General features: G+C 37.6%; 4 protein-coding genes, 1 long non-coding RNA gene and 2 pseudogenes across 6 annotated transcripts; 4 read left to right on the forward strand and 3 right to left on the reverse strand.

Annotated features, from left to right (window-relative positions):
- Window positions 1–234: 234 nt before the first annotated feature.
- TOGARAM1 (TOG array regulator of axonemal microtubules 1) lies at window positions 235–106,063 on the reverse strand. Its single transcript, XM_036028830.1, is given in 29 exon segments — window positions 235–1,374; window positions 1,998–2,043; window positions 2,045–2,085; window positions 11,096–11,315; window positions 12,937–13,028; window positions 13,031–13,125; window positions 24,542–24,660; window positions 25,594–25,720; window positions 28,652–28,810; window positions 29,465–29,483; window positions 29,486–29,557; window positions 29,560–29,698; window positions 29,991–30,039; window positions 30,041–30,069; window positions 30,071–30,095; window positions 46,872–47,025; window positions 54,005–54,161; window positions 54,656–54,831; window positions 56,588–56,686; window positions 62,446–62,595; window positions 64,804–64,904; window positions 67,555–67,787; window positions 70,081–70,343; window positions 71,358–71,438; window positions 71,441–71,662; window positions 82,898–82,960; window positions 82,963–83,031; window positions 88,663–88,819; window positions 103,636–106,063. Coding segments are annotated over 29 exon segments (5,469 nt in total). The 5' UTR covers window positions 105,682–106,063; the 3' UTR covers window positions 235–1,108.
- Window positions 49,108–49,207, reverse strand: LOC114493569 (annotated as a pseudogene).
- Window positions 89,675–90,483, forward strand: LOC118501269. Its single transcript, XR_004903893.1, has 2 exons — window positions 89,675–90,130; window positions 90,333–90,483. It is a non-coding gene; the product is annotated as an uncharacterized LOC118501269 (long non-coding RNA).
- Window positions 106,064–106,185: 122 nt separating the features above from the next.
- On the forward strand, window positions 106,186–134,368 carry KLHL28 (kelch like family member 28). 2 transcript variants are annotated; one of them, XM_028505694.2, is made up of 5 exons: window positions 106,186–106,293; window positions 120,552–121,450; window positions 127,716–128,159; window positions 130,061–130,269; window positions 132,370–134,368. In XM_028505694.2, exons 2-5 carry the CDS (start codon window positions 120,552–120,554, stop codon window positions 132,531–132,533), a joined length of 1,716 nt encoding a protein of 571 aa, XP_028361495.1. In that variant the 5' UTR covers window positions 106,186–106,293; the 3' UTR covers window positions 132,534–134,368. The 2 variants fall into 2 exon arrangements, with proteins under 2 accessions (XP_028361495.1, XP_028361496.1); XM_028505695.2 differs by having other exon boundaries at window positions 106,256–106,370; window positions 132,370–133,090.
- A 28,517-nt stretch (window positions 134,369–162,885) lies between these two features.
- Window positions 162,886–169,696, reverse strand: C1H14orf28 (chromosome 1 C14orf28 homolog). The gene is given in 8 exon segments (XM_028508141.2): window positions 162,886–164,835; window positions 165,826–165,960; window positions 167,213–167,302; window positions 169,173–169,207; window positions 169,209–169,279; window positions 169,282–169,482; window positions 169,485–169,623; window positions 169,625–169,696. Coding segments are annotated over 8 exon segments (927 nt in total). The 3' UTR covers window positions 162,886–164,651.
- A 16,543-nt stretch (window positions 169,697–186,239) lies between these two features.
- Window positions 186,240–187,094, forward strand: LOC114492047 (annotated as a pseudogene).
- A 38,186-nt stretch (window positions 187,095–225,280) lies between these two features.
- On the forward strand, window positions 225,281–228,447 carry LOC114492048 (protein YAE1 homolog). Its single transcript, XM_036014003.1, has 2 exons — window positions 225,281–225,315; window positions 227,874–228,447. The coding sequence occupies exons 1-2, from the start codon at window positions 225,281–225,283 to the stop codon at window positions 228,397–228,399; spliced, it is 561 nt and encodes a 186-aa protein (XP_035869896.1). The 3' UTR covers window positions 228,400–228,447.
- The last annotated feature ends 59,911 nt before the right edge of the window (window positions 228,448–288,358 follow it).

A 288,358-nucleotide genomic window follows, 5' to 3' on the forward strand; every position in this document is an offset into this window, starting at 1 on the left:
AGAATAAGATGGGACCTTCAAAATCATTTGGTTCAAGTCCTCACATTTTAGAGATGAGAAAACCGAGGCCTAGCCCTGGCAAGGGACTCACCCAAGGTCACATAGCTATATTTCTACAAAGCTAGAACTATAACCCATATCAGTAGAGATAGGTCAATATTTTACTATATGTTGATATATTTTTCCATTTTAACATATACAGGATTTGGAAAAATAGGACACCTTTCACACATCTACAGAAATAAATCCTTTTATTTTATAACATTCCTTTTCTTTAAGATGCATACAGTACTTATAGCCCAAGAATTCTGAGAAAAGCTATAGAAGACCTGGCACTATTTTTGAGAATTACACAACTGGGCAGCAAAATAACACCTTTATAAATGTCAGGACATATAGAAATAAAATTTAGTGTTTGCCCCCAAAACAGGGAAGTTACATTCAATACATTTTCTTTAATGTGCATTTTTAAAATGTTTAAATGTTTTCTAAAACTTTGGTCACCATGCTTTATTATAATTAGTTAAGCTTCACAATTATGTAGATGATTAAACCCAAGCGGTAAGCAAATGTTTCACATCAACACAAAACATCAACAGCAAGCTAATACTGCACAATCATATTAGCAGACTGATATGAGAAATACATACTTTTCAAATAGCACACAAAACTTTGTGATATAACATAATTCAATGACTTTTCTTCCACTTCATAAAATAAGGTTGAGTAATGAGACATAGAAGAACATGATTACACAATAAAAAAGTATATTTTTTAATTACAAATCTTATTGTACATACAGGGCAACAAATTGTGACTTCTATAGAACAGTGCAAATGAGCAGGAGTTTACTCAAAAATACTAAAATTGGATTCACTTCCTGTGACTCAGATTTTATGAGTATTAAGGTATATTAATTATTTTAGGTTTTTGTTTGATGGGACAAGTGGTACGTTTGATATAGATGTATACTTACAGGCTACAAATAAAAATAGCCATTAATTTAACTTACTAAATGAGAAGTACAGGCACTGAAAATGTAACTTTAAATGTTCCATTTGTCATCATGTAAACAGTTCTGTTCATCATACCGTATTTCATAAAAGATTCATAATTCATTTCAAATTGTCATATTAAGCAATTCCTCTAAACTCTTTTTAATATGTGGTGGTTGAGATGCAGCCTGATTTAACAGATTCTGGCCCATCTGTGTAAAAAGTGCTTTTGATAATTTAGCTGTGGCTATTCGTATATTTCCTCCAGCTCCAGGCAGAGAGCCACTATTTGTCATGTTCCCTAAGAGATGCCATAAAACAACCAACACTTTCTGTTCTGTCGCATGGGGCTTTCTTTGATAGAGTTCCATAACAATATCTGAAATACAAAAATATGGTAAGCCATGAGGTTTAAAAAAATAAATTCAAGTTCTGCTAATTTAAAAGCATATAAAATATATACTAAACTTATTCTCAATGCCATTTTTCTAAAATTTTAGCCACCCTACAAGAAGTAGGTCAGAAACTTTCACACCAAAGGTTGGAATCTTCAAGTATTAGAATTTCATATATGATGATTAGTTCAGACAAAAGTAGTAAAGATGGTAATGAAACCCATAACCATCTCAATGTTTTCCAAATGCAGTTAATTAAAAATTTAAACATTTTTGATCCATGGACCTTTTATCAAACACATAATTTGAAACAGCAGTTTTCTATGAACACCAATATTTGATTTTAATTATTTTTACTTATCCTGCTTATTTATATTAATAGGAAGACTAAGCACTTACTGTAAAAAAACTGGTAAAATTATTTTAAAGAAATTTAGGGCATAAAAGTCTTAAAAGATCCTCTTGCGGATCACTATAGGATTTATTTCTACCTCATGGGTAACGATACTGAATTTGGTAGCTATCCCAAAATTAAAATAAAATATCCATCAGTTTATTTTTAATTAATAAAATATTTATTATAAATAAACAATTTAAAAATATTTACCAGCAAGCTTTTCGGTCATATCCTGTTTTGCTTTTCCATTTAAAAAACTGAGCTTTTGTGCAAAATGGCTGCAGAAGCAAGTAATTATCTAAACGAAAAGAACATAGAGACATGTTTAAAGAATTATGAGATCTTAGTTTTCAATTATATAGCATTGAAAGCAAAAAAATATGCAAATGATTACAAGTGTGTTAAAAAGATTTTAAAATCTACCTTGCTCACCACTATTAAAAACTTCTTTACCCTTAACAGAGTAATATTCTTAGAGCAAATGAGACAAAAATACAACACAAAATATTAAAGGAGCTATCATACGGTGAATGTATATATATGTAAGGCATATGTTATATGTACATATATGTGTAGATATACACATACATATATATCTCTCCATCCAGAAAAAGTACAGCCATTGTTAATATAATGAAAATGGATTGCAAGACACCGACAGCCAAGGAGAGTGGACTGGAATATGCATGCATGAACAATGGTAACTTTGCTGTACTAATCAGTGGGGATGAAAGATGCATTGAATGAGCAAGTGTGCTGTGTGGCCTCACATTCAAAATGAACAGGTAGAGCAACAAAATTGCACCAAATTTTGCCTTAAGCTTGAACATTCCTCTGCAGAAACTATTAGGATAATTCAGAAGGCTGCAGCTATGGGCAACTGGTGATGGGCAGCTTCATCATGACAATGCACCTGCTCATACATCACATTTCATGCAGTTCTTAGTGAAACATCAAATCATGCAGGTAACTCAGCCCACCATCAGCACAGATTTGGTGCCCTGTGACTTCTGGTTTTTCCAAAAACTAAAATCATCTTTGAAAGGGAAGAGATTTCAGACCATCAATGAGTTTTCAGTAAATACCACAGGGCAGCTGATGGTGATTAGAAGAGCTGTAAGAGTTACCAAGGTGCCTGCCATGCAGGGGACTGAGGGTGTCATTGGCCTATGTACAGTGTTTCTTGTATCTTGTATCTTCTTCAATAAATGTGTCTATTTTCATATTACATGGCTGGATACTTCTGGACACAAGTATCATACATAAAGAATTCATACATAAAGAATTGTTTATCTCCTAGGTATCGTTATTCTAAATGGTACTTATACAGGTTTTTCATAAAACAGAAAAATGATTGCTTCTTAGGGGGTTTTATCTTACTGATTTTGCCAAAGTTTTTATTTTGAAATGATTATAGATTCATAGGAAGATGAAAAGACAGTACAGAGAGGTCTTGGGTGTCTTTCACCCAAGATAACATCTTACACAATTATAGGTGCCCTCTACTTTGATCTTACTCTTATTGTACTTTTTTTCCATTACCATTTAGCCCTCTTATGGCCACCACCCTCCAGCATCCCCACACACATTGTCTATATCCATGAGTCCTTTTTCCATTTTGCTCAATCCTTCCACACTGTCACCTCCAAACCACTATTAGCTGTCACCTTGCTCTCCATCTATGAGTCTGTCTCTATTTTGCTTGTTAGTTCAGTTTATTCATTAGATTCCACATATGAGTGAAATCATATGGTCTTTCTCTGACTGGCTTATTTCACTTAGCATAATGTTCTTCAGGTCAATCCATACTGTCACAAAGGGGGAAATTTTTTTCTTTATTAAGGCCCAGTAATATGCCATTGAGTAAATGTACCACAGTTGGTTTATCCACTCATCTACTGGAGGATATGTGGGCTGCTTCCAAATCTTGGTGACTGTAAATAATGTTCCAATGAACATGAAGGTTCCTATGTTCTTTGAAATTAATGGTTTGGATTTCTTCAGATATATTTCCAGATATGGGATTGCTGGGTCAAAAGGCAGATCCACTTTTAAGTTTTTGATGGATCTCTATACTATGTTCCAAGGTGGCTGCACCAATCTGCATTTCACCAACAAGGCAAAAGGGTTGCTCTTTCTCCACATTCTTGACAGCACTGATGACAGCAATTCTGACAGGAGTGAGATGGTATCTCATTGTGGTTTTAATTTGCATTTCCTTGATTAGTGATGTTGAGCATATTTCAGATGTCTATTGGTCATCTCTATGTCCTCTTTGGGAAAGGGATCTTTGGATTCAGATCCTTTGCCAATTTTTTAATTGGGTTGTGTTTTTTTGGTGTTGACTTTTTTATTTTATAAATTTTGGATGTTACTCTCTCATCAGATGTATCAGCAAATATGTCCTCCTATTCTGTGGTTGTCTTTTTATTTGGTTGATGATTTCCTTTGTTGTGCAAAAACTTCTTATGGACAGATATATCTGATAAAATATTGCTACCAGCAATGTCCAAGATTTTGCTGCCTATATTTTGTGATTTTTATGGTTTTGGGTAGAACATTTAAGTTTTTGATCCATTTTGAGTTTATTCTTTGCGTGGTGTAAGAAGGTGATCTAGTTTCATTTTTCTGCATATACTTGTCTCCCAACACCATTCAATGAATAAACTACCTTAGTCCATTGTATGTGCTTGCTTCCTGTGTTTCATATTAATCGACTATAAAGGTGTAGGTTTATTTTTGGGCTCTCTATTCTGTTCCATTGCTCTATGTGTCAGTTTTTATGCCAGTACCATGCTGTTTTGATTACTATAGCATTATAGTACAGTTTTGTATTAGGTAGCATAATTCCTCCAACTTTGTTCCTTCTTATGATTCCTGTTGCTACGCAGACCCTTTTGTGGTTCTATATAAATTTTTCAAATATTCATTCTATGAAATGAATGTGAAATATGTCACTGGAATCTTGATAGCCATTGCATGGAATCCATAGATTGCTGTGGGTAGTATGGATGTTTTATGATGTTCAATTCCTCTTATCCATGAGCATGGTATGTGCTTCCACTTATTTGTATATTTTCCTATTTCTTTCTTCAGTTTCTTGTAATTTTCTGAGTTCAGGTCTTTTAAATCCTTGGTTAGGTTAATTCCTAGGTATTTCATTCCTTGTATAGCAACTGTAATTGGATTGTTTCCTTAACTTCTTTTCTGCTGGTTTGTTACTGGCATATCAAAATACAAGTTATTTCTGAATATTAACTTTGTATCCTGCTATTTGCTGAATTCATTTATCAGTTCTAATAATTCTTGGTGGAAATTTTGGGATTCTCTATGTACACCAGCAAGTCATCTGCAAATAATGACAGTTTTACTTTTTTCTTTCCAATTTAGAAATCTTTTATTTGTTCTTCTTGTCTGACTGCTGTTGCTAGAACTTCCAGCACTATGTTGAAAAAGAGATGACATTCCTCTCTTGTTCCCAATCTTAAGGTGAACACATGTAGTTCTTGCCCATTGAGTATGATGCCAGCAGTCAGTTTCTCATATATAGCCTTTATTATGTTTAGATATGTTCCCTCTATTCCCATTTTGCGGTAAGTTTTGATCATAAATGAGTGCTGGATTTTTAACAAACACTTTTTTTGCATCTATTGATATGATCACGTGGTTTTTACCCTTCATTATGTTTATGTGGTGAATCACATGTATTGATTTGTGAAAGTTGTACTGACCTTGCATCTTGGAGTAAATCCCACTTAATCACGGTGCATGATCTTTTTGATTCATGGCTGTATTTGGCTTGCTAATATTTTGTTTAGGATTTTAGCATATATGTTCATCAGGGATATTGGCCTATACTTCCTTTCTTTTTAGTGTCTTTATCTGATTTTGGAATTAAGATAATACTGGCCTCATAAAATGAGTTTGGAAGCCTACTCTCTCCTTGAATTTTATGAAATAGTTTGAGAAGGAGAAGTGTTAGTTCTTAGAATTTTTGGTAAAATCCACCTGTGAGGCCATCTGGTCCAGGGCTTTTGTTTGTTGGCATATTTTGATTACAGTTTCAATCTCACTAGGTGTAATCTATTCAGATTTTCTGATTCTTGTGATTTATTTTTGGAAGACTGTGTTTCTAAGAATTTATCCCTTTCACCCTGGTTGTCCAGTTTGTTGGCATATGTTGATCATAGTATTTTCTTACAATCCTTTGTATTTCTTCGGTGTGCCCTGTTATTAATCCTCTATGGTTTCTGATTTATTTATTTGGGCCCTTTCCCTTTTTATCTCGAGTCTGATTAAAGGTTTGTCAACCTTGCTTTATCTTTTCAAAGAGCCATCTCTTGGGTTCACTGATCTTTATATTGTTTTATTAGACTAGTTTTCATTTATTACTGCTGTGATCTTTATTATTTCCTTACTTCTACTCACTTTGGGCTTTATTTGTTGTTCTTCGTAAGTTCCTGTAAGTGTGAAGTTAGACTGTTTGAGCTTTTCTTGTTTGTTTGTTTTTGAGCCCTCTTAAAATTGCTTTTCAGTGCTTCACACATTTTTGGATTGTTTTGTTCTCATTTACACTTGTTTCAAAGTATCTTTTCATTTCTTCCTTGATCTCACTGTTGATCCATTCACTGTTTAATAACACATCACTCAGCTTCTATGTCTTTGCATGATTTTCAATGTTCTTCTTGTAAATTGATTTCTAGTTTCGTAGCACAGTGGTCAGAGAAGATGCCTGATATAATTTCAACCTTCTTAAATTTTCTGAGGCTTGTTTTGTGTCCTAACGTGGTCTATTCTAGAAAATGTTCCGTGTGCACTTGAAAAGTATGTATATTTTGAGGCTTTGGGTGAAATGCTTTTAAGATATCATCAATTAAATCCATCTGATCTAGTGTGACATTTAAGGCCTCTGTCTCCTCTTTGATTTTCTGCCTGGAAGATCTATCCATTGAAATCAAGGGGTGTTAAAATCCCCAACTATGACTGTATTTCTATTGCCATCTCCCTTTATGTCCATCAAGACTTGCTTTACATACTTAAGTGTGGCTATGCTGGGTGAGCAAACGTTTACTAGGGTTATATGTTCTTGTTGGATTGTTCCCTTCATCATTATGTAGTGAACTTCTTTACCTCTTATTATAGCTTTGGTTTTAAAAGTCTGTTTTGTGTGATATAAGCATTGCTACACCAGCTTTGTTCCCCTTTACATTTGTATGAAATAGCGGTATTGAGTATTCCCATGATGCAGATGTTGTTACATCTCATGTCATCCAATAGTGTTTCCCTTTACTTCTGGTTTGTGTGTATCTTTCGATCTGAGATGGGTCTCTTGGAAGCAGCAATATATGGACTTTGTTTTCTTATCCATTCAGCCATCCTGGGTCTTTTGGTTGGAGCATTAAGCCACTTACATCTAAGGTGGTTATTAATAGATACGTATTTAGTGCCATTTTATTATTACACTGTTTTCCTCTGTTTTTTTTTTCTTTCTTTTTTTTCTTGTTCTTTTTCTTAAAGCAAGCCCTTTAATGTTTGTAGCAGTACTGGTTTGGTGTTAGTAAACTCCTTTAGCTTTCTCTTGTCTAGGGAGCTCCTTATTTCTTTGATTTTAAATGATAGCCTTGCTGGGTAAAGTAGCCTTGGATGTAGGGTCCTTGGTTTTCATCACCTTGAAATATTACACACCACTCCCTTCAGGCCTGAAATGTTTCTGTTGAGAAATCAGGTGACAGTCTATCTGGTGCTCCACTGTAGGTAACTACCTCCTTTTTTCTTGTGGCTTTTGGGATTCTCTCTTATCTTTAAGTCTTGTCATTTCAACTATGATGTGTCTTGGTGTGGGCCTCTTTGGGTCCAACTTGTTTGGGACTCTCTGAGCTTTCTGAACTTGTGTGTCTTTTTCCTTCAACCCAATTAGGGAAGTTTTGGGTCAATATTTCTTCATATAGGTTCTTGATCCCTTACTCACTCTCTTCTCCTTTGGGTATTCCCATGATGCAGATGTTGTTACATCTCATGTCATCCAAAATATTCTTAAGCTCTCATTTTTTTTAAGTTTTTTTTTCTTTTGTTGCTTTGCCTGCATGTTTCTTGCAGACAGGGCAAAAGACCCTGTCTTTCAAAACATTAATTCTATTCTCTGGTTTATCTATCCTACTCTTTATTCCTTCCAGTGTATTCTTTATTTCAGTTATGCATTCTTTATTCCTGACTGGGCCTTTTTCATGGTTTCTATGTCTTTTTCAAGCAGTTGAGTATCCTTACAATCATTACTCTACCTGATAAATTGTTTTCTTCCATTTCATCTGGTTCTTCTGGAGAATTCTCTTGTTCTTTCAATTGGGGCCTGTTTCTTTGTCTTCCATTTTTGCTGCTGTTTTTATTTTTTCCTTAGATGTTAAACTTTCAGTGATATAGCTGTTTGCTATAATCAGCAGCCCAGCTTAAGCTCTACAGGGTAGGGCTGGTTAATTCCAGCAGGCCGGGCTATTCCCCTCTGGCTGATGCTACTTGGAGAGGAGTGCTCTGCTGAGAAAGATGGCTTAAGTAGTATGGGGCATGACTCAGAGCAGAGATTCTAACAGCTGTTCCTTCAGTTCTCTCTCCAGAGCCACCAGCCCAAAATTCTCCTCAAGCATCTCTAGTCCACTCTACCTGCCTGAGGCCCAGGGTGTTTGCAAATGAAATTTTGTGCACTGGCCCTTTAAGAGCCTCTCTGCATCTCCAGTAGTCTCTCTCTGGCAGATAGAAACCCTACTGCTTTTCACCATTAGATGTTATCTACATTCCTTTCTGGCTGTGGTGCAGTAGGATTGGGAGCCTGCTTGATGTTTAGACCCCACACTTCTCAAGGGGAACCCCTCAGCCACTGAAATATTCCTCCAGAATTTCAGCTGTCACATCTGGGAACCCACCCTGCCCTTGTACCTCCTCCACACTCCCTACCAGTCTCACTGTAATGAAGGGGTATTCTGTCTGTCCTTGGTAATAAAGCTTCTCTTCAGCTAGTGTTCAACTAGTTATTTAGGATGATTACTCTGCAACTTAGTTGTAATTCCAGACTGGGCCTGGAAGAAGGTTAATGTAGCTTCCACTTTCTTCTGCCTTCTTGGATCTCCTTCTCCTGCTTTTTGAAAGTTCACTTTATGTCACCCTACTTTTATGAGAGACTTACATTAGTACCTGGTTTTGCTAACCAAAAGAAATCCCAAGATGATTTTTACTTTTATGGAAAAAAAAAGATGAAAAAACATTCAGCATTTGTTTGTAGTAAACCAATATAGAGGCAGTGTGCACCCCACTGCCTCTGTATTGGTGGAGTGGAACAACCAAGCTCCTTCTCCAGCAACTACAAGTAGTATCTCAGCATCAAGTTGCCACAGATTTGAACTGTGTGAGTATCTGTGTTTTATCTTGGTTTACTTTGTGAATCCATTAGAAAGATGTCTCCTAAGGTAACTGCTTTTTCAATTTAGGCCATTTTGAATTTTGGAAGGTTTGGACTTTACTTTTGGATATCAGGGGATACCTGTATAGCACAGTATCAAAACAAGAACTCTGACATTCATTGATACAATATGTGTATTTAGTTCTATGTCATTTGATCATGTGTAGATTTGTGTAACCATCACTGCAATTAAGATACAGAACTATTCTATCATGACAAAGATCTCCTTAGCACTATCTCTTTATAGTCCCACTTAGTACCTCTCCTTTAACTGCCCCTAAACCCTGACAACCACTAATCCATTTATATCTTTGTGATTTTGTCCTTTTGAGAAGGCTACACAATTGAAATCCTATAGCATGTGACCTTTCAGGACTGGCTTTTTTCACTCAGCATAATGCCCTTGAGATCCATCCAAATTGTGCTGTGTGTCAACAATTCATTCCTTTTTACTGCTAAACAGTATCTATGGTATAGAAGTATCACAGTTTGTTTCATCATTAACCTACTCAATTACATGTAGGTTGTTATAGTTGGCTGTTACAGATAAGCTGCTATGAACAATCGTGTACAGGCTTCTGCATTGACGTACGTTCTCACTTATATGAGATAAATGCTTAGTAATGTAATTGGTGAGTTATATGTTAAGTACATGTTTAGTTTTTTTTAAGAAACAACAAAACTATTTTCTGAAATGGCCATCACATTTTATTTACATTGTTACCAGCAATGTACAAGACATTCAGTTTCCCTGAAACCTTGTAAGCATTTTGGTGTTTCACTATTTTTTATTTCAGTTGTCTTAATACTTGCTATAGAGTGAATGTTTGTAAACCCCCTCAAAATACATATGCTGAAATCCAATCCCCAGTGTAATGGTATTTAAACATGGGCCTATGGGAAGTGATTCAAGTCATGAATGGGATTAGTGCCCTTATAAAAAGCCTCAGAGAGCTCCTGTGCCCATTCCATCATGCGACAACACAGCCAGAGGATGGCTGTCTATGAAACCAGACTGTGGGTTCTCACCAGACATAGAATCTGCCAACACCTTAATCTTGGACTTCCCATCCTCCAGAACCATGAGAAGGAAATGTTTGTTGTTTTGAAGCCAGTCTGTAGTTGTTATAGCACCCTAGAACAATTGTATAGTGATCATGGTCTTAATTTGCATTTGCATTTCCCTAATGACTAGTGATGTGGAACATCTTTTCATGTGTTTATTTACCATTCATATATACTCTTTGGTAAAAAATTTTTTCATGTCTTTGGCACATTTTCTAATTGGAATATTCATTTTTTCTTCAATGTTGAGTTTTGAGAGTTCTTTCTATATTCTAGATATAAGTTCTTCGTTACATATGTTGCTTACAAGTACTTTGTCCCAATCTGTAGTTTATATTTTTATCACTTAACAGGTATTTTGCAGAGCAAATGTTCTTAATATTGATGAAGTCCCATTTATTAACTTTTATGGATTATGCTTCAGAGTCATACTAACAATTCTTCACCAAGCCCTAAGGTCCTGAGGATTTTCTCCTATATTATCTTCTTTAAAAGTTTTATAGCTAAGTTTTTCATTTAAATCTATGATACACTTTGAGTTAATTTGTATAAGATGTGTGGCTGAGGTAGGAAAAAAACAGAAAAGTCTAGATAACAGGAGAGAAAGTCAATTTACTGGGGTAACAGTTAACCACTAAAAGTAATTTAACATATACTAAGTAAATGAAGAACTTTACGGTAACATTAAATAATAATAATTGAATTGTTAGGATTTCAGCATTATAAAAAATATATAAAATAAGAAAGTACAAAAGTAAAGTCCAAGTAACTGGAAGTGCCAAAATAAGATCCCTACCTACATGCTGACTCAGTGCCTGAACAACATTTGTGGCAGCAGCATAGATGCCTGGATTCTTGGAATTCAGATTGTTATCAACTATTGCTGGAATTAGCATGTTGATTATAGGAGATAAGTTGTCTCTAAGTAAAGGAATCATTTTGTGCATTGTTTCCAAAGCAACCAGATTTACTTTGCTATTAGAATCATGAAGTCGAGATTTAAAAGCATCAAAAATCTGAAAGTAAAATGGTAAATTATTTAACATGAAATAATATTTTTAACTATTGTATTTAAATTCTTTTGGTATTTCACGGTTTTTCCCTTTAGCATACTGTTTAAAACACACATACACACACTTTATTTAACCTGAATTTAGAAAATGGAAACTTCATAAAAATTTGAATGACAAATCTAAGTGTTGAATATTCTTATAGCAAAAAGGAAAGACCTCAAAAATCACCCCGAAGTCATCCTTATAAATTAGGGTTTGAGAAATTTTACTCAGTAAGCAGATGACTGATTACGATAGACGTGATAACAACGCTGTTTTCTAAAAGGTGCTGGTTAGCTACTCTAAGAATGTAAGAGATATTTCTATTTTTATGTATTCATAGCGAAAGTAGACATGTAAATTTTACTGGAGAGATTTCATTTAGGTTTCTTATGAGAACTTTAGCTGAAATTTTACAGTTAAATTTTATTATTACTTCTTAACCTCGTTACTTTAACAATTCTTCCTTGTTCTTCAGAATTCTTAACTTTCATAAATTAAAGGCAATAAAGTGAATACTAAGCAATTCGTAAGTCACATCAGGTGAGTGAAGAGCTATTCTGTGAGGCTGAGACTATTAATTAATAATTCCTGATATATAAATATGCATTTTAAAATATGTAGGTGCTGGCTGGTGTAGCTCAGTGGACTGAGCACAGGCCTGTGAACAAAAGCATCACTGGTTTGATTCCCAGTCATGGCACATGCCTGGGTTTGCAGGCCAGTATGGGTGTGCTAGAGGCAACCACACATTGATGCTTCACTCCCTCTCTTTCTCCCTACCTTCCCCATCTCTCTAAAATAAATAAATAAAATCTTTAAAAATTTTAACATGTCTAAATAAATAAATAAATAAAATATGTAAATTTTTTCATGTTAAGAACATTCTTCTTAGGAAGAATCTCTTCCTAAGAGATTTAGGAAGAACAGTCATCCTAAGAGATTTATTTTTACTCAACCAAAATATGTAAATTTCTGGTTCCTATGACATGGTAATATGGTACTTTCTTCTGAAAATTAATGAGACAACACCTCTAGAATTAAAAGGGTAATTAATTATAGTATATTTGCCAAACTTAATGCACATAATAAAATTAAAAATGGGATTTAACATTTATTACTCTCTCTCTATTGCTTGTTTTCCTAAAAGTAGGTATAGACATTGGTATATTTATATGTTTAACCTCTATACAAAAACTTTTATACATTCTAGAGTAATACTAATTAAGCCTCTTAAATATATACATCCCACAGTAATATCAAGTCTCTGGTTTTTAAAATAGTTACTGATTCATTCAACATATACTCAACTGAAAGTTGGGTTTTAAGAGCTTTCAAGGAGTTAACATCTAATGGAAAGATTCATACAAATAAGGAGCTATCTTGTTCCTTACTGTTCACTAGTTACTTTGACTTGTTCTAGAATGCTTTCAAAACAGCAAAACTTATTCTATTCTTTTCACTAAGGTTATTTTAACATTTTAAAATAATATATAAAGTACTAAGATTTAGGGCAACTTTTTATACTAATATAACTTTATTAGCCACAGACAGAAAAAGAAAATTAATTTTGTTGTGTCCTTACCTTTACAATGTTTCCAACAACAAGCTCTTGATTATTTTCAGTATCTGATAAAAGTTGCTTAATCCCATTAATACGATCACGAAAGTCTTTGCATTTAATAAACCTGTTATGACTTTGACATACTCAGCACTTTCTAAGGAATTATGAGGAAATGATTTTCTGGTGACTTCACGAATTTCAGTTACCTCTCTAAAGTAAAAGAAAGGTAAATTAATGTCATTATTAATTTCTTATAAAATACATAATAAATAATTCTCATTATATATTTATTTTCTAAGAATTCACAAAATAATCTAACCAAAATCCCATATACCTTTGTTGGGACCTCCAAGATCTCCCCTGGATTTGGGGATTTGTTAGGAAGCATGGGGTTCACCATGCAGTTTTACTCACAGCGAGCATTATTACAGCAGAAGGATACAAAGCAAAATCAGCAAAAGGAGTAGGCACATGGGTCAAAGTCTAGAGGAAACCAGATGTAAGCTTGCTAGGGTCCTTTCGCAGTGGAGTCACATAGTATAGACTTAATTTTTCTAGAAACAAATTGATAACCCTTGTGAAATGTTGTCTACCAAAGAAGTTTATTACATGGATAGTGTCCAGAGTTTTATTGGAAATTAGTCATGGTTGGTTCCCTGTCTAGAAGATACCAAACTCCAAACTCCCAAAAGGAAAAAACTTCAGTATAAACCATTCTGATTGCCCAAATAAACTAGGCACCATAAACTATGCTTATTAGTTAGGGAATGGTGAAAATTATCTTGGAATCTTGGTTCATAGGTGCCAGGCATAAGCTAACTATGCAAGTAGGCCGTTTTAAGGACTGCAGTCTCAGGCCTTCTATGTTAACCTTTTCCTATGAAACAGACACGTGAACATGCAAGGGAAAATTAGAAATTTGAGACCAGCAGGATTTCAATGACTTAGTATTGGCAGCACAATGTTTTCCATTGCTATAAAAGGGTGACTCAATGTAGTAGGTGATAATACCTTTGAAACTAAAGAGTCCTGCAAATTGACAGGTCCTAAAGAGAATGGTAACAATTGCCAGTTACTACCATTTCACTGACTAGCAGTATAAAATTCAATGCTAAAGTTGTCTTAAGTGCAGTGATTTAACGAATGACTCAGAATTATTATAAAAGTAGATAAAGGATGATGATCTAAAAATACAGAGCTTGGAAATATTTATCCATTATTTATAATTTGTTTAAATAAATTAATCTGAGGTTAATTTGTAAATGATTAATTCTATTCTAATTAATTCTATAATAAGAAAAACAAAGGATTACATTTATATTTAAACTGAGGACTATACAATATAAGACATAAAAGGTGAATAAACAAAAAGATTAAAACAGAAGGACACCTCAAGAAGCCATCTAATTACTGAAACATATTTATAAAGATGGCTTTCTATTGTTCAAACAGGACAGATTTCATAGTAAATAAACACATAATACACTTTAGGGGAAAGATAAAGTAACATGAAAGAAGTCACTATGTATATTAAACATTAATACATTTATTAAAAAAGAGAAGACATTAAGAATAATAGGACATAGATACAAACATCATCAACAAAAATTTCATAAATTAAAAGAATCATACAAAATGACCAAGTGGGATTTATTCCAGGGATGCAAGGATGGCTCAATATCCACAAATCAATCAACATGATACACCACATTAACAAAAAATGAAGGATAAAAAGTCATACGATCATCTTAACAGATGCAGAAAGAGCATTTGTTAAATCGACATCTACTCATGATAAAAATAGTCAACAAATTCGGTATAGAGAAATTGTACCTCAACATATTAAAGGCTATACTTGATAAGCTCACAGCTATTACCACAATCATCAATAAAAAGTTGAAAGTTTTTCCTTTAATATTAGGAACAAGACAAGAATGCCAATTCTCACCACTTTTATTCAACATACTACTAAGAGTCCTAGCTGAAGCAAGTAGGTGAGAAAAAGAAATAAAGGTATTTGAATTAAAAAGGAAGAAGTAAAAACAGTCTTTATTTGCAAGTGATATATTATATATGGAAAACTCTAAAGGCTCCACCAAAAAACTTTTAGACTAAATCAATAAATTCAGGGAAGTTCAGGATTTAAAATCAATATACATATTCAGTTGTGTTTCTAAAACACAAAAACACAACACAAAGTTTATAATAATACACTATCAGAGAAATTAAGAAAACAATCCTAATTATAATTACATAAGAATAAAACACCTAGGCACTAAGGAAGTAAAAGACTTGCACACTGAAAACTGTATGACAATGATAAAAAAAAAAACTGAAGGAAAACTTGGAAAGAAAAGAGCTGTGATCCACCCCTTCCACTGAGAACATACTTTCTTCTAAGGAAGCTCAGTTGTGTGGATACAGGTGTGCCAAGACAAAAAAAATGGCCCAAATGGAAGAAAAATCAATGCTCCAGAACAAATACAACTAAGCGACAAAGAGATAGCCAACCTATCAGATGCATAGTTCAAACACTGGTAATCAGGATGCTAACAGAACTGGCTGAATTTGGTCGCAAATTACATGAAAAAATGAAGGCTACGCTAAGTGAAATGAAGGAAAATGCACAGGGATCCAACAATGATGAGAAGGAAACTGGAATTTCAATCAACGGTGTGGACCAGAAGGAAGAAAGGAACATCCAACCAGAAAAGAATGAAGAAACAAGAATTCAAAAAATTGAGGAGAAGCTTAGGAACCTCCAGGACATCTTTAAACGTTCCAACATCCAAATTATAGGGGTACCAGAAAGAGAAGAGGAAGAGCAAGAAATTGAAAACTTATTTGAACAAATAATGAAGGAGAACTTCCCCAATCTGGCAAAGGAAATAGACTTCCAGGAAATCCAGGAAGCTCAGAGAGTCTCAAAGAAGTTGGATCCAATGAGGAACACACTAAGGCACATCATAATTACATTAGCCGAGATGAAAAATAAGGAAAGAATCTTAAAAGCAGCAAGGGAGAAGGGAGACAGTTACCTACAAAGGGAGTTCCCATAACACTGTCAGCTGATTTCTCAAAAGAGACCCTACAGGCAAGAAAGAGCCGGAAATAAGTATTCCAAGTCATGAAAGGCAAGGACCTACATCCAAGATTGCTCTATCCAGCAAAGTTATCATTTAGAATGGAAGGGCAGATCAAGTGCTTCTCAGATAAGGTCAAGTTAAAGGAGTTCATCATCACCAAGCTCTTATTATAGATAATGTTAAAGGGTCTTATCTAAGAAGAAAAAAAGATAAAAATACGAACAGTAAAATGACAACAAACTCACAGTTATTAACAACCATACCTAAAACAAAAAACAAACTAAGCAAACAACTAGAACAGGAAGAGAACCACAGAAATGGAGATCACATGGAGAGTTATCAGCAGGGGAGTGGGAGGAGGAGAAAGAGGGAAAAGGTACAGAGAATAAGTAGCATAGAAGGTAGGTAGAAAATAGACAGGGGGAGGTTAAGAATAGTATAGGAAATGCAGAAGCCAAAGAACTTATATGTATGACCCATGCACATGAACTAAAGTGGGGGCAGAGGGGATGTGGGTGGGAGAGACTGTGCAGGGCAGAGGGGAATAAAGGGGGCAAAATGGGAGAACTGTAATAGCATAATCAATAAAATATATTATTTAAAAAACTGAAGACACAAATAAATGGAAGATATTTTGTGCTAATGAAGTGAAAGAAATATTATTTTTGAAATGTCCATAGTATCCAAAGCAATCTATAGGTTCAGTTCAATCTCTATCAAAATTCCAATGGTATTTTTCACAGCCCTAATATTTACATGGAACCACAAAAGACCCAGAAGAACCAAAGCAATGTTGAGAAAGAGAAACATAGCTGGAGGCATCACATTTTCTGAATTCAAACAATATTACAAAGCTACAGTAATCAAAACAGTACAGTATTTGCATAAAACAGGCATAAATTAATGGAACAGAATAAAGAGCTGAGATAAATTCCCACATATATGTTCAAATAATTTATGACAAAGGAGTCAAGAAGATATAATAAAGAAAGGATAAGTGTCCCAGGTTCGATTCCCAGCCAGGGTACATTCCTGGGTTGCAGGCCATAACCCCCAGCAACCACACATTGATATTTCTCTCTCTCTCTCTCTCTCTCTCTGCCCCCCTTCCTTCCCTCCCTAAAAATAAATAAATAAAATCTTAAAAAAAAAAAAAAAAAAGAAAGAAAGGATAGTTTCTTCAATAAATGGTGTTAGAAAAGGTAAACACCCACATGCAAAAGAGTAAAACTGGACCCCTTTGTTACACTATACACAAAAATCAACTCAAAATTAATTAAGGACTTGAATGTAAAACCTGAAACCATAAACTGCTAGACTAAAAAAAGGTGGTGAGCTCATTGATGTTGGTATTGGTAATGCTGTTTTGGGTCTGACACCCGAAACAAAGGCAAGAAAAGGAAAAATAAGCAAATGGGACTACATCAAACTAAAGAGCTTCTGCAGAGTAAAGCAAGACATCAAAAACTTGAAAAGGCAATCTACAGATGAGAGAAAATATTTTCAATCAATATATCTGATAAGAAGTTAACATCCAAAAATATAGAGGACTCATCTGATGCAAAAAAAAAAAGCGATATGATTAAAATATGGGCAAGGGAACTAAATAGACATTTTTCCAAATAAGACATGTAAGTGGCCAACAGGTACATGAACGGTGTTCAACATCACTAATCTTCAGGGAAATGCAAATAAAAATTATAATGATATATCACCTCACACCTGTTAGAATGGCTATTATAAAAAAGACCAGAAGCCCTGGTAGGGTATGTTCTATTGGTTAGCACATCATCGCAATATGCCAAGGTTGCAGGTTCAATCCCTGGTCAGGGCACATACAAGAATCAACCAATAAATGAACAAATAAGTAGAACAAAAAATCAGTATTTCTCTCTCTCCCCTCTCCTCTCTGTCTAAAATCAATAAATTTTAAAAAATTTAAATTAAAATACAATAAAAAGACAAGAAATAAATGGTGGCAAAAATGTACTGAACACTTGTACACTCTTAGTGAGAATGTAATCTGATACAGTATGGAAGTTCCTCAAAAAATTAAAAAATAGAACTACCATATGATCCAGCAGTTGCACTTCTGGTTTTATATCCAAAGGAAATAAAATCACTACCTTGAAAAGATATATGTACCACTAGGTTCACGGTAGCATTATGCATACTAGTAAAAGCACAGAAACAACCTAAGTGTCCTAAGTGTCATGGACACTTATCAATAGATAAGGAAAATGTGGTATATATACACACAATAAAATGTTTTATTTTTTATTTTAATTGTTGTTCAAGAACAGTTTTCTGCCTTTTACTCCCACCCAGCTCACCCTCCAGCCCTCCCCACCTCCCTCCCATTTCCATTCCCCCCTAGTTTTTGTCCATGTGTCCTTTATACCTGTTCCTGCAAACCCTTCCCCTTTTTCCCTGAAATTCCCTCCCCTCTCCCCTTTGGTCACTGTCAGCCTGTTCTCTATTTCAGTGTCTTTGGTTATATTTTGCTTGTTTGTTTGTTTGTTCATTAGCTTCCTGTTAAAGGTGAGATCACATAGTATGTGTCTTTCACCGCCTGGCTTATTTCGATTAGCATAATGTTTTCCAGTTCCATCCATGTTGTCGCAAAGGGACAATGAAATATTATTTAGCCATAAAAGGAAGGAAATCCTGCCATTTGGGACAACATGGATAGGCTTTGAGGGCATTATGCTAAGTGAAATAAGTCAGAGAGATAAAAATATTGTATGATCTCACTTCTACGTGGAATCTAAAAAAACCAAACTCACTGATAAAGAAACAGATTGGTAGTTGCCTGAGGCAGACAGTAAAATGGGTGAAGATGGTCAAAGAGTACAAATTTCCAGTTATCAGTTTGTACTGGTGACTACAGTTAACAATACTGGGCTGTGTATTTGAAAGTTGCTAAGAGAGTTAATCTTAAAGGTCTTACGACACAAAGAAATTATATAAGGTGATGGATGTTATCTAAACTTATTGTGGTAATCATTTCACAATACACACATACATCAAATCATTATGTTGTACACCTTAAACTAATGTAGTGTTATATGTCAATTATAGCTCAATAAAATTGAAGGGAAAAAGAATGAATATAGTCATGACACATTTATAAAATATATTGACTATTCAAAGTAAATGTAACATTAATGTATTGTGGAGACTATAACATAGGTAGAAGTAAAATGTATGACAAAAATAGCATAAAAGATGAAAGGGGACATAAAAATATACTGTTGTATGGTTCTTATTTTATACCTAAATTGGTTTAATATTATTTGAAAGTAGACTATTAGAAGAGGAAGATACATACTGTAAAGTATGTATATTACAAACTCTAGATCAACCACTTAAAAAATGATGAGGTGATAAATGGAATACTAAAATAACCACATATTCACGCATCAATCAAATCAAAAGAAGACACAAAAAGAGTAAAAACAGAAACAAAGACTAGAGGACTAATTGAATAATACTATCATGATGATAGGCTTTCTTTCACCCAACTATATGAGTAATTAACATCAAATATAAATGATCAAATTCCCCAAATAAAAGGCAGAGATTGTTAGACTGAATAAAAAAGCAAGACAATCATATACTGTCTACAAATAAAACCACTTTAAAAATATATACTAGGATATGCAAGTCAAAACCACAATATGTTAAAGAAAAATTATTCTGACACTTGCAAAATGATACAAAAAACTTTATTCAAGACTACTGCAATATGGATCATGACTACTGCAACAGGAGAGAAACGTGTGTTCAACTCTGAATGCTGAGACAAATGGGGGTTTACAGCCAACATACATAGTGAGGGGATCACTAGACAATGCTAAGAGGAAACATCAAGTAGACCACGTATTTATACATCAAAGGTGGAATATGAGGAACCCAGTCAGATAACAAGGGGAAAGAAGGGAATGACTTAGCAGGATTCTTTGCTAAGACTGACTTAGGTAGGCCAAGAACAGTGCCCAAGCAGAAAGCCTAGTGCAAAAGAGGGCTCAGAGAAGCCTGTCTAAAATTTGGTCAAAGAGACAGTGTGTCAAATGAGATACCAGTTTATATCCACTTGGATAACAAGTGTTGACGAGGATGTGGAGAAATTGGAACACTCTATTGCTGGTGGGATTGTAAAATGGTGCCACTTAGAAAACAGTCTGGCAGTTAGTCAAAAGGTTAAACATAGGGTTATCCTGTGACCCAGTAATTCCACTCCTGCATACCCAAGAGATGGAAATATGTACACAACAAAATCCAAAGATCCATCAACTAAGGAATAAACAAATACCCATACAATGAAATATTTAGCTCCAAAAGGAATGGGCTATTGATACACACTACAAACTTGGATGAACTCTGCAAACATATTAAGTCTAAGAAGTCAGTTACAAAAATCCTCTTATCATTTGATTCCATTTATATGAAATGTCTACAACTTTAAAATCCACAGAAACCAGACTGCCTACATTTGGAAATGGGAAGATGGTGCGGAAATGAGTATGGACTGATAATGAGTATGGGATTTTTTTTGAGGTGATGATAATGTTCTACAATTGATTGTGATGATGGTTGCACAACTTAGTGAATATACTAAAAACCACTGAACTGTATGCCTTAAATGGCTGAATTACACAGTATAAGAATTAGATCTAGTTATTCAAAAATGACATACCAAAAGAAAGAGATATATCATACAAACACTACTGAACTATTAGATAAAGTAGACTTTAGGAAAAGGAATACTAACTGTGGAAAAGAGAGAAACTTCATAATGATAAAAAGGTCAATTTATCAAAAAGTCATAAGTAAACATATCTGAACTTAATTACATTGCACCAAAATACACAAAGCAAATAGAGATAGAATTGAAAGTATAAGTAAACAATTTGATAAATATGGCTGGAGATATCAATACTCCTATCTCAGAAACTGACAGAATAGACAGCAAATCAGTTAGGGTATAAAAGACTTTACTAACATAATCAATCAATTTAACCTGACATTTTATAAAACATTACACCCAGTAAGAGTATAAAAACACCTATTCAAGTAAATATAAAAATATTCTCAGCCCTGGCTGGCGTAGCTCAGTGGATTGAGCGCGGGCTGGGAACCAAAGTGTCCCAGGTTCGATTCCCAGCCAGGGTACATTCCTGGGTTGCAGGCCATAACCCCCAGCAACCGCACATTGATATCTCTCTCTCTCTCTCTCTCTCTCCCCCCCATTCCCTTCCTTCCCTCCCTAAAAATAAAAATAAAAAAAAAATTCTCTAATAAAGTACATATTGGACCATAAAGAGTAATTTTAAAAGAACTGAAATCATATGGAGCATAATTAATGACACAACAGGATTGTTCAAAATCATGAATAAGAAGATATTTGGAGCCCTGGCTGGCATAGCTCAGTGGATTGAGCATGGGCTGCAAACCAAAGTGTCGCAGGTTCAATTCCCAGCCAGGGTACATGCCTGGGTTGCAGGCCATAACCCCCAGCAACCACACACTGATGTTTCTCTCTCTATCTCCCTCCCTTCCCTCTCTAAAAATAAATAAATAAAATCTTTTTAAAAAAAGATATTTGGAAAATCTCCAAATATTTGGAAATGAAACATACTTCCAAAGAGCTCTCATATGAAAGAACATATTCCTGTATTTAAGAAAAAACCACAAGGGTATTTATTACCTAGCATTATTCAATACCGTCCTAACATTATCAGTAATAAGATAGAATAACAACATCCACCTCATGAACTGATGCACTGAGAAGGGCACAACATAATTTCTGTGTTCTTGTCAAAACTGCATAATGTCAGCTGTTAGAAAACATCAAATAAATCTATAGCATGTTGGTCAGAGAAGATTCTTGATATGATTTCAACCTTCTTAAATTTTCTGAGGCTTGTTTTGTGTCCTAACGTGGTCTATTCTAGAAAATGTTCCGTGTGCACTTGAAAAGTATGTATATTTTGAGGCTTTGGGTGAAATGCTTTTAAGATATCATCAATTAAATCCATCTGATCTAGTGTGACATTTAAGGCCTCTGTCTCCTCTTTGATTTTCTGCCTGGAAGATCTATCCATTGAAATCAAGGGGGTGTTAAAATCCCCAACTATGACTGTATTTCTATTGCCATCTCCCTTTATGTCCATCAAGACTTGCTTTACATACTTAAGTGTGGCTATGCTGGGTGAGCAAACGTTTACTAGGGTTATATGTTCTTGTTGGATTGTTCCCTTCATCATTATGTAGTGAACTTCTTTACCTCTTATTATAGCTTTGGTTTTAAAAGTCTGTTTTGTGTGATATAAGCATTGCTACACCAGCTTTGTTCCCCTTTACATTTGTATGAAATAGCGGTATTGAGTATTCCCATGATGCAGATGTTGTTACATCTCATGTCATCCAATAGTGTTTCCCTTTACTTCTGGTTTGTGTGTATCTTTCGATCTGAGATGGGTCTCTTGGAAGCAGCAATATATGGACTTTGTTTTCTTATCCATTCAGCCATCCTGGGTCTTTTGGTTGGAGCATTTAAGCCACTTACATCTAAGGTGGTTATTAATAGATACGTATTTAGTGCCATTTTATTATTACACTGTTTTCCTCTGTTTTTTTTTTCTTTCTTTTTTTTCTTGTTCTTTTTCTTAAAGCAAGCCCTTTAACGTTTGTAGCAGTACTGGTTTGGTGTTAGTAAACTCCTTTAGCTTTCTCTTGTCTAGGGAGCTCCTTATTTCTTTGATTTTAAATGATAGCCTTGCTGGGTAAAGTAGCCTTGGATGTAGGTCCTTGGTTTTCATCACCTTGAATATTACACACCACTCCCTTCAGGCCTGAAATGTTTCTGTTGAGAAATCAGGTGACAGTCTATCTGGTGCTCCACTGTAGGTAACTACCTCCTTTTTTCTTGTGGCTTTTGGGATTCTCTCTTATCTTTAAGTCTTGTCATTTCAACTATGATGTGTCTTGGTGTGGGCCTCTTTGGGTCCAACTTGTTTGGGACTCTCTGAGCTTTCTGAACTTGTGTGTCTTTTTCCTTCACCCAATTAGGGAAGTTTTGGGTCAATATTTCTTCATATAGGTTCTTGATCCCTTACTCACTCTCTTCTCCTTTGGGTATTCCCATGATGCAGATGTTGTTACATCTCATGTCATCCAAAATATTTCTTAAGCTCTCATTTTTTTTAAGTTTTTTTTCTTTTGTTGCTTTGCCTGCATGTTTCTTGCAGACAGGGCAAAAGACCCTGTCTTTCAAAACATTAATTCTATTCTCTGGTTTATCTATCCTACTCTTTATTCCTTCCAGTGTATTCTTTATTTCAGTTATGCATTCTTTATTTCTGACTGGGCCTTTTTCATGGTTTCTATGTCTTTTTTCAAGCTGTTGAGTATCCTTACAATCATTACTCTACCTGATAAATTGTTTTCTTCCATTTCATCTGGTTCTTCTGGAGAATCTCTTGTTCTTTCAATTGGGGCCTGTTTCTTTGCCTTCCCATTTTCGCTGCCTCTTTTGTGTTTTCCACCTTAGAAGTAAACTAATCAGCCACTAAAACCATCTGTTGTTAATCTAATCCAGCTGTAATCAGCAGTCTGGCTTAATCACCACAGGGCAGGGCAGAGTAATTCCTGTAGGTGAGACCATTACTTCCCCACAGGCTGAGGCCACTTGGAGGGGAGTGCGTTTCCTGAGAAAGATGGCTTTTGCAGTATTGGGAAAACTCGACAGAGGGATCCTGGAAGGGACTCTTCCAGTTCTCTCCCCAGACCACCAGCCCCACTCTCCTCAAGTGTCTGTAGTACACTCTGCTCTCCCTCTTCTGGTGTCAAGGGTAAGTGGCTGCATATGAAATTTTGTACATTGGTCCTTTAAGAGCCTCTCTGCATCTCCAGTCGTCTCTCTCTGGCACACCAAAACCTTGCTGCTTTTCACAATTGGATGTTATCTGGATTCCTTTGTGGCTCTGGCACTGCAGGCTCAGGAGTCCAGGTTGGGGTTTAGACCCACACTTCTCTGAGGGAATCCCCCAGCTGCTGAAATAATTCTTCCAGAACTTCAGCCGCCACTTGTGGGTGCCCTACCTGCCCTCTCCCCTCTCACACTTCCTCCGCACTGCCTACCAGTCTTGTTGTGGTGAAGTGGTTTCTTCTGAAGCCTTGGTTATAAGGTTTCTCTCCAGCTGGTGTTCAGCTGGTTATTCTGGATGATTTCTCTACAATTTATCTCTTATTCCAGACTGGTCCTGGGAGGAGGTTAGTGTAGCTTTCACTTAGTCCTCCACTGTTTGGATCTCCCATTTTACTAATGTTTCATACATGTAAAAGCAAGAAGGTGTAAGTACATTTATACTTGCCTTTTAAATCTAATTACCTCACACTTCCTAAGTCCTTAACAACTTTTACAACTCCATTAAAATTTGGTAAATACCTCTGGGACAGCTCATGGAAACATCCAAATGAGACTATTATCACTAGGGAGTAATTTCTCTAATGATGTGGGCTATAAATGATCCTACCTTTCGGCTGAATTGAAAACATCTCTAGAAACAGATGATGACCTTGTATTTCCAACACCACCAGTATGAGATCGTCTTCCTTTTGCTGAAGGGGTATCTAGTGGTAAATCACCCAAACCCTATAAGTAAATATAAGGAAGGGCAGTGTAATGAAAGCTTTATAACTAGTAGACTGAAATAACTCTTAAAATGTAATTTTCATAAACACCATTACTGATCTTTTTTTTAATGATTGAAACATTCTCCTCCCATAATACTTGAAATCATTCACAAATACAATATGCTTCATTTGAGTAAGATTAGTTTTTTTCATGGTTATTTTAGTAAGTTCTGTATTAATGAAGCTGAAGTCTTTAACACCAATAGGCAGAAAATACGTTCTAAAATGCGTTATTACTGTATATCTCTGAAATACCCTTTCATAAATTAATACTTTGCCCAAGGTTATCAGAGAAATAACATAAATTACCACAGAAAAATTTTACAGTATTAAACATATTTTTACAAAAAATAATTTCTAAATGCAATACTTTTTTACAAGACAATTTCACATTTTCTTTTATTTGGTATTCCCTAAGCCAATCATTTCACAGACATTTCTGAATCCCATTATCTACCAGGATAAACAGGGCTTCCCCGCAAGGAACTCCCTATCAATAGTCTGCAGTGTGGTAGAAGCTCTAATAGTGAAACATACAAGTTAAATAAAACAGGCACCTAGTATGATAAGCATCACTACCCTCATTTTATACAAATAAAAATTCTGGTTAAAGAATGATGCGCCTAAAATTATATATAGTTGCTAATTCTCAGAGCTGATTCAAACCCAAGTCTTATAACTCCAATAAGCCACACTACATTCTACCTATCATCAAGGTTCTGTTCAATAAACATTTAGTAACACCATGAATGTCTACTTAGCACTGCCATTGCTGAAATGATACTGTAGACACATTCTAAATATAAATGAAAAAGTAATTATTTCTTTTACCATCCTGGGCAAATGAACTCTGCTTTGAAAGCTGTTTATATAATAAACTTTTTCCACATACCTTGTGTCGTAAGCTCTTAACAGATTCCTTAATATATGGCAAATCTTTAGATGGGACATACTTTTCCAGCATTTTATCAAAGTTAGGATGATACATCATGAGGAAAAGCATCTTTCGACCATAATACCTGTAAATATTTGAGAAATACGTAAATAACAAGCTCAATTTCTGTTCTTAGATATGAAGAGCCAAAAGCCTTGATTCTATATTTCAGGCACCTAGGGGCCATATCAAGGCTGGCCTCTGGCAGAGCTGTGAGTTAGAAGTCCTGGGCTTCTTGTCCAGTGACCTTTTGCTGCTCATCTGCTTCCCAGATGTTTTGGCCTGAGTCAACCTTTCCTTGGTTCTGTATTTCTGATCCTCTGTCTTTTTTTCTAGTCACAACTTACCTGGGTTTCAACTTATCAGAAACCTATTCTCTGCTATGTAAAACACACCCAGGGTTAGTTGATAAATTGTGGTTGGTATATTAATGAATGTGTGATGCTCTCTGAACTAGTTTTTTTATGTTATATGATTTTTAAAATAATTTGTCTTAGGACAATACTTTAAGTGAAGATAGCATTCTAATGGCAGAAACTGAAATATCATGGAAGTGCATATTGAAGGTATCTTTGGATACAGAGATTTTACAGTATCTTATAACAACACCATATTACTATTTTTCAAGGAAGGTTGGCCCCAAAATAAATTACAGTTATACTTTTGCCTATAACTTAGGATATGTATATGGGACTAGAAGAACCAGAGAAGGCAATGCTTTTGAGGAGAGAGGGGTATAGGCTGATCTCAGTATCATATATATCAACAGATTCTCAATATAATGAAATTATAACAAGAGTATAATGGAGAATAAAATACCTTTTCTCTCCCCAGAACCAGAATAAAGTCTACACCCACAGAGCAGCTCCTAATCAGTTAGTTTCAAAGACAATTCTAACTTTTAGCCCTTATAGTCTTTAGAATTTTAAAGACTATCGGTTTACCACAGGCCCTAACTTGGGAATGGCTAAAACAAACAAGCAAGCAGTGGGAACACAAAATGTGAGAAATATTAAAACTGAAAATTTATAACCATTTTATAATTTAATTCCCAGTAAGAATCTAGTGAGTGACAAATGGATAATAAGAATTACTATGCCATTAAAGAAAAGTGACAACACAAAACCACTATTATCTTTTATTGCTCCAAATCAGTGTACTATGATCCAACCCTTCTAATTTGTTTTGAACATTACTGTGGCATGCAGAACTTCTGAACGGTGCCCTAAAGATGTCCTGCTCTTTCAGAATTATTTTATGGTATCTGGTACAGCTGATCTTAAGGTAGGGAGGCTGTTAAGAAACATGTATGAAGGACCCATGGACAAAGCCAAAGAAGGGGAGGGATGAGAGTTGGAGATGGGGGTGGGTGGGGCAGGGGAGAGTGATGGTTGAAAAATGGAGACAACTGTACTTGAACATCAATAAAAATAATAAAGCATAATTTGCTTAACAAAGAGATAGGGAGATTATCTAGATCAAATCTATTCACATGAGCCTTAAAAGCAGAGGGCCTTCTGTGGCTCACAGCAGAAGAGATGCTAAGCATGAAGAGGATTCAGCTTGCTATTCACTGGCCACAGATGGAGGGGGCTGCATGGATACATGAGAAGGAACTCAGGTAGCCTTAAGGAGCTGAGACAGAACCCTGACTGACATCCAGCAAGGAAATGGATAACTCAGTCCTATAACCACAAGGAACTAAATTTGGTGAAAAACTTAGAAGCAGATTCTTCTATAGATCCTCTAGATAAGGGTCCAGCACTGTGATCACCTTGATTTCCACCCTGTAAGATGCTAAATCAAAGCCAGTTGAGCCATGCCAGACTTCTTTATTTAAAGAACAGTAAACTAAAAAACTGTGTGGGCCCTGGCTGGCATAGCTGCTCAGTGGATTGAGTGTGGGCTGCAAACCAAAGTGTGGCAGGTTCGATTCCCAGTCAGGGTACATGCCTGGGTTGTAGGCCATGACCCCCAGCAACCACACACTGATGTTTCTCTCTCTCTTTCTCCCTCCATTCCCTCTCTAAAATAAATAAATAAAATCTTAAAAAAACAAAACTGTGTGGCCTTATACCACTATATTTGTGGTAATCTGTCATGCATCAATAAAAATGAATATATTTACTTTCTATATTAGCTTTTTGTATAATGATTTCCATAGGATTAACTCGAGCTACCTAAAGTAATGGGCATCTTTGTCTTAAAATGTTAAAAAATTGATATCCTTTTTACTTTAGTTTCTATGAACTCAGGAGTCATTCTCTTCCTTTCTAATCTAACTTCATATATAACTGACATTAATTTTTAGACTTTGTGTGGGGTATTATCAATTACCCACTCCAACCTTCCTAATTTTATAGACGAGGAAACAAAAGCTAACAAAGGATGAATAACTTCCTTAAGGGAAAACTGTGACTGGGGCTAAAAATTGAACCTGGGCTTCTGACGAAGTCCAAAAATTTGTCACCATTACACCGATTGTACCATCCATCTGTTAATTATTTTGTCATCTTTCTGTGACTGTTCTTAACCTTCATAAAATTGTTCTTCCAGTACAGGTGGAAATCAGAAATTCATGGAATTTTTCTGAGTACAGATATCTCCTGTTGCAGGAGATAGTATGCAATCTATTTTCTCATGTGCACTTAATTTCATTGATTTTACCTAACTGCTTGGAAAATACATCATTTTCCCCTAAACCTTACATTACCCACAACGAAATTCTTCTGCCACTATTCTGCCCATAGAGAATATCACTGTTTTTGTGCAGTTAATCCCAGTGACATGGCATCTTACTACACAGAGCTATGTAGTGTCATGTATAAATTTGGAGAATTCACTATATACTCCCCCCAAATAATTTACAAATTGGTTAAATAAAACCATTCCCCTAGCACCATTCCTTGGAGACACCACCTTTCCATTTAGAAAATGTTCATTCTTTTTAAACTTTTGTTTCTTTTTTAAAACCTTATACTAAGAGATTCAGCAAATATTACTAGCAGCTATTGACCTGGTTTCTTGTGAGCTGTCTTGAGCAAACTTAGCAGCAGCTGGTAATATACGATCAGCCATATCTTTTGTTCCAGATAAAATATGCTCCAGTTCCATAAATTCCAATGCATCTGATAGGTGCTGTGCTGTACATCTTCTTACTGCAGTGTGTAAATGGCTACAAGGAAACATGATGAATTAGAACAAAGTTCATATATGAACAACTTTCCTAAGATACACCTTTAAAATTACATGATTAAACTACTACTAACCTTCACCACCCATGAAAGTAAAAATGAAAAATTATTTGCATTAGCTATCCCTCCATAAGAAGTTAAAAAAAAACACCAAAAAATTAAGTTACTGACGTTTAGTTTTAGACCTACGAAAGTAGGTAACATTGTTAGAATGGTAATATTATTCTTTGTAGGTCAGTACCTAATATAATATTTATCACATCCAACTTATTATTGTTTTTTACATTTAACAGTTTATTTTTTAAAAGATTTTAGTTGTTTATTTTTAAAGAGAGGGAAGTGAGGGAGAAAGAGAGGAAGAGAGTATCGAGGTGTGGTTGCCTCTTGCACACCCCCTACTGGGGACCTAGTTCGTAACCCAAGCACGTGCCCTGATGGGAATCAAAATGGTGACTTTTGGTTCGCAGGCCGGACTCAATCTACTGAGGCCACACCAGCTAGGGCCACATACAAATATTTAATAATGTTTTTCAACTGAAATAATACTGAAAATCTGCTTGCTTTTTGTTTATACCTCAGATTATAAACAATTGCACTTTTAGTTTAAGGACATATTAGGATTATTTGAACATTACCTTTGTCCTCCATTGATAGAGAAACAATTGCACGTGCAGGAGTTACATTACTGACCATAGCTTTCAAGGCTTTGTCAACATCTTCTCTTATAATGTGTTTGATTCTCCTGCCTTATGCAACAAAACTTTCACTGTAGTATCTAGTTCTTGATCCATGCTCTTTTTCAGATAAGTGAAAAGATCACTTAAACACACCACAGCAGCTCGAGAAACTCCAGAGCGTAAATTTTTCACCTAAAAAAAATTTCCAAAATGTACTTTTGCTGATATTCTGAAAGAAAATCAGTAATAATGACTTTGAAACCAATTTCCGTTAAAGTAACATGTTTTTAATATATATTATGTCCTAAAAGTTAACATTTAATACATTTTTTAACATGTTGCCAAGTAAGGCATGAGTTACTTAAACTATAGGTGGCATACCCACATCATCTAGTATAGTTTTTTAAAGATAAATGTGGTTTATTCATTCTTTGTTACTAAGACAATCCTTTGTTACTCAAAACTCAGCTAAAGATAAGATTACCTCTTGAACTACTGCAAAATTTGTTTCATGCAACTTTGTGTTCAATATTCAGATGGAAAGCAGCTAAGCATCTAATAAAAATTCAGTCCCTCAATTTTCTTCTCCCTACGGGAAAAAGAAATGACAAAATCATTATTAAAATGAGGCAGGATGTCTTCTTTTGTGTGTATGAAATATTACCAATAAGGATATCTTGTCTATTTTCCCTTGTCATGTAGCAATCTCAAATTAAAAAAAATGTGAAGTTGTGTTTGCTCTATAGTTCTCTTTCATGATTCAAAAGATCTAAGAGCCAAACCACTTACTGACAAACTTAAGTTCATGTTCTATAAATAAAAGGTACATTTTTCCCCTAGTGAGACTGCCATATTATTTCTAGAGAACAGAGGGAAAGGAATGGCAAACAAAAGGTGAGGGAAGCAGTAAAACAAAAATGGAAAAAGAAAAGTACCTGTTACCTTGTTGGTGATATATAATTTCAAGGACAGAAAACCACCAAAAGGTGGTTCTGTAATTTGTATTCTTTTACATTATCTAATGCAATGATTTTTCACCCTTTTTATCTCATGACACATATAAGCTAACTACTAAAATTCTGCGACACACCAAAAATATCTATTTTTTGCTGATCTGACAAAAATAGGCAGTTTTGATTCATGCACACCAATGGCTACTGTTGTGTTGGCTGTTGTCATTTTTTATTTGACAATCTCAGGAAAAAGAGGTCAGTGCCCCTGAATAAATAGTAAGGTATTGCATGTTTTACAAATTCTTATAGCACACCTGTTGAAAATCTTTGCCCTAAGATAATGAGCCAAATGAAGGGTAGGTGGATACTAACAACAACAGGGTTGATTCAACTGGAACTTAGATACAACATTTCAAATTTGATGTTTTTCATCTTGTGGGTTTGACAATGTGAGCTAAGAGGAGATTCCTTAGTTGGTAATATTAATGGTGATTATATTTTAAAGCATTTAAATTCTCTGAGAAGTTATGGAAAACAGAGAAAAGATCTAAAACTCTAAGGTGGTAAGAGTAAACCTACTTAGTAACTGTGTGGTATGCGCTGGCTGGGTGATTCAGTTGGTTGGAGCATCATCCCATGCACCAAAAGGTTGTGGGTTCAATCCCTGGTCAGGGCAACATACTGAGATTGTGGGTTCAATGCAAGGTCAGGGCACATATGGGAAGCACTGATCAATGTTTTTCACATCAATGGTTTCTCTCACTTCCTCTCTCTCTAAAATCTTTGGATGAAGATAAAAAAGAATAGTAACTGGTTCAAAACCCATTTATTGGATAAACATAAAAGTTTATAATTACAGTTTAGATGTAGAAACAACCCAATTCTATACACATGATAGTAAACAGAAGATAGAGTTGACAGAAATAGAAACAATTAAAAAATAGTGGCTAAATTTTTTCCAAATTTGATCAAAATTATAAACTCTCCGAGTCAAGAGCAAGCCCCAAACAGGACGACCACAAAAAAACACAATATGAGACATCATAATCAAAGTGCTGAAGAATGTTAGAGGTAGCCATAGAAAAAAACACACACAGCATACAGAAGAAAAATGATAGAATGTCAGAAGACTTCAGGTCAGAAATATGAAAGACAAGAAACTAACTGAACAAATGTAAGTGCCAAGAGGAAAAAAAATTAACTTAACAAATCTTGACTATAGATGGAGATTTCAAAAGCCCTTTCCTAGTACTTGATGAAACAAACAGAAAATCAGTAAGGATGCAGAAATTTAAACACTATCAATTAACTTAATCTGCTTAACATTTATAGAACACTACAACCAACAATAGCAGAATACAAATTATTTTCAAGTTTATGTGAAATGTCCATCTGAAAAAATAAAGCATCTCTGTACTCATGGATTTTATAATGAGAAAAAATATAAGGTCAGGTAGCAATATGGGATATTAAAAATAAAGCAGTGTAAGAGGATGGAGAAGAAAACTATTTCAGTGAGGGTCATGAAAGAAGGCTTTCCTGAGATGTTATTTGACAGGCATCTGAATGAAGTGAGAAAGAAAGCTATGGGGAAAGTGCTCAAAGAATGAAGTGCAAAGTTCATGAGGTAGAAACGAGCTTGGGAGTTCAGAAAACAGCCAGATGGTTATGGTGGGTAAGTAAGGTAGAGAGCCTGGTAGAAAAAAAGGCTGCAAGAATCAAGGCATAGAAAATGAAGGACCTTGTAAGCCCCAGTAAACAGTTAAAAAATTTTTGTTTTTTAGTGTTTTAGAGAGCATTAGAAGGTTTTTATGGGGAATTTCATGGTCTGATTTGTGTTTTAAAAGCATAACTTTGGCTGTTGTATGAGGGGCGCAAATAATGGATGCATGGAAACCAATGATGTCACTACTAGTCATGTGAGAGGCAACTGTGACTTAGATGAAAAGAACAGAGACTGCAATAAGTAATTGGGTTTAGGATATGTTCTATAAATAAAGAAACTGATGAAATGTGAAGAAGAAAAAGTTAACACTTAGTATGAACGAGTATATGTCCATGGCAGGGGCATTAACTAAGATGGTAAATACTGAGGGAGAAGCAGATTTGGAACCAGAAAGGGAAATAAAAGTTCTGTTTTAAGGATTTCTGCATGTATCTTCATGAAATATATTGGGTATAAATCTGTAGTTTTCTAGTCTTTCTATGGTTTTGATATCAGGGTAATAGGGCCTCAAATAATAAGATGAAAAATATTCCAGCCTCTTCAATGTTCTAGATATTTATGCAGAACTGATTTCTTCCTTAAATGTTTGGAATAACTCACTAGTGAAACCATATGAGCCTGCAGTTTCTTTTCTGAGAAAGCATTTTTTTTTTAGCATAGGAAGGGAAAGAGAGAAACATTAATAGGAGAGGGAAGTATCAACTGGTTGCCTCCCTACTCAACTAGACCAAAGACGACACACACCAGGCACACCAGGACAAGGATTAAACATGTCCAAAATGGGGAACAAACTCATAACATAGGTATGTAATCCGGATGGAAATCAAATGTGCAACCCATCCATTACAGGATGATGCTCCCACCAATAAAGCCACATTAGCCAGGGCCCAATTATGAAGTTTCCTTTACATTTATTGTTATTTTAAAAAAGATTTTTCTTATTTTTCGAAAGAGGGGAAGGGAGGGAAGAAGACATCAACGTGTGGTTGACTCTTGAATGCCCCCATACTAGGGACCTGGCTTGCAACCAAGGCATGTGTCCTGAATGGAAATCAAACTGGTGGCCTATTGGTTCAGACACTGGCACTTAATCCACTGAGCTACACCAGCCAGAGCCCTAATATGTTTTTATTTTGAGTGAGGTTTTTTTTAAAATTTTATTTTAATCATTTTTCAAGTACAGTATTCTGTCCTTTAATCCCATTCCAGCCCACTGACCCATCCCTTCCCACCTCCCTCCCTTTTCCACTCCCCGCTGGTCTTTGTCCATGTTTCATTTATATTTGTTCCTGTAAACCCTTCCATTCTCCCCAGAAATTCCCTCCCCTCTCCCCTCTGGTCACTGTCAGCCTGTCCTCTATTTCAGTGTCTTTGACTATATTTTTCTTCTTTGTTTTGTTGTTTAGGTTCCTCTTAAAGGTGAGATCATATGGTATTTGTCTTTGACCACTTGACTTATTTCCCTTACCATAATGCTTTCCAGCTCCATCCATGTGGTTGCAAAATGTAGGAGCTCCTTCTTTCTGCTGCATAGAATTCCATTGTGTAAATGTACCATAGTTTCTTGATCCATTCATTTACTCATGGGCACCTAAGTTGCTCCAGCACTTAGCTATCGTAAATTGTGCTGCTATCAACATTTAGGATGCATAGATTCTTTTGGATTGGTATTTCATGGTGTTTAGGATATAGTCAAAGGGCAGATCCATTTTTAGTTTTCTGATGGAGTTCCATACTGTTTTCCACAGTGGTCTGTACCAGTCTGCAGTCCCACCAACAGTGCACTAGGGTCCCCTTTTCTCCACACCTCTCCAACACTTGTTGTTTTTGGCTTTGTTTATGATGGCCATTCTGACTGGTGTGAAGTGGTCTCCATTGTGGTTTTAATTTGCATCTCTCTGATAGCTAGCGATATTGAACATCGTTTCATGTGTCTTTGGATTTTCTGTATGTCCTCCTTAGAGAAGTGTCTGTTCAAGTCCTTTGCCCATTTTTAATTGGGTTGCTTGTCTTCTTAGAGTGGAGTCATAAGTTCTTTACATATTTTGGAGATTAAACCCTTGTCTGAGATATCATTGGCAAATATGTTTTCCCATACAGTTCATTCTCTTTAATTTTAATACTGTTTTCTTTAGCTGTGCAGAAGCTTTTTTATTTTGATGAGATCCCATTTGTTTATTCTTTCCTTTATCCCCCTTGCTCTAGGGGACATGTCAGTAAAAATGTTTCTGTGTGAAACATCTGAGATTTTTCCTACCTATGTTCTCCTCTAGGACTTTAATGATGTCATGGTTTATATTTAAGTCTTTATCCACCTTGAATTTATTTTTCTGTAAGGTGTAAGTTGGTGCTTGAGTTTCATTTTTTTTAAGATTTATTTATTTATTTTTATAGAAGGGAAGGAAGGAGAAAGGGAGAGAGAGAATAAATGGTGATTGCCTCTCACATGGCCCCACTGGGGACCTGGCCTACAACCCAGGCATGTGCCCTGACTGGGAATTGAACCTGCCATGCTTTGGTTCGCAGCCCGCACTCAATCCACTGAGCTACGCCAGCCAGGACGAGTTTCATTTTTTTGCACGTAGCTGTCCAGTTCTCCAAACACCATTTGTTGAATAGGCTATTGTTACTTACTCTACTCCATTTATATTTCTGCGCCCTTTGTCAATATTAATTGATCACAGAGACTTGGGTTTATTCCTGGGCTCTCTGTTGTGTTCCATTGGCCCATGTGCCTGTTTTTATGCCAGTATCAGCCTGTTTTTGATTACAGTGGCCTTGCAATATAGTTAAGTATCAGGTATTGTGATCCCTTCTACTTTACTCTTCTTTCTCAAAATTGCAGCAGCTATTCAGAGTCATTTATGGTTCACATATAAATTTTTGAAGTGTTTGTTCTATGTCTATCAACTATGGCCATTGGTACTTTAACAGGTATTGCATTGAATCTGTAAATTGCTTTGGGTAGTATGGACATTTTGATGATGTTAATTCCTTCCAATCCACGAACACAGTAATATGATTCCATTTGTTTGTGTCTTCCTTGATTTCTTTTCTCAGTGCTATGGAGTTTTTCTGAATACAGGTCTTTTACCTCTTTTGGTTAGGTTTTATTTCTAGGTATTTTATTTTTCTTTTTGCTATATCAAATGGGAATTTTTTCTTGATTTCTGTTTCTGCTGTTTCATTGTTGGTGTACAAAATGCCTTTGATTCCTGAGCATTGACTTTGTATCCACTGTTCACCAAATTAATTTATTAGGTCAAATAGTTTTTTGGCCAAGTCTATAGGATTTTCTATGTACACTATCATATCATCTGCAAACAGTGGCAGTTTTGTTTCCTCCTTCCTGATTTGGATGGCTTTTATTTCCTTTTCTTGATTGTTGTGGCTAAAACTTCTAATATATATTGAATAGAAAGTGATTAAAGTGGACAGCCTTGTCTTATTCCTGATCTTAATGGAAAAGATTGTACCTTTTGCCTACTGAGTATGATTTTGGCTGTAGGTCCTCTCATATATGGCCTTTATTATGTTGAGGAATCTCCCTCTATTCCCACTTTGCTGAATGTTTTTATCATAAATGGGCATTGAAACTTATCAAATGCTTTTAACCCGCATCTATTGATACGATCATGTGGTTTTTTGTCTTTGCGTTTGTTTATGTGATGTATTACATTTACTGATTTGTGAATAATGAATCATCCTTGCATCCCTGGATGAATCCCCCTTGGTAATGGTGTATGATCTTTTTAATGGTATTGTTGGATGCATTTTGCCAATATTTTGTTGAGGATTTTAGCATCTATGGTTCATCAGCGATATTGGCCTGAAGTATTCTTTCTTTGTGTTGTGTCTTTATCTGGTTTTGGGATTAGGATGCTGTTGCCTTCATAAAACGAGTTTGAGAGTGTTCCATCTTTTTGGATTATTCGGAATAGTCTGCGGATAGGGGTTAGCTCTTCCATAAATGCTTTGTAGAATTCTCCTGTGAAACCATCTGGTCCAGGGCTTTTGTGTGTTGGGAGTTTTTGAATACTGCTTCCATTTCTTTTGCTGTTATTGGTGTGTTCAGACTTTCTGCTCCTTCATTGAGTTTTTGAACATTATATTTTTCTAGAAATTTGTCCATTTTTACCTAGGTTTCAAATTTATTTGCCACACACTTCTTCATAGTAATTTCTTACAGTCATTTGTATTTCTGTGGTATCAGTTTGTAGTCTCTCCTCTTTCATCTCTGATTGTGTTTATTTGGGTTTCTCTCTTTTTTTCTTGATGAGTCTGCTTAAAGGCTTGTTCCATTTTGTTTATCTTTTCAAAGAACCAGCTCCTGGATTCAGTGATCCGTAGAATTGTGCTTTTAGTCCTTCTGTGTAGTTAATTCTGCTCCGATCTTCGTTATTTCCTTCCTTCTACTTGCGCTAAACTTTCTTTGTTGTTGTTCCTTGAATTCTTGTAGATGTAGGGTTAGTTAGTTTGAAATGTTTCCATCTTTTTTAGGTAGGCCTGTATCACTATGAACTTCCCTCTGAGGACTGCCTTCATTGTATTCCATAAGTTTTGGGTTGTTGTGAGTTCATTTTCATTTGTTTCCAGAAACTTTTGGATTTCTTCCCTAATTTAATTCTTGACCCATTCATTGTTTAATAGCATGCTATTTAATCTCCATGATTTTCAGTGTTTTGGGTTTTTTTTCTCCTTGGGGTTGGTTTCTAGTTTTCAGTCTGTTTTGATCCAAGAAAATGCCTTCGTATAATTTCAATTTTATTGAATTTGTTGAGGCCTGTTTTGTGTCTTCTCATGTGGTCTATTTTTGAAAATATTCCATGTGCGTTTGAAAAGAATGTCTATTTGGCTTCTTTGGGATGAAGGGCTCCATATATATCAGTTAAGTCCATTTCCTCTAGGGCATTGTTCAATGCCACAATATCTTTGTTGATATTTTGTTTGGAAGATATGTCCATTTTTCACAGTGGGGTGTTAAAATGCCCCACTATAATTTTGTTGCTGTCAATATCTTTCTTGAAATCCTCTAAGATTTTCTTTATGTATTTAGGTTTTCCTATGGTGCATATATGTTTACAATGTTCATGTCTTCTTGGTGGATTCTTCCCTTGAGTATTATGAAATGGCCTTCTGGGTCTCACTTTATGGCCCTTTTTTGGAAGTCTATTTTGTCTGATATGAGTATTGCTAACCCGGCTTTTTTTTCCCCGACCCTTTTTGGAAGTCTAGTTTTGTCTGATATGAGTGTTGCTAACCCGGTATTTGCTTGGAATGTTTGTTTCCAGCCCTTCACTTTCAGCCTGTGTAGGTCTTTTATCGTGAGGTGGGTTCTTGTAGGCAGCATATGTGCGGGTCATGCTTTCTTATCCATTTAGCTATCCTATGTCGTTTGATTGGAGCATTTAATCCATTTACATTTAAGGTTATTATTGATGGGTACTTATTCATTGCCATTTACGTGCCGGTTGTTGCGCTCACGCGCTCGCTTCTCGTCTCTCTCTCTCCTCTCTCTCTCTCTCCTTCCTTTCCTTAAAGCAGTCCCTTTAGCATCTCTTGCAGAGCTGGTTTGGTGGAGGTGTATTCTTTAGACTTCTTTTGGCTGGGAAGCTCCTTATTTGGCCTTCTATCTTGATTGAGAAGCCTTGCTGCATAAAGTAGCCTTAGTTGCAGACCTCTGGTTCTCGTCACTTGGAATATTCTTGCTGTTCTCGTCTGGCTTGAGTGTTTCCATTGAGAAGTCAGCCTGTTAGCCTTATTGGGGCTCCCTTGTATGTTACTTCCTGTTTCTTCCCTTGCTGCCTTTAAGATTCTCTCTTTGTCTTGAAATTTTGCCATTTTAATTATGATGTGTCTTAAGGTGGGTCTCTTTGGGTTCCTCTTGATTGGGACTCTCTGTGTTTCCTGGACTTCCATGACTTTTCACTCATCAAGTTAAGGAAGTTTTCCATCATTACTTTTTTCAAATAGGTTTCTATCCCTTATTGTTCTTGTCCTTCTGGTATCCCTATTATACGGATATTATTACGTTTCATATTGTCTTGCATTTCTCTTAATCCCTCTTCATTCTTTCTGAGTCTCTTTTCCTTTTCTTCCTCTTTCTGGGTGTTTTTTTCTTCTTTGTCCTCTAGCTCGCTGATCTGATCTTCTGCTTCATCGATCCTGCTTTTCATTCCTTCTACTGTGTTCTTCAGTTCAGAAACTGTATTCTTCATTTCCTCTTGGCCTTTGTTGATAGTAACCATTTCCTTTTCCATGTTGATGTAGTTTGCAGTGAGTTTGTTGTAGTTTCCCTGTAATTTCTGGTAGCTCATTGTGAGCTTATTGAGCTTCCTGATAATCATTTCTTTAAATTCAAAATATTAGAGTTGAGTTGCCTCTATTTCGTTTAGCATTCTTTCTGAGGCTTCTTCCTTTCCCTTCATTTGGGGTTTGTTTGTGTTCTCATTGTTCGCGACACTCTTCTTGTTAGCTTTTGCTTCTTAAATGGATCTGCTCTGGTTCCCTGAGTTTATGGTGTGAACTTCTCTGTAGAATACCTGTGAGATTCAGTGGTGCAGTCTCCTTAGCATATCCTGGTGTTCACAGCTTCCCCCTACTCTTTTTGTGATCAGTTGGGGGACAAGGTAAAATGGTTTAAGACAGCAAGAGAGTATTCTATGATATTTACAGTAGCATCCAGTAGAGAAGAGATAGGAGATCCTTTGGCTATGTATAGTGTTAACTGTGATCTTCCACCCCACTAGCCACTTTTTAGAAAGGATGGAAAGAAGATAAGACTCTTGTTGGGGAGGCAAGGATTGTGAGTTGGATCTAGAAAGCAGTGAGGGTGTGGGAGGTCAGATTCTGAGGTAGGGTGAGAGTAAAGAATAGTAAATAGGTGTGGTTTGTGAGAGAATAGAGTTAACCAGTACAGTAATAGAGTTTGGGAAACCACGAAGTGGGCTGAAATCTGGGAGGGGGTGCTGTGTATTATTTACAATTGTATGGAATAGCTCTTATTTACAGTAATATTAGAGCAACAACCATATGACAGAATCTATGAGATCTAGATAACAAGAATAAGGAGTATAGAACCTTGAGTAGTGTACTAATGGAACACAAATGAAGGACAGTAAATTAGCAACACACTATGAATGAGATAGCAGGGGAAACTTATCAAATGATACAGTATAACCAGCCAAGCAAAAAAGACTATACAGAAAGAAGAGGAATACCAAAATAATATTAAAATAAAAAACATAAGAATGAAAAAAAGGTAACACAAATATGTAATAACTTGTAGGTTCAAAAAAAAATGGAAAAAAGCAGAAGATGGAATGAAGAGATAAATTTGGAAAGGAAGAAATTACACTAGAGTGAAAGAAAGAGAAGCATAAGGAATTGAGAGATATAAATATAAGAATTAAAAAATAATAAGTTACTTAAAAAAAAAAGATAAAACCACAGAATCAAGCAAAAGAAAAAAATAACCTCTTGTTGGTTTCTAACTGGCCAAACCAGTTTTTCTGGTCTTGCTGGCTTCAGCAGGCTGAGGGGCAAATGGAATCGCTTTTCTTCCTTCCCAGTCAGCCTCAGTCAGCCTCTCAGTAGCCTCGAGTTCTCCCTAGAGCTGGTCTGGAGCCTCTCCGCAGGGCCCTTGGTGTGGGTCTGGGCGCTCTTAAGACCGCTCTCTGGAGCTCACCCCCGCGGGCTGTAGGATCCCACGGAGTGCCTGTGCCTTTTCCGAGTTCACGGTATGAGATCCGAGGATCCCGAGGGGGCACACACATCCTCCGAGTTCACTGCCATGGGCTCCAGGATCCCGTGGAGCATTCGCACCTTTTCCTTGTTCAGGGCTGTGGGGTCTGGGTCTTCCACAAAACCACACTCTCTCTGGGTTGGGGCTGCGGGCGCACGGCCAGGCCGCCCTTGGTCACACAGGCTTGGGCACATACTCTTCCCAGGGCTATGCATGGGTGCTCACAGTCCCTGTGTGATTGTCTCTCAGTCCTCACTCCCCTCTCTGTGCCTTCAAGCAACCAGGCCTCCCTTGGTGCTGCTCAATCCTTGTTTGGCAGGGGAGGGAGTGGTTGACCCTATTCTCTCCCCAGTGCCCTGAGGTGGACCTGGGAGCACCGATCCTGGGGGCTGCAACCTCCCTGGTCCCCGCACTGATCCCTGGGCCCTTATCATCCCGAAGCAGTCTCCTTACTGTCTGGTTTTTCAATGTCTGCTATGATTTTTGATGTCCTATTTTCATAAATGTTGTAATATTGTTAGCTTTTTGCTGTGTTCCTCCACAGATTGGTTCATTTTTCTCCCATGCGTAGGGGGAAGTGGACTCTGCTCCCTCCTACCATGCCTCCATCTTCCTCCCCCCAGCTTGAGTGAGTTTTGATAGTTGGTATATTTCAAGGAATTTGTCCATTTTACTAAATTGTGAAAATTTATGGGCATAAAGCTGTTTATCACACTCCTTTATTATTTGTTTAATAGCTATATGATCATTAGTGACATTCCCTTTCATTCCTGATGTGATTATGTTTCTTCTCTTTTTTCCTGTTATGTCTGACTTGTGGTTTATCAATTTTATTAATCTTATTCAAGACACACTTTTGCTTTCACTGATTTTTTAAAAAATTGTATTTTACTAATTATGGTATTACAATTCTCCTGATTTTCCTCTCTATGCCCCCCTCTATCCAGCACACACCATTCCCTCAGACAATCCCCACACCACTCTCCATGTCTATGGGACATGCCTATAAGTTCTTTGGCTACTCTATTTCCTATATTATAACCATCATTGCCATGCCTATTCTGTTAACTACATTTTTGTACTTCTTAATCCCCTCACCTATTCTCCCCTACACCCCTTCCCATCTGGCAACCATCAAAACACTCTCTGTATCCCAATGCTGTCTGTGTTCTTATTTGCTTAGTTTGACTTTTAGATTCAATTATTGATAGATATGTATTTATTGCCCTTTCATTGTTCATAGTTGTGATTTTCTTTTTCTAAAATAACTCCCTTTAACAATGTTAGCCAAGTTGATGGAGACTCAGATATGGCACCTGCCACTTGTAGGGAGAGGGCTCAATAAGGGACAATAGACTCTGCCTGCCTTTAGGTCTGAGAGTAAACTGTCCCCAAACTCCCTCCTTGATGCCAGACAATTCATTTCCTCCCCATGTGCCACTGGTGCCTTTCAAGCTGCTACCCTGGTGCTAGAGCTCAGAGTGTATCTGAGTATGTCTGTGTGGGGGTTATTTAGGGGAACTGCTTGGAACTCCTAAGTGTCTCCCACCAACTCAATCCCTCTTGGTTTTTGCAGCTAGAAGTTATGGGGGCTTATCTTCCTGGCATTGGTATCCTGGGCTGGGAGGCCTAGTATGGTGCTGGGACTCCTCACTCCCAAGATATCCCTCCCAAATTTTTATACACCACACATCAATTGGGAACAGCCCGTACCACATCTCCAGCCTTCCTACCAGTCTAGTTGGTTGTGGTTTCTTTTAATTCTGTAACTTTCAGACTTCCATTCAACTCAATTTCTGACAATTCAGAGTGATAGTTGTTCTACAATTTAGTAGTCATTCTCATGTGGCTATTCGAGAAGGAGAGCCACAATTACCTATGCCACCACCTTGACTGGAAGTCTCTCACTGATTTTTTAAAAATTTCATTGATTCTGTTCTGCAGTACATTGATTTCCATTGTATGTTTACTTTTTCCTTTTGTGCTTATTTTGGGCTTCATTTGCTCTTTTGTTTCTAGTTTAAGGTTAAAACTTACTCTTCTTCTCTGATAATGGTGTTAGAGTGCTTTAACTTCCCTCCTCTAATGTGCCTGCATCCCATTAATTTTTTTAATGTTTTATTCTTAATTCCTCATTTCTAATTTAACTGTACTGTAACTACAGAACAAAATTTGTATAATTGGAATCCTTTAAATTACTTATTGTATGCTGTGTAATATAGTATTTAGGTATATTTTATTGATTATGCTATTACACTTTTCCCATCATTTTCTTCTCTTTCTTCCCCTCTACTTTGTATCCCTCTTCCCTCTAGCATTCCCCCTCCCCCCCAACTTAGTTCATGTCCATGAGTCATATATGTAAGTTCTTTGGCTTCTCCATTTCCTATACTATTCGTAACCTCTCCCTGTCTATTTTGTACCTAACAATTACGCTTCTTAATCTCTGTACATCTCCCCCCATACTACTCTTCCTTCCCCCTCCCAGCAGATAAGTCTCCAAATGATCTCCATGTCTATGATTCTGTTCCTGTTCTGTTTTTTTCAGTTTGTTCTTTTAGATTCAATTGTTGATAGTTGTGAATTTGCTGCCTTTTTAATGTTCACAGTTTTGATCTTTTTCTTAAATAAGAAAACCTTCCTTCAACACTTCTTATAATAAGGGCTTGGTGATGATGAACTTTAACTTGACCTTATCTGGGAAGCACTTTATCTGCCCTTCCATTCTAAGTGATAGCTGTGCTGGATAGAGCCATCTTGGATATAGGTCCTTGCTTTTCATGACTTCCAACAGTTCTTTCCAGCCCCTTCTTGCCTATAAGGTTTCTTTTTGAGAGATCAGCTGAGAGCCTTATGGGAACTCCTTTGTAGTAACTGTCTCCTGTTCTCTTGCTGCTTTTAAGATGCTCTCTTTATCTTTAATCTTGGGTAATTCAATTATGATGTATTTGGTGCGTTTTCCTTGGATCCAACTTTTTTGGGACTCTCTCAGCTTCTTGGACTTGCATGTCTAATTCCTTTGCCAGACTGGGGAAATTTTCCATCATTTTTTTCCCAATAAAATTTCAATCTCTTTCTCTTCCTCTTCTCCTTCTGGCACCCCCATGATTCAGATGTTGGAACGTTTTATAAAGTCATCCCAGAGATTCCTAAGCATCTCCTCATTCTGTTTGAATTCTTGTTTACTCATTGTGTTCTGGTTTAGTGTTTATTTCTTCCTTCTCTTCCAAATTGTTGATGTGAGTCCCAGTTTCCTTCCCTTCACTTGGTTCCCTATGTATTTGGTTTTATTTCACTTTGTACGGCCTTCACTTCTTTTATGTCATGACCGTACTCAAATAATTTCTGTGAGCATCTTGATTATCAGTGTTTTGAACTCTGCATCTGATAGGTTGGCTATTTCTCATTGCTTAGTTCTTTTTCTGCAGTTGTGATCTGTTCTTTCATTTGGATCATATTTCTTTGTTTGGGCATGCCAGTCTGCATTAGTGTTTCTTCTTTAACTCCTCGTTTGTCAGACTTCCATACCATTCAATTTTCTGGTTGTTGTTGTTGTTGTTCTGAAACTTATTTATTTTTAGACAGAGGGGAAAGGAGAAAGAGAGGCAGAGAAACCTCAATGTATGGTTGCCTCTCACCTGCCCCCCACTGGGGACCTGACCTGCAACCCAGGCATGTGCCCTGACTGGGAATCGAACCAGCGACCCTTTGGTTCGCAGGCAGGCGCTCAATCCACTGAGCCACATCAGCCATGGCTGTTTTTGTTTTTAAATTGGTTGTTTCCTTGTTTTGGTTGTGTGAGCAGATGAAGTGTATCTATACCTAGCTCCACCTCCAACTGGGCCAGAACTCACAAGCTACTCCCTTGTGTGTATTTTTTGTGACATGGTCTTTTTCATAAATGTTCCTTGTGTACCTGAAACAATGTGAATCCTATTGTTTTATGTGGAATATTTAAACATGTCAATTAGTTCAATAGTGTTCAAGTCTTGTATATTCTTACTGATTTTCTTTCTACTAGTTCGATCATTAATGGGAGAGGGTAACTGAAGTTCCAACTATGTTATCTGTTTATTTCTCCTTGCTGGTCTACCAGTGTTTGCTTAATGTATTTTGAAGCTCTGGTATATGGTACACAAATGTTTAGGATTTCCATGTACACTTGATGAGTTACTCCTTTTCATTATAAAGTGACCCTCTCTATTTCTGATACAGTAAGACAAAATTTTTAAATGGCACGACAATTCCTGTCTCCCAGTGTAAACACCTGTATAATACATTTCTCTTGAGGGTGCATAGATGGGATGTCACTTCACTCAATCATGCTACGTTACATGGCAAAAGGAAATTTACAAGGTGTCCTATCGCTCAGATTCTCTCTTTATGTATTTCTTCTAGCTTTCTTAACACATGGATTAGAATTGTAACTACCAGTAATAATGTCCTTTTTATGAATTTTTTGTATCATTTTTGGATTACTTTCAATTGTTTAATTTTTCCCTCTCATTACAGGTTGTATTTCCTAACTTCTTGTATGCCTAGCAATTTTTTTGCCTTGGATATTGGTAAATATCCAAGCATAGTGACTTTTACATTGGATATTGTTGTATTCCTGTATTAATTTTTTTCTTCTTCTTTTGATTCCAGAGAGGGGGAAGGGAGGGAAAAAGAGAGGGGAAAAAAACATTGAAGTGAGAGAGAAATGATGATCGGTTGTCTACCGCATGTGCCCCAACTGGTGACCAAGCCCACAGCCCAGGCATGTGCCATGACCTGGAATGGATCCTGCCTACCTTTTGGTTTGTGGGATGATACCCAACTAAGCCTCTCTGGCCAGGTCTCCTAAAAATATTTTTGAACTTTGTTCTGGGATACAGTTATTTGGAAAGTTTGCTCCTCTTAGGCCTTGATTTTAGGCTTTGTTAGGTGAGACCAATCCAGTCTTTAGCTTAGGGCTTCTTCTTTCCATAGATAAGGCAAACCTTTTGAGTGTTCTACCCCAAGCCCTGTGAATTATGAAGTTTTCCACATTGCTGGTAGAAAGGACATATTCTTGGCCTAGTATACTCTAGGGATAGTTCCCTGTAACTTCTTCAAGTGGCTCTTGATCTGGTTTCAGGTAATTTACTTGCATGCATGTCCTGACCAGTACTCAGCTAAACATTTGAGAAGAATCCTCCGATGGTCTTTGGGTTTCCTTGTAGAGGTCTATCCTCTCTGGCATACCGCCCTGCAAATTGTAGCTACCATGGCCTCCCTATACCCCCAAGCTCCATCTCCATGTCTGTTGATATCTAGATGGTTTCTCCCCCCTTGAGCTGTGATCTGGAAACTCTGCAGGAAGTAAGCCAGGACAACGATAGGGCTCACCTTGCTTATTTCCCATCTCTCAGGGATCACTATATTTCACTGCCTGGTGAATGATATTTTGAAAACCACTGTTTCATATATTTTGTATGATTTTCTTTACTTCTTTCAGATGTGAAGGCAAATCTTATGTTTGTTAATCCACCTTGGCAGAAAGTAGAAGTCCAAGGGTTCTATTTTGGACATATTAAATATGTCTATTGGCATCTAAGTAGAAGTATCAAGGAGGCAGCTTAACTACAGATTTATAACTCAAGAAAATACCATGGACCCAGATATACATTTATGAGAAATCAAGAGTACAGATGAATTTTAAAGTTATGAACCTTAGTGAAAACTTTTAAAAAGGTGTTGGTAAAATATGGTTCATAGACCAAATTTGGCTCTGCCAGATTTTTTTAAGTGAAGTTTTTATAAGTACAGTTTATTGGAACACAGTTGAGCCCATTTGTTTTTATAGGCTAAAAGGCTGCTTTTGTACTACAACAGAAAGGTGAGTAGCAGTGACAGAATCAATCTGGGCTGCAGAGCTTAAAATGCTTCCTAGCTGGCTCTTTACAGAAAGATTGCCAGCCCTGATCTATGGAATGAATGTAGATAGAGAATAGCAATGGGCTGAATTCTGGAGCACACCTCATTTTTGAAGTAAACAAAAGAGAAAGCATCAGAAAGTACAAAAGCAGGAAACGAATCATGACTCTGATTTTCCAAGGTGACATGAAAAAAAAAAGTGTATTAAGAAGAAGGGCGGACTGACCATGTCAAATCTTGCTGAAGGCTAAGATGAGGACCAATAAATGATGAGTGTAGATTTAGCAAAATGGTCACTTTTGTAGTTTTAGTGAATTGGTGGTCATTGTGGGAAGGGCTGAAAGCCAATTAAGGAAGATGAGAAGAGAACATGAGGTGAAAAACTAAAGACAATGAATTAGCCTTTTTAAGGACCTTAGCTAAAAAAAGGGCAGGAAAGAAATGTGAAGAAAATGTGCAATTTAGGTAGGTTTTTAAAAAACAAAAGCTATGATAACACATTCTATGTTGATGAATATGATCTAGTAAGGAACCAAAACTGATGATAAGGTGTAGGATGGGGATGGAAACAGATAATGAAGGGACAGAGGAGTAAATTGGACAAGGGCAACCAGTGGATGATCCAACTGAAGCAAGTGGGGTGGGGCACCACTGTCTTTATTTCCCTGAGTTGGGCTGAGCTGGCTGGGTGGCTGCTGTAGCTGTATTAGTAATGGATAAATATTTCCAGGATTGCTAGAGGGTGTATTTCAGAGAAACACTTGGAGAAATGGTGATATTTATATTCTAATGCCAAATGTTTTTATAATCTATAATAAAGCTAAACTATGCCCTTATAGTATATAAGTTATAACTGGTAAATATAGTAGTGCTAGAACCAAAGTTCAGCTACATTAACGAGTTAAAAAAATTCAAACTACCTAAGAAGTAAAATAATTATTTCTAAGACTATTTTAATAGGAAATGTTTCAAGGTTTTTAATTAAAAATTTATAGAAAAGTTTTGTAACTCAGCTTAGTTTTAAGTTAAGAATGATGAACTTACCAATCCTCATCAGCCAAAAGCTTCAGGGCTTCTATCAGTGCTATTTCTGGTTTGGAAAATGGTCGTAGGTCTGACGAATCCATTATTTCTGGACTATGAGTGACAGAAGGCATCCTTTCTTTATACTGTGGAATGGCTGCAGGAGATGCTTCACCTAAAATAAAAAAACATTAAATAAAGCACCAGGGAACTCTGATACAAAGAGATACAAATGGTATTCTGATTACAGATGCTATAAATATTTCTTATAAGAACTAGTACTATTTAGTGTCCAACAAAAATGTATTATCCAAATACCAAAGCTATTTAAAACTTTACTTTTTATACATAAAATTATTAAATTACATATAATGTAAACAAAGATGGGTTTTTCAGTTATGAGTCATATAACAAAGACTAGCTTCCAACACTTGGCTATTGTAAATTGTCCTGCTATGAACACTGGGATGCATAGGTTCTTCTGGATTGGTGTTTCAGGGTTCTTAGGATATAATCCTAGGAATGGAATTGCTGGGTCAAAAGGCAGATCCATTTTTAGTTTTCTTAGAAAATTCCATTCTGTTTTACATAGTGGTTGTGCCACTCTGCAATCCCACCAACAGTGTACTAGGGTCCCCTTTTCTCCACAACCTCTTCAACACTTGTTTGTTGCTTTGTTTATGATGGTCAGAACAACAATTAAAATAAAAACATTAAAAAATTAAAAAAACACAAAGACTAGCTTTAAGAATTAAGAAGCATATGATCCCACTTTGTACAATCATGAATATATACCTGTTTTACTATACAATTTATAACTAAAAATGAAGCTTCATGGCATCTGCATATAAAGTTCTAGTTGGATTTTAAAAATATCAATTTTGCTATTGGCACAGAACTAATAATAATATATCACAAATTCTAAGCCTATGTGTAGTAACAAGAACAATGCTTTTTCCATAATCGACTATTTTCCAGATGCAAGACATTGCCTTCAATGTTGGGGAAACAAATCATCATCTCTGAGTGCTCATGGTAATTAATGCCCTGAGGGTACTGCACAATGTAAGGCATGAAGTGGAGGTGTTGGAAAGGAAAAGATCAAAAAGATCAAATAGAATGTGTGATGGCTTTTATAAAGGGGTCAAGATTTATTAGCTATTTTTCATGTTTATATTACTCTTAAAAAGGTAGTGTTAGGCAGTAGGAAATCACTACCATAAAAGTATTTATCAATCATGCTATTTGTAACAAAATGTTACGTGAAATACATGAGATATACAAATATTTCACTTGATGTTGTATGCTAATTATGGGTTCAAATGCATTTAAAATTCAAAGGCAATAAGGTATTCCCAATGTTAGTTTACTTTTACTTAATATTTTGTGCCAAATCTTATAACTGCTTTTAAAAACTACTACATTTAATTTTCTCATAAAAGCTGAGTTAGACACTCTTATTATTTCTATTTCGCTGCTGTGAAAATGACTGAGTTTAATACAAGGTAAAAAATTTATTCAAAGTCTCAGTGATAATGAGTGTCAAAGGCAGGATTTAGATCCAGGTCCACTATCACCTTTGATTTTGTATAAAGAGGTCTAATGAAAAATTCCCGCTTTCAAGAAATTTATCAGCCCTGGCTGGCGTAGCTCCGTGGATTGAGCGTGGGCTGAGAACCAGGCATCGCAGGTTCGATTCCCAGTCAGGGCACATGCCTGGGTTGCAGGCCACGGCCCCCAGCAACTGCACATGGATGTTTCTCTCTCTCTCTCTCTCTCTCTCTCTCTCTCTCTCTCTCTCTCTCTCCCTCCCTTCCCTCTCTAAAATAAATAAAATTAAATCTTTAAAAAAAAAAAAAAGAAAGAAATTTATCACATACCTGACAGGGATGTTCAAATAGATAAATATGGCATTTTGGGTTACCATAGTGATAAATCAGTAACAGTTTTTGCTAAAATAAATCATACATGATAAAATGATTTGACAACAGATATAATAAATAGGCCTAATTTTAATTTTAATTTTTTTAAAATTTTATTTATTGATTTTAGAGAGGGAGAGGAAGGGGGAGAAAACATTGATTTTTGTTGTTCTAGTTATTTATTCCTTCATTGGCTGATTCTTGTATGTGCCCTGACCAGGACTCAAACCTGCAACCTTGGTATATCAGGAAGATGTTCTAACCAACTGAGTAACAGGGTTAGGCAAAAATAAAAAAAAATTCAATTACACTTCACATTCAATATTATTTTGTATAAAAATATGGGATGCTTCATAAATTTGTGTGTCATCTTTGCACAGGGGCCATGCTAATCTCTGTGTTGTTCCAATTTTAGTATATATGCTACTGAAGCACTCACCCTCATGTTATTATTTTTGGTGATTCAGCTGTATTCTCATTAGGTTCATATATAAGACTGGTATGTATAACTTGAACAACAATTAAAATTAAAAAAAAAAATCCTAACTTAAAAAACAAAACAAAACTGGTATGTATAAATAAAATACTTTAGCTTTAGAATGTCACAACCCAGAAAGAATAACAAATACAAAAATACCAGCCATTATTTATTAAGATTTTGCCTAGCATTGTGCTAAGTGCTTCACTTACACGATCTAATTTCATTCATTCAAGAGCCCTATCTGAGTTATATTATTCATACATTATGAAGAAATTGATGCTAAAGTTTTACGTATTCCTTTTTCTATATCTACTCCACCTCAATTATAGAAAGAATAAGTCATTATGGAGATGAAGACAAACACCAAATTTTCAGCCTTGTAAGTTATATCAGTATTTATTTTTTCATCTGAATACACCTGAAAAAATGAAACAAAACTAAACAAAACTGTAGTCTGGAAAAGGAGCTATTCTGAATATGAATATCAATCTCAAGCAGTAATGATCAAACTAAGTTTTTTATTTTTAAACTTCGCCTGTAGACTGATATTTTTATAAAATACAATAAAAGTGTCATGGTGATATCAAACTGTTAAAATAGTTTCTGAAAGTTTACTTTCACTTTTTGTACTTATCTTGTAAGCGTATTGTTCTGTCAAATAATACAAGGGTGGGCTTTAAGGAAGCACTCTCCTTATACTTCCTAGAAACAAAAATGTGAGGCCTCCATTGTAGGCAAAAATCACAAAATTGGTTGATGTAGAGAGTGAATACCTAAAACTTTGACTTGTTGCTATTTGTACTATTTGCTACTGCTAACTAATAGCTTAAGTAAGGAGTTTTGTGTGCTTTTCTTCCCATAGATTCCCATTTCACTATTAGTGTCCCACCTGACACTAACAGTGAAATTATTTGAGAATGCTAACAGGCTTAAACTTCATGAACACCTAACACTTAACCAGTTGTTAGGGCCATGTTTATCCAGTAATTCTATAGGCCAACATCTCTCATTAGGTATAATCTCAACAATTATTAGTTCTGAGGACACAAAATTCTTTTTAAACAAATTTTATCTTATTTTTTTAAATTGAGGTATAATCAACAATATAGCATTATATTAGTTTAAGGAGTATAACATAATGATTCAGTATTTGTAGACAGTGCAAAATAATCACTACTGTAAGTCTAGCGAAATTGTCGCTAGACTTTTTTTCTTTTAAAATTTTCATTAATTTTTAGAGGGGAAAGGAGGGAGAAAGGGAGAGAAACATCAATGTGCAAGAGACACACACATCGATCAGCTTCCTCTTGCACGCCCCCAATTGGGGACCTGGCCCACAACCCAGGCATGTCCTTGATTGGTAATCGAACTGGCAATTTTTTGTTCAGAGGCAGGTGCTCCATCCACTGAGCCACACCAGCCAGGGAAAATTTTTTTTCTTGTAATAAGAACTCATTTTTAAAAAATATTTTATTTATTTTTAGAGAGGGGGGAAAGGCATAAGAGAGGGAGAGAAACATCAATGTGTGGTTGCCCCTTGCACACCACCTACTGGGGACCTGGCCTGCAACCCAGGCATGTGCCCTGAATGAGAATAAAACCGGCAACCCCTTTGCTTCGAAGCTGAACACTCAATCCACTGAGCCACATCAGCCAGGGCAGAACTTTTAAGATTTACTCTCTTAGCAACTTTCAAATGTACCATACAGTATTATTAACTCTAGTCACCACTCTGTACATTATTATATCCCCATTGCTTATCTAATTTATAACTGGAAATTTTGTACCTTTTGACTCCTCTCACCTATTTCACCCTCCCCCGCCCAAACCTCCTTTTTGGTAATCATTTTTAGGATACAGATTTTAAACAGTTTTCAAGACATCTTGCATTATAAAAGAAATACAAGCTAGAAAGAACTTCAGGCATTTATCTAGATTAGTTCAAATCTCTTTTATATTTATCTTTGAGAGGTTAATATGTTGTACAAGGTCATATTGTCATACTTCAGTATGTGTAGGCTTCAGAATGTGTCAAACCCTATTTTGGTTTGCATTTTGATTAGAAAAAAATGTTTCAGCCCTGGTGCTTGCTTGGGAGTTGTCACACTTACTAGAACTTGTATGAATCACAACGACCGCCCCCGCAAAATAAAATGCTTCATTACTCAGCCCTCGTTGGTTTGGGCCACTCATCATGAGTTTCAGAACAAATTAACAATGAGTACAAAGGTACCAATGTATTTATGTAATTTTTTTCTATACTCCCTGGTTTTCTTGTTTGATATCTAAACTTCAGGACCCCATAAATTTAAGATTGTTTATTATAGTTTACACAGATTATTCCTCACAAATAACTAATAATAATAAACAAAAATAATAATCCATACTACTGTTTGTTTTAGTTCCACAATGATTCATTTCAATTTCTGATTTAACTTAATTGCTACTATAAACTAAGACCTATTCAATATTTTTAAAACAGTACAGGAGCTTACTCTTAGTCAGGCACAGAACCCTGGAAGTACTCAATGAGAAGCTGAATAAATGAATTATTGCTAGTTTTGAAAATGCCTTTGTAAGTAGCAGTGGCACAAATGGAACATTTTGAAAGACTAGGAGATAGGATCCACTTATCTGTGTTTCTATGGAAACTATTTGAATATTTGTTTTATATAGATTTTTACTCAGTTTTCAAATGCTACTAATGAGTGCCTCTCAGCTACCAAGCAAGCATCTGTAGCTTGTACATTGGCAGAACGAACCAGAAGCTTAGTATTATGACCTGTTTTATAAATAAATTATCTTAACAATTAGGCAGTGGGATATATTTAGTGTGACCATTTGACACGGCTCACATTGCATCTATTTTCACAAGTGGAAATTAATGTTTTTATTTCCCCAAAGGCTGAGAAAATTATCCTAGAGGACCAAGGAGTTGATGGTTTTGTTATTTTAAAACTCACAGGCATGCCCTTTCTGGTTGTGATTTTATTTCCAGTATGTGACTCCTGTATAAAGTTGGCTGTGATCTCACAGAGAAGAGTAGATCTGGTCCTATGCCAGTAGAAGGAAATAGATGAATAAGAAAGGCCCATATCCCCTGCTGCTGACAGTGGCCAATGTCTGCCATAGTGGCTCAGCCCTATTCCAAATGTCCACAGAGGTAGCTGTGACATGGCCCAGGGCCCCTTGTTAACTAACTGGCCTGCTCTTGTCAAAGCCAGTGTCCAGGGAAGGTGCACTAGGCCCTTGGAGGCCTGCTTGAAGAGACTAGGGACATTGCCTTTCCACCTGGACTTCACTCCCAGGATAAGTTGCACAGTTACAAAAGAGTCAGGAATGTAGTACAGCATTTGGCAGTCATTTAAATAAATTCAGCCACAGTTAAAAAAAAAAACAAAACCACAATACAGAAAACATGGAACCTACTTCTGGCCAGGTATAGGACCTTTCAGTACTCAGTGAGAGACAGAATAAATGATAAAGATAATTTAAAAAAATCATGACCTAATACAAACCAGCTTTACAATCTCAGTTACTTTACCTATAAAATGGGAAATCACTCCTCACCAAAACAGATATTTGCAGGGAATACAGAAGAGATCTTTGAGATAATCTGGACTTTTAAGATAATTTAAATATTTATAAGGGCAGAAAATGAGGCCTGTTTCCAGGTCACAAAGCTCATTAAAAGGCAGAACTGATATTCTGTTGGGGACCACTTTGTGTGATACTGGGAATTATAGCCCTGTGCAAGCCAGGCCTTGAATGAAGGTCTGTAATGTAAGTCTTAACCAGAACACTGGGAATGCTGGGAGGCAGGCATGACTTGGTACCAGCACTGAGGGTTTCCATAGGAAATCAGGTCTAAAGAATGCATTATACCCCTTGAGGCTTGTTTTGCATTAGCCCTGTTGCCAGGAATCAGATACCTAAATCCAAAGCAGAAGGAGTGAACTCCTAATCTCTTGAATCATGCCTTAATGACCCTCTGGAGTCAGCATATCTAACAGATCCTGACCCAAGGCAGACCTCTGGTTTCCTCAATTGTTATCTATAGATAATATCTGTTTTCTGTAACTATGGCCTTTAGACATTGATTGATGAGCTTTGCTTGCATGCTGTATACCCCTGAACATATAGTTCTTAATACAAAAGCCTCAAGGCTTGGGGCTTCTCTCCTCTGAGAAACTAGCCAGCCTTTTCTCCCCAAGCAGATCTTACGTTGATAGCCTCATTTCACCCGTGACTCCAGGACACTGAGGAATGGGGTCCCCCACATCATTTAAAAAGCCAGATCTATCCAATGACTCCTACTAATTTAGTGCTCTCTCCATCACAAAGGAACTATCAGATGTGGTCTCTTCAGTTTAACAAGCATTTTGTGACATTACTCTTTACATTTAAACAAGTTGACTTACGTGAATCTGAGAACACTAAAGATGATGACCTTTTAAAACTGGCCCCTTCTTTGAAAACAGGGTTGAAAGTAATGTTCTCTAAAGAGCAACTCTCATTTTTAGATATTCCCACCTCATCTTCAAAAATATTTAAGTCTAGAAAAGAGAAAAACAATCAATCAGCTTTCTCTTTATGAGAAATAATATTTATTATAATAGAAGCTACTGGGTCTTGCAAAGTTCAGCATATTCCACTAATAGCCATGCATATCAACTTCAGCTAAATGATAGTACACTAGCTTTAAAGAATTACTAGTTAGAAAAACACACCACAAGCAAAATTCCACTTACTTTCAGATGCCATTTTCTCAGTTCCTATATGTTTCATTTGTCCCCCAGGATTCTGTTCCTTCTTTTCACAATCTTTAATGTCAAAAGGTTCTTTTTTTTCCTCTCTTCTTTTTTGTTTTATCTTGTCAAAAGTAGATTTTGAAACGGAGATTTTGATCTGCATGAAAGAGTTGAAATATCTGAAAGTATTCAGGAAATTTGACATTTAAAATAACTACCTTCATCTGAGACAACTATATATAGACATTAAATATCTATATACAAAATAAACTATACATTTCTTAGTTCTTATTTCAGGAATTCTAAAATAGAGTAGAATTATTTGGTACTAATATCCAACTGAATTTGTACCTCAGGATATTAGTCTGTTACTCGATTATATCCCAGAAAATTATTTATGCATACACATATATATATATACACATACATGCATAGTATAAAATATACTAGGTGCTTTATACCAGAATGTGAATATATTTGGTGGAAAAGAAAAACAATTTATTATTTAAATGACTAAACATCAGAATTTTCAATTATATTGAAATTTTAAAAATTTTAATTGAATACTTTCACCAACCCAAATCTGATACAAAACAATAATTTAGTATAGGCTTAAAGTTACCACCCTAAAAATTAAGCAAATACCCTTACATCTTTTTCATTCTCAACATCAAGATACGATGGAATACTCTGTTGAACTGCTCTTCCATAAATCCCTGATGGTGGTTCAATATTTTGTTTAACTGAAAATTTATCCCCATTTTCCACAGAAGATATCACTGATTGGCTGCAGGTTGCTGGTGCTGAATTTGGACTTCCAAATACACCTGAAATCAATGAACAATCAAATTGCCACTGAATATTTATGTGACATCCCTCTGGATAACACAGTTTAAGACAAGGCTCTTGTCAGCCTGGCTTGGTAGCTTAGAGTGTTGTCCCAATATGTCAAGGTTGGGGGTTCAATCCCCAGTCAGGGCAAATACAAGAATCAACCAATAAATGCATAAATAAGTGGAACAACAAATCAATGTGTCTCTCTGTGTTTTTCAAAAAGAACTACCATTTAAATTTAAACTATGGTAAAACTGCCTTAGCTATCCTAAAAAGGTATTAGAAGTATCCAAACTGTAGCTATTATGTACACAAAAAATGTCTTCTCATGCTCTTTAAAATCAATCAATAAAAATTTAGCCCTGCCTGGTGTAGTTCAGTGGATTGAGTAAGTGCAGGCTGTGAACGAAAAGGTCACCGGTTCAATTTCCAGTCGGGGCACATGCCCGTGTTGTGGGCCAGGTCCCCAGAGGGGGCCACATGAGAAGCAACCAAATACTGATGTTTCTCTCCTGCTCTATCTCCCTCCCTTCCCCTCTCTAAAAAAATTAATAAATAAATGAATTTTAGAAAATTAAAAAAATTTTTTAAAAATACAAGGCTATTGCCTTCAAGAAATAAACATAGTTAATATAAGAAAAACATAATAATCATAAACATAGTTAATAAGAAAAACATTAAATAATCATAGAACATAAAAGCATATACCTTAACAGAACGATAAGAGTATCACAAGACATAATGTCAAATGACATATATAAGTGCTGAGTTTACAGGAAGAAAAGGTCAGTATGCTCTATGTTTGAGATGGTTTCAAGGAACAAAGATTTGAGTGGGGATTAGAAACACAATGGATTTGGAGACAAGAGGAAGGAGGGAAGGACATCCTATAAAATAGGGATGCTTAATAAGCAGAGCTAAACAAGTATAAAGCCTGTATGTGGAGTGAATAAATTAGTTTGGTTTGTCATGAGGCAAGTAGAAAAATAACAGAAAATAAGTTTGTAAGAGTAGGTTGGAAGCAATCTGAAAAGGACCTTAAAATAACCTAATGAGACTCTATCAGGCAAGGAATTTAGAAACGCTTTCCAGACATTTCATTCTATTTACCAAAAATAAGATGTATACTCTTGATGCCTATCATTATGTTCTAGTTTTTCAATTAAAAAATAGACTAGTTGGGATGTGGTAGGGGAATCCTTTCTCAATGTGTATGGATATCAAATGATCAAGTTTTATACTTTAAATATCTTACAATTTTATTTATCAATTAAAAATCAATAAAGCTGGAAAACCCTACCTAATTTTAAAAGATATTTGCAAATGTGTTTCAAATGTCCCCTAACCCCCCTGAAATGCATAACAGGTGTTAATTCTGATTTGGCTAGACACTATATAAGCAGTGATAAAATTATATTGTTATATTGATTACTAAAAGCTTACAAATAAGAACTACCATTTGAATTTAAACTATGCTAAAACTGCCTTAGCTATCCTAAAAAGGTCTCAAGTATCCAAACTGTAGCTATTATGTACACAAAAAATTTCTCTGAAAATCACTGACATGAATTTACTGTAGTCTAGAGAATAGAAATGTGAAGTATGCACTTCTAATTCTTTTAATTTAATAACTTTTCAAAAAGGAAGTTCTATTCAGCACCTGAATCACACTCTATTCTTTATTGATATATTTTGCTTATGTGTGAAGAACATAAAATATAATTAGAAAGCTAAATAACTTTAAAATACCTTTTCCAACAACTACTACTGAATCTTCTGATAAGGTATTTGTAGATGTGATGTCAGAACTGGAAATTTGTTGTAAATTTGATGATGACCCTGTAAATCCTAGAGAAAAAAAACCCACATTTAAAAATACTTATTATATACTGTATAGTATTTTAAGATAGCATAATATGGTATTTTATTTTCCTTTTTTACAATGTTTTTATTAAAAAGTGGAAATTTATTTCATACAAAGAATTTACAATGTACTTATTCACACATGTTCATTAATTCAACAAATATTTATCACTAGAATACTTAGTATAAACTAGGCACCAGAGAGAAAAGAAACCCTCCGTCCTTTAAGAAGTTTACACATGCCTGGGTTAGTGGGAAACATGCACAAGAAAATAGGCAGAGCATGACTGTCAAGTAACAAAAGGGTAACCATGAAGTAAAGCCTCTAACCCATGGAAACGGATCAAGTCAATCTCACAGCAATCTGTACTTTCCTAGGTTAACTTTTACCTGAGTTTGTAATTATTTATTTAATTATCCTCTCTCCCATTAGACTTTAAGCTCTGTGGGGATAGAACCTGTGTCTAGCTTTGATCATCATTCTTTTCCAGGGCCAATTAGTACAGTGCTTGGCACATAGCAGGTATTCAATATATCTATGTCAGATGAATGTTATAAGGCAGAAAAAATAAGCAAAATATAATTAATTTAGGGCCTATGAAAGAAAACTATGGTAAATTTAATTTAAAAACTGCTTAAATAAATTAAGCAAATATCCAGTCAAAAGAGAGGTATAGGTAAACACAATACTTGAATCCTCCTACAACCAAATCAGAATTACAACTAGACTACAGAACAATCATCACTCATAACCTCCAGAAATCTGGATGAACTGAAATCCTACAACTGAAGATATAAAGAAGAAGCCACACTGAAACTGGTAGGAGGGGCAGAGACAGGGAACAAGCTTATCTCACATGCACATGAGGGAGATAAAAATCAAGAAGGATGTCTCAGCTCTGAAGGTGCCTCTTCAGAGGAAGAGACAGAGAGCAAAGATTTGAAAAGCTATGGGAAAGTGACAGAAAACTTCCCTAACCTGGTGAAGGAAATAGACATTCAAGTCTAGGAAGCACAGAGAAATTCAAACAAAATGAACCCAAAGAGGCCCACATGAAGACACATCATAATTCAAATGCCAAAAGTTAAAGACGGAGAGAGAATCTTAAAAGCATCAAGAGAAAAGCAGTTGGTTACCTACAAGGAAGATCTCCTAAGACTGTCAGCTGATTTCTTAACAAAAACTTTGCAGGCCAGAAGGGACTGGCACAGAATATTCAAACTGATGAAAAACAAGAATGTACTCTACCCAGCAAAGCTATCATTTATAATTGAAGAATAAAGAATTTCCCAGACAAGAAAAAGCTAAAGGAGTTCATTACCACCAAACAAGTATTGTAAGAAATGGTAAAAGGGCTTTTTTAACAAGAAAAAAAGATTAAAAACATGAGTAATAAAATGGCAATAAATACATATCTAGCAACAATGAACTTAAATGCAAATGGATTAAATTCTCCAATCAAAAGATATATATGGAGGCTGAATGGAAAACAAAACAAGACCCTTACATATGTTGTGTACAAGAGTCTCAATTCAGATAAAAAAATACACATAGCCCTGGCTGGTGTGGCTCAATGGATTGCTGGTGTGGCCCAAAGGGTTGCTGGTTCAGTTCCCAGTCAGGGCACATGTCTGGGTTGAGGGCCAGGTTCCCAGCAAGGGGCATGTGAGAGGCAACCACACACTGACTGATACTTCTCTCCCTCTCCTCCTCCCTCCCTGCTTCCCATCTATCTAAAAATAAATAAATATTTTTTTAAAAAAACCCCATACACTTAAAGACTGAAAGTAAAGGGGTGGAAAAGATATTCCCTGAAAATGGAAACAAACAAGCAAACAATCAAAAGCTGGGGTGGCAATACTTATACCAGATGAAATAGACTTTAAAACAAAGACTATATAACAGGAGACAAAGAAGGACCCAGTAGTTCCAGTTCTGGGTGTTGATCCAAAGAAACCCAAAGCACTAAATCAAAAAGATATACACATCCATATGTTCAATGCAGTGTTATTTACAACAGCCAAGATATAGAAGCAACCTAAGGGTTCATCAACAGATGAACAGATAAAGCAGTGGTAGATATGTACAATGGAATATCACCCAGCCATAAAAACAGAATGAAATCTTGCCATCTGCAACATCATGGGTACACCTAGAAGGTATCATGCTGAGTGACATATGTCTGACAGAGGAATACAATGTTGTATGATTTCAGTGACATGCAGAACCTAAAAAACAAAATAAATGAACAAGCTGAACAGAAACAGACTTTAGATACAGAGAATATTCTGACAGTTGCCAGATGGGAGGGATGTTGGGGAGATGGTGAAAAAGGTGAAGGGATTTCAAAGTATAAATTGGTAGTTACAGAACACACATGGGATTGTAAAGTACAGCATAGAGAATATAGTCAATAATACTGTAGTAACTACGTGGTATCTGATGGGTTCTAGATTTACTGGGCTAATCACTTAGTAAGTTATATAATGTCAAATCACTGGGTTGTACACCTGAAACTAATATAATAGTGTATGTCAAGTATAAGTAAAAAAATACGAAGTTATTTAAAGTTAAAAACAAAAGCAAAGAGTAGAACATATTTATTATTTGAACCTATTTATATATGCTCATATCTTTGTATGAACATGAAAAAAGGCATTAATAATAATTATATGTATCAGACAAAAATAGTTAGTAAATAAAATGTGACAAAAATTAAGCAGATAAATTACTTTGCTAACTTGCTAAAGCTAATGACTTGTTTTGGCTATGTGTGAACATGGCAGAGATTAAAGAAAGAAACTCATGTAGGTGATCATTTTTCATATTTTCCTTTAAGTACAATTTGGGATAATCAAAATTAATGTTCACTGTAACAGCACATGCCAACTAACAGAAACATCTGATAGCCCCAACAGGTGTTCAGTAACAAAGGGAAGAAAATTTCAGTAAATGAAACAATTTTCTCAATAATAATCTTCAGTTTATATATAAACTACCAAGATGATTCAATAATTAGACAAATTTCATGAGAAAGTATATAAAATACATGTTACTTTAAGTAATTTAACTTCATTTATCAGAGAGGCTGACATAACTAATCATTTTCAATATTACTTTTAATTTTTACACTATATTTTCTTCTAAATGAAGATATACTGAAAGAAATATTGCTCAAATTTCACTTCTAAAATATAAAGGAAAATATTTTAAAAGATCCTTTAGATATAAACTATCCTTATATAATTTCTTTTGGTTAATTCTGTCTAGTATACTCAAATAGAGAAAGAGAAAATATTAACTCATGGAATCTAGTTTGCTGACACTCTAAGCATCCATTATTAATCATTTTCTCAAGTCATTCATTGAGTTCCAGATTGTTATCATGTTAGAAAATGAGCAGGTTCAAAGGGTAACCAGCAGAAGAGAGGAATAGGAAACAGAGATGGTTCTGAGATCTAGTCCTATAAAAGCCTGAGTTTTCTTACAATATGAATTCACTCAAATATGCAACTCATTGTGATATTTCTTCTGGAAGCCTTTTCATTTGCTGTACCACTGCACTCAGTATTAAGCAGATTTGAGAATGTAATTTTTAAGTGACTATGCCCACGGCTACACTATTAGTTTTGAATGGCTCATCACCACTCCATTCCTTTAACATGTGGCACTGAACACCTTTATATACAAAGCGTAAGAGGGATATAAAGATAACAGTATCTTTATTTTTAAGTATCTTATCCTACTTCAGCCCAGGACAGTGGGGAAAGGTTTCTAAAGAAATGGCTTTCAGTATTCAAAGAGCAGACAGGATCTGGACACATTAAGATTGGGAAAGGGCATACAGGCAGACCATACACGCTAACTAAAAAAACTGCTAGTATTAAAAAATGCGAAAGCATAGGACATGAAAGGAGGTACAACAGTATGAAATCATGCAAGAAAAAAAAAGTTAAGCTAAGGTAAGATTCTTAAGGATATGAAAAATTAAGCTACAGAGTAGAAAATTTATTATGTGGGAACAGGGAACCACTGAAGTTTCTGAAAGTGCAAGAGAGGGTGTCTTTACTTTAAAAAGAGAATTCTGGATGAGTATGCAGCCTGCATAAAAAGGGACAAAAAATAAAAGGCAAGATGTCTGAGCTGAAAACTCCTGTAATTATCAGGGAGAGGTAATGAAGGCCCAAGTTAAACTGAGAAGTACTGGTAGGATGGGCCACTGACTAAACCTGGAGGGTAAGGAAAAGATGCTAAAGTTTTAAGTCTCCATAACTGGGAAAATGCTGATGCTACTAATAGAAATGGATAACAAAGGAAGAGAAACACGTCTGAAAGGAAGGTAAGTTTGGGTTTGAACATGTTTATTCTTGTTGACTAGAGAGATCATGTTTGGCTTAGAATTGGAAGTGTGAGTGTGAAGTAATTTTCTGGAGTAGAATTAACTGCTGGTCAAAAGATATACATATTTTTATGATTCTGCTATCCAAAAATGGATAGCACTAGCAGTGAATGAATATATTTAGCAATTATTTCAAAACAATTATTATAAAAATAAATATATTTTAAAAACCCTGTCATTCTCTTTTATAAAAACAATGAATAACTCCCCTGGCTGGTGTGTATGGAGTGCTGGCCTGAGAACCAGTCACTGGTTCAATTCCCAGTCAGGGCATGTGCCTGGGTTGCAGGCCAGGTCCCTAGTAGGAGGCATGCAAGAGGCAAACACACATCTGTGTTTCTCTCCCTCTCTTTCTCTCTTTCTTCCCCTCTTCTAAAAATAAATAAATAAAATCTTTAAAGAAAAAACCACAATGAATAACTGATCTCTTCCACAAAGAACAGATACTGAATTATATTATAGATTCAATTTTAAGGAATTTACAAAAAAAAAACCAGTTTCTAACCAAGGTCTCTTAACTCAATTTGAGTTATTTCCACAAAACATATACATGTCCTAGAATGCCTAATTGCCTGCACACATATGACTTATAATATCAGAAATAACAAAAGTTGACCTTATTACAACCACTGTTGTCATACAAAAAAAAATGACAGCTTCTTACACTTACTGGATGATTACACTTATACTTACTGGATGACTTCCAATTATTCTATTTAAATATTTATACTCTTCAAAATCACTCCTTACCCAAAGGGAAATTTTTAAAATGTAGATATAACAAGATCTCTGAAAAAATGGACAGGGCAATAACAGAAATGCTACTTGCTAACTAAGTTAAAAAAACAAACAAAGAGTGTAAATTATTAGGGAAAACAAAGAAGCCTTCCCAGGTTCTCCTACAGGGAAATTATTATACATTCCGGTTTGTAGTTCTACTCAAGGTTTCAGCCTAAAGTAGGCATTTGAGAGTCATTTACTCAGATGATTTCTCCACCCCATCTTAGTGGTAAAATGTGTTTTTTAAAAAGTGTGTGTGTGTGTGTGTGTGTGTGTTCTGGGAGTAGGGGACAGTATCAGTAGGGATTCCCTAGTTTTAACCTGCTGGGCAGTTGCTACCCTGCAATGCCTCCTCAGGCAGGCCCATAAGCCAATAGATGAATTGGTGTGTTCTTCTTCTTAGCTAAGTTATTTAAGTAACAACATTATCAACAGCAGGGTAAGAGAAAAAAAATCTCAAAACGGAGAAATCTCAGTTAATGTTTCTTTATTGGCATGCTTAGGGAGGATTCTGATTTAGAGACATTCAATCTTAAAATTTAACTTGTCATGAAATTTACTAACCTTTTGTATGCTTATGTCTTGGGTGTTCCTTATTTTGTATTTTTAAAACACTAGATGAAATGTCATATGGCCTATTATCTTCAAAATCACCACATCCAAACCCCGAGTTCATACGCTGACCAATTATGCTTACATTGGTTGTTGCAATCCCTATAAAATAAAATACATAAAAATATTTATTTGAATGATTTAGGTAATGGGATAGAGAGATATATACCTCCCCTCTTAAGTCTATATTGCCTTCTAGCCTTTTAAAAATGTCAGTAACATAGCAGTTGAAATTATAACATTACAGTAATTTTTTAAATTGTATCTTATTTTAAATTTTTTAATACTTTTTACTTATAAGCAGGTAAGAAATTTATTATAAGCCATCCTACAACATTTTATAAAACAGGCTTTAAAATTACAATGAAATACAAAATTCAATGTTAAAGAGATAATCAAATATGTATCTATTTAGAAATATGATGAGCATTTAATGTTTAAATGACATTTTAAACTTTACAACAAAAAGAATAAAAATTAACTAGAATGTTTAAACTGTGTCTTGAGAGGTGCCTATATTCCTCATTTCTCTCTTTGCTCCTACTCTTGTGTAATGTATCTATCCTGGTCTGGCTGGTGGGGCAGTACACTACATAGTCACTAAGAGCTCATAATCTGGAATCTCGCTTCCTGGCATAAAATCATAGCACTGCCATTTAAACCACTGACAAAACCTGGGCAACACACCTAACCTTATTTGTAAAATGGGGGTAACAGTAGTACTTCTTCCAGAACTGCTGTGAGGATGAAATGAAGAAAACAGACGTAAAGGGCTTAGCACAGTGTCTAGCATGTTATAAATTCCCAAATGTTACACTATTTGAATTAAAAATAAATCAAAACTCTACATAGACCTCTTTTTAACAAATTTTAATCTATATGTTTAAATGTTTAAACTGACCACCCTATACTAATACTCTATAGCTGAGAAAAACCACAAAATGTCTACTAAATGAAAACCCTAGGCAATTTATATTTGAGTCACCATTCATTTTTATATATAGCTCTTAGGTAAACCACTAAATAGTAATACTATTATAAAATATTATAAAACGTTATAAAAATATAACGTTTTTAGCCCTGGCTGGGTGGCTCAGTAGGTTGGAGCATTGTCCTGTACACCAAAAGATTGCAGGTTCAACCCTCAGTTGGGTCACATACAGCAGGCAACCCGATCAATGTTTCTCTCTCACACCAATATTTCTCTTGAAAAAAAGAATCAATAGAGACATATCCTTGAGTGAGGATTATAAAAACAAAATACTTAAAAATCAACCCAAATGGATTAGGTGATAAGTTCCTTGACATCAGGCCTAGTGATACTCTTTTTGGAACTGACACCAAAAGTAAAGGCAACAAAAGTTAAAAATAAGCAAGTGGGATTACATCAAACTGAAAAGCTTCTGCACAGTAAAGGAAATCATCAACAAAATGAAAAGGCAATTTACAGAATGAAAAAAAATATTTGCAAATAACATACCTGCTATGAGGTCAATTTCCAAAATATATTTAAGAAATTTATGCAATTCAATAGCAAAAAAATAACATCCAATTTAAAAATGGGCAGAAGATCTGAATAGAAATTTTTCCAAAGAAAATATAAAGATGGCCAACAGGTACATAAAAAGATGCTCAGCATCACTAATCATCAGGTGAATGCAAATAAAAATCATGATATATCACCTCATACCTGTTAGAATGGCTACTATCTAAAAGACAAGAAATAAAAAGTATTGGTGAAGATGTGGACAAAAGAGAACACTTATGCACTGTTGGTGGGAATGTATTTACATTCCCCCCAATTTACACCCCCCAATTTGGGAGGAAATGGGGGTGCGTCTTACAGTCTGAATGTAGCTTTACATTTACATTGGTGAAATATTATGTCATTTACGTTATTAAATATTTTACCACATTTTTTCCCTCAAAATTTTTCCCTATTTTCTTCCTCTAAAACCTAGGTGCATCTTATGGCCCGAAAAATACCCCAAGTATCTACCTATGCATGAATGGATTAAAAAGATGTGATATATACACAATGGAATATTAGCCATAAGAAAAGAATGAAATCTTGCTATTTGCAACAACATGGATGAAACTTCTGGGCATCACAATATGTGATTTAAGACAGAAAGAGACAAAAATACCATACATTCTTCCTTATATGTGGAATAAAAAAAGGTTAAAGATATAGAGAACAGACTGGTAACTATAAAATTCTAACTCTTAAATGTACTATCATTTTTGACATCACTTACAATAAAAATCATACTTTCTATAAATCATATTTATAAAACAGTCATACAATACCTATAGAGGGGCTTTGTTCAGCTATCTGGAAGATTTTATTCTTTGCAGAAGAAAGTCTTGTTACACAAGGTTTTGATCCAAATGTTGGAAATACATCTGACCTAAAATTAAACAAAGTAATTTCAATGAACTTTTTAAGATCTTCAATCAAACATTCTTTTTTATTGGTACTCCTGGTTCACCTTTTGAACTTCCAACCTTTTCAACATAGTCATTCTTAATTATTCATGAAATGATGGCCAAAGGAATGTAAAACTCTCCAACTTTTACTGTACTAATCTTCTGTTGGGTCCAAAGAACTACTAATCCAAAGAGAGTCCATTCCAAACTAAATGAAATGATTCTAATTATCTAATTTAATATCTTCCTTCATATACAATAATATAAAAAAAGACTTAACTATATGATAAATAAGAGATCAGCAACAAATGAGTTTAGTAAATAATACCACTTTCCTCTTGGACTACCATTTGCTGTATTTTCCTCACTTTATAAAAGGCCTACAGGCCTTGTTTCACAAAGAAAGCAAACCAAAGAATGTTAATCTTACTGTAAGGAAACTTAAATAAGTGTTATAAGGTCAGTAGTCCAATGATCTATATCATAAAGAAGAGTTATTATGGAGTAAAATTCTCCATAATTGGGTAGGCATATTTGTTCATTGGCCTACCGAGAAATCAGTTGAACATTTTAGAAGAGTAATTTCTCTAGAAGAGATTACTATAAATTTACATTTATACTCAGTATAATTCACTTGTATGAAAGAAAGCATTTCAGTCTCTAGAAAAGTGGTTCTTAACAAATTTTTCTCCCCAAACCACTTAAGGATGAAGGCCCACCATGAGGTAGTAGTGGCTTTCTTTGGCCATGATTCTAAAGGCAGGATGTGAGCTGCTTGGGAATAATTGCTCTAAAGCTATTAAACTTAAATGCAGAAATACTAAATTCATTAAAGATAATTCAGTCCATATACAAAGGTATATTGAACTCACTTCTCAGAGTTCAATATTGGAAGGAATTAACTCCATGAGGCAACAGAATGAATAGTGAATTCTAAATGTCAGAATATCAGATGAATTTCTTTTCCCAACTAGGTACCAAATTAGTTACAGGACCTTGCAACTGTAGTAGTACATGACATAAAATTTCACATTCATGGAAGATAAGGTAAGGACTTTAGGTCTAAAAGGTAAATATGTATTTGAAAAAGATAAATATATATTTGAAATGTCTCATAACAATGAAAAAATAGTTACTTTACCAGCCCACATATCTATTCAGAATTCATTTTGTAAAAATGTTGCATTAGTCTACCTAGGTAATTACAACAAAGGACTTTCCAGTAAGAAAAAATTTTGCAAAATTGCAAAATAAGCTGCTATTTAAATTAAAAATGAAAATGAAATATTAGGATGAGAAAAACTCACAACAGGACACAAAAATTCAGTTTAATTCTATGAACTGCTGAAATAAAACACCTTTTTTCATTAAAGTTAATAGAACACCATCTCTCTTTTGACTCTGCAATTTCTATTTATTGTGCTTCTAGTTTACTTAAGTGAAAATAAATTTAATTTCAAATATTTACATCTAACAGCTGTATATAAATATGATTCAGGATAAAATTAAAGGGAAATAAAATTAAAAAGTCTGACAAGATTAAGTGCTAACAAGTATGTAAAATAATTAGAACTCTCACACATGGCTGTTGGGAATGTAAAATTGCAAAAGCATCGTAGAAAACTATTTAACAGTTACTGAAAAAGTAAATGTATACCTACCCTATGACTGAACAATTCCACTCTTAGGTTATTGTCTATAACAAAGAAGGAAAGGATTCTCTAAAATTCTAAAATTTTGTCACAGAGATCTCACAAATAAAGTTGGGATCACTGTTTAAGACTTAATAGTTTACTGAGGTAATCTTTAAAAAAAAAATCTGTCAGATTGCTATGCTGAAAAATATTCTCTGTCAGTGTGGGGTTGTCAGGACTCCAATTCCAACACTTGCTTTAAGATGATTCCTCCCTGGCTGGCGTAGCTCAGTGGATGGAGCGTGGGCTGGGAACCAAAGTGTCCCAGGTTCAATTCCCAGCCAGGGTACATTCCTAGGTTGCAGACCATAACTCCTAGCAACCGCACATTGATGTTTCTCTCTCTCTCTCTCTCTCTCTCTCCCTCTCCCTCCCTTCCCTCTCTATAAATAAATAAAATAAAATAATTAAAAAAAAAAAAAAAAAAAAAGATGATTCCTAAGAGGGGCTGCAAAAGCTATAGCATGAAGTCCTAAGTTTCTACAAAATAATGGAATATAAGAAACCATAGAGTAACAGCTAGGTGGTGTTTATGCATAAATTAGAGGAAACTGGTGCTGAGCTTTAAATGAAAGCAGTAATATCAGCTATAGGTCAATTACCAAAGAGTCAATGACCCATAGAAGAGCTAAAAAACAAGGAATATTGTGGTAAATTTTAGACAGGCAATTGAAAAAATGGGGTTTGGGAGAATAGCTATCATACATATTAATTTAGGTGCTCAAGATTACAGCTGGGAATGTGTTGTATTTCTCCACACTACCTCAAACCAAAGCCAAGCAAAGTAGTACGTATAAACTTTCCCATTGTCTTTTAAATGTATTTTAACACCTTAAAAATTAGAAAATTGTTTTAAAGGTGTTTTCAAATATGATATTAGAGCTTCAGAAATAGATTACAGATTAGCCTTCATTTAACAAATCAAAACATAAAATACATTATTCTCTTTCCCTGGGGAGTAGTAGACAGAGAAGAAGTCAATGATTCTTGGCTATAAACTCCACTTTCACTGTAAGAGCTGATGTTTGGAGAGGAAGACCGAGATGGAGAATCCACAGTCAAGTCGAGCTTAATTGCAGAATCAGGGCTTTCAAGATCAGAAGTACTGCCACTCAGTTTTGCTCTTTTCTTAGCTGCACTGTTACGAAGGGACCTAAGAGAGCTCTGCATCTAAGAAAAAAATAAAAATAATTAACTTTACAAAAGAATTATATTAGTAAAAGTTATCTTTGATTTTTAAATCCATTAACCAAATCTAGCTAGCCACTTTTCTTCAGTCCAGTACTAACCAGATGGATGTTAGCATTTCTGCACATAGTATAAATAAAGATTTCCTCACTTAGGTATTTATAAACAACCCACTAGGTTGTAGACTCCTGAAAAGGAAGGATCTCAAACTATTATTCACCATGGCATTTCCTGCACTGGACACAAAGACTAACATATTGTAATAATTCAATTAATAAATGAATCACTGAATCAGATGGTAGGCAGCAGAGTGAGTTAAAGTCACAGAGGTCCAGCTAATCTTACATCACTTGTGTGCTTATGTGGCTATTTAGAAGTTCTATGAGATTAGCAAAAAGTAATCTATTTTCTAAATATTAAAGTTCACATCCACCTTGCCAGTGTTATAAGTTCAGAGAATAATAGATAATTTTATGTAACTACTAAAGCCAAGTATTTTTTTAGAAGTGCAGAGCAGAAATCATTATTTGAAACTAATACATTAAAGTTGGGAATAAAAATATGAACAAATTAAGAAACACAGAAATATACATAAGCTGTATTTTGTTTACATTTTGATTATAACAATTGTAATAGTTGATTCAACAGTATGGCCATTTCTCTAGTAAATCTTTGAAAGATTCAATATCCAAAAAGAGTAGTATCCTCTTACATTTACTAATAATTGTATTTTAAAAATTACCCTTTTGCCCTGGCTGGGTAGCTAAGTTGGTTACAGCTTGATATGTTGAGACGTCAATATATCAAGGTCGTGGGTTCAATCCCTGATCAGGGCACATAAAGAATCAACTAATGAAGGCATAACTAAATGGAACAACAAATCAATGTTTCTACTACTGTCTCCCTGTCTGTCTCTCCCTTTTCCTCTCTGTCTCTAAAAAAATTTTTTTAGATTACCCTTTGAATTACACAATAAGAGAAAAAGGCTTATTTTTAAGTTATAAACACAATGTGAAAACATATAATCAGATGACATTTATGAATTATTGTAGTTAAGTGCTTTTTAAGTTTTCTCTTTAAATAAATTCCCTTTCAAGTACCACTGAAAGACAGTGAAAAAATAAACACAAAAATATGGAAAGATTTTTTACAAGCAGTTAGAATTTGGAATGATTAACTCATTAAGAACTAATTTTGGTACATTATTAGTTTTACACATGCTTATTGTTAAAGAGATGCTTTTAAAATATACATTAATATTTACTTTTATTGAGCAATCTATACATGATACTTACATCTTGCTTACATCTTTAAAATTCATTAAAAAGACCACAAAATGATCAATAGCTAGTGTTTCAGTTTACATAGTTAATAATGTAAAACACTGTTTTAAACCTGACACCAGGCAAACTGAAATGATAAAAAGGAAGCATCTATGAAAATAGTGCTCTGAATCCAAAGTAATTTAGCAGCCACATTCCCTCTCTGGCATATTAATATGTACAGTTATCATATTGGCAATACATTTTTATAGTTTAAATGGAGTGACCTAGGATTCAAAGATGAGTATCCAATATAATCTCAATTTCATAAGAGAAATAAACTTGCACACATGCACAAAAGACATGCTCAAGAATGGGGAGGGAACTGCATTATGTCTCATTTATTTAACAAACCATAGAAATGATCCTTGAAAGTATAGTCCTGTGTGTCTCATTTATTTACAAAACAAACAACAAATTTTCATTTGGGAAGGGTTAATGCAAGAGTATATTGCTATATTATTCTTACTTTTAATTTATTTATTGATTTTAGAGAGAAGAAGGGGAGAGAGAAAGACAGAGACAGACATTGATTTGTGCTCTACCTACATATGCATTCACTGGTTGCTTCCTGTCTATTCCTTGACTGGAGATCGAACCCACACCCTGGCATATGTATTGGTGTGACACTCTAATGAACTAAGATACCTGGACAGGGCACCTTTAATTAAAAACAAAATATATATATATACATAGAAGAAATACTTGAAGTGAAACACATTATAGTGTGTTAACAGTAGATTATTCTAGGCAGTGGGATTTGGTGTGATGAATTTTCTTCCTAGTACTTCACTAAAGTTTCCACATTTTCTATAATGAATGCGAGATATTTTTATAAATGTGAAAACATGTATTGGGATTAAACAGTACTTGATTTTTACTCAAATAAAACTACTATATTATAGAAAATTACAAGCATTTAAAAATAATTAGAAGTAATATTTAGTTCTAACCTCTTCTTGATCCAAATCTTTATCCTTGATATTTAATTCTGAAAGATCAATCTTAAGACTATCTTTCTCATTCTTCCAAATATCATCAGACTCTTTCTTTTTGGGTCCCACTGTACTTAAATTGGCTTTATCAGGCAAAAGGCTGATTCCCCTTGGTATGGGAGGGACAGGCTTAGTCCCATTCAGGCCCCGTCGGGAGGATGGTGATCTCACCAAAGCAGGTGTAAGTTGAACTGGAGAAGGTTTGTCTTGAGAATTTTCTCCTGCATAAAAAATGTATATTTTACTTTTTATCTTTTTTTAATTTCAGGGAAGTGGAAGTTTTAATTACAAGTGTTTCAAATATGGTGTTTTTAAATTAAAAGTCACATTATCTTTTATTAGAAATAGATTACTACTTAAAATGAGATAAAAGTATCACTGTTCCCTGAACGAACATAACAAAAATGAGACACCATAAATTTATTTACTAGAACAGCTACTTTTCTTGCTTCATTTAATTATATAAACAACATTTGAAGGACTACTATATGCAAAGCAGTAACATTGGTAACCGAGGAGAAGTTGAATAATGTCTCAGCTTTCAATACAATATTTGATCTTGTAGGAAAGACAAATTCAGAAAGAAATTATTAATACAAAGGAATGAAGGTTCAGTACTAACACAAAGTGATAAAATTGACTGAATATGAGTCAAAGTGACCTTTTGTTTACAAAGTAGAACATCGGCACCATTTAAACATCTTACCTCAGACACTGAGGACAGAAAAGCATGCGCAACATAGTGGTTGCCTTTAACAGATTTTTATTTGAGACTGAATCTGCCTTGAATAAACTTACATGTTGATTTCATAATTCTGGAGTGAGCTATTGTTAATTTACTTAAAACAAAACTCATGAAAGTAATTTTAACATACACCAAGCATTCAATAATTATTGAAAGAGTACTAGACATTACAGTATTTATATGAATGACATTTTATATTTGTAAAGCTAAAATTCATTAGTAGGTCTTAGGCTGTTTAAGGTCATGTCCATTACAAAGCATTATTTTTTGCCTAGTTCTGAAAAAGGATTCTTAAATGGCAATATGAGAAAAAGAACTGACAATTTCAACTGAATTTTATATTACACATTTGATCTAGTTAACATATTGTTAAATATTTTTCCAAATATTTACTAATGCACAGAAATAAATGTAATTTACAAGCTTTCATAAATTTAATAACCCTAACTTAAAGCATAAAAATTAATTTAAAAAAAGCATTAATTTTTACCATCATTTCTTCCTGTGGGGCCAGATGATTTTTGGCTGACAACCTTTTTCTGAGGACTTGGTTTTGATATTCCTTCAAAGCTTTAAGAGGCCAGGAATTTGAGAAATTAACAGAATTATCCTGAGACTTCTTTGGAGATACAGTAAGAGATGTGTGTTTTGGGCTGGTTCGAGGTGATGAGAAAGGATAGGATGGAAGGATGTAGGCTCCTGGACTTGGATTTGGGCCAGAGTATGATGAAGTACGTTCTGTTTGACTACCAAATGTTTGCTGTGTCTTACTGCCAAAATTTAGGCTAGGATACACTGCAATAAAACAAAAGAGAGTATATTATTCCCATTAAGCTGTATACCTGAAAGCAATACAATACAAAATTGAAAGAAAAATAAGAGACAGTATGTTCTCTCTCTCTCTCTATATATATGTAAGTATATACACTCCTTTGTGTGTGTGTGTGTGTGTGTATAACTTATAACAATTTAAAGATTTTTGCTTTTCACACTAAGGTTTTTTCCATCTGGCATTTATATTTTTGTATGTAATTACAAATATTAAAAAATTTTGTATATAATTACAAAATTTATATTTTTGTATATAATTACAAAAATTTTTTGTATGGAGTGAGGTAAAGATCTAATTAATCTTTTTCTATATAGACAGTACAATTTCCCAGTGCTACTTTTTGAGCCACCTGTTCTCTCCCTTTCATCCATAAATTTCCTATATATTATTTGGGTCTATTCTTAGATGCTTCTTAATGATTCCATTACTCTATCTATCTATGCTTATTACAATGTTTTATTTATAACTGCACTATTTGATAAGTTCCCTTCCATTTTGGTCTTTTTAGAATTATCTAGGCCACGGGTGTCAAACTCATTTTCACCAGGGGCCATGTCAGCCTCACAGTTGCCTTGAAAGGGCTGAATGTAATTTTAAGACTGTATAAATGTAACCACTCCTTAACTATAAGCAAGGAGCTCTACATTTGGCCCTTTGAAGGCAACCATGTGGCTGATGTGGCCCCCAGTGAAAATGAGTTTGACACCCCTGATCTAGGCCATTCTTGACCCTCCTCCTTTTTCTCATATGAATTTCAAGATCAGCCTCTTAGGCTCTATAAAAAATCCTGTTGAGATTTTGCTTGAAATGACACTGAATTTACAGAGTAATCTGGGAATAGCTATCATTTTCCTGATTGAGTCTCCCTATTTAAAAATATGGGGTCTTTTAATTTACGCAGGTCTCTTTCTAGTCTCCCAAAGAAGTATTTTAGTTATCATAATAAAGGATATGCAAATCTTTGTTAGATTTCCAAATATTAACAAATCTTGCTGATACTACAATTCCTTAAAAACTGTATTTTCTGATTTTACCAGCCAAGATGAGGCATAGGTAGATAAGCTTTGCTTCCTACACAACCAAAAGAATAATAACCAATTTAAAACAGAAAACAACCAGAACTGCCAGAAAATAGAACTGTATAGAAGTCTGACAACCAAGGAGTTAATAAAGAAGAAACATTCATCCAGACCAGTAGAAGGGGCACAGCCAGGCAGCTGGGGATGTGCAGCAAGGTGGTGGCTAGTGGACCTGGCAGGTGAGGCAGCAGCTAGCAGACCAGGCGGTCTCACATCCAGGTATGGATAAGCCAGGAGGAACTGGGGAGTGAGACAAACTGAGCAACCACCCAGGGCTCTAGCACCAGGAAATAAAGCTTCAAACCTCTGGCTGTAAAAGTCTGTGGGGGTTGTGGAGACTGGAGAAAAGGCCAGTCTCATAGGACAGTCTCTTGGAGTGGCCACCAGGTCCTAGAATATACATAAGCCCACCCACCTAGGAATCTGTACAGCATCTCAAAGGGCTTAATTCGTTTATGGATAGTGGAGGAAGTGACTGAAAGCAGGGTGAGAGTCGAAAAAGCAGCAGTGTTCCCTCTAGGACCCCTCTCCTACATACAGCCACAATGCAGGAAGGTAAGTCACCCTGCCCTGGCAAATACCTAAGGCTCTACCCCTTATAATCTAACTGGTGTGTCAAGACAAAGAAATATGGCCAAAATGAAAGAACAGATCAAAACTCCAGAAAAACAACTAAGTAATAAAAAGATAGCCAACCTATCAGATGCAGAGTTCAAAACACTGGTAATCAAGATGCTCATAGAATGGTTGAGTATGGTTGCAAAAATAGAGGGAAAAAGTGAAGGCTATGAAAAGTGAAATAAAGAAAAATATACAGGGAACCCACAGGGAAGGGAAGGAAACTGGTACTCAAATCAACAATTTGGAACAGAAGGAAGAAATAAACATAAAACCAGAATGCAATGAATAAACAAGAATTCAAAAAAATGAGAAGAGGTTTAGGAACCTCCGGAACAACTTTAAATGTTTCAACATCTGAATCACAGGAATGCCAAAAGGAGAAGAGGAACAGCAAGAAATTGAAAGCTTATTTGAAAAAATATTAGAGGAACTTGTCCCCAGCCTGGTGAAAGAATTAGACATGCAAGTCCAGGAAACTCAAGAGTTCCAAAGAAGTTGTATCCAAGGAGAAACACACCATGACACATCATACTTAAGTTACCTAAGACTAAAGATTAAGGAAAAAATTTTAGAAGCAGCAAGAGAACAGGTGACAGTTACCTACAAAGGAGTGCCCATAAGACTCTCAGCTGATTTCTCAAAAAAACCTTGCAGGCAAGAAGGGGCTGGAAAGAACTATTCAAAGTCATGAAAATCGAGGACCTACATCCAAGATTACTCTATGCAGCAAGGCTACCATTTAAAATGGAAGAGTAGATAAAGTGCTTCCCAGATAAGGTCAAGTTAAAGGAGTTCATCATCACCAAGCCCTTGTTATATGAAATGTTAAAAGGACTTACCTAAGAAAAAGATGATCGAAACTATGAACAGTAACATGACAACAAACTCACAACTATTAACAACTGAACCTAAAACAAAAACTGGGCAAACAACTAGAAGAGGAACAGAATTATAGAAATGGAGATCACATGTTGGGTTATCAATGGGGAAGGGACGGGGGAGAGAGGGGGGAAAAGGTACAGGGAATAAGAAGTATAAATGATAGGTAGAAAATAGACAGGGGGAGGTTAAGAAGAATATGGGAAATGGAGAAGCCAAAGAGCTTATATGTATGACCCATGGACATGAACTAAGGAAAGAGGGGGAATGCTTGAGGAAAATGGGGTGCAGGGAGAAGGGGGGATAAAGGGGAGAAAAAAATGGGACAACTGTAATAGCGTAATCAATAAAATATGCTTTAAAAAACCCTACATTTTCTGAAAGTAGCTGATGTTCAGGAACTTGATTACATCCTAGTATTACACCTGACAACCTTGCTAATTTATTTAATATTTTAATAGTTTTCTGTGTATGCTTTAGGATTTTCTATTTAGATAATCTAATCATGGTAATAGTAGTAATGGTGTTATGATGATCATAACAATGAGCTAATGTCTATTGAGCTCTTACTATGTGCCAAGTGATGCTCTAAGCACTTTATAGGTATCAACTAATTTAATCCTTACAAAAATGTGGGTAGGTATTATTTCTATTTTACAGATTTCAAAACAAAGTACAAAGGAATATTAAATGAATTACTGAAAGTCACACTTAGGGCATTATAAAACAGAGATATCAACCTAGCCATTTGGGCTCCCAAACCTGTGCTCTAAAACACTACATCGTACCATGTTTTACCTGTGAATAAAGGAAACTTTTGTTTCACTCTCATCAACTTGTGCACTTTTAATTTTGAGCTAGGCATTCCTGAAATAGGTAACAGAATGACTACCAAGTTTTTATGACTAATTTCCCCTTAAAATCCAGACTTAACATCAAAATGCTACTCGACATCTCTACAGAGACAGATGTCCCAAGCATTACATATCCAAACAAAACTCTTGGTATCCAAGGCAGATCTGTTCTTTTCCTCATCTTCATCTTCTTGGTAAATGGCAGTTTTATTCTGCAAGTTGCTCTGGCCAACAGCACTGGACTCATCCTTGGTTCCTCTCTTCTCTCGAACTTCGCATCTAACCCATTAACAAATCTCACTGGCAATATAGGGTGATCACTAAATCTGGAAACTTAGATGAATACAGAATAAATGGCTTATTCATATTACATTATTATACATGTAAAATAGTTTCCAAACTTTACAGCCGCATTGTCCATCAGAATCCAAGCACTTTTCAACACTTTCATTGCTTCTTCTCTAATACAAACCACGTCATCTCTCACCTTTACAATTGCCGTAACTTCCTAATTCATTTGCTTTGCACTTGCCCCCATTCCTGCAAGGCCTATTCTCTACATAGCAGCTCTGTTCCTTTTAAAAGGCAGTCAGATGAAGCCATTTCTCTTGTCAAAAACCTACAATGACTTCCCAACCCACTCAGAATAAAATCCCATATTTTTACCATGCCCTACAGGGCCACATGTTAAGTCCTATAATTATTATCCGCCTTAGTCATTCCACTGACATCCCTGCTTTTTATTCCTAGAAAAAGGCCAAATATGGCCTTACTTCAGAGCATTGGTACTTTGTTGTTCTCAATGCCTGGAATGTTCTTTCTCCACATATCCATGTGGTCTAATGCTTCACGTCATTCAGGTTTCTGTTTCAATGTTCTGTCTTCAGAAAGTCCTTCCCTCTCACATTCTGTCCCCTCACGCTGCCTTATTTTTCTTCAAAGCACTTATTTCCATTCTTATTGCTCATTAATTATCTTCTCCTCTATTAGATTTTGATCTTTAGATTTTTGAATAATGCCTAGTCTCAATTAGAGGAATTAATAATAAATGCTCAATAGCAGTGGTAACAGTGAACATTTGTTCCTTGTACCTGACTTTAAAGTGAATTATAATGTTTTACACCACTAAGTATATTTGCTATTGGTATTAACAGGTATTATTATCAGGTCAAGAAAGTCATTCTTACTTTGTTGTGAGTTTGTAATTATGCATGGATATTGAATTTTCATCAATTGCTTTTAGTGTTATTTACTAATACAATTATATGGTTTTTCTCCTGCTACAATAAAGCTCACCTACAGGTTATTCTGGAAAACATCAACTTAGTCATAATATGTAGCATACAAATTTTAAAAACACATTCCTAGACAATACATACATTTGGTTTCTTAAAACATTATTTAGGACTTCAACTTTTAAAAAAAAAAGACTGGATCACCATTTATTTTTCTTCATTCACTGAACTTATCTGGTCATGATATTAATAAGGTTATACTTATTTCATAAAATGAATTAGGGAGCCTTCTTTCTTTCTTAACTATCTTAAGTTTGGATAAGATGTACCTCTGCCTTGGAGATCTGACAGAACACTAGGAAAACCATCTGGGCCTGGGATATTTTGTTTGTTTTTATGGGTAAAACTTTAAACCTAAAATTTCTTTAATGATTATAGATCTGTTCAGTTTTTGTATTTCTAAGATAACTTTGACAAGCTTGTTAATTGTGTTGTTCAAATATACCGCATCATCTAACCCAGCAGTCCCCCATCTTTCTGGCACCAGGACTGGTTTTTCCATGAACAGTGAGGGGTGGGGTGTGGGGGGGCGGTAGGAGGCAAAGCTGGGCAGGACCAGAGGGGGAGCTCAGGTTAGCTTCACTTGCTCCCAGCCACTAATCTCCTGCTGTGGAGTGGGGAGGGAAGGGGACGGAGACAGGGCGGGGGTGGGGGGGACTCAGAAAAGCTTCATTTGCAGCCTAGTTCCTAACAGATCACAGATGGGATCCTCACTGATGTGGCCCAGGGGTTGGGGACCCCTGACTAATCCCAAACGTCTTTATCCTAATAAAATTTTCCACTAACTTTTGTAGATTCGTTAATTTTATCCTTGTAATTTTGTCAAATTATACATATACACTCACATGTACATGTATACACACATTTTTTAAGTCTTACCTTCTTAGTGAATTCTTTCTTTTATCATAATGACCCTTTTTAGTCCTGAAAGTGTTTTTAGCTTTTAGTACATACATTTACCTTAACATCAATATTTTTTAACCTGCTTTGACTATTTGTCTAGTATATAGTCACCCCCTTATCATGGGAGACAGGTTCCAAGATGACCAACAGATGCCTGAAAATAAGAGATCGTGCCAAATTCTATATATACTGTTCTTCCTACACATATGTAGTATCTATGACAGTTTATTTATAAGTTAGGCACAATAAAAAATTAATAACTAACAATAAAAAAGAACATCAGGTGCAGTGGTATAGAACAAATGTAACAATTTACTATAATAAAAGTTACATGAATTGAGCCCTGGCTGGGTGGCTCAGCTGGTTGGAGCTTCAACCATACACCAAAAGGTTGCGAGTTTGATCCTCATTCAGGCCACGTGCCTAGGCTGCAGGTTCAATTCCTAGTGCAATCACATATGGGAGGCAAACTAATCGATGTTTCTCTGTCTCTCTCTGTCTCTGTCTCTCTCTGTCCCCCCCCCGCCCCCACCTCCTCTCTGAAATCAGTAAACATATCTTCGGGCGAGGATTTCAAAAAAATTTTTGAATGAAGTGAATGTGGTCTCTCTTTCTTTCCAAAACCTTATTGTACTATACTTACCTTTAAACTTAAAGGAGCACTTGATGCCTTCTTTTTGGCATATCTGTATTTGTAGCATCACTACTCTTTTGCTTTGGGGCCGCTACTAAGTAATACATGGGTTACTTCAACACTAGCACTGTAATACCACAACAGTTAATCTGATAATCAAGACAACTATTAAGTGACTAATATGTGGGTAGTGTATCCAGAATGGATGCATTGGACAAAGGAATGATTCATGTCCTGAGAGAGACTAGTGAAACAGCAAGAGATTTCATATACTACTCAGAACAGCACGTAATTTAAAACTTACTTATTTCTAGGAAGTTTCTATTTAGTATTTCTGGATCTATGCTGAGTGCAGGGGAACTGAAACTGTACAAATCAAAACCATAAATAAGGGGATTACTGTGTGTGTTTTCCATTCTTTATAGTCTCTTTCTACTTTGATCTATTATAGGTGTGACTTAAACACAGCATTTAAGTTTTTAAAATCTAATCATTTCTTTTATTTAAATGGTATGTTCTGTTCTGTCTAGTTACTTCTATAGTCTTATTTTGTGCTTCCTATTGTGTTTTTTCTTTGATACTTTTTCCTTCCCTTTTCCTGCCTTTTCATTTTACTCTACAACTAATATAAAAGTCTACTTATAACCTTTTAGGGGGTTCCCTTAAATTTTCCTTCAATATCTTTTTTTAAGACTTTCCATGAAAAAGATCTAGCATATGCATACTAACAAGTACAAAGTTCTTCTGAATACTTAAACAACTATATATATATTATAGATATCATTTACTTTTAATTTGTATCTGACATGGTTAGAATCTCTACTTATACCTACATTTTATTTGGATGGAAAATGGGTTACAGTGGTCACACATTTACATATAGAACAAAAACATTGATTTCCTGATTTCAATGTTTTATTAGTAAATTCTGATATTTCCATGTTAGTGCCTCATTATATATTCTTTTTATTAAGAGATGTAAATATATTTCTTACAAACAAATAAAAAATCACATCTTTTATGCATATAAATGGAAACAATGGTATGCAACAAAATATACCAATACTTTCAACATTTAGTGTGGCTCACTGCAACATTTAAATTGGGACAGGAAGGACTCCCTGTCAAGATGGAGGAGTAGGTAAATGTGACTTGCCTCCTCACACAACTTCATCAAAATTACAACTAAACTATAGAACAACCATCATTCAGAACCATCAGAAAATCAGGCTGTATGGAAGTCTGACAACTAAGGAATTAAAGAAACCACATTCAGCCAGATGGTTAGGAGGCACAGAGAGGCGGAGACCTGAAAATGCAGAACTGGCTGGTCCCAAACCTATGTGTGGCGGATATAAAACAGAGGGATATCTCAGGAGGTATCCAAACCCATATCAGAACACACAGGCTAGGGTTCAAGTGCCAGAAAGGTAAGTCCCCATAACTTTTGGCTGTAAAAACCAGTGGATGTTGGGTCAGCAGAAGAAACTGCAAGATGCTTAGGCCTCTCCTCTTAAAGGGCCCCACACCACACACAGACTTACTCAGATTCACGCCTTCTGGGCTCCCACACCAGGGCAGCAACTTGAAAGACGCCAGTGGCATACAGACAGGAACCAAAGTATCTGGCATCAGAGTAAGAGCTGGAGGACAGCTTCTTCCCAGACAGAACTGAAGACAGAGGCTGGTGTACCTTTTCTGAGCCCTCCAACACAGAACCACAGTACAGCAGCACCATATCCAAATCTCCATCACCCTGGTTCATACAGTAAGCCCCGCCCTCATGATTACCCAGGCATCCGCCCCAACCAACTTACAGGCCACCTGAGTTGGTAGCAGTGGGTTTTCCATGTGACGGGCTGAGCTAAGAACAGGCTTCAGACCTTCCTAAATCCGCCCAAACAAGCAACAGCTGAGTCCAGCCCCCTATACCTCTGGCTAAGTGGCCCCAAGCCTGGCACTAGCAGGAGCCATCTGTAGATCACTTTACAGCTTATGCCAAGGGGCCCCACCCACACAGAACATAGGATGACTTTGGCCTAAACAACCTGGGAAACCCCAGAGCCTTCACACCCAGTAGACAGTTACAGACCATGTCAGAGCACCACCTAACCACCTCCACAAGCCATGGAGGGAGGTAGTTGCTGGCCAGTGGTCATAGCCAGTCCTATACCAGCTCTCTATACTACATAAATCTCTCCCCTTGATCTGTTTAGGGAATATTCAGCCTAAACAGAGGGCATATCTCCATCCAGTACACAGCTTGGGAGATAGGGGAGGCTGTGCCACTGGACCCTACAGGACACTTACTACATTAGGGCACACTACCAAGACACAGAATCAAAGCAGCTATACCTAATACATAGAAACAACACAGGGAGGCTGCTAAAATGAGGACACAAAGAAATATGACCCAAATGAAAGACAGAATAAAACTCCAGTAAAAGAACAAAACAAAAATAGAGATAAGCAATCTATCAGATGCAGAGTTCAAAACGCTGGTTATAAGGATGCTGAAGGAACTCAGTGGGTACTTCAACAGTATAAAAAAGACCCAAGCAGAAATGAAGGATATACTAATTGAAATAAAGAACATTTACAGGGAATCAACAGAGGAGTGGATGAGGCCAACAATCAAATCAATGATTTGGAATATATTGAAGCAAAAGACATCCAATCAGTACAGCAAGAAGAGAAAAGAATCCAAAAAATCAAGGGCAGTGTAAGGAGCTTCTCAGACAAGTTCAAACATTTCAACATTTGTATCCCAGGGATGCCAGAAGAAGAGAAAGCAAGAAATTGGAAACCTATTTGAAAAACTAATTTAAAAAAACCTTCCCTAATTTGGTGAAGTAAATAGACAAAGAAGTCCAAGAAGCAGAGAGAGTCCCAAACAAGATGGATGTAAAGAGGACCACACCAAGACACACCATAATTAAAATGCCAAGGCTTAAAGATAAAGAGAGAATCTTAAAAGCAAAGAAAAAAGCAGATAGTTACCTACAAAGGAGTGTCCATAAAACCATCAGCTGATTTCTCAAAAGAAACCATACAGGCTAGAAGGGCAAGAAAGAAGTAATTGAAGTCATGAAAGGAAAGGACCTACATCCAAGATTATTCTATCCAGCAAAGCTTTCATTTAGAATGGAGGGGCAGATAAAGAACTTCCCAGACAAGTAAAAGCTAAAGGAGTTCATCAACACGAAACCATTATGATACGAAATGTTAAAGGGACATATTTTTGAAAAGATCAAAACTATGAACATTAAAATGGCAATAAATATCTATCAATAATTGAATCTAAAAAACAAAATAAACAAACAAGCAGGACACAACAGTATCATAGATATGGAGGACACTGGGATGGTGGCTAGTGGCGGGAATGACAGAAAAGGTAAAGGGATTAAGAAATACAAATTGGTAGTTACAGAATAGGAAGAGGGATGTTAAGAGCAAGTATAGGAAATGGAGTTGCCAAAGAACTTACACACATTACCCATGGATATGAACAAAGGAGGATCGCTGGAGGGACTGTGGGTGCTGGGTAAAGAGGGCAAAGGGGGAAAAATTGGGACAACTGTAATAGCATAGTCAATAAGAAATAAGAAATAAGAAATAAGAAATAAAAAATAAAATAAAATAAGTTGGACAGGAACTTCTAGATGATTTGGCATGTGGCATTCACACATCAGGTCCTTCAGAAGCACAATGGAGAATGTTAGCTGAGAAGGTGGTGGTCCTGACCTTCTCAGGACCGAGACTTAAACAACTAGTAAGTTATATAATTTTTTTAATATATAACTTTTAATATATAACTTACTAGTAAGTTAAATCTGACATTAGAAGAACATGGTATCTCTTTAGCAGCTGCTCTAATAATTATTCTGAGAGGCAGAAAATTAGGTACATTACAAAGACCTGATTAAGCACTGAGAGTGAAGGTAGTCTTCAAAGGTACTATAACCATTCAGGGATATCCTAAACAGGAGCATGCTAAACAACAAAGAATTTTCTCTGCTTCTACTAATTAGGATTCCAAAGTTATCTAGCCAAGACTTAGGAAATAACTATATTATTAAGAAAGATTTGGGTGGGTGGACTGGACTGGGAGTAAAAGGAGAAGAAACTGTACTTGAACAATGATAAAAAAAAAAGAATTGCATGAAAAAAACAGATAGACTATTTATTGGAACAACACTACAAAGAAAAACTTTATGGAGTCATGCGGACCTTTGCAGTATGTGGGAAAAAATGTAGCTAAATATTAAGTGCAATATTAACTAAGTCCCTCTTTACTAATTTCAAATAGGCATTACTTTTTCATCAACAAATATACACAGAAGTACATCCTAGCATTCAAAAAATTTTAATAAGTATATGACAAAAATTAAAATATATCTAAAAATATTTGATTTGATCTTAGTTTTAAATAATAATTGGTAAAGCTATTAATTAGCATGGAAAAACTCTAAAACCCCTTCAAAATCCAAAATCCATATAACTGACAGCCTCAAACATTCCTTTTGTTCTATAAGAGATCTAAAATGATAGTTAGTCAGGAAGTTATGGTTGCTAACAGGGGACATAATAAAATCTAAATAGCCTTAAAATTTTAAACTATTATTGAAAATAACTGTCTTCTGCTAACACAATACTCCTTAATGGATAATGTTACTCTCAATTACTTGGTTTTAAAATGCTCATCTTCACCATGAGTAGAAACTCACCAATTTAATCAGTCATATTTATATCATGATTATGAAATCTATCATTTTAGGGTAATCATTATAAAATGATATTAAAATTTTTACTAAAATATAACTTTTTTTGGATGAGTATACCTATACAAAATAAACATACAACTAACTAGGTTTGGAAACCCCACATAATATTTATAAATCATCTGTATATATATAAATTTGGAATTTAAAACCTTTATCTTGATGACTGTTAGCTGTCCCCAGGTACTGTAAATCAGAATCCACACTTCCAGTTTACCACGTATCTGTGAAAATCCAAGCTGTCCACATTTCTCAGAAAGATTTGTTTGATGCGCTCCAGTAGTGCCTTTAGAAGGAAGGAGGAGAAAAACAAAGATAAAAGTTACCTCTATTTCATGAATACATCTAATTTCATAAATGTTGGTAGTCATTTGTGTGGGAATAAATACAGAAGTATATGAAGTGACCCAGGCAGGCATGAAAAGGAAAAGCTTTTGCTACTGGCAGATCTGATTAGTGGCAGGATTAAAAGACAGAAAACAGGTAAAGTGCAGAGAAAAGCATACTGAAAATGTAGACAAAAGCAGTTTCTTCTTATATGTTCCCTTCTCTTACCCGTAATGTTCCTTCAGACATGGCTTTTTTTCTTCCTAGTATTTGTAGTAGACATTCTACCCTAAAAACCTGCAGAACTCTCCTACCTTCTTTCCTATCACAGCTTCCAAGCTTATCTAGGTACACAGCCTGTCAGAAAGTATCCAGCCATGTACTGTGAAAAAGAAACATTTATTGAAGAAGATACAAGAGACAAGAAACACTGTACATAGGAGAATGACTCCTCAGTCCCCGTCAAAGTAGGCACTTTGAGACCTAACACAGTTCTCCCAGCATCTTTCCACTGCTCAAAACACTCCACAAAATCCTTTGCTGGAATCACCATCAGCTGCCCCATCATATTTTCCTGAATCTCAACAGTGGTCTGAAATCTCTTCTTTCAAAGGTGAATTTAGTTTGGGAACATCCAGAAGTGGCAGGGCTCCAAATGTGGTTCATTGATAGGGGTCTGAATCAAGTTATTAGCAACTGCAGCACAATGGTCCTTCTGCTCTGGCAGCAGAAGCCATGGAACAAATTTTGCCACAAAATTTTTCATGCCAAGATCCTGAATCAAAATTTCAAACACCAAAGTTTTTGGTATCCCCAAATTAGTTTCTAGTTCTTGCATTGTTAGTCGCCAATCTTTGTTGATTGCAGCCTGTACATGTTCAACATTCTCAAGTGTTCTGCTTATTGCAGGCCTCCCAGAACGTGGATCACTTTCAACAGATTCTCAACCACCTTTGAAGTGTCTGTGCCACCTTTTATTTGTGCTGGACTCATTTCATCATCCCCAAAAGACTTCTGAATCATCCCAACAGTTTCCATAGAGTAATGTTCAAGCTTAAAGCAAAATTTGATGCAGATTCATTGCTGTACTGGCTAAGTCATTTTGAATGTGACAGCTACACAATACATGTGCTCACTCAAGGTGTCTACTCCACTCCCTGACCACTACAGTAAAACTGTCATTGTTCACACACGCACATTCCACTCCATTCTCCTTGGCTGCCAGGTTACATCAATGTGGTACAAATCATTCTCATTACATTAATAATGGCTGGGACTTTTTCCGGATAGACCTTGTATTTCCCAGATTGTTTTCCCTCTCTTGTGACTGGTTCAGGTTAATTCTGGGCAGGGGAATATGTCAGAACTAAAGAAGGTAATAATGAACTCTCTGGCATTCATTTACTCATATATAAAACAAGCCAATCCCTTGCAGTTCTGAATCTATGATTTTTAAAATTCTCTTCTTATAATTTCAAGCTCCTTTATCCTTCATGTACTGGACATATTTTAAGTTGATTCTCATCTTTTTTCTAAAATATATTTTATTGATTATGCTATTGCAGTTGTCCTATTACCCCCCACTTCATTCCCCTTTACCCTGCAACACCTCTCCCACCCACATTCCCCCCTTTAAGTTCATGTCCATGTGTCATAAGTTCTTTAGCTTCTACATTTCCCCTACTATTCTTGCCCTCCCCCTGTCTATTTTCTGCCTACCATCTATGCTACTTATTCTCCATACCTTTTCCCCCTCTCTCCTCCTCCCACTCCCCTGTTGCTAACCCTCCATGTGATCTCCATTTCTGTGGTTCTGTTCCTGTTCTAGTTGTTTGCTTAGTTTCTTTTTCTTTTTGTTTTAGGTGTGGTTGTTAATAATTGTGAGTTTGCTATCATTTAACTATACGTTTTTTATCTTCTTTTTCTTAGATAAGTCCCTTTAACATTTCACATAATAAGGGCTTGGTGATGATGAACTCCTTTCACTTGACCTTATCTGAGAAGCACTTTATCTGCCCTTCCATTCTAAATGAAGGCTTTGCTGGATAGAGAAATCTTGGATGTAGGTCCTTGCCTTTCATGACTTGGAATACTTCTTTCCAGCCCCTTCTTGCCTACAAGGTCTCTTTTGAGAAATCAGCTGACAGTCTGATGGGAACTCCTTTGTAGGTGACTGTCCCCTTATCTCTTGCTGCTTCTAAGGTTCACTCCTCCATTTTTACCTGGGGTAATGTAATTATGATGTACCTTGGTGTGTTCCTTCTTGGGTCCAACTTCTTTGGTATTCCCTGAGCTTCCTGGACTTCCTGGAAGTCTATGTCCTTTGCCAGAATGAAGAAGTTCTCCTTTATTATTTGTTCAAATAAGTTTTCCACTTGTTGCTCTTCCTCTTCTCCTTCTGGTACCCCTATAATTTGGATGTTGGAACGTTTAAAGATATTCTGGAGGTTTCTAAGTCTCTCCTCATTTTTTAAAATTCTTATTTCTTCATTCTTTTTTGATTGTATTGTTTTTTTCTTCCTTCTGGTCCACTCCATTGATGTGAGACCCAGCTTTCACTCCATCACTATTGGTTCCCTGTGCATTTTTCTTCATTTCACTTATTGTAGCCTTCATTTTTATGTCTAATTTGTGACCCAAATCAACCAATTCTGTGAGCATCCTGATCACCAGTGCTTTGAACTGTGCATCTGATAGGTTGGCTATCTCTTGGTCGTTTAAAAGTACTGGTTCTGGGACTTCCATGTGTTCTTCTGTTTGAGCCATCTTTTTTTTTCTTTGGTCTGGTCAAACCTATTACATATGAGGGGTGGAGCTGTAGGTCTTCACCAGGGCGGGCACCCCAGTAGCTATGTTGTGATGCTGTATGTGGGGGTGGGGTCCAAGAGGGAACAATGGTGTTGCTCCACTATCCGGTGGACCTCAGTCTCTGCCACCGCTTCTCCCAAGCAAACTGGGCCCCTCTGGTGCCATTTCCCATGTGGGTGGGCTTGTGCACCCAGTGGGACTTTCGAACAACTTCTCTGTGAGGTTAGGAGTCTCTCCCTGTGCCTCAACCCCCACAGGTGTTTTCAACCAGTGCCCCAAGGCTCTATTTCCCAGCACTGGGATCCTGGGTTGCTCGCAGTACCTTGTTTCACAATCACTGCCTTGCTGGGTCTGCCGGTTGCCACCCCTCAGCCGGGGTCTGCCAGCTGCAGTCTTGCATGCTCCGGATGCCTTATGCACCTGGTCCCAACGCTCTCTGTTCTGCGCCACGACCTGTGCCTGGCTGCCCGACTCCACCCCTCCTATTGGTCTGGATGAACCATCTATAGATGTTAAAATAGACATCTATTTTAACTCCTTGATTGTTCAACTTCCACATGGTTCAATTTTCTGTCAGTTTTGGTTGTTAGTCTGTTTCTAAATTGTTGTTTGTCCCTATCTTGGTTGTGTGAGGAGGAATAGTGTGTCTAACTGTGCCTTCATCTTGGCCGGAAGTCTTAATTCTCATCTTGATGCTTTGGTTAATCTCCTTATCTTCAACAGTATCTCTCACCTCACTGTCAATCACAAAACCTTCTCCTCTTTAAAGTCCAGCTCAAGTACAGGCTCTTTCTTGGAGTTTCACGGATTACTTCAATACCTATGATCATTTGTTTTCTTAATCCCATATAATTTGTATCATCCAATCCCAGCTTTAGGTTATATGCTGTTTTATCATCCAGTCATTGAACATTTATACCACTAGGGAAGAGTTTCTCAATGGCACACAACCATGAGCCTTATAAAAATCCAAAGTTAATGGTACAGGCATAACTGGGTATCTCTAAGCATTTCTTTTTCTCTATTAAATTACACAATCATCACAACCACTTCTTTTTCATATGAAAATACCATGAAACATTAGTTGTATAAAGATCTATAAATTCTCTTATGGTACAGTGGTTTCTAAATATTGTGTCCAAACTCATAACCAACAAGTTTCAGTAACTGATAACATTTGGATAATAAATAAATGTTAACATCTGTGAGAAACTCATCTTATTTTATAAGCCATTTTCCCTCTCCAACTGGTTCATTCTGTTAACACATCATTGTTTTCCTAATTAGCTGGGTGCTAAGTCTTGATATCTTTCTCTACTCCCCTTCTTTATCTCTTCTATGTCCAACCATCATATTTTCCTGATTATTCTTTTCTATACCATTTGTAAACAACCTTATCACCCTGTTTTTTTCCCTTAACATCAACAAAAAAATCTCCATTAGCTCCCTATACTTTACAAGTATTTGCTCAAATCTTTAAGCCTAGCCACAGGGATCCCCATACCAAATTTATCTTTGACCATCTAAAATGAATCTCGCCTTTCTACAGCTCCCAGAATATCTCATGCCTATTCCTACTGTAAGCCTTTGCTCTTCTCATACTTCCCATCTAACCACTTGTATCGCATACATCCAGAACAATGCAATTCAAGTACTATCTCCTCTTCAATGCCTTTTGTATGACCATGACAATGTCCTCTGAACTGTTAACATTTACTTTCTATAACACTTACTTAGACAATTAAACACCTTTACAGACAACTAAACATCTAAACATCTGGCCAAAAAAACCATATGGCACTTTTGACTTTCTTGCACACCCACACTCCACACCTATCCATCAACAAATCTTGTCAACTCTACCTTTGACATATAATCAGAATGTAATCACTTTCACTACATTCACTGCTACACTGGTCAAAGTCTCCACCAACTATAACTTGGATTCCTACAACAGACTCTCTGTTTTTGCCCTTGCCCACCTTAAATCTAATTTAAATGCAATGTCCCCCCCAAAAAAACCCAAACCCTGGAAAACACAAGGCATCTAATGTTACTTTTTTCCTCAAAATGTTCCTCACTCAGAGTAAAAGCCAAAGTTCATTCACTAGCCTACTAGGTCTCACAAATAAGAACCCCCTAATATTTCTAGAATCATTTTCTACTTGTCTTTCCTTTCCTCATTCATTCCAGACTTATCAGCCCCTTTGATCTTTCTCAAACAGGTTTCATAATCTCCACTTACTCTTCCCTCTTCCGGGAATTATTTGCTCTTTTCTCGATATCTGTATGGTCTGCTTCCAAGTATTCCTTTTTTAATATGGCCTCTTCTTTCACCACATTATTTAAAATAGCCCCTCCTCCATACTGCTCTTCTCTGCATAATTTTTTCCATAGCATCTATCATTATCTAATTTAATATATTTTGCATTTACTTAATGTCTGCTTCACCCTAAACAGAATGCAAAATCTACAAGGCACAAAGTTTTCCCTTTTGTTGACTGTTATACCCTCACTACTTGGTAAAGTACTCGAAACATAAGAGATACTCGATATTATTGACTTACATTAGGATTTAAAGGGTTTCAGTGAGAAGCCCCTCTAGGGTCTTATGAGATAATTTATGTCAACATGCCCTTTCTTACCACATCTTTAACAACTATTTATTGAATCTGAATTGTCTGCTACATTTTTTAAGTTCTATGAGCCCTTGAATAAACTATGAAGTTTAGGGAAATCTTTTACTTATTCAACACGTCCATTACCTCCACCTATTACTTACCAGCAGCACATACAGGAAGTGAATCTGAGTTAAAATCCCGACTGTTTTGAAATAAATTTCTTGATACTCTTTTTCTGCTAAAACATAAATCATCACTGTCTGGCATTCCTTGGGAGGGCTTTAATTTTGAAGATGGGATGAAATCATATGCTGAAAACTACAGAAACAAAATAATAAGTTACCATATTTGTGTTAAGTCTATAATAAATGAGATAATAATTTAGACCGAATTACAAAATTCTAACTAAAAGAAAAAACTAAATTTATCAAATATACAATGATAGAATATGCATATATAGTATGGTACAATAACAGTATTTTCCATTTTATGATAGAAAACCCATTTTTTTTCTTTGTTATTACTTCTCCCCAAATCTTTTCTGTATCTTACCTTCCTACAGTACACATCAGGCAACTTAGAAAGAAAGGACAACAATAGCAAAAAGAAAGAAATGTCACCTTGAATAGAGAAAATAATACTTTTCATTCAACAACATAGCACATCACACTATGCCATCTGTGTTTCAGCATTAGACAATAAATGACAAGTGGAAGTCATTCAACCAGCAACCATCTCACTCAACTACTATTATAGAGGCAAGATTATTATTCATAATCTGCAGCCTAGATGTAAATGTATACATAGTCACTGTTCCCTTAAAATACAGAGTGGGGCAAAAGTAGGTTTGCAGTTGTGAGTATGTGAAACAGAGTTTATTCTTTAAAACACATATTTTAAAAATTTGTTTTAGAAAGAGAGCAGGGGGAGGGAGGAGGGGAGAGGGTTGGGAAAAGGGAATGAGGGAAGGAATGAGGGGGATAGGAATGTCAATTTTGTTGTCCCACTGATTTTATGTATTCATTGGTTGATTTTTATATGTGCCCTGACCAGGATCAAACTAGCAACCTTGGTATATTGGGACAATGCTCTAACCAACTGAGCTACCCAACCAGGGCTACAGAATTTTTATTCTTACATTATTATTTTTGTATGAACAACTGTAAACCTACTTTTGCCTCACCCTATATTTTCTTATGATAGGTGTTTTAGTTAAAACAATGTATATAACACTTTATATATGTCTAGTACTTTATAGTTTCCAATCCCTTTTTCACATACTCCCTTTGATCCTTGTGGTACAAAAGTGCCAGGATAGAATTTTGAAGTTCTACCTAATCATAGTTAAAGAACTAAATGAGAGGATGAGTCAAATGTTCAGAATTCTTCACCAATGACTTCAATTGTTTTGGATCACTTAACATTCAACAAGGCTACAAAGCATTTTAAAAATTGAATGAACAGACTAGAAATTATACTTACTGTCTGTGTATTTATTTGGAGTTTTCAGACACAATAAAATCTAATCGAATCTAGACATGTGGTGAACTATAAGCCTTCTCAATCATGCCTCTTCACAAACATTGCCAATTATCAAGCAGCATTAAAATACAATAAAATTAAAGCAAGGTCTGTTTGAAAAATTTTTTAAAAAGATTTATTTGTTTATTTTTAGAGAGGGGAAAGGAGGGAGAAAGAGAGAGAGAGAGAAACATTAATGTGTGGTTGCCTCTCACATGGCCTGCAACCCAGGCATGTGCCCTGACTGGGAATCGAACCTGTGATGTTTTGGTTTGCAGCTGAGCTCAATCCACTGAGCTACGCCAACCAGGGCTGTTTGAAAACTTTTTAGCTACTTGTCAATTAAAAGAGAAACTTATAAACTACTAAATATACCTTAAGGAACTTGGTATTCCTCATCAAATTTTGTGAAAAACTTGTTAACTCCTTCAAAAATTAACCCAGAAAATACTGAGAAAAAAAATAAAAAGAATGCCTCAGAACAAAAGGCCTGACTTTGCTTTATCAAAATATAATACTATAATTTCTATGACTAATTATATAATAGTATTAAAAAGACCCAATGGAATAAAAAGGAAACTAATTACAGTCAATTTCTGATTAGTTACATTTAAAGACATACCCAGTAAAAATAGTAATCCAGAAAAAATTCTCCAGTATAGGATATATTTTACATCAGATTTATTCTGTAATTACTTTCTGCTTAGGCAACAGAATATTTGTATGTATATGCCAGATACAACAACTAGTGGTGGTGGTGGTGATGGTGATAAAGGGGACAGTGGCAGGAGTGGAAAATGTGTGTGTGAGTGAGGAATTTTCACGAATCTAGGAGAAATCAGTCACGGATTAAAATTTGCTACAGAAAATTCTGCAAACATTTAAAAGCAGACTATATATAGGACATACTATTATTAACATAACAGGCCCTTTTTGGTCTCATTTAAAATCAGTCAAATGATTTTTCATCAGGATAAGCTTTGATGGAACTAAACAATGAATAAAGGGAAAGGAAAATGAGAGTAAAAGAGGAAAGTACAGACATAGTTATAAGCTAAATTTACAAAATGTGAATTGAAACACTCTGTTTAGAGCACCTTAGGAACATGGCACTGAGCTTTTGGTCTTTGAAGTTAGTATCTAAAATTTTAATTTGTTTGATTCCTTAGAGTTAATGATAATGAAAGCATTATAAAAGGCAAGTTTCACACAACATTAACAAGGACTTCAAATTCACAGTCTTACCTACTATTTTAATTATGCATTTGATTCTTTATATATTTTTCATAAAAGATTCTGCATCCTAATAATGCTTTTTATTTCAGTTTTGGCAATGGGTATAAAAACACAATTTAATTTTATTTTGGTATAGAAGCAAATTATCAGAAAAAGACCTTTTAATAGCTAATGCCCTCAGAAATCACCTACGTTCCTGCATTTACTGAACCCATACTAAACTTAATCTTGATCTCCAGTTTTTGTAGCCTTTCATCTTCTGCCCGTTCTTTTTGGTTTTGCCTTGACTCCAACTTTGTCCCTTAATGGTGGTCATTAAGTTTATTCCAATTACCCAAACTCTCCTGGAACATCTTTGTGTGTTTTTTCAAATCACTTTCTATGCACACTTTAAGAAAACATAGTTGTGATACTATGTATATAAAATTTTATATGTCACATTTGCACATAACATTATAACAAAAGTATTTCATATATGGTCAAAACCTGTCCATAAGTGCTATAAACTTTAATTACAAAAGTAGTAATTGCTTATTATTAAAAAACAAAACCAATATATAAGTGAGATATAAAATGAAATTCTTTTGGGGCACCCCTTCACTAGAATCCTACTGATAAACTCTAATAACCCATCTTTTTCTATACGTCAACATTCTTCAGTAAGCTATTTTAAAAATAAAAATAAATCACATAATACACTGGCACCTAGTAAGTACTCAGCATGTACACACCATTCCATGTTAATCCATACATATCTGCTTATTCTTTATAATGGTTGTCTAGTATTCCACATTAGGGTTGGACTTGTTCCCTACCAATGGACTTTTTTTTTGTCAAAACTTTTCACTATTACAATCTTGTAGTCAACATTGTTACACACATTTCCTTGTGTATCATATTAGCATTTCTGTAGAACAAAATACTAAAAATGAAATTGTTAGGTCTAATGATATAAACTATTTTTAAAGGCTTCATAATATTCTTTTGACTAGATAAGCCATTCTCCTATTATGGAACATTTACTTGGGTTACTTCCAATATTTTTTTTTTATATTGTGATAAGGAAGAAATTTCAGTGAGGGAAATGGTACATACCTGGCTTAAGATAGTGCTGTTTGAAGGAGACTGACAGACTTTGAAAAGGTTGTCACACATATTACACAATTAAAATACATTTTTAAAAAAAACTCAAAATGTTTTCTTTGCTATCCTTAGGTTTCCCATACAAGGGCAAAATACCCAGATAGAACTCTGTACCTGTCAGCTAACCAGTACCAATAAAGTGTACAAACAAGACTTCCTACATCTAGTCTGCAATATATATTTTCTTCTTTCTCATTTCTGGTTTTTCCTTGATTTAGCCAATTAGCTGACTCTCTTACATGAAAGAAAACAAACTGCAAAATAACAAACCAAAAGTTTCTGACTTCTTGACTGATGTTTATTTATGGAGGTTTCATTAATACACTGTTCTTCTGGGTCCCAACATGAGAAGCAAACACATGGCCTGAAAGTGTACCTTTTCTGAGACTTGGATCCTCTCTTGAACAGTATGACTCTTACACAGTCAATCTGATTCTGGGAAAAGCCTGCTCCTGGTTCTGATTTTGACTGAGTACATGGACAACAGTATCCACACAGATGGCAGCAGTGGTGAAAATGGGTTTTGACTTTATAGTCTATTTTGTGATTTCTGCTGGATGACAGTACCCTCCCTGGTCAGGTGGCAGCTGACAGGGAATTTGGAACCTTGTTTCCTTAGTGTTGTGTTCTGTTTATGTTTGTTTTTCAATGTGCTGATCTGAACTCCTTTATGCTAATAACCAGAGATTACTCTCTCCATTCAAAACCTAGTTTTTTAATGTTTACTTATTATGGACCTAATACCTGTAAATACCTATAAAAATCAAATCCCTATACCAAAGATGAAATAATATCCATAACATTCAAAAGTCAGCTTTCTTCAATTTCTCTAAATGAATGACTAACTGCAAATTAACATTACTTTAGAATTCTAAAGCTAAAGACAGTAAAGAAACTTATTTAATTATAAGTTGACAAACCAAGAAAAATGATGGTTTTCAAAAGCCAAACAAAACAATTACTTAAGTGTTCCAAACCTTAAGTGAATTGTCTTTTAGAAGCTAAGTAAATTCAGTGTCATTATTGTAGATGTGGACATTGAAACACAAAGCAAAAAACAGGATGCCTCTCCAAATTCCTGGGAATCACAGTTCTCAATCTATTAGTTATGTATTGCTGTGTAATAAATTATCCCAAAATATAATGGCTTAAAACAACAAACATCTTCCTGTGGACCAGGAATTTGGAAGTAGCTTAACTGGATGGTTCAGATTTCTCCGGAGCTACAACCAAGATTTAGCTAGGCTGCTGTCAACTGAAGGATCACTGAAGATCACTCAGATGGCTACTATCAGGAGGCCTCAGTTCCTTGCCATTTAGGCCTCTCTGAAGGACTTACAACATGGCAGCTGGCTTCCTCATGGCAAGTTACTCGAGAAAGAAAGGACCCAAGATGGAAGTCATGGTGCCCTTTTAGGACCTAGTTTCTTAATCCACAAATCATGAATTCCTACTTTAATTATTTGAAGTAGGTCCAGACACATTCAAGGAGAAGGGCAATTGAACTCCAATTCTTCAAAGAAAGAATCTCAAAGAATTTGAGGAAATACTCATATATTTAACACCAATCACTTAATAATTATGCTTCCTTGATGAACTTAATGAATCCAATGATGCTTAACTATGTTTTGTTTTTGTTTCTTTAGCTGGTCAATATTGCCTTCTTTTTAATTTATCTGTCATAACCTTTTAAAACAGAATGTGACTTGAACATTACATTTCTATTCACAAAACTTGCTCTGAGTTACTTTTGAATGGCTTTAAAACATGCCTAGGTGAGCTTATAATTTTGTTACTCTAAACAATACTTTTCTTTGGAAACAAGCCCTACAGATATGAAATATGTTTATTTTACCACTTAAATGATTATAAAAGAGCTATGAAGTGTGTAGTGATAAAGCTAACGGAAATGTAGTTCTTGGTTACATGACTTAGTTTTTTTCTGTGTCTGTGGGGAACAAAAGTGGGTTTCTTTGGATGAAGCTGTATTTAATAGGTATAGCTGACACTACCCTAGGTAAAAAAAAAATTACAGGGAAATATAAATATGTATACAAAATAATGGGTATGTTTTATCCATTTATTAAGGGAATTGTAATAACTTTTTTAAGATGGTGAAACATTATAGCATATATGTTATTTGTTTTTAAGATTTATTTTTTAAATTATCAAAAAATTATTTTTAAGTTGTTAAATAGATCATTTACACTGAGAATAGACACGCTTTTTGATTGTTCATGATTTCAACGAGCATTAAATATAAACTTTTTTGACTTCAGGACAAGATGAAGGCGTAGGTAGATATACTTTGCCTCCTCACACAACCAAAAGAAGGACAACAAATTTAAAAACAAAAAATAACCAGAACTGCCAGAGAATAGAGCTGTATGTCAGTCCAACAACCAAGGAGTTAAAGAAGAAACATTCATTCAGACTGATAGGACGGGTAGAGAATGACAGCCGGGTGGAGAGAACAAGTAACAAGGTGGAGGATTGAGGGACGGAAGCTGCTAGGTGGCAGCTAGCAGAGTGGGTGGTCCTACATTTGGGAGCAGATAAACTGGGAGGAAAAACTGGGGAGTGAGACAGACTGCGCAACCCAGGGTTCCAGCGTGGGAAATAAAGCTTCAAAACCTTGACTGTAAAATCCTATACCCATAAGACTATCAGCTGATTTCTCAAAAGAAACTTTGCAGGCAAGAAGGGGCTGGAAAGTAGTATTCAAAGTCATGAAAGGCAAGGACCTATGTCCCAGATTACCCAGCAAAGCTATCATTTAGAATGCAAGGGCAGGTAAAGTGCTTCCCAGATAAGGTCATGTTAAAGGAATTCATTATCACCAAGCCCTTATTATATGAAATGTTAAAGGGACTTATCTGAGAAAAAGAAGATGATCAAAAATATGAACAGTAAATGACAACAAACTCACAACTATTAACAACTGACCCTAAAAAAAAGTAAAAAAATAAAAACAAACTAAGCAAACAACTAAAAGAGGAACAGAATCCCAGAAATGGAAATCACAGGGTTATCAGCAGGGTGGGGGAGAGTGGAGGGGGGGGAAAGGTACAGGGAATGAGAAGCATAAAAGGTACAGGGAATAAGAAACATAGTAAGATCCAAAACAGACAAGGGGAGGTTAAGAATAGTATAAGAAATGGAGAAGACAAAGAACTTATATATGTATGACCCATGGACATGAACTAAGGGGAGGAATGCTGGTGGGAGGGGGAGTGCAGGGTGGAGGGGAATAAAGGGGAGAAAAAAATGGGACACCTGTAATAGCATAATCAATAAAATATTTAAAAATAAATAAAAATGCATTTTTCATATTTCTAAGACAACCCAATAAAGTTTTAAAGAGAAATACTACTCGCCTGAAAGAACCCTACATCTATACTGATATTAAATAAGCTTTTAGAATTAATCATGATTTTCACAAGCTTTAAAACTAAGGGTATTTTTATTCAGAAACTCCAATTTTTAAAAGAAAATTAAAGACTACTTATAGAAAACAATCCAACATCTAAGGAAAATCCCAGTTTTCAGGACTAAGTTCAGATCAAATACATTAGTGCAACTTAATTTTAGTTTTTCTATTACTTTAAATTTGTCATACTGCATCTTCTAAATCTTTCCCACATTCCTCAAATACCCATCCTCTGTTTTCCATTCTCACTGTGTGTGTGTGTTTACCAGAATATTGAAGGCAGTATTAGAACCCTTCTCTCAAGATGTGGTTCACAAGTCAGCAGCATCACCAACACCTTGGAGCTGATTAGACATATAGTCTCAGACCTTATTCCAGACAAAATGAATCAGAATTTGTATTTTAATGAGATTCTGAGACAATACATATGCACATTAAAGTTTGATATACATGGTTCTGGAGCTCATATATTCTTTGACATATACACACATGTATATACCCTTCTTGCTATCTCAAAATTTTTCTGTATCTTAAGTCATCTTCCTGATGTTTTTCCTTCAATTCCAGAGGAAAAGACTTCCTCTTCTGTTCCAAAACTATCCTTTCTCTACACCTGGGTTCTTGACTCATTCAGTCTTTATTTAAGGACATTAATTCCTTGCCTTTTTGTCTCAAATGTGATTGTCAAATATGGTTACAGGGAATAAACTGTACATATCTTGTATGTCTAACATCTACCACAGTGCAATACATAGTAGGCATGTTAAATTCACATGTGTCTCCTTTCTCTGTCTCTTTCGAATTAGGTGTTTTCCTATTTAAAAACACAATAGTAACTCATCCTGCTACATCCTGCTATAATCTTGCTTGGTCTTTCCTTTCACTGTCCAACCCTTCGATATTACCTTTTAACAGATACTTCTTGATTTGAATGGTGGGTGCATCACCATGGTTAATACTGTTACAAAAACAAACAAAAAACCCATTCCCATTATCACAGTGCTTACCATCATTGAAAAGAGATAAGACATGGCTCACACGTGCTAAATACCAAAGGGCAAAAAAAAAAAAAAAAATGCCAGGTAGTGCTAAATTTAAAGAGTACTCTATAGCCTCACATTTGGCTTTGCATAGTGAAAAAAATCAAAAAGATGTTGAACAAGTGCTTGCTGCCTGTATTTCTTTACCAACTCATCTCAAAACTTTTATATTTGATTTCTGTGTACATTCTTCTGAAACCACTTTTTCATGTCCCAGCAACCTTTCAAAACCAAATCTACCATGAAGCAAGTATGCTCCTTCCTTTTAGTGTAGTTTACTTATTACTACGACTCTTACTATATTGTAAAGAAATCTGTTAGGAAAAATATAGCTCATATGGTAGCCAGCTAGTTATTTCTGATTACTTGACCCCACTAAGCCATTAAAACATTCATAATAACACAGAAAGAGATGTTAGAACATCAGAGGAATCTGGTTATCAGTCTATTATATGCCAGGACACAAAAATAATAGACTAAATGGTGGAAACAGGAACAAGTTTAAATAAGTCTAAATATTCAAAAGTAAGGAAGGTTAAACAGACTAAGATAATTTATGATCTAATATATTTTTGAAAGATTTTATTTATTTTTAGAGAGAGGGAAAAGGAGGGAGAAAGAAGAGAGACATCAATGTGCAGTTGCCTCTCATGCAGCCCCTAATAGGGACCTGGGCTGCAACACAGACATGTGACCTAACTGGGAATTGAACCAGCAACCCTTTGGTTGGCAGGCCAGAACTTGATTCACTGAGCTACACCAGCCAGGGCTATTATAACCTAATATTAAACAGCCATTAAAGATCCCACTATAGTATGCTTTATTTGATGTTGAAGAAAAAAATGTTCATGGTAAAGTAGATAAAAAGAGAAGACTTTTATGTATGGAAAACAGAATCTACACCTGTATACATAAATTGAAATGATACTTGAAGTACAAGTCAAAAAACATTCACTGTAGACCTCTCTTAGTAGTGGAATTGCTGCAAATTTAAATTTCTTCTTTGTGCTTTTTCATATTTACAAATTTTCTATAATGAGCACATATAACTTGTTTTACAGTCAGAAGTATTAGAGGAAATAAAAAAATAAAATTAAGAGAAAAGTACCATAGAAATTATCTTACAGGTAGCAGGCTGAATATATAAGAACAAGTCATGAGTTTCCATTTTCATTGTCCTCAATCTCTTCTGCATTTAACAGTACTGATATACTTCCTGAAATGCCACTTCTAAACCCTTGTTCTTTCTTGGTTATCTTCCAACTCTTACAAATCCTTTCTCTTTGCCTTGTTTGGTTCTATCTCCTACTGCTATTCCTTAATTGGGACTGTGTGCCAAGGTCGAGTCTTAAACACTCTGCTCACAACCATTCATTCTCAGTTTCAGCAATTACTTCTCAGTACTGTTCCTTCTAAGATTTACATCACTAATTATTTCTTTATCTTCTGAATAGCGGTGTTTAAACTCAGCTGGAATATTCTATCTTCTTCCACCTAAAATTAATTTTCTCCCAAATTAATTTCCTCTTTTTTGGACTTTCCTATGTGTATTCATGAATTTGTTATGCATTTTGTCACCTTACTCAAAATTTAGAGTTACGCCTCTTTCTCTCCCTCTCTCTCTCATCAACACTTAGTCACTGAATCCTTTGAAGTATCTCTTACATATAGCACTTTCTTTCCACTAAGTCTCCAGCTTCTCTGAAACACACACAAAAACACCACACAACTTACACATTACTACTGTTGTGATTAATTTTCCTAACACACTGCTTTAAAAAAAAATCCAAATAAAAGCAAGGGGGAAAAAAAAAGTAACTAAACTCTGTAGTCTCAAATCCCTGTCAAAATTAAGAGGGTAAGCTAAATTCTAGTCTCCCATCTAGCCCCTCCCTCCCTCTTCTTATCTTATTTCCTACCACTACAACTACAAAAATCAGGCTTCCAAGCAAACCTGGCTATTTATCTTCAAAATGAGCTACAGAAGTATGTATTGGGTTGGCCAAAAAGTCCATATGTTTTTTTCCATAAAAGACACATTTTTCATTTTCATCAAGAACTTTATTGATTTGGATATTTTGGGTATGTTGGCTATCACCTGTGTTCTATAATGTTACTTGTTCTCAGTTAGTGTCTTGACTTGATTGCTGTTAACTTCAACTGGTGTACCTGACCATGGGGCATCATCCAGCAAGAAATCTCCAGCATGAAACTTTGCAAACCACTTTTGACACAGTCCATCAGTCACAGCACCTTCTCCATACACCGCACAAATCTTTTTTGTGTGTTTTGGTTGCATTTTTACCTTTCTTGAAATAATAAAGCATAAAATGCTGAAAATGTTGCTTATTTTCTTTCATCTTCGATATTAAAATGGCTACACAAAAATTCACCAATTTTGATTTTTTTAATGCATGCTGATATAACAACTATCACAACACAGTCTAACCAAATTGTTTCAAACGACATTAAAGACAACTATGCACTACTAGAGCCATCTTACAGAAAAAAAAAAAACAAAAACTTTTTTTGCCAATCCAATAAATGAAACACTCTTGAGTTTTTCTGGAAGCTTTGCTTTTAATGTCATTAACCAATGCTACATGTAGACAAGAGAGAAATAACAGATTAACAGTAACTGTTAATACTGAGACAGAGCTGGGTAAGAGCCCGCACAAATAACACCAGGGACCAACACATTCTGGAAAAGACAAACTATGGAATAAAAAGATCAGTGGTTGCTAAGAATTAGGTAGGGAATGAAGGAGGGGTAAATACTCAGAACACAGAGGATTTTTTTTTTGCAGTAAAACTATTCTGTATGATACTACTATACAATGGTGGATAATGGGCATGGGTACATTTGTCTAAATCCACAGAATGTATATCACCAAGAGTAAACCCAAAGTAAAGCTATGGACTTGGGGTAATAATGATGTGTCAGTGCAGGTTCAGCAATTGTAACAAATGTACCACTGTGGTGTTAGATGTATTGCGGGAGGTTGTACATGTGTGGGTGCAGGGGGTATATGGGAAATCTTTATACTTTCTGTTTAATTTTACTGTGAACCTAAACTGCTCTAAAAATATTTATTATAAAAAAACTGCACACATAAAAATAATTAAATATGTAATCCCTGTCTTCTATTAAGATAATTTCCAATGTAGTTCTTCTACCATTTCTGAGCAAGAAAATATAACTTAATTTCTTACATAAATTTTAATTTCACCAAAAGCTTGCAAACACAACATATGCCTACACTGAAATTTCAGAAAGGCATCTTACATAAATTTTAATTTCACCAAAAGCTTGCAAACACAACATATGTCTACACTGAAATTTCAGAAAGGCAGTTGAAGCACCACAGTTCATAACTTTGGGAAAGTGCCCCAATTTTAATTAACTGCCTCCTGTCACATATTTGCTTTATAACAGGATGAACAAATGGAGTCTGGCGCAAGGTTAAGGATTCAGGCTGACCCCCACACATACCTAAATTTAGGTAGTCACATTCTCCCAGGAAAGCTGGCACCACATTTACCCATTAATCAATATGTAATTTTTTCCTCCTATCACACCAACTACATAAGTTCTCAGAACAAAAGATTCTCTCTCAGCAGCTTGGGGCTCTGGGGCACTCTCGGCACTCTGGGCTCTCTGGATACTTTGCCTCAGGTCACCGGGGGGCTTCCCACCCTAGTCTTCAGCCGCTCTTACTTTTGCCACACTGCTTTGCCTTGAAACTTTGCCTTCCATCCCCCACTCTAGCTAGTTCCATTCTCTTCCAGGGTAACAGATCACTAATAAACTGATTGCATGCAAACAGATTTGCTGATCTGTAATGCTTTACATGCACCAGCAGCAAGAACCAGGTCTCTCCCATCAACAGAAGGAATGAGAAAATTAGTACACCTCAATCTCTTTAAGGTCAACTAAAAACAGGACTAATTTCTTATTTGCAAAAGTGATCTACATACTCTTCCCCTGCCTACATTTCTAGTGTCTTCTGTTACTTCCCACCACAAAGCCTTACTTAGCTATGCAGAAACTCACCATTTCTTAATCTGCTAAATCCTTTCATAACTCAGTCTCTGAACATATACTCTCCTGTTCTGAAATTCACCAGGATCCATGCACACTTAGCAAACTCCTACTCATCTTCTATCACATTACTTGAATCGCAATCACCCAGAAAAAAATTAAGAAAAGTTTGAACATAGAACTCTAACTGTGGGATAGTTCTAAGCAGAAAAAGAACCTCAAAGAAATCTTGAACTTTATTTAATAGGTAGTTTATTGTTGTTATTGGTGTAGTAATTATTTTTTTGTATATTATAGTATACAGCATATGAGTAAGTATGACTGGAACTGGGAACCCAAGTTTTATTGTGGGCAATACAAATAGGGACTAAAATTAGATGAGAAAGAGCCCTGCAGTGCTGAATTTGAATTGAAGGTACCAGCATGAATTCATTAAAAAAAAAAAAGTACTTTCTGGTTCTTCCAGGTGAAAGGGCCAATCTACAATGGTAGGCAAAAGCAATAAGTACATCTATACACAGACTTTGGTTTCTGAATCATATGCTTCAATAAAAAAGCAATTCTAGGGCCCCTGGGAGGAAAGAAAAAGGTTGATTCTAAGTTTGGAGCCAGAAAAGTACAAGGTAAGCCTGGGCATCATGTTATGTTTAAGTTAAGGATTCAAAGAGTCATGTCAAAAGCCATAGGAGCCAGTTACTGGTCAAATCTTTGAGACGATTTTAGCATCAACAGTAATACTGATGTAATTACTTAAGTACAGATTTTAAAAAAGAATACCAAGTGACAAATATAGGAGAAATATTAGAATTTCTTAAAATGATACACGTAAGGACCATTAAAGAAAGCTAAGAACAGCCCTGGCTGGTGTAGCTCAGTGGACTGAGTACAGGTCTGAAAAGCAAAGGGTCGCTGATTGGATTCCCAGTCAGGGAACAAGCCTGGGTTGTGGGTCAGGTCCCCAAAGAGGGCCCTTGACAGGCAAACACACATTGATGTTTCTCTCCCTCTCTTTCTCCTTCCCTTCCCCTCTCTAGAAATAAATAAATTAAAAAAAAAAACAATGCAAGCCCTGGCTGGCATAGCTCAGTGGATTGAGCGCGGGCTGGGAACCAAAGTGTCCCAGGTTCGATTCCCAGCCAGGGTACATTTCTGGGTTGCAGGCCATAACCCCCAGCAACCACACATTGATGTTTCTCTCTCTCTCTCTCTCTCCCTCTCTCCCCCCCCCTTCCCTCTCTAAAAATAAATAAATAAATAAAATATTTAAAAAAAAAAAAAAACAATGCTAAACACAGTGGGTGAAAGGTTGTTAAGGTATTCATAGGGTCTCAAAATATCATTTTATAACTCACATGCTAATTATAAAGAAGAAAATAAACCTTTACAAGGGTGGGATCTGGCTATCACCACCTTAAGCAAGTGATAAAATTTAGCATTACCAATAGTGGGACAACCTGGTATTATATGTCTTGTGGTGTGATGCCAAGTTAAGTTCACAGCATCTCTCTTATGCAGTGTTTCTGCTAAAACTGTTTATGTTTAATGTAATCGAAGGAAAACAATCAGATAAATTAAGAATATAGGAAATTCTACAAAACACTACTCTGGACTCTTCAAAAAACTCAATGTCATGAATAAACAAACAAACAGGTGGGGATGTTGTTCTAGATAAGAAAGAGACATAGGGTTCAGCACAGGTAATTACAAAATCATAATCATGTAATTCTGTAACATAACAATATCACACTCAAGCACACCATATGACATTTTAGGTGATATGTTCAAGTTAAAACTACAAATTATTACACCCATATTACTACTCTACCAACCACACTCAAACAGGTCTTACTTTGGTCAGACCCTCTATTAACCACATGGACCTTTATTAGATCCTGGTTGATAAAAGTAAAACAAATACTGTAAGACACATTTGGGGGACAACTAGAAAAGTTTAAATACAGGGTTTATGTTAGATATTACTGAATTACTACTGATATTCTGAGGTGTGATAATGATATGATGGTTACAAAGGAGAATATCATTCTTAATGAGATATATGCAGACATATTTAGGAGTGAAATGTTAAGATATCTGCACTTTCAAATGGCTTGGCAAATATAGAATACATATGGCAAGATGATAACAACTGAAGAATACAGATGAAATATAAGAATATTCATTGTATTATTAAGTTATCTGTATATGTGAAATTTTCAAAATTAAGGATCTCAGTTCAGATGTCATATCTTGGAAGGCTTTTTTGACTTTTCTAGTGCAATTATTTTTTCTGTTTTCAGTATTCCCACAAGAATCTTTATATTCCTATTTTAGCACTTAACAAATTTGTAACTGTCTGTTTACAGGTCTGACTTTGTGGAACCCATCTTATTTTCATTCCCAGAACTAAGCCCTTTATCTGGCGGTACCTAAGAGATTAATAGTGTTTGTTGTGTAAGATAACTGATATGCCAAAGAGATAGGTCAAAACTGTAATCCATGTACTGTCTCTATCATATCGTGCCTAGAATTTAATGAAATCCACCAAGCAGAAAGCCTATTAAACGTTCCTATGTGATTAGTACCATTATAACAGACACCAACATCAGCAAATTGATTTAAAAACAAAGCGTAACAATATTAAAGCAGCCTCACCCTTAAATCATGACAGATATGTTTTCATTTTAAATTCTTTGTTTCAACACAAGTAAATTAAGATGCATACCTGTTCTGTCTCCTTGGAATTGGAGGTCTGGTTTTCGCCCATGACTCCAGGCTGCTCATTTTCCCACGGTAATTTATTTTTTCCTTTTCCTGCACTTAAAACCCTTCGGGTACAAACAGTTGGACTGTAAGATCCATAAATTTGCATGCTATCCCTTGTGTGGTCACCACAGTGACAGTACGCACTCTGAGTTCTGTTACCAGCCAAAAGCCAGTCTGTATCTGCTCCATGTGCCAAATGGCTTGACCTACCCTGGGCAGATGATGGCATGAGTATCGCATACTCTACAAATCCCTGTTCTGTTAACCTTGGGAGGGTTTTCCTAGCCAATCTGGCTTGCACAGCATTCATCACTCCATCTCCATTATCTTGTAGTTCAACAGCATCCACAGCTTTGAAAAGAGTGCTGGTTTTACCTGAGCCCATTGATGATGCCAACACAGCAAAGGCTTCGAGAGCTGCTTGGCGAACCCTGCGTTTGCTATCTACTAGAGCTGGGGCAAGATCAAAAGACAGTTTGGGTAAGTCAAAATCCTCACTGGGATAAGTCAAGAGGGAGCAAATGCAAATATTCACCACCTCCTCCCTCACTCTGGAATGCTTATGTTTGAGATGTTCAAGGAGTAAACAAAGCACCTGTTGAGGACCTACTTCCTTCATTAGCTTGAGGAAGATTTTCATGTACTCTTGTTTGATCACCAACTTGTTGTCTGCCAGCACTTTGACAGAAGCTGCTATAACTGGTCCCAAGAAGTGTTGTACCTGCTCTCCAAGGCGAATAACCAATAAATGCAGAACCTGAAGTGTGCCATGGACCACTCTGAAGTTAGAATCGTCTAACAAATTATAGAGCAAGCTAATAAAACTGACAAGGCTAGAATGTGGGGTAGAACTAACGTTAAATCGTCCCATCACCTGTTTTAATTCCTCAACAGCCTGAGTCCGGTTCTTATAGTCTTCCTGATCTAACAATCTTGAATGAAGCTCCTGAGGAATAATTCCAAATTTAAAATTGCTGTTGGAAGTGGTCACTGCACAGGGAAGGGGATCTTCAGGAAAACCACAGGCTTCAAGTTCCAAATAATAGGGAACCTGACTGCCAAACTGGGACTCCAGGCGGCGATTGTAGTGTCTCCTCAAGGCAGACGGCAGGCGAGAGATATAGGACTGAAACTTCTCTTGGCCAAGTCGCTCCCCAATTTGTTGAAGTGCACAGAAAGCTGTCTCAGATTCTTCTTCTATCTCCTGATCGCCAAGCTTTCGGGCCAAGGATATTATCACCTCAGTAAGATCTAGGCCGAGCAACAAATCCTCAGTAGTAAGCAAGATAGGGAACAGGAGCGCTGTGGAAGCTCTAAGCCGGGCATCAGTACTTTCCAATCCTTGCTGTATAAGTGTTCTCAGCACCTGTCCAGCACTACGTTTCAGACATATGTGTAAGATCTGCAACGCATCTTTCCGCAGGGCTGGATTCTCTTCCCGTAAAGAGACAACCAATTGAGGCAGAAGTGCTAAGCTAAAGGCCTCTTCTAGTTGGCCTGCCTCCCCCTGACCCCGAAGAACGTCCGAGAGGAGTTGCAAGCAAAGTCGTTTCTCATCATTATCTCCTTCTACAAGCACTCGACCCAGGGCTCGATACAAGGCTTCCTTCCGTCTGGGGAAGCCAAGCCGACCACCCCGCCGCGGCAAAACAGCCTGCAAAGCCTGGAAGGCCTCAGAAGGATCCGGCGCGGTCCGGAAGAGTTGAAGGAGCCGACTTTCCTCTTCATCTCCCCCTGACAAACTACCTCCAGACCCATTCCAACTACTTGAGATTGCCTCTGCGGGCATCAAAAGGGTTGAGGCCAGAGGCGAAGGTGTAGGAGGACAGGAACTATGGTCTCCTGAAGCTCCGGGGCAGCAGTAATTTTTCCCGTCTCTCATGGTGCCCCCACCTCGACTTACATCAGTCTCTGGAGCGGAAGGAAGACTGCGGCTCTGAGGGTGATAGGAACATTGGGGTGGAAGGGGATGCAGCAGGAGCAGCGCGGAGGGCGCAGCCGCCATGAAGGGTCGTTAGGAGGTGGAGGCTGGAGGGAACCATCGTCTCCAAAGCGCTTGATGGAGCCCAACCTTCTTGTCCCTCTCCAAGTCCCAAGCTGCAAAGGAGGAAAAGCAGCAGCTTCAGCCAGGTGCCCGGCCGCCCCCAACTTCGGAAGCCTTAGGCAAAATGGCCCCTGCCTAAGCCCCCGACCCCGCGGCTACCACCCGTAACCAGGGGTACCACGTGACCAAACCCATTGCTTCCATGGTGATGTATCCAGCGCGGACCTCTTGGCCCGGAAATCAACCTGCCGTGGTGACCGCTGGGTCATGTAGTTCACATCAGGCGTTAAAACTAAGTCGAAGTCTCCTGGAAAAGGAAGTGAAAACGTCGGGAGTGTAGCAGGCTTAGAGAACGAATCAAGAACTGAGAAAGCCAGGAGGGTGTGAGTATGGGAGGGGGCGGGGAGTAGCATTAGGCGGAAGTGACGGTATCCTGGTATCCTAGTTCAGGGCGGAAGTTCCCTGCCCCACCCGTGAGAATTGAGATTTGACTAGAGGCAAGGGAGGATCCAGACCGGATTCCAGTTATTCACGGCTCTTCCTGTCGTTGCCGGCGCGGTTCCTGGGACTCAGGTATTTTCCTTTTGCTGTCCCCCTGCAGCGCAGGCATTAGCAGAGTTTTGCCTGAATGCCGCTGGTGCTGGAGAGAGGTAAAGACATAAACAGGAGCAAGCCGAGAGAGGAGACATCTTGTACAGGAGTAGTTTAGCGTTGTAAACGAGTTGCAATCTACAGCCCTGAGGAAGTGCCGTCCCTTCCCCCTGTTGTCCGCTTACTGGGACCAAAGTTGCGCATCAAGGCCAAGCTCAGAGTTTACGTACTTTTTTCAAATCCTGGTCTTTTGGGCCCTTTCTCTCCCTGCTCGTCTCCCCGACCCCTCATTCCCTACTTTGCTTAAGCTCGGCGGTGAAGGGTTCAAGGTTTTATGTCAGTTTTCCGTACCACCATCACTTTAGGTTCTTTTTGAAAACATAACCTTGGAAATGTCTTTTTTTGACCCCAAAGCTAAACTACCTCTCCCTTATATGTTCTCAAAGTCTCCTGAGCAGTTCTTCTGTGGGACTCACCCCTCCCACCCGCTCTGTCACCCCAGCCTCTCTGCAGCATCTTCCTGTGTCTCTGCAGCCTTTCAGTCTCCTGGAAACGGAGATTGCAAAGAAAATTTTAGTTGGGGTAGAAGATCTCGACATCACAGCCCTAAGAGACTTCTGCTGTGTAGATTTAAGGCTTATACTAGACGTTATTTTAGATAAAGTGTGTATTCGACGAGCATTTTCTCCTTGTAAATGAAATTTAAGCAGTCACATTTGAAGAGATGGGGTGTCTGGTGTAAGGCTGACTTCTTCAAAGCGTGGAAGAGAATTTTTTGTCTTTGAAGTAATAGCACAGTTACTTTTGAATCACCCAGTGAGAAAAGTCTGGATTTTCATTTGAAGTCTCCAATTTATACACTTCAAATGCAAGTGTTCTATCTGGCTCTGTGCTACTTGGGATGTCTCTTAGATACATTGAGTCACATGTGACAAACCACTTTATAAATAATGTTGCTGAATAACTTAAGAATAATTTCTGGATGTTTTCTTAAAGCTCAATTTGAATACCATAGGTTTCTTTTTTCTTTTGGGACTAGAGTAAGTGTTAATAAAGCTTGTGTAAACCATGCAACCTTGTTCTGGTTTTAAGTTCTACATTGTTCCTTTAAAATTACACATTTTGGTGGTTAAATGAATCTACCTAAGTTTGATTTAGCTATATTTCAGTAGATCAAAGAAAAAAACACTTTCTCTCTCTCTCTCTCTCTCTCTCTCTCTCTCTCTTTTTGTAGGAACAGGTTAAGGGCAGGGAGGAAAAAAACCAAGAGATGCTTGTAGCAGTTGTCAATACGAAGGAATGTCTGGTTTTCATATTCCCAATGTATACTTTTACTCATACTTCTCAGATTCAGGAACCTAATTCAAACTAATCTGAATAAGAGAATGATTTACATTTTAGAATGTACACATTAGAATGCTGGTTTATGTTGGAATAGGTTACCCTTTTCCAGTAATTAGAATTTTCAGGCTGAAAATCCAGTGCACACCTCCTATATCTGAGAGCTTGGGACTAGTAAGTAGAGGTTTTCTTGTAATCATGGAATCAAAGAAAAGGAACTTAAAAGGCTTGAATGATAGTCATCATCAAAGTTATGGTACAAGCTTAAGAGTTATCCCTTGTCCCCGTAGAGAAACCCTTCGCCAGGGGCTTAGATACTTAAAAGAACCAGTTACCATGTCCTTTTCCTTAGAACAAAGCTGGATAAATCTTCGTTTGACTACTTTAGCAGATCCTTGTGGGTAGATCACTGTATTATAGATTGCAATTTATCTGTTACATTTAATTTCCTGGATGAAGACTTGGAATATGCATTAGTCTCCATGGATATTTAGGAAATGAGATCTTTAACAGCATGACATATCTTTTTTTAAAGATTTTATTTGTTTATTTTTAGAGATGGGAAAGGGAGGGAGAAAGGGAAAGAAACATCTGAGAGAAAAACCTATTAAAGCTCCCAAACAGGTATGTGCTGTGATCCTAATCAAACTAAGGACCTTTCCACTTTGTGGATAGTGTTCAACCACCTGAACCACACTGGTCAAGGAAGGATCACATATCTTACTAATTATCTTTTAGGGTATTTTGTGGAAAATGAATCTCATCCATTTAATGTGCATTCTGTTTACTTCTATTACAAGATTTTTAAGTCTTATTTTTGAATTCTAGGAAATTCTAGGAATTTATTGACTAGAAAAGCCTTTTATATGAGTCATAGATATAGATAGGTTAAAAAAAATTAATTCCAGAATAGGGAAATAGACTGCTTAGGTGTATTAATAGTATACCCCCTGAAAGTTGAAAGGAGTATTAAAGCATACATTGAAAATAGCAAATTCAGGTAAAACGGTGTTAAAATATCAGTGATTCAAAAAAGTTTAGTTGAAATAAAGGATACAAGAGTGTTTCTGATATGTAACTTAATTTTTTGAGTTGAATTTAAGCAAGGTAAACACAAGTGCTTTAAAAACTATCCTTATTCCTTTGTCAATGATAAGATATTGGTATTAAATGAACCACTATCATTTTTTCGGTGTTTTTACGCAAGTGTTACAGACTTCAGGAATATTGAAAATCATTGTGAGTTCTGTAAAGTATTAAGAATTTTTGTATAGGTTAAGAAGTTATTGTGAAGAAATACTATGCAATAAATATTAACAGATAATTCTAATACTACCACTATTATTGATTGTCTTGCAATGGCCATACAGTGTGCTAGGTACTTACTACATTTTAATTCATTAATTCTCACAACAACTTTTTGGGGTTACATTTTCTACATTTGTATGATGGCACACTTATGGATGTTTCAATGGACAGAATTGGACCAGAGAAAGAAAATAAATCTCAAATTAGCCAATTTAGCCACTGGTTGGAGTTTTGGAAAGTTTTGGTAGGGGAGAGTGTTAACCTATAGGATAAAGTTAGATTTTTCCATTATTGGTCATTCATATCTTTTACTATATGATGTATTATTTGATTATATAGATTTTATCTTTGGGGGTTTCTGTTTTGACATCTTTTTAGTTTCTTATTTGAATCACCACTTTAAAATGTTAGGAAATTATGAGCTTAAAAAAAATTCAAGAGATTGACTTCCGGCCAAGATGGAGGCCTAGATAGACACACTGTGCCCTCTATGCACAACCAAAAGAAGGACAACAACAATTTAAAAACAACGAAACAACCAGAACTGACAGGAAATCAAACTGTATGGAAGTACGGCAACAAGGGAGTTAAAGAAGAAACACTCAGACTGGTAGGAGGAGACTGCAGCCAGGGGAAAGGACCTCACAGCCAACGCAGCAGCTTGAGGACCAGGGTGGGCAAATCAGCGGCTGGCAGACTGGGTGGGTCCCTCATTTGTGTGCAGATAAACAGAAGAACAACTGGGGAGTGAGATAGATGGAGCAACCCAGGGTTCTAGCTCAGGGAAATAAAGCCTCAAAATATATGACTGAAAACACCTGTGGAGGTTGAAGTGGCAGCAGGAGAAACTCTCAGCCTCACAGGAGAGTTCACTGGAGAGACCCACTGGGTCCTAGAACATACACAAACCCTCCCACACGGGAATAGCATCAGAAGGATCCAATTTGCTTGTGGGTAGTGGGGGAAGTGACTGAAAATGGGCAGAGTAGAGCAAGTGGCACTGTTCCCTCTCAGCCCCTCCCCCACGTAGAGTGCCACAATGCAGTGATGTGGGTTGTCCCACCCTGGTGAACACCTAAGCCTCTGCACCATACTATGTACAAGGCATGCCAAGACAAAAAAAAATATGGCCCACATGAAACAACAGATCAAAGCTCCAGAAAAAATACAACTAAGTGATGAAGAGATAGCCAGCCTATCAATGCACAGTTCAGAACACTGGTAATCAGAAAGATCACAGAATTGATTGAGTATGGGGCAAAATAGAGGAAAAAGTGACGGCTATGTAAAGTAAATTAAAGGAAAATGTACAGGGAACCAACAGTGATGGGAAGGAAACCAGGACTCAGGTCAATGGTTTGGACCAGAAGGAAGGAAGAAACATTCAACCAGAACAGAATGAAGAAACAAGAATTCAAAAAAATGAGGAGAGGCTTAGGAACCTCCGAGACAACTTTAAATGTTCCAACATCCAAATCATAGGGTTGCAGAAGGAGAAGAGGAGGAGCAAGAAATTGAAAACTTACTTGCGGGAAAAAATAATGAAGGAGAGCTTCCCCAGTCTGGCCAAGGAAATAGACTTTCAGGAAGTCCAGGAAGCTCGGAGAGTCCCAAAGAGGTGGACCCAAGGAGGAACATGCCAAGGCACATCAAATTAGCCAAGGTAAAATGAAGGAGAGAATTCTAGAAGCAGCAAGAGATAAGGGGACATTTACCTACAAAGGAGTTCCTATCAGACTATTCAGCTGATTTCCCAAAAGAGACCTCATAGGCAAGAAGGGGCTGGAAAGAAGTATTCCAAGTCACGAAAGGCAAGAACCTACATCCCAGATTGCTCTATCCAGCAAAGCTATCATTTAGAATGGAAGGGCAGATAAAGTGCTTCTCAGATAAGGTCAAGTTAAAGGAGGTTCTTCATCACCAAGCCCTTATAGGAAATGTTAAAGGGACTTATCTAAGAAAGGAAAATAATATGAACAGTAAATGACAACAAACTCAACAGCTATTAACAACCAAACCTAAAAAAAAAACAACAAAAGCAAACAACCAGAACAGGAATAGAATCACAGAAATGGAGATCCATGGAGGGTTTTCAGTGGGGAAGTTGGAAGGAGAGAGGGGGAAAAGGTACAGAGAATAAGTAGCAAAAATGGTAGGTAAAAATAGACAGGAGGAGGTTAAGAATAGTATGTGAAATGTAGAAGCCAAAGAACTTATATGTATGATACATGAACATGAATTAAAGAGGGGAATTGGGTGGGAGGGTTGTGCAGGGCAGAGGGGAAATGGGACAACTGTAATAGCATGATCAATAAAATACATTTTAAAACATTTAAAAAATAAAGCTTTCCATGTGCTATGAAAAAAATCAAGAAATTATTAGTTTCTTTTTCACATGTGGAATTGGAACAGGTGTTCTGGGTGTATATCAGTGATATACTTTAAATTACTTAGGCTCCTTGCTGGCATAGCTCAGTGGATTGAGTGCGGGCTGTGAACCAAAGCATCGCAGGTTCGATTCCCAGTCAGGGCACATGCCTGGGTTGCAGGCCACGGCCCCCAGCAACCATACATTGATGTTTCGCTCTCTCTTTCTCCCTCCCTTCCCTCTCTAAAAATAAATAAATAAAATCTTAAAAAAATAAAAATAAATTACTTAGGCTTATGTTCTAAAGTCATTGTGCATATCTAAGTCAAAACTATAATTTTATACAGAAATCCAAGTTTTTGTTTCATTTTAAGCACTAATTTGTATAGGTGAACAGAATTTCATATCCATTGCAACCAGTTTTTCAGTGGATGGTTAATTATGTAACTTTTAGTTTTCAGTACTGGCTTTGTAGACTTGCTTTCTATTGTGTCATTCCTGAATCTGTGATTGTAGTGATTCATATTATAACCGGCACTAATTTTACTTTTGTTTCTCCACGTATAGAGAAAGTCATGTCAGTGAAAAGGATAATATAGACTCAATGGTAAAATTATGTGCCATCATTAGTTGAAATCTTTGAGGGAAACTGAACTGTGGGAAGGAAATATAAGAAAACAGCTGATATGATAAAATATTTTCTTAAATTCATAAATTACACATTTTACAGAAAAGTATTTGTCTGAATTTTTTAAAAACAATCCTCATTTCCCTTCACCATTTATTTGCTTTCATTGTAACAGATAATTGCCTCCCAACTGATTTCAGCACCACTGTTTTGTAAACTTAGGTATCAATTAAGTAGTTACTAAACACACAGCTTGACCTTTATTAGCTTTGTTTTAAAACCTAAAATTGTGAAGCTGCCACAGGTAATTTTATCTAACATTGTCTTTATGTTGTGAATATTTATGTAAAGGAATGTGATTAGAAGTGAATAACAACACTATTACCTTTTTAAAAACTTTTCAAATGAATGCCATTTATTCAATATTGACTAATTCCGTTACCTGGATTTGGAGTACACCTAAAATTTGTTTTTATAATACCAAAATTAAAAACAAAATAAGTATGGCAGAGATATGGAGGAAGAAGAATCAGTCTTTTTATGATATAAAAAAGGGAAGTGGATGTTTCATAGATTCCTCTTCATTTCAAATCCTTTTTGTATTTTGTATCTGATCTACATAGTGTTTGTTTATATTTTATATATACATGTATATGTATGTGATCTATCCTTTTTGGGTTTCTAGTCTGCACTTTTTTTAGTTTCTTGTTTGAATTAAAACTTCAATAAGATTAAAAAGTTATGAGCTCATGAGGCAGTATAGCGTAGTATTTAAGAACACTAGAGACAGAGTTCCAAGGTTTAAGTCTTCCCTTGGGTTTAATTCATGCCTCAGATTTCTTTATCTACAAAATAGGAGTAATAATAACAGTGCCTCTATTGTGGTGTTACTCTGCAGATGAAAGGCTTAGTACATACGACAGTCATACAAAGGCAGCATTTGTAAATATATTCAGTAAGTATTTTAAGCAAGTCATTGTTCAGAATTTTTAATTTTAATGTAATGTATAGAGAACATTGTTCTAACATTTTAAAAAATTATAGTCCCAGTAATGTCTCTTAATTATGATCTTATTGACTCATATGAACTCTTTGAACTTCAGATTCTACATGTGTAGGTCTCATGCCAAATTTAGTAGCTGATATATGCATAAAATTTCAAAAACATGCAAAAGTAGAATAGAATAATATGATGAACCCTCATGTGCCTGTCAGCCAGCTTCAACATTTATCAACTCATGACATCATCGCTATCTCCGTCTACTCTGTTATCCTATATTAGTAGTTGAAGCAATCACTGAGATTATATTATTTTATTTATAAATATTCCAGTATAAATATGTATGTATAAAAGATTAAAAACTCTTAAAAATGTAACTACAGCCAAGGCCAGGTAGCTTATTTGGTTACAGCGTTGTCCCTGTACACCAAGGTTGCAGGTTTGATCCCTAGTCAGGGCACATAAATATAAGAATCAACCATTGAATGCATAAATAAGTGAAACAACAAGTAGATGTTTCTCTCTCACTTCCTCTTTCTCTCTAGAGAAATAAGTAAATCATTTTTAAAAAATTTTAACTATGAGATCATTGTTCAGCAATAAAATATAATAATGATTACTTAAGATAATCAATAATCCAGTCACTAAAACTTTGTAGTTGTTCCCTGTGGTGTGTGTACATATGCATGTATATGCACATGCCTCTGTGGTTCACATGCTATATTTGGTTAATACATCTTTAAGTTTATTTTAATCTGTAGGCTCATTCTCTTTTTATTCCTTTTAGTTTATTATTGAAGCATCTAAGTTATTTCATAAAATTTCTTAGGTTGTTTTTGCTGATTCCATCTTTCTGCTTTTTCTGTTCTCTGTATGTCAGGTAAATTTTTAGTTGAATCTATATTGTTGACTACATGTTTGATTTTGGTGTGTGGTGGGGAGTGATGCAGGAATATGCACCACTGGTGGTTTTATGGTCTTCCATCAGAAGACCCCAATGTCTGGTTGTCTCTTTGTGATGTTAGCAGTACTTCATAATTAGTGCCTACCTCCACTAATTCATTAAGATTGCAGAATGACAATATTCTATCATTTCTTCTTTACTTACTAACTGGAATACTTTTATAAAAAGAAAGCTCATCTGTCTGGTAACCCAGTGGTACAGTTAGTATAGGAAACCAATGATAAATGCTTGATTCTTTCTTTTTAGTTACTAGGTTTTCAATAATGACTTGATTGATTAGCATCCTCCAGTGGCGAACAATAAGAACTTTTTAAAGTATAATGTTTATTGTTATGAACTCATGAATTTAAGTATATCTGATGTATTTTAATCAATTTCAGTTACTATTATGGAGCAGTTTGTTCCAGCTTTTGCTAGTGAGAGCTTGCTCACTTAGTCTCCTAATTTTTTATGACCTTAATCATTGATAGCTTTCTTGCTACCTAGTAAAGATTTCAAATTTGTCTTGACATTTTTCTCCCCCAGGCCTGAAATTAGCCATTTGGCCAAGGAGTTATGTTCCCTTGAAGGGGAACAATATTTAGGGACCACATTTGAATGCCATGAGTGCTCTTTGCTACTTGGTTGGCCATAGTTTCTCACACTTTCCAGTAGAAAGAATTAGATGATATAATTATTTTCTTCCTTAGAATAATATAATGTATATTTTATACATTTTTTATATCTCTTACATGTATTTTATGTTGTATACATAGGTTATGTATTAGTATATATAATGTTTATATATTCTGTGTATAATTTAATTTATTATATTTCTATATAATTTTATTCAAAATCAGACTACAAGATTTACATTTAATGTCTCAGTCTTACATTTTTATCTTTTTCTCCCATACTGAGAATCCCAGATCACAATGACCCTGGGGATGATAGAATTAGAAATGTCTCATAATGATGGATTTGTGACAATGCACTCATAACATTTTCAGAACACAAATGTCACTTCCAACAGTAATGTGATTATTGCAAATGGTGTAAGATTTGGGGGTGGGGGTGCATATCTTACTAGGGATGGTATAATAAATTACTGTTTTAAAGTTATTTGAAATGTTATGATTAGAAATGTATGATTAGGTTGGGCCTTTGATATCATATCTAAAAAGTTACTGCTGTACCCAAGGTCATCTAGATTTTTCTCCTGTGTTATCTTCTAGGAGTTTTATAGTTTTGCTTTTATATTTATGATCTATTTTGAGTTAATTTTTATGAAGGATGGGTATCCAAATAGTTAACGGCATCATTTGTTGAAAGACTTTTCTCTGTTGTATTGCCATCACTGCTTCATTAAAGATCAGTTGACTGTATTTTTGTGAGTCTTTTTCTGGGCTTTTCATTCCGTTCCATTGGTCTATTTGTTTTTTCACTTGTGACATACTGTCTTGATTACTATAGCTTTGTGATAATTCCTAAGTATTGTTAGTTCTTCATTATTGAGTTAGCTATGAGTCTGTTGCCTTTTCATAAAACTACAAAATCAGTTTGCAATATCCATAAAATAACTTGCTGGAATTTTGATTGGGATTACATTGTACCTATAGTTCAAGTTGAGAAGAACTTGCATCTTAATAATATTGTCTTCCTATCCATGAACATGGAATATCTTTCTGCATTGATTTGGTTAGTTCTTTGATTTCTTTCATTAGAATTTTATAGTTCTTGTATAGATCTTGTACATAATTTGTTAGATTTACACCTAAGTATTTCATTTTTTAGGTGTTAGTGTCAATGATAATATGTTTCTAATTTCAAATTCCACTTGTTCAATGCTGGTGTATACGAAAGCGATTAGCTTTTGTATATCAACTTTGTATTTTGCAAGCTTACCAAAATTGCTTAGTAGTTCCAGAAGTTTTTCTGTTGATTGTTTTGGATTTTCTACATAGACAGCCAACAAAGACAGTTCTATTTTTTCTTTCCAATTAGTGTACATTTTATTTTCCATTATCGTCCCATTGCATTAGCTAGCTCTATTTTTTTAATTCCTATACTTACTTTCTTTATCCATTTGTGTTTCCTGTTCATCTTTCTCTTTTCAGTCTGAATAACATTCTTCTTATCAAATCAGACAAATGGGGATTGAGAGGGATATGTTTCATGAAACAGCACACATTTAAATTTATTAAATTAATTTCATGTAAAGGAATCGAGTTTTTAAATGCTTGTAGACTTCCGAGTGAAGTTAATTTTGACTGAGCCTTTTAAGAATTTGAACTGAAGATGAGAGAGAAGAATGTTGTAGACAAAATCTGTCATATGGTAAGAAAATATTTGTGCAGCATTGTAGTCAATTACATGGCATGTATTGGATTGAAAAGGCATTGTGGAAAAAATGGGACTTAGTGAAAGTGATTATGAGAAGAGGCACTTCAAATAAAATGAGGTTTAAGTTCTGTCTCCTGGCACCTCAAGTTATGTAGAACTTTATAAAACCATTTTCATGTAACCTTTTGAGATAAATGGGAGGTATTATTTTACAAATGAAAACATTGATGTTTAGATTAAGAAATTTACTAATACTATATAACAATATGTGACCTTAGTTAGGACTAAAACTTACTATCTATGTTACCAATGTCTCTGTTCTTCACTGTTGCCTCGCCATAGTACCATACACTAGTAACTCTTTAACAGTTTATTGTGTCTTCATGTGCATTATCTGATTAGATTCTCTGAAGCCTTATGAGATACGTAGTTTAGATATTATTATAATATAATTTTGCAGATAAGGAGAATAATGATGAGATAAGGTAAAGTTAACAATGTAAAGTAGGTAGAACTGCTTTCTTAATCCCATCAGTTACTTTCTATATCTGCTTGCCTTTCCTATTGTTCATTTTTTCACTTTTCTTTTTTTTTTAATATATTTTATTGATTATGCTATTACAGTTGTCCCATTTCCCCCCTTCTCTCCCCTCCACCCTGTACCCCCTCCCACCCACATTTCCCCCTTTAGTTCATGTCCATGTGTCATATTTATGAGTTCTTTAGTTTCTACATTTCCCGTACTATTCTTGCCCTCCCCCTATCTATTTTCAACCTACATTCTATGTTACTTATTCTCTATACCTTTTCCCCCCTCTCTCCCTCCTCCCACCCTCCTGCTGCTAACCCTCCATGTGCCCTCCATTTCTGTGGTTCTGTTCCTGTTCTAATTGTTTACTTAGTTTCTTTTGGTTTTGCTTTAGGTGTGGTTGTTGATATTTGTGAGTTTGCTGTCCTTTTACTATACATGTCTTTTCTTTATCTTCTTTTCTTAGATAAGTCCCTTTAGCATTTCATAAAATAAGGGCTTGGTAATGATGAACTCCTTTAACTTGACCTTATCTGAGAAGCATTTTTTCTGCCCTTCCATTCTAAATGAGAGCTTTGCTGGATAGAGCAATCTGGGATGTAGGTCCTTGTCTTTCATGACTTGGAATATTTCTTTCCAGCCCCTTCTTGCCTGTAAGGTCTCTTTGGAGAAATCAGCTGACAGTCTGATGGGAACTCCTTTGTAGGTGACTGTCCCCTTACCTCTTGCTGCTTCTAGGATTCTCTCCTTCGTTTTTACCTTGGCTAATGTAATTATGATGTGCCTTGGTGTGTTTCTTCTTGGGTCCAACTTCTTTGGGGCTCTCTGAGCTTCTTGGATTTCTTGGAAGACTGTTCCCTTTGCCAGAATGGGAAGTTCTCCTTTATTATTTGTTCAAATACGTGCTCAATCTGTTGCTTTTCCCCTTCCGATTCTGGTACCCCTATAATTCGGATATTGGAACGTTTAAAGGTGTCTTGGATGCTCTTAATCTTTTCCTCAATTTTTTGAATTCTTATTTCATCATGCTTTCCTGCTTGGTTGATTCTATCTTCCTTCTGGTCCACTGTATTGTTTTGAGACTCATATTCCTTCCTTTCACTATTGGCTCTTCTCCGCGTGTCTTCCTGCATCTGTTTTATGGTACTCTGCATTCTTTCATCTAAATTTCGTCCAAAATCCACCAGTTCCGTGAGCTTTCTGATCACCAGTGTTTTGAACTGCGCATCTGATAGATTGGCTAATTCTTGGTCGCTCAAAAGGATGAGTCCTGGGGGACTGATTTGTTCTGTTGAAAACATGGTTTTTTTTTTTTTTCCCCCTGTCTCTCCTTTTTTTTTTTCTTCCGGTCTGGTTGCTCTTGTTACGGTGGGGGGCGTTGCCTTAGGTGCTCACCGGGGCTGGGCACCCCAGTCGCTAGATTGTGACGTTATATGTGGGGGTGGGGCGGGGGCAGGGGTGGGAGCGGGGCGGGAGAAAACAATGGCAGTAGTTCCGTTCCCCTGGACTCAGACCCTTGTCTGGGCTTCTGGGCCGCGAGTTCTGCCCTGGTCCACAATCGCTGCCCCTCTGGGTCTGCCAGCCGCAGCTTGCGTACTCAGGGATCACCGCTGCCTTCTTATGCGCCCAATGGCTTTTGCGCCGATTTCGCGCCAAACCTTCCCCCGACCTCCGCGCGCCGCCGACCTGAGCCAGCCCTGCGCCCGCCGGCTTGTCTTCTCCTACCAGTCCGGACGAATGCGTCTACTTCAACTTCTTGGCTGCCCGACTTCCATTCAGATAAATCCTCTGCCGGATCTGGGTGTTATTCTGACTGTAAATTATTGTTGTAAATTATTGGTTTCCTAATCTTGGTTGTACAAGGAGGTACGGTGCGACCACCTATTCCTCCATCTTGCCGGAAGTTTCTCATTTTTCACTTTTCAGTCTAGATATTGACTTTTCTATTAGCCTAGGCTAAAAGAAGTTCAATAGGTTAAAAAGGTCAATACCATAATAAGTAAAATAACAGATGCAGGTAGAAACTTATGTGTTCTAGTTTCTGTCTTCTTTCTTACCAATACTCTGGAATTAAGTACCTATTAGAAGACCCACCAGTTTCTTGAGACTTGTTTATACCATGAATGAGAATTATTCTAATAGATGTGTAGGGGATCATTTGGAAAGATCAGAAGTGGTTTGTGATGTCAGCTGTCAAGTGGCCATATTAATACAATTTGTTAACAAACCTAAAATTGTGTTGAAAAATGTAAAATGATGAAGTTCTAGACGAAGGTAAAAATTTCAATATTTGGATAGCTCCACTTAAAAATGCACAGAAATGAAGTGTTATACTCTCCTACCAATAATTATATTATTTAACAGTGTTGGGACTATTTTAACTTATTGATAATACTTTAAAAATAGGAACTAAATCTACTTTTTCATTATTTCCATGACATGTGTTTTAGGTATAAATGAGACAGGAAGGAGACAGTTTATATTGTGTTGCTGTTATATATTTTATCTATTTTAAGCAATGCTACAATCCAGTTTGAAGTATCTATGTATTGATTTCTCATGGCTGACTTAAATTACTACAAAGTCATTTGCTTTAAAAAAACAAATTTATTCCCTCACAGTTCTAGAGATCAGACATCTGAAATTAGTATCACTGGGCTGAAATTAAGATGTTGGCAGGGCTGTGCACCCTCTGTAGTCTCGAGGGGAGAATCTGTGCCTTCTTTCAGCTTTTGGTGGCTGCCAGTATTACCCAGTTTGTGGTTTCATCACTGTAATCTCTTCTCTCTGTAGCAGACTACCTTCTTCTTTTCTGTCTTTGCCAAATCTCCTTCCCTTTTCTTATAGGGAACCTGTGATTATATTTAGGGCCTACCAGGATTATCCAGGATAATCTCCCCAACTCAGAATCCTTAATAATATCTGCAAAGTCTTTTTTTTTTTTTTGCCATATAAAGTAGCATTCAAAGGTTCCCAGGATTTGGGGAGCCATTATTTAATCTACTAGAGTCCTTATTGCCTTTCACTTTTTCTCCTTTTTTTCCCCTCATCTCTTTTCTCCTGTTTTTATTCTTTTTCATCTCTCAGAAGCACATGGTGGCAAGCAGATTGGATATAATCTGAATTTATGAACACGAGTTGAATAGGTATGGTATAGATCAGTGAGTGACCCTTATTGTCCTCACTATAGAACATCAGGTTGTGTTCACATTAACTTTTTGTCATCATCAAATTAGTTGACAATAGTGGTACCTTTGTAAAGTTTAGCACCCTTTATCAAAGTAATTATTGAATCTTGGGTAAAGTATGTGAGTTAACTGGTATTTCTTTCCAATCAAAGGATGTGTTGATTAGATTGGCAGTCATTGATGATATTAGGAAAACAGCCAAATAGCTACTAACATTGTTTCATAATCAGTTTTATTAAGGAAATACTTTCTCACCTTTGCGTTTTGTTGCAGTTGTAGCTCAGACTTGAATGGAATGAAGGTAAACAGGAGGGTTGGCAGGCTTCTGATCCAATAGTTCATTGTCAAGAGACCTTTGTGGTCTGGGGCATAACACATAACCTTTGGACCTCTGTTTCTTAATATCTAGACTAAAGGAGTTGAATTATATGACTGGTAATATCTCCTTTAACTTTAAAAGCTTCTGTCTGGTATTTAGCATAAACTATTTAAAATAAAACAACAACAAATCTTTTTTATTTTGTACTATTAGGAAAAGAATATTGGCAAGATTATTTTGAATTAACTCTTCATGCTTTTTATTTTTCTGTAGATGGACCACACATCCCCAACCTACATGCTTGCTAACTTAACCCACTTACATTCTGAACAACTTCTACAGGGTCTGAATCTTCTTCGTCAACATCACGAACTCTGTGACATCATTCTTCGAATAGGTGATGTTAAAATCCATGCTCACAAAGTGGTACTTGCCAGCATCAGCCCATATTTCAAAGCTATGTTCACTGGAAACCTTTCTGAGAAAGAGAACAATGAGGTTGAGTTTCAGTGCATTGACGAAACTGCTCTCCAGGCCATTGTGGAATATGCCTACACAGGAACTATTTTTATTTCTCAGGACACAGTTGAATCTCTCCTTCCAGCAGCAAACCTACTCCAGATAAAACTTGTCCTGAAAGAATGTTGTGCATTTCTTGAAAGCCAGCTTGATCCTGGTAATTGTATTGGAATTTCTCGTTTTGCAGAGACATACGGTTGTCGTGACCTTTACTTGGCAGCCACTAAATACGTATGCCAAAATTTTGAAGCTGTTTGCCAGACTGAAGAGTTTTTTGAGCTTACACACGCTGATTTGGATGAAATTGTTTCCAATGACTGTTTGAATGTAGCTACAGAAGAGACTGTTTTTTATGCACTTGAGTCTTGGATCAATTATGATGTACAAGAACGCCAGAAATACTTAGCGCAGCTACTTAACAGTGTGCGATTACCATTGCTGAGTGTTAAGTTTCTCACTAGACTATATGAAGCAAATCATCTTATTCGTGATGATCGCACTTGTAAACATCTTTTGAATGAAGCCCTAAAGTACCACTTCATGCCTGAACATAGACTCTCTCATCAGACAGTCTTGATGACACGACCTCGCTGTGCTCCCAAAGTACTTTGTGCAGTAGGAGGAAAATCTGGATTGTTTGCCTGTTTGGATAGGTAAATAGAGGATTGTTGTTAAAGATTTTATACTTTTTAAATGTATTTTCCATGTTTTTAGAATAGTTTGAATTTCTTATTTTTTTTATTTGCTTCTCCTTGCTTTTTCTCTTCTTCCTAAACACTTAACCTGGTTGTTTTAATCACATTGTCATCCGTCCTCTACAACTCTCAGTTATTAACACCCACCCGCATCCCAGTGCACAAACTTCATGTCTCCTGGTTACTAACTTTTCTCCTACTTCATGTCTTTTTTTTTCTTTATAAAGCCATTTGTATCTTTATTTGAATCACACCAGGTCAGAGAGATTTATTATTGCTAGCTATATCAGAACATGCTAAAGAGAAGAGCTAGGAATCTGATGAGGGAGACAGAGGACAAGATTGGGTTTGTATGAATCCAATGAATTAGAAGAACCACCAAAGAAATAAAAAAAAATAGGAAACTGATAGAAATCATGGACTTTATGTGTGATTTATTTTCTTCAGTATAAATTTTTTAATGACAGTTGGAGAAAAGTTTTCTAATAACTTGGATCTGTCAGATGATCTCTATTAAAAGACAAATAATAAATATTTTACACTTTGTGGCCATATGGTCTCTGTCATACTACTCAACTCTACTATGTGTGAAAGAAGCCATAGGCAATACATAAATGAATTAGCTTAGCTGGGTTCCAATAAAACTTTTATTCACAAAAAGAGGTGGTGGGCTAAATTTGCCTCATAACCATAGTTTGCCAATCCCTGCTTTAGAGTATACAAATAACTTTTATACATTGAAAGTATAGCTGGATGTTACCTTTGCCTTTCCTTTGAATGGAATTGCTTCATGAAAACTTTTATGTTGGATATATTTCTTTAATTCTGTGGATTTCTTTCTATTTCTAAAAACTTGGTTGTTTGTTTTCCCTGCCTCAATGGTAAGACACTATTGATGTTTTATTGATGTCAACTGGTATATTCTATTGATATATACCACTATTGATGTCAACTGGTATATTCTGTACCTTTTTGGAAAGCCTCAGTGTACATTTAATATTATTGTTGAAATTGGGCTACAAGTAAAAACATTAGTATGGTGAACTACGTAAATTGTTTACTCTTTTAAGATTATTTATTTTGGGGGGTGGAGAAGGTAAGGAAAAAGAGAGGGAGAGAGCTCTGGCTGGTGTGGCTCAGCATATTGGGTGCCAGCCTGCAAACGGAGAAGTCACTGGTTCAGTTTCCTGGTCTGGTGCGTGCTTGGGTGCATGCCTGGGTTGCGGGCTGGGTCCCTGGTTGGGGGCATGCCAGAGGCAACCCATCAATGTTTCTCTTGCATGACAGTGTTTCTCTTTCTCCTTTCTTCTCTCTCTAAAAACATTAAATAAATAAAATCTTTTAAAAAAGAGAGAGGGAGAGAAACATTAGTGTGTGAGGGAAATATTGATGGGTTGCCTCTCGCATACCTCCAATTGAGGACCTGGCCTGCAACCCAGACATGTACCCTGACCAGGAATTGAGCTGGTGACCTTTTGGTTTGCAGACGATACCCAACCCACTGAGCCACACTAGTCAGGGCTGTTTACTCTTCTTAAAGGCATTGATTATTGGCATGAAATAAATCATATTAGTCAAATGTTATGACATAATACCAAATATGAATTTACATTGTAAAAATTCTTGAGGAGTTACCTCTTGGTCTCTTGAGTATTAAAAAATAACCAAATTACTGAAGAGTTGTAAGAACTGTTAATATCTGTAAGTCAGTCATCTTTCATGATAGAATCTATCAGAAGAAAAAATTGTGATATTATTTATAACTATGGAAAAATTAGAATCAACCTGAATAATTATTCAGTTTAATTCTATAAAAAATATTAAACACCTGTGCACCAGACACTGTGCTAGATAATGGATTTTTAACAAGTTCATAATTTAGTGAAGGTGACAAATATTTAAATAGGTAATTATAATGTATATTTTTAATATGGTGATAAAGATCATTCTATGGAAAATATTAAGGAGAAGCACTTATCCCATTCGGGAAATTTAGGGAAGATATTGTGGAAAAATTAATGTCCAAGCTGAGTGTTAAAGGCTAAGCAAGGGCCAAGCAAGAAAACAGTGGAAAGGTCACAGGAGGTACACAAAGATAAAGTCGTATGTTACAGTACAGGCTATGCAGGAAATGAAAAACTGTTTGGTATTCCAAAGTATACAACTTTTACTATCAAGTAGCAGGCCAAGTCAAAGAAGGTATTGTGTTCCATGATGGCAGAGGATATTAGGTGGGTTAAAAAACTATTTTAAGAATGGTAGTAAAATGATTTTATATCAGATCATTCTTGACTGTTTCATGGAGGTGTATCAAGGTGGCCAGGATTAACATCATAGTGATTAGGAAAGAGGTTATTGTAAAAGGAAGTACAGGCAAGAGATTATGAGGTCCTAAATTAGGGTAGTAGTAGTAAAAATAGAGAATGGGGTATTCATTTAAGATAAGAGGTTGAGAGACCAGATTGATAGGATTTCACTGAATGTATAAGAGGTGATAATGAGAGAGGAAATCAAACATGAGTAAGATATTAGATGAATGGTTGGTTAGGTTATATACCAAGAGAAAGAGAGAATATAGGAGGAGCAATTTTACAGGGCAAATAATATGTTTAGTTTTTGAATACTGTGTTTGAATTGCCTATTACATATCCAAGTGAAGGATATCCTAGTACTAGCTGGATATAATTACAGAGCTCAAAGATGAGGTCAGTGTTGGAAATTCGGTAGTTAGCATATAGTATAACTTAGAGGTATAAATTAAACCCATAACTTCCTTTCACTCAGGAAATTACAAGGAGTTCTGTGCTAGGAACCTGGGACAGAAACCAAATATGTTTTTTTATTATACTGTTATTGTTTGACCCTATGTACCAGCTAATGTAACCTAATTGCCCAGCTTATTTATTTGTTTTCGACTTCTTAAATCTGCTTTGTCCTCTAGAACTCACATCCTATTATAAGAAAAATCTCGTTTATCCTTAACTTCTTGCTTTCTCTAATGAAATAGGGCTGAGGCTTAAGGATACTGTTTTTCCTGTCTCAAAACTTTTTTCTATACTTCATGTGTCACAAGTCCTAAAAGCTATTAAGTACTTTTTCTTGTTTTGCTCCTCATAGCCACTTCCAAAATTTCTTCATCTCCCCTCCCTCAAAACCCTCCACTCATGTCAAGCCTTTGCCACCAGGCTGTCACGTGATGTCCCTCCTTTCACCACCATATGCTGTTCCTTCAGTAATTTCATTTATTGAGGATTTTTATAAATGGTTGTCTTTCTAATCATTTACATAAATAATTATTCTTACTGATGTCAACATCCACATAGTATAATCCACAGTTGTCCAGCTCCTTTGCCTCTCTCCTTGAACTCACTTCTACCAATCTTTTCTGCCTTACTTTAGGCACCTATTTTCATGGTTATACCCTCAACTTTGTTATTACCTGTGACTTGAACACTTTGAAAATCTTGGTTTCAGACATTCCACTCTCTGTCCACCACCTCCTTTCTTGCCAGCTTATTTATTTCAGTATACCCACTGCAACCATTCTTTGTACCCTTCAAGATTTTTAGTCCCTTGGCCTTCTAATCAGTAAAATTTATTGCTCCTCAACCATCACATGTCCTCACCTTCGCTCTTTACCCAGGTTAGATTCCAGGAACATCGATGTTATCATTACTTTGAATACACTCATGGCCCTCTTACCAGCCTTTCCTTCCACTGTATTCATGTAGTTAAATTCAGTTTCCCACTTAGTCCGTGGCTGTACCTGAGCAACAGAATGTGGCTGGAGAGACATATATCCATCTTACCTGGTCTCACTTGAGGTTCTCAGCACTCTCAGTCACCCCTATGTGTTTCCCCAATTAATTTACTCTTTCACTTCCTTGGAGGACTGTTTTACACCATCTGGTTTCTCCATAAAAACAGCCAAAAGGCCCTTACCCTCACATTCCAACTCTTCAGCTGATGACCTTCTCTCTTACTCTCCTGAGAAGATAGAAGCAATCTGAAGAGAGCTATCTCACTTCCCATCACCAAATCTACCAATTTATTTCTAAGACCAAACCCTCCACTTCTCCATTTATTCACCACTTTCCATTCTGTCTCTCTACACAAGGACTTTGCTTTTACTGTTATTCTGTCACTGTTCTGTATTATCACTTTCTCCCACTCTACTGCATAGTAGCCAGCAGCATACAAAGGTGTTCTAGTTTAAACTCCCAGATTAAATTAATCTACCTTGGACTCTGTCGTCTTCCTTTGCTCTTCTTTATAGCTGCCACTTCTTCATTGTAAAAGCCTTGGAAAAATTGTCTATACCCACTATTTTATCTTCCTTATCTCCCATTCTCTCTTGAGCCACTCCAGTCAGTATATGTCCCCACCATCTGAGTGAAACTGCTCTTCTTAAGATCAAATAGTTTCCTGATGTATTGTTCTCATTGGAACAAATTCATGTTTTTAAAACAAGCAATATAACAAGACTACATTTAGTTATTCAGTAACTATTGAATAAATTAATGTATTTTGAACATATATGATAAAATATATTTTTATGCTGTGCATTTTGAGCCTGGGACATTGGATACTTTTCCCAACTTTTTTTTTGTAATGAAATATCTATAAATGCAAGAAACCATATATAATATGTATGATAGATACCCAAGTATCTATTAACCAGCTTAAGAAATAGACTAATAACAATATCTTTAAAGTCCCCTTATGTCCTTCCTAGAAGCTATCTTCTTCCCTCCCCCAGAAGGAACCACTGTTCTGAATTTTCTGTGCATTATCCCTTTGCTTTGTGTTATAATTTTGCTGCATCTTATAAGTGTCCTAATATATCATTAGGTTTTACACATTTTTATATAAATGAAGTAGTAGTATATATATTCTTCAGATATGTATTTTCTTGTTCAACAGTAAATTTACAAAATTCGTCTGTGATACTGCATGAGGATATAGTTCATTAGTTTCATAGTATATGGACATAATATTTTCTACAATGAACACATTAATTACAAAAATTAATTGAAGTTCTATACACGTACAGAAAAGTTCACAAATTCTAAGCTCAGGGAATTACCACAAAATGAATATTATGAACCTGAAGTTCAAGAAATAGGAAACATGACCAACACCCAAAAATCACCGTTGAGCTCCCTCCCTGTCCCCCCCAAAGGTAATGTTTTTGAGCTTCATATAAATGGGACTACCCATATTTTGCTTTGTATAATGTGTACTTCTTTGCCCAAATTTTTGAGGAAAAAATAAGAATGTGCATTATACATGGAGAGTACTAATTCTTTACCTATATAAATGTTTTTAATTCTTTTATGCATTGAAAGTATAACTCTAGAAAGTGATAACATCCATATGCAAAATAATACCCTGAAATACAATAATCAATTTTGTTTCTAAATATAAATAAAAAATTAAAAGATCTTTTTTCCTGAAAGTTTGGGCCAAAATTATACATGGGGATGCATTGTACATGGCAAAATATGGTATATAGAATACATTCTTTTGAATTTGTCTTCTTTCCCTCAATATTATATGCATAAGTTTCATCCCTGTTGCATGTAGTTATAGTTTGTTCAGTTTCATTGATGTGTGGTATTCTCTATGACATACCACAATTTAAGTATTTTTTGGTTGATGAACATTTGGCACATTTAAAAACATCTAGTTCTTAACTTTTACAAGTAATATTTCCATGAACTTCCTTGTACATATACAATGTGTACATTTCTTTTGTGAACATATCTAAGAATGGAATTGTTCAGACATAGGGTGGATATACCATCTTATTTATCCCTTCTCCTTTAGATGGATGATTGTGTTGTGCTGCTATGAACATTTCTGTGTATGTGCTTGGTATAAAACTGACTGTAATAGGCACTCGGTAGAAGACATACATAGGAATGAAACTGCTGCATCAGAACGTGTATATATTCACTTTTATCACATAATGTGAAATTGTTTTCCAGAGTAGGCTTGTCAGTTTACACTGTCACTAACAAAGTATTTATTCCTTGTTCCACACTCTTGCCAATGGTTATTAGCTATTATTTGACTTTAAATTTTCCCAGTCTAGAAAGTGTGCCATGGTTTATTGTGGTTATAATTTCATGTCCCTGATTACTAATGAAAATAAACATTTGTATTTGTTTATGGACCATTTTGGTTTTTAAAATTTAATTTTTTTCTGCTTATTCTTTAGTGTGGAGATGTACTTTCCTCAGAATGACTCTTGGATTGGTTTGGCACCCTTAAACATGCCTCGCCATGAATTTGGAATATGCGTTTTAGACCAAAAGGTGTATGTTATAGGTGGTATTGAAACTGACGTGCGTCCTGATTTCACTGTCAGAACACATGAAAATTCAGTAGAATGCTGGAATCCTGATACAAATACCTGGACTTCTCTTGAGAGAATGAATGAGCACCGAAGCACCCTTGGAGTAGTAGTACTTGCAGGAGAACTTTATGCTTTAGGTGGTTATGATGGACAGTCTTACTTACAATCTGTAGAGAAGTATATTCCCAAATTAAGAAAATGGGAACCTGTGGCACCAATGACTACAACACGAAGTTGTTTTGCCGCAGCTGTGCTGGATGGAATGATATATGCTATTGGTGGGTATGGTCCTGCCCACATGAACAGGTACTTAACTTAAGCTGTAGATTTTTAAAGTATTAACAGTGATCTCTGATTTTTAAACAATTCTTGTGTATAAATTAACTTTTTAATTTTTAAAGTGTATAATATTAATAGACATTTTGAAAATTTGATCTGCTCCCTGATTATAACTATAATTGTTTTACTTGGGGATTTAGTACAAACCTAAGAATCAGTTCCTCTTACTATATTTTACTTTCGTTCAATCAATATAAATGGATTTTAAAATTCAGAAATCTGAAAATAAGATGAAGTTAGACAACTTTAGATTCTGGGTGTGTGTGTGATAGGCCTGTTATTGCATTACCTAGTAGAATAAAAACTTGAAAAATGTAATTTCTATATGCTTATACATTATTATAATGCATCATATAAACTTAGAGACTTATTTAAATACTTCTTTCTGGATTCTTACTCTATAATTATGTATTACGTGATGCTGTTATGCTACATGCTGAATTTGAGATTTCTGTATATCATCCTGTCAATGAAGGAGAAAAATAAACACATAAAGCGACTGCTTATATGGAAAATTAATCATAATTCTGAACCTTTGTTGAAAATTGATGTTCCAGACATTTTATCTCTAATACTAATTATAGTGGTATATGGTTTATTATGAGCATTTTAATGAAAGAATACATTGTGATTTGTTAACTGAGAAAGTAATGGCACATCAGCATCTCATCTATAAATACTTTAGTGTAAGCTAAAGTATTCTCTTTTTCTGTTGTTCTCTTAGTTGAAGGAAAAATATTTGGGTCCCAGGCATACATTTCTATTATTTGAAAAGTTGCTGACAGAAATTTATAAGATGAAAGGTTAAGTGTTTTAGTTTTGAGATAATGCTCTTGAACTTTAGGTTTTTGCTACAGTTCATTGGCGACTCTTGTCCAATGTTTTGCTCTAGTGGTTTTTATCCTGGTGACCTTTCAGAAACAGTTATAGTTTAGCTATATCCCAGTCTAGTCTACAGTCTTGTCTCCATTCAGAATTCCAGAATTATGTCACTGACTCTCCAATGCTTTAGGATTTTTTTGAGAGGTTATGTTAAGACCAGAACAAGCTCAACAAGCTTGCCTTTGTGCCCCTTCAAGGAAAAGCATGGGCTAAAAGGCCTTCTGGTATTTTCTAGAGAAACTTTTTTGGAAATTCTGATTTGATCTGGATTTTCATAATACAGCTTGGAAATGCCAAGTGTTCTCTGGATTGCAGATTTGACTTAGATCCCTGAATTCTCCTAAATCACTCCGAGATTTTTATGATTAGCTAGTTAATGTTATGAAGTCTGCAGTATTTGCTTTGTAATAAACCACCATGAATTCTCCTATATGAAAACAAAAAATCCTCTTCTTTCCTTCTCTCCGCTTTTCCATAGCTGTGTAGAAGTCTTAGTGTCCTTCGAATGCATCTACATTCAGTTGGTGATTTTCAAAATCCTTTCACATGCATACATATCTGACTTCATTCTTATGTGAATCCTTTGAGGTTGTATTATTGTCATGTTTGTGGATGAGACAAAATGACTTAACCAGGGTTACACATATCCAAAATGGTAAGGGTAGGGTTTATTCAGCCCTAGATATGCCTCATTAGCACTTCAATCCAGGTTTTCTGACTCCAGAAGTTCTATAACCTTAATATACTTTACTGCTTCATGATAGATAATGGGATGGCATATGATTATTTTTGCACTTGGTCCACAAGGTAATCTCTTATCCTGCAATCTCACTAGCAAAATCTAAACATTTGGGACAAACTACTCTGGTTTTTTATCTGACTTTTTATTTAACTTTTAAGAGTTCAAATGGTGGAGTTTAGTTTTGCTTTAGTAGGAAGAATGACACAGACTATGTGAATTAATTTTCTTCTGTGAATATTTGCAGTGTGGAACGTTACGATCCAAGTAAGGACTCCTGGGAGATGGTTGCATCTATGGCAGATAAAAGGATTCACTTTGGTGTGGGTGTCATGCTGGGCTTTATTTTTGTGGTAGGTGGACATAATGGTGTCTCACATTTGTCAAGTATTGAAAGATATGATCCCCATCAAAATCAGTGGACTCTGTGTAGACCAATGAAAGAACCCAGAACAGGTAATAATAACTTAACTAATTTCTAACATATAGGATAGTGTTTTTATGGTGATGGAATATGATAGTAAACAATGTTACTTGTTCAGGGGTAAAAAACTTTGAGGTAAACTGCAAACAACTAGATTAGACAAAATTGCATAGATTTTTTAGTGTGGTTTTACTATGCCAATGTGCATATTATCATTTTGAGAAATGCTGGTAATAGAATGTATCTTATAGAAGCTCTTTTCATTCATATAACAAATGTCATCTTTCTGTATTTACACACACACACACACAATCTTCAGATGTTTTGTTGCTCACTTTCAAATGCTCTCTCCTCCTCAAGGGTTATAGCTGGTCAAGAAAAAGTTGGATTTTAGGATTCCTAGAGAAAAACAAACACATCAAGGAAAAGAAGAAATTATCTTTGAGCCCTACTGAAATCACATTATTTTAAGGGGAAAGTGTTTAATTATTGGTGGAATACTTTAGGATATTCTTTGAATTTGTGACTTAAGAAACTTGTGAAACATAAACTTGCAAAGAAAACTGAAAGGACAAAATGGAATGAACTATTTAATTGTTTATTATAATTAGTTTCCATGATGTCATTGGGAGAGAAAGCCATAAAAAATTGAGAATGTAAAAAAATTCAGGCAGCCTTGTTCTTTTTAGAACTATAACATATAAAGTAGACTTTTTAGAGCAGAAATTGTGTAGCTCAGTAGATATTTTAAATATTTCAATATATAGGTTTCCCCTACTACTTGAAAATAAAGTGTTCCTATGAAACCTTTCAGTAAGCTGAAATGGCTAAAACCTAGAAGCAGTTATGTTAGGACATACCTTTTTAATGGATGCCCAGAGTAAATTGAGATAAAGCACAGATGTTCACAGACTCAGGTCAGAGCTCTTGTGGCTTGCTGCTGAGCTACTGAGTGTGGTTCCCAGGGAAGGAGGTTGGCAATGCCACTCTCGCCACTTAGGGTGCATGCTGCCTCTATACCTGCTGGCTGCAAAACAAATGCTGAATGGTAGTTTCACTTTTTGCCATTTCTTATAAAAACAAAAATCCTCAGATTTTTTTTTGATTAGTGAAACATGTACAGTTGACCCATGAACAGCATTAGTTTGAACTGCTCAAGTCTGCTTACATAGGGATTTTTTTAATACTGTAAATATATTTTCTGTATCTTAGGATTTTCTGTATCTTTTCTTAATTTTTTTCTCTAGCTTGCTTTGCTGTCAGAATATGGTATATACTGCATGTAATTATAAAATATGGGTTAATCAACCATACGAGTGGATATTATCAGTAAAACTTAGAGTCAACAGTAGGCTATTAAGTTTTTGCAGTCAGAAGTTCTACTTGGATTTTTTATTGTGCTAGTGTTGGTGTTCCTAACCCCTGCATTGTTCAGGGGTCACCTATACTAATGTAAGGTAGGTTTTTCATAAAAGCAGAATGGTGTAATGTGAACTTCTGAAAAGAAGGGGATACTTGTATTTGAAAACCTGGTAAAAATGAATGATTTTTTGAAAAATATATGTAAATATGAACTGAGAAGAAAACTTATGGAAAAATATATAGTACATTCTTTTTTTCATGTTCATTCTCCTTTAAAAACATTGTATTACAAACATTTTGATTCATAAATAATCAAGGTGGCCAGTGCACTTTACTGCATTCTTTTTTTTTTTTTTTTACTTACCCAAGACTTTATTTAAAAAGTACCTACCATATGCGCAATCCTGTGCAAAATATTGAAGGAATACAAAGATGACTTGAAAAATAGTGCCAACTCTCAAGGAGTTCATAAACTAATGATAGTGACAAATAGTTTAACAGAAACTATAGAAAAGGAGTTACTGCATTTTTAATACTAGTTTCCTGTGGAGGAAGAGGGAGGGAGAGTAGGATTGGGGAGCAAAAGTGAAGAAAGACTTCAACTCTTACCTTACTTTTATATACAGGGATATTATTGTATTGTTTGTATGATTAATAGATTGTTGAAATGTATTTTAAGAAAACATTAAGATATCAATTGACTTATTTTTAGTGAGAAGTTTACTAGATGTTTAACATGTTTTTTCTCCATTTTTATTCACCTTTTCTAGGAGTTGGTGCTGCAGTAATTGATAACTACCTTTATGTAGTTGGTGGTCACTCAGGGTCTTCCTATCTGAACACCGTGCAGAAATATGACCCTATCTCAGATACATGGCTGGATTCAGCTGGCATGATATACTGTCGCTGCAATTTTGGATTAACTGCACTTTGACAAGTGTGGACTCATGGAAATAATGAGGTGATGAACCTCATGTCGCATGAAAGGATGCCCAGTTTTCTAAAACTCCAAAGCTGCATTGCTTTCTTTTTAACTTGAAATGACATGAAGACTCCAAGTTTTGTTGGTACTTTGAACTGAGAAGTAGCTTTGGTTGTTCTTGATTACACAGTGAATTGATAATCAAAAAAAAAGGAAAGATCTTGCTAATTGAATTGTGCACTTTTCCCCTGCTAATACTAGGATAAAGTAGTTTTATGTTTGTAAGTGTATATGTGGGGAAAACTTTTTTTTTTTAAGTTTTAGCTCTCTTCCTCGATATGTACCATGATTTACCAGGATAAATGATGTTTGGATGCTGGAGTGTAGTAAATGACTGGACAGAGTGCTGATACTGTCTGTTGGGTATAAATTCATATGCTTTACACTTTAAATAAAGGGCTGCTTTTTTTGGTACTTTTAAGGGGTGTAAATTATATGCCATAGTGGCTCACCTGGACATTCTTTCTGCTAAATGGCTTTAGGACTGGGAACATAATAACTGTGCAAGACAAATGCTTTTACTATCATGATATTTGGGGGCCTATTTAAAGGAGTCATATTTACTGTTTATATCTTTTTTATATGGGCAGGTTAATGCTGGTTGAATTTACTTACCCATCTATGCTATGCTAAGCATGGATAGAGTTAAGCATATCAGTTTAATTTTTTAGTAGTACAGCAAGCTTCCCTGTGTTGATGTAAATATTTGACAAATGTTTAGTATCATACTTAGTGAATATTAGTTTTTCATACATGCTTATAATAATTTCAGTTTTTTAAGACATTTGTTTGCTTTTTCAAGTGTTCCAATATAAAAATGGTGCTAACTGTAGGAACTATAACAAAGCTATAACAATGTTCTTTTGGATGTTCAGTATGAGATATGCATGACATGTTTTGATAGTATTTTTCATTTTACTGGTTTGATTTATTTGTACTTATTAAAAATGTTAGTGAATATACTAATGATAGCATCCAAAAATTACATAAATACCCATGTTCTGCTTTCCATAGTGATTTAAAGAAAGATACATTTTGGTCTTTCTTTTTGTACTAAATATTACATGTCCTTAAAAATAGAAATATATGCATTAAATTTAAAGCGCTGGGCAGTTATACATTACTCTGCATTTCTTAGGTAACTGAATATTTTAAAGTTACTGAGGAAAACTGGAACTTAGTGTTTACTTGAGTAATGGTTCTGAATTTGGTCCTATTTTGACTAAAGAAGTGCTCTTTTAAAGCAAAATTGTTTGTTATCGCCAAGTGATAGTGTATTTGAAAGAAGTGGTTGACTCATTTTGTTTTAGCATGTTTTAGTGAATGTCTATTAGTCTTGAACACCTAACCTTGCATTTTTATCAGGATGCCAGTACTTTTATTTTTGGTACTATAGTCATTTTCTTTTCTTTTCCATGTTTTCTTTTTTTTTACCTGCCCACCATCTTTTTATAGTCTCTGCAAAACCAGTGTATATTTGTAAGAAAATTTCATACTGCATTCTTAAGTGCCATGTTTTAAACTATTGTTAAGAAGCCATTCTTAATTATAAAAATGTAAGTTCATTTGTTAGCATATGTGTTATTTCTTGAAAACTGTAGCCAGGCAATTTGCTGTTATTCCTTGTTCTTCCATAAACTGCCAGTTGTAGATTTAAATATATACTACCAAACTATGTAAAAATCACCTTTAAACATTAGTATCATGCTTTATGAATATTTGCACAGATTATAAAACCTTGCAAGTGACTTTTAGTCTCTTCTAACTAAGAACTCAACAGGAGCTACTAATAAACTTGACAGGCTGAGTATTTTCTATGTTGCTTGTTTAAAAAAACAATGATATATAGCAATAACTTTTTAATTGATTTGAATAAACTTATTGAATAGAAACAAGGTGCACTATTGTGATTGGCCTAGACTTAATTTAAAGAAGAGCAGTTTAAAATAGATTGTATCACATATGTATATGTCCCAACTTGATTTTCTTTTTATGTCAATAAGCTTGTTAAATACATCCTGTTCTTCTATTTTTAATCCTTTATCCCCAGAAGGGAATTTGAAAGACTACAAAATTATTTTAATTGTAAACAAAGCTATACTATACATTTTATTTTAATAGTGTTTTACTCTGTATCATTGCCACTACCAAATTAGTATAAAATACATACTTCACTTGATAAATTAGATCAAAGACATATATTGATCATTGCTTTGGAAAAATCCAAATTTGATGTTGAAGAATACTGAATGTGAAACATTTTGGGCAATAATAGGACTCATGTACCAGAGAACAAATTTTGAAACCTGTAAAAGGAAGAGGAAAAAAACCCCCAGATTTAACTATATTTATTTCAGGTTTGCCAAACCTACTGTACTACTGTTCACAACAACTGGAGGTATTAATGTGACCTGACAATTAATAACTTTACAACAGGGGCTTTTTGTACAGATTTTTGAGAAGTTTATTTATGAATACTCTGCTGACAAATTGTGAATTTAAAGCTACATGTGTCTTATGTTAAAAAGGATAAAGATATTTGATTATAAATTCGCATGGTTAAATATCAATATATTAGAAATCAGTGAAGAGACAGTTAAGGTTGGCCCCCAAAAATTTTGAAAAAAATGACAGTGATAAATTGTCTAAATCAATCGGAAGATAATTGCCTTTTATAATTATGTTACAGAGACTTAACCATTTAGGAATGTTTGGCTATTTAGTATTTGTTGAATATAGTAATAGAACTTAAGTGCTTTTTAATGTAGCCCAAAGGATATTTATGTAAGTTCTACTTGTCATTGCTAATATTGTTTTAGATATGAATGAATATAAAATTATAGGGAGTGATATCAAGTGTTAGGAAAACATTAGGTTTGAAAATTATTTTGATAATTTGACAAATATGGAGGGCCTACTATATGTATGAGATATTGTGATAGATACTATAGAAGCTAGAAATGTAAATAAGTTTTTCACTCAATAAAATATAGTGAGGGAGACCTCTACCCAAAGAACTATTATGGCAAAGTGTGAATCTAATTCTTAATCTCCACCATCATAAGAAGTAATTAGAGACCCAGTTTATGTATAAAAGTTTGTGTCCTTTAATGTTCACTTAAGTTTTATTGGCATGAAAGAGAATTATTTTAAAAACCTAATGTCTATAGAAATCCAAATTTCCTGGAACTTGATAATGTATTTTCTAGTAGAAAAACAAAATTCTAGAAGCTTTTAAAAAATACTAACTATATTATCAAGGCTCTGGCTGACATTGAAGGAAATATATGTACATATAATGCTCTGTTTGTTTTGTGTTTTGGTGTTGAATTTCTGGTATTGTCACCTAAGTGCTCATTTTTAGGAAAATCAGATTCTAGAGTAAATATACTGCTTAAAGTTTAATGAACGTGTGATAACCTCTATAACCTCTGTAGTCTAAAAGTTAAGAAATTACAAGATGCCACAAGTCAAGTTAATATCCAGTTCTACCTTTTAACCCATTTTCTCCTTTGTGAAATGGCACTTTAAATCAGATGTGTTTTAATTATTCTGTGGCTGGATATATATTGGATTTTCATTTCCAGTATATTGATTCAGTGTTCATATACATTTGCAAAGAGTCAAGAATACAGTTAAATTTTAAATACTATAGGTTTGCAAGTTATTGGTATCAATGTGGAGTCATAAAAGTCCAGTTCTCTGCAGAGAGAAAAATTGTTATCTATATGGTTTTTTATACCTATTTAACTAGAGATAATTTATTGTTATTTTTTGTTGTTACCATGTGTAGGTCCCATTTATTTTAAAATACCAAGCAAAAAGTTCCAAGTTTGCCTTAAAATACAAATGAAATCAAAGAACTGGATGATAATGCCTATATTTTTGCCTTATGAATTCTGCTGTATCATAAACCAGAGATGGTTCTGATTTTAATAGGATTCTGAAATTTTGTAGATGTAGAGTACAAATATATGTACTCTCTTGAAAGAATGTGATCTAGTTGTGGATTATGTTAATATTTAAATGTTTCTGTGTCTATATTTTACCTCTATGTATCTTTTTAGCATCAGGGTTTCATTTTATTTTTGTTTACATAGGAAAGTGACATTTAACTTGTTGAAAGTTGTATTTTGTTTTTTATTTTAAAAGTTCTTTGTACTATTGTGGTAATGATCTGTAATGACTATGGTTAAATTTCATTTAATGTGAAATGTTTAGAATAAATTTGAAAAACATGACTTTGTGTCAGTTGTGAACTAACCTAAGCTAACAGCGTGCTCAGATTTTAGGTTCTTCTTGGTAAACAGTTGGTAGCCACAAAAGTTGAGGTGGGTGTAGGGTAACCATACATTCACACGCTTATAAAAGAAACATTTATTAGCAGTGCTGGCACAAGAGTTTAGCTGATAAGTTCAATGCAGCCCCAGCTTTCTATCCTTTAGATTCTGTAACCACTCTTACAAGAAAGGTTTATTTGAGGCAGACAAGGTAACATTCAAGAGGATTTTTTTACCCTTTGGGTGGCATCAGGTAACCAGCCACTCTCCTAAATGGAAGAGCTGTAAACAAGAAATTGAGATCCAGGTGCCATCTTTAAGGAAGTTGTAAACCACAGGCTTGAATGGATTCAGATAACCTGTCCATGCAAGGATTGGAAATGTCTCATATTTTTAGATACTCTTGAAAAGGGACTTTTGGTTTAATTCTTGATTTGTAATGAGTTATTTCCCCCTTAGCCTGAAAATCATGATATCTATCAACATTCACATAATTACCTATTTGATTTATTTTAATCATACTTTTAGTTTTGAAATAAACAATATGATACAAATAAAAATGAATGCAGTTAAGATGCCTTCATAATTTTTTTTGTCCTTAGAATATATTTCACAAGGATAAACAATAAAAATACCCCTGGTTTTAGAGTTAAATAAAGTAAAATTTTTATTTGGTTAAAGCATAATTGCTTTACATTTACTGTACACTTAGGTTATTTTAATTACTATTTTCATTTCTAGGGATATGTTCTTGTTTTTATTTTCAAGCGATATAAATATTTACCTGACTCCAAAGTTGAAACTATGAGAAGATGGATTCACAAAAGGTTTGTCTGCATTCCCATCTCTTCCACTCTGTTCATTTTTATCCCACTGTAGGTAATCACATTTATTAGATATTGGTTCCATTGTTTCATTTTGAAAATATGAGTACACTACCTTCCCCATTACCTTACAAAACAGCATACTGTAAAAACAGTTTTTAAACTTTTTTTCTATTTAGTATATTCAGAGGATTATTCCATATCGATATACAAGTTTATTTCTCACTGGAGCCTGAAAGTCCACGACCAAAATGTCAGCATGGCTGGGTTCTGGTGAGACCCTTCTTAGGCTACCTACTTCTCATTGTACCCTCAAATGACAGTACAAAGGGAAGAAAGCTCTCATGATTCTTATTACACGGACCCTAATCTCATGAGATCTCCGTTTCATGGCCTCATCTAATCCTAATTACCACCAAAAAGTCCCACCTAACACCATCACAAGGAGGTGGTTAGGTTTCAACATATTAATGCTGGGAAAACATGCAGTCTGTAACATCGTCCAATTCTCCCAAGTGGTTATACCATTTTCTATTCGCGTCAGCAGCAGACAGGATTGTCTTACAAGTTATTTTCATTAGTCTACCTACTTGAGGCATATTAAAAGATAATGTGTGGCCTCAGGATCTTCTTGGCTCAAATTACATCTAATATTAAAATACAAACAAAAGTTTCAGATCCAAGATGGTGGGGAGTAGGTGGATGTTATACTCATCTCGTTCTAAAACCAAACGAATTGCAGTGAAAATACAGAGCAAGCAACATGAATAACCCACTAAAGACTGGCTGAAGAGAAGTCTTATAACTAAGGATTTACAGAAGAAGCCACATTGAGACTGGTAGGAAGGGCAGAGATGTGAAAAGGGCTGGCCTGCTCCCGTGGGCAGCTATTGAGATTCTGAAGGGATATCTCAGCTGCAAAGATTCCTCCTGAAGAGCCTGGAGTCTCAATCCCATGCCAGGCTCCCCAGCTCGGAGCCCCAGAGCTGGAAAGAGGTAACCACATAACATCAGGTTGTGGAAAGTAGTGGCAGTTCTATCTGCCATGGAGAGATGGGAGTCTGCTAGACACGGATGCCATCTTAAAGGTCCAGTGCACAAAATCTCATTCTCGGTCACTCACCCTGGGCTCTAACAGGGATAGGAGAGGGAACTAGAGTCATGTGAAGAAAGATGGGTTTATGGCTCTTGGTAGAGAGCTAAGTAGATAGATATTGGGATCCCTGTGCTGAGTCATTCTGCACCACCTTTCTTGGGTGGAGCACTCCCCTCCATACAGCATCATCCTGGGAGGAAGCAATAGCCCCACCATCAAGAGTTCCTCTCTCCACCCTGTGGAACTTGTGACCTGCTAAGGAGTCAACTGCCTGGACTGAAGCATAGAGGCAGACTTGGGGTGTCAGTGACTGAGTCACATGGATTTGGGATGGGGCCCATCCCCCAACTTCATGAACTTGATTGGCACCTCCCACAAACAGGATATCTGCTAGCTCTTGGAGAATGCTCCAGGCTCCTAGTGGCTCCACCCTCCTGACTTCTAGTGGCTCTCCCCTGTTGAGGTCAGGACACAATTCTGGACTGACTGAGTCATGGCTATGGATAGGAGGCCACTGCCCCCACATTCCTCCAAGCATCACCAGCACCTCTCTCACACAGGAGATCTGGAAGCCCTGTCTTGCTGAGATCAGGTTCCTGGCAGAATCTGGGACAGACTGAGTTGAGTGGCCCTAGGACAGGGGCCATGTTTCCCTTGCATGTCTGACCAGTGTAGAGCCCTCCCTTCACATGGCCAAATCTTGGTCTGCTTGGGCCTGGTAACTCTGCTGTTCTCACCCTGTCAACTCCCTGAAACCCCACACTACCACAAATGTGTGCAAGTACCCAGCAAGTGGCTGCTAGACTTGACATATTGTGGGTTGTTTGCCAAGTGGCCTCTGACCCTGGAGCACCATGTTCATATGATCAAGGAGACTGCGCCAAGGGGTCCCACAGAATACCTGCTACATAAGGCCACCCTACCAAGACTGTGAGATCTACCTAATACATAGAAACAAACACAAAGAGACGGCCAAAATGAGGAAGCAAAGAAACATGCCCCAAATGAAAGAACAGGAGAAACTTCCATAAAAAGAGCTAAATGAAATGGAAGTAAATTATCAGATATAGAGTTAAAAAATGGTTATAAGGATACTCAAGGAACTTAGAACTTCAACAAAGAAATAGCAAGCATAAGAAAGGACATAGAAATCATAAAAAGAACTAGTCATGCAATAAAAATTAAATAAAAGAAAAAATAATTCTTCACACAAAAAAAGAGTCAGAAATGAAGAATACAACATCTGAAATGAAAATAGAAGGAATCAACAGTAGGTTGGATGAAGCAGAGGATCGAATCAATTACTTGGAAGGCAAGATAGCAGAAAACACTGAATCAGAGCAGTGAAAAGAAAAATAATTTTTAAGAATGAGGGTAGTTTAAGGAACATTTGGGACAATATGAAGTCTAACTATCTGCATCATAGGGGTACCAGAAGAAGAGAGCAAGGATTGAGAATCTATTTGAAGAAATAATGACCAAAACTTCCCTAACTCAGTAAAGGAAAAAAAACACACAAGTCCAGGAAGTGCAGAAAATCTAAACAAGATAAACCAAAAGAAGCCCTCACTAAAACACATTATAGTTAAAATGGAAAGGGTTAAAGACAAAGAATCTTAAAAACAGCAAGAGAAAGTTATCTACAAGGGAGATCCCATAAGACTGTCATCTGGTTTCTCAACAGAGACATTTCAGGTCAGAAGAGATTGTCATGAAATATTCAAAGTGATGAAATCAAGGACCTACCACACACGGCTATCATTTAAAAGTAAAATAGAAATAAAGAGGTTCTAAGACAAGAAAAACATAAGGAAGTTTATTACCATCAAACCAGTATTACAAGAAATGTTAAAGGGTCATAGAAGAATAAGAACACAGAGAAACATAGTGATAAGGGATAAAATGGAAGTGAATACATACCTATCAATAATCACTTCAAATGTAAATGGCTTAAATTACTATGTCCTTTTTCATGTTGATATAGTTCTCATTAAATTCCTTGAGCATCCTTATAACCATTACTTTGAACTCTGTATGATAATTTGCTTGCCTCGATTTCATTTATCTCTTTTTCTGAGGATTCCTCCTTTTTTTTTCATTTGGAGGTTGTTTCTTTGTCTCCCCATTTTAGCTGCCTCTTGGTGTGTGTTTGTATGTATTAGATCTGTTTTTACTCCCTGTCTTCATAGGGTGGCCTTATGTGGTAGGAGTCCTGTGGGATACAGTGGTAGTCTCCTTGATCTCCTGAGCTGGATGTTCTAGGAATGTCCTTTGTGTGGGTTATGTAGACTCTCCTATAGCATTTGGGTCCTGATTTTTATGGCCAATTCATTGGTGGTATCTTTCCTCTGGCTGGCTGGCTGAGAGGCTCAAACGCCACCACATTTTGTATCGCATTATACAGGTGCTGACAAAGCAAAGCAAAACAATACAAAAAACAAAAAGCAAGTGATTTCCCCAACAACAGCAGCAAAAAACAGTGACAAAAGAGCAAAGAATAATAAAAGTGGAAAGAGAAATGAAATAGTAGAGAAGGGGGAAAAATAAGAGAAGACTGAAGGAAAGAAAACTGATTTATGAGAGGAGAAAAGGAAGATAACTAACATGAGTAATAAACAGAAAGAGCAAATGGGAAAAATGGACAAAGAAAGAGAAAAATTAACAAAAATAAGAAAAGGAAAGAAGAAGGAGATAATGGAGTAATCAAAGGTAAGAGTAAAATAAGAAATATGAAAGAAAAAAATAGAACAACAAAAGTAGAAGAAAAAGACAAAATAGAAAAATAATAAAAAGTCTATGAAAAATAATGATGAAAAAGAACAAAGTGGAATTTGTCTCATCAGAGTTTAATGCTTGCCTGCTGGGTTTTTCCTTTAAATGGCTCTGATGTTGTCTGAGGCTGATGTAAGCCAATGTCAAGTACTATAGATGTCTAGCCCTTGGCAGCTTATTCAAAGTGATCCAAAGTTTATGGCCAATTCCTCCAGGCTTGGTTGCACCCAGGATAGGCCAAGCTGCTCTGCAAAACTGGCTTTTATCTGCAGTGGGTTCAGGAGTGGGTCAGCAAATATTCCAAGGCACCACAGGATCTGCCTCTGCCTTTCTCTGCCTACTGGCCTACTGTCAGTCTTAGACTAGCCACAGACCCAACTGTTTCTGAGAGGGCTTCTGGTGGAATTGGGGGGATAGAATTCCTGGATCACCTGTGGGTGGTGCCTTTCAGACTTCAGAGAAGAGGGTGGTGTGTTCCCTTAATAAAGATCAAGTTTTTATCTAATTTAAATAAATTACAACTCAAAAATTCCAAGCCACCAATCTGAGTCTGTTCAGGATTATTTTCCTGAACTCAGCAGTTTGGGCCTCCAGAGCCCAGATATTGGGTCTGATGGAAACCAGGAGGGTGTTTCTATGGCTCTCCCGTGAAAAGGAAGTGCCAGTCTGGTTCATAGGAAAGTGTATGGAATGGCTATGGCCTAAAAGCAGTCTCTGAAGCCCCCTGAGTCTGTGTATGTTGCTGTCTCCTCAGCAGTAGTTAAGATGCAGGGTGGGATAGAAAAAAAGAAGAAAAGAAAAAAACAGAACAAAACAAAAACATGAAATAAACAAAAATAAAGAAAAAAAGGTATTGCGTAGAGTGAGCAGGATTCCAGATGGGGGCGGGGGGTGGTGAGTGGTATCCCACAGTGTGGGATAATTGCTTTCCCCCTGGAGGGATTTGATCTTCTCAAGAAAAATGGTTGCTGTGGAATCCAGATATATCCTGGCACAGAAACCCCCACACCTCTCCCCAGTGCCTCCCGCTCCAGACTCCCCTTGAACAACTCCAGTCTGTGCCACCCTCCCTTTGCTGGAGCCCAAGGTTAGTGGCTGGAAACACAAACCTGTGCTTTGGTCCCTTTAAGAAAAAAAAAAATAGTGGCTTTGTTTCCAGCATGGTTCCATCTTTCCCCACCAGACAAAACCCCACAGTTTTTCACTGCCGGGTGCTATATGGTTGGCTGCTCCTGTCATTGGTGCTCTGTGCTTGGGAACCCAGCCTGTGGTCCCAGCTCCTTTCCTCTCAAGGGGGAAGCTGTCACACCCATGCTGCATCCTCAGCCTGCAGCCTGTGTGAACAGGGCTAACTTCTTTCACATCCCAGCCCTTCCTACCAGTTTCAAGGTGGTTTTTGCCCCTCCTGGTCAAAAGTCTCTTTTCCAGGTAGGCTTCAGATTATTTCAGGTGACTGTTCCCTTCTTTAGTTTTATTTACATGATAGTTCTTGGAGAAGGTGTGAGATGTATATTCTCCTATTCTGAAGCCATCACACAACCTCTAGATCAGATGGATGTAATTAATATCTTCAGATCATTTCATCCCCAAACAGCAGAATATGCATTTTTTAAGTGCACATGGAACATTTTATAGTATAGACCACATGTTAGGACACAAAACAAGTCTCAGTGAATTTAAGAAGATTAAAATCATATCAAGCATCTTCTCTGATGATAACGGTATGAAACTAGAAACCAATCACAAGAAAAAAACACTGAAAAACACACAAAGACATGGAGGATAATCTGTTCATCACTAAACAATGAATGGGCTAATAATGAGATCAAGAAATAAAAAAAAATACCTTGAAATATATGAAAATGAACACAACAACCAACATTTTTTGGACACAGTGTAACCAGTCCTAAGAGGGATATTGATAGTATTACAGGCCTAGTTCAAGGAAAAAGAAAAATCTTAAATAAACAGTCTAACTTTAAAGTAACTAGAGCCCTGGCTGGCATAGCTCAGTGGATTGAGCACAGGCTGCGAACCAAAGTGTCGCAGGTTCGATTCCCAGTCAGGGTACATGCCTGGGTTGCAGGCCATGATCCCCAGCAACCGCACATTGATGTTTTTTTTTTCTTTCTCTCTCTCTGTCTCCCTCCCTTCCCTCTCTAAAAATAAATAAATAAAATCTTTAAAAAAAATAAAGTAACTAGAAAAAGAACAACCCAGCCAAAACTGAGTAGAAGAAAAGAAATAATGAAGACTGAAACAGAAATAAATAAAATAGAGTCTAAGATTGTCTGAGGGAGTGGGGGTCTGGGTGGAGGGGGCTAAGGGGAAATATTGAGCCACCTAAAATAGTCTAAACAATAAAATATAATTAGAAAAACAATGCTAAAGATCAATGAAACCAAGAACTGGTTCTTTGAAAAGGTAAAGGGTCATCAAAGAACATGTATAAAGGACCCAGGGACAAAGCTAAAAGGGGATAGGATTGAGGATAGGAGATGGGAGTGGGTGGGGCAGAGGAAAGACACCTGTATTCGAAAATTAATTTAAAAATGATAAAAAAGGTAAACAAGATTGACAGACAGTTATCCACTCTCATGAAGAAAAAAAGAGAACCCCAATAAATAAAATCACAAATGAAAGAGGAGAGAAGTAACAAATTACAGAAATACGAAGGATTGTAGAAAACATTATGAACAACTATATACCAACAAATTGGAAAAATGTGGATGAAATGGATAAATTCATGGAAACATACAATATCCCAAAACTGAATCAAGAAGGATCAGAGAATCTGAACAGACCAGATTACAGCTAGTGAAATGAAGGAGTAGCCCTGACTGGTATGGCTTAGTGGATTGAGTGCTGGCCTGCAGACCAAAAGATTTCTGGCTCAATTCCCAGTCAGGGCACATACCTGGATTGTAGCTAGATCCCTGGTTGTGGGCACATGAGAGGCAACTGATTGATGTGTCTCTTGCACATTGATGTTTCTCTCCCTCTCTATCTCCCCTCTCCCTCTCTCTAAAAATAAATACATATAATCTTTTTTTAAAAAAGAAAATAAAGTAGTAATTAAAAACTTCCAACAAATAAAAGTCCTGATCAGACTAGGCTTCACAGGTTAATTTTACCAAACATTCAAAGAAGAACTAGGTATCTATTCTCTCAAATTATTTCAAAAAATTCAAGAGCAGAGCAGACACCCCACCTCATTTTAGTAGGTCAGCATTATCCTTCAAAAACTGGATAAAGCCAATACAAACAAACAAATTATAGGCCAGTATCCCTGATGAACATAGATGATAAAATCCTCAACAGAATGTTAGCATATTGGATCTAGCAATACATTAAAAAGATCATACACTATGATCAACTGGGATTTAATCTAGAGATGAAAAGTTGATGATACAATATCTGCAAATCAATAAATGTGATATACCACATAAATAAAATGAGGGATAAAAAAATCACATGATTATATTGATAGATTGCAGAAAAAAGCATTTGGTAAAATCCAGTACCTATTTATGATAAGAACTCTTTGCAAAGTGGACATAGAGGGAACATAACCTCAACATAATGAAGGCCACATATGACAAACTCACAGCAAATGTCTAACTCAGGGGGCAAAAACTAAAAGCATTTCACTAAGTCAGGACAAGAAAGGAAAGGTCTGCTTTCACCTCTCTTATTCAACATAGTACTGGAAATCTTAGCCAGAGCAATCAGACAAGAAGAAGTAATAAAAGGATTCCATATGAAAAGAGGAAGTGTAAAGTAAAATTGTCATATTCACAGAAACATGCTACCTCTACACAGAGAACCCTAATGATTCTGTCAAGAAACTACTAGAAGTGATAAATGAGTTCAGTAATTTGCAAGATATAAATAAATATTCAAAAAACCGTTTCATTTATATAAACCCAATAATGAACTAGAGAAAGGCAAATTAAGAAAATAATCTTCATTTATAACTGCATCAAAAATACACATATCTAGGAACAAAATTTAACCAAGGATGTAAAAGACCTGTACTCAGAAAGTATAAGACTATAAAGAAAGAAATTGAAAGGACAACAATTTATTGGAAGTGTATGTCATGTTATGAATAGAAATAATTAACAACATTAAAATGTCATAGTAGCTAAGGCAATCTATAGATTCCATGCAATTCTTATCACGATACTAAAGATATTTCAACAGAACTAGAACAAATATTACAGACGAAATTTATATGGAACACAAAAGACCCAGAATAGCCACAGCCAATTCTAAGAAAGAATAAAGTTGGAGGTGTCATACACCTGATATTGAACTATACTACAAGGCCATAGTAGTCAAAACAGCATGGTACTGGCCATAGAAATGCACATATAGATCAACTGAGTGGAAAAGAAAGCCCAGAATAAACCTACACCCTTTATGGTCCCATTGATATCTTGGACAAATGAGGCAAGAACATACAATGGCGGTAACAGATAATCTGTTCAATAAATGTGTTGTTGGGAAAGTGGGGCAGCTACATGCAAAGGAAAAGGAAGGAAGGGAAGAAGGAAGGAAGGAGGGAAGGGAGGAAGGGAGGAAGACAATAGAACCACCTGTCTTACACCATACATGAGAAATGAATTAATAAAAACCTTAATGTGAGACTTAAAACCACAACAAATCCCAGAAGAAAAAAATAGGCAGTAAAATATCAGACATTTCCTCATAGCAATATTTTTTTTATATATATCTTCTTGTGCAGGGAGAAACAAAAAAAAGCTAAACTAATGGGACTACATCAAATTAAAAGATTTTGCGCAGGAAAGGAAAACATCAACTAAAATGAAAAAAAAAAAAAGACCCATTGAATGGGAAAAACTGTTTGCCAGTAATACACTTTGTTAAGGGGCTGATATCGAAATTTACAAAGAACTCTATAACTTAACACCAAAAAAAGTCAAACAAACAAACAAACAGCAAAAAAGGTCCAGTTAAAAAACAGACAAGGGACTTGTATAGACACTTCTCCAAAGAGGACACACATATGGTCAATAGACATATGAAAAGTATCAACATCAGTAATCATAAGAGAAATACAAATTGAGACCACAATGAGATATTACCTCAAACCTGTCAGAATGGCTATTATCAATAAATCAACAAACAACAAGTGCTGGCAAGGATGTGGAGAAAGGGGAATCCTTTTGCACTGTTGGTGGAAATGCAGATTGGTTCAGTCACTGTGGAAACAGTATGGAGATATCTCAAAAATTAAAACTGGACTTCCGGCCAAGATAGAGGTGTAGGTAGACACACTGTGCCTCTTCACATAACCAAAATAAGGACAACAAAAATTTAGAAACAAAGTAACAACCAGTACTGACAGAAAATTGAACTGTACAGAAGTCTGACAACCAAGGAGCGAAAGTAGACACATTCATCCAGACCTGTAGGAGGGGCAGAGTCAGGGGGCAGGGCAGACAGGGGTTGCAGGGGAAAAAAAAAAAAAGCAGTGGCCTGCAGATCCTGGGTGCGCAAAGCAGCAGCTGGTGGACCTCAGGTGTGCAAGGCAAAAGAGGGAGGACCCAGCAAGGTGGTGGATTGTGAAACAGGGTGAGGTGCCCAAGGTAGCTGGTGGACCGGGTGATCCCACATTCCCACACAGATAAACCAGGCAAAACTGGGGAACCAGACAGACTGCACAACCCAGGGTTCCAGCTCAGGGAAATAAAGCCTCAAAACACCAATTGAAAACACCTGTGGGGGTTGAGGTGCCAACAGAGACTCCCAGTCTCACAGGAGAGTTTGTTAGAGAGACCCACACTGCCCTAGAACGTACACAAACCCACCCACCTGGGAATCAGCACCAGAAGGGCCCAGTTTGCTTGTGGGAAGTGGTGGAAGTGACTCAAATCTGGCAGAGAGCAGAGCAACTGCCATTATTCCCTCTCGGACCCCTGCCCCACATACAGCATCACAACCCGGCAACTGGGTTGCCCCACTCCGGCAAACACGTAAGGCTCTGCCCCTCACTACATAATACGCATGTCAAGATGAAAAAAAAAAAAGGGTCCCAAATGAATGAACAGATAAAGCTGCAGAAAAAATACAACTAAATGATGAAGAGATAGCCAACCTATCAGATGCACAGCTCAAAACACTGGTGATCAGGATGCTCACAGAATTGGTTGAATTTGGTCACAGATTAGAGGAAAAATGAAGGCTATGTTAAGTGAAATAAAGGAAAACATACAGGGAACCAATAGTAATGGATAGGAAACTGGGACTCAAATCAATGGAGTGGACCAGAAGGAAGAAAGAAATAATCAAACAGAAAAGAATGAAGAAACAAGAATTCAAAAAATTGAAGAGAGGCTTAGGAACCTCCAGGACATCTTCAAACATTCCAACATGGGAATCATAGGGGTACCAGAAGGGGAAGAGGAAGAGCAACAAGTGTAAAAGTTATTTGAACAAATAATAAAGGAGAACTTCCCCAATCTGGCAAAGGAAATAGACTTCCAGGAAGTCCAGGAAGCTCAGAGAGTCCCAAAGTTGGATCCAAGGAGGAACACACCAAGGCACATCATAATTACATTAGCCAAGGTAAAAATGAAGGAGAGAATCCTAGAAGCAGCAAGAGATAAGGAGGCAGTTATCTAAAAGGACTTCCCATCAGACTATCAGCTGATTTCTCAAAAGAGACCTTGCAGGCAAGATGGGGCTGGAAATAAGTATTCCAAGTCATGAAAGGCAAGGACCTACATCCAAGTTTGCTCTATCCAGCAAAGCTTTCCTTTAGAATGGAAGGGCAGATAAAGTGCTTTCCAGATAAGGTCAAGTTAAAGGAATTCATCATCACCAAGCCCTTATTATAGGAAATGTTAAAGGGACTTATCTAAGAAAAAGAAGATAAAAAATATGAACAATGAAATGACAGTAAACTCACAATCATTAACAACCACACCTAAAACAGAAACAAAAACAAACTAAGCAAACAACTAGAACAGGAATAGAACCACAGAAATGAAGATCACATGGAGGGTTAGCAACAGGGGAGTGGGAGGAGGAGAGAGGGGGAAAAGGTTCAGAGAATAAGTAGCATAGAAGGTAGCTAGAAAATAGACATGGGGAGGGCAAGAATAGTATGGGAAATATAGAAGCTAAAGAAATTATAAGTATGACACATGAACATGAATGAACTAAAGGGGAGAATGTGGGTGGGAGGGGGTCTGCAGGGTGGAAGGGAGTGAACGGGGGAAATGGGACAACTGTAGTAGCATAATCAATAAAATAAGATAAAAAATTAAAACTGAAACTTCCTTATAACCCATTTCTTCCACTTGGGAATATATCTGAAGAGATCCTAAACCTATTTTGAAAGAATATATGCACTCTTATGTTTATTGCAGTATTATTATCATAGGAAGGATCTGGAAGCAGCCCAAGTGTCCATCAGTAGATGAGTGGATAAAAAAATCAGTGGTACATTTACACAATGAAATACTACTCAGCCACAAAAAAGAAGAAAATCTTATCCTTTGCTACAGCATGAATGGACTTGGACAGTATTATGCTAAGTAAAGACAAGTACCATATGATTCCACTTATATGTGGAATCTAATAAACAATATAAGCTAAGAAAATAGAAACAAACTCACTGAGACAGAGAACAGACACAGCTGTCACAGGGGAGGGGAGTTGTGGAGTTGGGTGAAAAAGGTGAAGGAATTTAGCAAAACAAACAAACCTCATAGACACAGACCACAGTATGATGAATACCAGAGGAAAAAGGCAGTGGGCAGAGGTAGAAGAGAGTAAAGGATATAAATGGTGATATAAATGGTGATGGAAGATTTGACTTTGAGTGATGAACACACAGTACAATATACGGAGGATATATTATAAAATTGTACACCTGATATTTATATAACTTTATTAACCAATATCACCTTAGCTAATTCAGTAAAAAAGAAATAAAAAGATTCTAATTTTTATTGTACTTGAAAAAATTCTTTAAGTCAGTTATTGAGTGAAGCAAGATCTAAATAGAAAGGGACCAATCACTTTTGTCATTGTGATCAGAAAGAAAAGTCTTGGAAAGGATATTCTTGTGTGTGCCCTTAGGAGAGTTAAGAATTTAAATAGCAGTGGTCCTAGATTCTATTTGAGTAAGTGGTTCCCACTGTTTCTACCAGGGCCATGTATCAAAAAGTTTGAGAGGAAGATTTTAAAAGATTTTGAATAAATGTTTTTGGACAATATATGTTGTATAATCTGTTTTGAGCATGAACAAGATGAGATATTTCATTATTATTTAGTATGTTGGGAAATTTAAGCTATTCACATTTCTCCAACATTTAACTTTTGCTTTATGTTTGTGCATTTCAAACTAATTTACATATTTAACATTTTTCTGGTTTAATATCATAATTTATTCTGTGAGCGTAATTGCCACAAAAATGTCAGCAATGGTTCTCAGCCTAATCACCTACTAATTTCATTTCTTAGTAAAATATTGAGATAGGTATAAAAAATAACAGTAACTACCATTTTCATGGTGTTTACTATGTGCCACACACTAGATGCTATACATAATTCATTTAACCCTCACCGCAACCTTATGAGATCTATTCTATTATCTCCATTTTACAGTAGCAGCAGAACAGAGATGTTAAATAGTAGGCTCAAAGCCACATAATCAGTGGCCAAATCAGAATTTGAAACCAGGCAATCTGGCTTTAGACTGCAGGTGTTCAACTGCCATTCTTTTGCCTCTCCCTTATAGGAGACCATTCTGCATGGCGTGGGCCCAGCTCCCACTCAGAGATGCACAAGACCCATGCCCACAGATAGGTTCTCCTATGGGGAATCAGGCCTACATTGTACCTAGGCCACCTTGAGACTTGCTTTTTGCTAAAACTCCCTCACCCTGAATTGAGGCAGCAAGTGCTTACTGTAACTTCCTAAAGTCTATGCTAAACCTCCCCAGTAAGGAATTTAACCAGTTCAACCACTTTTCCCTTTGTATTTGCAAATATCTTTCTTCTGTGATGTGATTAGCAGCATCTTCTTTTTTGTTTTCTGTAAAAGGTAACTGCCTGAAGCAAACCTGTGCATAGTAAACACCATGAAAATGGTAGTTACTGTTATTTTTTATACCTATCTCAATATTTTATTAAGAAATGAAATTAGTAGGTGATTAGGCTGAGAACCATTGCTGACATTTTTGAGGACCATAATGTAATGTGCCCAGAAAATCAATAAAAGGCTGTCAGGGCAGGGGCTGAGTTTTTTTCTCCTCTTCAGAGAGAAGCCATGCTGTCCATTTTCTTCCACAGGACACGGTAGACCATGTGAATTTCTCGTGCCTCATCCACAATGTGGCACACCCCACGAGCTGAGGTCTGCATCACTCCCTGACAGCATAAAACTTGGTAGTGTAGGACTGGTGATAAAACAGGTAATTCAGTGGTAGTGTGGTCACATATGATGATTCACTTTGAAAGTCTGCAATTCCATTATCTTTTTTCCTGAGTAAAAATGTCAATCCTGAATCAGGTCTTCTGGCATTTCTATAGGCTCTCTAGGGACAGGAATTCCTAACTCTTTCAAAAGAAGAAAGAAAGCATAGAAGAGTCCAGAAACCATGAGAGTTGGGGAAGCAGATGAAGAAACTTACAAATATTTAAACTGGGGTGTTGTTGGCACAGAGCATAGCTAAGTTCATCAAAGACATCACCACTAAATGTTATCCCCAAGTTATGTGTGTGTATAGTGTCATAGAACAGAAAGAGACTTGGACTTGCCTCACCCAAATTGTAAGTAGATTAATCCTTTAAGGCCAGAAAGTTCCTTTACATTCCATACTGAGGAACTTTTGCCATATACTGTTTAAGTAGAAGACTAAAAGAGTTGGAAATCCACTCCTGATGGATTATGGATGGTGGCAAGGTAGGTAAGAGTGGAGCCCAGTTCTCCCTGTGTCCAGTTGGAACACTTAGCTGATCTTCTGAAGAACAGAGTGAACAGCCAATGGAATCCCAGCTTATATGAAGTTTGGAGGGAAAAAATTACAGAGGACATTGAAAAACAGACAATGAGGAGATTGCGCTGGGACAGTAAGGTCCCTAGAATCTGTGCAGGGACCAAGGCTGCTGCAGCTCCCAGCCTGGTGCCTGCTGAAGGATATAAGGAGGAGAGTAAGAGCACCAGCTCCTGCTCCTGCCAAAACAGGGAGGGCAGCCCAGCACCAGGAGGGACTCTGATGCTGAAGAGGGAGGCACACAGAGGTGATACACATTTGCTGGGGCTGTGGATGCCAGCACCAGAGAAATTGGGGTGCCAGGCAACACCTGGAGAAGGGAGGAGTTGGACTGTGTCAGACCCTGACTTAGATAGTCTGCAGACTGGTTGAAAATTTGGGCTGTGTGAAAAGCCATGTGCTTGTTAAGAACTGCGGGCAGCTGCTTTGTAAGGAACTCTCCAGCAGTGGCTGGGTCTCCCTGAAGGTGATTTCAGCAGCATGTACCCAGAGTGAGTGGTTGAGCAGAACTGTGCATCCCATGTGTCTTCCACTGCACTCCCAGAGTGAGTGGCTCAGCAGAACCATGCACCCTGCTTGTCTCGGGCTCTGCGCCAGAGATTGATCATGTAGTGAGCAGCTGAGTGGCTGATTTGAGCTTGGCAGTTCATGGAGGACCTGGGCTGGAGGCTGGGAAACTGTGAATATTGTGACCCAGACCTGGTCCCCATCCTTTCAAAACTATAAGAAGGGAGAAAAAGCAGAGCCCAGCCTCATTCTTCCTGTGGCATCCAGGAAGACCAGCAGAACTCGCTGAACAGGTTTAAAGTCAGCAGGATGCTTATTATTATCTTTTTTTTTTTCTTTTTGAATCCTTTCTCTTTTTCCCCCCTTTTCTTTCTTCCCTGAAGTGAGACAATGAGACATGGAGTTACAAAGGGACCAGAGACAGATCAAAAGGGGGAGCACAAGGCTAACTCCCAAAACTGAGAAACTGAGACAAATGTCACGTTGCTATCCCATAGAGCTGGCATTTAATTTTGTATGTGTATTATTATTATCTTGTCATTATTATCACTTTAATTTTATTAGTATTTTTTAATTTCTCTTCCTTATGTTTAGTTTTCCCATTTTATTTCCCTGTTTAATTGCATTGTTTGACTGATTTTCCTTATTCTCTCTTTATTGTATTTTAATTTTCCTTCTTTCAGTTCACCCATGTTGGGAACCGCCCTGACTAGTATCAGAAGCTGAAACCCTGCCTAGGCTAAGGCTAAGGGAACGCCCTTGGAATGGTAAGCCAGCAAGGAGACAAAAGCTTATCTCCCTGGCAGGAATGCTGCTTCTGCTGCTTTATTCATCACTGAACCCCCAAAAGCTTGGTCGGTTAGCCAAAGATGGGTAAGATTCCCCACGGGGGGAACGACCTAAGACAGGCACGATCACTTTGGGAGGCCCCCCAAAAGAATGACTTGGGGACTGCAGCAAAAGGGGTGATGGACCCTCACTCCTCGGCTTTGACATAGCCTGAGTTCTCATCGTCTGGGAGAAAATCTCCTTATTGCCTAGTTCCCTGCTCCACCTAAGCTTTGAAACAATGACAGGGTTGGTGTAGCTCTGTGCTGAAAAGGCGGATTCCCTGGGTGATCAGACCTAAGAAGAATATGTAAATACTGTGGAAACCTTCTTTGTTTAGAATGCTCTCAGTTGAATGAGAAGGGTCCTAGGAGGAAGTTAGTTTGTTCCTCAAAGTCTTACATCTCTTTGACCACGACTCAAAATAGACCGGCAGCTCCTTGTTTTCTATGGTTCCTTACTTCCCCCTAATGAGTACTGTACTTTACCTGAATTATTATGCAAAATGAGCTCAATAAAAGCAGGTAGGGGCGGTAAATCGGCGCACTCCCCACTAGGGGGGTGGCCATTTCGTCCCACTTCCCCACATAAAACTAGTTTGTCTCTGTGTATGTTTTTCGACCAGCCATCCAAGCGTTCCGTGGTCACTGCTGCCGAGACCCACGCACAACAACCCGTGTTCCAATACACACAACTCTTGATTGGGTGCCTTCTATTCTGGTTATCCAAGTCATATATTTTCCTGTCATATTATTCTTGTTCCAGTACTATTGTAAATAATTTTTGTTCCATATAATTGTGCAGACTACACACCAACCCTCCCTGATCTTAGCCCACTTCACTTTATTCCTGAGCATTATTATGTTGTGGTTAACTCTACTATTTCTCACACTACGCCTAGTTTCTATCCTTTACTCTTACTATATCTCATCATCTAATCTTGCATAAGCACTCTGTTTTCTGGATTCAGCTCACAATCCTCCTCCTCCCCTCTAACAAGAGTCTTATCTCTCTATCACCTTTATAAAAGTGGCTAGTTGGGTGAATATCACAGTCAACACTATACTTATCCAAGGAATCTCCTATCATTTCTCTACTTTCTGGTACTTTAAATCTTATAAAATACTTTCCTGCTGTCTTAATTCATTTTGCCTACCCCCTGCCACTGATCACATACAAGAATACGTGGGAGCTATGAACATCAATATACCTGCCAGAGGAGAAAAAACACCAACAAAGGAACCACCAAAAGGTAAAAAACCACAGTGCAACAAGACAGCCCACACAAACAGAAGAAAGGGCAAACCTAGAGCGTCCAGACAAGAGATCAAAGAGACCACACCATTTAACCTCACAGCATTCCTACCATAGAAGTTAACCCTATAAAGACAGCTAGCAAAGCAAAACATTAGAAGCAAACAAACAAACAAAAGAGTCACTAAAATGGGGAGACAGAAAAAAGAACATTTAATCAAAAAGAATGGAGACTCCTACTAAAAGAGCTAAATGAAATGAAGGTAACCAAACTATGAGATATAGAATTCAATTAATGGTTATAAAGATGCTCACAGAACTCACAGACAACTACAAGGAACTTCATGAGAATTACATCAGCATGAAAAAGGAATGGAAACTATAAACAAAAACCAGGAAGAAATGAACAAAAAAATCTCAGAAATAAAAAGTACATTAGAAGGAATACAAGCAGACTGGATGAAGCAGAGGATCAAATTAGCAAGTTGAAGGACAAGGTAGAAAAAAAAATACCCAGGTAGAGCAAGAAAAGGAAAAGAGACTCAGAAAGAATGAACAGGTGGTGAGGGAGCTGCAAAACAACATGAAATGTAACAATATCTGTACAATAGGGATACTAGAGGAGAAGGGAGAAGAGCAAGGGATAGAAAACCTGTCTGAAAAACTAATGATGGAAAACTTCCCTAATTTGATGAGAGAAAAAGTCACACAAATCCAGGAAACAGAGAGTCCCAATCAAGAGGAACCCAAAGAGGTCCACTAAGACACATCATAATTAAAATGGCAAAATTCCAAGACAAGAGAGAATCTTAAAGGCAGCAAGGGAGAAACAGGAAGTAACATACAGGGAGTCCCGATAAGACTAGCAGCTGACTTCTCAATGGAACACTCCAAGCCAGAAGGGAATGGCAAGAAATATTCCAAGTAAGTGAAACCATAGGCCTACAACCAAGACTACTTTATCCAGCAAGGCTCTCAATTAAAAATGGTAAGCCAAATAAGGAGATTCCTAGACAAAAGAAGCCTCAAAAAATACATCTCTTCCAAACCAGCTCTGCAAGAGATGCTAAAGGGTCTGCTTTAAGACCAGGAATAAAAACAGTGAGAGAGAGGGGAACACAGGTAAAAAAAAACAATAAATAAGTACTTATCAATAATAACCCTAATGTAAATGGATTAAAACCCTAATAAAAAACATAGAATAGCTGAATGGATAAGAATCATGACCACACATGTTCTGCCTACAAGAAGCCCACCTCAGAACAAAAGACATACACAGACTGAAAGTGAAGGGCTGGAAACACATTTCAAGCAAATGGACAGAAAAAAAAGCTGGGTAGCAATACTCATATCAGACAAAATAGACTTCACAAAAAGGGCCATAGAGAGAGACCCAGAAGGTCACTTCATAATACTCAAGGGAAGAATCCATCAAGAAGACACAAATATTGTAAATATATATGCACCCAACATAGGAGCACCCAAATACATAAAGAAAATCTTGGAAGACTTCAAGAAAGATATTGACAGCAACACAATTATGCTAGGAGATTTCAACACCCCACTATTAAAATGGATAGATCTTCCAAACAAAATATCAACAAAGATATTGTGGCTTTGAACAATGTCCTAGATCAAGTGAGCAAGTAGAAGGAAGGAAATAATGAAGATCAGAGCAGAATTAAATGACATAGAGTCTAAAAGCACAATACTAAAGATCAATAATCCAGGAGCTTGTTCTTAGGAAAGATAAACAAAATTGGCAAGCCTTTAAGCAGGCTCATCAAGAAAAAAGAGAGAGGACCCAAATAAACACAATCAGAAATGAAAGGGGAGAGATTACAACTGACACCATAGAAATATAAAGGACTGTAAGAAATTACTATGAAGAACTATAGGCCAAGAAATTGAAAACCAAGGTTTAATGGACAAATTTCTAGAAAAATATAATCTTCCAAAACTCAGTGAAGAAGAAGCAGAAAGTGTGAACAGACCAATAACAGCTGATGAAATTTAAGCAGTAATAAAAAAACTTTTGACACACAAAAGCCCTGGACCAGATGGTTTCACAGAAGAATTCTACAAAGCATTTAAGGAAAAGCTAACCTCTATCCTTCACAGACTATTCCAAAAAATTCAAAATGATGGAAGACTCCCAAACTTCTTTTATGAAGCCAGCATCATTCTAATTCCCTAACCAGATAAAGACACAACAAAGAAAGAAAACTTCAGGCCAATGTCACTGATGAACATAGATCCTAAAATCCTCAACAAATATTGGCAAATTGCATCCAGCAATGCATTAAAAAGATCACACACCCTGACCAAGTGGGATTCATCTTGGGGATGCAAGAATGGTACTATATTCACAAATCAATAAGTATAATATATCACATAAACAAAATGTAAGATAAAAATCACATGATCATATCAATAGATGCTGAAAAAGCATTTGATAAGGTACAGCACCCATTTATGATAAAAACACTTAGCAAAGTGGAAATAGAGGGAGCATTCCTCACATAATAAAGGACAACCCTTCACCCTTTTCCCCTGAAATTCCTTCCCCTTCCCCTCTGGTCACTGTCAGCCTGTTCTCAACTTCAGTGTCTTTGGTTATATTTCACTTGTTGTTTGTTTTCTTGATTAGGTTCCTGTTAAAGGTGACATCATATGGTATTTTTCTTTCACCACCTGGCTTATTTCCCTTAGCATAACACTTTCCAGTTACAATAACTGGAGGAGGGGTGGAAACATGGGAGGGAAGTGGGGAGCACTGGGGGGTTGGGCTGGGATTGGGGGCAAGGCAGAAAACTGTATTTGAACAACAATAAAATATAAATAAATAAATCATATATAAATACACACACACACAAACATAATAAAGGCCATATATGAGAGACCTATAGCCAACATCATATTCAATGGGCAAAAACTAAAAACTTCCCTACTGACATCAGGAACAAGACAAGATTGTCTACTTTCACCACTTCTATTCAGCATAGTATTGGAAGTCCTAACCACAGCAATCAGACAAGAAAAGGAAATAAAGGGCATCCAGATTGGAAAAGATGAAACAATACTGTCATTGTTTGCAGATGACAGGAGAGTGTATATAGAAAATACTATAGACTCCACCAAAAAACTGCTTGACCTAATAAATGAATTTGGCAAAACAGCGGGATACAAAGTCAGTATCCAGAAATCAAGGCATTTTTGTATACCAACAATTAAACATCAGAAACATAAATCAGGAAAAAATACCATTTGATATAGCAACAAGAAAAATAAATTACCTAGGAATAAACCTAAGCAAGGTGGTAAAAGATCTGTACTCAGAAAACTACACAACACTGAAGAAAGAAATAAAGAAGATAACAAACAATGGAAACATATATCATGTTCATGGATTGGAAGAATTAACATCATCAAACTGTCCATACTACCCCAAAGCAATTATAAATTCAACACAATATTATTAAAGTACCAATGGCATATTTCACAGATATAAAAAAAAACCACTTCAAAAGTTATATGGAACCATAAATGACCCCGAATAGTGATGTGGCCCCTGGATCGCGGGGTCTGCATCATTATGGATGAAATGAGACATTTACACAGACTACCGAGTCTGGTAGAGGAAAGGGACAACATAGCTTTTCTCTCAAGGGGAGCAAAAACCTCAGCCTCTGCCATGACAGGCCTTTATTGGGTTTCTCCACCATTACATGATGGTCCTCATTTACTATGCACAGGCTCACTTTAGGTGGTTACCTTTTATAGAAAACAAAGGAACCAATGCTGCTAATCACATCACAGAAGAGGAATATTTGCAAATGAAAAGGCAAAAGTAGTTGAACCCAGTTACACTCATCGTTGGAAGGTTTAGCATGGATTTTAGGAAGTTGCTTGCAGTAAATGTCCTCAATTAAGGGTGAGGGAGTTTTAGCAAAAAGCAAACTCATAGCAGCCTAGGTACATTGCAGGCCTGATTCCCCACGGGAGAACCTACCTGTGGTGCGTGAGTCCTGTGCATCTCCCAATGGGAGCTTGGCCCACACCATGCAGAGCGGCCTCCACAGAATAGCTGCTGCAATTTTGAGAAAGAAGAGCAAAGTAGGAGGATCATAATACCTGATATTACAAACTGTATCATCAGGCCACTGTATCACAACCACCTGGTACTGGATAAGAACAGACACATGCTCCAGTGGAACAGAATAGAGAACCCAAAATAAACCTAAGTCTCTACAGTCAATTATATTTGACAAAGGGGGCAGCAGCATAAAATGGAGCAAAAATAGCCTCTTCAATAAATGGTGTTGGGAGAACTGGACAGCTACATGCCAAAAAATGGAACCCAATCAACAAATTACACCACACACAACAATAAATTCAAGGTGGATAAAAGATTTAAATATAAGTTTTTACACAATTAAAGTCCTACAGGAGAACATAGGCAGGAAAATCTCAGATATTTCATGCAGCAATATTTTCACTCATATGTCCCCTATACCAAGAGCCATAAAGGAAAGAATAAACAAATGGGATATCATCAAAATAAAAAGCCTCTGCACGGCTAAATAAAACAGCATTAAAATGAAAGAGAACAAACCATATGGGAAAACATATTTGCCAATGATACCTCAGACAAGGGTTTTATCTCCAAAATAAAGAACTCACATGACTCCACTATAAGAAGACAAGCAACCTAGTTAAAAAATGGGCAAAGAACTTGAACAGACACTTCTCCAAAGAGGACATACAGAAGGTTCAGAGACATATGAAAAGATGTTCACTATTGCTATCAGAGAGATGCAAATTAAAACCATAATGAGATGCCACTTCACAGAGGTCAGTACGGCCATCACAAACAAAGCAACACACAACAAGTGTTGGAGAGTTTGTGGAGAAAAGGGAACCCTAGTGCACTGTTGGTGGGATTGCAGACTGGTGCAACCACTATGGAAAACAGTATGGAATTTCCTCAGAAAACTAAAAATGGAACTGCCTTTTGACCCAGCAATTCCACTGCTAGGGTTATATCCTAAGAACCCTGAAATATCAGTCCAAAAGAACCTATGCACCCCAATGTTCATAGCAGCGCAATTTATAATAGTCAAGTGCTAGAAGCAACCTAAGTGCCCATCTGTAAGTGAATGGACCAAAAACTATGATACATTTACACAGTGGAATACTATGCAGCAGAAAGAAAGATCTCCTACTTTTTACGACACAATGGATGGAACTACAGAGCATTATGCTAAGTGAAATAAGCCAGGCGGTGAAAGACAAATACCATATGATCTTACCATTAACAGAAACCTAATTAACAAAACGAACAAGGAAGCAAAGTATAGCCAAAGACATTGAAATTGAGAACAGGCTGATAGTGACCAGAGGGGAGAAGGGAGGGGATAATGGGGGAAAAGGGTGAAGGGTTTACAGGAACAATTATAAAGGACACATGGACAATAACAAGAGGGAGGTGGAAACAGGGGAGAGAGCTGGGAAGGACTGGGGTGGTGGGGAAGGGTGGGAGAACAGCCAGAAAACCTATGCTTGAACAACAATTTAAACAAAGTTTAAAAAAAAGAGTTGGAAATCCATTCTTGTCCCTCCACCAAGTCAGTCAACATATCACCAAGTATTTTTTAAAAATTTAAAAAGTTTTTATTTATGTATTTGTAGAGAGCGGAAGGGCAGTGAGAAGGAAAGGGAGTGAAACATCAGATTCTCCACATCCCTACTGGGGACGTGGCCTGAACCCGGACATGTGCCCTGACTGGGAATTGAATCAGGCCTCTTTTGGTTGCAGGCTGGCACTCAATTCCAATGAGCCACCACAGGTCAGGACTCACTAAATATTTAAAGAGGACCCATCACAATGACCCTTTCACTCTCAAGTTCTTCTGTCTTATTAAAAATGAAAGTATTTGAGATTATTCTTGTGAATTACTTTAGCTACAACAAACTTCTTTCTAAATTTGATGGTGTTGTTGAAAATTCTTTTATCTATAATTTTAGGGTTTATAGCTTTCTACAGAAATTAAAGGTCATTAGGCTTTGTGGGTAGAGGTAGAGGCAGTAGGACTTGACAATTGTCCTTGAAATCACAAACTAGACAATCTTTCCTACCCAAACCTTCTACAGGAATGCTAGGCAGTAACTGTGAAAGACTTAAAGACCTCACAGCAGATGTGTGCCAATCTGCACTTCCTCTGTACTCTTGAAGCCCCATGTGCTTAACCTGCCATAGTACTCACCTCTGTACAATCATCAGGCTACTCATCTTTCCCCCTTTTCTAGACATGTATACATTCAGAGCAGGAATTACATCTAGTTCAACTACCAGGTAGTAGACAGGTATGTAGTAAGTGAACGCCATGGAGAAAGTATGTCTGATGTTAATTTATTTTGGCTTGTAGCCCCCAAATCAAGTTTAGCTTGGTTGGGTAAAGATTTTTTCCAGCCAGCCATTTTCCCCAGGTCTTAACCTGGTGGCTTCTTGGCCTGACCACATATCAGCTCTCATTTCCTGCCACCTTTTCTACACTTCTCCTTTCCCTCTGCCCTAAAATTTCCATATGTTGAATGTGCAGAGATGTTGTCTACTTTACTACTCATCACAAGCTCCCTCAGATAGCTTTTCCTACTCTACCTTTAAAGCATCTAATCATGCTCAGTGTATTTTAATCTTCAATTACTCCTGTTAGATTAACAGGGAAACAAAGTCTATTTGGTTGTATCCTTTTGGGGACAATGTGTACCACAGGGTCTTGCTTCCAACTCTGGCACCTGGAATACTAGTTTGAGATGCAGGTAGAACATAAAGGAATGATAATCTTCATAAAATAATGAATTCTTGAAAGCTTGAGAAGATAAAAGCTTCTGAAACCAAGTGTCCAGGTATAAAGAAATGTCTAAACAGGTGGCCACAGCAGTTTTCTTCACTCACTTCCTTCTCCATGTTTTCTCATGCTGATTATTTCTGTCATCGCTATGTCAAACCCTAGAAGTACACGTCTCTTATTTCAAGCCCTAACTCATTGATTATTGGTCCTTCGACTTCAGTATGAGGGAGCCATACTGGGTGGAGAAATCATGGATGATAATTTTCTTTACACTCTTTATTTGGATTTACTGATTTTTTTACTGACTTAAATACACTTTTATAATCATATTTTTAAAAATAAAGCTATAGAACTCAAAGAAAAACAGGGAAGTGATGATGAAATTACAGATTTCTAATACTACCATAGTTAACTTGTCTACACAAGCTCCTTTGCTCCCAAGTTCCTACTCATTTATTTTTTAGGGCCCTGCCAGAGCAGCTCACTTTGTCATTTTCAAGATTTTCCTCTTGATAGCTTGCAGAACTCATTGAGAAAACAACAGATGAACTATAGAACTGACTGCTTGTTGCGGGTAAATAACCCAATATACCTCCTCAGATAGATAGCAGCATATAAAGAAACAGTCTAGTTCCAGAGACTCCCCATTAACTTCTTCCTCAGTCTCCCAGAAATAGAGTAAAAGGTTATGTTTTCCCTGGGATCAAATTTGGAGTTAAAAGTTGTCCAGGTGACCAGATAGTGAAAACTGGGCCACCTGGGTGGGTTAGAACCTGCTAGCAATACATCATTAAGATGCACTTCAACACCTATGTGGGTTTAGCTTTTTATGCAGAATTTGATGCTGATTTTAAATGTTAGAGCATTAACAAAGACGAGAATATGGGGTGGGGCAAAAGTAGTTTTATAGCTGTTACTACTGTATTATTTTCCATATGAACTATAAGCCTACTTTTGCTTACCTGGTATAAATGATTACTTTGGCTGTAGTTTAGTATTTATTTCAGTTATTTTTATGTGAACTACTTACCCTTTCTTCTTATAGTGCATTACAATTATTTTCAAATAATAGTCATCAGTTCACTTAATTATAAGCTAAACAGTTGATATACTTAACAAGTACAGCTTTTTATCATAGTAGTTAACTGCTTACATATAGCTTACTTGCTCATACTCTAAGAATAAAATAGAATATAAAATTCACCCTAGTAAGCATGCAAAATCTGCCTGAAGTCAGTTATCTTTCGTTTTTTTTTTTCCTCTGATTGGGTCAGATCCAGTGAGAAGGCCTCACATACTAAATCAATTATAATAATTAGTAGTGAAAAGCCATCCAGAGGGGATACATCTAAGTAAGATCACTTGCTAAGTTGGGAGGGAAAAGCTTCTTTTGCAGAAGAGGGAAGTTGGAAATTCTTCCTTAAATTTGCTGTATTTATTCTTTATTCCCCTATATGGCTATGGTTTTAAAATCACTTTTGCTCTCCCTATAGGTATAGTTATGATTTGTGGGATTTTGATTATTCCTTCATATCTTTGCCCACCTGTCCAATTTCTGTAAGAGTGTTTAAGGTTATAGAACTTTCTGTACCCTCACCTTCACATTCTGCAGACAACCTAGTTCATTATTTTTCACCACTTTTCTATTATTTGGTAAGCAGGGAATAATTTCTTCTTTCTACTAACCAAACACCACCATAAAAATAAAAGTACCTATTATCCTTAAACCCCACCATCTTGGGTCCAGAGACATACTTAAATTCCATTACAGATTAAATCCATTGCTGATATGAGTTACTGCCTAAAAAAAAAAAAATCTAAGAAGTTCATTTGTAAGAGAATTTGGGAGACTTGCCTGTATGTGAAAGAGGTAGAAAAAAATGTTTATTAGCATGTTCAAGGTAGTCAAGATTTTAACAAACATCTAAATCCTCACAACAACCCTGTGAGGTAGGTAAGTCATTGTTTTGTGATAAACTAGTATCATTACAATTAAAGTGCAAGTTCTAAAAAAAATAAATCTGCAGCAGGAATAATTTTGCTAATGATACCATTTATGTATATGCTAGAATTTGTTTTTGCATACTTTGATTCATGCAATAGAGTGTCCCCAGAAAAGTTTACTGTAAATCAATCCTATTTAAATACATGCAGGGAACTATTTAAATAAACACTAGGGTGAATTTATTTCTGTAAAATAAATCACTACTTTTTATCTCATGTAAAAAAGGAATTTTCATAGTATTTTCTCAAAGTGAGGCATTTTCAGCAATGTTTCACTCACATTTATACATTCTTCAGCAAGTTCTCTCAACATGGCAACCATGCCAATGTAAGACAATTACGAATTAAACCTAGCAATTTGGTATATGGCAGTGACCTGGGTTATCATGTAGAAATTTCCAAATATAGTGCACTCAATCTCAACCCAAAGCTAACTAAGGTGGACTGTTTAAATGAAATGTAACACTAAAAAAAATTATAATAAACTTCAAAATGTATTTTCCCTTAAGAATATTATTTAATTTTTCCCTTTAAATTTCAAGAGAGAGAGTGAGAAACCTTAGGGTCTTTGAAGAGAAACACAATATTCTGTTATCTTTACAATTCTAGTGATTTCTATTGCAAATCAAAGGCTTGTGCTACCAATATACTACTCATAAAGGAGTCAGCAGATGTTACTTGAAAAATTTGATTTTTTTTTCCTGTGCCAATATGACTTACTAGAAAAATACTTCCAAGTACCCATGTTCTCTTAAGTATATTTAAAATACATTTCTACTGTTAACCCAAAATTTGTAAACATCCAGTTGCTTAATTTTTTATATTTGTCTTATGTGCAAAATACATTTTTATTGGAGAAGTTCCATTATATTTAATTATGAGATAACTGCTTAGATTAGTTATATGATTTATTTTTAAAAATAACTCTAACTAGGCTTAGGAACTTAGTTAATACTTCAGATCCACTGGCAGGTTTATAATACTTCAGCAAGTGTGGTTAAAGAAATTTGCCATTATAAAGAAATCATTCAAGCCCAGAAAACATTCTCATCAAAATTTTAAAAATTGCTTCAGGGAAATTAGGCAAAACAACAGGTAAAATAGACTAAGCTGTCTACGACTTGTACATTCAAACATATACGAGGTCCAGTAATGCACTTTGGATTAGAGTGAGGTAGGGCAAAGGAATATTGTCAGACACATTTTGAACTGTGAAATTTATAGAAACAGAAACACTGACTTCTACCCAGGTTTCATTTGGATATAACCCTCGCCCTCAAAGTTGAGAATTTAAATGACAAGTGTTTTCTTAGATTCATGGACAGAATTGTAAAAATCTTTGAGGTACATATAAATAAAAAATACAAAGATATATTTTATTTCAACATAAATATGCTTGTATAAAAATAAACCTGGATATAGAAAAAAGAAATATAACATTTTTGCATAGATTCTCTATATAAAACATTTACCTGGGACTAAACACTGGAAAATACAACTCTGAAACTAGTATAGTTGAACTATTTCCTTGGATACCAAGAATATACAAAATAAAAGCCCTTCATCTTGGGGAGAATGGGCAGGAGGGAAAACAATTAAATTTAGCATCAGTCTATATTTATTTTTCTGTTGCTCGAATATAAACCAATGATGACAACAGGAGAAACTCTGGGGGTTTATTTAGCAAAATTAAATTCACATTTCTGAGGCCATCATAGTGCATCCAATGTCCATCAATCTGGAAAGCTGCAGAATAATGATGTTCTTCTTTGTTAAATAATGTGGCACCTTCCAACAAATACCTGTAAATTCAATGACAATGTAGAGCAGAAAATGATACTTTGTTCTTAAGATAACATTCCTTAAATTCTTAAATAAGGAGTAAAACTTGAGATTGTTTACAGTCTATTCCCTAAAAAACATATTTACCTGTAAAACTAATGTACTATAATTGTAATTTGGAATAAAATATTTAAGAATGTTTTAAATTGATATAATTTAAGAATTAAAAAATATGTATCTTAATTCATAACCTGTATGGTTCTATTAAATAAAACATACAAAAAACTTTTAAAGCAAAAAGTTGAAAGAATGTTGTATGTCCTAATTTATATGCAGGTATTTTTATCTATAATGACAGCAGCATTTTATTTTTAAATGATGACTTCATATTACATACTACTTTTGACTTGAAATACCATAGCCAGTATTACTACATGTAGGTACTATCCTAACACTTTTATGTGCCTATCTCATTAAATTCTCCTGGCTGGTGTGGCTCAGTAGATTGAGTGCCAGCCTGCGAACCAAAGGATCGCCAGTTTGGTTCCCTGACTGGGTTGTGGGCCAGGTCCCCAGTAGGGGGCGTGCAAGAGGCAACCACACATTGATGTTTCTCTCCCTCTCTCTCCCTTCCCCTTTCTCTAAAAATAAATAAATAAATAAAATCTTTAAAAAATTCTCACAGTAATGGCAACAGATAAAAACTGTCATCTCTGTTTTATAGATAAGAAAACTGATGAGTTAAACTGGTTGTTACTGGCCTAAGTGGGGCTGGATTTGAGCCCAATTCTGCCTATTCCATAATCCAAGCACCTAACCACAATGCACAATGCCAGAGACTAATTTCCCGTATAGGTTCTTAACTTATCTAAGATACATAAATTTAGAGATAGCTACGATCTTTTCAATAATATTTCCTTAAGGGCTGGGCAAAACCATAATAGCATAGCAGAAAAATATAAAATACATTTATTTTTACTAGTTTTGTGAAACAAACAAAAAACACCTACTTGTGATCAGATAAATCCAAGTGATAGGGTACATATGCCAGATCTTCAGATTTCCAATGCTGCATATTTAAGACAACAAAAGGAGGTGCCCCATGGCAGAAAACTCGTTGGGAGAATTCTCTTAAACCACCACACCTAAAATTGAAATAGGCATGAACTTTATTAAACTTGGAATAAAGCTGCCTTTGATCACTTTTGGGTTGTCTTTATTACTTCATGTCATAATAAACATAATTACCTATTTTAGGTATTGGTAATAGTGTGGCTATATTAGTACCTTATATGGGATGGGCAAAAGTAGGCAAAACACAAAGTTTATTCTTGTATTATTTATTAATTATTGTATTATTTATCTGTATTACAACTGTAAGCCTACTTTTGCCGACTCTTGTATATCTATTCCCACAATTTACAAACTCTGATATTCTACATACAATAAATGATATTTTTAAAACTCCAGGAAAAGCTAGCCATTTTATTTAGGCTTACAAAAGTGAGTAGCTTTTGTTTTTATTCTTTTGCTTTAAAATTTTTTTTGCTTTTATTTTTAGATATATTTATCTTTGTATAAGATGGTTTCAAAGGGTATTTCCCTTTGAAATGGCAGAGAAGGCAGCGAAGGGAATAATATAATTCTTACAGGCCTCTTTGATTGGATAAAATTCCCAAATTGCCTCCGTTTCCCATAGGATGAAGCAAGTTCTATTTTCTTAGCAGCATCAAGTATTAAGCATAGGAATCAGAATACAATAAATACAGTTATACCGTAAAATCTTGATTAACCGGAATGCTCGTGGTACAGTATTTTGGTTAACAAACATTATTGACTAAACTAAGTTAACAGAAAAATCATTTTGTTTCAGTATTTGTTGCTTAAATATATTAGTTCACTTTCTGAACTTAAGTACAATTAACTGAACATATTCTATTCTCTCCTTTTGTAATTAGTTAGCTCTCAGATAATCCTTCTGTAGATATAGAAATTAAGAGATTGGGATGAATATATTCTTTCTGCCCTTTTGGATTTCTTTTCTTTACACTATGTTAATTTTTTTGGTTGTAATTTACCTCTTTCTCGTAAATGAGGAGTGCAGAAAAAATCCAGTTAACTGAGGGTCCTGATTAATTGGGTTCCGGTTAACAAAGGTTTTATTGTACCTACTCAGCAGTGGGGGAAAAAAGAAAAGGCATTTGCTTTGTATTTGTCAATTAACTGTATTATATTCTACTTGATAGTGTCAATGCAGCATAAGATAGTATAGGAAATTACAAGGTGTTAAGATTAAAAAAATGTTAGACTTCCTTTAACATCAAAGAGCATGTCAGTCCATGTTTCTTTATAAACAATGCAGAATACTTTCACCTTAAATGGCTATTATATACTCACCCACGTTCTTCACACAGTTCAATCCTGGAACAGAATAACTCATCGACAGCCAGTCGTATCAAGTTTCCATGTGGAATTTCTTGGGGAGGACTACAACAATTGCAAAATGCATATAAAAACTGCTTCAACATTTTACAGGTAAATACATTATTAATTACAAAATTTACAGGTTGATTCATGATTTGCAAACCAAGTAAAAGTATAACCTCTGTTATTTACCATTGTTTTGTAGATAGTACAGAAACTGGTTAAATTTAATAAATGTTAACGTATGAAGCTTTCTAAGAAACATTACATCTTCTTATAAACTGAAATATGCAGTTGTTGTTACTTAAAAAAATTTTGCAGCCCTGGCTGGTGTGGCTTGGTGGGTTGAGCAGGGGCTTGTGAACCAAAAGATCACCAGTTTGATTCCTGGTCAGGGCACATGCCTGGGTTGCAGGCTAGGTCCTTGGTTGGGGACCTGCGAGAGGCAGCTGATAGATGTTTCTCTTCCTCTCTCCCACCCTTCCCTTCTCTCTAAAAAATAAAATCTTAAAAATTTTTTTTTCCCCAGAGGATTCAATAGAAAGGGTTCTGGTCTAGGGGGAACAAAGTAGGACACAGAATCAGAGAAGCAACTGGTTACTCAAGTTGCTAGACTAAGTTGCAGCCACTGTTGCCCTCGGCTACCTGATTTGTTAAAAATTTTTTTCCTACACATTTCAGAAGTTGTTTTAAATACAGGATTAAAAAAAACAGGCGAAAGCTTAAAAAAGTTATATAGAGTATGATAATATTTTATTAAGAAAAGCATGATATTAGTATGAATAAAATATTATAAATATTTCAGTATAGTTCTAAAACATATGCAAATTAAAATATTAGTTAAAAGACAAATTTCTTAAATGCTTTTTAATCCATTATGATTTAGAATAATGGAACTTTTTTGCCTGATAGATTTCAAATCAACATCCTCATATCAGCAATACAAGAAAATGGAAAAAGTGTATTTCAAAAAAGAGAGACATTAATTGCTAGTCTAAAAATAATAAAATACCTTCAGTTTTCCATAAGTATCATGATGTTACAATATTGAGAGTTAAATATCCTATAAAGAAATGTGAGTTAGTAAGTTAGGTGTGGGATATATAACCCCCAAAAGAGAACAATTTAGGCTGTTTTTTCTGGACCATAGGGCCAAATGCACTTTCTGAAAACAATGCCATTAGGTCTGTTTTCTGCCCTGTTTTTTTCCCCCACTGGCCATTATCCTTTTCCCAGCACATGTCCCCTTCCCGGCTTCAATGTTTCCCCACACTCTATCTACTAGGACTTGCCATTTTGGCCTTCCTGTCATTCACCAGCTTGGAGGAGACTGTCCTTCTCTCTGAAACTCAAAAATACGTAGCAGGGTACCAGCACCTTTCCTAGCCAGTGAAAATGCTCCTCATAGCCACATCTCCAGGTATTAGGATTCCAAGTTTGTGATTTCTGTCTATAAGTAAGCTCTGGTCATAACATGTAGGAGTATTTTCTTCCTTCTTGTTCATGTAGATTTTCACCCACCAGAGATCTATTTAAGGGGGTGAAACATGTTGGAAACATGTATTGGGTAGTGTTCTTCAAGAGGTTACATTTGTGACACCGGAATTATCTAGTCACATTAGTAAATTCAAGCAAAAGCAATGTATCTTGCACTCTGAATAGTTTATTATTTTGCAAGAGAAATATTAGTTGGTTTTTAAAGTAAATTCTAACATGTTTGTATGTTTCTGTCCTGGGACCTACTGAAGAGGTCTTAAATTTGTGTGGTTGATTTATGTGTAAGTAATTACACATAATCCTGTACTCTAAGAAGTACTTTGACTATATATACAGATTTATATTTATAGCACTTAATTTAAAAAGTATATTATTTCTGGTAAAAGTGACAAAACAGACTTCAAAGAACATAAAGCAGACTTTAACAGCAACTTACTTTATAGTAATTGTGCGCTGCTGATCTTCCTGCACCGCGAGTTGGGCATCGCCAGTTGGAACAGTAACTCTCTTGTATGGTAGACATGAGATTTTCAAGATTTTTGTAAAATTATCATGTTCATTTCCAAACAAATCAATTATTAATGAAGCTTTATAAACTTCATAGTTATATTGCTGTTTTTCCATCTTGTCCCAAATCCAAAGTAGCTTCACAGTTGTAAAACTATAGGTGTCCATTAAATAAAGAAAACAGTCTATAAACTCTCTACCTAAATGAAGAGAGAGTTCTCTGGGAAAATTTTCATTTCATGAAGAATGACATAGAGTAACATTAAGAATCCATCTATGGTGCAGGTATTTTTCAGTCTTATTTCAACATAGAGTGGGGTACAGGATACTGCTTTGCGGCCAGCTTTGATAGTAAAAACACCTCCCCAAGGAATAACAGGGCCTCCAAAATGAGCGATCTTGGTTATAGTTATTTTTAATTGATGCTTTGATCTCTTCAAACAGTGTCTTCATCCTGTATTTTAAAGTTAAAATAGAAAATGCATGTGACTACTGATATCTTTTAATGGAAATAAGCTATCTAAAGACTTCAATTAAATTTGGTTAAATGGCCTCCCAATACAATAAATTGTTTAAACAGTTCTAGTTATGAAGTCATTTTGGGGGCAATATGCATGGGTCTTTGAAAAACCATGTAAACTGCAACCTTTTTTGAGGTGAAGAATAGCCATTTGATAGTTTATATTAATCATACCGCAGATTTTATCTGTGCTATAGGAAAAACCCTGTAATAAAAAACTTAAATGAAAGTAAAGCTAAAGATATAATCTAAATTTGATTGTGTACTTTCCTAATGTAAACCTCTTCCTACCATCCTCTAATATATGTGCTGCTTCATTTTCTTAATATGTGTAGTTTCGCTTATAAAATGAATATACTACAAGGAATCCTTGTGGGCTACAGAATAATGACCAATTATCTCTGAAAGATAACATAAGAGTAGTCATGAGAACTTAACTGAATAGTAGCATAGCTAATACAAAAATAATTTCTATGAATGCTGGGATTTTTTACACTTTAGGACCATGCTAGATACCCTATTGAATCGGCCAAAAATTTCATTCTTTTTTTCCTGTAAGACAGCTCTAGTAGCACTTAGTTGTCTTTAACTTCATTTGAAATATTTTGCTAGATTGTATTGTGATAGCTGTCATATCAGTTGTGCATTAAAAAAGTGTCAAAATTGGTGAATTTTTGTGTAGCCATTTTAATATTGAAGATGGAAGAAAATATATAGCAACGTTCTTGGCATATTATGCTTTATTATTTCAAGAAAGGTAAATACACAAATGAAACGCAAAAGATGTGTGCAGTGTATGGAAGAGGTACAGAGACTGTTCGAACGTGTCAAAAGTAGTTGGCAAATTTTGTGCTAAACATTCCCAATGGATGATGCTCCACAGTTGGGTGGACCAGTTGAAGTTGATAGCAATCAAATTAACACATTAATTGAGAACAATCAACATTATACCACGCCGGAGATAGACAACAGGCAAATATCCAAATCAATACAGTTGGTGAAAATGAAAAATGTGTCTTTTCTTTATGGGAAAAACCATATAGACTTTTTGGCCAACCCAATACAATTTGAAATACAGAAGCCATGCTGTGAGATCTGATTCATATCTTCAAAAGTATCCTGATTCCCTTCTCTGAATGTTTTGGAGAATTTGCTGAGGTGTCCTCCCTATTTAAATCAGCACCTATCCTTCCCCTAACTTTGAGGATAACTAAGCATTTTGTTTTTTAAAGTCATTGACAGTATTTTAATAAACATATTCATATCATATGTATGTTATATAAAGCAACATTTAAAAAAAAATAAAGAATGAGGTTCTAATGAAATAACGGAGAAATTGCTCCACTTGGGACCAAAAAAAAAAAAAAAAAAAGTCCAAACAACACCATAGTGTTTTCCAGTGTGGTACTTTTATGGAAAAGTATATGAGTATTTTTCATGAATAAAAGGGAAGTCGGAAAGAGAAGTGAGTGACTGAGATCAGTGTCTTATTTTGACCATCTTTTGAAGTTCCACACCCTCCCAAGCATAACATGAATTCAACACTCAATACTGCAAACCTATGTCTTTATTTGCACAAGAAATTTTGTTCAAACTGATTTTACAATACTAGCAGACTAAAAATTCAGTTCCAAGATATATTAAACACATCAATAGTATGTTTGGCCTGAAGAAAGATAATCTGCACACTAAAATGTTCAACACTATATTGAGTCTGAAGTATAGATGTTTATATATAGTAACAGGTTGGTTCTAGTCAACCAATTAGGAATACGAGGGAGTGGCAAATTTGGGACCTAGGAAAACAGTTTCTTTCTTTCTTTTTTTTTTTTTTTTAATATTTTATTTATTTATTTTTTAGAGACGGAAGGGAGGGAGATAGAGAGAGAGAGAAACATCAATGTACGGTTGCTGGGGGTTATGGCCTGCAACCCAGGAATGTACCCTGGCTGGGAATCGAACCTGGGACACTTTGGTTCCCAGCCCACGCTCAATCCACTGAGCTACTCCAGCCAGGGCTGGAAAACAGTTTCTTACTAAGAAAATTTCCAGGGCAGATTTGGAAAAAAAAAAATCGTAAGGCATTCAAATACGTTAAAAATAAAAATAACTTTCCTTACGCCTTATTTCTGTTGAATATAAAGAACTTTATAGCAAGGTCATAAAATCAAGAGCTTGAGTTCAGATTCCTAAATATTGCATTGAAAAGAAATCCTACGTCTCCAGTGGTTTTTTCCCCAATTATCTTTTGAACATGACCGAATGAATAATAACTACAGCGCTATAAATCAACAGTTATACTCTAAAAGAATTAAATTACAATTTTATATGTATGTAAAAAAAGAGGGGGGTAGAGTATTGGAAGAACTAATAGACACAGTCTAGTATTCGCACTAACGTGATTTGTTCCAAAGAAACTACTAAAATTAATTAAAAAGATGGAGAAACAGCTACAAAGAGCCTTACTTAAACCTGCCTTGTTTTCGCCACACCTTCTAAGATTGTTTCGTTAGGCACTGTTTTGGAAGTCCTGGAGGAGTTATTTGGTTGTCTTTATTTTGCTGCCTCAACAGGCCCTGCAGTTTGAATAAACCTGCTCAACTCGCCGACCTTTTATTTCCTTGAAAAACACCACCTTTCTTTTTTTTTCTTCCCAGTCATTTCCAAGGGTGACAATCTGTACTCCACTTTAGTCATGAGAGCTAGACCATTTGCCAAAGGCACTGACTGCCGGAAGCCCTAAAAGCTCTGGGGTCCTAAAGGGCCCCTCTGGAATCAGCGTTCCAAGATAATTTGAAAAATGGCCACGCGCCCCCCTCCGAGCTGCACTGGGCTTCCGGCGGGGACTCGCCAGGCGCGCGGTGGGCACCCGGCAAAGCCCCCCACAGCCCAGCCACACCCACCCAGCCCACGACCGGCCACACCCTTGAAGGCCTGGCACCGAGCACTGGCTCCGCACCGCGGGCGGGTCCCCGGACCAGAAGCCGGTGCAGAAGGCTGGACGCCCCTGGTCGCGTCCGGGCAGTGGCCCCGCAAAACGCAAGGGACTACGGGCAATGGGCTAGAGAACTGGGCCGCGGAAGGCATTCCCACACGCCACAGTCTCTGCACTGGGAAGCCGACTCTTCGTACCTCCCCGGGGACCGAAAACCGCCGGTGCCGCCGCCCCCGTCGCCGCCGCCGCCTGCTCATTGAGAGCCCGGGCTGCCGTCGCCGACACATCTACTAGAACCGCCGGCTGTCTCGACCTCCCCCGGCGTGAGTGCTGGGCTCTGGCACGGTCTCCATCGCACCCGCCGCGGCGGGAGCCACAGCAGTGGCGCCCAGACCCGATCCGACAGGACCCACGGAGCCAGGACCGCGGGACGCGTAGCTTCTTTTTACGGAGGAAGACTCAGCCTGACCTCCGCCTCCCGTCCCCCAGGCCCCAGTTCCCAGACGCTTGACGGCACTCCTGCGCAGGCGCAAGGACGCCTCCGCCAGACGAGTGTCTGTCGGGTGTGTATACAGCACTCAGCTTCGCCCAATGGGAAACCAACGTCAGGTGCGGGGTGGCGGGACATCTGAGAGAGGGGCGGGGTTTAGTGTTAGAAGCTGAGTGGAGCAGCCAAAGTGGGCAGGGTTTGCACGGAGGCGGAGGGCTAGCTTGGCTTTTTGAGGTTTGTACCATTTTTGGATCTTAACTTGATTTGAATTTGATTTAGGTCTTGTGATCTCAATTCTTAACGCAGAAAGGGCAAGTTTTGTTTTCTCAGGAAGTTATAATTAGTTAACTTTTGATATAAGTATCTATTTAGAAAGAAATGAGTTACTGCTAGTATGTTAAATGCTGTCCTTAGTGTTGAAGGCAATGCTTGGCCAAAATTTATAATGGAAGTTAGTACCATTCAAAGAAATTAATAGCTTTAGCCCAATGTAGAGATCAGAATTTTTTGTTTTGGATATGATAAGGCCCATACATTAAGCGATAGCTGGAAATTTAAGCTAGAGTTGTTAAACGCTAGAATCGGTGGGCTCAACCATAATCCCTGTTCAGTAGGCTCTAGTTCTTGTATCTTCCCCTAAAGGGTCAAAGCTCACATGGTTCTGCTCCCATAGAACACACTCCACCCTGGAAAACTACCTCTACCCACAATTAGAAATGGGATACTATTACAGAACAAGGCGGGCAGGGGGAGGAAGCCTCAATTATTGGCCCACCCAGCGACTAGAAAAACTGTTACAGAACCCCCACACACAGGGCCAAGGGGGGGTTGTTACTATATTCTATTACTGAAAGGACCCCCCACTAGGTCTGATTGTCCATTGCCATAGGAAAGACATCTCTCAATGCCAGAGATTTGTGAAAAGGAAAGGAAATGTTTGTTTAAAGCTATACAGACTTAAAGTGGTGACCTAATGTGTTTATTAAAATGCCAAATGGCCTACTGGCAAGAGTTCTTTCACTCTTCCTCCAGGCAAAGTCTCTCCTGCTTCCCAGGCCAAAGCCACGTAGTCCTGTTCTACCAAAGCTTCGGGGGGTCCCACTCTGGTCAAAACTGCATGGTTCTTTTTGGCAAAGCTGTGGGGAGGAGGGGTTTGCCACTCTGCCAAAGCTGAGTGGTGGTACTCTGCTAAAGCTGCATGGTGATTCTCTCTACCCAAGCTGCGGGGGTCCCCACTCTGCCAGAAGTGCGTGGTTCTCCCCTCTATTGCCACAGCCGCTTGTACTCTGCACTGCCACAGCTGTGTGGTCTTCCCTGCATTGGCTGCTGTGTCTCAGTTTAAATCCTGGTGCCAATCTTCCTCTGTGGCCCATTTCTGACTCCTCCCACAATTGGCTGTACTTGCCAGCACTCTTGTATCCTTCTAGCTTTACTGGCATGCTATAGTGAGTCTGGGCATGTGTGGTCCCATGGCGTGGAGCCAATCATCTTCAAGCTCTCATGCAGGCGCTGTAACCCAGGGGACCTGCCCCAGTTCTATCTTGGGTGGAAGTTACTCTCTTCTCCCTGGCTCAAAGCATGGCCACAGCTATTTAACATATCTATGCAACCAGTTAAAGGTTATAGATATGTTAAATGACCATGCCAGAGGTTAGCTGCAAAGCTGTTGCTGTACAAAACAGCCCTGCATGTTCCTGCTGCATGTGTCCCTTCCCCCAACTCACACCTATGAGGGAAAGGGTGAGGACATCCCAATATTTCCTAGACACCTTGAGTTCTGGACTTCATTACAAATCCCTATTGGGCCCCCCCTCTTGGCTGCACCCTGTTTCAATACTGTTGAGATTTTCCCCATCTAGTTGTTCAACAGATGATAAGTGTCTGGAAAGTGAAGCTTAACCTCTAGAATACACAGTTCGGAGAGCTCATGGTGGCCCAGCACATCATTGTGGTCCTTAGTTACACCAGAGTCTGGCAGAGGTTGAATGCCTTCTTCACTAATGTGATGGTCAGCCAGGCTATGGACCTCATGGACCTCTTTCAAGGAGTCTAGTGATGGAGGGATGGAGGCTGGGAGAGAAGCTTGACTTACAGAAGGTAATTAGTACCAGTGGAATTGGGAAGAAATGGGTATCTTTCAGAGCAGAGGGGGAAGAATGATGGTCCTACCCCCACAAAAAGAATTAATAACTGTCACAGTCTGCCTTTTTTAGTTTTTTGCTTTTTTATTATGGTATTTCACAGGAAACTGAGGCTCTGAAAGATAGATTAAATAGCTAGTGTGTCTACTTTGGAATTCACATGTGAAAAAGTTCACTCTCAATATTAAAACTATTCTGCAAATAGAAAGTCCTTTAAAAATGCTTATAAATTAGCCCTGGATCGTGTGGCTCAGTGGATTGAGCACCAGCCTGCAAACCTAAAGGTTGCTGGTTCAATTCCCAGTCAGGGCACATGCCTCCGATGCTGGCCAGGTCCCCATTTGGGTGTATGCGAGAGCCAATTGATTGATGTTTTCTTCCCTTTCTCTCTCTCTAAAATAAATAAATAAAATCTTAAAAAAAATAAAGTTATTAAAAATCTTTATAAATTGGATATGTTTAACTGACACTCTCTCATAAGACATGGAATTTATTTTATACTGATTGGGTCATTCTTTTCTGGAAAACAGACCCAATAGTGGTGGTTGTCACCATTCCTAGAGAACAGTGGGAAATGGCTTGTTAAACTCAGGTTAGGCTTGGTTAGGGAGAAGAAGCATGGATTCCTTGCATACTTGGATAGCTCACAAAACTCATGAGGCCTTTAACCTAGATTTCATTTTGCTTCATTCCTGCTTTCCTTAAAGTCTGACTGCTGAGTTGCAGTTTTTCTTAAAGAGCTTTATTGAGCTATAATGGACAGATATAAGGAGCAGAAAGTATAAACCATCACTACAATCAAGTGAATATATTCATCATCCTCAAGTTTTCTCATCTCTTTTTAATTTTTCCTCCTATCCGTCCTTGCCTCCCACACCTAAGCAACCACTGATCTACTTTTTGTCACTTTAGATTCATTTGCATTTTCTAAAGAAATATACATATATAGAATCAGACAGTATGTATTATTTTTGGGGGGCATCTGGTTTCTTTAACTCAATATCATCTTGACATTCATCTATGTTTTTCTGTGTATCAGTAGTTGATTCTTTTTTATTGCTTTTTATTGTATTCCATTATATGGATATATTACAATTTACTTATTCACTTATCTGTTGATGGACATTTGGGTTGCATATTTAGGATGTAAATAACTAAAGTTATTTAAATAATAACTTTATTATTGTTTTCCAGAATGGTTGTGGTTGTACTATTTTACATTCAGATTAGGAGTATATTCAAGTTCCATTTTCTCTACTTCATCACTAGCACTTGTTATGTCAGTCGTTTTTAATTTTAGCTGTTCTAATAAGTGTGTAGTCAAATCTTGTTGTGGTTTTAATTTGTATTTTCCTAGTGACTAATGAAGTCAAACATCTTTTTATGTGCTTATTTGCCATTTGTATATCTTTTTTGGTTAGGTGTCTTTTCAGATCTTTGACCCATTAAAAAAGTTGGGTTGTTTGTTTTAGTTTATTAGAGTTCTTAATGCTTTCTGGAAACAAATTATTTATCAGATATATACTTTACAAAGATTTTCTCTCAGTATGTGTTTTTTTTTTCCATTCTTTTCACAGTACATTTTTAAGAGCAGAAGTTTTAAATTTTAATAAAGTCCAAACTATTTTTTCATGGATTGTGCTTTTGATGTCATTTCTAAGAAATCTTTACCCACTCTAGACTCACAAAGACCTTTTCCTATGTTTTCTTATAGAAGTTTTCTAGTTTAGGCTATAGTATATTTAGGTCTATGACACATTTTGAGTTAATTTTTATTTATGATTTGAGACATGGATCCATGTTCATATTTGTTATGTATGGATACCCAATTTTTCAACAGTATTTGTTGAAAGTCTGTTCTTTTCTACAGTGTAGCCTTCATGCTTTTGTCAAAATAAGTTGCACAATATCATTTCATAAGCATTTCATTAAGATTTATTGATTATAAGTGGTGTGTCACATAGTGTGCTAGCACTGGAGATACATATCAGTAAGTATTGAAGCCTTCTTAGGTTACAAAGACTAGAGACCAGATATTAGTAACTTAAAATAAGAAATTTATTGGAAGGATGTGAGACATAATAGAGTTAAAGAAAAAGCCAAAAATCAGGTCTTAGCTATCTTGATTGATCAGAAGTGTGGTAGTTGTCCAAAGGACAATGAGATACTATTAACAGAAGAAGAGGGAATGGTGTTGTGCAGATACCTCATAACAGTGCTTCCCAAAACTTTTTACACTCACACATGATAAATAATCAGAATTGGGCAGTGTGCAAGGATAAAATGATGGAGATTAGGAGATGTCTCTATAGGGTGTGGTAAAAAGTTTGTTACATTTTTCTTTATATTATGTAATTGTAAGGAAAAGACAAAGTATTATGGAGATATGAAATATTGAATTTATATAAAGTATATTAAAAATTAATGAGAAATTTAAGCTTGTTTCCATGACATGGTATTTATTTCAAATCCCCATTCAAACCTAGCTAATATATATAAGGAAAGTGTATATATCATAATAGGCATATCTGTTGATGAATTTTCACCAAATAAACACACTTGTGTGTTCCACTTACATATACTTGCATAACAAATCACCTCTAAATTTAGTGGCTTAATATAGCAACATTTATTTTGCTTACGAATTTGCAATTTGGTCAGGGTTTGGCTGGAATAATTTAAAAGCTGGGGGCTGGAATCATCTGAAGGCTCCTTCACTTACATATTTGGCTGTTGATGCTACCTATTGATTGCGGTCTTAGCAGTGTCTGTGACCAGAATACATCCAAGTGATTCTTTGACTTTTTCATAGCATGATAGCTGGGTACCAAGGGTGAGCATCCCAACAAAGACAGCCAGATAGAAACTCTACTGCCTTTTCTAACCTAGCATTGGGAGTCATGCAATTTTAGTTCCAGTGCATTCTGCCTAATAGAGGTGAGTCACTAAGGCTAGCCCATATGCAAGGGGAAGGAATTGGACTTCACTTTCTGATGGGGAGAGTGTAAGAGGATCTGTGGATATGTTTTTAAACCACCACACTTATCTAACCAGCTCCCTCATCAAGAAGCAGAACATTATCAAAACCTCACAAGGTTATCCTGATTTCTAATAGTATAGATTAGTATTGCCTGTTTTTGTACTTTATGGTAATGGAATCATACAATAAGTTCCTTTTGTGTCTACCTTTTTTTCTCTCAGTATTGATTTTGAGATTCATTCATGTTGTTCCATATAGATTGTTCTTCATACTGTTTAGCATCCTATTTTGTAAATAGCACATACATTTTTTGTCCTATTTATTGTCGATAGGCATTTAGGCAGTTTCCAGTTTTTGGCTAATAGAAATTATGATTTAAAATTCTAGTACATGTCTTTTGTTCCTTACGTATGTTGAGAATATGTGTAGGAATGAAATTACTGGGTTTAAGATATGCATATGTTAAACTTCAGTAAATACTGTAAACACTTTTCCTACCTCTGCCACCTGAAGTGAGTAATCATGAACATGATTCCTTAATACTAGGTTTTATACTTGAAATTATTACATAAAATCCCCTTCAACATGTATTAATAATGTACTCCTCAGATTCTGGATAGTTACCATTGACAGACAAAGCTGGGCTCAGCTGTTTCTGTTGACTAGAACATGGCTTCTCTCCACATGGTGTCTTTTCACATGTGGCTCAGGTCTGTAAGAGCAAGTGTGTTGGTGAATAAGGCAAATTCTGCATGACCTTTTATTACTCAACCTCAGAAGTCTAGCCTAGTTTTTGTGCACATAATTTTGTGGTGGCAAATACTAGGAGACAATTCATCGCTTTTCTTCAGTTCACAGAATATCTTTTATCATCATAAATCAGAATTTAGATAATTTTATTTTAAAAAATTGTACTGTAAATCTAATAGGTCTTTCACTGACAGTGTTAAGGTTGAAATTCCTTGTAATAATGAAAATGGGTTTATAATCAATTCAGATTTTTCACATCAAATACTTAATAATCTGGTCAACAGAGCCTGCCGAGCCCAACAGTCTAGTCAGCCCTGCCATGGTATCAGATATTTGAGTGAGGCTGTCATGAACTCACTGAGCCTCTCTCATTCACAGGTGAATATCACTGAGCAATTTTCTTTGATGCTACAAGAAATAGAAAGAGCACCTAGCCAAAACCTACCTAAATTCCTGATTCTCTTAATTGTGAGATATAATAAAATCCTTGATTTAAGCAATTATTTTTAAAGTAGTTATACAGCAGTAGGTAAGTGAAACAAAATTTGGGGTGCTGTTGTAACAAAAACCTAAATTTGGCTTTGAAGCAAGATGTCAGGCAGAAGTCGAAAGGACTTTGAGAAGACTGTTAGTGGAATCCTGACAGGCATGGAGGAGGGTGTTAATGAGGACTTAAAGGAAAGTAAGGAAAATGTTATTGGAACATAGAGGAAAGAGGATCTTGTTGTGTCATGGCAAATGCTTTAGCAAATGTTACAACATGGAGATTTACAAAATGTATTTAATGAACTGATTGATCTGGCTAAGGAGATTTTGAGACAGAATGTTGAGTGTCAACTGTTTTTTGTTTGATTTTTAACTGTATCATCAGGTATAGATAAACAAAATGTACTAGAGAAGGAACTGTTCAGTCTGCAAACAGAATTCAGAGAAACTATGTAGGAACAAGATCTGAAAGTGAAACTATTTTTTATCCTTAGTTTGTCCCAGCAGGAAGGTAGAGCTACAGGACAAAGATCAAATTCAAAGCCCAGTTAGAAATGCATGGATTTAAGGTAGAGTTGAAGCCAAGGTTGTGGTTATACAACTTTTTAAAAAAACATGTTTTATTGATTATGCTATTACAGTTGTCCCACTTCTCCTCCTTTATTCCCCTCTGCCCTGCACACCCCCTCCCACCCGCATTCCTTCCCTTTCCTCTTAGTTCATGTCCATGGGTTGTACATATAAGTTCTTTGGCTTCTACATTTCCTATACTATTCTTAACCTCCCCCTGTCTATTTTCTACCTGCAATTTATGCTGCTTATTCCCTGTACCTTTTCTCCCATACCCTCCATCCCCTTCCCCGCTGATAACACTCCATGTAATCTCCATTTCTGTGATTCTGTTCCTGTTCTAGTTGTTTGCTTTGTTTGTTTTTGTTTTCATCTTTTTTAGGTTCGGTTGTTGATAGTTGCAAGTTTGTTGTTAAAACTTTTTATTAAGAGCTCAGAAGCATATAAAAGGGCTTGTAAATTTCTTAAGGACTTATAGTATAGACTCTCTTAAACACTAAGGCTTGTAAAAATCTTGGACATTGTCTTACAGAAGCCTTCACAGGAACCCAAGGTAGAAAAGGTCTTATCTAGAAGGTATTGTAGATGTGGCCTTTATCTAATGGAATAGGTTATAAATTGATACACACACAAAAAAATCCACAAAGTCTGTATAGTGATTATATAAGCTTAAATTGAGAAAAAACAAACCAGAGTCTGTAGGAAATGAAGAGACTTGCACCTTCAGATATCTATGGGTAGGAAGTTGGCTAAGTGGGCATCTGCAGTAATGGGATATTTCTAAGGAAAAAAGAATGACTTAGAAGGCAAAACCAAGATCTCAGAGGGAAGAGCCAAAAATCATGGAAAATCTTTCACTTGAAGCAGAATTGAGCCCCCATCATGAACTCGTAGCATATGTCTAGTTGGATTTTACAACTTTGTTGAATTGGTGGCTTCCTATTTTCTCCCTTTATTAAATGGGTATTTATTTGTTGCAGTTACTCTGTGCCTGTCACACCACCATATTTTGGGTCTGTGTGGAACAGATTACTTGTCTTTTCAGCTTGCTTGTTTTCAGATCAAGATTTGAACCCCACAGACTGCATGGGCCCTCATCTGTACCTGGGTGTTAGGATATGAACTTTGAACCTGAGCTTGATGCAACAGTGGGATGAGAATTTGGGTGAGTCTTGGGAAGAGGTGAATATATATTGTATGAGGGAGGAATGCAAAAATTTTGGCCAGAGGGAAGACTGGCAATTTAAAATAATTTCCTAAGATTCGTTGACATTCCTCCCATCTAGAGGTCTATGTTCTTTTTCTTTGAAATAATGAGATTATGATTGCTTCAACTAATAGGGTATGGCAGAAGTGATGGCTCTGTGATTTCTGGGTGTAGGTTACACAAGACCATATAGATTCTATCTTATTTGCTAGAACTCTTGCTCTTAAAGCCATTAGTTAAGAAGTGTGACTACTCTAAGGCCCCATGTTAGTGAGGCCATGTGTAGGCTCTTTGGTCCACAGTCCATGCTAAGCCTGACCTTCTAGCTGTGTCTGCCTATGTGCTAGATATGTGAGAGAAGCCAGGTCTCTGGAGCCAGGTGCATGAATGACTACTACCTAGTGAACTCAATTGATGGCACATGGGAAGGATCACCCAATCAAGTACTGCATAAATCTCTTGACTTACAATATTGTGAAATATAGTAAGTCTGTTGTTTCAAGCCACAGAGTTCCATGGTGGTTTGTTACCTAGTCATATATAACTGGAATGTATGTTGATGACGATTTATCTCTGCTTTGTATTTCTGAAAAAATGTTCATTTTCTCTTCATTTTTAGTCATTATTTTTGTTAGGTATAGAATTTTTGATTGTCTTTCAGAACTGAGAAATTATTGTTTTCTGACTTGCATTCTTCTCTTAAGTAATTCTTACTGACCCTAAATATGGTGTATCTTTTTTCCTCTGGGTATGCTAAAGATTTTCTCTTTGGTTTTTAAAAATTTGATTACCATGTATCCCTCCCTCCCCTTTGATGCCTTGCTTTATTGAGCTTCTTGGATCTATGGGTTATGTTTTTCATGAAATTTGGAAAAACCAAACTGCCATTATCTTTTTAAAAATATTTTCTTTTTAAAAAATATTTTTATTGATTATGTTATTACAGTTGTTCCACTTTCCCCCCTTTATTCCCCTCTTCCCTGCATGACCCCTTTAGTCCATGTCCATGGGTCATACATATAAGTTATTTGGCTTCTACTTTGCTCATACTATTGTTAACTTCCCCCTGTTTATTTTGTACCTACTATTTATGCTTCTTATTCCATGTACCTTTCCCCCTATTCATCCCCTTACCTCTGATCACCCTCCATGTGATCACCATTTCTGTGATTGTGTTCCTGTTCTGGTTGTTTGCTTAGTTCGTTTTTGTTTTTGTTTAGGTTTGGTTGTTGATAGTTGTGAGTTTATTGTCATTTTACTATTCATATTTTTGATCTTCTTTTTCTTAGATAAGTCCCTTTAACATTTCCTATAATAAGGGCTTGGTGATGATGAACTCCTGTAACTTGATCTTATCTCAGAAGCACTTTAACTGCCCTTCCATTCTAAATGATAGCTTTGCTGGGTAGAGTAATCCTGTAGTCTTGGATGTAGGTCCTTGCCTTTCATGACTTGGAATACTTCTTTCCAGCCCCTTCCTGCCTGCAAGATTTCTTTTGAGAAATCAGCTGATAGTCATATGGGAACTCCTTTGTAGTAACTCTCTCCTTTTCTCTTGCTGCTTTTAAGATTCCTTATCTTTAATCTTGGTTAATGTAATTATGATGTGCCTTGGTGTCTGTTTCCTTGGGTTCAACTTCTTTGGGACTCTCTTGAGCTTTCTGAACTTCCTGGAAGTCTATTACATTTGACAGATTGGGGAAGTTTTCTTTCATTATTTGTTCAAATAAGTTTTCAATTTCTTTCTCTTCCACTTCTCCTTCTGGCACCCCTATGATTTGGATGTTGGAATGTTTAAAGATGTCCTGGAGGTTCCTCAGCCTCTCCTCATTTTTTTGAATTCTTGTTTTTTCATTCTGTTCTGGTTGAATGTTTCTTTCTTCCTTCTGGTCCAAACTATTGATTTGAGTCCTAGTTTCTGTCCCATCACTGTTGGTTCCCTGTACATTTTCATTTAATTCACCTTCATAGCCTTCACTTTTTCCTCTATTTTGCCACCATACTCAGCCAATTCTGTGATCTTCCTGATTACCAGTGTTTTGAACTGTACATTGATAGGCTGGCTTTCTCTTCATTGCTTAGTTGTATTTTTTCTGGAGCTTTGATCTGTTCTTTCATTTGGGCCATTTTTTATGTGTGTCCTGGTGCACCTGTTATGTAGTAAGGAGCAAGGCCTTAGGTATTCATCAGTGCAGGGCAACCCAGGTGGCTGCTTGTGGCTCTGTGTGTGAGGGAGGTGTCTGAGAGGGAATAATCCTGCTTGCTCAGCTCTCTGCTGGTTTTCAATCACTTCCCCCACTGCCCCCAAGCAAATTGGGCTCTTCTGGTGCTGATTCCCAGGTGGGTGGGGTTGTATATGTTCTAGGACCTGGTGGGTCTCTCCAAAGAACTCTCCTTTGAGGCTGGGAGTTTCTCCCACAACCTCAACCCCCCACAGATTCTTTCAGTCAGAGGTTTTGAGGCTTTATTTCCCCGCACTGGAACCCTGGGTTGCATGGTCTGTTTCATTCCCCAGTTGTTCCTCCCAGTTTATTCACTTCTAGCGGTCTTCATGAATGTTTCTTCTTTAACTCTTGGTTGTCAGACTTCCATACAGTTCGACTTTCTGTCAGTTCTGGTTGTTTTTTTGTTTTTAAATTTGTTGTTGTCCTTTTGGTCATGCAAGGAGGCACAGTGTGTCTACCTATGCCTCCATCTTGGCTGGAAGTTCCAGTGTCTTTAAAATATGTATTCTTTTTGTACCAGTGTCTCTCTCCTCCCCAGTTATACAGATGGCAGCCACTTACTATTATCTCATAATTCAATGAGGCTTTGTTCAGTTTTTAGCTGTTTTTTCTCTCTGTGTTCATTAAGGATCATTTCTATTTCCACTCTCCAAGTTTGTTTTTTCTTCAGTATAGTCCGATCTGCTCTGAAGGCCATTCAGTAAATTTTTCATTTTTTAGGATAGACCACATGTTGGGACACAAAATAAGTCTCAATAATTTGAGGAAATTGAAATCATATCAAACATCTTTTCTGGCCATAATGGTATCAGCTAGAAGTGAATCACAGGAAAAAAACTGGAAAACACACACAGGCATGGAGGCTAAATAATATGTTGCTGAACAATGAATGGGTTAACGAGGAGAACAAGGAAGAAATAAAAAAGATATCTTGAGACAAATGAATATGAGAACACAATAGCCCAAAATTTGTGGGAAAGGGCAGAAGCAATCCTATTACAGAAATATATAGCATTACAGCCTACCTCAAGAAACAATAAAAATATCAAATAAAAAAATCTAACCTTATACTTATAGAACAGCAAACACAGCCTAAATATCAGTGTGGAAATCAATGAGATAGAATTTAAAAAAATATAAAAGATCAATGAAACCAAGAGCTGGTTCTCAGAAAAGATAAACAAAATTAATAAACCTTAACCAGACTCATCAAGAAAACAGAGGACCCAAATAAATAAAATCACAAATGAAGGAGAAGACATAACAAAGGCACCACAGAAATACAAAGGACTGTAAGAAAATATTACAAACAACAAATTGGGCAATCTGGAAGAAGTTGATAAATTCCTAGAAACATACAATTTTTCAAAATTGTCACCAGCTGGTATGGCTCAGTGAACTGAGTGCTAGCCTGTGAGCTGAAGGGTCGCTGGTTCAATTCCTGTTAGGGCACATTTCTGGGTTGCAGGTCCCCAGTGGGGACCACGTGAGAGGCAACCACACATTGATGTTTCTCTCCCTGCCTTCCTCTCTCTGCAAAAATAAATAAATAAAATATTATTTAAAAAGAGGGACTTAAAAAGAATAAAATAAATGAATTTAAAAAGCTGGATCTAGAAGAAGCAGAAAATCTGGACAGATTGATTACAGCAATGAAATTAAAGCAGTTATTTAAAAACTTCCAACAAATAAAAGTCCTGGACTGGATGGTTTTACAGATGAATTTTACTTAACATTCAAAGAAGAGTTAACATTTATCTTTCTCAAACTATTCCAAAAATTCAAGAGGAGGGAAAAGTCCCAAGTTCATTTTATGTGGCAAGTATTATTCTAGTTGTAAAACCAGGTAAGGATACTACAAAGAAAGAAAACTATAGGTCAATATCCTTGATGACTATAGAGGCAAAAATCCTCAAGAAAATATTGGCAGACCAGATGCAGCAGTACATTAAAAAGATCATACACCATGATTGAGTGGAATTTATTCCTGGAATGCAAGGTTAGTACAATATCCACAAATAAATAAATGTGATACACCAAATAAACAAAATGAAGGTTAAAAGTCATATGATCATATTAATAGGTGTAGAAGAACACTGACAAAATCCAGTACCCGTTATATTAAGAACTCTCAGCAAATGGGGAATAGAGGGATCATATCTCAAGATAATAAAGGCCTTTTATGACCAAATCACAGCTAATATTATACTCAATAGGCAAAAACTACAAGTGTTTCCTTAAAATCAGGAACAAAACAGGAAGGTCCACTTTTACCACTTGTATTCAGCGTAGTACTGGAAGTCCTAGCCACAGCAGTCAGACAAAATGAAGAAATAAAAGGCAATTAATTAGGAAAAGAAGAAGTAAAACGTATTATTTGCAGATGACATGATACTGTATATAGAGATCCCTAAAGATTCCACCAAAAAACTACTGGAACTGATAAATAAATTCAGTAAAGTGACAGGATACAAAATAAATATCCAGAAATTTAGTTGCATTTTTATACACCAATAATGAACTGTCAGAGAGGAAAACTAAGAAAACAATCTCATTTACAATTTCATAAAAAAACACCTGGGAATAACTTTAACCAACTAAGTAAAAGACCTGTATGTGGAAAACTATAAGACGCCGAAAAAGAAATTGGAGAAGAGACGTGTTCTCTAGGCCAGGGCCATGACACATGTAACATGCCAGCAAGCAGATAGTGACTAACAAGCAGTAGAAGGGCATCATGGACTGCATTGTGCATATCCCCAAGGAGCAGAGCAGTGCTGTCCTTCTGGAGGGGCAACCTGGCAAATGTCATCTACTACCCCACGCAAGCCCTCAACTTCACCTTCAAGGATAAGTATTATACAAACAGGTCTTCCTAGGGGATGTGGACAAGCACATGCAGTTCTGGAGGTATTTTGCTGGCAACCTGGCCTCTGGCAGTGTTGCTAGAACCACCTTCCTCTGCTTTGTATACCTCCTGGATTTTGCCAGAACCCATCTGGCCACCAGTGTGGGGAAATTGGGCACCAAACTGGAGGCCAAGGGCCTGGGAGACTGACTGGTGAAGATCACCAAGTCTGATGGCATCTGGGGCCTGTAACAAGGTTCCTACATCTGCTGCTGTAGGGCATTATCAACTACTGGGCTGCCTACCTTGGAGTGTACCACCATGCTGCCTGACCCCAAGAACACCCATATCTGGTGAGCAAGATGATCACTCAGACCACAAGGGCCTGGTGGGCATGGTCTCCTACCTTTTCCATGCCATGCGGAGGTTGATGATGATGCAGTTGGGTGCAAAAGAACTGACATTATGTATAGGGGGACTGTGTACTGCTGACAGAAGATCTTCAAGGTGGAGGGGGCCAAGGTTTCTTCAAAAGCACCTGGTCCAATGTCCTCAGGGGCATGGGCTGTGCCTTTGTGTTGGTCCTGTTTGATGAGCTGAAGAAAGTCATCTAGATGTGTCCCTCACCTAGACATGGGGACCAGGAGAGCCACATAGAATACTTCACTGTTAGAAACTATTGCTCTTACAGAAATTTTAATGTTCTTGCCCAGCCAGATCATGGTGTAGAGTTCTGGGGAGGACTCTAGAACACTCACTGTGATGAGGACAACTGTTATCTTGATTCTATGCATTGATTGGGGGGAGGGGAACCCTGACATCCTCCTAGGTCCACAGGCAGGGACACTCTGCCACACAAGCCTAGAGCTCAGGTGTTCATAGGACCAGCTGTGTTTAGTGTTTATTTAAAGGAAATCACGTTGCCCACTTGTAGTTAAGCATTATCCTCTTTGCACAGCCAAATATTTGCTATTACTTCTATGTTGGACATTCTGCAAACAATTAAAACCAGACACAGAGTAAAAAAAGAAATTGAAGAAGATACCAGTATGGAAGTGTATACTGTGCTCATGGATAGGAAGAATTAACATTTTTAAAATGTCCATACTACACAAAGCAATCTATGGATCCAACACAATTCCTATAAAAATGCCAATGATATAATTCACAGAACTAGAACAAATAATCCAAAATTTATATGGAACCACAAAAGACCCAGAGTAGCCACAGCAATCTTGAGAAAGAAGAACAAAGTTGGAGGCATCACACAACCTGATATCAAACTATAGTACAGGGCCATGGTCATCAAAACATCATGGTACTGGCATAATAACAGACACATAGAGCAGTGGAACAGAGTAGACAGTTTAGGAATAAACCCACGCCTATATGGTCAATTAATATTTGACAAATCAGGTGAGGATGTACAGTGGGATAAAGACAGTCTATTAAGTAAATGGTATTGGGAAAATTGGACAGATACACGCTAAAGAATGAAACTAGACCACCTTCTTATACCATGTTAAAAAAACTTAAAATGGACTAAAGATTTAAATGTAAGACTCAAACCATAAAACTCTTAGAAGAAAACAGACTGTAAGATCTCTGACATTTCTCTTAGTAATGTTTTTTCTGATATATCTATCTCCTTGGCCAAGGAAACAAAAGAAAAATAAACAAATGGGACTACATCAAACTAAAAAGTTTTTGCACAGCAAAGGAAACCATCAATAAACTGAAAAGACATATTCAAAATGAATGGGAAAACATATTTGCCAATGATTCCTCAGATAAGGGGTTAATATCCAAAATTTGCAAAGAACTCATAAAACTCAACATCCAAAAAACAATCTGGTTAAAAAGATGGGCAAAGGACCTGAATAGACACTTCTCCAAAGAGGACATAAAGATGGTCAGTAGACATATTGTGGCAGGAAAAGAAAACTCCAAAAGTTTCTTATGCTCTGTAACTGTGACACTTGCAAAATTTCACACAGGACTGTAGAAGCTGACAAGTCGTAACCAAAGCAACGGCCGGCCAGTTACTCAAGGTCATACACAGACTCCCATGATAAGCTCCTGTGCTCTGTAACTTCTGCAAATTCCTCCTGCGTTTTCCCTTTGTCTCCCATATAAGGTAGCTGGACCTAACTTCTGCACTCAGCTTCTGTAACCTTGCTTCGCCACGTAGGTAGGGATCCCGGGACTATTTAAACCCCGGGAGAGTGAGGATCGGTGCTCAGAGGATTTGGATGTTAACCACCCCCTCTGGGCCCCTGGGTAATCGTTATCTCCCCGCGTGTGGGTGGATTTTCCACAACATTTTGGTGCATTGGCCGGGAAATCCCTAACGCGAGCAGGTATTTTGCCTCAGGTGAAGGCGACCGAGGGAGTCCGCGGGGGAGCCCTGCTGCAGGGGAGGAGCATGTGCCCTGGTGATTCCAGGCTTCCCGGGGCAGAGACTCCCGTGCCGTGTGCCCAACCGCTCTAACACCCGGCCGGAGGGGAGAGACAAACCACGGACTGTCGGAGGCGCCAATCAGGAATCGGTATGTGCCCTAGGGTCCTGACCCAAGAGTCTGAGAGGGACTGATCACCCCTCGACCAGAAAATTCAGGGGTCTGGGCTTAGACCCAGACCATCGGGCTCCTTCTTGGGGGGAGGGATAGCTAACTTCTGTGTGGCTGTCTGTGTGAATGTGTTTGTGACTCCACGAGTCAGCCAGGCTTATGGAGTCTGATTGGGCCCCCCACCTGCAGCGGGTGTGTGAAAGATCCCCTTTTTCCTTTGTTTGTCTGCGTCAATCGGGAGAATTCATCATGGGTTGGGGGGGTTTCTGCCACAGTACTATATTGCATGTATGTGGGTGCGCCGCCATTTTGGGTAAAATGGAGGACGAGCCACGTGAGTGCCCCCCCCAGGGTGGAGGTGCATGGTTGTCATCACCTTGGAAAATGGGTCACGTGAGAGCCCCTCCATCTTGGAACTGGGCAAGGTGCCAGGCTAAGGGCTCTCTCCAGACTGCATCAGTCTGGTTCTCTGTGTAACTGGTTCTGATAAGAATGGCCCTGAAGGACATGTACTGAAGTTTAAGGAAAACATCTGGTCTGTAGGGTGTTTGCAGGGTCTGAGCTTCAGAAAACTGCAGCGTGCAGTGCCAGGGACTTTCGGCTGTCCTTCCCAGAGTGAGAAAGAAACCAGGATTAAAAGAATAATGGTTAAATCTGAATGAGTAAAATTATGTATAAAGAATGTAAAGTTTTAAACCTGGAGTAAAGGAAACCTCAACTATTTGTTTTCTGGTTTTGTGGGAAAAGAGCAGTGTTGTTTCTGATCAAAACCCCTCTGTACTTAAAATCTGTTTAACGTTGCCTGTAACCAGTTGGGGAAGATGCCTTTGCCACTCGGGACCCAGGAAGGGTCATTTGGGGCTGATGAGTGCTTCAGCTAAAGGCAAAGCAGCATGTCTCTGCCAAAAGACCGGGCCTCAAGGAGCATGTCTCTGTGTGAGAGAATGCCCCTACCTGTGTACTGTTCTGGAAACTGTGTTTTGGGTTTTGCTCTGCATCTGCTCTGAAAAGGAAGTGAAGGATTCCAGGGAAGGTTAAAACTTCACACTCTGTAGAAAAGTAAATAATTTATATATATATATATATATATATATATATATATATATATATATATAAATGAAGAAGGTCTGTGGGAAACTGTAAAGATAAATGGAAAAGTAAGAGTTTTGGAATTATGTGATGTTAGTTAATAATAAAAGGTATAAGGCATGGAAATACACTCTTAATGGATATCAGAAAATACATGAAAAATAAAAGGGTTGTAAATGTTAGATAAGTCTGTAGCAGTAAAGGTTTTGAGAAGCCTGGTAAATATCAGAAGGGAAAAGATTTTCCTTCAGGCTTTGTATTTTTCTCCCTACCTGATCCCTCCAGAATTTGGCATTCTGAAGGAGTAAGTGAAAACATAAGGTTTCTTTGCATAAGACCAATAAGACCAGTAGTTAATAGTGGTTTTGTTAACCAAGACTTTGACTGGAATGTCACGTCTGAAGGAGGCATGTATGGGTTCTGGTCGTCACCAGAAAGCCCTGAGGAACTGGGATTGACTTGTGAAGCGAGAGTATGCCCACAAGAAAAGCCTGACACTTTGGTTGGTTGTGCAGTTCATGGCAGTCTTTCCAGGGAAGGAACGAAGGTTGCTTTCATGAAAGATGGCCAAAAAGGAACCTGTAAGCACAATGAAAAACTCAAGGATGTGAGTGAAACAACTGGTACAGGCGAAGCCAGATGGCGGATGTGTGGCTCTGCTTCTGTGCCCTAAGGGGGCGGACTAAGAAGTCAATCTGAAGGTTCCCTGTGTGAGTTCCAGCAAAGCAGAATCAGAAATCATAAGTAATTCAGGCTGCTCTTGGTGTGTTTATGCAAACGAACAGTCAAAATAAAAAAACAGAACTCAAAGTAGTCCCTTTAATAACGGTGAGGGTGATCTTAAGGAGAAAAATTATAGTTCAAGGAAAATCACTGTGCTCAGTATTAAACATCAGAATAACGCAGCTAACTGTCTTAAAAGTTTGTTTTCATTTGAAGGATAAAACTGGTTTTATAATATCATCAAAATGTACAATTTACAGGTATAAAAGACCTGTCAAATTGCCATTGCTGAATGTCATTGCAAAAAGGAACTTGCAACTGAATGCCTTCCCAAAGACAGTCTCACAGGCATGGAGACTGGTTTGGGGACTATTGTGTGAATTAACCTGTGTGTTCTTCTGTTTTCATAGGACGTATGCCTATGACTTCATTGCCTGATTGATTGGTTGCAATATAGGCCTCACTTAAGGAACCCATTTTCATCGTCGCCCCCTGGAGCTCAATGGTTTGGCTAAACTAAGTGGTTGGGTTAGTAAGCAGTTTGGGCGATCTGTGGGCTTCACTTTAAAACTGATTTTCCCTTTTCTGTCTTAGTGGCTTGAACAGGAAAGGTTTAGATATCTGAAAAGAGGGAAATCATAATGTATTCCCTTCAGCCTGAGTAAAGTATAATGAACCACAAAAGCTTTGGATAGGTGTAGCATGCCTTGTATACCTTCCTCCAGATAAGCCATACCTAAGCCCCTGCCTTTGTCATTTAATGGTTATGATTTAATTGTGCCTTCCAACTCTTTTCAAATCTGTCACCCCCAGAATATAACCAGGATGCCAACGGTCCAGTAATGCCAGCCTTTGGACACCAAGCCTGCAACTTCCTGGTAATAGCCAACTGACCAGGATTCTGTAAGGTCCTTCCCTTTACAGGCAGGACTCCCTCCGTGGCACCCCAGACCTATGAGTAGGTAAAACAACGTCCATTTCTAGCCGGAAGCAGTTACAAGAAGATGAGACCTTCGTCCATTGTCCTTTAAAAGAATCTAAAATAAAAAATTGTTACAAGTTGCAGCCAAGGGTGGGGGAACCCCAAATGGGCATTTGGGACAGAGTCCAGAATTCAAGGTGCCCAGGAAATTTTGGGATGTCTTCACCCCTTCCCTACAGGTATAAGTTGGAGAAGGGACACAAAGAGCAAAATATGTGGGACTGTTTTGTACAGCACCAGCTTTGCAGTTGACCCATGACATGGTCATTTAACATGCCTATAGCCTTCAGCTGGTCACTTGGATATGGTAAATGGCTGTGGCCATGCTCTGGGCCAGGGAGATAAAAAGACTCCCCTGCCCAGGATGTGACAGGGAGGCAGGTCCCCCGAGTGGGAGCTTGGAGAAAAATTGGCTCCATAACATGGGGCCACACCTGCCCAGGCCCATGATGACAGCCAGACGGGAGTGGGTACTGGCCTGTCTAGGATCTGTAGGCTGTCTACGAAGCAGCCAACAGCCGCCACCCAGTGGTCCCGAACCTGTGCACCCTCCCGAGCCAGCTTCCCCCAACAGCAACGTGGTTTACCTGCCTTAATCTGAAGGATGCCTTCTCCTGCATTCCTGTGGCACCTTCCAGCCAACCCATTTTCCGCACTCAGCATTCAAGACTCAGTTAACCTGAACTAGACTGCCCCAGGGGTTTAAGAACTCCCCAGCCCTGTTTGAGAAGCCCTAGCAGGAAACCCCTCGCTAAGGGGGAATGGACCTGACGATTCTGCAGTACATGGACAACCTCCTCCTGGCAGCCCATCCCTAGAACGGTGCCAGGAGGGAACGCACGCGCTGCTGAAGTGCCCCCCTACAGCCGTCTGCTCAGTCCTCTGTCATGGCCCTTCACGGTGCTCTATCGGGTTCGCCTGCCCCAGTGGCCTGCAAGCTTCCTTGGGGCTCCGGCAATGTCACCAGGTGCAGAGCTCAGCAACCAGGCTTGCCGGAAGTACTCACGGTGTGATCAGGGGAGAGGACAGAAAATGGCAGAGTTGCCAATGCCCTCCAGAACCTTGTCTGATTTCTGAGAAAAATGCTTGTTCTCCTGAGGGAAAGCTAGCCTGCACCCTGTGGCTGTGGAACTCAGCCCTACTACCAGGCTTTGAAGGGTCCGGACATTAAGAAAAAGCCTTCCAAAATATTAAGGAGTGCCTCAGTAATATTCCCGCCCTTAGACTGTCAAAGCTGGGACAGCCTTTTAATCTGTACACCCACAAGAAAGACAAGGTAGCCCTTGGGTCCTGACCCAGCCTGTCGGACCATGGCAACACCCGGTGGCTCACCTGTCTAAGCAGTTGGACATCTGCTAGCGCCACCGGCTGGCCACCTCATCTGAGGGCAGTCACTGCTGCCATACCCCTCTTGCAAGGGGCACAAGTGGCTGTCGAACCCCAGAATGACTCAATACCAGGGCACCCTCCAAGGAAACCCAAGGGTGCATATTAAGACCATGAAACAAGTCAATCCAGCCACCTACTTACCGGCAGAACTTAAAGAGCTGGACCATGACTGTTTTAGAGTAACTAAAGAGGTCCATGCCAGCCAGCCAGACCTCCAAGACCAGCCCCTGGCCCAACCTGATGTTGATGTCACCCACTACATGGATGGAAGCAGCTATATGGTTAAGGGCAGAAAAGTCACCAAGTATGCAGACCAGAAAACTAGACTGCCCTGGACAAACTTACTGCTGCAGGAGTCACCCCTTGGATCTACTACAGCCGGGCCAAGACAGCAGCAGATCCCAAAGACCCAAGGACTAGGCCTGTGCCAAAACCCACGCTGAGACAGTGGAGGACGCCAACCAGTAAAAAAAGACGCCAAAGAATAGACCGTTGTTCCTCAGGGTACCTGACTTTAATTAACACCTTCGCAGGAGCATTGACAATTGGACTAGTGACTGTGGCCCCTGAGGAATGGAATCCCTGCAAAGCGGGTCACCCTAGAAATAGTTTGTCTCTGTTTGATCTCTGTATTTGGGTTTATTGTATGCTTTGCTTAACAAATGCAGCCCCTGTCTCAGCCCCAGCCTGCAAATGTAGTACCCCCAGGCATAGGATTATGCTTTCAACTCCTCCACTGACATGCCATCGGGTTGCATTCAGTCACAGCAATCCCTCTGCACTTGGGGAGGGAAGGTATACTAGACTAGAGTAACATCCAAGACCATGAAGTACCAGACCCAGAGGTGTCAGGCATATAGGACCCTGCATCCTCCGGACCTTAGTCCTACACCTAGGGCTACAGTGACTCATAGGGCAGCCGCCACAGTGCTAGCCCTCCGGTGGTACCAACACCAGTATCAGCATTAGTAACCCTCCCAAGGACCTCAGCCTTATAGCCAGGTATTAGTGATGCTAAAAGGGATGAAACACCTTATAGCATCAAAGGGGGGAATATGGCAGGAAAAGAAAACTCCAAAAGTTTCTTATGCTCTGTAACTGTGACACTTGCAAAATTTCACACAGGACTGTAGAAGCTGACAAGTCGTAACCAAAGCAACGGCCGGCCAGTTACTCAAGGTCGTACACAGACTCCCATGATAAGCTCCTGTGCTCTGTAACTTCTGCAAATTCCTCCTGCGTTTTCCCTTTGTCTCCCATATAAGGTAGCTGGACCTAACTTCCGCATTCAGCTTCTGTAACCTTGCTTCACCACGTAGGTAGGGAGCCCGGGACTATTTAAACCCCGGGAGAGTGAGGATCGGTGCTCAGAGGATTTAGATGTTAACCACCCCCTCTGGGCCCCCGGGTAATAAAGTTTGTACTTTGTTATCTCCCCACGTGTGGGTGGGTTTTCCACAACAATATGAAAAGATGCTCACCATCACTAATCATCAGAGAAATGAAAATTACAACCACAATGAGATATCACCTCATACCCATAAAAATGGCTATCATCAATAATCAACAAACAACAAGTGCTGGTGAGGATGTGGAGAAAAGTGAACCCTCGTACACTGTTGGTGGGAATGCAGATTGGTGTAACCACTATGAAAAACAGTATGGAGACTTGTGACTGCCTTGTGACTCACAGATTCCACTTATGGGAATATATCTGAAGAAACCAGAAACACTAATTTGAAAAAATTTATGCACACCTATGTTCTTTGCATTACTTATAATAGCCAAGATATGGAAGCAACCCAAGTGTCCATCAATAGACAAGAGGATAAAAAAACAGTGGAACATATATACAATAGGATATCACTCAGCCATAAAAATGAAATCTTACCATTTGTGACAGCTTGGATGGACCTAGAGGGTATTATGCTAAGTGAAATAAGTCAGTCAGAGAAAGACAAATAAACACCAATGATGTCACTTATGTGTGGAATCTGAAGGACAATATAAATGAATAAACAAAACAGAAACAGATTGATACAAAGAAAAGACTGATGATTGCCACAGGGGAGGAGGGTTGGGGGACTGGGTAAAAAAGCTGAAGGGATTGAAAAGTACAGATTCATAGTTATAAGATAGTCATGGTGATGTAAAGACAGCATAGGATATGTAGTCAATAATACTGTAATAACTATGTATGGCACCAGTTGAATACTGGAAATATGAGGAAGAACACCTTGTAAAACATTTGTCTAATCACTATGCGGTACACCGGAAACTAATACAAAATAATATTGACTGCAAACTATAATTTAAAAATTAAAAAATGTAAATTTAATTTTTTTTCAGATATTGTATTTTTTTAGTTGTAGAATATATAATTTCTTTTATATTTAACAATTTTCCCTTTGAGGTGTCCTGTTTTCTCTTAATTACATTGATGTTTTCTTTTAAATCTTTTATCATATTTATAATAGCTGTGATAAAATCTTTGCTAACTTCATCGTCTCAGTCATTTCTAGGTCACTTTTTTTTTTAAGATTTTATTTATTTTTAGGGAGGGAAGGGGGGGAGAGAGAGAGAGAGAGAGGGAGAGAGGGAGAGAGAGAAACAGAAACATCAATGTGCGGTTGCTGGGGGTTATGGCCTGCAACCCAGGAATGTACCCTGGCTGGGAATGGAACCTGGGACACTTTGGTTCCCAGCCCGCGCTCAATCCACTGAGCTACGCCAGCCAGTCTAGGTCACTTTTTGTTGACTGATTTTTTTCTTGGTTATAGGTTATATTTTCCTGCTTGTCTACATGCCTAGTAACTTTTAACATATGCACTATATAGTGGATGTTATGTTTTTGTGAGTCTAGATTTTGTTGTTTTTAATGGAGTGGTTTCCTCTGGCAGGCAGTTAATTTACTTATATATCAATTTGATTTTTAAAGCTTTTAAAAAATGTTCAGCTTTGAGATAATTCTATATTCTCATGCAATTGGAATAAATAATAGAGATCTTGTGTACCTTTCACCTAGTTTCCTTCAATGGTAAGGTAACTAACATCTTGAATGACTTTTGTACAATATTAGAAGTAGAAAATTTACATTGTTACAACTCAAGGATGGTATTCAGATTTCACAGTTTTATATGCATTTTTTTTGTGTGTGTGTGCCTTTAGTTCCATGGAGTTTTATCACATGTAGATTTTGTGACCACCAACACAATCAAGAAACACAGTAGTTCTACTGTAACTGGGCAACCTGGGGTCTGGCTGCTTGCCACCATGTACACACATAACATGAAGATTTGTGGGGAAGAAAATAGGTTTTTATTAACAGGGTGCCCGATTTGAGAGGGTTGGGAGCATTCCTGCTCCTAGCCAACTTCATCCACAGAGCACAGAGATTCCCTTCTTCCCCAAAAGATAGAAATATTTAACAAATAAAAAGTATGTAAAAAAAGAAAACCAAACCAGAAATAGCCCAGGGTTATTACTCCAATGGGTGTCTGTCTCTCCACCTCCGGGCTCTTTCTCTCTGGTGCTCACTTGTGAGGTCAGTGTCTCTATTGCCCTGCAGCAGCTTCTTTTCCCCTCTCTTCCCCTCTGGGCCTGGGGTGTACTGCCAGATTACTCCAGAGTCTTGCAGGGCTAGCTCCACGCATGGGGCCCCAGTGCTTGGGGCTGCCTGTGCCCCTGGGGCCAAGAAACATTCCCAGCTCACAGCTTCATTTGCTGCTCCCAGCCTCCTTGCAAAGCTGTCAGGGCGAGAGCGCAGGGGCTGGTGCCAACAAGACACACATCGCAGTGCGGGACTTCCGTTCCAGGGGCTGGCTTCTGACAAAGCGAGGCATAAACCCTCAGCGCTCCTGCCGGGGTGGGGCAAAGCAACAGAGGGCCCTGGGCGGCCTGGCATCTGTCACTTCCCTGAGCGCTCCAGCCCTCAGGAGAAGGAAAGAGAGGAAGACTTCTGCCTTTCTGTTTTAAAGCCCCCTCCAAAATCCCACACACTGTGGGAGTGTCCACCTTTTTAACCAATGTGTGCTAATGTCGGCCATGTTTGCCTTTGCTGCTCTTATAGCTGCCACGATCTGTCACAAGGGGGTAAAGTCTCCAATCACGGGTAGGAGCACCAGGTTTTCTATTTGGGCCACAGCTGGGCCGTCTGGCCCTGACAGCTCAAGCAGGTCCTGACAGCTGTGCACCCTGTGTCAGGAGCTGCATTGATATTTGCAGTAGCCAGAGGGTGTGGAAAAGACTATCAAGCCCTAGCTCCGGTTTCATTCCTGAGCTGCCTTGCAGCCCCTCCTGAAGCTGGCTGCTCGGTTGCTGGAGCAACACATGCTGGCTTGTTTACAGTTGCCTCAGGTTGTCTCCCTTCTCTGGCAGCCCCTCCTGTCGGTTAAGGCAAGCTGCTTCAATCTGTCACCTCAGCAGCTGTTTCAATTCACCCTTCTGGGGGGAAGTACTGGCTCTGGCAGATCCAGCTTCCCCTGGAGTAGGGTCTCCCCCACCTCCCCTTGACTTGGGCAGACCACCGTGTATACTTATCACAAGAATCTCTTGTGATACCTTTTTATAGCACACTGGGTTTTTTGCTGAGGATATTTCTCTTGAGATTTATCCAAGTTGATGTGTGCAATAATAGTTTATTTCTTTTTATTGCTAAGTAATATTCTGTTATGAATGTACCACAGTTTGTTTAACTATTCATCTGTTGAGCGGCATGTGAATTGTGTCCAGATTTTGGTAATTATGACTAAAGCTTCTATGAACCTTTCTGTATAGGTTTTTGTGTGTACACAAGTTTCATTTTTCTAAGATAAATGCTATCATTAATAAATCAACAGACAACAAGTGCTGGTGAGGATGTGGAGAAAAGAGAACTGCAATTATTGTTGGTGAGAATGCAGACTGGTGCAGCCACTGTGGAAAACAGTATGGAATTTCATAAAAAAAAACTAAAGTGGAACTGCCTTTTGACCCAGTGATTCCACTGCTGGGAATATGAGGCCTGTCCAGAAAGTACCCAGCCATGCAATATGAAGAATAGAGACATTTATTGAAGAAGACACAAGATATAAGAAACATTGTACATAGGACAAGGACACCTCAGTCCCCTTCAAAGTAGGCACCATGGAACCTCACACAGTTCTCCCAGTCGCCATCAGCTGTCCCATTACATTTTCCTGAATGTCTTCGAGGGTCTGAAATCTCTTTCCTTTCAAAGGTGATTTTAGTTTTGGGAAATCTGAGAAGTCACAGGGCACCAAATCTGGACTGGGGTGGAGAGGTGCTGAGTCACCTGAGTAATTTGATGTTTTGCTAACAAAATCTGTAAAAGACATGATGCATGAGCTGGCATGTTGTCATGATAAAGTTGTTAATTACCAGTTACCCATAGCTGTGGCCTTCTGAATCATCCAAATAGTTTCTGCATAGGAATGTTCAAGCTTAATGCAAAATTTGATACAGATTCATTGCTCTACTCTCTCGGTCATTTTGAATGTGACAGCCACACAGTACACATGCTCACTCAATGGGGTCTACTGCCCGCCCTGATCAGTACAGTGAAGTCATCATTGTTCACACAAGTGCATTCGAGTCTGCTCTCCTTGGCTGCCAGGTTACATTGATGTCACACAAACAGTTCTTGTTATACTAACAATGGCTCAACTTTTTCCAGACAGACCATATATGTAATCATATATAAATTTACCACGTTTGTGATTATAGAACTCCTACCACCAATAACTTTTATCAGTAGAAGAAAAATCAATAAATTTTATAAAAGTGTTTAAAAATGTATTTCACTGGCTTTTCTATTGGGAGAAACAGAATTTAATGATGGTCAATGTAGGGAAACCAACCTGTTTCCTTTGCAGGAGTTTAGGTTGAAAGTTCGTGTTTGCAATTCAGGTAGCAGAAAGCCAGTTTATTATTTGGAGTTATCCTTTTGTAGATAGATCAGTGGTTGTCTGTACTTGCTAGGTTTCAGAATCATTTGCAGAATTAAAGAAATAGAGGTATGTCATGGGGAATGTAAAGTACAGTATAGGGAATATAGTCAACTGTAATAACTATGTATGGTGCCAGGGGGGTACTGAAAATATTAGGGGATCACTTTGTAAATTATATAATTATAATCACTATGCTGTGCACCTGAAACTAACATGAAATAATATTGAATGCCAACTGTAATTAAAAATAAAATAAAAAATACAGATATGAGGATTATACACCTAAAGATTCTGAAACGGTAGGTTTGGGTAGGGCCTAGAAATCTATATATAAAGAAAAGCTTTTTTCGGTAACTCTGATGTGTTCCTTGGTTTGAGAACCACAGAGAAATGGAATATAAATATTAATTAGTAAGAAGAGTTAGCTTGAAACAAAGGGTGTATTGGGGAGATAAAAACACAGATATACTCTACTGAGGCCCACCTTTCTGAGTATGATGTAAAGACTTCTGGTGGTACAATAATTTATTATGGGCATTAATCATTTAATCTTTAACTTATTCATTTATTTTTCTTTAATCTTTATTGTATTTTTTCCATCATTGTTTAGTCCCCTTATATCCCCCACCCCCCAGCAATCATAACAGTGTTGTCCATGTCTGTGAATCCTTTTTCCTTTTTGCTCTACCCCTCTTTCACAATCTCCCCCCTCCCCAGCTAGTTGTCATCTGCTCTCCATCAATGAGTCTGTCTCTGTTTTTCTTGTTAGTTCAATTTATTCATTAGATTCCACATATAAGTGAAATCATATGGTATTTGTCTTTCTCTGACTGGCTTATTTAGTTCTTTAGCATTAAGCATTTAATCAAATTATGCAAAGCTATTGGGGTTACCGAATTTCAAGCAGGGACATTTCTGTTGGAGTTATTGTACAAGCTAAGTATAGGATACACCTGTTACAGTTTGAAAAATATATCTTAACACTGGTTTTCATGGATGCGGTAGACAACCTCCTAAATGGCTTCCAATGATCTCTACCTCTTGGTATTCACATCCTTGTGCAGCCTTCCTCCCCTTGGATATGAACTGTAACTAATGACTTGCTTCTAATGAAAAGAATATGCAAAAATGCTGGGATGTCACTTCCAAGACTGGGTTATAAAGACTGTGACATCCGTCTTATTGACCTTGTTTTTATTGACACTGTCTTGTCCTTTTTTGGTTTGCTTATTTTGATGAAGCAAGCTACATATTGGAGAGGTCCAAGTGGCAGGGAAATGAAGGCAGCCTCTCACCAACAGCCAGCAAGGAAATGAACCTTGCCAGTAACCAACCACATGAGTGAGCTTGGAAGCACATCTGTCCCCAGGGAAGCCTTGAGATGACTACAGCCCCAGATGGCATCTTGATTGCAACTTGTCAGAGACCCTGAGGATTCAGCTAAGTGGTGCCCAGATTCCTGACCCAATGAAATTGTGAGATCATAAATGTTATTTTAAGCCATTAATTTTTGGATAATTGGTTTGTAATAATAGGTAAAAATACAATGTGAGACTTAAAATAAAAATTTTAATATTGTATATACATACTTCAAGGATTATTGGGACTTGGAAGTTACTTGCTCTCTTAGACCTGGGTTTTGGTTATGCAGTGATGACTGCTGAATTGTTGCACCTTTCTCCGAGTCTCTTTTGTTAGTTAGATCTGGATTTCTGTGTTTCCTTCGCAATCACTCAATTCTGAATTACATTGCTGCCCACCCCACATGTTAATTTGGTCCAGGGCCAGGATGAGTGTGAGGCAAAGAGAAACTTAGGTAGAAAATTAACAAGGTCCTAGGCACCACACCTGGCTCTGATTCAGCCAATAGAGCTGGTTTTGTGTCTTAGTTTCTATTCTTATGAAGTTATCTGTTTACCTATGATGGTGTCCTAATGCTTTAGGAGAAATTGAGCTTTGTCCTATACCTAAGTCTAGGTAGATACCTAACTAGTATGTATATATCTTTGTGTGTGGCAAGTATGTGTTTGTGTAAATCTATTTTCCTACACATTCTGCTCATCCCTTTCTTAATGTCCCCTCTCCAAGGGAGGAACAGTTGCTAATCTGGTTGGCTAGGGCCCAGGACATTCACTGGGCCCTGCATTACTAGTAGGCAGGGTATTGTGCTTTAAATGTCCTTACCTATAAGTGGTATCCAATTTTGATTTTCCTCTCTTCATGTGGTAAGCATATCCCAGCAGGTGCTGTCTTTCTAGAGCAGCCCAGACATTTTTCTCTGTTTTGTGTCTTGAATTGTGTTGAGCTTTTTAGACAAAATTGTCTGTCTGTCTTTTTTTTCCCACCCTTCTATGTCTGCAACTGGGTAGTTACATGATGGCAGAGTCTGTTTTCTCTCAAGCCCTTCCATTTTCGATTTTGGGGGAGGAGATGGGAAGCCCATTTAAGCTGTCAGGACTAAGCCACATCCTTCAGCCCAGCTTCTGTCAGACCTTAGCATTGGCAGTTATTGAGTGCTGGCTTGGCTGTTAATAACGTAGTAATTTCCCCGCTTTCTTTAAATTGAGATTTTATTTATTTATTTTTAGAGGGAGGGGAAAGGAGTGAGAAAGAATGAAGGGAGAGAAACATCAATCTCAATTGGTTGCCTCTCACATGCCCACAACCAGGGAACTGGTCCTCAATCCAGATATGTGCTCTAACTGGGAATTGAACCACTGACCTTTTGGTCTGCCAGTCAGGGCTGATTACTTTTTCTTAATTATAGCTCTCATGGTTGGAAAATGTGCAGGCAGAAGAAGTGAGGATAGGGCAGGATCTGAGCTTAATATGAGCCTAATGTCATTCAAACCTCACCTTGCACTCCTAGATAGTGCTGTTCACTGTGGGGTGAGTATAAACAGAGAGCCTAAGATTTAAAATCAAGGCACTGTGTGGGAAGACTTTGGCTTTTGAGTGGTATGCAGCAGCTGGCTTCAATTGTGGCAGTCCAGCTGGAGCAGATGGTACTGCTGGCATGGGGCCGTGGCTGGGGTTGGCAAGAAAAAGAGTTCATTTTGGGGTCAGAATCAGTTTTGACTGAGGCCAAAGCCTGAGTGAGCAGGTGTTGGAAACTGTCCTGCCTGGTTTCAGGAGCTGTAACCCCCATGGCTAAGGCTGAGTAAAAAGACTTTGGGACCCTAAGCCACTAAGGAGACAAAGCTTATCTCCCTGGCAGGGGTGCCACCTCTGCCTTCTTTCCTTCACCCTGCCTGGTCCCGAGTGGATGACCGATTAACCAATGACTAGTAAGATTCCTCACAGGAGGGAAGACCTAAGACAAGCATGGTCACAAAAGGGTCCTCAGGGAAGGACTTGGGGGGCTATAGAAAAAGGGGGTGATAGATCTTTGCCCCTAGGCTTTGACATAGCCAGAGTTCTCTTTCTGTCTGCAAGAAATCTCTTGATTGCCTCAGCTGCCTGACTTAATCCTGAACCAATGCCGGAGGTGGGTGCTGCTCTGTGATGGAAAGATTGGGTTCTCTGGGGTGATCAGGCCTAAGAAAGAATGCATAAAATCCTATGAAATCTACTTTGCTAATACCCTCATTAAAATGATAAGGGTCTAAGCATGCAATGAGTTTGTTTCCCCAAAGTTTTACGGCCCTTTAGCTTTCTCACCCTGATTCAAAATAAGCTCTCATAGTTCTTTGAATGTTATCTATTGTTTGATCATTACTACCTGACAATGATTGATGAGCCTTAGTTTTACACCCTGTATTCCTATGCTAATTAAACCCAATAAAAGCCCATTGAGGAATAGGCTCCTGGCCCATCTCCTTTGAGAATTCAGCCACCTTTCTTCCCCAAGCAGATTGTGTCTTGGTAGACTTATTCTCACCTGTGGTGGCCAGGGAGGCCCCTGTAGGCAGAGCGCCACCATCCCCCCCCCACCCCCCTCAAGCAGGAATCTGGTCTTACTAAGGGGAGAGAAGTGTTTTTTCAGGGTGAGGAAAGCCTTTTTAGGAGTTTCTAGACTTGCAGAGACAGCATAAGATGTTAGAGCAGAATACATAGGGAGAGGGCAAACTCTCTGGGATTAGAGAAAACTAACATCAGAATGACAGGTCTTCAGTGCTCAGGCTTTGTGAGAATGTGTTTTGTGATTAGGTAGCATGAGCCCGTTCTCCTCCTCACCCCGTATCTGTTTTTTCAATAAGGGTAAGTTTTGTTCTCCAAGGAAGATCAGGTCCTTTTGCAGTAGGTAACTAAGTGGTAGTGAGGGGTTATGATTTATTTGGGTTTTTATTTTTTTATTATTTATTTATTTATTTTTTAGATTTTATTTATTTATTTTTAGAGAGTGAAGGGGGGAGAGAGAGAGAGAGAGAGAGAGAGAAACAATGTGCAGTTGCTGGGGGTCATGGCCTGCAACCCAGGCATGTACCCTGACTGGGAATCGAACCTGCGACACTTTGGTTCGCAGCTCGCGCTCAATCCACTGAGCTACTCCAGCCAGGGCTTGGGTTTTTATTTTTTGATATTGCTCTTGGAGTAGTGAAGATTAACTAAGGCCTTGGGAACTAAAAACTGAGGAAGAGCAAGTTTTGATGAGAAACCCTTGGCAAAGTGTGCTACTTTTCCTTGGACCCCAGGAAAAAAAGAAAACAGCAACTGCACAAATTACGAACACCTTGAATTTCTGTAAGTCTTGGATTTAATTGAATTCAGTTGCATTTAATTATATAAGCTGTAGTCTTCAAATGTTTAGCATGGACTGACCAGCATCCTGGCAGACAGAAACCACAGAAAATTTTGTTTTTTTGTTGCCCATTTTTTTTTTTTTGGTCTATTCTCCTTTTCTGAGATAATACAAATGGTCTTGGTAGGTGATAGCAATGTGGGAACTTTGCTTTGTCTGGGAAATGCCACTGGGACAGTTATTACATTTGGTTCTAAATTTTTAAATGGATATGGGAATGGCATTGATGTTCATGTGTGTTTCACTGATATGTTGAGGAAGAGAAATTAGACACCTGAGGGTTGAGGATAGGATTAATTTAATTTAGGTGGTGCTGAATGAACACCACTCATTCTAAGGGGAGACCACTAGGCTGCAGCTGAAGCAGGCAGCCATGTCTCTGTGGTTACCCTTCTGTGGACACTGAGCATAATAAGAGATTGAAGGAGAGAACTGTGGGTCCTAATTTCCTTGAGACTTTTATTTCTTCATATTTGAACTTTAATTTCTCCATGTGAACTTAAAAACAAAAGGTGGGGGCTAGAGGTGTACTAACTTAGATTTTTTAACTCTTTGGTGAAGTGAACCTGTTTTGGTTTTTTCTTTCTCATTGCTTTTAGAGAGAGAGAGGAAGGAGGAGAGAGAGGAAGGGGGAGAGAGAGAAGGAGAAAAATATTGATGTGAGAGTGCCAACAACTTAATTTAATTTTAATTTATTACTCATTGGATTAGAGCATCCATGTCCACTATTATATATTTAAAGTAATGCTGTAGCTGTGGACAATGCAGGCAAGGCAGTACCAATGGTTAAGATGAGGCATACCTGTATGTCCCCTATTTTATATTCAACTGCCATAGGAGTAGAGGAAGTACCTTGTTTAAATACAGTGGAAATCCCTGGTATTGATTAAGTCTATGAAAGTTTGTCAATAGATGCATTTCATCATATGATATTCAAGTTAATTCAGAACTTACGTTATATAAGCCCCAAAGCCAGTCAGTGCCCTTTTATCTTTTGGTGCATAAATTCTTTTAATAAATTCTGGATTTCCATTTGGATCAAATTGTGGACTTTGTTTCAGTTTTTTTGTTTGTTGGTTTTCTCTCCCTCTATCCCAACATCTTTCTTTTCCTTTTGTTCTTTTTTTGTTTTTTTGTGGGGGGGTGTATCTGTGTGTGTTATTATTGGATATGTTTCAAGGGTGAGGATGGTCCTTGAACCTGCTTATGCTTATAAATTTCTTATCCAGAGAGCATCAAATCAGCATCATCAAGGTTAGGAGCTTTCCCTGTGGCAACACTTGTTTTATGGGGTTTAAGACCATAGGTTTAAGTCAGGTTTGACTTAGCCCCTTTGCTGCGCCAAAGGGTGCCATGGGTGTTTTTTCATATAACTGTGAGGATTAGATCTCAGTTATAACAGAGGCATTTAAGAGTCCTGCTGAGCCATTTGCTTTTAGCAGCCAAGGAACTCAGCACACCACGTAAATGGCTGCTTTCCCCCATCTTCTCGTTCTCCTCCTCCCTCCCACCTCACTTCCTCTTTTACCACCTAACTACTGTTCTTTCGTGAATGACACCAATGGACTTGTATGTTGCACAGGGTATATAATCATTGCCCTGAGAACTTCATACAGCAGGGACAGTGTTTGTGAGACACAACCAATTGGTTATAGGGTGAGTCTTTCCCCAGAGCCTAGCATCAATCATAGCTCCACTCTAAGACACATAGGTAGGTCTGGGCTGAAACACATGAACCACTCTTTGATACTTGGCATTTAGGGAAAAGAGTACAGTATATTTTTTTCTTTATTCACCTTCACCTTGGGAGTGTACAGAATCACTTGAGGAGCAAAAGGTATGGCAATGAGAAGAAGGAGGGAAGCACTGGGACTATGATCCTCCTCTCCTGTTCACTGATGACAGGAGAAGCAGCAGCCAGCAGGCTGGTTGTAATACTCTATCTCCTGATTATTCCTTGGTTAATAAACCCTCTGGTATTCATGAGAAAAAGAACTAACAGTTTTTGAGATCATGGCAGTCACTGTGCTAAATATTCTTGTTACAGAACACAAGGGGACAAGGGGGGGACAAAGGGTGATTTACTATTACCTGAAAGGAACGCCCCAGGTTTGTTATGTCCGCCGACTTGTAGGAAAGACATTTCTCAATGCCAGAGATTCGTGAAAAGGAAAGGAAATGTTTATTTAATACTATACAGACTTAAAGTAGTGACCTAATGCCTTCATCAAAATCCCAAAGCCCCTTAAAACACCCACAAACACACACAGTCCTTCCTTCCTTCTTTGTCCAGTCTGGGGTACCGTATCTCAGGAAAAGAAAAAGAAGTCCATGGCTTAGGCAGCCCCTGGTTCTTCCCAGTAATCCCTCTCAGCTGGTAGGCCTCCCTCAGTTCCTGGCACCATCAGCTGGGTCTCCAGGATCTCTGCTAAGGCCACATGGTGATTCTCTCTCACAGGGCTGCAGAAGTCCCCACTCTGCTAAAAACTGAGTGGTTCTCTCACACGTCCACAGCTGTGTGGATCTCCTTTCTATTGCCACATCTGCATGATTCTCTGCAGTGCCACAGCCCAGTGGTCCTCTCTCAATGGCTGCTGCGTCTGGGTTTAAATCCCCGTGCCAGTCTTCCTCTGCAGCCCCATTTCTGACTTCTCCCACAATTGGCTACACTGCCAGCACTCTCATATCCTTCCAGCTTTACTGGGCTGCCATAGTGAGTATGGGCAGATGTGGCTGCATGTCCTGGAGCCAATCTTCTCCAAGCTCCCACGCAAGTGCTGTAACTTGGGGGACCTGCCCCCCAGTTACGTCTTGGTGGGGAAGTTACTTCCATTCCCCTGGCTCAAAGCATGACCACAGCCATTTAACATACTTGTGCAACCACTTAAAGGTTATAGATATGTTAAATGACCACACCAGAGGTTAGCTGCAAACTATTGCCAATCAAAACAACTCTCAATAGCCCTGCTCCATGTGTCCCTTCCCCCAACCCACACCTGTTGGGGGGGGGGCGGTGAAGACATCCTAATACTTCCTGAACACCTTGAGTTCTGGACCCCATTTCAAATCCCTATTTGGGGCCCCCCTCTTGGTTGCACCCTGTTACATTCTCTCCTTGAGAATGTGTTGAGGTCTGTCCTGCCTGGTCTCAGGAAACTGTAACCTCCCATGGCTAAGACTGAGTAAGAGGCCTCCAAACCAGGAGACACTAAGGAGACAAAACTTATTTCCCTGGCATGAACGCTGCCTGTTCTTTGCTGGTCCCCAGTGCTTGATCAGTTAGCCAATGATGGGTAAGATTTCCCATGGGGAGAATTGCCTAAGACAGGCACGATCATGCGGAGGCTTCAGGGAAGGACTTGGGGGGCTGTGGAAATGAAGGGGTGATGGATATCAACTCCTGCCCCCTCGGCTTTGTCAAAGCCTGAGTCCTTGTTCTTAGGTGTAAGAAATCCAAGTCTCCCGGATGCCTTTGTCTCCTCTGCCCAACTCAGGCCTGCATAAACAACAGGGGCGGTGCAGTCCAGACCAGAGTTGGCGTACCCCCGGGATAATCAGACCTGGGACATACAATATGAAAGATCCTGTAAAATCTGCTTGCTGGAGAATGCTCTTTAATTAGAATATGAAGGCATAGGCAGGAAACGAAACTAAGTTTTTAAGTCCTGTAGTCTTTTTAAATGATAAAACCCCAAAATCTCAACCAAGAATCCCAGCAGGAGATCTGCTAGCCCCTTTCAAAGTTAACTACTTGTTTTATCTTCCAGGCCAAACTGTAATTCAAAAACAGTATCTGTATTCTTAATAAAAGCCTGCTCAGGCGGGAAAATGGGGTGCTCTCCACTGGAGAGAGTGGCCATTTTGTACCTATTTCTCCACAGGACTTGGTTGTTCGTGTGTATGTTTTTCTTGTGTTTCGATGACCATTTGCAGTGATGGATACTACTGGCCAGTATCCATCACAGAATGTAAGCAGACTGGAGAGCTTTTGTATAAAAGATTTAAAAAGAATCTCACATCAGCAATTCCTCTGCAGAGGTTTGGTAGCCTGAGCACAGGCTGTTGAAGGACAGAACTGCTGGCTTTCTGAGGCTTGTTTCTGGAGCAGGGGAGGTGGGAAGTGGCAGGTGCGGTGCAGGACACTGATGGCAGCGGGGTTGGGTGGAGAGAGGATGGGAAAGCATTGATAGCGGCAGCAGCAGCAATGATAGTACAATGGCAGTGAGGATGGAAGAAGAGGAATTCTTGTTACAAGTCGCTTTATCCAGAAAGCAGAGCCAGAGACTAAGAGGTGGATGAAGGTAGTTTATTTGAGAAGTGATTCTTTGAAACAGGAGAAAAAGTGTAATGTTTGCTTGAAATGGTGAGGCTGGAAGTGAGCTGTTTGCCACTGTAATGGCTCAAACCAGAGGTGGGCTTTGAGGATGAAATGTGGACACACTGGAGGCATTTACTGTTGTCCAGCCCTCACATGGCTCCTGTTCAAATGTACCTCACATCAAGACTACTTTTTAAAAAAATATATAGTTTATTGGTTATGCTATTACAGTTGTCCCATTTCCCCCCTTCATTCCTCTCTATCCTAAACACCTTCTTCCACCCACATTCCCCCGCTTTAGTTCATGTCCATGTGTCATACTTATAAGTTCTTTAGCTTCTACATTTCCCATACTATTCTTGCCCTCCCCCTGTCTATTTTCTACCTACCATCTATGCTAATTACTCTCTGTAACTTTTCCGCCTCTCTCCTCCTCCCACTCCCCTGTTGTTAACCCTCCATGTGGATCTTCATTTCTGTGGTTCTGTTCCTGTTCTAGTTGTTTGCTTAGTTCATTTTTGTTTTTGTTTTAGGTGTGGTTGTTAATAACTGCAAGTTTGCTTTCATTTTACTCTACATGCTTTTTATCTTCTTTTCCTTAGATAAGTACCTTTAACATTTCATATAATAAGGGCTTGGTGATGATGAACTCCTTTAACTTGACCTTATCTGAGAAGCACTTTATCTGCCCTTCCATTCTAAATGAAAGCTTTGTTGGATAGAGCAATTTTGGATGTAGGTCCTTGCCTTTCATGACTTGGAATATTTCTTTCCAACCCCTTCTTGCCTGCAAGGTCTCTTTTGAGAAATCAGCTGACAGTCTGATGGGAACTCCTTTGTAGGTAACTGTCTCCTTATCTCTTGCTGCTTCTAGGACTCTCTCCTTCATTTTTATCTTGGCTAATGTAATTATGATGTGCCTTGGTGTGTTCCTCCTTGGGTCCAACCTCTTTGGGATTCTCTGAGCTTCCTGGACTTCCTGGAAGTCTATTTCCTTAGCCAGATTGGGGAAGTTCTTCTTTATTATTTGTTCAAATAAGTTTTTCATGTGTTGTTCTTCCTCTTCTCCTTCTGGTACCCCGATAATTCAGATGTTGGAACATTTAAAGATGTCCTGGAGGTTCCTAAGCCTCTCCTCATTTTTTTGAGTTCTTGTTTCTTCATTCTTTTCTGATTGGATGTTTCTTCCTTCCTTCTGGTTGACTCCATTGATTTGAGTCCTAGTTTCCTTCCCATCACTATTGGTTCCCTGTACATTTTCCTTTATTCACTTAGCATAGCCTTCATTTTTTCATCCAATTTGTGACCAAATTCAACCAATTCTGCGAGTACCCTGATCACCAGTGTTTTGAACTGTGCATCTGATAGGTTGGCTCTCTCTTCATCACTTAGTCATATTTTTTTCTGGAGCTTTCATCTGTTCTTTCATTTAGGCCATTTTTTTTGTGTGTGTGTGTTGTTGCACCTGTTATGTAGTGAGGGGCAGAGCCTTAGGTATTCAGCAGGGCAGGGCAACCCAGTCACTGGGTTGTGACACTGTATGTGGGGCAGGGGTCCGGGAGGGAACAATGGCACTTGCTCTGCTCTCTGCTGGATTTCAGTCCCTTCTGCAGCTTCTCCCAAGCAAACTGGACCCTTCTGGTGCTGATTCCTGGGTGGGTGGGTTTGTGTACATTCTAGGACCGTGTGGGTCTCTCCAACGAGCTTTCCTTTGAGGCTGAGAGTCTCTCCTGGAACCTCAACCCCCCACAGGTGTTTTTAATTGGTGATTTGAGGCTTTATTTCCCTGAGCTGGAACTCTGGGTTGTGAGGTCTGTCTCACTCCCCTGGTTTATCTGTGCATGAATGTGGGACCACCTGGTCCACCAGCCGCCTTGTGCACTGTGCTCCCTTCACAATCTGCTGCCTCTCTGGGTCTGCCAGCCACCACTTTGCTGCAAGTCCTCTCTACCTGGCTCCCCAACTTTGCCCCTCCTACTGGTCTGGATGAATGTTTCGTCTTTAACTCGTTGGTTGTCGGACTTCCATACAGTTCAATTTTCTGTTGGTACTGGTTGTTTTTTTGTTTCTAAGTTTTTGTTGTACTTATTTTGGTTTTGCAAGGAGGCACAATGTTTCTACCTATGACTCCACCTTGGCTGGAAGTCTCCAAGGCCATCTTGTCCCTGAATCTTCAGGAGCTAGCTGAATTCAATAACTAAGTAAGACTTACTAGTGGGTTAGAAGAACAAGCATTAGTCCCTGCCATTGTAGTGGGTCACAAGGCTATGATTGATTTTTTTTCCTGTCCTCTACCACTCATTCCAGATTTTTCTTAGTCAGCACTTGGTGGGTGTAGTTTGCTTGTCTGGCAGGGTGATCCAGAAAGACTATCATCCCTGAGGGGTCTGAACTCAAAGGTGTCTTGCTCTTTTCAGGTATGGGTTGTTGCAGTTGCCTGTTAGCTCTGTTGACTGGACATGGAAGCACCAGAAGATGCAGGTGCACATCCCAGATACCAATATACCTCTCTGTGCCCCCATTACTTAGCAGCAATCTTGGTTCCTCATGGTAATCAGAGTTCACTGCCCTTGCAGCATATTTACTTTTCTTGTTATCTGCTGAGCCATGGACATCAGGATATCGGAGTGATCAGGTCTCTACAGTTTCAGATTCAGTGCAGTCCTTGCCATGCCTCCTGGTGGAAATAAACTCTTCTGAGAACCAAGACCCAAGATCAGACAGCCCAGGATGGTGGGAAGGAAAGCACACATTCTGTACACAGAATCACTGGGAGTGATGGAGAGATGGGCCAATACAATATCCACCTCTGGCTCTGTACCCATATGGTCAGCTTTTGGGTCACAAACTCTGTATTAGCCATTGGTTGAACTGCATGTACTGCATCCTGGAGCACAGTGTCCCTGTCTTGTGGAGTATTATCCCTGAATTGGTGCCTCAGCTGACCTTTAATATGCTATTACAACATTCTATTAGTCCAGTTACTTCTGCATGAGTAAAAGCTCACCTAGAACTGTTCCCCAAAGTTGCTGCTGAAATCAAGGGTAGGCTGATGGACTTTTAGTCAGGCATCTGCTTTAGGGGAGAAATGTTAGTATTATTTAAAATGACCAGAGACATTGTGAAGGCTGCCTTAATTTTTGCCTGGGGAAGGGAATTGATCTAGCTTCACAGATCATATATTATTTTCTAGCTTTATTGAGGTGTGATTGACAAATAAAAACTGTATATATTTACAGTTTTTGTAAATTAAGGGATATAATGTGATGTTTTTATATACATAAATGATTGCCACAGTCAAGCCAATTAACATATCTGTCGCCTCACATATTTATCATTTGTGTATGTGTTTAGAACATTTAGGGTCTACTCTTTTAGCAAATTTCAAATATACAATGCATTATTATTAACTGTAATCACCATGCTATACATTAAGTTTAAGGACTTATTCCTCTAATAACTGAAAGTTTGTACTCTGACCACCATTTATCTCCTCAATCCCCACCGTCTCCTTATCTTTTGGACTGTATTTTGCTATTCTAGTCATTAATGGTGGTTGTCTTCCCAGAAATCTTTTTGTTTATTGTCCCCTCCCTCAATTTCTTTTTACTCACTTATATGTTGATTTTCAAGTTCCATTGTTAGTTAACTCACTCACCCTTATATTTTAGGATTCCTGGGAAAATGCATGTCATTTACTTTAAAACACCCTGACCTTTATTTTTGATTCAGAAGCCATTTCTATTTCCTGCCAAGGCAGGAGGTCTTTGAAAAGATTACTCTAGAATTTCACATCTTTTTCATTTTACCTTTATTGTTCTTGCATGTATTTTAGATTTTCTAACAGTTTATTCCATGCTGCATGGTATAGGTTTGTTGCTCTGCCTCCAGATGGCAGTGCAGTACCATCAAAGAAGCTCATAGATTTTTCTGTTCTTTGTGTGCAGCTGGTGTTCTTGCTTCCGTAAAGATGATCTTCACTTTGCCAGTGGGAGTGTCTTCTCCTTTCATTATTTCCTCTTTGACCCAATCCTGAAACATTTGTGAACTAATTATATCTGGCATAAAAGTGAAGTTTGCAAAACATCAAGGTAACTACAGGGTGCTGGATTGGGTTCAGGGAACTGCAAAGTCACAGAACCCATTAAACTTGGCATTTTATTTTATTTTTTAAAATATTTTTATTGACTATGCTATTACAGTTTTTCCAATGCCCCCTTGCCCTCCCTCCACCCTGTCCCCCCAATCCTCCAGCATTCCCCACCCCTTAGTTCATGTCCATGGGTTGTACATATAAGTTCTTTGAGTCCTCTGTTTCCTATACCATTTTTTATCTCTTTGTCTATTGTATACCTACAAATTATACTTCTTATTCCCTGTACCTTTCCCCCTTATTTCTCCCTTCTCCCTGTCCACTGAAATCTGTCCACGTGATGTTCATTTCTCTGATTCTCTTCCTGTTCTAGTTGTTTGCTGAATTTTTGTTTTCGTTGTTTTCTTTTAGATTCATTAGTTGATAGTTGTGAGTTTGTTGTCATTTTACTGTTCATATTTTTTATCTTTTTCTTCAATAAGTCTCTTTAACATTTCATATAAAAATGGCTTAGTGATGTTGAACTCCTTTAACTTGATCTTATCTGGGAAGCACTTTATCTGCCCTTCGACTCTAAATGATAGCTGTGCTGGACAGAGTAATCTTGAATGTAGGTCCTTGCCTTTCATGACTTTGGATACTTCTTTCCAGTCCCTTCTTGCCTGCAAGATTTCTTTTGAGAAATCAGCTGATAGTCTTATGAGAACTCGTTTGTAGGTAACTGTCTCCTTTTCTCTTGCCTCTTTTAGGATTTTCTCTTTATCTTTAATCTTGGGTAATGTAATTATGAAGTGCCTTGGTGTGTTCCTCCTTGGGTCCAACTTCTTTGGGACTCTCTGGGCTTCTTTGACTTCCTGGAAGTATATTTCCTTTGCCAGATTAGGGAAGTTTTCCTTTATTATTTTTTCAATTTAGTTTTCAATTTCTTGCTATTGTTCTCCTTCTGGCACCCTTATAATTTGGATATTGGAACATTTCAGGTTGTCCCAGCTCTTAAGTCTCTCTTCATTTTTTTGAATTCTTATTTTTTTCCTGTTCTTATGGATGGATGATTATTTCATTTTTTTTTAAAGATTTTATTTATTTATTTTTAGAGAGGGAAGGGAGGGAGGGAGGGAGAGAGAGAGAGAGAGAGAAACATCAATGTGCGGTTGCTGGGGGTTACGGCCTGCAACCCAGGAATGTACCCTGGCTGGGAATCAAACCTGGGACACTTTGGTTCCCAGCCCGCGCTCAATCCACTGAGCTACGCCAGCCAGGGGCTCATTTTTTAAAATATACTTTATTGATTATTGTTGGGAACTGCCCTGCCTGGTTTCAGGAGCTGTAATCCCTCATGTCTAAGGCTGAGTGAGAGACCTCCAAACAAGGAGACACTAAGGAGACAAAGCTTATCTCCCTGGCAGGAGCGCTGCCTGCTCCTTACCTGGCCCCCATTGGTTGGTCGGTTAGCCAATGATGGGTAACATTCCTTAGAAGAGGATGGATCCAAGCCAGGCACGACCACGTGGGAAGGCCCTCAGGGAAGGATTCGGGAGGCTGTGGAAAATGGGGGTGATCGACCCTCACCCCTCGGCTTTGACAAAGCCTGAGTCCTCATTCAGCCTTTGAGAAGTCTCAAACCTCTTGGCTGCCTTGTCTCCTCTGCCTGACTCAAGCCTGTAACAATGCCAAGGGGTGGTGCAGCCCTATGCTGGAAAGTGGCGGGATTCCCATGGTAATCAGGCCTGAAACAAAAAGGATATATAAAATCCTGTGAAACACGCTTTGCTGAGGATGCTCTTAATTAGATTATGAAGGCCCAGGCAGGAAATGAATTTAGCCCCTTAAGTTCTGTAGTTTTTTAGGTGATAAGACCCCAACTCAGTGTGAGACCTTTTTAGCTCTTTGAAAGTTATCTATTTGTTTGATCCTTACTGCCTGACAATGATTAATAAACTTTACCTGTATTCCTGTGCAATTGAAAAGCCAATAAAAACCTTGTGAAGGAAGGATTGGGGTGCTCTCCTTTGAGAGAGTGGCCAGGCCACTCCAGGCACCCTCCCCTTCAGAGGGTAGCCGGGCCGTCCCTTTTCATCCACAGCACTCGGTAGTCCATGTGAATGTCTCATGTCTCATCCATGATGCCGTGGATATTGTGGGCGGTGTCTGCATCATATTATGCTATTACAGTTGTCACATTTTGCCCCCTTCACTCCCCTTCACCCTGCACACCCTCTCCCATCCACATTCCCTCCCTTTAGTTCATGTGCATGTGTCATACTTATAAGTACTTTAGCTTCTACATTTCCCATACTATTCTTACCCTCCCCCTATTTTCTACCTATCATCTATGCTATTTATTCTCTGTACTTTTTCTGCCTCTCTCCTCCTCCCATTCCCCTGTTGCTTATCCTCCATGTGATCTCCACTTCTGTGGTTCTGTTTCTGTTCTAGTTTGCTTAGTTTGGTTTTGTTTTTGCTTTAGGTGTGGTTGTTAATAATTGCAAGTTTGCTTTCATTTTACTCTACATGCTTTTTATCTTCTTTTCCTTAGATAAGTACCTTTTAACATTTCATAAAATAAGGGCTTGGTGATGATGAACTCCTTTAACTTGACCTTATCTGAGAAGCACTTTATCTGCCCTTCCATTCTAAATGAAAGCTTTGTTGGATAGAGCAATTTTGGATGTAGGTCCTTGCCTTTCATGACTTGGAATACTTTCCAGCCCCTTCTTGCCTGCAAGGTCTCTTTTGAGAAATCAGCTGACAGTCTGATGGGAACTCCTTTGTAGGTAACTGTCTCCTTATCTCTTGCTGCTTCTAGGATTCTCTCCTTCATTTTTGTCTTGGCTAACGTAATGCCTTGGTGTGTTCCTCCTTGGGTCCAACCTCTTTGGGATTCTCTGAGCTTCCTGGACTTCCTGGAAGTCTATTTCCTTAGCCAGATTGGGGAAGTTCTCTTTTATTATTTGTTCAAATAAGTTTTTCATGTGTTGTTCTTCCTCTTCTCCTTCTGGTACCCCGATAATTCAGATGTTGGAACATTTAAAGATGTCCTGGAGGTTCCTAAGCCTCTCCTCATTTTTTTGAGTTCTTGTTTCTTCATTCTTTTCTGATTGGATGTTTCTTCCTTCCTTCTGGTCCACTCCATTGATCTGAGTCCTGGTTTCCTTCCCATCACTATTGGTTCCCTGTACATTTTCCTTTATTCACTTAGCATAGCCTTCATTTTTTCATCCAATTTGCGACCAAATTCAACCAATTCTGCGAGTACCCTGATCACCAGTGTTTTGAACTGTGCATCTGATAGATTGGCTCTCTCTTCATCACTTCATCACTTGTATTTGTTCTGGAGCATTGGTCTGTTGTTTTGTTTGCACCTTTTATTTTCTTGACTAGCCTATTACATATTGAGGCATGGAGCCTTAGGTATTCACAAGGGCAGGGCAACCCACCTTGCTGTGTTGTAATGCTGTTTGTGGGGGAGGGGTCTGGGAGGGAACAATGGCGCTTGCTCTGCTCTCTGCTGGATTTCAGTCCCTTCTGCAGCTTCCCCCAAGCAAACTGGGCCCTTCTGGTGCTAATTCCCTTGCAGATGGGCTTGTGTACATTCTAGGATCCTGTGAGTCTCTCCAACAAACTCTCCTTTGAGGCTGGGCATCTCTCCCAGCACCTCAGCCCCCACAGGTGTTTTTAATTAGTGATTTGAGGCTTTATTTCCCTGTGCTGGAGCCCTGGGTTGCACAGTCTGTCTCATTTCCCAGTTTTGCCTGGTTTATCTTTGTGCAAATGTGGGATTGCCTGATCCACCAGCTGCCTTGCATGCCAAGCCTGTCCACAGTCTGCTGCCTTGCTGGGTTTGCCCATTGCCACCCCTCGCCTGGGGTCTGCCAGCTGCCACCTGCACACCTGGGGTCTGCCATCCACTGCTTTTTTGCCTCGATCCCTCTCTGCTCGGCCACCTGACTCTGCCTCTGGTCTGGATGAATATGTGTGTTTTAACTCCTTGGTTGTTGAACTTTCATACAGTCCAATTTTCTGTCAGTACTGGTTATCTTTTTGTTTCTAAATTTTTGTTGTTCTTATTTTGGTTGTGCGAGGAGGCACAGTATCTACCTACACCTCCATTTCAGCTGGATGTCTCCTGGATGATTCTTTCTTTCTTTTCTTCCAAATCATTGATTTGAGTCCTGGTTTCCTTCCTGTCACTGTTGGTTCCCTGAATATTCTGTTTTATTTTACTTTGGGTATCTTTCATTTGCTCTTTCATTTTGTGACCAAGATCAGTCAGTCCTGTGAGCATTTTGATTACCAGGTCTTTGAACTCTCCATCATATAGGTTGGCTATCTCCTCATCACTTAGCTCTCTTTCTGGAGTTTTGCTCTGTTCTTCCATTTGGGCCCTATTTCTTTGTTTCAGTGAACCTGTTAAGTTGCAAGGGGGTGGGGACTTAGGTATTCACCTGTGCAGGGCCACACTCCTTTCTGTGCTGCAGCACTGCCTGTGGGGAGGGGCCAGAGAGGGGACAAGGCAACTCCCCTGCTTGGCTCTAGGCCCACTTTCCAATGAACTCTTGTGTGAGATTGGGAGTTTCTCCCACTGTAGCAACCTCCATTATAGTACACAGTCAGCTGTGAGTCTCAGTTTCCCATTCATCCAGCCTCGTCGTGGGTTCTCTCTGTCTGCTCATCTTACAGGTCTGGTTGTTCTGGTTGATTTTTTCTTTAATTTCTTGGTTGTTGGAGTTCCACACACTTTGATTTTCTGGTGCTTTTGGTTGTTTATTGTTTTTAGATTGGTTGTTATCCTCCTTTTGGTTGTGCGAGGATGAGAAGGGTTTCTACCTGTGCCTCCATTTGGCCAGAACCTAGACTTGGCATTTTAATGATAACAAAAATAAGGATAGCTTACAACATGAAGAATTCCTGGTCATACTGACATGTTATTAGGGTACCTACTACAGAAATTGAGTGCTGTATAGCACTTCCAATTTAGCATCACACATCTCAATATTCACAATCCATAGGTAGCATTTATTGTCATTTCTCAATTAGCACAAATAATTACTTACCATCACCATTTAAATGTTTTGCTATTATGGGTAACTTTATTACAGAGGCAGGTTCAAGAAGGTGTTAGTCTATTTACCATCCCTTTCCTCTTTCCTGCCATTTAAACCTCCAGACATGTGCCTGTGACCCTTTGTCTCTGTCAGTGAGTTTGATTCCCTTATGAGCTAGTTAACTTTGCTTCTTTCCATGCCTTCAGCCTGGACCCTTAACACTAGACAGCCTCTTTGAAAATGTATTACCATGGCCTTGAGGGGGATACGGAGTGGGAAAATGTATTCTCAGTGCAAATCCTTCATTACCGGCAAAGAGTCAAGCCGGCCTCTCCAGCAAGGCTTTACTGCTGTTAGCAGGGTGATGGATGGGTTGAATGCTTGAAAGGTTATGGATTGTCACTTGAATCACTGTATGTTCCTTGGCATTCCCCTGCTACCATTCCAGTTCAGGGATTATTGCTTATGCTTCCATGATACTTTTCTGGCCTTAAGCCCTTCCTTGCACAGCTTTGTGTCTCTTTGTAACTCACAATTCTGCAGTAACTCCCCACTACCAAATGAACAGCCCAATTTCTCTAGCTATCCCTTGTGATGTAGCCTCAAGACACTGTCAGTTTTTCTCCACAATACTGTGTTCCCCAGAAACCTGGACTACTCAGTGTTACCTGAAGAAATGGAATGATGTTCAGTCTCTGCCCTTTTGCTCACACAGTTCCTGTCTCTGGAATATGCATTTTCCCACCTCCATTTCACTGCTGAGATGTTAGCAATTCTTCAGAGTCTGGCTGATATTTAACCTCTGCTGAGACACAGTCCTCTGTACTCCACACTGGAAGCAATTTTCTGTTTCTGTACCATCCATAATGCTTTATTTTTGTCACTTTTATGGCATTTGTAGTATCTTTTATTACAGTTATGTATTCATACGTCTTGTCTTTCCTGTTGGAGTGCAGGCTATTTAAAAGACAGGGGTTTTATCATATTCATCTTTTTATTTTTCTTAATACCAAGGACATAATAGACCAGTGATCACTTTGACACATAATGTGTACATAAAATCCCATTTTTGTAACAGTATATGTACCTAACTGGTGAAATGGCAGTTTTCCTGTTGTCATAGAATTCTGGCTAACTCCTCAAAGCTGCGACACTGGACAAAAAGTACCACCACATTTTTAAAAGAGTTGCTAGGTTACGTGCCAGTACACTTGTGAGATATTGGACCAGACTGGCCCAGTATCCATCAGCAGCAGCAGCCTGTTTAAGTAAAGCCTGAACATTTATTGAGAGGATTCTTTGATGGGAGTTTGTAGTAGATGGGTCTTTGAGTCTTCTCCAGAAGTCAAATGGAGAGGACCATAAGAGGAACCCTTGATGAGGTCAAGGGGTACTTGTATGAAGGGGAGGCTGCATTTTGCTCCTCTGCTGGATGTTTGCTGAACAGAACAAGTGTATAGATATGGCACATGAGAGATTTAATGGATACCTGTGCCCAGGACTTTAGGGACAAATATAAGGAAGATTGAAATTGATGACTGCCTCTTACTTGGACACTTCTGACTTTGGGAGGCTGCCTGAGATATGGCAGAAATGGGAATAGGTTGGGACAGAGATTTGTGAATTCTGTGAGCCATGTAGACACTGAAGATGGTGTTAATGTCTCTTTGTAACTCACAATTCTGTGAGTTACAAAGAGACATTTATAAAGTATCTTATAAAGTATCTTATCCCCAATTTCTCTAGCTACCCCTTGTGATGGGGTATCTTATAAAGTATCTTATCCAAGAGGGCTGCTTGCTTTGGGAAAGAGCTTCAGTAGAAAGAAGCTGTGGGTGAACCTCAAAAGGCAGGTACTAGGGGAGTGTTTGTATCCTGGAGAACATCATTGGTGCCTGGATGTTACAGGTGGAGGGGCCATGGAGGTGCACAGGTGTCTAAATAAGGATGAAATAAATGCTCTTTACCCTATGAGAGAGACCTAGAATTTGATTGGGTAATTGACACAGGGCAACAGCTGAGTAAAAAGGCCTTGTCTTCTCATCCCTTTTGCTAGTCGGACCCAGCCTCCTGTCTGAGCCAGAAGAAGGGAGGAGGTGAAACGAGGAATGTGAAAAAACAAAAGTCTCCTTCCTTTGGCTCCTGGCCCCCATAGGTCTCTAATCCTTACATTACTTCTGAAGTGGAAAAGAGGATAAGCTCTTCCTCTGTAGCTGAAAGTGACTTGCAGAGCAGTGGGATCCACTCATCTGGGGGAGGAGAAGGGAGAGGTGACAGATCCAATCTGAAGGAGGTAGTAAAAAAAGAGCTTTCCTGTTTGCACACTGCCATTTAACCCATTAAATAAAACAGACACATCTGTCTATGTATCTATCCACCTATCTATTGTGGGATTATATTTACATTTTTTAAATTTTTGTTTCTCTAAATTTTCTAGTTTTTTTTAAAAAATGTGTCTTATATAAAAATATAAAAATAATCTCATTGTAGTAGACAATTCAAAAAAATCAAAGTTTCAGAAGAAAATAAAATTACCCACAATTTACCTGTCCACATAAAACTGTTGGTATTTTTACTTATAGTATATTTTCTATCCACATAGTTATTTTAAAAACATAATTGTAATAATAGTATTTATGTAATTTTGTGTTTAATGTAGCACTCACCTATGACTTTAGATATTTTGGAAAATGTGGAAGACAAATTGTAGAGGAAATAGAATGCATTTAACCTATCTGTATTGCTGGACATTTGGGATGGAAAGTGCTTCAGGAGTTTGACCAGTGTGAGGAGCCTGTGCATTCCAGTCCATCCCAGTTCCTGCACCAGGTTGCATCAGCATTAGCGTTGGGTGTGTCAAAGGCTGGACAGGCTCAAAGATTTCTGAATTTGGCAGATACATTGCTGAAAAAGCTTTGATTGTTACAGTAGACCAGAAGAGGGAAAGAAGGTGGGTAAAAATACTTCATAAAGTGAAAAGTATTTTGATAAAGAAAATTATTTATACTATTGAATAAAGCTGAGTTAGAAATTAATATATTATGATTGCATACCAACTTGTAGTTCAAGTAGTGCTTTCGTAAATAATTTCTCTCTCATTTTTAAAACATTTCAGAATAGCTGCTTATGGTAGAAATGAGCAAGAACTTTTATCTTTCTTTTAATTATTTCATGCAGAAGTAATATGTCATTGCTCAGAGTCACACAGCCAATAAATGACAGCTAGGATTTGAACTTGTGTCTTATGTCTTCCAAATACGAGTACATTTTTCACAACTTGCTGCCTCAGTTGAACACTGTAAAAATCTCTAGTTCCTCAATATTTCACTAGTTTATCTCCCCAAGAATGACACTACCAAAGAGAGGAATTCTATGTAGTTACGAGCACAAACTGGAGACCATGTAATGTTTTCCATCTCCAATTTCTAGCTATATTCCTCAATAGTTTAACTATTTGGTGACAGAATGTCACCTAGCAAATTAGAGCTTTTTGTAATTTTATTACTGTTAAACAGTTTATAAAAGGAGGTACACCAGGTGATTGGTTGTCTTATCCAAAATTCAAAAGTCCTCCCTCTTCCCATTCTCACTGTTTATTTTAGGAAATCAATGGTATATACAACTAAAATTAGATTTTAAAGGCATTTTGAGATTTTGGAGAGATCTATTGGAAGGAAGATAGTGACCCTGGCTACTGACATGTAACTCAGAATGCTTAAAAAGAAACCCCAGTTCTTATAGTTCCCAGATCAGAGCTGTTTCTATTATGATACATTGAGATTCTGGGTCAGTGTTGTATATGTGAGGGACACATCTGTTCCAATCAGGGCAGCATGGCAATTTCTGGGCTTTTACAGCCACCCTCGAACCTAGACAGTATGTATGGCATAAAGACCCTTGGAACACCCCTAATGACTTAGAGATAGTGCGGTTTGGTGAAGGATCTCTGGATGGTGAAATCTAGACATCTGGTCTTATTAGCTTCCATATTGTACCAGTGCCTTTACACTTGTTCTCTTTGCCTGGAATGCTCTTCCCCCAGGTATGTCTTGTCCCCTGGTTTCATTTACTTATTAGGGAAACCACTCTTGGCCTCTTTATCAAATGTGGCACTTCCCCTCTTTTTTCACTTTCTACCCCCATGTTCTAGATTTTTCCTAGTTTTTATCATCATCTACCATTACATTCTTTCTTGCCCTCATGATAGTATGACAAATGCAAGCTCCACAAGGGCAGGGACTTTGTGTCGAATCAGCCTGATTATCATTTAGAACAGGGACTGGTACACAGGAACCAATCAACTTTTATTGAATGAAAAAAAAAAAAACCCCTTTAGTACTAGTTGTGTATTTAGAATCATGTTTCAAAGATGACTAGTTTAAATAATCTTATGTATCATCATAATAAAACATAATGTTATTTATATAATAAATATAATGTATGCATAATATTATAGTCTTTCTGCCAAAGATTTTCCCCATTTAAATGCTTTGAGAGGTTAAATTTGAAAAATGATTTAAAAAATTGAATAAATTTATTTTTTAAAGGGAATTGATAAATCTCACTCTTGCAACATGCATTTTTAAAGATTCAAGTATTGTTTAAACCCTCATTACCGCTGAAAATATTTGCATGTGAGAGATGAAATAAAAGTGCAAGACTGTTTGTTAAGCTACTTGTTATCTTCTGAGGATTGCTTCTCTAATACCAGCAAGCTCCATGCATCTAGGTTTAATGTTGAACCTAATATAAAACTGAATTCAGAGAGATATTTTACTGCTAAAGCCTTAAATCATTACTTTAGGCCAGGGTTTCCCAATTTGCCTCATCATTAGAATTACCGGGAACACTTGCCACAAATAAAGCCCGCCCCTTCCCCAATCAGAATCACTGCACAGGAAGGTCTAGGAAACTGTATTTTTCACCTAGTGATGCTTTTTATCATTAGGCAATTTTGAGAAATTGCTTCATACCAATGATTCTTATCTTAAGTACAACTGGGGAACTTATAAATGTGTGTTTGTGAATTCTGTCTCCAAGTACCTAGATTTTAGAAGATGTGAGTGGTCTATTAACTACCCCTGAAAAAACAAGGGCTCAGGAGGGTCAGTGCCAAGGATCGGGCTCAGCAGAATGGGGCCTATGGTCATCAGTGATTGACAGCTTATCTTCTTTAGAAATCCTGGAGGGCAGGCAAATGGTGAAAAGACAGAATAGGAAAGAGCCTTAAACCAGGAATCATGGCATATTAACTTTCAGAGCTTGAGAGTAAGAGCCTAATTTTAACATGGAGTCCATCTGAACCAAGTTGCAATTTGTATGCCTGCTGAGAAAGTGGACACTTGTGGGTCTGGATTTGTGGGAAGAGCAGCAGGATAATTCCAACTGATTAGGAAATGAAATAAGTATAATGGCAAGGAGGTGGTGATACTGCTTGAGGAAAGAGGCAGGAAGCTTTAGCTGCCAGTGGTTTCCAATAACCTAGATTTCCTTGGTCTCAAAATTCCTTCCTTTATGTATCATCAAAGAGTGATCTTCAGATAATGTAGGTTTCTGGGCCCTATGTTAGATTTATGGATTAGAAAGCTGTAGGAGTGATACCAGGGAATTGCATTATTAAAAAGTCCATAATGATTCTTATACATACTGAAGCTTAAAAATCATGACCTTATCCAAAGTTCTGAAGCAGAAATATGTCTAGGTAGGCATATGTCTAGATAGGTAAAAATGCAAGCCCACTGGGAAGGATAATACATGAAATAGATTATCAGACATTCAGTGAATTAGCTCTCTAGAGGAAAAAGGAGCTGAGATAATAATGTGGGGGTGGAGGAAGAGCAAGTAAATCAAAGCAAAGGCAAAAAATCTCTCCTAGTTGGGTCTGAGTTGGTTTTCCATTTATGTGGGGGAGAAGTATTCAGAGGGATAGGAAAACTGGGGCCTTTGCAGATGGGTCAAGTAGCACCTTCAACAGAGAACCATGCTGGTGTGGCTGGTGCAGAGCAACAGGGCATTTCTCTTATAAAATGAAGAGATGTTTTATGGGAGAGTATAATAGCTCTCCCTGAAAGGTTAGGGCTGTACTCCAGTGTTTTTCAGTTTTTTAATAATTGTTACAGTTCTATTACTTATTCCTTTACATACCCCTGTCTTTATTTTGCTTGCAGGCTTAACGGGTGCTTTGGGTTTAGTGACTAGTTCTTTTAAAAGAAGTATTCTAGAAGAAAGAAAGGATTTTGAAATGCAGCTCCCATAGTTCATAGATATATTCTGTGGGAATACACAGTGATCCTCTTTTCTACTTCTACCCTTATAAAACAATCATTGGATTTCAATTTTTGTCTTCTTAAAAGGACCCAACATTTGGAGCAATGGCTCACCCTTCTGAGTGTAAATTATTAAATTGGCATTTTGGGTTAAGAATAACACTGTGGTGAGTTTGACATCTAGTGGGCATGAGGGATCTTCTAGGGACTCATGACTTTTGGGCAACCTGATAAAATTGAATTTATTAACTTGTAAAACAAAGAATTAATTTCTTCTAATCTTACCAAGATATAGATATCCTGTGTCAGAACATCTACCTATCAGGTTGAGGAGGACAGTGTATTAGTTACCTATTGCTGTATAACAAATTACACCAAAACTTTGGTTCTTTAAGCAGTAAACATGTATTGTTTATTGTGGCTCAGAAATTCAGTAGCAGCTTTAGCTAGATGATTCTTGCATAGGGTCTTTTATGAGGTTGCAGACTTTATGGGAGTTGGAGGATTTGCATACAAAGTGGTTGGTTCCTGTGACTGGCAAGTTGGACCTGGCTTATGGTGGTAGGCCTTAATCCCTCCTGTATGAGACCTTTCAACACTCAAGGCTGCCTGAATGTCTTCATGACATGGTAATTGGCATTCTGCATGGTTGGTAATCCAAGATAGGACAAGGCTGAAGTGACAATGTCTTTTATTTTTGCAGTTGTTGTCACACAGGCTAGCCATGATTCAGTGTGGGAAAAGAACATGTAAAGGCATAGGTATGAGAAGTACCAGGAGGCAGTGATTACTGGGGGACTCTTAGAAAGCTGGCTGTTGCAATACTAATATCACAACATCACAAACACGCTATTCATCACGTTGTATTTATGTACTTTATGCTTCTTTAAATTAAAATATAATTAAATTATAATTTGTCAGGATCCATCTTTTAAGTAAAAATATCATTTCCTTTTAGTTTTCCTTGGGAATGGAGACCAGATGAGCAGTCTTTGGCACAAGAAAAAAAATCATAATTTCTTTCTTATTTAAAAACATTCTGTGACTATATACTACATTAAGGTTTGGTTTAAAGTCTATGGTTGTGTGTCTTTGCATATAGCACTTTTTATTTTGTTCTTTGGCTAGCAGTGAAACTCCATGGATGTAAATATCATAAGGAATATTTTTCAAGATTTCATGTAGAGCAATTTTTAAACCTATTAATGCAATTTATGCTTATGCATGTCTTCTCAAGTTTTCAAGTAAGAATATTTATGTAGTGTTATCCCTACACTTTCAGAAATGTATTATAGAAATTATTATCATTGAAGAATTTATTGTTTTTCTGACAGTAACATCTTTGCTGCATCATTCTTAGAGGAAATTTTCTTGATAGCAGGATTTGTGTTCTATGTCTAGAAATAGCCATAAAATATATCCATTTCTCTGAAAATCTCAAAGGAAGAGTTGCTGTTAAAATTTTTGACACAAATATCTCACATTTCCAGCTTTGGCAGCAGCTCCACAATTCTATGGGGAAAAATTGAATATGTACATACATGTAAGAACAAAATACCTTGAATATATGAATAGTAACTTCTATTTCAAGAAGAGAAGAGAAAAGATCTTTATCCTAAATTGTATTTTCTAGCTTTATAAATACTTGCACTAAAAAGATAATTCTCTCACTGACCACTTACAGGTAGCAAAGAACAGTGATCTCTTAATTATTAGTCTACATGCTTGCCAACTCAGACTTTATAAATGCTATTAGGTAAGGTGAGAGAGAGATGGTTTAAGGACATATTGTGAATCTAGGAGAATGCCTCCTTAAGCCAAAAGGTAGATTGTTGGAGGCTCAAGGTCTTATGGACAATAGGATGCTTATGAGATATTAGGCAAAAAGATGAATTGGAGAAAAAGTACTAAAAAATTTGGATTGTAGTTATATCACTGTGATTCTTTGGGCCATCTAGTTGGTAATCATGACCTGTATAAAAAATTAAATGGGCAGGCAGTGGAAAGGAGGGGGAAGTGTTTGATATGGAAGTGGACCAGTTGCTCTTGGTGGAGCAAGAGTGGCAGAGCCACATGTGGAGATGAATCAAAGTAAAGCAGTGTGGAGGGTGTGGAACAGGGTGGTCCCTTGAAATGCCGCATGTGACACTGTGATATCTTTTGATTGAGCATCTTTTGAACAATGTGGCATCAAAGGAGATGCAGTATAAAACAGAAATCCCTGTCCACACTGAATTTGCAGGAAGGCTATAGAGATGGACTAGAGCTGGCAAACCAGTTGCTCTTCAACAAGGCTTCAATCAGACTTCTGGCCAAGATGGAGGCATAGGTAGACACACTGTGCCTCCTTGCACAATCAAAATAAAGACAACAAAAATTTAGAAGCAAAAACAACCAGAGCTGACAGAAAATTGAACTGTATGGAAGTCCGACAACCAAGGAGTTAAAATAGACACATTCATCCAGATCGGTAGGAGGGGTGGAATTGGGGAGCTGGGATGGAGAAGGCTCGTGTGACAGGGAGGCTGGCAGACCCCAGGCACTCAAGGCAGCAGTAGGCAGACCCAGAGAGGCAGTGGCTTGTGGAGGAGTGTGGCACACAAGGTGGTTGGCAGACCAGGCAGTCCCACTTTTGCATGCAGATACACCAGGTGAAACCGGGGAACGAGATAGACTGTGCAACCCAGGGTTCCAGCACAGGAAAATAGAGCCTCAAAACACTGATTAAAAACACCAATGGGGGTTCAGGTGCTGGGAGAAACTCCCAGCCTCATAGAAGAGTTCGTTGGAGAGACACATAGGGTCCCAAGATGTAAACAAATGCACCCAACTGGGAATCAACACCAGAAAGGCCCAAATTGCTTGCAGGTACCAGGGGAAGTGACTGAAATCCAGCAGAGAGCAGAGCAAGTGCCATTGTTCCCTCCCGGACCCCTGCCCCACATACAGTGTCACAACCCAGTGACTGGGTAGCCTTGCCCTGCTGAATACCTAAGGCTCCTCCCCTCACTACATAACAGGTGCAACAACACACAAAAAAATGGCCCAAATGAAAGATCAAAGCTCCAGAAAAAATACAACTAAGTCATGAAGAGATAGCAAACCTATCAGATGCACAGTTCAAAACACTGGTGATCAGGGTACTCACAGAATTGGTTGAATTTGGTCGCAAATTGGATGAAAAAATGAAGGCTATGCTAAGTGAAATAAAGGAAAATGCACAAGGAACCAACAGTGACGGGAAGGAAATCAGGTCTCAAATCAACGGAGTGGACCAGAAGGAAGAAAGAAACATCCAATCAGAAAAGAATGAAGAAACAAGAATTCAAAAAAATGAGGAGAGGCTTAGGAACCTCCAGGACATCTTTAAATGTTCCAACATCTGAATTATCGGGGTACCAGAAGGAGAAGAGGAAGAACAACAAATGAAAAACTTATTTGAACAAATAACAAAGGAGAACTTCCCCAATCTGGCTAAGGAAATAGACTTCCAGGAAGTCCAGGAAGCTCAGAGAATCCCAAAGAAGTTGGACCCAAGGAGGAACACACCAAGGCACATCATAATTACATTACCCAAGGTAAAAATGAAGGCGAGAATCCTAGAAGCAGCAAGAGATAAGGGGACAGTCACCTACAAAGGAGTTCCCATCAGACTGTCAGCTGATTTCTCAAAAGAGACCTTGCAGGCAAGAAGGGGCTGGAAAGAAGTATTCCAAGTCATGAAAGGCAAGGACCTATATCCAAGATTGCTCTATCCAGCAATGCTTTCACTTAGAATGGAAGGGCAGACAAAGTGCTTTCCAGATAAGGTCAAGTTAAAGGAGTTCATCATCACCAAGCCCTTATTATAGGAAATGTTAAAGGGATGTATCTAAGAAAAAGAAGATAAAAAACATGTACAGTAAAATGAAAGCAAACTTGCAATTACTAACAACCACACCTAAAACAAAAACAAAAACAAAAACAAACTAAGCAAACAACTAGAACAGGAACAGAACCACAGAAATGGAGATCACATGGAGGGTTATCAACAGGGGAGTGGGAGGCGGATAGAGGGGGAAAAATTACAGAGAGTAACTAGCATAGATGGTAGGTAGAAAATAGACAGGGGGAGGGTAAGAATAGTGTGGGAAATGTAGAAGCCAAAGAACTTATAAGTATGACACATGGACAGGAACTAAAGGGGGGGAATGTGGGTGGGAGGTGATGTGCAGGGTTGATGGGAGTGAAAGGGGGAAAATGTGACAACTGTAATAACATAATAAATATATGAATATATGTAAATATATGTAATATATAAAATATATGAAAAAGACAAAAACAAGCCTTCAATCAAGGTTATAAAGAAGGTGCAGAAGTCATTATGAAGTATGGACAACTCAGAGGAACTTTGAGTGCTTTGCTCTCCTGGTGTCACCTTCATGATAATAGTTCAGCTTTGATCAGTAAAATAAATAATCTGGATGCAGTTGACCAGTGCGAAGAGCATGTGCTCAAACATCTGAAATCAATCACCCCACAGCCCCATGTTGTCCATTTATTGGACTCCATTCAGGATATGGACCTTTGTCATGTAGTTCCAGCTGAGAAAAAGATGGGTGAAGCTAAAAATGAAAGACTCTGTGAAAATAATGCTGAGTTTAACAAAAATTGTAGGAAGAGTCTTAGTGGGGTAGATTGTTCATCTTCAGAATGTTGTGTAATGGAGGAGCATGGACATTTTGAAAACCCAAGCCTCACTTGGATTTTAGAACAGACAGCCAGTTTAGTAAAACAGCTGGGAGTATCAGTAGGCATATTACGGTACCTCGAGCACTTTGAAAATTATCTTCTTTTGTAATGAAAATAACCTTCAGAACATTCCTTAGAGCATTTTGTCTGTTAAAAAGCTTACCAAAATTTGCACTGGTTTCTACATTGAACACTTCACTATCCTTCCTGGAAATTTGAAACATCTTCAGAAACAAAAAAAGTGGAATATTTCCATGTGACTCAATATATGGGATTGAGATATATATGGGGTTTAGAAAGAGTTTGAGAGAAAATTGAAGGTTATTTGACAACCGAGCATGATGAACTTATATTTGAATTGAGGATCTCAAGTGGACCTGCTAAACTGAGAGATCAAATCACAGGTAAGTGAAAAGAATTCTAGAAGAAGTTTCTTTAAACAGCTGCTTTAACTTTACAGCTACTTTTTTGGTACATGGGATGAGCCTTAATCCAAATTTTGTTCTAAACAAATCTACTTGAGCAAGAGTTGAAGTTCAGATTCAGCCTTAGGACTGTAGTTTTTCTTGGGCCCTTTTCCAGCTGCAGTTTGCGTTCAGTATGGAATGATAGAGGAACAGTGTTTTTGGAGTCAGACTTATGTTTGAATCTGATGTCTGCCACTCACTAGTTCTGTGGTCTTGGGAAAGCTATTAAATCTCACTGACTCTAATTTTTTCAGTTTGTAAATCGAGGATAATAGTACTTACTCAAGGGTAGTTATATAATTTGTGGGGGCTCACAGCAAAAGGAAAATGCCAGTAAAAAAGTGCTGTTAAAAATACTGATATATAAAGCTTTTTTCCTTTATAAATATTTTATTATTCATAATGATGTGATCATTATAAGCATAGAAAAATTAAAAATTTAAATTATTACCATAAGTTTTACCATTTATTTTTCTATTGTATAATGCCAATATGTATTTACAATATATAATTATAAATGCAGATATAAGGGCATTTAACTTGTATGTGGAATCAGCAGCATTTCATAGCTCATATATGCATATGTATTTTATTCTTACTAGAACAGTGGGGAAAAACTGCAAAACTAACTTTTTATTTTGTTTACATATGCACATTCCATCAACACTCTCTACCTTCAGCTTACTGATGAGGAAGGAAGGAGTGAAGTGAACCTGTCTGTGGGTTGCCTTATCTTTCTCCCTTTTTCTATGTCATCATTTTCAGCATTAGTGGTACTGGGAAGTGACATGGTAAAGCAAGCATATGATAGGGTTCCTTAGTCCCTCACATTTCATAGAGTACCATTACCTTCTTTTTTGTTGTTGTTGCTGTACCAAACAAGTCCTGGTTCAAAGAGTAAAGCATGGACTCTGCTTTCTCAGTTACAGATGTGTTGTATGGAATATGACCACAGGATTCTGGTGGACCCACTATGTTTTGGATTTTAGTGAGACCCAAATAAGCATGTAGCAGAAGCTTATTGGATAACTTGGAGTGAGTGGCAAGTTACAGCTGACACATACATTCACCTACTTTGCTCATATGCATACTACATTGCCACACTGGACTTCACTTATAAAACGCATGCTGAAAAAACAAACAAAAACCACATTAATCTTATGAGAGATTGTTTGGTTGTTGGTTCTCCCAGGTATATTTGCCTCCAAAGTTTTCTAAGTAAATGCTCGTGTGTCTTCTATCCACTCTTGCAGAAATCTATCCCTAAATCTTTCTATCTTTTGGGCCTTCCCAATCAGATATTGTGGCTTAATGGGCAAAGAATACCTAAGAGGCTCCAAGTAGAAACTATACTTATAAATTTAACTATCCTGTGTGGGGGAAATATGTGAAAATACAAGTAAACTTGGGAAGGTAACAGATTAATGAAATAATCTATGTGTTTTTTTTTTCTTTGCAGGCCAGTCCCTACCTAAGTACTTTGTAATTATTATCTCTTTTATTTCTCACTATAATCATTTGAATTAGGTTCTTCTTGTTTCCATTACGTAGATACAAACCTGGCATATGAGAGGCAATATTGATCATTATTGTCTTCATGAAAACTAGTTTATTAGATATTAACTAGTTTTATTAGATAAAACTAGTTTATTATTCAGTTCTTGTAACAATAATTCTTAATAACAGATCATCTCAAAAACTCATTGTCTTACAAAGACAAACATTTATATATTTTTGTTCATGGGCCTGTGGGTTGGTGTGGCTCTGCTGTATTTGGCTGGGATCAGTTGCAATTACATCTGCTACCTAACTGTTCTCATTCTCCCAGGGCCAGCAGCTACCAGGGGTGTTATTTCTCTTATGGCCGATCACAGGAGTACAAAAGCACAAGCCAAGCTATGAAGTCACACATAAGGTACCTGTTTATGTCACATCCACTAACATTTATTGACCAAAGCAATGTCAGTATCAAAGGGGCAGGAAAGTATATTTTACCCACCATGGGAGGGCACTGCAGAGTGACTTGGCAAAGGGTGTGGGTGCATAATCTATTATAGGGGAGCACTTGGGACCAATAACTGAATCAAGTTCTAGCTGGGAGTAGGGCACTGAGAAGCTGTGAATCACACTGGGTGTATGCAAGGGAGATAAAGAGAGAAGTTGATGCATGGTGTACTGTATGGCAGGTCTGGCACAGAGCAGAAGGAGGGGTCCAGACCACGTGGCAGGCATTCCAGAAAGGAAAGTAGCATCCTCTCATCTCCTTTTTCCAAGGTAGACAGATTATCTACCGAGAAATTTATTTGATTGTCCCCACAAATAAGGGACCATTCAGAGAGAACAATGGCAGCACAAGACCCCAGGGTCCATTTTGAACCATTACACTATCCCACCCCGGGGGAGCACTGATAAGGGTTTGTGGTCACTACTTATTCTCAGCAGATTTTTATGATGTTCATTAAAAGGCTGGCTTGAGTTTCCTTCATTGTGGCACAAATAATATTCTAAGTAGCTTTTCTAAAAAAAAAAAATCCCACTGCGGATAGCAATGAGAATGCTTCTTAATTTAAGGGCTATATTTTGGATCAGAATCTAATCATTGGTTCCTTTGGGGTTTGACAAGATTTCTGGGAAAGGTCTACCATATTATTATCCCAGCTGCCACAGACAATCTGAAGTTATAACCAAATTAATAGCATTTTCAAACTTTTTATAATTTGTGGTTTGGGGAGATATTCTAGCCTTTGCAAAGGAGGGGATAAGATTAGAAAGATGAGTCAGAGTCAGATGATAGAAGGCTTTGGAAAATCATGATAAAATTTTTGGATTTTATATAGGATTATTGAGGGAAGAAAGAAGAAGAAGTGAGAAGCTAAGATTGGTTTTTTTAAGAAAGATAACTCTGACAGCATGGGAAAAGTGGATTTGAGAGAAGATAATGGATAGTAGGTAGGGATACCAGTTTTAAATTTAATTAATGGTTTAAGCAAGAAACAGTGAGAGCAACCACATTCTCTTTCTTGGGATCAACCTGTTTTAGGTATTCTTTTGAGAACAATTGTTTCTAATATTCTCTAGTACCTTCAATTCTAAAACATGAAAATTCTGGAGAGATTTAGATGGAAGTACCATCTAATTTTCAGATTGGTTTTTAAAAAAGATTTTATTGATTTATTTTTAGAGAGAGGGGAAAGGAGGGAGAAAGTGAGGGAGAGAAACATTAATGTATGGTTGCCTCTCACATGCCCCTTACTGGGAACCTAGCCTGCAACCCAGGGATGTGCTCTGACTGGGAATCAAACCGAGGACACTTTTCTTTGCAGTCTGGAGCTCAATCCACTGAGCCACACCAGCCAGGTCAGATTGATTTTACTTAAAAAAATTTCCTAACATGCTTGGCAAGAAATAGGTGTTTATTGTTTGTTAAATTAAAAAATTAATTGAGTTCTGTGGGGGAGTTTTGTCTAGCAGAACCTGCCCCCCCCACCCCAGTTCCCCCAGCTGTTGTGGATGAGAATAAGTCTACCAAGACATGAATTGCTTGGGAAGGAAAGGTGGCCTATCTCTCAAAGGAGAAGGGCTAGAAGCCTCTTCCTCAATGGGCTTTTATTAGGTTCAATTTGCACAGGAATACAGATAAAACTCATCAATCATTGTCAGGCAGAAATGATCAAAGAATAGATAACACTCAAAGAACTATGAGGGCTTATTCTGATTGGGGTCAGATAGCTAAAGGGCCATAAAACTTTGGGAAACAAACACATTTTATGCTTGGACCCTTATCAGACAATTGAGGGCATTCTTAGCAAAGCAGGTTTTACAAGATTTTATGCATTGTTTCTTAGGCCTGATTGCTCCAGGGGACCGCCCATTCCAGCACAGGGCCTCACCTGCCTCCGGCATTATTTCAGGCTTAAGTCAGGAGGGGGAAGTAGGGCAGCCAAGAGATTAGGAGACTTCTTGCAGACAGAATGAGGACTCAAGCTATGTCAAAGCCAAGGCGTGAGGGTTTATCACCCCTTTTTCTATAGTCCCCCCAAGTACTTCGCTGATGGCCCTGTCGTGACCATGCCTGTCTTAGGTCATTCCTCCCTTGAGGAATCTTACCCATCATTGACTAACCACCCATCCACCAGCGGCCAAGCAGGGCGAAGTAAAGGGGGCAGAGGCGGTGCCCCAGCCAGGAAGATAAGCTTTGTCTCCTTAGTGGCTTATGGTCCCAGGGTCTTTTACTGAGCTTTAGTCATAGGGGGTTACACCTTCTGAAACTAGGCAGGGTGGTTCCCATCAGAGTTCTATAAGCAAACTACTAGTTTTTTCTCTTTCTTTGGTTGTTTGGTGTATGGAAAGAAAAAAACCAAATGTACCTTGTAGTATACGCACAAAGAAAGAAGCATTGGTAAGATTCAAGTCTTTAAAGGGGAGGCATAGGTAGACACACTGTGCCTCCTCAAACAACCAAAAGAAGGACAACAAATTTAAAAACAAAAAACAGCTAGAACTGACAGAAAATCAAACTGCATGAAAGTCCAACAACCAAGGATTTAAAGAAGAAATATTCATCTAGATTGGTAGGAGGGGTGGATATGGGCAGCTGTGTGGAGAGGACTCGTGGCAAGGTGGCAGCTGGTGCACTAGGTGGTCCCGCATTTGGTGGAACAACTGGGGAGCAAGGTAGACTGTGACACCCAGGGTTCCGGTGTGGGGAAATAAAGCCTCAAAGCCCCTGACTGAAAACATCTGTGGGGGTTGAGGTGGCAGCAGGAGAAACTCTCAGCCTCATAGGAGAGTTCCACAGAGAGACCCACAGGGTCTTAGAACACACACAAATCCACACACCTGGGAATCAGCACCAGAAGGGCCCAATTTGCTTGTGGGTAGTAGGGGAAGTGACTGAAAATCCACAGAGTAAAGAGCAAGCAGCACTGTTTCCTCTCAGCCCCTCCTCCACATACAGTATCACACAGCAGCAATGTGGGTTGCCCTGCCTGGTGAACACCTAAGGCTCTGCCCCTTCCTACATAACAGATGTGCTGAGACAAAAAAATAGTGGCCCAAATGAAAGAATGGATCAAAGCTCCAGAGAAAATGCAACTAAGCAACAAGGAGATAGCCAACCTATCAGATGCAGAGTTCAAAGCACTGGAAATCAGGATGCTCACAGAAGTGGTTGAATATGATAGCAAATTAAAGGAAAGAATGAAGGCTATGAAAAGTGAAATAAAAATGTACAGGGAACTAACAGTGATGGGAACAAAAACAGGACTCAAATTAGTGGTTTGGACCAGAAGGAAGAAACATTCAACCAGAAAAGAATGAAGAAACAAGAATTCAAAAAAATGAGGAGAGGCTTAGGAACCTCCAGGACATCTTTAAATGTTCCAACGTCTGAATTATCGGGGTACCAGAAGGAGAAGAGGAAGAACAACAAATGAAAAACTTATTTGAACAAATAATAAAGGAGAACTTCCCTAATCTGGCAAAGGAAATAGACTTCCAGGAAGTCCAGAAAGCTCAGAGGATCCCAAAGAAGTTGGACCCAAGGAGGAATATACCAAGGCACATCTTACATTAGCCAAGATGAAAGATAAGGAGAGAATCTTAAAAGCAGCAAGAGAAAAGGAGACAGTTATCTACAAAGGAGTTCCCCTAAGGCTATCAGCTGATTTCTCAAAAGAAACCTTGCAGGCAAGAACAAGCTGGAAAGAAGTATTCCAAATCAAGGAAGGCAAGGATCTGGAAAGCTTTCATTTAGAGTGGAAGGGCAGATAAAGTGCTTCTCAGATAAGGTCAAGGTAAATGAATTCATCATCACATAGGCCTTATTATATGAAATGTTAAAGGGATGTATCTAAGAAAAAGAAGATAAAAAACATGCACAGTAAAATGATAGCAAACTCACAATTATTAACAACCACACCTAAAACAAAAACAAAAACTAAGTAAACAACTAGAACAGGAACAGAACCACAGAAATGGGGTTCGCATGGAGGGTTATCAGCAGGGGAGCGGAGGGGGAGACAGGGGAAAAGGTATAGGGAATAAGTAGCATAAACAACTAGAACAGGAACAGAACCAAAGAAATGGGGTTCACATGGAGGGTTATCAGCAGGGGAGTGGAGGTATAGGGAATAAGTAGCATAAATGGTAGGTAGAAAATAGACAGGGGGAGGGTAAGAATAGTATAGGAAATGTAGAAGCCAAAGAACTTACATGTATGACTGTTGGGGCCCGTCATGCCTGGTCTCAGTAAGCTGTAAACCCCCATGACTTAGGCTGAGTGAGAGACCTCCGAACAACTAAGGAGACAAAACTTATTTCCCTGGCATGAACGCTGCCTGTTCTGTGCCTGGCCTCCTATGCTTTATCAGTTAGCCAATGATGGGTAAGATTTCCCATGGGGGAAATTGCCTAAGACAGGCATGATCATGTGGAGGCCTCAGGGAAGGACTTGGGGGGCTGTGGAAATGAAGGGGTGATGGATATCAACCCCTGCCCCCTTGGCTTTGTCAAAGTCTGAGTCCTTGTTCTTAGTTGTAAGGAATCCAAGTCTCCTGGCTTCCTTTGTCTCCTCTGTTGACTCAGGCCTGCAGAAATAACAGGGGCAGTGCAGCCCAGACCAGAGTAGGCAGACCCCCGGGGTAATCAGACCTGGGACATAGAATATGCAACATCCTGTGAGATCTGCTTGCTGAGGATGCTATTGAATTGGAATTTGAAGGCACAGGCAGGAAATAAGACTAGCCTTTTAGGTCCTGTAGTGATAAACCTCCAAACTTTGCCCAGAATCCCAGCAGGAATTCTGCCAGCACCTTTGAAAATTACCTACTTGTTTGATCTTCCCTGCCAGACTGGAATCCACAAACTGTGTCTGTATTCTTAATAAAAACCTACTGAGGCAGGGGCTCAAGGCACTCTCCAATAGAGAGAGTGGCTGTTTCATCCCTATTTCCCCACAGGACTCAGTTGTCCCTGTGTATGTTTTTCTCGTGTTTCAATGAGCATCTGCAGCAGGGATGGATACTACGGCCGGTATCCCCCAAATATGACCCATGGACGTGAACTAAAAAGGGGGAATGCAGGTAGAAGGGGTGTGAAGGGAGAAGGGAATAAAGTGGGGTAAATGGGACAAGTGTAACAGCATAATCAATAAAATATATTTTGAAAAAAGTCTCTAAAGGGTAAAAACATACCTTTGGTTTTGCTTGCTGTGGGTATTAGCTTCTTGTCTATAAAGGCCTTATGTCAGAGAAATTTGTTGTCCAAAAGACAGATTTACTGTTCTTGTCAAGCACACCTGGGATCATACGTGGAGCCCTTCAGTTCAGGCTGAATTAATATATCCCCCACCATACACAGCTTAGAGTGGAAGAGAATGAGTGTAGCTTCTCTGTTTAATGCAACTTGCATGGGGGCATGGAGACATTGAACAAACTGACAGATATCCGAAGGGAGGGGTGTTGGGGATGGATGAAAGAAGATGAAGGAATTAAGAAAAAATATGTTTTATATCATCTATTATCTATCATCTATGTATCATCTATCTATCTATCATCTATCTATCTATTATCATCTATCTATCTATCATCTATCATCTATCTATCACACAGACTGAGACTATAGGGTGGTGATAGCCAGAGGGAAAGGAAGGTGGGGGTAGGTAGGGGTGGTCTAAGTGGAGATAAATGGGACAGAAAGAGACTTTGCTTTGGAGCAATGGGTGCACAAGGTAGTGTGCTGATGATGTTTTGTTGAGTTGTACAGTTGAAACCTGTATAGTTCTAGGAACCAATGTCACCCCAATAAATTTAATTAAATCACTTAATGACCTACTCTATTCATTCATGATAATTTTTACTATTTCTAGAGCTGAATCTAAATGCCTTCAAAGAAAGATGTAGCCTCTCAACTAGTAGGGGCCACATCTTTTCAATGTGCTTTCCTCCATTCACCTCTAAGGCAAGGGTGACTATTTGGGCTTATATACTTCATAGCTGCTGAAGACACAGCTCAAGGGGATAGTAGTCTCAAGCTGTCAGTCATACTGCCTTACCTCTTAAGGACTCATCAACTTGAGCATTCCAAAGTGTTTTCACTTTCTTCCTGAGTATGGTATGAATTGCTAGAAGTTAGAACTGGTACAAAACAGCATTTATATCTCTATTACTACATCCATCTGATAACAAATTCTGTCACATTTTTTTCTTTACTGGATTAAGGTTATAGATTTCTGAGTTAATTTATCATAATTCTTTTTTATTTTTTCCTTTATATTGAATTTATTGGGCTGACTCTGGTTAGTAAAATTATACAGGTTTCAGGTGCACAATTCCACAACACATCATCTATACATTGTATTGTGTATTCTCCACCCCAAGTCAAGTCTTCCATCACAATTTATCACCCCATGCCCTCCACCTCCTCACTGCCTCCCCCAGCAATCACCACACTATTGTCCATGACCATGAGTTTTTCCTCTCTTTTTTACTTCTTTACTTAATCTTTTTATTCCTCAACCCCTCTCAACAGCTGTCAGCCTGCTGTCTGTGACCCTGTCTCTATTTTTTTTGTTAATTCATTTTGCTTATTACATTCCACTTATAAGCAAAATTATATGGTACTCGTCTTTCCTGACTGGCTTATTTTTACTTAGCATAAGGCTCTCCAGGTCAATTTATGCTGTTGCAAAGCATAAGATTTCTGTCTTGTTTAGAGTTGAGTAGTATTTCATTGTGTAAATGTACCACAGCGTTTTTATCCGCTCATCTACTGATGGACACTTGAGTTGCTTCCAAATCTTGGCTACTGTAAATAACACTGCAGTGAATATGGGTTGCCTATATTCTTTTGAATTATTGCTTCAGGTTTATTCAGATAAATTTCTGGAAGTGGAATTCCTGGGTCATAAAGCAGTTCTATTTTTAATTAAAAAATATGTTTGTTGATTATAGAGGGAGACAAAAGAGGAGAGAGGGAAACATTGACTTGAGAAATATTGATTTGTTGCCACTCATACGTGCCCTGACTGGGATGGAACCATGGAGCCTAGGTGCAAATATGTGCCCTGACCAGGAATCAAATCCCCAAACTCTTTGGTATATAGGCTGATGCTCCAAGTAACTGAGCCACACTGGCCAGGGCCTATTTTTAAGTTTTTGAGGTAACTCCATACTGCTTCCCACAGTAGCTGTATCATACCACATTCCCATCAACAGTGCACTAGGGTTCCCCTTTCTCCACATCTTCACCAACACTTGTTTGTTGACTTATTGATGATAGCCATTCTGGTAGGTGTGAGGTGATATATCTGGGGTTTTAATTTGCATTTCCTTGATGATTAATGACAACAATCATTTTTTTATATGTCTATTGGCCATCCGTATGTCCTCTTTGGAGAAGTGTCTATTCAAATTCTTTGCCCATTTTTTAATTGGATTTTTTGGTGTTTAGTTGTATAAATTCTTGTAAATGTTGGATATTAACCCCTTATCAGATGTATCAAGAAACACATTCTCATATTCAGTGGATTGTCTTTTCTTTTAGTTGATGGTTTCCTTAGCTGTGCAAAAATTTTTAGTTTGTAGTTTTATTTATTTATTTATTTATTTATTTTAATACTCAGCTGAAGACATCTTTTTCATTGCTTTTATTTTTTAAACTTTAAAAATAAGTAAAATTATTTATTTATTTTTTTAATCCTCACCCAAAGACTTGCTCATTGATTTAGAGAGAGAAGGGAGAGACAGAGGGAGAGGAATGTCTATATGAGAATCATTGATCAGTTGCCTCTCATCTGCACCCCAACTGGGGACAGAACCCACAACCCAGGCATGTGCCCTGACTGAGAATCAAACCCACAAACTTTTGGTTTACAGGATGATGCTCCAACCAACTGAGCCATATTGACCAAAGTTTTCATTGTTTTTAGAGAGAGAGAAGGGGGAGAGGAACAGAGACAGAGACACTGATGTGAGAGTGAAACATCAATTGGTTGCCTCCCATATCTGCCTGAATTGGTTATGGGACTGGCAACCTAGGTATGTACCCTGACCAGGAGTTGAAACCACAACCTTTCAATTATGCAGTGATGTACAAGCCAGCTGAGCTTCACTGGCCAGTGCTGTTTGTTTTTTCTTTTGTTTCACTTATCCAAGGAGACATATCAGAAAAGAATATTGCTATGAGAAATGTCTGAAATTGTACTGTCTATGATTTTTTTCTAGGATTTTTATGGTTTTGAGTCTAACATTTAAATCTTTAATCCATTTTAAGTTTATTCTTGTGTATTGTGTAAGAAGGTAGTCTAATTTCATTTTTTGCACATATTGGACTAATTTTCCCTGTGCCATTACCCCATTGTATGTTTTTGCCTCCTTTGTCAAATATTAAGAGCTCAGAATATCATAGTTATTCTACTCCAATAATAATGTACATGAGTCTAGGGATGATTATTACCATAACTCTATAACTCAGCTCTTCCCGGCTATTGCTAGTACAACCAATTTAAAGATTGGTATAAAGATGCGTTGTATTAGCCTTAGCTGTGATGATTGGCTTTTAAGAAAATATATAAATAAAGGAAACTGTCTTTGTACTGCAAGCAGGGGCTACAGATGTTCTTGGAATATAATAGGGACTCTAATGAGAAACTTAAAGGAAATAAGCCTACAGTTATAATAAGGTTGACTTAATTTCTTATAAGCTATTGGATTTTTTTACCTGTGTATAAATCAGGCTTTTCAATACCAACTCAGAGGTTGGTGCTACCAAGTAATTGGCTAATTGTTCTATATGGCTATTAGATCATTCCTATTGAATGACTCCCCTATAGCTTTAATAGATTATATCTTCTCAAAAATATCTAAAGGGATAACATTTTTATTAGGGGTAGTAGCTCTCCCAAGAGTCTTTTAGGACATGGTGATTCTAGTCATAGGAATTGAATAATCCAGATGGTCTCAAAATTTGCCCCCAACTTTATAAATAATCCAGTGGAATAAACATAAACAAGTAATAGCCTTGCATTTTCTTTGGTCAGCCAATGGTGAATATGCACCACTAGTAAAACTTTATTTTGTACCTGGATTAACATGGGGATGGTGGTAGTGGTGAAACAATCTATATCTCAGCAAAATTAAAAAACAACCTGATCATCTAAGATAGGTTTTAAGGAGTTGTTGAATCTTGTTTTCTTAGTCCAGGTGGGAAATCATAGATCATGGTTCTAGAGTGCCTTCTTATAATACTTCAGTTATTCTTGTTTTTTTCATAGTTATGCCATGTTTATTAGCCAGAGTATTGAATTCTTTCACACACCGGTCTCCTAACAGATGATCTAAAAACTGATAGAGATAAAACCATGCTGATAATCACACAAAGTCAAAGTTAGGCCTCCACAAATTAAACGACATCTCCCCAGAGAATCAGCAGTAATGGTGGAGATCTGGACATTCTTGGTGATCTTTCCTGAAGTTTTGGCTGAGAGAGGACCAAAAGGAGATTGAGAGTAAAAAATAAATAAACAAATAAAACTCTCCACAGTCCTAGAAAAATATTGACAATTCTGCAGCTATGACAGGGCTAGAACTGGTTTTAAACCTGTCATTGATTGGTGACAATAATCACTAATGGGTAATGGCCTCACTCCAGTGAACACACTTTTAAGGCTGACATCAAATTTCTGCCTTTGTAATCAACATAAAACATGCTTTTAAGGTTGATGTCAACTTACTCTCACCTCTGTAATCAATAAACGTTTTCCAAGAATGCTTTATAAGGTCAGAAGTTTTTTTCTGCCTGACCAGCATAGCTCTTTAGCACTAAAAATAAGCATTAATTTTATCACTGTGCTTTTGGTTTTAGATTTTAAATAGTAGTCTCAACCTTTGACAGGGGATATGAAACAAGTACTGCTCATTTATTCATGGCAATAACTTCAGACATTAAAATACAATACCAAGTTTGTTTTCTTGCTTTTCACAATCATTTTTCACTCAGGATCTCAGAGGACAAAGGCAATGTCTAGACAGGATGTAGACCTTTCCAGTTGTGACAAAATGTGACCGTTCACTTCAAAAGAGGATATCTAAGGTAAGTGGGTGAAAGATGGAGATTTTTGTGGTGGGGAGAGTTTATGGAACATTTATGTTAGGTGTGCTTTCTGCTTTCCTACAGCCTCATGAAAGGAGAGGAGAAAGTTCTATCTATCCTATCATGTCCTGATATTAGGCTCCCAAACAAATTCTCTTTTAGAATTAGAGGTATTTAATACGGACACATGGTGGTAGCTTCTTGTCTGGAGCTCTCTGAGATGCAGAACACATAGGCATGACCAAATTCTGCAATTGGGTGCACAGCAGAAAATTGGCAGAGCACATGTTCTGTGAGAAGAAGGCAGAGAGGCCCCAAATTCCTTTGGAGCTGAGCCTGTCATTGTTGATATTAATACTTTTCCTGGAGGTTTGGAGAAGGATAAAGAAAATATCTAGGGCTGTAGACTGGACTCACACAGAGAGGCTTTGGAGAAGTCAACCAGCTGTGAGTTGAGCTGCAAAGTGAAGCCTTTCTCCTAGTACTAAGCAGTTGAGGAAATACTGCCCAGCTCGATGCTCAGCGACCATCAAACCTCCTATACAGTGGAGCCAGTGGCTGGATGCCACCAGTACCAGAAGCCAGATCAGGGGGGTTGCCAGTAGCCAGGGCCAGAAGAAACAGGGCTGTGAACCAGCTGCACAAACTGTTTCTTATAAGCAGACTCTCCCTGTCTTTACTGACTTGCTGCCAGGAAGCAGTGAGCTGTTTCTTCTGGGAGTTTAGAGTGAAGAGAGGGTACCAGGGAAGAAAACTCAAAAACAAACCTTTGAGCTGCGAATGGTGACTGAGCTAGTACTTGAATTTTACTGAAAGGGAAGACATTTTAAATGAAAAGTGACTTAAAATTTATTATATTTGACTGTGTTTATCGGGATGGAATAGATTACATGGCCTTTTTGGGGGCTGACTGGGAGTTTGGAGCCAAGAAAATTATGCATAGTTGTATAATAAGGATAGTCTGTTTTGGGGGGTTACTATTTGTTGATGACTCTTTAAATAATATCTGCTATAACAGTGACCTGGAGCCTCACTGTTCCACATCACCTGGCAGGGCTCTTCCTTCTGTATTTGTTTCTGTGCTGGAAATTTCACCAGTCCTAATAGAAGGGATATTCAGTGGCAGGGTACAGCATCAGAGTGTCAACAGGCTTGAGCTCAGTGATGTTCAGGGCCAGCTGAGATTTAAAGAATGAGGAGTTAGCCATGTGGAGAGTCATGTGAGGAGTGACAGGAAGACCAAATGGGAATTATCCTTGAATCTCCCCTTTTTCTTATGTTCTTCAACCCATCTCCAAAAATATATCTGGAATCTATCCATACCTGTAGCATATGCAAATTTCCTGAGGTGGAAAAGAGTGTGATGAGCTACAGGAGGAGTGACTGGAGGTCTCAGAGCAATGTGGACAGTGGTGAGGCATAGGTGGGGGTTTGATATTCTAAGACATCATGGGAAGGCTAAATAGTTTGGATTTTTATTCTAAGTGAAATAGGAAGTTACAGAAAGGTTTTAGGAAAGGAAACAAACTGGTTCAAAATATGTGTTTAGGATTACTTTTGTGTCCCCGTATCTAGTGGACTGGAGTAGGGCAATGGTGGAAGGGAGATCAGAGAGAGGGTGGTTGTGGTAATCGGGTAAGAGATAATGGTCACTGGCATGCCACTGATGCAGAGGAATAAAAGAGGTATGGGTAGATTCAAGACGTATTTTTAGAGATGGCTTGAGGGGCATAAGAGGAAGGGTAGAGTTCACGGTTGACTTGTTTTAGATAGGATCAGTAAGGTAGATGCCATACTATCCAACTGATAGACAAGATGATAAAAAGAGTCTCATTTTGGATACGTTAAAGTTGAGATATTTGTAAGAGCTTCAAGTAAAAGTTTTAAATGACTGTTGTCTTGAGGCTAGGACTTGGAGGAAAAAGTCTGAGCTAGAGTTGCAAATTTGGGGATTGTTAGCATAAAAATAGTCCATATTTCTGTGAAAATTGCTGAGGTCACTTAGACAGTGAAAACAGAGGAGAGAGGACTACCCAGGAACCGACACTGAGCTGTGGATAATACCATCCAGCAGTATCCATCTTGGCTGCAGATGCTCGTCAAAACACGAGAAAAAACATACACAGAGACAACCAGGTCCTGTGGGGGAATAGGGACAGAAGGGCCACTCTCTCGCTTGGAGTGTGCCATGGCCACTCTCTCTAGTGGAAAGCACGCCATTTTCATTCCCAAGCAGATTTTTTTGAGAATACTCACTTAGGTTGTGGATTCACAGTCTGGCAGAAAAGATCAAAAGAAGTAGGTGACTTACAAAGGTGCAGACAGAACTCCTGCTGTGATTCTGGGCAGAGATTGGAATTTTATCATATGAAAGACTACAGGTTCCAAAGGTTTCCTGTCTGTGCCTTTAAATTTCAAGTTAATAACATCCTCCAGCAAACAGATCTCACAGGATCTTGCATATTCTATGTTCCAGGCCTGATTACTCCAGGGGTCTGCCATTTCTGGTCTGGGCTGCACGGCCCCTGCAGGCCTGAGAAGGGCAGGAGACAGAGGCAGCCAGGAGACTTGGATTTCTCACAAGGACTCAGGCTTTGACAAAGCCAAGGGGGCAGGGGTTGATGTTGATCACCCCTTCATTTCCACAGCCCCTAATCTCTTCTCTTAGGGCATTCTCACATGATCACGTCTGTCTTAGATTGATTCTCTTTCTCAGAGAATTGTCTTTGACTGCCAATCATGCAAAAGGGAAGTCAGGTATTAGAATAGGCAGCATTCATGCCAGGGAAATAAGTTTTGTCTCCTTCGTGGCTTCTGGTCCGGAGGTCTTTCACTCAGCCTAAGTCACGGGGGTTACAGCTTCCTGAGCCCAGGCAGGGTGGTCCCCAACACTGAGCACTGCAAAATGTATGGGTAGAGGAAAAAGAGCCAGGAAGTAGAAGGATGTGAAATGACCAGTGAGAAAATCTGGAATGGAGTCATGGAAACCAAGAAAAGAGAGGAACTGAGACTGGGAAATAATACTGGAAAGTCTAATAAGATCAGAATAAAGAAAAAGTCCATTGAATTTGGCAGTCCTGGTTTTGATACTTAAATATAAGTGTTTGGTTAATTTTTTGCTTATATAGTTTTAAAAACTGTTACTGATAAGGTAATCCAATAAGAAATAGTATGTATTTTTAAAATTTATTTTATTTATTTTTATTTTTTAATTACATTTGACAACAATATTATATTTCTTTCAGGTGTACAATGTAGTGATTAGACATTTCTATACCTTACAAAGTGCTTACTTCAGTAAGTCTAGTACCCCCAATCTGGTACCATGCATAGTTATTATAATGTCCCTATGTTGTCACTGTTTTCATAACTGGCAATTTATACTTCTTTTTAAAAATATATTTTTAATTTTTTCTTTTCTATTGAATTTATTGGGATGACACTGGTTAACAAATTTACACAGGCTTCAGGTGTGCAATTCTACAACACATTACCTGTATACTGTATTTTGTGTTCACTGGGGGTTAATATCCAAAATTTATAATTTGTACTTCTTAATCCCTTCAGCTTTTCACCTAGTCCTCCAACACCCTCTCCATTTGGCAACCGTCACTTTGTTTCTGTTTTGTTTATTTATTTATCTTGTTTTATAGATTCCACATAGAAGTGCAATCATATGGTATTTCTCTTTTTCTGACTTATTTCACTTAGCATAATACCTTCTAGGTTCAGCCATGTTGTTGCAAATGTTAAATTTCATTCTTTTTTATAGCTGAGTAATATTTCATTGTATATATGTACCACATCTTTATCCATTCATCTATCAGTGGACACTTAGGTTGCTTCAGTATCTTGATTATTGTAAATAATGCTGCAGTGAACATGGGTGTGCATATATCTTTTCAAATTAGTGGTTTGTTTTTCTTTGGATAAATACTTAGCAGTGGATTTGCTGGGTCCTATGGTAGTTCTATTTGTAATTTTTTGGTGAACCTCCATGTTATTTTCCATAGTGGCTGGACAAATTTATAATCTCATCAACAGTGAATTTTGGAAAATTGGGGCCATTTATTATATACCTGATATTATACCAGGTGGCAACCATGGATTTTATTCAAGTATAAAGTCAGCCCTCTTTATGGGCTCAATCTGCTCTTAACAATATAAATTCATGCAGGAGGGCTGGACTAGCACAAGTATACATTAATAACACTTCATTTATGTTGTACAAGTGCAGTTTTGTACAAGTGCAGTTTTGTTGGATTAAAATGAAAACAAAGCCTGAATTATATTTTGAAATCCATTAGGTGATGAAAGAGAATTGGATTGGAGGCAATTACCTGTCAGCTCCTTTTGGAGGTATGGCTTAAAGATTTCTTACAGCCATACAGTAGAAATTGTCTAGCATTTCTGCCTCATAGCTGAAGTAATAACTGGGGACCATCTGTGGAGGACCCAGGGCCTGTGTGGGTCTTATTCATTCCATGTTAAATAGGACATGTAACAAACACTCATGTCAAACACAAGGGAGGCCAGTGCCTGTAGATCTACTTCTCTCTACTTCATGGACTCTTGTATTCCTAAACCCTTGGATTCTAATTTTTTTGGTTACTGCTACAATAAGAGCGTAATTGTAAAAATGTATTCTCTTTTTTGTGTGTGGTCTTTCAGATTACAAATAAAGCTTTCTTTTTCTTTTTCCTTTTTTTTGTGAAGAAAGCTTAAATAGCAGCATTGATACATTCCATCATTTTAGTTGTTAGTTACACTTTGAATTTATAATTGCTAACACTTAAAAACTGGGTACAGTACAGAACCACCTTGAACTGCTGACAGTTAATTACTTTAGACAGCTATATTCAGTCTTGATTTTTGGTCTGAGTATCAATCAAGAGAAAAAGAAACAGATTCTATTTTGAGGGATTTTCTGTTTGACCTAGAATTTTATATACAGCCAATGTATTAATCAAGTGAAAACAGAATTGAGGAATTTGCAGTCTGAAAGTACTCTAAATTTTACATCCTGTATATCTTATCCTAGGGAGCTACCAGGGTAGACTCCAGCAAAATGAGAGTGTAAACTCAGAAAGAGGAAGGTATCAGAGTCTGAAAATAATTGAAAAGAGTGAAGGGAAATGCAATATTCCAACAATGCTGCAGGCCCATAGAAAACAAGGGCAGGAAGATAACTACAGAGAGTCACAGAAAGAGGTTTCTTGTTTTAGGAAAAAAGGTGAAAAATAGATGAAAAGCTCGGAAAACATGACATGAGGATAAAATAAAGGAGATTGGTGGTATGTAAAAAGAATAAAATAAATTTGTTTCAGAAACATTCTCTATCGAGTAGGGACACTGGTCCCATAAAGAGATAAAAGTAATCCTAGTACATGACTTTGAAAAAAAAAGACTGCTTCCTGGAACACACAGCTCTCTGTTGGTAGCATCTTTCTTAATTCAAAGTCAAGTCTTACCATGTCTAAAATGTATACAAACACATATACATACCTACATTTTAAAATGATCATTGCTTATGTGTTTCTATAGTTGGATTGGGATAAATTATTCCAACTGGACTCCCCTCAGTCTTTCATTTAGCTTGCTTTGTGAATAAAAGAATGCTTTTGTAAGGAATAGAAGCAAAAAGAGCAATGGATAAATTGGTATCTGACCTTGTAAGTTGGGCTTTGTGTGCTTCAGACAGAAAGAAAAAGAATTTATAAATTGCATTTTTGTTGTTAATCTGGAAACCTTGACTTTGGAAAATGGGAAATTTATATGAACAGAGAATGTGCTGGTAATTCAATTCTCTAATGTGCAGTCTTTTTAAAAAGATTTTATTTATTTATTTTTAGAAAGAGGGGAAGGGAGGGAGAAAGAAAGGGAGAGGAACATTAATGCTTGGTTGCCTCTCACATGGCCCCCACTGGGGACTGTCCTGCAACCCAGGTATGTGCCCTGACTGGGAATCAAACTGGCAACCCTTTGGGTCACAGCCCACACTCAGTCCACTGAGCTACACCAGCCAGGGCCTCTAATGTTTAGTCTTTTACTGCAGAACTGAGTAGGGTACAGAGCTGACCACCGTTTAGGTGCAGGGATGGATCTTGCAATAGAGTATGGACATGCTTAGGACACCAGCAAAAACCATGTGCCTGCACTGCCAAACAGGAAATTCTGAACCTGAACTTTGCAAGTAGAACACTAGACAGAGGCTATTTTCATTTTAGTGTGTATGTGATTTTTGTGTCATTTTGAAAACTTACATATGAAATACTGTCATACCTCGGTACTTGTTGGCTTCAGAACTCATCAAACCCTGTACTTGTTGCATTTTGATGAGAAAAAAATGCTCCATCACTTGTTGTTTGCTTGGTACTTGTCAGTTTCAGCGCTCCCCAGGAGTTCTGGAATGGCTTAACGAAGAGTACCCAGGCACCACCATATTTAATCTCTTCAGTGCTTAGGCCTCTAAAGAGCCTAATCTGACTCTTGATGGGCAGATGGTAGTCCTCCATGGTGAAATTTGGAGGGACCTCAAGAATATAATTTAGTTATTTAAATTTCTCTGTGATGTATGAGTGTAAAGAAGTTGAGAACTTATTTGCCTGAATTCTGGTGTGTGTTGGGAGTGTAAGGAACTTTGGGTTTTCATGACAAAGATAAATAGGTCAGGGGAAGTATTATGTTTCCTGGGAGGCTGTAAGAGTTACATTCTTAATATGCTAGATCTAGTACTTATTTACTATATGTAGAACATCTTTTTGGTACTTGGGCTAATTTGCTGGATTAAGTAGGTATTTAGAGAGTTAAGTTGATTTAAATATATATGTAATTACCAAACATATGTAAATACCATACATATGTAAATATATGTATGTAGTTACCAAGATAATATGCAATTATTGTAGAGATTTTGTAAATAAGTAAAGGTATAAAGAAGAAAATAAACACTACTCATTATTCCATCACCCAGAGATAGCTGCTTTTAATTAATATCTGTGTGTATGATTTGAATCATATTTGTAGCTATATGTATATCCAGAAAATGCTGTGGTTTGCTTTTTGGGTTCCCTTCTTTATGGCAAAAGTTTTAATAATGAAATATTAAAACCCTTTTTGCTTTTTTATTTCTTTTTTCATTTGTACTATAACTACTGTATTTTGCTGTGTATAATGCACACCCATGTTTTTGGTCCAAACTTTCAGGAAAAAATCTTTTGTTTTTTTACTTATATTTATATATTTGTTTTTTATTATAAAGAGATTTTACATTTATTTTTGAACATATAATGGTACAAGAAATTTTATGTAACAAATAATTACAAAACACCAGAACAGATACAAGGCATTTCAGGTACTACCCATGTGTAACGCTCATCCTTACTTTTCCCTCCAAAATTTGGCCAAAAAGTATGTATTATACATGGCAAAATACGGTATATTTTAAACCAAAAGTTAACATTTTGTATTACTGTAGTGTCTAATATAGTGCCAAGCATGATTAGAACTTCAATGAATTGGGATGTATTTTTAAAAATTATTTATTTATTTTTAGAGAGAGAGGAAGGGAGGGAGGAAGAGAGGGAGAGAAACATCCATGTGTGAGGGAAACATGGATCAATTGCCCTTTGCATACCCCCAACTGGTCATCTGGCCGGCAACTCAGGCATGCACCCCAACTGGAATTGAACTGGGAAAAACCTTTCAGTTTGCAGGCGGTGCTGAGTCCACTGAGCCACACCAGCGGGGGCAAATTGTTATGTAGTTACGGATGTCATTTTTCCCAGTATAATCCTATTTTAGTTTTTAATGCTCCAGAAGTATTCATGGTTATATACAAGGGTGGGTAAGTTTAAATTGTAATACAAATAAATAATATGATAATTAATAAATAATAATACAAGAATAAACTGTTTCACATACTCACAACTGTGAGCCTACTTTGCCTACCCCTGTATACTTCCTTTACAGTAAATTTTGTTGAGTGGCTCATTTGTTGCCCAAGGGCTACCCCTGGTCAGAGCCCTTACAGCTGGGAGTTTGGCATGACTAAATAATGCCTTCTCTCATTTATGGTCTGATTTTTTTTGCTAACTGGTCTAGCTTCAGGTATTAGTTTGTAGAATTAAATTAGCTTTGCCCTTTTATTATTCTAATCACTTGCAAATATAAATGATTCACTCTTTGCATTCCTTATTAAGTGCCTTCTTATCTTACCTACGCAGTTATAGGTAGAAAGATGTCAAATGGTTCCATAAATGCAGTTCACTTGAATTTTGGGTTAGGAGAGAAAACAGGGTCATTTTAGGCTACTATGTACAATGAGCAAACTTCTGGGGAAAGAGGACAAAAGAACAATAATATGAGCATTTATGGTCTTTTGAAATTGAAAAGGAATGGCTGTCTCAGAAAACAATCCAATTAAACTGTGAGACATGAGATAAGCTCTTTAGAGGCTGACAGTTATTGCAATTCTAGACAATTCAATTTAGTTAGGAATAAATGACAAACCTGTTGGTTTTGTCACATAAAATACAAATGGGCAGAATATTCTACTGTGCTCTTCCAGGATGGGTTTCCAACCATAGTAAAACTTCTCAAGAAATATAATAAAAATTGGATATTAAATTTCATGCTGTCTTTGAGTGTGCATCTGTGTTCCAACAATTTAGCTAATCTATATTAGAATGTAATAACTTGAGTCAACAAGCCTGATGAATACATTGTAAGTGCAATCACACAGTGATAAAGGGACATGACTTTTTTGTGAAATGGATTTCTACCTTTTTTCTTCTATAGGCTAGATGAAAGTAAGCTAATGAGAGTATAGTTTTAACAGACATCTTCTCTCAAGGATTTCTTCTTCTTTGACCAATTATAATTTCATTTAATTTCTATGTATTTTCTTCCTTTAATTGACTAGTGTTCAAAGGTTTTTATACACTTTCTCAGAACTTCATGCTATATTTTAATGATTGAAAATATAACAGAAATAGAGCACACACAGCAACATCAGGAGTTCTTACTGCCCTCCTCCTCAGGTTTCACGAATTTCTCCCATTGCATTGCATGGGGAGAAAACTGTAGATCCTATCCCTAGACCAAATTAGGAAAATGTGGGTAAATCCTGGAGGTCTGAGGCTGCATAATAATCATTTAACTTGAAACTGTATGTGGAAAGATAGGACCATTCAGATTATTTTAAACATGGAAGTGCAAGAGGGGGCAGCCAGGGGGCCCTCAAAAGAGGGATTTGTAATGGGGTCCAGAACTCAGGGTGTCCAGGAAATATTAAAAATATGGGATGTCCTCACCCCCACAGGTCTGAGCTGGGGGTAGGATACCTGGAGCAGGGCCATTGAGTTGTTTTGCATAGCAACAGTCTTGCAGATAACCTCTAGAATAGTCACTTAACACATCTATAACCTTTGACTGGTTTCACAGATATGCTAAATAGCTATGGCCCTGCTTTGAGCCAGGGAGAAGGGAGTGATTTCCGCCCAAGATGTAACTGGGAGGCAACTCCCCCTGGTCACAGAGTTTGCTGTGAGAGCCTGGAGATGATTGGCTTCACAACAGGGGGCCATATCTGCCCAGACTTACCATGGCAGTGCAGAAAAGCTGGGAAATACGGGAGTGCTGGCAAGTGTAGCGGATTGTGGGAGGAGTCGGAAATAAGGTTGCAGAGGAAGATTAGCGCTGGGATTTAAACCCAGGAGCAGCAGCCATGACAAGAACCAGCACTCAGCTTTAGCAGAGAATCACATGATTTTGGGTCTCCCTTTTCCATGCAGTTTAGGAAGCCAAAAGCAAGATGTAGCAGTGATGGAGAGATCTCTCAGCAGTTCAGAAGAATGCAGGAGAGATGCTGCGGGAAGGAAAGGGGTGAAAGGATTCTTGCTGGTGGGCCATGAGAAGGTCTCATGTGGTTTTGGAATAAGAACTGGAGATTCTGGAGACACAGCTAATGGTGCTGGGAACTGAGGAAGACCTACCAGCTGAGCACCAGCTGAGGAAGAACTGGGGGACTGCCTGAACCACAGACTTCTATTTCTTTTCCTGAGATACAGTACCCCAGACTGGGCAAAGGGGGGAAGGAAGGCCTGTGTGTGTTTGTGTGTGATTTAAGGGACTTTGGGATTTTGATGAAGACATTAAGTTATTACTCTTAAGCCTGTATAACTTGAATAAATAATTCCTTTTCTTTTCACCAATCTCTGACATGGAGAGCTATAATTCTCTGGTGATGGGCAAGGTGAACCTAGTACAGGGGGATCCCAGGAGAAGGAGGGGTCAATTCGGTAACTTTGTGGGACCCCCTTCCCTGGGGACCAATTGGGGAAAATCATGGGAGACCACATGTGCAGTAGCTTTAAAGTAGTACAACTACTTGTACATGTGCAGTAAAAACCTGCCAAAACTAGCCAGGAAGGATCGCCCTATAAGAACAGAGTTCTCCAGCCCATGAGGTCAATCTCTGCTTGGAGTTGGCCTGCTCCCATGTTGTCTGCTATAAACTCTGGGTGTTGGGTTCAATTCTTTGTCCCGATCACCAAGAACCTCGTTACCTGTGCCCACCTGTGACAGGAGTACAACCTTTTGCTTTCCTTCCCTTTATTCAGTGTACTAGATGTACAGGAAACAAGTATTTTCCTTTGGTTTGATGATTGAACCCTCCTTGCTCATGAGGACAGGAAAACCACTGTTTGGTGGCTAAATTGTGTGTTCAACACTTATTCAACAACTCTGTTGAGCATGTCTAACACATCAGGCATTATTTTAGGTACTAGTTTACATTTTATGTAAATGATTAGGAAGATGCATAAGGAGAAATGTAGAGGGAGGGCTATACAATTATAAATACAAATATCTGATTTCAAAAAAGTGCTTTGAACAAAATAAAGCAAGTAAGGGAGGGAAGTTTGAGGGATTGAGGGCTCCTGGAGCGAGGAGACTGTTTTAGGTAATGACTTGGGCTCTAAGTTTTATCAGTTACTGAGTCCATTCAGATTGCTATAACAAAAATTCCACAAACTAGGTGGCTTATAAACAACATACATTTAGTTTTCATAGTTTTGGAGGCCAGGAAGTCCAAGATCACGGGTCTGGAAGATTCAGTGTCTGGTGAGAACCTTCTTTCTAGAGGGCTGTCTTTTCCCTGTAACCTCATGTTAGCTGTGGCTAGGGAACTCTGAAGTCTCTTTTATGAAAACACTAATCCCATTCATGAAGACTTCAGCCTAATGCTTTAATCATGTCCCAAAGGCCCCACCTCCTAATATTGGGTATTAGGTTTCAACATACGAGTTTTAAGTGGATATGAGGGGGGATCCCCCAAAACCAAAATTATCTTTTGGAGGGCAGGCCCCTTATAGTACAGCCTTCCTCCACTAGATGAGTGTTCTAGGAACCCTCTATATCAGTACTAGCTGCAGTTGTTGTGAGAGACTGTGTTTGACATATGCCCATTTCTTTCTTTTTTTTTTTTATTTCAATCATTGTTCAAGTACAGTTTTCTCCCCCCTACTCCCGTTCCAGCCCATCCACCCAACCCTCCCCCCATGACATATGCCCATTTCATGATGGGTGATTTGTAAGTGCACCTGCCCACACCACACTGAGTGTTCAGCAGTTTTTTGACCAAAAATGGCATGACCCCATGGCCCACCCCCCCTATTTATCTGATCATGCCCTGAGCAACTTTTTTTGTTTCCCTTAATGACAAAAGTCCTCAAAGGGAAACATTTTGCTGATATGGAAGACGTGAAACAAAAACAAAAACAAAAACAGGAGAAGCACTAAAAGGCATCAAAATCAAGGAGTTCAAAAACTGTTTTGAGTGGTGGAAAACATTTTGATAGGTGTACTGCAAATGGAGAGTACTTTGAAGGTAACTGAAGTTTAAACATGTAAGTATAAATGCAGTTTTTTAAAATACCTTCTGGGTTTTTTTTTTTTTTTTGTATTTCCCCTCATATAAACAGTCAGACCATGGCAGCCGCCTAGGTGTTTTGTTAAAAAGTAGGGGCAATAGGCTTTGAAGGAAGAGGCAGTGTTGTCCTGGAGAAGCTGGAGGGAGCACAGAGACACCATCTGCGGCTAAAAGGGGAAGGAGCTCTGTGTGTACTACTTGTAGAGTATACTGCCTTTGGCTGTATTCCAAAAATGTAGCCAGACTACAGATGGCAGGTTGTGTGACAAGGGAAGCCGCACCAAGTGCTGGGTTCCTGAGCTCAGCAGATTCTCGTGACCCATTTGTAGAAGGAAGCATTAGAGGACTTAAAATAAACTGCTGAGACCAGCTTACAGGCATGAGGTCTTTGGGCAAATGACCAAATGGCCTTTCATTTGTGTTGGTGTTAGGTAAGATCACGGAACCTTGTTAGCTGAATCCTAGGAGTATATGTGGGAGCACCAAGATGCTTGGAGTTTTTTGCTGGCCAAAAATTATATTGATTTATAGTAAATAGAGGTGGTTTTTCTTTCATATGTGAGTTTGACTGAGACTAATACAGGCTATATTTAAATCACTTTGATCCAAGCTGCATTTCACCCTCTTCTACCCACTCCAATCTCATCCTGCTCAAATGGTAAACACATTTATTTGTCTCTTTCAAATATTTCAACCTGAACATTATTTGAACAGTCTTGCTCTCTGGAGTTTACCAAAGATTTGATCTTTTATGGCAATATTTCAGAAGCTTAAGAAAAGCTCACTAAGGGAAAAGTTAATTTTGTGGCTGAACTTTATGATCAGTTTTATATGTTAAAGTGCTACTTTTTTTTTAAGGAAACCAAACTTTAAGTCTTAATTTTTTAAAAATATCTGTTCCCTTTAAATAGGGATGCTTTGATGATGAAAACTATGATGAAATAGATTGCTTTGATATCATTTTTTTTTTTAAATTCTAGAAGGCCAAGGTATTTTGGCAGCTTTGAGATTTGAGAAAGGTCTAAATGACAATTCTTGTCTTTTCCTCAGAAAAATGGTTGTGAAGAGGTTTCTGTGCTAATATTTACTATTTTACCAAAATAATTAGGGGTTTTGATTCATTGGATTCTAGTGTTTAAAAATCTGTGACTAAAAGTACTGTGTAATAAAACAAGACTGATATTTTACTTAGCTGCTGTGATAATTTTTCTCCCTCTTCTTTCCTTGAAAGGAGATGCTAATGTGCTCCAGTTTGTTTGAACCAGGAATTGGAGTAGACTTATGTGATGCTGTGTCCCCTTATTCTAACTCTTACTATGTGGAACCATTTATGGAGAGAGTCACATACTCTACTTGGGAAAATATTTCCTCCTTCTCTAACAATAGAACCTCCCAAGTGAAACCTATCCCATCTTTCCCCAACCATGCTTATCTCTGGTGTTTTCTCCATTCTCATGTCAAACTCCATGGTGGGATAAATTGCCAAATAACACCTCTTCACCAATATTTCCATCAAAGAGAGACTCTTAACTTGGAAGGCTACAACCTGAGCTGGGGCCTTTACTTGGAAGACAGGGTACACTTATATGACTCTGCTTGGTCTCAGCCCAGTTGAACAGAACCATAATTTTTTCCAAATTACATGAGTTGAATGAGTTGCCCTTTGTTTCTCTATGGCAAGCCAGAGCACTACTACTGGAGAAGTGTTCTTTTTTTCTACATGGAGACTCACTGTCTCCAGGGAAAGCTTATGTGTCATTGAGACAAGTGCTTATTTAATTGGTTCCTAGTTGGGGAATCAGCAGGCTTGCCACTGTCACAGGAGGGAAGCTGGAACCAGAATTGGGGGACACATGTTCACTTTGGTTAAAGAACTGAAATAGAATGTGGATAATATCACTGTTCACCGCTTGAGGAAGCTGGCAACCTGAGGAAGACATTGGGAATGGGCTCTTTTATGTGTGATGTAGGGAGTGGGTGAGCAAGAACAGCATCCAGGGCTATAGAAGCACTGTGAGTGTTATGTAATAGGGAATTATTATAGGTATTAGAGGTATACAATTGAGAAGGTAGGCAAGCAAAGGTATGGAAGAAGAGTTACAGGATCAGAAGAGAAATGGCACACTGGTCCATCTGAGAAGCCAAGCATGTTCCACCACCAAAGTGGGCTGTGAGGGGAAGGTCTATTGTCAGTTCTTGACTTTGTGTGGCTACTGCCTCTGGTGGATCTGCAGCCAAGTGTCTGGTGGTGTGCCTGGGGTCAATGAGGTCAACATTTGGGAACAAGATTTGGACACAGAACAGAGGAGAACGATGAGGAAATGGGACCTTCTCCTTATGACTGCATCTGTCCAGCTCTGTGCCTGTCAACAAGACCTTCAGAGAGTAATGGTCACTGCTTTCCTTCTGGTTTTTAAACTTCATGCAAGTTCTTCTGTCCCACCTATCTCAGAATCATACAGGGAAGGGGATCCTGGGAAATGTCTTTGCTTAGTTTAACAGTGTAAAGCCTCACAGCAGGGCTGTGAACCTGAGGATTGTGGGCGAGATCAGAAACAGACACAGCTACGAGGGGATCCCTCTCTTTTGTGAGGGATGAAGGCCAATGTCTTGAGATGCCTCATGTAGTAAATGGTTTGTAGAACAGTCCAAATTATTCAGAATTTTACTTTGTCCATTTTACACTGTATTTTCCTTCTAAATTCCCCTTCAGTAAAGGACTTCATAGTTACATTGGTATCTAATAGAGTTAGCTTTCTGGAGGCCAAATAGGACAAAGTGGCAAAGAAAGAAGGGCTGTATAGTATTATTTATGATTTGGACAGTAGCAGAAAAGTCAGTTAAGAGTAGCTTAAAACAACAGAGATTTATATTCTGCATATGGTAAGAAATCTGGATGAAGCTTGTCCTGAGCTGGAGCAGAGGCTCAGTAACGTCGCGTAGAACTCAGGTTTGTTCACTCTTTCTTCTTACTGTTTCCAGCATGTTGATTTGTGTGTGTGTGTGTGTGTGTGTGTGTGGCCTCATGGTCTTAAGATATCTACTTCAGCTCACGACATTGCATTCTATTCTATTAAGATAGGAAAAGGCAGAAAAAGCCCAAAAGCTTCCTCCCATTATGGAAAAGGCTCCCCAAAAGCTTAATCTCAGACTTCCCCTTCTCATTTATTGGCCAGAACAGTGTCACCTGATTACCTGTAGTTACAAAGGAGTCTAGGAAAGGCCCTCTGGCAAAGTGGAAAGGTGTTACCATGAATGTTTGAAATTGATCATGATTTAGCTCTTGGGCCAGCAGGAGAAAGCCTGACTTCCCCAATATTTACCTGGATACAGAATTGATGTTCTGCTTGCACAGAGGGAAGAAATAGTAATGGTGGGTGGGAAGATATCTAAAGAAGCCAAAGAACAGGGTCTGCAACTGGGTATTTTGCTATTCCCCAGATGGTCCTGGGTCTCTGGAGAAAAGGGAGCATCTACCTTTTGAGTGGACTGTGAAGGTCCTAGAGAAAAATTCACCTGCTCTGGAGGAAATAGGACCAAATATTCTGAACCCTGACAGTTAACAAATGTTATCCTTTAAATTGGAAGGGAGGTGATGGTGGGATTGGCATCTGGATTTTATCTCTACTATGACTCCTGTGCTAGCCTGTTAAAAATATTCATAAGGGAGACATGTGGTTAAGGAATGAGAGGAGAGTACCATCAGAACTACAGCGGTGTTAAGGATTGTACATAAATTAGTGATCCCATTATTTTCTCCGTGGATCTCTAAGAATGGGAAGATCAGATCTTACCTTTCTTTACTCTTTCCTACTTTCTAATATGCCTTTCTTCATCCCGTCCTCTAACTCCTGGTTGCTCTAGGCTGCTCAAAATTTCTAGGAAGTTCTAAATTCTCATGTAATAACTATACAGAATTGGTAATTCTATGGGCAAGAAAGGATCTCTCTGGTATGTACTCGAAAATGGCTTCTGTTTCTGTGGAGGGTCATCATCATATTATGTATTGAATCTCCAGCCCTAATTAGATTTGAATTGTGTCATTTGGTCTTGTATATAGTTGGTGTACAATAGATATTTATTGAGAGGCAGCATGGAAAAGTAGAGTCAGACAGACCTGGGTTTGGGACCTGTTGGGACCTGATTCAATCACATATTAGCTGCATTATTTATGACTAATCACTTAATCTTTCTGATCTATAACATGTGAACTAAAATGTCTATCATTCAGAGGTTGTGTGATTCTCATCAGCTTTAAAACATATTTCTTAATTTTCCACTAAATCAACCTCCTACAAAAGCAAGACTCCCCACTGTCTTAGTCAGCTTGGACTACTATAACAAAATCTCATATGTGGTGGCTTAAACAATAGCCATTTAGTTCTTGCAGTTCTGGAGTCTGGGAAGTTCAATATCCCAGCTTTCGTTCTTGGGCGACGTCATTTTCTTGGCTTGTGGATGGCCACCTTCTCACTCTATCCTTACATACTAGAGAGAGGAAGCTCTGATGTCCCTTCTAATAAGGGCATTAATCCTATTATGGAGACTCCATTTTTATGGCCTCCTTTGTATCTATTTACCTCCTCTCTTAGTCAGTTTGGGCTGGTATAACACAACACCATGTACTGGTGGCTTATAAACAACAGAAATTTATTTCTCACAGTTCTGGAGGCTGGATGTCCAAGATCAGGGTGCAAGGGTGGTTGACTTCTGATGAGAACCCTTTTCTGGGTTACAGACTGCTGATTGCCCTCTGTGTGGTCTACCACATGGTGGAAGCGGTGAAGGAAACTCTCTGGGGTCTCTTTTATAAGGGCACTAATCCCAGTCACCTCCCAAAGGCCCCACATCTTAATACTAACACATTGGGGATTGGAACTTTGACATATGAATTTTGAGGGACGTGTTTGTCCATAATACCCATAAATCCCAAGAGACGATGTGTACACTCCCAACTTTTCATCAATCTTACAGCTACTTTCTTCCTTTTCTAGGAAAATATCTCAAAATACATGTCTATTTTCATTGTTTCTATTTTCTCATCCTCCATTCACCTCTCAGCCTGAAATAACTCACATACTCTTAACTTGATCCTAACATTTCAGCAGCATTCTATCCTGGTGATCATTCACTTTTTCCACTCCATAGACATTGCATTTCCTTGGGTTTCCTCCTACCTCTCTGTTCACTCCTTGTCTTTGGAGCTCATTAAACTTAGTCCTAGTCTACTCACTTCATATTTATACACTAGGTATTTCCACTTATAACCATGGCTTCACTTACTGCTTACATGTAAATGGCTCCCAAGTCCATATCTGTATCTTCTCTTGGCTCCAAACTTGCTAACTTCTTGACATTTCTACGTGGACCTTTCCAGGCAGAAAAGTTCAGACTCAACCGCACACTCAATAAATTCAAAATAAAGCTGAAATTTTTTCTCCTACAAATTTTGTTCTTACCCATTTCCCTATCTTTGGGGTGGTTCCATTTTTATGTATCCACTTTACAAGCCAGAAATATGAAAAGACCTTTATCCATCATCCCTACCTCCCTGCCATAACTAAGCAATTAACATGTTCCTCTGGCCTTATCTCTTAAATATGTCTTGAATCTATGTACATCTTCCTGTCTTCACTGCTCTCACTCTCTTTCAGTATAGCATTTCCTTACTCTAGACACTGAAATAACTTCCTACTTGTTGCCTTTCAATTGTCCTCACTACTTCAGTTGGAGTGCTCTTGAAATTTAAAATTATATTATCCCCTGCTTAAGAGGCCTCAATAGTTTCTCAGGTTAAAGAACAAAAGCTTTAACTCTTGGCCTGCAAGTATCTGCATGATTTGGTTTCTGTTTCCCTTTTCAGCTTCATTTCATAGCACGCCTTCCCATCACTGCTTGTGTTGTAGCTACATTGGTGGTTCCTGGAAAAAAACCCTGCTTCTTTCCAATAAAGGGCTCTGTGCAAGCTTTCCCTCAGCACAGCAGTGCTGCTTCTCCCTTCAGACCAAACTAACCTTTGCTCATTCTTCAGAATTCATTTTTCTCTGACTCTGACTAACTCATTTTATTGACTCTGATTCTAAATCATTTTACTGTTCATAGTTTTGATCTACTTCTTTTTCTTAGATAAGTCCCTTTAACATTTCATGTAATAATGGCTTGGTGATGATAAACTCTTTTAACTTGACCTTATCTGGGAAGCACTTTATCTGCCCTTCCATTCTAAGTGATAGCTTTGCTGGATAGAATAATCTTGGATGTAGGTCCTGGCCTTTCAGGACTCGGAATACTTCTTTCCAGCTCCTTCTTGCCTGCAAGGTTTCTTTTGAGAAATCAGCTGATAGCCTTATGGGAACTCCTTTGTAGATAACTGTCTCCTTTTCTCTTGCTGGTTTTAAAATTCTCTCCTTATCTTTAATCTTGGCTAATGTAATTATGATGTGCCTTGGTGTGTGCTTCCTTGGGTCCACTTGATGGGACTCTCTGAGCTTCCTGAACTTGCATGTCTATTTCCTTTGCTAAATTAGGGAAGTTTTCTTTCATTATTTTTTCAAACGAATTTCCAATTTCTTGCTCTTTCTCTTCTGCCACTGCTATAATATGAATATTGGACCTCTCAAAGTTGTCCCAGAGGCTGCATATACCACTCTCATATTTTAAATCCTTTTTCCTTTGTGTTCTTATTTGTTGTTTTTTGCTTCCTTATATTCCAAATCATTGATTTGATTCTCAGCTTCAGCCACTCTGCTGTTGTTTCTCTGTAAATTGTTTTCTATTTGAATTAGTGTATCCTTCTTTTCTGACTAGATATTTTTTATGACATTAAAGTCCTTACTAAGTTCCTTGAGCATCCTTATAACCAGTGTTTTAAACTTTGCATCTGATAGATTGCTTATCTCCATTTTGTTTAGCTCTTTTTCTGGAGTTTTGATCTCTCCTTTCATTTGGGCCATGTTTCTTTGTCTCCTCATTTTAGCAGCCTCTTTTGTTTGTTTCTATGAATTAGGTAGAGCTGCTGTGACTCCCTATCTAGGTAGTGTGGCCTGATGTAGTTGGTGTCATACAAGGTCTAGTGGCACAATCTCCCCTATTACCCAAGCTGGGTACTAAGGTTGCGCCTTTTGTGTGGGCTGAGTAAACACTCTTCTTGTAGTCGAGCCTTGGGTGCTGTTGGTAGATCAATGGGAGGGATTTGCACGGGCCAGTCAGCTGCAAGGACAGGCTGTGACCACTGACCACCAACCTCTGACTTTTGTGGAGGATCAGCTGTTCAGGGACAGGGTGGTGGTGCTCCAATGTAGTCTGTAGCTGTCCACCGGGTGCCCTGGTCCTGTGGTTTTCTGGGTGTTGCAGGCCAAGGTCAGCCTCCTCCTGTGTTTTGCCTAGGGCACCCTGCCTGAGTTGTAAAGCAATCTGAGATGGCTGCTACTTGTGCTGGGCTTGGAGATTCCCAGGTGAAGCCAAGCTGTGAATCTAGGCTGGCTGTTGCTAGTGCTGGGCCTGGGATTCACTGAAGCCAGCTGTTACTTGTTTGAGAGGGTTTAGGAAGTTTTGCAGTATGAGCCAAGACCAGCCATTCATATGGAAAAGCAGTTTGGGTGGGCCCATAAGTTGGGTGGGCCAGAGTCTTTGGTGATCTCCAAACTGGGTCAAACAGTGTTAGTCAGGTTGATGGTGTCTCAGATACCGCACCAGCTTGCTGGCTCTATGGGGGGAATGTTTAGTAAAGGGACAATGGCCTTTGGTCACCTTGATGCCAGACACTTCAATTTTCCCCTGTATGTCACTGTATGCCTTTCAGGTTGTTACCCTGGTGCTGGAGCTCAGAGGGAGTGAGTCTGAGTAGGTGAGTAGGTGAGTCCATGTGTGGGTTAAGAAGAACTGTTTGGGGCTCCAGAAGTTTCTTCCACTAACTCAATCACTGCTGGTTTTTACAGGCAGGAGTTATGGGGACTTATCTTCCTGGCCCTGGAACCTTGGGATGGGGGTCCTAGTGTGGGGCTGGAACTCTTTGCTCCTGAGATCTCCCTCCCAAATTATTTCTACCACATGTGGGCATGGGACTAGCCCATTCTACATCTCTGCCCCTTTTACCAGTCTGGATGGATGTGGTTTCATTAATTTTGTAGTTGTCAGACTACCATTCACCTCGATTTCTGAGGGTCCTAAGTGATGGTTGTTCTATATTTTAGTTGTAATTTTTAAAAAAGAGTTTATTTATTTATTTTTAGACAGAGGGGAAGGGAGGGAGAATGGGAAGGAGAGAAACATCAATGTGTGGTTGCCTCTCACCTGCTCGCCATGGGATACCTGATTCACTACCCAGGCATGTGCCCTATGGCGAATCAAACCGGTGACCTTTTGGTTTGCAGGCTGGTGCTCAATCCACTGAGCCACACCAGCCAAGGCATATTTTAGTTGTAATTTTGACGTGGTTGTGCAAAGAGATGAAACATGTCTGTTTATACTGCCATCTTGATTGGAAGTCTAATTACCTTTTTAAAGGCCTTATCTTTAAATACAATGACATTCTGAGGTATTAGGCTTCAATACATAAATTTTGGGGGGACACTTCAGCCCATGAGATAGTTATATATTTATATTCAGTTCGAGGTTTATTTTTGTCTTCTCCAGTATCTTATGAACTCAGTGAGGACAGGGATTGTGTCTCTATTGAGCCTTTCTACACTAGTCTATTTGTTGAATAAATGATCATGAATTAGGAGAACCCGGCAGAGTGTGTGACATAATAAAGTGCCCTACAAGTGGTAGATGCTATTAACAGCTGTGATGATGAGCAACTGGCTTGGCTGACTTAGGGGATCACTCTTAGTTTTGTTCTTATAATCTAGTTGTTGGTCTTATTAACATTCCTAATGAGCATTTCTAAAGGTCCTGCTGCTGAATGAAATCTTCAGGCTTCCTTGTAAGGGTTTAACCAAGAGTATAATACAATACCAAATGGTACTGACACAGCTTCAGGAATCACAGATTAGTAACACTGGATTTCTTGTGTCTAATCTAACTTCCTTGTAAAAAAGATTCTCTTAAATCCGTTTTAATAATTAAGTGTTAAACTGTTTCCTGAACTATTCATTTTCCCACTCCTCTCTGTTATAGAAAAATATAAATGAAAACTAAAAAATCCTTGGTTATATTCTATTCAACACAATGGTTTTAATCCACTAATATTCATTATAAAATTGTGTAATATGGAATCCATAATTAATAAATACTATTCAAAGCTCATAAATGTATTTTATGCCTACTGAATTATGTTGGATTCATTGCATTACTCTGTTAGACTTTTACATATGACTCTTTGAAAGAATAATGAACATATATTAATATTTCTCTTAAATATATTTCTTTTTTTCAGAATTTTAAGGTAAACAAATTGATTAAAACAAAAGAACAAAGGTTGATGTGGTGGGTAATGGTGATTTCACATGTTCAGAACTCTTTCTATACAAACAAAGGCAGAGATATAGCTGACATAAAGAGCATATGAACAATCTACCTAGTCTTTAACTAGTTTTCCCCCAAATAAGAAAACTCCTTGGGCCAAGACCACAAAGTTTTACATTTGCTGTTTGCCAAAACATGTAATTCAACTGTCTGACCACGAGATGTCACTGTTGTTTCATTGCAAATTCAGGCTGAGGCGATACTGGAGCCCAGGAGGATTTTATCTGCTAGTCAACACACTGCCCTCCCTTGCTGGCTTCTAAGGACCGGGAAGTTCTTGTAGCATCACAGAGAAGAAAAACACCTTACTACTTCCACACAGGCTGCACAGAATATACATTCTTTTATTGGGCTGATGAACGATGAAGGGCAACAAATTTCAAAGAGCCAAAGGCCATTTTTGCTTAATAATAACAACTACCAAGAGGCATTGAATGCTTATTCTGTACTAGGCATAGTGTTGAATATTTTACACAGATTTCTTTTATTTAATGCTTTCTTAGAACAATTGTGGGAGGAATTTCACTATTATTATACTCAAATTTCACAGGAAGAAACTGAGGCACAGAGAGGTTAAATAATATTCTCAGAACCACAGAACCAGGAAATAGCAGAAAATGAATCCAAACACAGGGAGGCCAATAACTGAATTTATTTTAACTTTGCCCTTAGCTGGTATACTATGTGGACTTGCCTTTAAATTAATCACAACCAAGAACAATCTTTGTGCAAAGTGTGCAAAATAGTTCTCTTGAAAGAAACCCATTTAGGGATGACTCTAAATATAATTGGATATTATAACTTAGTATAGAATGTCCTAGACTATGAAATCCTCATTTCTGAAGTATTTTAGAAAATGTAGCCATTTTTTTCCTGTTTGAACATCACCCAGTCACAAAGTGATGATGTTTATACAGCCCTGTGGGGAGGGTGTGTGCTGGTTGGAGGGTCTTGCACAGCCATTTGTTGGTGGTAGCACTTTTGGGCTATATGTAGTGGTGGTAGAGCAATGACATATGAGTTCTTTTTTTTTTAAATTTTATTTTAATCATTGTTCAAGTACAGTTTTCTCCCACCTACTTACATTCCAGCGACATATGAGTTCTAACTGATGCCTCTTTGGTGGTCTGAAGGCCAGTATTGTAGAAACCTTTTGAATGAGCCATGGAGAGATTCTAAGTAACTAATCTAGCTAGCAGGTCAGTCAGTTAAGTAAAACATGGATCATTGAGACAATTGGTCAATATATATTAAAACATTAAAAAATACATAAAATTTAACATAATAATTCCCTTCCAGGAACATTTCCCAAGAAAATATTGTTTTGGATAATCAATGCATCATTATTTTTTCTTCTTTTTCTTTTATTTTTTACTGTTTTTTCCCCATTATCATTTATCCCCCTATCCCCTCTTCTACTTCCACCCACCCCCACCCATAATCACCACACTGTGTCTGTGTCCATGTGTTTTTTCTCTTTTTTTCTTTTTTGCTCAATCCCTCCACCTCTCGAAGCATTATTTATGTAACCTGAAAGAGAGATCAGTTACATACGATTTAGTTACTAAAATAAGTAGAAGAAACATCAGTTGCCTCCCGATTGATGTTGCCTTCACATGCCCCTAACCAGGACCTGGCCTGCAACCCAGGCATGTGCTTAACCCAAAACACTAATTCAAAAGAACATAAGCAACTCTATGTTCATTATAGTTATTTATCATCACCCAGTTATGGAAGCAGTCCATCTTTCCATCAGTAGATGAGTGGATAAAACAACTATGGACCATTTACACAATGGAATACTGCTCAGCTGTAAAAAAGAAAAAAGTTTTACCTTTTGCAACAGTATGGATGGACCTGGAGAATATTTTGCTAAGTGAAATAAGCCAGTCAGAGAAAGACAAATACCAAATGATTTCAGTCATATGTGGAATCTGATGAACAAACTGAACTAACAAGCAAAATAGAGACAGACTGACTCATAGATAGAGAACAGGATGATAGCTATGGGGTAGGGGAGGTTAAGGGGTGGAGCAATCAAGCAAAAAGGAAGAAGGACTCATGGTCATGGACAACAGCATGGTGATTGCAGGGAGGATGGAGTATAAGGGGGCTAAATGGTAATGAAAAATACAATAAAAATGCAAAAAACCCCCCAAATCCCTAGAAGAATACTTAATGATGTGAAAAATGCCTATAGTATACTATTAAGTCAGTAAAACAATGTTCCATGGGATCCTAATATTACAAAAACTAAAATCATTTTATATATATTTATATAGGCATAGAATGAAGATTGAAGCACACACAAAAATGTTACTATTTATTTTTTAGGTGACTAGACAATAGATGACTTTAGTTTTCTCTGAATTTTTATATATTTTTTCTTATTTTTTAAAGAAGATTTTATTTATTTAGTTTTTAGAGAGAGAGAAACATCAATGTGTGGTTGCCTTTCATGCACCCCCCCACTGAGGACCTGGCCCACAACCCAGGCATGTGCTCTGAGTGGGAATCAAACCAGCAACCCTTTGGTTCACAGGTGGACACTCAATTCACTAAACCACACCAGTCAGGGCTATTTTTTCCTTCTTTTTAAAAACAGGTAAGTAGTGTGCTACTTATCAATTAGAAAACATCTCACAATCTATTTATATTTTAATGCCTGGTTTTGAAACTTAGGCTTGTTATTTAGAAACACTGATTATTGCCATTTGTTTGCTAAAATGATGTGTGCATGCAAGTGTGTATGGACAGGAGGACAGGAGCTCAGAAGAGTTATTCAGTTTTATGTATCTCCAAAGGAAAGTCAGATGATTAAGATAAAGAACCTTGGTTGCTTGATTATGCAACCTGATGATCAGTGAAGCTTTGGTTAAGTGTTTGTCAGAAAATTTCTAATCTAGTGTTTCTAATGAGGGCCATCAAACTGTGTATAGGCCAACATATTTGAAGGCACTGTCCTTTGTGGTTGGAGGGCTTGTCCCATTTAGATCATATGTAGTCTGTTTTCTTGTTAACATGAAAGCAAAGTGATTTATGGGATACTTTAGAATCTGTTGCTGCTTTTATTTTTATTTTAACTTCATAAAGTATATTTTATTGATTATGCTATTACCATTTCCCCAATTTTTCCCTCTTTATCCCCCCTCGGCCCTGCACCCCAACCCTCCAGCATTCCCCCTGCTTAGTTCATGTCCATGGATTGTACTTATAAGTTATTTGAATTCTGTTTCCTATACCATTTTTGACATTCCCCGTCTATTTTATGCCTACTAATTATGCCTCTTCTTCCCTGTAGCTTTTCCCATTCCTCCCCCACCACTGAAAACCCTCCGGTGATGTTCATTTCTCTGATTCTGTTCCTGTTCTAGTTGTTTGCTTAGTTTTTGCTTTCATTGTTTTTCTTTTCTTTTAGGTTCATTTGTTGATACTTGCGAGTTTGTTGTCATTTTACTGTTCATAGTTTGTAATCTTCAATTTCTTAGATAAGTCCCTTTAACATTTCATATAAGGGCTTGGTGATGATAAACTCCTTTAACTTGATCTTATCTGAGAAGCACTTTATCTGCCCTTCCATTCTAAATGACAGCTTTGCTGGATAGAGTAATCTTGGATGTAGGTCCTTGCCTTCCTGACTTGTAATATTTCTTTCCAGCTCCTTCTTGCCTGCAAGGTTTCTTTTGAGAAAGCAGCTGATAGCCTTATGGGAACTCCTTTGTAGGTAACTTTTTCCTTTCCTCTTGCTGCTTTTAAGATTCTCTCCTTATCTTTAATCTTGGGTAACTGAATGATGATGTGCCTTGCTGTGTTTTTTGGGTCCAACTTCTTTGGGACTCTGGGTTTCCTGGACTTCCTGGAAGTCTATTAACTTTGCCAGAATGGGGAAGTTTTCCTTCATTATTTGTTCAAATAAGTTTTCAATTTCTTGCTGTTGTTCTTCTCCTTCTAGCACCCTTATAATTTGGATATTGGAATGTTTAAAGTTGTTCCAGAGGTTTCTAAGCTTCTCTTCATTTTTTTTAATTCTTATTTTTTCATTCTGTTCCATTTGGATAATTATTTCTTCCTTTTGTTCCAAATCATTGATTTGAGTCCTGGTTTCCTTCCTGTCACTGTTGGTTCCCTGAATATTTTGCTTTATTTCATTTTGGGTATCTTTCATTTGCTCTTTCATTTTTGTGACCAAGATCAGTCAGTTCTGTGAGCATTTTGATTACCAGAGGGCTTTGAACTCTCCATCATATAGGTTGGCTATCTCCTCATCACTTAGCTCTCTTTCTGGAGTTTTGCTCTGATCTTTCATTTCCGCATAATTTCTTTGTGTCAGTGAACCTGTTAAGTTGCAAGGGGGTGGGGCCTTGGGTATTCACTGGGGCAGGGCCACCCTCCTTGCTGTGCTGCAGCACTGCCTATGGGGGAGGGGCCAGAGAGGGGACAATGCAACTCCCCTGCTTGGCTCTAGGCCCACTTTACAATGGACCCTTGTGTGAGACTGAGAGTTTCTCCCACCACAGCAATCCCTGCTGTAGTCCACAGTCAGCTGTGAGTCTCAGTTTCCTATTCATCCAGGCTTAACTCAAGTTCTCCTTCTCTTAGCCAGCCTCGCCGTGGGTTCTCTTTGTCTTCCTATCTTACAGATCTGGTTGGTCTGGTTGACTGTTTCTTTAATTCCTTGGTTGTCGGAATTCCATGCAGTTTGATTTTCTGGCACTTATGCTTGTTTATTGTTTTTAGATTGGTTGTTATCCTCCTTTTGGTTGTGCGAGGAAGCAAAGGGTTTCTACCTACACCTCTATCTTGGCTGGAACTTTGTTGCTATTTTAATTTGGCTCCTTTACCACCTTGATTGATCCTTTTGGATTTGTTGTTCCTTCTTTTAATGTGATGTTACACACTACAAAAATTCTTGTTTATTTTATGAATGTTGAACATTATTGAAATCACATTCTAATTAGACAATGAATGCTCAATTAAACAATTCTGACATGGTCTCAAACTTTTGGCGATTTTACTTAGCAATTTCTTCAAACATATTCATCTGCCTTTAAAATAACTTTCGAGTTTTGTGAAATGAAGGCATTTACTGTGAAATTATTCTTTTAAATTGGAATTATATCAGTGTGTGTCTTTAACGTGCTGAATTTTATGAAGCATCTGCATCAAGTGCCAGACCTTTAGATGGACACCCCTTCATTGATCACAGCCTGAGCAGGAGCAGAGGATGGATGGAATCATGACTTAATAAATGGCCAATCTTGTGGCAAACCTCTGACCTTCTAGTCTCAACCTTGCAAAGGCTATTGGTGACAACTGTGGCTAAATTGATGTTACTCCCCTGAGGCTTGGAACTCTGGCTGTAAACTCATAATGAGTTGAAAATGTTAAATGCCTTGTTTCCAGTAGTCTTTCTTATTTTTTAAATTAATAAGTAACCTGCAATTCCCCCCAAACCCTGCCCCGCCCTGCCCAGTGACTGCTTGCTTTGTGCTTCCTTACTGGGAGGACTTCCTTTTGAATATGTATGAGATTTTGGCCTTTGGCATGTTTTGGTGCAGACTATGTTGATTAGGAATTATAATAGGTGATGTGAATCTTCCTGCTGGAAATCAGGATTCAAAAGAGTTTTGCTGCTGAGAAAAATATGAAGTTCATGATGCAATGCGTTGTGTAGCCAGCGAATCTGGTTGAATCAAATTACTCAGAGTCATGGCTATAGCCTATAATACAGTAAGTATTGCTCAAACTGGCCTTAGCTTCCATTTTCTTCCATTAAAATACCATCCAAAATTGGAAGTACCACAGTGAAATGCATTTAAGGTAGCTATTTTGATGGAAAATGGCACCTTTAGCTGCATCTTTTTTTTTTTTGTACTTGCTCATAGGGTTGAGTAACTGAAGCTGTTTTCTATTTTTTGCCTTCTTTTTCTATTCTATTCTTTTTTTTTCTAAGTTTTGTTCATGTGTGGAAGCACAGGTTGCAAATGGAAAAACCATAGGGAAATAACCTAGACTATACAGATTTCCCTATGTTATTTAGAGCAGGAAAGTGTGTTATTAAAAAAGTAGATTTTTGCAATAATCCACTCAAGTTTAACTTCTTTTGCTAGGTACTGCAATGTTTAGGGGGAAGAAAAAGACAAGATGCTTATCTAGAAAATACTATTTTGAGTTTTACTTGATGTTGTATAAAGTAGAAGAATGGAGGCCACTGAAATTTTAAAAAGTAAGGTAACAAATGTGACTGATTATATTTTAATGACAAGTAGAGATGATACACTGATTACAATCTAAATTTTAAAATTAGTTTATATTAAGAAGCCTAAAATTTATTTGACAGGCTGTTTAACCTAGCCTAAGAATCAGGCACTATTCTAAGTACTTTAAGCCTCATAACAACACTATGAATATTGATACTATAAGTATAATCAGCTACCCCATTTTACAGATTATACTGTTTTATAAAAGGGAAATTTGGGCTCCAGAGAGTTTTCTAAATTGAAGCCAGGACATAGAAACATTGTCAAATAAAAATGTTGAAGTATTATAACTTTTTAATTTTTAATTTTGCATGTTCGAAATCCATTTTTTTCTGAAGAGAGGAGTCAATTATAGTGCATTTAATCTCTATTTTTGTTTTTCTTTGAATTATTGTATGTGATAAATAAAGCTCAAATCATTATTTCTCTTCGTCCTTTAGCTTAAAAATTTGGCTCTAGGTGAAATAGACTCTGCTGTGCTGACCCTGGCTTTTAAAAACCCTGTTGTATAAGCTATAAATGGTTTCTTAACATGCCCCTCACACCTCATATATCTTTGTCCACAAGGACCTTAGAATAACAAAATGTACATCCAAGGCTTTGCCATACACAGTGAAAATAAAAAGAGGAGAGGGGAATTCATTTCCTTATCAGGGTGGCTTAAGCAAAGGAGAGGAAGAGGTAAAAGGATGAATGATTTTTATTGGTCTATAAAAGAATTGGTGTGCTTCTTTTTCTGGTCTCAAGGATTCAAGTTGTGAATGAAGACGTATCCAAATGTGAAGTAGTGTTTAAAGGATTCTTTTCTTGTATGTGCCTTTGTCCTCCTTGCTCTTATTTCAGATAACCCCTTTCTTGTGTTTCCTTTCAATTTTGTAAGGGAAAAAAGGAAACAAATTCCTTCTCCTGAGATATTACTGAGGGGCACAGGTAAGGAGAAGGGACAACCAGGAAATAATAGGGAACAAATGGATAGAGGAGAGCAATTAGCACAATATATTCATCCTGGAAAATGTTTGTCTCAGGCCACAGTGGGATCAATTTTAGAGCTATAGTTTGTAGTCTGTGTGTGTGAGAGATAAAACAACTTGCCTGAACACTTGCTTATGACTAAATTTCAAATCTCTGTCTGGTTCCAATTCCACACAAAATATGTGAGCTTAGTCTTTATTGATATCCTGCTTCAGTGTATCTCAGTGGTGTGTTGGGCTACAGAGGAAAACAGAATTCCAAAAGATGGTAGTTTTTAAAATATATCTTGGTACAAGAGACCCTTGACACATCGGATCTCTCGGATTCTATTAATGAAAACCTTGGCAAATTGATTAGAGTTACCGGTACTTGTGTAAGGTCTGGGGCTATAACCCTGAGCTCATGAGGAGCTGAAAATTTTTAATCCCTAGTTCCCAGATGTCCCTTTTAGCATCCACAGCAGCAATAAAAAACAAACCAGCAATTGTAATATGTAGTATACTCAGAAAAAATAAATCTCAGTAAAATGTAACTCTGTAGAGTGCTGCCTGTTTGGCTTTATACCCTCTGCTTCCTCTTCCTGCCCCACCCATACCCCAAGTCCTGACTATGGTTAGGTAAGACCAACCCAGTTAGGGCCTGGAATGGGTTTTTATTCTGGATTTTAATGAAAATACAGAAGGCTATGTTTAGAGTTAAAAAAGCAATAACATTAGAAAAATATACATTTATTATGTATGTATACATCTATGCACAAATCTTAAGCTCAGTGAAGAGAGTTATCATGGTATAGGGTTCACTGTTGAACACTTAATTCCTAGTATAGTGTCTGACACCAGAATCACAATGTGTTTGTTAAATAAATGAAAGAAATAGTGTAGTATAAGAAAAATTTCTATGAGCATACTGATGATAACCTTTACTTAGGACCACTAAGAAAATAGTTCTGAATATTCTGTTCCTTTGGGATTTCTCTTCCCTTTTCCTCTCTTATCAATTTTCCTTACTATCCTTTGAAACATTCTCTCTCCATCCTTTCTTACCTTTCTTTCTTCTTTCTTTTGTCCCAGGGATGAACTACTACATTTCTCATGCCATCAGTTCTGAATTGTCAACTTCTTGCTTTAGGACCCCAATCAGAACCACAGAGGTGTCACAGTGTTTGCCCAATATTTGCTCAAAGCATAGTGTATCAGCAATGAGCCTCTATCCCTTGATATTTAGAGATGGTCTGCATTTTTGTAACATGTTCTTCAAAATGCTGGTGCCCCACTTGATTAGTTCACTCCTGTTGAGTCTTCATTATGCAGTTCATCGATACTTCTTCTGTAGCACCATTAAGAATATTCACACCTGGAGAGAGAGGAAGATGGCAGCGTGGTAGGAGGAAGCAGATTCCACTTCCCCCTACACATGGGAGAAAAACTATCAATCTTCAGAGGAACAGAGGAAAAAGCCAACACTATCACAGCATTTATGAAAATAGGAGATCAAAAATTGTAGAGGACATTGAAAAACCAGATGGTAACGAGGGTACTTCAGGATAGTAAGGGCTCAGGGATCAGTGCAGGGACCAGGGAGGTTGCAGCCCCCAGGCCCAGCACTCCCGGGTCTGCCTCAGAGCACTCGGGAGAGAGCTAGGTCAACTGCTCCCTCCCCAGGCCAAACAAGGATTGAGCAGCACCTGGGGAGGCCTGGTTGCTTGAAGGCACAGAGAGGGGAATGAGGACTGAGAGACAATCACACAGGGGCTGAGAGCACCCATGCATAGCCCTGGGAAGAGTGTGTGCCCCAGCCTTTGTGACCAAGGGTGGCCTGGCCATGCGCCCACACCCCCTACCTGGAGAGAGTGTGGTTTTGTGGAAGACCCAGACCCCACAGCTCTGAACACAGAAAAGTCATGGGTGCTCTGCAGGATTCCTGGTGCCCACGGCTGAGAACTTGGGGGAAGTGCGTGCCCCCTTGGGATCCCTGGAGCTCACACCGTGCACCCAGAAAAGGTGCAGGCGTTCCACGGAATCCCAGAGCCCATGGTGGTAAGCTCTGGAGAGTGGGCTTAGGAGCACCCAGACCCACACCCAGGGCCCTGTGGAGAGGCACCACACTGGCTCTGGGGAGAGCAGAAGGCTAGCCCTGGGGACAGTACCCGAGAGGCTGACTGAGTTCTGACTGGGAAGGGAGAAAAGCAATTCCAATTGCCCCTCAGCCTGCTGAAGCCAGCAAGACAAAAAAAAACTGGTTTGGCTAGTTAGAAACCAACAAGAGGTTTTTTTTATTTGATTGTTTGATTTTTTTAAATAACTTATTATTTTTTAATTCTTATTATTTTTATATCTCTCAATTCCTTATGCTTCTCTTTCTCTCACTCTAGTGTTACTCTTTCTCCCTTTCCAAATTTATTTCTTCTTCATTCCATCTTCTGCTTCTTTTCCTTATTTTTTTGAACCTGTAAGTTATCGCATATTTGTATTATCTTTTTTCATTATTCTTACATTTTTTACTTTAATAGTATTATGGTGTTTGTCTTCTTTATGTATAGTCTTCTTTGCTTGGCTGGTTATACTGTATCATTTGATAGGTTTCCCCTGTTATCTCATTCACAGTGTATTGCTAATTTACTGTCCTTCATTTGTGTTCCATTAGTACACTACTCAAGGTTCTATACCCCCTATTCTTGGTATCTAGATCTCATAGATCCTGTCATATGATTGTTTCTCTAATATTACTGTAAAAAAGACCTATTCCATACAATTGTAAATACTATACAACCCTTCCTAGATCTTAGCCCACTTCACAGTTTCCTGAACTCTATTACAATAGTGGTTAACTCTATTCTCTCACACACTACACATATTTACTATTCCTCATTCTCACCCTACCTCAGAATCTGACCTCCCACACCCTCACTGCTTTCTAGATCCAACTCACAATCCTTTCCTCCCCAACAAGAGTCTTATCTTCTTTCCATCCTTTCTAAAATGTGGCTAGTGGGGTGGAAGATCACAGTTAACACTATACATAGCCAAAGGATCTCCTATCTCTTGTCTACTGGCTGCTAATGTAAATATCATAGAATACTTTCTTGATGTCTTAAACCATTTTGCCTTACTCCTCCAAATGATCACAGAAAAGAGTGGGGGGAAGCTGTGAACACCAGGATATGTGAAGGAGACTGTACCACTGAATCTCACAGGTATTCTACCACAGAAGTTTACACCACAAACCCAGGGAAACAGAACAGATCAATTTAAGAAACAGAGGCTAACAAGAAGAGTCTCACAAACAATGAGAAGACAAACAAATCCCAAAGGAAGGAAAAGGAGGAAGCCTCAGAAAGAATGCTAAATGAAATAGAGGAAACTCAACTATCAGATATTGAGTTCAAAGAAATGATTATCAGGAAGCTCAATGAGCTCACAATGAGCTACCAGAAATTACAGTGAAACTTCAACAAACTCACTGCAAACTACATCAACATGAAAAAGAAAATGGAAACTATCAACAAGGGCCAAGAAGAAATGAAGAATACAGTTTCTGAACTGAAGAACACAGTAGATGGAATGAAAAGCAGGATTGATGAAGCAGAAGATTATATCAGCGAACTGGAGGACGAAGTAGAAAAAAGCACCCAGAAACAGCAAGAAAAGGAAAAGAGACTCAGAAAGAATGAAGAGGGATTAAGAGAAATGCAAGATAATATGAAATGTAATAATATCAGTATAATAGGGATACCAGAAGGAGAAGAAGAAGAGCAAGGGATAGAAAACCTATTTGAAAAAGTAATGATGGAAAACTTCCCTAATTTGATAATAGAAAAAGCCACACAAATCCAGGAAACAGAGACTCCCAATCAAGAGGAACCCCAAAAGGCCCACCTTAAGACACATCATAATTAAAATGGCAAAATTTCAAGATGAGAGAATCTTAAAGACAGCAAGGGAGAAACAGGAAATAACATACAAGGGAGCCCCAATAAGGCTAGCAGCTGATTTCTCAATGGGAACACTCCAAGCCAGAAGAGAATGGCAAGAAATATTCCAAGTAATGAGAACCAGGGGCCTGTAACCAAGGCTACTTTACCCAGGAAGGCCAAATCAAGATCAAAGACCAAATAAGAAGCTTCCCAGACAAAAGAAGTCTAAAAGAATACACCTCCACCAAACCAGCACTGCAAGAGGTACTAAAGGGACTGCTTTAAGGAAAGGAAAGAAAAGAGAGAGAGAGAGAGAGAGAGAGAGAGAGAGAGAGAGAAAGAGAGAGAGAGAGAGAGAGGGAGGGAGGGAGAGAGAGAGAGAGAGGGAGGGAGAGGGAGGGGAACACAGGCATGTAAATGGCATTAAACAAGTACCTATCAATAATAACCTTAAACATAAATGAATTAAATACTCCAATCAAAAGACATAAAATAGCTGAATGCATAAGAAAGCATGACACACACATATGCTGCCTACACAACTCACCTCAGGATAAAAGACCTACACAGGCTGAAAGTGAAAGGATAGAAACAAATTTTCCAAGCAAATGGACAGGAAAAATAAAGCCGGGTTAGCAATACTCATATCAGAAAAAATAGACTTCCAAAAAAGGGCCATAAAGAGAGACCCAGAAGGTCACTTCATAATACTCAAGGGAAGAATTCACCAAGAAGACATAAACATTGTAGACATATATGCACCCAACATAGGAGCACCCAAATACATAAAGAAAATCTTAGAGGACTTCAAGAAAGATATTGACAGCAACACAATTATAGTGGGGGATTTTAACACCCCACTCTCAAAAATGGACAGATCTTCCAAACAAAATATCAACAAAGATATTGTGGCATTGAACAATGCCCTAGAGGAAATGGACTTAACTGATATGTATTAGACCTCTCCATCCCAAAGAAGCTAAATACACATTCTTTTCAAATGTACATGGAACATTTTCAAAGATAGACCACATGATAGGACACAAAACAAGCCTCAACAAATTGAAGAAAATTGAAATTATACCAAGCATTTTCTGGGATCAGAAGGGAATGAAAGTGGAAATGAACCCTAAGGAAAAAAATTCAAAATACTAAAAATCATGGAGATTAAATAGCATGCTATTAAATAATGAATGGGGCAAGAATGAAATAAGGGAAGGAATCAAAAGGTTTCTGGAAACAAATGAAAATGAGCTTACAACAACCCAAAACTTATGGGACTCAGCAAAGGCAGTCCTGAGACGGAAGTTCATAGTGATACAGGCCTACCCAGAAAAGATAGAAACATTTCAAACAAACAACCTAACCCTACATCTACAAGAACTCGAAAAACAACAACAAAGACAGTCCGGAGCAAGAAGAAAGAAGGGACTAACCAAGATCAGAGCAGAATTAAATGACATAGAAAGTAAAAGCACAATTCTAAGGATCAATGAATCCAGGAGCTGGTTCTTTGAAAAGATAAACAAAATTGACAAGCCTTTAAGCAGGCTCATCAAGAAAAAAAGAGAGAGGACCCAAATAAACACAATCGGAAATGAAAGAGGAGAGATTACAACTGACACCACAGAAATACAAAGTATTGTAAGAAATTACTACAAACAACTATGCCAGGAAATTTGAAAACTTAGGTGAAATGGACAAATTTCTAGAAAAATATAATCTTCCAAAACTCAATGAAGAAGCAGAAAGCCTGAACAGACCAATAGCAGCAAATGAAATTGAAGCAGTAATCAAAAAACTCCAAAAACATAAAAGCCCTGGACCAGATGGTTTCATAGGAGAATTCTACAAAGCATTTAAAGAAAAGCTAACCCTTATCCTTCAGACTATTCCAAAAAATCCAAAAAGATGGAAGAATCCCAAACTCGTTTTATGAGGCCAGCATCATCCTAATTCCAAAACCAGATAAAGACACAACAAAGAAAGAAAACTTCATGCCAATATCGCTGATGAACAAACACGCTAAAATCCTCAACAAAATATTGGCAAACCGCATCCAACAATACATTAAAGAGATCATATACCATGACCAAGTGCAATTCATTCCAGTGATGCAAGGATGGTACAATATTCGCAGATCAGTAAATGTAATACATCACATAAACAAATGTAAAGACAAAAATACATGACATGATCATGCCAATAGATGTGGAAAAAGCCTTGGATAAGGTACAGCACCCACTTATGATAAAAACACTCAGTAAAGTGGGAATAGGGGGAGCATTTCTCAACATAATAAAGGCCATATATGAGAGACCTACAGCCAACATCATACTCAATAGGCAAAAACTAAAATCTTTTCCACCTCTATTCAGTATAGTACTGGAAGTTTTAGCCACAGCAATCAGACAAGAAAAAGAAATAAAAGGCATGCAAATTGGAAAGGAGGAAACAAAACTTTCACTGTTTGAAGATGACATGATTGTGCACATAGAAAATCCTATAGACTCAGCCAAAAAACTGCTTGACCTAATAAATGAATTTGGCAAAACAGCGGGATATAAAGTCAATATTCAGAAATCAAAGGCATTTTTGTACACCAACAATGAAACAACAGAAGCAGAAATCAAGAAAAAATCCCATTTGAAATAGCAAAAGAAAATAAAATACCTAGGAATAAACCTAACCAAAGAGGTAAAAGACCTGTATTCAGAAAACTAGATAACACTGAAGAAAGAAATCAAGGAAGACACAAACAAATGGAAACATATACCTTGTTCATGGATTGGAAGGATTAACAACATCAAAATGTCCATACTACCCAAAGCAATTTACACATTCAATGCAATTCCTATTAAAGTACCAATGGCATATTTCACAGACATAGAAAAAACAGTTCAAAAATTTATATGGAACCATAAATGACCCTGAATAGCTGCTGCAATTTTGAGAAAGAAGAGTAAAGTAGGAGGGATCACAATACCTGATACTAAACTATATTACAAGGCTACTGTAATCAAAAGAGCCTGAAAACAGGCACATGGACCAATGGAACAGAACAGAGAGCCCAGAAATCAACCCACGTCTGTATGGTCAATTAATATTTGACAAAGGGGGCAGCAACATAAAATGGAGTAAAAATAGGCTCTTCAACAAATAGTGTTGGGAGAACTGGACAGCTACATGCAAAAAAATGAAACTCGAGCACCAACTTACACCTTACACAAATATAAGTTCAAGGTGGATAAAAGACTTAAATATAAACTGTGACACATTAAAGTCCTAGAGGAGAACATAGGCAGGAAAATCTCAGATATTTCATGCAGCAACATTTGTACTGATATGTCCCCTAGAGCAAGGGATATGAGGGAAAGAATAAACAAATGGGACCTCATCAAAATAAAAAGGTTCTTCACAGCTAAAGAAAACAGTATCAAAATAAAAAGAGAACCAACTGTATGGGAAAATGTATTTGCCAATGATACCTCAGACAAGGGTTTAATCTCCAAAATATATAAATAACTTACATGACTCCACTCTAAGAAGACAAGCAACCCAATTAAAAATGGGCAAAGGACTTGAACTGACACTTCTCCAAAGAGGACATACAGAGGATCCAGAGACACAAGAAAAGATCCTCAATATCGCTAGCTATCAGACAGATGCAATTAAAAACTACAATGAGATACCACTTCATACCAGTCAGAATGGCCATCATAAACAAAGCAACAAACAACAAGTTTTGGAGAAGTTGTGGAGAAAAGGGAACCCTAGTGCTCTGTTGGTGGGACAGCAGACTGGTACAACCACTATGGAAAACAGTATAGAACTTCCTCAGAAAACTAAAAATGGATCTGCCTTTTGACTCAGCAATTCCACTGCTGGGACTATATCCTAAGAACCCTGAAATACCAATCCAAAAGAACCTATGCACCCCAATGTTCATAGCAGCACAATTTAGATTACAATAGCTAAGTGCTGGAAGCAACCTAGGTCCACATCAGCAAATGAATGGATCAAAAACTATGGTACATTTACACAATGGAATTCTATGCAGCAGAAAGAAAGAAGGAGCTCCTACCCCTTGCAACAGCATGGATGGAGCTAGAAAGCATTATGCTAAGTGAAATAAGCCAGGTAGTGAAAGACAAATACCATATGCTCTCACCTTTAACAGGAACCTAAACAACAAAACAAAGAAACAAGCAAAATATATTCAAAGACATTGAAATAGAAGACAGGCTGACAGTGACCAGAGGGGAGAGGGGAGGGAATTTCAGGGGAGAATGGGAAGGGTTTACAGGGACAAATGTAAAGGACACATGGACAAAAACTGAGCGGGGGGGGAGCATGGAAATGGGAGGGAGGTGGGGAGGGATGGGTGAGTTCGCTGGAATGGAAGTAAAGGACAGAAAACGGTACTTGAACAATGATTAAAATAAAATGAAAATGATATATACATAAGTAAAGAAAGTAATCTTCACACCTGACGTAGGAACTCACATGAATTAATTATCCTTTTATGTAGGTCACAAAGTTATTTATTGAACACTGAACCATATATTGAAGACTCTTGGAGTTACAATGAAGGATAAGTTATTGTGTTGCCCAAAAAGTCCGTATAGTTTTTTCTAAAAAATAAATGACACATTTTTCATTTTCACCAGTAACCTTATTGATTTGGATATTTTGAGTATGTTGGCTGTCTCCCACATGGTATAACATTGATTGTTCTCAGTGAATATCTTGATTTGGTTGCTATCGACTTCAATTGGTCTACCAGACTGTGGAGCATCATCCAGTGAGAAATCTCCAGCATGAAACTTTGCAAACCTCTTTTGACACGTTTGATCAGCCACAGCACCTTCTGCATACACTGTGCAAATCTTTTTGCATTTGAATGTTTACCTTTCTTGAAATAATACAGCATAAGATGCCAAATTGTTGCATATTTTATTCCATCTTCTATATTGAAATGACTACACAGAAATTCACTAATTTTGGTATTTTTTTAAAAAATGCACACTGATAGGACAGCTGTCACGCTACAATCTAACAAAATTGCTTTGAATAAAGTCTTTTTTCTTAAATTTTATTTTAATCATTGTTAAAGTACAGTTTTCCCCCTTTTACTCCCATTCCAGCCCGCCCACCCATCCCTCCCTACCCCTCTCCCATTACCACCCTCCCCTTAGTTTTTGTCCATGTGTCGTTTACATTTGTTCCTGTAAACCCTTCCCATTTTTCCCTGAAATTCCCTCTCCTGTCCCCTCTGGTCACTGTCAGCCTGTCCTCCATTTCAGTGTCTCTGACTATATTTTGCTTGTTTCTTTGTTTTGTTGTTTAAAGTTAAAGACACCTAAGCACTACTAGAGCCATTTAATGGGAAAAAAAACAAAAAAACTTTTTGGCCAACTCAATGTAATCTTTCAAATTCCATACCAATTTTGGAGGTCAGAAAAATATTTGAAAGATAAATGAAAGGGTGAAATAATGTGAGAAAACAATACGCTATCAAATATTTTCTAGTTAAATGTCACGATTTTTCATATTTGAAGAGACATTTGGCATCCTCTGGAGTTTAATGTAGTGGTGCCTTTAAGAAGGATTGAAATGAGAAGAGGTGATTTTAATGGAGGAAATATAGTATTAGAAGTGGGTACATGTGGTGATTGCTGGGGGGAGGTGGGTGGTTAAGGGGACTAAATTGTAATGGAAAAACATAATAAAGATTATGTATTTAAAAAAGAAGTGGGTAAATTAATTTTATTTCTCCAACTTTGTCAAAATAGTGCTTTTAATTTTTTTTAGAACGAATCATTTTATACTTTGTATTTTTCCCTTTTTAAATTGGAAGTTTTAATTAAAAATTTATCCTCAAGTTTTTTTTTAAATCACAGCATTTTTTTAAGATTTTATTTTATTTATTTTTAGAGAGGGAAGGGAGGGAGAAAGAGAGAGAGTAACATCAATGTGTGGGTGCTGGGGGTCATGGCCTGCAACCCAGGCATGTACCCTGACTGGGAATCAAACGTGGGACACTTTGGTTCCCAGCCCGCACTCCATCCACTGAGCTACGCCAGCCAGGGCTCAAGTTTTTTTTTTTTTTTTTTTTTAATTGAAAAATGAAAGAGTAGTTAAGAAAAAGTATTAAAGAATGAAGAGTTTTTTTGGGGGGAGAACCTTTGTTCGCCCTTCCTGGTGTTTGCTTTCAGTCAAGATTCCAAATAACTTGATTTGGGATTCAGGTCTGTCTGGCCATTGTTAATATAACAAGAACTAGTATAATCTGAAAGCCAGGGAGAGTGGACTGGAATGTGCATGTGTGATAAATGACTTCATTGTATGGACAGTAGACACCATTAAGGGAGCATCTGTACTTTGTGATCATCGCATTCAAAATGACTGATTGAGTAGAGCAATGAATCTGCATCAAATTTTGTGTTAAGCTTGAACATTCCACTGTGGAAACTATTTGGATGATTCAGAAGGTTTGGGGGATAATGCAATGAGTGCAGCGCAAATAAAAGTGTAGCACAAATCTTCAAAGATGTTAAAAGTCTGTTGAAAGTGATCCACATTCTGGAAGGACTGCAACAAGCAGAACACCTGAGAATGTTGAATGAGTGCAGGCTGCAATGAACAAAGACCTGTGACTGACAGTGCAAGAACTAGAAGCTGATTGGGGGACTCCAAACACTACTGTGTCCGAGATTTTGATGCATGAGCTTCATGTGAAATACATCATGGCATGTTTTTTTCCCATGGCTTCTGCTACCAGACCAGGAGGAACAAAGTGCTGCAGTTCCTAATGATTTGATTCAAACCATTACCAATGAACCAGATTTCCTCAAGAAGGTCATAACCTGAGATGAATTGTGGGTCTAGGGCTATGATCTGGAAATGATGTCATCCCAATGGAAGGTGTTGTCCATCACGAGTTTCCCCCTCTAGGCCAAACAATAAGGAGTACTACCTCAATGTTTTTTGTCTGTTGAGAGCAATATGATGAAAATGGCTGCAGCTATGGGCAACTGGTAGTTGGCAGCTTCATCATGACAAAGTACCTGCTCAAGTATCACGTCTTGTGCAGAGTTTTTTGGTGAAATATCAAATCAGCCAGGTGACTCGGCACCCTTATAGCCCTGAATTGGTTCTCTGCAACTTCTGGCTTTTCCCAAAACTAAAATCACCTTTGAAAGGGAAGAGATTTCAGACTGTCAATGAGATTCAGGGAAATATGATGGGGCAGCTGATGGCAATTCCACCAAAGGATTTTGCAGTGTTTTGTGCAGTGGAAGAGATCCTGGGAGAAGTGTTTAAGGTTCCAAGGTGCCTACTTTGAAGGGGACTGAGGCATCATTGTCCCATGTATGATGTTTCTTGTATCTTGTGTTTTCAATAAATGTCTCAATTTTTCATAGTAAATGGCTGGATACTTTCTGGACAGACCTCATAAATATGAGTCTAATCTTTTTTTTCACTCAGGAGAGAAGAGCCTTTTGGCAGCTGGCAATGCTTTTTGTACCCTTTATTTGACAGGGAAGGTTTGTAAGGTGATACTATTTTTTGGAAGATTAGTAAATGCTCTTTGGAGTAAAGGGGAAAGAGGGCAGAAATGTAAGTTCTCAGGCATAGCCCCAGATCTGTATTAAGAACAAATAGATTAATGGAATGTTCCAATGGCCAAGTGCCCATTTAAATTTATAAGAAATTTCAGAATGCACTTTACTTTGAGAATATCTATAAAACAGTATGGTCCTTGGATTTAGGCACCCCAGAGAAATTTTCAGAATGCCTGAAGCAAAAAAGTTGAAAGTTAAGATGATACTTGGCCTTTTCAAGTCCTCAAAGTTGGTTTACTCACTGCACTGCTGAATGAACAGAAAGCAGAAGTCCATGAAAACCTAGATGTCTTTTTATTAAAGATCCATTTCTAATGTATTTATGAATTATAATAAAGGTGACTATATACACTAAAGAACAAAGATAAAATACTTGCATTATCATACAGCAAAATATATTACAAATCTATAGCAACTAAAATGGTATGATGCTGGAAGAAGAGTAATGAACCAAATCCATGCATAAACAAGGATTTAATATGTTATAAAGATGACATTTCATACTTGAGGTAAGACAGAATTATGAAAGATGTGGCTTTTGGACAATTAGCATATTTGGAATAAAGTAATTTATCTCACTGTATACAAAAATAAACACAAAATGGATTAAAAATTTAAATGTAATATATAAAGTTCTAAAAACTGAAAGTCAAAAGAATTTTTAAAAAGGAAAGCAAATGACAGAGTTGAGTATCTAGAAATAAAAGCTTCTGTGGGCTGAGAGGCAGTTAGAAGACAAATGACAGATTGGGATAAAATATTCATAATACTTGTATAAGAGAGTCTTAATGTCTGGTACAGACAGTCTCTATAGACAATGAGTAAAGCCAAGCAGTCCAATGAGAAACTGAGCAACTTATATGATGGGTTATTAGGGAAGAAAAAAATACAAGTGTTAACAAATATGAAAATACTCAAGTGCAGAGGGAATCAGAGAAAAAAAAGTTAGAACAGTGATGAGATACAATTTTTTTTTCAGATGCTATATTTATCTACCAGGCTGGGAAAATTGTGCTGGCAGAGATGAGGGAAAATGTAGGTTCTCTTCAGCTCTGTTAGTAAGAATACAATTTAATACAGTGAGGGTTTTTTTTTTCTTTTGGAGGGCAATTTCACATTACTTAGCTAAATAAAAATGCATAAATTATTTGTCATAGAAATTTTATAGAGGTTTCTACTCCAGGGGAACATTGGTATACTTTGATAAAGACAGATACACTGTTTGTAGCATGCATATGTCTGATCATTTTGAATTTATTTTCCTATATGGTATGAAGTAAGGGTCCAGCTTTATTCATTTGAATGTGGATAACCAATTTTCCCAGAATCATTCACTGCAAAGGTTGTCCTTTCATCATTGATTGTTCTTGACACACTTGTCAGAAATCAATTGACCAGCTATGTGAGCATTTACTTCTGGGCTCTCTATTTTATTCTATTGATGTATACATCCAGACTTATGAAAGTATGATACTATTTTGTTTACTGTAGTTTGTAGTTTACTGCAAGTTTTGATATCAGGAAGCATGAGTCCTCTTTGTTCCTTTTCAAGATTGTTTTCCCATGCATATAGATTTTCTTTTTTTTTACTTTTAACTCTAAAATTTAATGAATTGTTTTGTTTTATTTTATCATTTTTCTATTACAGTTGTCCCAATTTTTTCCCCATTGCTCTCCCCTGCCCTGCGCTCCCCTCCCACAGTCAATCCACACACTGTTGTCCATGTCTGTGGGTCCTTTATATATGTTGGTTGACTAACCCTTCCCCTCCTTCTTCCCCTACTTCCCCTACCCCCACTCCTGTGATCACTGTCAATCTGTTCTTTGTTTCCATGCCTCTGGTTCTAGTTTGCTCATTTGTTTGGTTTTTTATTAGGTTACTCTTATAGGTGAAATCATATGGTATTTGTCTTTTGCCACCTAATTTCATTTAGCAGAATACTCTCCAGTTCCATCCATGCTTATGTGGAAGGTAGGAGTTTTTTCTTTCTTTCTGCTGTGTAGTATTCCATTGTGTAAATGTACCATAGTTTTTTGATCCACTCATCTACTGATGGGCACTTAGGCTGTTTCCAGCACTTGGCTATTGTAAATAATGTTGCTATGAACATTGGGGTACATAGGTTTTTTAAATTGGTGTTTCAGGGCTTTTAGGGTATAATCCCAGCAGTGGAATCACTGGATCAAAAGGCAGTTTTATTTTTAGGTTTTTGAGGAAATTCTATACTATTTTCTACAGGGGCTGCACCAGCCTGCATTCACACCAACAGTGTACTACATCTTCATCAGCACTTATTGTTTGTTGATTTGTTAATGATGGCCATTCTGACTGGTGTGAAGTAGTATCTAATTGCAGTTTTAATTTGTACCTCTCTGATGGCTAGTGATGTTGAGCATTCTTTCATGTGCCTATGGGCCCTCTGTGAAGTGTCTGTTCAGGTCCTTTGTCTATTTTTTAATTGGATTGTTTGTTTCCTTGGCATTGAGCTATATGAGTTCTTTATATATTTTGGGGATCAAACCGTTGTCTGAGGTATCATTGGCAAATATCTTTTCCCATGTGGTTGGTTCCCTTTTCATTTTGACAATGTTTTCTTTAGCTATAAAGAAGCTTTTTAGTTTGATGTAGTCCCATTTGTTTATACTTTCCTTTATTTCCCTTGCCATAGGAGATACACTGGCAAAAATATTGCTGGGTGGGATATCTGAAAGTTTACTGCCTGTGTTTTCCTCTTGGACTTTTATTGTATTATGACTTATATTTAAGTCTTTAATCCACTTTGAGTTTATGTGATGTATGGTGTAATTTGGTGGCATAGTTTCATTTTTTTTGCATGGACCTGTCCAAGTCTCCCAACACCATTTAATGAAGAGGAAATTCTTACTCTATTTTATGTTCTTGCCCCCTTTGACAAATATTAATTGATCACAGAGACATGGATTTATTTCTGGCTCTCTATTCTGTTCCATTGATCTATGTGTCTGTTCTCATGCCAGAACCAGACTCTTCTGAACAGTGGCCTTGTAATATAGTTCCATATCAGCTATTGTGATCCCTCCTACTTTGTTCTTCATCAAAATTGCTGAGGCTATTCAGGGTCATTTTTGGTTCCATATAAATTTCTGAAATATTTGCTCTAAATCTGTGAAGTATGTCATTGGTATTTTAATAGGAATTACATTAAATATATAGATTGTTTTGGGTAGTATGGGCATTTTAATGATGTTAATTCTTCCAATCCATGAACACGGTATATGCTTCCATTTATTTGTGTCTTCCTTGATTTCTTTCTTCAGTGTTGTGTAGTTTTCCAAGTACGGGTCTTTTACCTCTTTGGTTAAGTTCATTCCTAGGTATTTTTTTTCTCTTGTTGCTCTATCAAATGGGATTTTTTCCCTAGTTTCTGTTTCTGATGTTTCATTGCTGGTGAAGAAAAATGCCTTTGATTTCTGAATATTGATTTTGTTTCCTGCTCTACTTGCCAATCCATTTATTAGGTCGAGTAGTTTTTTGGTGGATACTATAGGGTTTTCTATGTACACTATCATGTCATTTGCAAACAATGACAATTTTACTTCCTCCTTTCCAATTTTGTTGCCTTTTATTTCTTTTTCTTGTCTGATCACTATGCCTAAAACTTGCAATACTATGTTGAATAGAAGTGGTGAAAGCATGCACCCTTATCTTTTCTCCTGATCTTAATGGGAAAGTTTTCAGTTTTTGCCCATTAAATATGTTGTTGGCTGTGGTTTCTCATATATAGCCTTTATTATGTTAAGATATTCTCCCTCTATTCCCACTTTGCTGAGTGTTTTTATCATAAATGGGTACTGTACTTTATCAAATACTTTTTCCACATCTGTTGATATGATCATGTGATTTTTTTGTTTCATTTTCTTTATGTGGTGTGTTACATTTACTGATTTGTGAATATTATACCATTCATTCATCTCTGTAATGAATCCCACTTGATCATGGTGTATAATCTTTTAATTATTGCTGGATCTGGTTTGCCAATATTTTGTTGAGCTATTTAGCATCTATGGTCATCAGTAATTTTGATTTGTAGTGTTCTTTCTTCTTTGTGTCTTTACCTGGTTTTAGACTTAATATAATTCTGGTCTTTTAAAAAGAGTTTGGGAGTCTTCCCTCTTCATGAATGATTTGGATTAGTTTGAGAAGGATAGGCGTTAGCTCTTCCCTAAATGCTGGGTGGTTTGCCTGTGAAGCCATCAGTCCAGGACTTTTGTGTGTTGGAAGTTATTTGATTACTGCTTCAATTTCACTAGTTGTTATTGCCCAATTCAGGCATTCTGCTTCTCCTTGATTCAGTTTTGGAAGATTATATGTTTCTAGAATTTTTTCCATTTCACCCAGGTTGTCAAATTTCTTGGCATATAGTTGTTTATAGTAATTTCTGACAGTCCTTTGTGTTTCTTTGGTATTGGTTATAATTTCTCCTCTTTAGTTTCTGATTTTATTTATTTGAGACCTGTTTCTTTTTTTTTTCTACAATGAGCCTGGTTAAAGGCTTGTCATTTTGTTTATCTTTTCAAAGAACCAGCTGCTGGATTTATTGTTTCTTTGAATTGTTGTTTTAGTCTCTATGGCATATAATTCTCCTCTGATCTTGATTATTTCCTTCCTTCTACTTCCTCTGGGCTGTGTTTTTTGGTTATTCCTCTAGTTCTTGTAGATGAAGGATTAGGTTGTTTATTTGAAATGTTTCTATCTTTTTTAGGTAAGCCTGTATTGCTATGAACTTTCCACTTAGGACTGCCTGGTATCCCATAGGTTTTGGGCTATTGTGTATTCATTTTCATTTGTTTCCAGAAACTTTTTGATTTCTTCCTTGATCACATTTTTGACCCATTAATTATTTAATAGTGTGTTATTAAGTTTTCATGAAATCAAACATTCTTGAGTTTTTTTCCTTGAGGTTAATTTTTAGTTTTAAGTCATTGTGATCTGAGAAGATGCTTGATATGATTTTGGTTTTATTGAATTTGTTGAGTCTTGTTTTATGTCCTAACATGTGGTCTATCTTTGAAAATATTCCATATGCATTTGAAAGGAATGTATATCTTGCTTCTTTGGTTTGTTTCTTCTTAATTGATATATAAAGAACCTAAAGAAAGGTTCTTTATATATCAATTAAGTGCATTTGATCTAGAGTGGTGTTCAATGCCACAATGTCCTTGTTGATTCTTTGCTTGGAAGCTCTATACATTATTGACAATGGGGTGTTAAAATACCCTACTATATGAGTGTGTTGCTATCAACATCTTTCTTGAAGTCCTACAAGATTTCCTTATATTTCAGTGCTCCTATGTTGGGTGCATATATGTTCACAGGGGTTATATCTTCTTGATGGATTATTCCCTTACATATTATGAAGTGTCCTTTGTCTGCTTTTATGGCCTTTGTTTTGAAATCTACTTGGTCTGATATAATATTGCTACCTGAGTTTTTTTCATGTCCATTTGCTTGGAATATTTTTTTCCATCCTTTCCCTTTAGTTCCTGTAGATCTTTTGTTCTGAGGTGGGTCTCTTGTAGACAGTATCTATATGGGTCATTCTTCTTATCCATTCAGCTACTGTATGTTTTGATTGGATCATTTAATCCATTTACATTTAAAGTTATTATTGATAGGTACTTATTTATTGCCATTTTTCCCTTTGTACCTGTGCCCCCCTTCCCCTTTTTCTTCATCTTCTTAAAACCATCCCTGTAGCATCTCTTGTATTGCTGGTTTGGTGGAGATGTATTCTTTTAACCTTTTTTTTTGGTCTGGGAGACTCCTTATTTTGCCTTCCATTTTAAATGAGAGCCTTGGTGGGTAGAATAGTCTTGGTTATAGGCCTTTGTTCTCATTTCTTGGAATATTTCTTGCCATTCTTTTCTGGCCTGTAATGTTTCTTTCAGAGATCAGCTGATAGACTTATTGGCGCTCCTTTGTATGTCACTAACTGTTTTTCCCTTACTGCCTTTAAGATTCTCTCTTTGTCTTTGAATTTTGCCATTTTAATTATGATGCATCTTTGAGTGGGCCTGTTTGGGTTTGTTTTGATTGGGAATTTCTGTGTTTCCAGGACTTATGTGACTTTTTCTCTCATCAAGTTATAAATGTTTTCTCTCATTACTTTTTCAAACAGGTTTTTTATCCCTTGCTCCTTTTCTTCTCCTTCTGGTATCCCTATGATATGGATGTTGTTATGTTTCATTTTGCCCTGTAGCTCCCTTAAGCCCTCTTCATTGTTTTTTAGCCTTTTTCCATTTTGTTGCTGTCTGGTAATTTTTTTCTATCTTGTTCTCCAGCTTGCTGATTCAGTCCTCTCCTTCATCTTACTTGCTTTTAATTCCTTCTGCTTTGTTCTTCATTTCAGATATTATATTTTTTCATTTCCTGCTGGCTCTTATTGATAGTTTCTATGTCCTTCTTCATGGTGATGTAGTTTGCAGTAAGTTCCTTATAGCTTCCCTGGAGTTTTTGTAGTTCTCACTGAGCTCATTGAGCATCCTTATAACCACTATTTTGAACTCAGTGTCTGATAGTTTGCTGGTCCCAATTTCATTTAGCTGTCTTTGGGGGATTCCTCCTTTCCTTTGGGTTGGGGGTTGTTTCTTTGTCTCCCCATTTTAGGTGACTCTTCTTGTTTGTTTCTCTGTATTAGATTGATCTGCTTTGCCAGCTATCTTTGTGGTGTGACCTTCTGTGGTAGGAAAACTGTGGAACCCAGTCATGCGGTCTCCTTCATTGCATGAACTTGATGCTCTTGGGATGCCCTTTATACCATTTATATCAGCTCTTTGGTTGTAATTGGTTTTTGGTGGTTATTGGGTCATTCTTTGGTGGGTTCTTCCCTCTGGCTGGCTGACTGAGTCACTCCACCCATGATGTGTTTTATGCTGTAGGTGCTGCCAGAACAAAACCAAACAACCCAGGAAACAAGACTACACCTGTAAAAATAACCTCCTCCCACAATCACACTATCAGCAAATGTGCCAATATTAATAAAGGTATAAAGAGATTAAGATTGGTTTATGAAAGGAAAAATGATTATGAGATGACTAACTGAAATAAAAGTGATTTTACAAGGGTAGAAGGAGGAAAAATAATAAGACTGGTGAATAGAGACAAGGTGAAGTGAGAAAGAAAATAAAATTTATGTTGTAAATGACAAAGGGAGGGGAGAAAGTGGAATGGAGTAAGAGAAGGGCAGCAGATAATATTTGATTTAAACAGAAATTTTAAAAATGTATAGTAGTGAGAGAAATTAAAAAAACAAGAAAAAATAAAATAAAAAAATAGGGACCAAATTGGAGAAAAAGATC

This window comes from Phyllostomus discolor, chromosome 1, assembly GCF_004126475.2.
Source record: "Phyllostomus discolor isolate MPI-MPIP mPhyDis1 chromosome 1, mPhyDis1.pri.v3, whole genome shotgun sequence".
Lineage (NCBI taxonomy): Eukaryota > Metazoa > Chordata > Mammalia > Chiroptera > Phyllostomidae > Phyllostomus > Phyllostomus discolor.

Bases quoted from the DNA above. Each gene is read 5' to 3' on its own strand.
- LOC114492048 (XM_036014003.1), top strand. From the start codon at position 225,281: ATGCTTGCCAACTCAGACTTTATAAATGCTATTAG. The intron at 225,316-227,873 runs GTAAGGTGAGAG...TATATGAAAAAG, and splicing joins GACTTTATAAATGCTATTAG to ACAAAAACAAGCCTTCAATC.
- KLHL28 (XM_028505694.2), top strand. From the start codon at position 120,552: ATGGACCACACATCCCCAACCTACATGCTTGCTAACTTAACCCACTTA. The intron at 128,160-130,060 runs GTACTTAACTTA...GAATATTTGCAG, and splicing joins GGTCCTGCCCACATGAACAG to TGTGGAACGTTACGATCCAA. The intron at 130,270-132,369 runs GTAATAATAACT...CACCTTTTCTAG, and splicing joins AATGAAAGAACCCAGAACAG to GAGTTGGTGCTGCAGTAATT.